The sequence below is a fragment of the Siniperca chuatsi genome, linkage group LG10, assembly GCF_020085105.1.
Source record: "Siniperca chuatsi isolate FFG_IHB_CAS linkage group LG10, ASM2008510v1, whole genome shotgun sequence".
NCBI lineage: Eukaryota > Metazoa > Chordata > Actinopteri > Centrarchiformes > Sinipercidae > Siniperca > Siniperca chuatsi.
The window spans coordinates 17,920,316-18,206,347 of record NC_058051.1 but is presented as its reverse complement, the minus strand read 5'-3'; the positions used below and the strand labels follow the sequence as shown (position 1 = coordinate 18,206,347).

Genomic DNA, 286,032 nt, shown 5'->3' with positions numbered 1-286,032 from the left:
GTTAAAACTCTAGGGTAAAAATAACTTGCATAGTAGCAGGGAGTTTTTCAATTGGAAAAACAGATTAGAGATAAGTAGGTACTACTCACTCCTGTGAATTTCAATTCCAGCATATCACCAGAACGAACACTCCAGGTGGTGCGTTTGTCTTTGTGTGTACGTTGTGTTGCTGTGTACGTACATGATTGTGTGCGCTGTCCTCCCTGCATGTGTTTGTGTGTGTTTCGCATATATTCAAATGAGCCTGCCATGTCTTTTTGTCAATAGGTGGTCCTGTCATAGTGTATGATGCAGTTTAAAAAGCGAGAGGAAACACTTTTTTTCTCAAGTCATTCTGTCGAAGCTCAGGCTTGGTACCAGATGACAGCAATAATTAAACTGACACAGTCAGAGAAGCAGGCCCTGTTGTCTCCCTGAAGATACGCACACACACACACACACACACACACTCACACGCTCATACACAAACGCACACATTCACAAGCCTTCACTGTAGCTGACAGGGTAAAAGCTGAACACACAGAGCTAACAAGGCTTGCTGGATTAGATTTGTTAGCGCTAGAAGAAGAGTCTGGCATCTCTACCTGATTACAGATCCCTGATGTGTTTCTGCTGGTCTCTGTCTTCACTGCAGAGCTTTGATTCTCAGCACCAACCTGATTAGACCTGACCCGACTGGTCTGGTCCGGGTCAGGCTCCATTTTCTCTTAATTCCCTCAGGAATTATTTTGTTAATTTGTTTTCAGCCTAAATAAAACCACAGGAAACAATATGTTGTGCCCCCATTGCTTTGCCAGCACGTTCTATGATATTTTGGAGCTGTTAGGTTGGCTGAAGTGATGCATATTAACACTGAAAATGATGCATATGAAGAACAAATTAGCATCAAGAGAATTTATTTTGTCCTAACAGAAGGAAAAGTCTGAGGCATGGAATAAATGTATTGACATTTATGTCAGGAATATGTGTGTTTTGTTACATGTTGACAGTTTGAAATTCTGCCTGGACTCATATGGCATGGTAAAAATGATCAGATTTAGGTTTGTCCCTATTAAGACAGAATCATCTCTGGTTCTGACTGGTTAAGACCCAACTTTTTTGAGCCTGAAAAAAAAAATCATACTTTCCTAATGTTCTTAGTGTAATTTGAGGTGATGTCTTCCCCCTCAATTAAACACAATTTCCGTTACTATTTCATCATTATTCAACCCGCCCCCTTCCACCCGCCCAGTCCATTTCTCTGACATTTGCACTCATCTGCCCTCTTTCATTATCTGACATCCTGTGATTAGGATTTGCCTGACAAAGGATTCAGCTTGTTTACACTTTCAAAAGTTCATAAACGATCCCCCTTATTTAGCTGTCAACTTGATTGGCTTATTGTTCTTGCGCTGTACTTGCTGTGTGGTAGATTTCCTGACAGTTGAAGCCACTGACCTTAACAAATGCCTATCCATTATGAATGTAACACTAAAGCCATGGAAGTTAGCAAAAGCTGTCATATATAGCTGAGCTATGCTAACAACCGCTGGCAGAGAAGCAGAGGAGGGGTGGATGGGGGTAGTCGCATACATTATTGACTGGTAGCGGAAGTCTTGGACTTTTTTTAAACAGTACATTAAGCCTTGCCTCGGCACACTCCCTCCACCAAGGGGAGGGGAGGGCAGTGGCCTGAATCTGAATGTTCTCCTGAGATAGCCAAGAACAAGACCGCATTCAACTACAGTTCTAAATAGACTCACATAAAAAAACATTCCCAGAGGTGCTGTTGGTTCAGCATGCATTTGTACTTTGGGTTCAAATTTAAGTTTTCTTTTTTCCATATAATTATCTTTTGGAGTTATAATTTGTTGAGGGCATCTGAACATTTTGCCGTAAGAGTAGCAGAGTTGCTATTTAACACACAACTTACCAACAGTGACCCAAAGTAATCAGCTGCATTTATCAGCTCTGTCTGCATGTGTGGATAGTTTGACACTTTTTTTCACACCTAAATATGTTTGCACTCTTAAAATGTCTATATGTGCAACCTTACACAAATTAATTATACATGTAGTAAGCTAATGCACGTGAATAACTGATGTATAGCTGTTCTTCAGTTGTAAGAGGAAATGCTAAATAAGCCTTGGCCTACTGGATCAGGGCAGGTCCTACGGGTCTTGTTTCTGCCAGAGGCCTCATCCGTAGAGGCCTGAGCTGGGCTGAGCGGGATTGGCTCGGGTCAGCCCATCAATAGTACTGGGGACAGCAATTAATATTGTCAAACCAGCCAGGGAAGAGTTGCAGCATCAACAAAATGGAAAAGTGCTCTGTGACACTTTGCTTCCTCTGTTTTGCACATTTAGAATGGGTACAAGCCAAGTAGACAGAGCATGGTGGAGAGACAGATACAAAGGGAAAGTGAAAGAGAGAGGGGAAAACAGAATGAGGGAGGGGAGTAGTGAGCTTTAAAACAAGTCCCGATAATCAATAATTGACAAGTTCTCAGCAGTTCTGCTGACTGAAAGGGAATATGAAGGGAATATGTGCTTAACCCAGCCCTGCCATCCCTTTCTCCTCTGTCTCAAATTTCCTCTTTCTTCACATTTTCTTGACTTTCATTTTATGCTTAGACTGATTTTTTGGCTTATCTATTTTCTTGACATTTACCTTTCACAATCCTTCCTGCCTACATCCCCATTTTATCACTCTAGAAAACAATTCCATCTCTCTCACTTTGATTTCTTGGTGACAGAAAAACAACCAGAGAGAAGGAGAAGGAAGAGACTGTCGCTGTCCTGACATCTACTGGCTGGCTCTGCCTTGTCATTAGTAGCCATCACTCTTAACAGACACTCACACACAGACAGACACGCACACACAGACGTGGCAATGATCTGAGACTGAGGACAGCTAATGAAATGAGGGAAATGAGGGGAACAAAGCTGTGAGCTCAGTGTGACAGTGTGGTATGTCAGTGAGGAGGGCAGACAGGAGGAAAGGGCAGTACAAGACTGCAGGGCTGGACCACACCATTATAATCCCAATACACCAACAAATATGGAAAATTCCAGTGTAGCGCTCATATATATCTGCACTAAGGAATAATAAATGTGTCGTTCCTTTTTTCTCTTTTTTTAGGGGAGAGAACTTCATATCAGACAAAAAAGGAAATTGATGACAAATAAGATTAAGTGTTTCCATCCATCTGTTTTTATGTGCATTTTCAATGCGGTCATAAAAAAAAAATAAAAACACACTTGGCTGAGGTGGAAAAGTTGGTAATGGGGAAAAGTTGTCAACTGTTTATCTTGATGAGCTCAATTCTGAATATTCGCGTAACAGTAGAGGATGGAAATGTGCATTCATTTGCGTTTTCTTTTGCTGATTTTCTGGAAATTTGGTTAAAATTTGCGTTATATATGAAAGGAAACTTGGCTATTGTGTGGCTCTGACATTGCCCTTACAGGAAAATTGTGGTTTATGACAACTTATATTTGATTTATATTTGTAGTTTGGGCAATCATTTCTAAACCACTTTTATTGGAGGTGAAATTAAAAGTGAGTGCACCCAAAATGTCAGAAATAATCCCTCATAGCACAGGAAAATTGTGTGTGTGTGAGCATAAAAACGGCAAGTATGGCAGGCCAAATTTGAAATGGGAAGTTAGTCTTTAAAGTGTGATGGATGTGTTTTACCATGTATCTTCTTTTCTCCTTGTTTGTTCCAAATAAGTTTGGCTAACCTTGAGGTTTGATTGATTGCTGGTGTTTCTTGCTCTGTCAGACTTTTTAGCAATGTCGTCATGTGCTCAGCAATTAAATTGCAATGTTATCATTACCAACAGAAATAAGAAAATAAGACCCAAGTTGTAGAATTTCTCTTTACATGTTCATCTTAATTCAAATCATCTCCTGCAGAGGACGAGTTGTGTCACATTGTTGAAATTAAATTTGCATTTAAAATTCACTGTGCATGTCAGCAAATGAAAATTAAAGTTCATAGGAGGTTTTGCAGGCAGAGAAATTTCATTTACAGTCCTGTGTGCGGCTTTTATTTTTAACATACACCCATGCAGACTTCCCCTGCTCTACACTGGTAATCATGTTGAGGACTACAGAGGCATAGTTGCCACAGGTAAATGATATCAGCAGGTACAGAGCATGCAGAGACCGAATGCCATTACAGGAGAAACAGACCTAGCAGCAAGGCATCCACTCTGCTTTGAAGTGCATTTGTCACATGAAACACAGCTGTGCTTGACTTCAAAGAGGGCATTACAATAGCTCCACGCTTTTCAGCTTTGATAAAAACATGTTCACTGTTTCTTTAACCGTCTGCTGTTGCCACCATTTACAGCCAGCAGACAAGCTTTTTTTCAGAAGAGATAGACAGAGAGACGAGAGGAGACGAGAGGAGAGGAGCTGCTGTCTGCTAGACGATGATAATATCCCACCAACTCAGGGACTGATGAAGGTAATAGCAATTAAAAAGTAACAATAGCGAGCTAAGATGCTTGCTGAGCCCAGGAATAAACACATAAATACACATACACGCCTATGGATTTACAGTACAGGGACAAGGATACACACAGACAACATCAATTGAATTGGCTGAAGCAACTAAATGGCACAACTGCTCTTGCCCAAGTTATTTTCTGTTAGACAGAGAGACGGCTGTTCTTGCCACAATAATGTGGAGCTGATGATAGAGAGAGGATAGAGACATGAACACAATCAAACACTAATTCTAAATGCAGTAACACACATATACACTCTCTATTACACACAAACACAATACCACACATAAACCTGCAGAAAGCTTAAATACTATGAATTATGCTTATAAACATGTTCCTCTACCATATCCTCTTCCTCTCTCCAAATCAAAGCCATTATCTTAACACACAAGAACGAAAGCACAAAACCTCTCTTACCTAAACACACTTAAAAAGAACAGCATTAACTAGCATGCACACATATTTACAGGTGCACCCTTTCACAGCAGCAGAGGCTGCTGTCTCTCAGCGGGTGGTGGCGAGTGATAAAGAGGCGGAATCGACGTGAAGACGGTTAGATAAAACCACGTTGACGGACAGGGGAGAGCGCCTGCACGGAAATTGAATTGCTGAAGCGCCACATATACTTTAGCAAAAAGCAGAGAGATGGGAAGAGGCAGAGTAGAGAGGGGGGAGACTGACAAAGGAGCAAGGGAGGGCTGCACACAAGGCCAGACAGATGAGAGTTTGGGTAATAAAAGCAGAGAGAAATTGGAGAAAGATGGAGAAGAAGAGGGAAGAGGACTCATAGACACCTCCATTGTATGTTTGCGACTAACAATTCATCACAAGGCCAACTGTCAGCGTTGAAAATGAGAAAGGTGGAGGTGAAGTGGAATCACAATGGCAGCGGACAAGGGTTAAATTCTCCATGGATGTAAGCATGGGGGCTTTCTTGTCACTTCTCCACTTTCTTCAAGTTTCTTTCCTATAACATTTATTCTTCCTGTTCCTCCGAAGACTTTCATCTGCCCTTGCTAAAGCACGATTACATCACCCTGGTTACCAGTATTCCATTTCATCTTGTCATCAACCCCCATAACTTTTACTCCACACAGATTAACACACACACGGGCACAACCCCCTGAGATGTACAATTACCAGGCATCCAGCATTCGGGCAGGCGGCTTTAGAGAAGCCAGTCCTCATATCTCTAGGGGTTTAACGCACACACAGGACAACTATGTTACTATATTAAATACATCTAATCTCACAGCTCAATAAAAATGACTCTTGTCAACAAGCTAGTTTATTAGACACTTGCAACAGGTTGACAAGACATGTCTCTCAAAATGAGTTACGTAAGTATAATATAGTTATTATATAGTTAATACTGGTTTGGAAAACAGTGGTTTAATTCCAAAACAATGTTCATTATTATTAGAAAACTGATTAAGTCCTCCATTATCTATTACAAGAGGTAATATTATAACCAGTTACAATATTCAATTAGAACATTGCTTTTTTAGCCAGCAAACATTGTGTAAGAGTAGGAGTCACATTTTTGTAATGCCAGATGACTCATATTAGCATGAAATACTTCATCTTCTCTATGTGCTCAGTGAAGGCTGTTGTGCATGTGGACGGAAATGTGGATGCTTTCAAAGTGAATGTAACACTGTGAAACAGGCATGGTCATGCAATCCGAGCATGCAAAGGTATCATACATAAGAATAATAACACAGGCTCAAGCAAAGCTAAAGCATGGAAATGGTATGTCACTATCTGTGCCCCTCTTGCTCTCTCTCCCTCCCTCGCTTTCCTTTCAGCTTGTATCCTTGGACCAGACTCTCAGAGAGAAATCCAATTTCTGTTAACAGCAACACGTTGTCCTGATAGGATCTATCACCTGGAGCTAGAGCTGCATCCAGAGAGGCAGTGCACCATGGACACATGCTGAACTGCACCTGTTACAGCCTTGACAAACACACACATATCCATAGACATGAAGACATTCTCACACACAGATATGGATAAGTGTGTTCATACTGTACATGTACACATGTATCGACAACATAGGTGAATGAAGCATTCAGATCTAATATTTAAGAAAGAAATAGAAATACCACAATATGAAAATATACCAAAATGAGTGAAAGTCATGCATTCAAAATTTTAACTAAAAGTACACAAGTATTAATAGCAAAATTTATTTAAGTATCAAAAGTAAAAGTATTCATTATGCAGAATGGCCTCTCAGTGTTTATTTTAGCATATAATTATTGAATTATTATTATGTCTGAAGCATTAATATTTTTAGTGGCATTTTAATTCTATTTCTAATTCATATTTAATGAGCTGATCATATGTTTTGCATGTCAAATTTCAATCTGCAAGGTAACTATTGACTCTAGCTGGCAAATAAATATAGTGGAGTAAAAAGTACAATACACTCATCCGAAATAATATATTAAGTTCATTAAGTACCTAAAATGTATACTTAAGCACAGTACTTGTCCTCCACAGGATACTAAAGACAGGCTATCCAGTCCACTTGTGTTTTAAAGACAAAAGTCACCCCATACATCCAGACATACACGTAGAATTGACTAAAACAAGGGTTAAACACATACAAAAATCTAAATCATAATTTTAGTTTAAGTTTAGAGGTTTGTCCTAAAGTGGCCTCTTAGAAACTGATGTTTGGTCTAAGCAGACCTCTCTGTCTGTCACCTCACCCGCAGCACCCACTCTTTCACATATCTCTCTCACACATACACACAGCAAACACAAGATGTGGCTGGCAATGTGACACTACAGCACTTCTTCAGACATCCAATAGGGTCAGCAGAGTGGTGAGAAATAAGTAAAACTCAGTACCTTTACTTTTTCATTTCCAGGCGCTCAGGGAATAGATGTACCAATACAAATGAAAATCATTTCTATTGTTTTTTATTAACAATGTCATTATTATTTGTTATATACAACAGTACATGTGAAATGTAGATGGTTATAAATAGAATTAAATAGAAAATAATTGTTTTTTAAGTACATCTTAACATTTCCTTGTGTTTTTATAGCAATTTCTAATAATTTTTAATTCTAAGGAAGGTTTAGGTTTAGTGTGATGGATGAAGATTCAGGTAGAAACAAGTACCTTCATTGCCTGGGCCTTCTTGTGAAACATCTCCTCCATGTCCTCTGCCAGCCTCTTTACCAGCCGCAGCCCATCAATCTCCTCCACCCGCACTGCCCGCTCAAACTCCTTGTATTTCTGAAAGAAAACCACACATTCATGTTATCAGGTTACAATTACTGCATTTCAGTTAATTGTTTTACTTTGCTATGCAGTAGATGTGATATTTTATAGCAGGCATGTCCCAGTGTGAGCTCATGCTAATGTTCAATTTCCTATCTATAGTAATGTTACTCAGTATTTTGCTCACATCTGACAAATAACCATATTTTTCAGACAAAGCAAGGTGATGGGGAAAATACGATAATACCATATTCAAACTGCTTGCAGTCATAAAAACATACCTAATTATCTGGTATTTTTGGAGGTGGGTAAGCTATAAAAAGCAGATTCTACACTACACTAAGTGAAAACAATTCAAGTTTATTTATATGAACTAAAATCACAAGTTTACAGCATATGACAAAATCTACCTAACAGTAGAGTTTAACAGGATAAAAATTGGGGGAAACCTGAGACTTCCCGGTTCTACAGCTACAACTACAGACTTCCCGGTTCCAGGATGAACAGACATGCAATAGGTGTTTAGGTGTATACAGAGTAGCCAGAAGTAGCAGTGGTAAAATTATAATATAGAGAAACATATATACAATATACAACCAAGGACCAGTAGCAATGCTGCAAAATACTAAGAATTCATTATCAGCGATTCAAAAGTGCAGTATAGCTTAGTAGAAGTTGCTTCTCCAAACTAATCTACATATAAACGAAACCAATCAGCTCAGCCAAGAGAATTATCAGCCACCTTCAAGTTTTAGCAACCACACATTGAGCATCAATGACACACCGCTGCCCTCAGTATCTGCACTACACTAAATCACGTTATTCTGCTATAAACCAATACTATGGTGCTTAGCTTAACCAACGCCTTAACTGGGGACAGTGACATTAAGTCTTGCTAATTCCACACCCATACATGCCACACACACACACACACACGCAGAGCTGATCTAAGCAAGTGGGTACACTTGTACAGAAAAAAAGTAGAAGAAGAAAAGAAAACCATTTTTGAAATCTGTGCAAAGCCACAGGCCACTGTGTTTCACTCTTGGGGGATTTAACAGAAGATTACCGCCATATCAAATAGCATGCCCTCGCTAATGTTATGCCAACCTGCTTAGAAGCATGCTCTTAGCTGCTCCTATACAGCAACACACACAAGGAGCAGGGCAAAGGGAGAGAGATCTCGATAGGAGGAGGAATGGGGACAGCATCAGACACCCAGGCAGCAGCTTTTGGATTTAGGCAATCATCTGAAAAACTACAGGACAACACCAAACAGAGAGTAATATTTTTCTGCTTCAGACCAAAACTTTTGATAAGGGGGAATTTGTTAGTTGTAGCTGAAGGTGGCAAGTGAAAACAGAGAGGTTGGGCAAAATGTTCAGTCATGTGAGTGAACAATGGCTAAGATAAGTCAGTTTAAAAAAAAAGCCCTTAACCCATTAAGACTGGATGCAACATTTGCGTGTATATGTGAAAACAATCAAGCACAAAAAGGGACACTGAGAGGGGACACTGAATTTGATCATTGATTGTTATCTTGTTAGAATAATGGGCATATTGCTTTCTCCACTTGCGTGTGTGATACGGGCTTCCTTGCATTTCCTCGATCCCAAGAGAAAGACACAGCCAGACAGACAAACAGACGAGAAAGTGAAAAGAGAGATAAAGGGAAACAAAAAGAGAGACAGAGAGAGATAGAGACGAAAGACTGATAGGGAGAGCAAACACTGTGTGGGTGCAGAGAGATTGCGAGAGATGCAAAGAGGTAGGATAAGGAAGGAAGGAAAGGCGGAGGGATGTAAAGGGTGAAAAGTGAAGGTAGAAAGTAGAGGAATAGGATGATGGATGAACAGAAAGCATGGAAAGATAATACTGAAGTGGGAGGTCAGAGGGCAATGCTATGTGAAATGCTATCTGTATTTGCAGAGCTACAGGTGGGCACAAGTAGAGGAAAGCAAATTTACATTCAGTTTAATATTTTATGACATATAGTAAGCAGAATTACTTACACTGTACAAAGTAATAGATAAACTTCAAATCCGTTGATTACAACATTCATCATTACAAGCAACCAATTATAAGGAGTGCAAGGGCCAGAGCGGGCCCATCGCCACAAGGGGTGTTAAGGGGGTTTAGCCCCCTCAGTTGTATTTTTTGCCCCCTCAGTTTAAGCTTTATGTATCTATAGAAAAATAGCAAAAACAACAAAATTATTGGCCAAGATACATGTGACTATTGCTTAGCTGTTGTTTAAGAACAATGGATAGCGCCACTGTTGTTTCAGAACCACGGACAGCAGTGTTTGTTGTGTGTAGGAGACAGGGAAGTGAAGGGCCAGTCAACGAGAGAGAGAGAAACAGCTGTTTCTACACGCCTCACCCCTGCTGATTTGACAGAGAACCGTTCATAAATTAAAAAAATATTTATCACTCTGCTAGTGCTACATTCTTATGTGAGTATTCTGATTAATAAATGTATTCTTTGATTTTGAAACAGTAGCCTTATGTTGTTGTTATTTAACATTTCTGAAGCTATTGCATGGTTAAATCAATGAATTTTATTTTATGAAAAAGATTACCCCCTTGCAATTTTTAACAGCCCCCTCAGTCACTTCATCCTGGCTCCAGGCCTGGGCCAGAGCCTGAATGTACAACATTCCTGTGATACCAGGATGATCATGTCAGAGAGGTGTTTGGAAAATAATTAAAATAAAAGGTCTGAGGTATAAGGGAATTTTTTGAGAGCAATTATAGTGATTAGAGGAAAGATGGTCTGATACATGAAGGTACTTTTTGAGGCGATGATGAGTGTCCAACTTACAGTGTAAGTTCCGAATAATTGGAAAACGTCTTCCACCAGTGGGGAGCCAGGAGAGAGATTTACAGACAACGAGCAGCAGGAACAGCGAGGAGCTACTGACAGTAAGGAGCCAGGGAGGGTTGAAAATAAATCAGGTTCATAAAGGGAAACACTCACTGTTTCATCTTTATCTCCATATCATAGCATCAACACTCTGTTCACAGCCATAACACTGAACAGTCTGTGCAGCTTTGAAACGCTGCCGAAGTGGTGCCTTCGCTGCCAAATTAATTTGCATGTCATGGCAAAACAGTTTGTAGTATCAAAATTCTCTTCAAAAGCCCTGCTGCAGCCATCCAAATTTTTTTCTGTTTCGCATATGGTAAAGATTGGATCAGACACAAGGAGGGAAAGAAGGAAACAATGGGAAGGCGCACCTGAATACATCAATGTACTTTTAGATGCAAAAGTGCTTCAGAACTGCTCTGTGTAACAACTACCACAACCACCAGGTTTTACATTTTCTCAAACAAACCTTTGTCCCTCACCCAACAGCACTGCTAATTAATTGCAGCCTCAAGTAACATCTTCTGTGGCCAATCAAAGTGACTGGCTGATGACTCAAAAGCCAAATCACAGCAACCGTAACTGTATGAAAATCAGAGCGATAATCCCACTGGCTGACTGACAACTGCAGTATGTGAGAGGGACTGAAAATCCAGGTTTTAAGCCAATCCTGGTTCCTGGTTGGCGGTGGTGGGCTGTTAAAGCTGACAGTTCAGCGGCGGCTCAAACCTGAACTGGCTTGACTGGTTTCTTTACCTATTCCTTTCTTCCTTAACTGCCTCCCTATAGCTTCTTATTCACTCTAGTTTGTATATCTCCTGCTTTCTTCTTTCATCTCTCTCCTTCTCTACTGCACCCACTTCCTTCCTTGCTAATTATAAAAATGAATGGGCTGACTTCATGGATGCAGTCATAGCTAAGAATTGTTTTTCTCTCTCTCTCTCTCTCTCTCTCTCTCTCTCTCTCTCTACTAAAACCAGTATATTTTTGTCTACAGCTCCACTAAATCCGTGTCCATGAAACTGGCGCAGAACTGACAGATACACACTTCACCAAGGCATAAGGAAGGCACCAAGTGCCCATGGTCTGAATCGAAGTGTTTATGTGTTTGTGATCACGTTTGTGTGGTCAGTGAGACGCTAAGAGGGTCCAGCTGACCACAGGCTGTCTGCAGCGCTATGTTCAGTCTGGCTGACCAGAGCAGACCAGGGCAGGACCAGGCCTAATTAGCCTAAAGCTATTCTCTTCACATCACATCATCATCACAGGAAAGCCAACTGACATACATCCAGAACCATTTCCCAGGAGAGGGGAGAGGAAAGCTTTTGCAACGGGCTTCAATGGCAACTTTAACAGCAGGATAGCTGCGCAGTGAATAAGGAGACAACCAGATGAGACAAATTCATGCTCTTGTGTTAATAAGTATCTGCCCTGCTGAAGTGTCCTTGAGCCAGACAAAGACACCCTTCCAGCTCCAGCAGTATCAGAAATATTGTGGCTGTTTAGAAGACCCACTTAAGGTTGAATATTATTCTTATACAATACATTTATTATATGTAGAGTTGCTTTATGTAATTGATTTGGTACAATTTTCAAGATTTTGCTCATGAAACACAACTGGTCCTTGTCACCTCACAAGTCCTGGGACTTTACTGCTTTGGAGGTATTGGGATGTAACCCTAGGCTGAAGCACCTGTTCATGTCTACTAGTCTAGATACTCATCTCCTGCTGAGCAGTGACACTGTCTCAGAAGAAGTGTATGCTTTGGCCTAACTTGCTGTTGAGCACAAAATAATGTTTCCTTTCCCTTTTCCCCAAGGATTGTTATGTTTTCTGGAAATGGAGTTTGTGCACCTGGATACTGGCCTGATTTACCAGTCGTACATGTGCTGCTCATTTCACCAGGGAGATATCTGCTAACCTATAATATGGGCTGGGCATCAGCTCAAACTTTTTGCAACCAACAAATAAGCTGTTCCATCCTTTTCTGTCCATCATTCATCATTATTCAAAAACATTTTACTTGCCAGCTTAGCTGCTGAGATATGGGGCCGTGGTTCTTCAATTTAAGGGTTGGTTCATGCAAATTACAAAAATAACATTTTCTTATCTACCTCTTGGAGAAAATGTTGGTTTAAATTTGCCTAGGTTTTGAGCTATCCATCTCTGCCACCCCAATACAATGGCGGTGAACGGACTGAAAAATGATATTTTAAAAAACTCAATTGCAATGTATCTTTCTAGAAACAATGTCTTCGAAAGCCACGGTGGAAAGATATGCTGCTGGTGAATTTTTTTAAACATAATCTTTCCATACCGTGAGCACGTCAAATGAAATTCCATTCCAAGGTCATTAACCACACTAAGTGACTGACAGCAGCTTATGAGGGTGGGTCTCAGTGTGTTGCATACAGTACAAAGTCACACCTTTAAGCTGCCCTGTGCACTGCAGAGAAGCTCCAATGAAGCAGCTAGAGGTTGTGTACCAAACAGTGCTTCTCTAATCCAAAATAACTGTCTGCCCATGAATGAAACTACAGCTCAGTTACAAATTTACATCTCCCCTAGCAAGATATATATTAGGCTGCTAAGGCTACCTCATTTGTCCACTGAAAAAAAGTAGTTTCAACTGTGTTGAAGCCAGAGATAAGCAGTGGTGACAAATATTGTATGGTCTGTGGTAACTCAATCCCTCTCTTTTTCTCCCCCCCTCACCCTTCTGCTGTGCCGCATCACATGAATGAGCTGATGCTACTAATCTCTCTCCTACACAGTGTGACTGTGGAACAACAATAGCTAGAATCCCAATATCCAGGCTGCACTTTAGCACGCAGAAACAGAGACATGTGCAAGCCTGCGCCACGAACCCACATGCATACAAAACTCAATAAATAATACAATAAGCCGACAGTACATCCAAAACAAAATTTAGAAGAGGGCAGCTCATACTAATCAATTTTCAGTAGTTGGCAAGATAGGTACATGCACGTTTTTTCTTTGTGTCGATCTATTGGTCATTCCTCATTATGAAGTGTTAGACTCATGAAAGACATTATGCTGAATGTGTTTGTATCTATGTATGTTGTTTCCTTGGAGTTTGATAATAAAGTGATTAATGAAGGGGAAAAACTTCATTTCACACTAAGACTGAACCCCAATCCCCCAAATCCCAGCTCATTTTACGCGTCACCAGAGCCCACTTTACCTTGGCCCGCTCTCACACAATCTCACAGCTCTTTGAATCTTTCCCTCTCTCTTTCTTTCTCTCTCTCTCTCTCTCTCTCTCTCTCCCTCACACACACACACACACACACACATAGACACACACACACACACATTAACTGTCATAAAAATTTATGCACAGACACAAACTTTACTCTTCGGATTCTTCACTTATTAGTTGCTGAATTTTTTTTAGCACATACAAATCATGATTCATAATACATACCTACTTAAAATTACGAATCATGTGACCTAAATGTAATGACCAAAAGCAAAACTATAAACAGAAACAGTATTATTGATTTTGTTAGTTTGTTGCTCAGATGTTTCCTGTCTTGCTGGATTAATAAATGAAGCTGAACATTCACAGTAGAAAAGGACAAGCAGAAGCATGTGCCAAGAAGCCAAGCATACTACCCATTACAATTCTGTGTGCTAGAGTATCCTGTCTCATTCAAGCTGTGTTGTTTGGTTTTCATTGACAAAAAGCGGCCCTGTTTGCTTGTGCCTGCTTGTCTGACAACAAGTGGATGAGTCTGGTTTGATGAACAAAAGGCACGGCTCAGAAAAGCCTCTGAATGTGTGTGTGTGTGTGTGTGTGTGTGTGTGTGTGTGTGTGTGTGTGTGTGTGTGTGTGTGTGCTGGAGGAGACGAGGAGAGACAACACAGGGACACAGAGACCAATAAGTCCACTTAACAGATGGATGTACTGAGGATGTACTGAGCCCCTGAAATGAGCAAGCATGTGGTACACATAAGAAAGTTTCTAGTGTGCATGACAAACTTTCCAGTGAAACTTGGAAAAAATTTGCATGTTCCTTCAAGATATTGATCATCAACAACAGAGTAAGGAAAAATAAAAGACAATGAAAAAAGGGGGAAAGGGGGAAGAAAGAAAATGAATTATGCTGAACTCCCTATCACTCTTTTTAGTACTATTCTTCTCAAAATATTCTTTCTTTCATTCATCCATAAATGGTGATTGGATACTCAATTCAATATCTACTGATAAATATCAATATGAAGGATTAGCATCTGTCATTCATATGTTACTGAGTGAAATTCTTTAAGGTATGGTGTAGCTGCAAATCACATTTGCAATATTAAATTAAATACATTAAAACAATACTGCAAAGCAGTATTCGACATCAGCGGTAACATTTCACTAACTGTACTATTAAAATCATAATCCCCTTTACCAGTGGGGTAATGAGCATCAACAGAGGTGGAACATACTGTTAAGTACATTATCTCAAGTACAATTGTGTAGGTACTTTACTTGAGTGTTTATTTTTTCTATTACATCATGCTTATAACACTACATTTCAGAGGGAAATATTGTACTTTCTCCACCACCAGATTTTACATAACATTTTACAGAACATAAGATACGTTAGTGGTTAAAATTAGCCACCTAGACCAGCTAGAACATTGAAATACTGCTTACACATTAATGCATTAGTATTAATAGACCAATAATATGATATATAACATATAAATGGCAGGCACCATTCTGCCTGCATAATGAATTTTCTATGTACAGTAGGTTTATTTAAGAATTTTACTTGTCATTTTTGGATTGTTGTATTGCTACTTTTACTTAACTAAAGGGTCTGATCAAAAATACCCTCTGATGTCAATGATATCATCACAAAGACATACAATATTTTAACTCTATCTTTTGAATGAAACAGTCTAAACATTTGCAGTCTAATCTATATATGAATTTAATCTTTTCCAAACGTGGAGAATATTATGTATTTAGAAAATACAATACTTAATATGGGTTGAACATGTCAGACATAGACCTTGCTGAATTATTTAACCAAATCCCAGGACAGAAGTCCACAACTGGGAAATAATTTCCCTCTGGATGAAGTGCACTTTCTGTGTGTGCATGCTTTCAGGTACTTGTGTGTGTTCATTAATGAAAGCTACATCCTTGTGCCTACAGTGCGAGAGCATGTATTCTCCTAAAACATGTCCAAGAGAACAAACATCTTGCAGTGTCATCATTTCATATAAAGGACTGATTCCCCAAAGCCATGTTTATAATTACAGCCAACATGGCTTTGGGGAGGAGGAGGGGAGCGGGGGGTGGAGAGACAAGGAGAGAGGAGGTGAGGAGAGAAAAGGAGAAGAGGTAGGACCCAGAGGCATCATGTGGTTGAAGTTAATTCTGCTTTCTGCCACAACATCATTGGGCCACTACTGCATGTGTGTCTGAGTGTTGGTCTGCATGCAGAAATGAGGGAAAAACAGAGAGCAAGGGTGAGAGACTGTCTGAAACAATTGCAATTAGACTGATGTTGCATTTCGACTCCTGTGAAACACTCTGTTACTTGGGCAGGGGACAGGAGCGTTAGCCCAAATCCACAGCAAGAAATCACTGCTAGATCACAGGATCTCCCAGGAACGCCAAATCGTTGCTATGACCTCCTCTTTTCATACCCTCCCTTGTATGCCAGCCGACAAATTGTTCCCTCAAAAGAAGAGCGCTGGCTGGAGATGAAGTGGAACAATTAATTTCACGCTTGTCCTCCCTGCCTCAAAAGCATGTTGGTCTGAGTCTCGTATCTGGTGGCACAGAGACACTCCCCGTGGATTGTAAAACACACACACACACACACACACAGACAAAATGTAAATTAAACACTTAGTGTAAATGCTAATCACAAGGACATAAAAACAAGACATCTTTAAACACAAATAAAACTCAGGGATCATAAACTATTCTTGCCTGACTGGCCACACCTTCATCGCTGCTCCATTTACCATAATGCAATCTATCAGTGGGGAAGAATATAGTATTGATCATAACGCGGAGATGTCTCAAAGTGAGATCAATGCGCTGTGAATGAATGGGGAGGATTGTGAGAACACATGCACGCATACAGAGCTTTGACAGACCACTCAATCATGCGGTGAGAAGACAGCAGCTCCTGAAAGGAAATAGACTGTGCCATAAGAAGTGAGCATGGAAAAGTTTCATTGTGGTCGGTCGCTGGGCCGTAGACACAGGCTTACAAATAGTTCTGGTCTCTGCCGAGTCACATCTGAAGGCATTATAAAGAACCTGTTGAACATACACACTTGACCACATAGAGTAAAAATTCATAACTATCCCAGACAGTATTTAGTTTGCCAGACGAATACACTGAAGTTTTTAAAACATCTTAGTTAAAATGACGATTGATTACAATGAAAGATAACGGAATTCTGCCTTGTGTCGGGCTTAATAACAATGTTCCAAATCTGGTATCTCTTCGCTTTTGATTGATTAACGCTCTGTTAAGTCAAGACAGATAACAACATCTATCTACTACAAGTCTTTCTTTATCATCACTGTTGCATGCTGGGTTCCTATTCTTTAGTGTGTTGACAGCAGTGACAGCAGCTGTAAATGTGTTATCATCAGAAGAGCTAAAATCAGAATTGACTGTTGAAAACAGTAAATAGTTTCATTTACAACTAAAATGTGGAACTTAGCAGGGAGTCATCAACTGGAGTAAAGACATGTTCATTATCTCAGGGGAGTGTTTTTCAGTGACTATCCAAACTATCCCCCAATGTGTGCATGTACATACACAGTAAAGCTAAACCAAAGACTGATTGTCCAAATGCAATAAAAAGCTAAATAAATGATGCAACGAGAGGCAGTGTTTGCATATTTAATACTTGGCCTAAGCATTGGAAGGACTCAAATACTGTAACTACAAAACACTTTTAACAGCTTTTAATTTTAATGGTCAGCATTCATACCTGAGAGACATCTCAGGGGGCATGAAAAGTTTGTACCAAATTTCACGGCAAGCCAAGCCAGCTCTATCCAATGGTGGTTAGATATTTTGGTCAGGACTGCCCGACAAACTGACAATGGTGGTTTGCCTCCACGGAATGTACAACAAAAACTAAAAATGAGTACTTGATGTACATCCTCCCTGTTATCACAGGTATGGCGTTCATTTTGTCCATTAAGAAAAAAATGAAGAAATGTGGGATCGCAAATCATCCAACAAAAACTGCAACCCAAAATTACAATAATTCCAAAATATGACAAAGAGCTACAATGTGAAATGCAAAGAAATGTGATTTGCATCTAAAATCACAGCTTCAGTGTGACTGTTATTGACTGTCTTTTGGCTTGCGTTTCTTATTTTTGGTTTGCTAGTCATAGCTTTTCCTTGCGCTTCTCAATTTTCCTTTGCGCCTCTCAGTTTTTCTCCTAGCGCTTTGGTTTTTCTGAGCATCATTACGGTAAATGGACAAATGTTCTAGGGGCAGGGAATCTGTGTGGTGCATCTCTGCTGTTCTTAGATTGGTCCTATAAACTGTCAGTCATGTCCTGCCAGGAACTCTGGGAAGTGACCGCACAACTCTGATGCTATTAGCATTCGGGCAGCAGCAGTCCCTAAAAGTTGAAATTTAAATAATTTCCACTGCCAGTTTTCATCACTTATTCATGAATTACCGCTGACAACCGACATTCAACCCCATACAAGCCATGTTGCTCTTTTTAATTTCAACATAATTAAAACCACTTACACACCTCACCCATTTCACTCACTTTAAAGGCTGCCTGAGGGCTATTAAGAGGAACAGTAGAATAACAGCTGTACACTAACATGAACACATACACATACACACAAGGCCTTATGGCATAGCTGGTAGCGACGCTCAGGAGTTTGTCCCAGGGTGCACTGCGTCTGTTGGGTATGCACCATTGCCCCTCAGAGTGGGTGCCAAATCCCTGCTCTCACTAATGACCGCCATCTTTCAATGTCCTCACATGCCTTGACATCATGGTGTACACCCACCTACACACACACACACACACACACACACACACTCAGAGAGAAGCTCTTAAAGGGCTGAGGCTTAACCTATGCCAGCCTGAGAACATATCTACCCTAAAATTGTTCCATTATGATGCAAAGGCAGCATTTCCCTTTCAAAATTTAAGCAAGTACAGGAAGTAGACTCTTAGTCTCTACCATCTCCAGTCCACTTTTTATTTCATACAGCCATAATTCATTTCCTCAAAAAACATAATAGCACCAAGAGCGAGTCTAATCTGTTCACATGGAACTGATTAATAGTCCACAGCCTATCTGTAGTTGCCTGCATTCAGTTGGTTTCAGAAGAGTCGTGGAAAACATTTTTCATGCTTAGCAGTATGTACAATGTGGCCTGCTGCTTCCCTTTTCCACTCCATACATTCTCACAGTCTCAAATTGATTCTAGCAGCAGCCAGCGTGAAAGTGGAAGGAGAGAGCAAAACATTGTGGTGGATGTATAAAGGTAATATTCATCCTTGCAAGTGGAGATTTATTATAGGAAGTTACACTTCTTGGACTGCAGTTTCATTTGAGTTTGCTTTAAAGGCCTCACAAAGAAATGGGGGAAATAAATGTACCAATACTTCTGAGAACCGTAAAACATTTATCAGTAGACACAAAGAAGTTGAACTGAACATATAAAGATAATGAACAATTTGAAATAAATGTTGAACATAAAATATAAACTAAAGATGACATCCAGTTCATAGTTGAATATGTTAAAGAACATAAACAGCATCAACAAATCACTGCATATCTACAGTATAATTTTGTCAGTGCTCTCTGTTGGACAAACTATGTAATGGAGACATTGTTTCTAAATGACCTCAAACCTAGTTCAACATTTTTGTACTGAAATGTCTATTTATTTATCGCTGACATATACACCGATACAAGTATATCTTTTTTTTTTCTCTCTTATTTAAGCTAACATCGGACGATTTATCGGCCTGACTGCTTTATCAGTCTTGTTTTATCCAGTAGGAACATCTACCAGAGCAGACTTAATGAAAATTCCACAGAGATCATAGTCTATTGATCCGATAACATCATGATCTTCTGGTGTCCCATTCATGCTATGAACATCTTGTTCTGCATCATCTCACAGGAGCATTCTGGGCTGAGATCTGGGAACTGTGCAGTTCATTGGAGTAAAATGCCATCCCTATCGCACTCCGAGAACAATCCTGAGATGGTGCATGCTTTGTGACTATTTGAAAAAAGGTAGCAATGTGAGGATGCATGTGGTCAGCATCAGTGTTAAGAAATTCTGTGACATTCAAATAAAGGACAGTTTCTCAGCTGTTAAGAGCCAAATACCATGCCACACACCACAAAACCACTATCAGCTTGTACTATTGCGTCCGGCCAGAACTAATCCACGGAGTGTCACTGTTTACACCAAAGTCTGAGTGTCATCAGCATATTGTACAGAAATTGGAATGCATCAGATATTTTTTTTCCCTCTTTCATCATCAACATTGGGTCCACTACAAATTTTTGTTCTTTGCTGACAACTGTGTAACCCGGCATGGCCTGCTGTCACTGTAACCCATCCAGGTTTGATGAGTTGTTTTACTGAGATACTCTGACACATTTTATTCTCAGCTGTTGCATACATGTCTACTAGCTTGAAAGAGGTTTGCTATTTTCATGAGTTTGCACACAGGAACACAACTCACAGAGTAAATACTTAGTGGCATCAACAACCACACCTCATTCACAGTAACTAACGGTAACCTTGCATTTATACAGCCATAAGCTTGATCACCCAGTCATTGAAAGTTCATTGATTTTCTATGGAGCTGCATTTCCTGTGAATATTAAACAGTTCACTCATTTATTGCTGTTAGCCAAAAACAGCTGGCCATTTTTATTTTTTGGCAGCCATAATTGATCACATTTTCCAAACTAACTTAACAGGTTCCAAAATCCATTAGTAGCCATTCAAAATGACAAAACATATGACAAAAGGTCATACAATGTACACTGCAATCTTTGTAGTATTTCATCAGACTTGCTCCTCTGTGTGGTGGTGCAACAGCTCAACAGCTTTTGGGGCAACAGATTTTTTTTGTGGTATTCTACAAACCATTACTGACTTGTATTCAAATATTTCAAAATTTATCATTATTACCACTATCAGCAGTTACACCCTGGATTTACCTCAGTATTGACTGTATTTTCATTGAAAACATCTAAAAATGTCAGGAATATTATACTGATTGAATACTGTCAACAAATATACAATCGAAATACATTAGATTCATCTCATTGACAACAGTTTGTAATCAGAAAACTTTGTATTTTATGGCAATATTCAGTTTTAGTAAAGAACTATTAGCAATACTACCTTTACCATAAATTAACATTTCAACCAATTGCTTTTAAAAAAAAAATGTTACAGTCAGGGGGGTATTTGTATCCATCATTCTGTTCAGTAAGCCCCCTCAAAGTGAAAAAAAATATGATTACCTATGGAAAGTCCACCATAACCAGGCCACATTCCAACAGCGATTTCACTGCCACTAACTTCCTGGAAGGAAGCCACCTGAAAAGGTCTGGTTCTGAAAACCGCAGTGCATCCTGGGGATTTTTTTTAGGCCTAACATACTTCAACCAAGTTCTTGAGATGGCTCAGTCAGGTCTAGTTGAGTACAACGCAACAAAATATCACAATTCAAACTGTGCTCTACGTAATCAATGTAATCAATATGGCTCAACATTGATCCATACTGGTCCTATGTGTCTAAGTAATCGTTTGTAACTTACTCAGTGCTCAGCATTACCACAGTGTCATCTGCACATTAGCCAGTGCAGGCCTCCAGCCAATAATTGCTTTACATGACATGGAAAGGAGACACAAAAGGAAACTTAAATAAATATAAAGATAGAGTGAGAACAGGGAAAGGCTAACTAAAGTGCATGTGTGTGTGCTGATGTATGTTCTCACATTGGTGTTTATGCATAACTGTATTCCTCCACCCTGTGTGTGTTTGTGTGAGATGATAGCAAGTGCAGGTGAAGGTCATCAGGAGGAGGGGCCACTGTTGTCCCACTGAGCTGGATTTGGCAGCACTCTCACAGTCTATGAGAAGTGTTGTGCAAATGGGGCGCAGTGCGGGGCTCCATAAAGTACAGCCAAACTAAGTGTGTGTTTGTGCGAGTGTGTGTGTATGTTGGCAGAGTTGATGCAGAGGCAGAGGGGGTGGACTTGGGATACATATCGAGACTGCCCGAGAGTGCAGCAAGTGCACGACATTGTGCTAGGCCAGCAGAACTATTTTTTGAGGGTGTGGGCACCAACACTTGCTCCAAACACTGGCGTGTCCCAAGATCCCCTCCCATGTATTCTTTAGTGCCGTAGCTGCATCCTATCCATTATTAAAGCAGAGGGATGGAGGGAGAGGAGGAGATACTTAAAGTGTGAGAGGGAAGGAGAGAAAGAGAGAAAAATAATTGGGGGAGGCACAAGGGTGCAAAAACACATGGGTGAAAATGTTGACAGAGGGAAGAGTTGACAGAGAGATTGAAGATAATAAAGAGACGAAATGGGAGAAAGTGAGGTAAGACAACAGAAAGAAAGAAAGTGGGTGCCAGTTCATCTTTAATTCTGAGCATGACGTATAAACCAGAATTATCTGAGCATGCAGAGGTTTAGGACATGTAAGGTGGGATTTGTGATTGATGGAGCAGCTGTAATGGGTCTGATGTCCTTTCTTCTCGTCAGTGTATTGCTTTATACGGGCCATCTTTACCTACAGCACACAAGGTGGACCCAAACAACCGGCAGGATGATTGATGCGGACGGCAAGTCACAGACAGTCCTTCACACAATGCCGCACACGTTAATGTGCTTAATAGTACTAGTCCCGCCCCTTTACCAAGTTGGCTAATGTTTACTCTCTGCATGCAATCGAGTCTGGAGCACACCAGGTGAACAATCTGTCATAATTGCAGAAATCTATGAGACTGTGTGCTTGTATACTTGTGCGTGTCCATTAATGTCCGGTGTAGCCACGGTGAGATGCTCTTTATCTGCAGGCCAACAGAGGCAGAGGCAGAGCCAGACCTGAACAGCCCGATGACAGATGACAGTGGATATTTATCTTCAGTGTTCACATTCATCATCCAAACAGCACAGAACACAAGGCGTTACACTGTATGCAAACACTATGTGTGCACGCATGTGTATGTGTATCTAACTTCCACATAAACTTCGGGAACTGGGAAGAAAAATGAACTTCCTTACAAACACAAATTAACTACTAAATCAAACGACTTTTCACGCTGGCAAATTAACTTAGTCAGAGAGATTGGGGATGAATCAAAGAGGTAAACCACACAACAAGTCATCAAAAGACACTTGATTTTCTAAACCCACAAACACAGCGTCAGCAGTTGTGCTCTTTAAGAATTGAAGTTCTTTAATCCGGTAGCAAAGGGCCTTGCTCCCTGCTCCTGAGCTCTCTACAGTAAAGGCAGGTTGTTTGATTCACAGTGGCTTTTCTCATGCTTTTCTCACCAACAAAGCACTAATTACAGTATGAGTGAGTGGCTGTGTTGGCTAAAGCTGGCCTGCTAGGACATGAAAGGATAGCAGCACAGGCTGCACTCCTGCCTGCTAACGCTGTAATTAACTCTGTGACACGACATTCCTCCTTCTTTCCACACTCTTCTCTCTCTCTTTCTTTCTTAAACACACACACACACACACACACACACACACACACACCCCTATCTCTTCCCTCTCCCTCTATGAGTAGCACAGGAATCAAATTTAGCAAGATCATGCTTTGGTCAATGAGAACAAGAGAGGGAGGGAGTGAGAAGCAGGAGAAGAGATGGGAGGGTTAGGGGAGGTTAGGGAAAGAGGGACAGTCATCAGTACACACCCCTACACACCCCCTTTCCTCACCTCATCGCTAGCCGTGCTGAACCAAACCTGACAGCTATTCAATTTTCCCAAAGCTAAATCTAATCTGCAGCCGTCTCCCCCTCACTGACACACTGTTACACTGGAACGCCTCAGCCATCACCCACCCTTGGCAGCAGATTGGCACCATCACACATACTTCCCCCTCCACTTCCACACAGCCAATCTCTCTCTCTCTCTCTCACACACACACACACACACACACACAAACACATATACAATGTCATCCATTGGGCAAGAAGGGCAAAAAGAGAAATAAGTTAAACTGCTCTTCAAATGAGTCTGAAGAACAAGTGACATTTATATATTCTATGGACCCAAAAAAGAACTTATTGTAAAACCTTAGCAGCCTAGAACTCAGGTTTCACCAATAGCGAAAGATATTATTTGTATCATATTTTTTTCCACCAGGCTGAAACATAGCAGCTCACATACAGTAAACAGCGCCATAGCCAGAATTTTAGAAATACTGAGGTAGTCCAGCACAACCTCAACCCCCTAACAAATTTTTGACTAGCCACCAAAAAAGTTTTTTGATAATATATCTCCCCACAGAATCATCTAAAAGCCTTCTCCAAGAATGTAATTCTGGTGGAGAAATACTATATCGCTTAATTTTATATTTTTATTTATTTGTTTAAAAACAAAAAAAGAAATTACAGAATCATCCTAGAAACTACTAAGTGTAATTTGTGGGTATTTATAGAATGTAAGCTCCTCCTCAGATAATTCACACATTCACAAAACAATACTGTGGACATGACCTTAGCATATCCAGCAGGAGTGTCCTCAACTGGTTGCTACGGCACTGTATATAGATTCTTATGTGTGTATGTGCACAATATAACACAGAAATCATTCTAGTATTGAATTTATCAAAGTAACGCTAAGAACAAGAAATAATAGGCACTTAAACGACATCAATTTCTTTTTAACAAGTATGGCAAATGCATAACATTTGTAAATAAAAAAAGGAATGCTAAATCAAATTAAAACTTTAAGCGCTGTTTAATGAGTACTGAGTGGAAAAATGTAAAAAAAAAACTCATATTGCAGTTCCGCACAAAGCAAGAGTCATTCTTCCACTGTCGTCATCCAAATATGTAATTAATTTTAAATGAACGTGAAAAACTGAAATACATAATCATTTCCACTTCGAAATGAGATAATTAGTCATGCTCTTAAATCTGGTTAGTGTGACTAAAATACATATTCAGAACAAAAAGAAATCTTTTTTTCAAAACAGACAAACATGAAACTGCCTTCTGTAGAAATATTAAATTATGTTTCTGTGAAAGTCTTGTATAACGGTCTCCAATAGATCAAAACATATCGCTTCATGCGTGTAAATCACTTAACTCATCATGTGAGACATCAATTCACTGATCTCACTGAAGCCCATTAGATAATGCTAAATAAACTGGTGTCAAGCAAAAAGTAATGTGGGTTTTACGCTAACCTGTATGAAAGATGCTCCACAAATAAAGTCTGATTGATAGAGTTTGAAGGAAAAAATAAGCAGTTTTTCTTTTCTTTATTTTTTAAAAAAAGGTGACACTGGTAGGTTTTAAGTTCCAGGTTTTTTATCAGCCAGTGATAATGTTATATACTGTAGAACTACAGCACATATATGTTAAGTTTATTAAGGTAGTGAAAAAAGAAAAGAGAGAAAAGCTTTGCACACAGCGTGTACTGCAGGGCTAGAGGCGCTGGCAACTGTAAGATGAACATGTAGTCAGAAAAAATATATATATACATATTTTATATTTCCTTTTTTTGCCTCTTCACTGGACAACTTTAATACTGATATATATTTTTCATCCACTGCTTCTTTTTGAACAGCGACTATATTCTGTCATCTTCCGCTCATTCTTTAGGAATACTATCAGTGGCTAAAGGAGAATGGTATGGCAACCCTCTGTACCAGAGACCATACATGCACACACACCCAGACACACACTCTTCTTCCCCACCCAGGCAAATCGATTCCAGCATACTCTTGTCACACATCATTACACCTTCCTATCATCCTCTGCTCTTTTGCTCTATGTATGTGCCTCTGAGAGTAAGAGAGGCGGTGCGTGTATGTGTGATTGAGCATGCTTTAAGTAGGTATACGAACTTAACACACACACACGCTGCAAGCACATACGCCTGCTGTCTATTCCTCGCCCTCAGGTACTGCTTATGCTTTTAAAAATAGGAAAGCAGCCATGGTGGCGATCACACAGAATGGTCATTTTTCTTGTATCTTACCATTACCAAGAGGCTTGAAGTTATTTCAGCGTGGCATAATGTCCCACTACTTTGATTCCAGAAAGCCATAACATCAGTGAGGTGAAAACTAGTCCAGCCAACAACACACACACACACACACACACACACAGACATAGCCATCACAGCCATGCTGGCTCATATAGACAGGTTGCTCAATGATACATGAAATTAAAGATTTCAACAGAATAGCAGTGAAGAGGGTAAAACACACAGAGCTAATTCTAACTATCAGTGGGAGATGTTTAATGTGTCTCAAGCAGAAGTCTCCTGTCCTTTGTATGGGTGTGTGTATACAGTGTGTATACAGTGTACATATAGTACAGTGTTTTATGAGTACATGTATTGTATTTGTACATACAGTGAGGAGAATACTGCCAACAGCTGATTTGTGTAACAAATTGAAAGGCGTTTTTTTTCCCCTTCTTGAACACACACACACACACACACACACACACACACACACACACACACACACACACACACGCCCTGACTGGTATAACCTTGAAACAAGAGCTGTTTCCGATGGATACAGGAAGCGGGTCGTGGCGTGGAATGGGAGGACAGATAAGGACAGGAGAGTAAAGAGGAAAGGGGGAGGGGTGGATGAAAGGCCAAATCTAGTCCAACTGGATTTTTTTTAAGATGTAAGATTTTAAATTTTGTCTCTGAAAACAGCAGCAAACAGCAGCTTATTTGAACAAAAGTCATTATTTTCAGATATTTAGATGTATATAATGTCTGTACCCTAGGTCCTTCTAGGAATTATGTTGTTGTACAACTTAGTGGTCATGCAATGGTTTAATTATTTATCACAATTTCAAGTCATAAATCTGTTCAGACTTGATCCTACAAACCTGTGTTCATTCAGTAAACTGAAATTACTGAAAGCATCTTAATTAATTATCTATGAAAATATTAAATTAAGCTACTAATGTACTTGGATTAGGGCTGACACACTTAAAAAGAATTAAGTAATTTACTGCATGTTTTTGTGTGCACACTTTTGCACTTTTTAAGAATATCTTTCACTGAAGATGATTAAATTGGTCAAGTCAAATCAAGCATCAAATGAATGCACAAAGAAAGGAAATCAAATTGAAGCATTTTAACTTGGAACACAAAGTAACAGAATGAGCCATATTCGTGCAAGACTAAAACTGTACAGACATTATGACAAAATATAAAACCTGACGAGCACACTTATGTTACTTAACTAAAGATTTGTGTACTGTACTAGACCGTACCATACTTGTGTACATATTAGAGTTGTACGTTGTCATCAGGCAGTTAAAATTGTACTTCCCATCATCTTGTCCGTCTTTTTTCCTCCTTAATGTGAGCAAATAAAATACATACATATAAAAAAATACATATAAACACATTTTTAAAGTATGTTTAGCATATTTTCTTTACATTATAAAATGTGCAATGTTTTGGTGTGATGGTACAAAACTAATTTTTAAATGAAACATGCCATGATATATACTGTAAGCAAAATGCCTGTACATTCAAGAGAATTCCTTGTGTCTGTCTATGTATGCAACGTGATTTAGGTTAAGTTGCACGCATAGTGTATTTGTGTGTGTTTGGGTGTGTGTGAGAGACTCCAAGGGAGTTTTGTTACGCTAGGGTCAGAGAGATAACTGATGAGAGACTGAGTCCATCTGTCCCTTTCCCTGGGGAAACACACACAAAAACATACACACACACACACACACACAAGAATTAGTCTTTTCTCTTCAGTTCCATTCTCCTCTCTATATACAACAGTGTATATCCCTCATTCTTTTTGCCTATTTAAAAGCATATGTGCCCCCGGGGGGAACTGTGGTCCCTCCTCAGCTTTTCTGGACAAGAGCTACTAGACTGTACCAGATACACAATAAAGCACAACATACAGGACACTGTGACATGTTGCCAAAGCCTGTGAGTAAATATATATCCTGCACATCTGACGATACCATGTGATCCAGCAACATGCCAGTTTAGTGTGAAAGATGCACTTTTCCCACAAAGAGGTCTCCAGTCTTTTCTTTGCTCAATTAACCCTGCGGCCTTCATTTGCATTTCATAAAGAGGTCGTCACTCTGTGGGAGGGTTATCTTCCTTTTGGAGGCAGAAAAAGATGAGAAGGGGGAACAGTTTTTATCCTGTCAAAAAAGATAACACCACTTCTCTGCCTTCTGAGCGGCTGATGAAATCCACGCTATAGGCCCATATGTGTCTATGTGACTGTGCATGTGAATATGCATAGATTTATGGGGGGTACTGTATGTGTGCACTCATAGGGTACTGTACCAGTGACAAGCACAGGTCCTGATTGTGCGTCACATCTCATCTCTGGCCTGTGTGACACCTAACTAGCCACACACCAGAGTAGGTCTCTGCATCCACCAGGGTCCTGAACTGCTGGCCCCAAGCACAACAATGTGTCTGTGCACCCGCTGAGAGGTTAGCTTCAGCTTGCCCCTTTATCCACCGGCTATCCATTAGCCAGTTTTAACTCATGCTTCATCAGCTGACCCTCCATTAGGAGAATTTGCATTCCATCTCACTCAAATCTTGCATTAATGCCACAAAGCAGAGCGGAAGAGGGATAGGAACAGACTGCAGAGAGGTACGAAGAGAGGTAAGGGGGTGTTAGAAATGTGAGGAACATTCAGTTGCTTAGCAAAAAAATAGCGCTTTCTGGAGAGTATATCTGTGTGTGTGTCTGTGTGTGTGTGCGCGTGTGTGTGAATGCATCTGCCAGAGTGCTTGTGAATTGGACACTCATTTAAAAAGGCACATGTTGTGAATAAGCTTTTAAATCTGTGCCTACCCAGTCGACATGCATTACTGATTCTCAAGTGGCTAAAAAGCACAGGTCCTGCAGTTTGAGAGATGAAGAGTGACATTTCTCTCAACTCACAAATTACTCAACAGCAGTCATTTCCTCTTATAAGGTGGTCTTTCACATCCACACAGCAATTTTAAAAGTCACTCAAAAAGGTATCTTTAAGCTTTTAAATAAATAGTAACTTTACCCACGGTATCACATAATTTCAGCTTTGCAAAAAAAATATCTCTAATACAGTGTGAGTACCTGTGTATATTTACATACAGGAATGGTATTTTTTAAATGAAAACCAAGGACAGTAGAGCTCCTATTTGAAAAGAAAATCTCTTCTCTTCTTCTATCCTCCCTTATACTCTAATATTTTGACAGAGTCAAACTGCACACAAGAAAACCCTGCTCAAGTTCAGTCATGTGGACATCTGAATAATATTTTAAGAGTTTTGAGGTTCCAGGGTGTACTTTAAATTTGACACCTGAAGTCTATTCAGACAATAAAACTGTTCACCTTCTGCAGCAGCTGGGAGCCAGAGTACTTTGCCGAGATGGACTTCATTTCCCCACCAAACGCTGAAGCCCAAAGCTTCACCCTGCAGATGGCACACATACACACAGCACACACAATCAGCAAGAAATCAGAATAATTTTCAAAATATATATACATATAGGCCTTAAAAACTAGTCTGCGTTTGACTACATATATATATATAAACAGCAGTGGAAACAATTCAAGGACAGATCGCAATAAGCCATCAAATATGTTTTGTGGACTCACACAACGAGGGTATATTTAATCAAATTCTGCTGTGAAACTTGGCGAATCAAGTGATGCGCGCCACCTTTGCGTAAAAGAGCATCTACTTACACGGACGGGGGGATGCTTTGGTGGGTTCCTCTCACCTCAGTGACCCTGGTGCTTAGAGTTGAGAAAAGTAATAGCAGACACGCACACCACGCACTGGAAACCACACAGCTCCGATCCACCTGCATCTTGGGCAAAAATACCCTCCCTACGCGCGCAGTGCGAGTTTTGGTCTTACGCTGCCACCGTGGATTTTTTTCCCCTCCAGAGAATCCAAAAATGAAAAGGGAAAAAATTGAGGAAATAAAAAGTCACCTATGCTGACTGACTAAATCATACATAACCATGTGTTCAGATGTTCTTGGTGCGGGACGCGGATGAGCGATGCGCCTTGGCAAACGCAAGGATCCTCAGCTGTGTGAGTTATCCAAAGTGCCGCGGTGTGGCCCCGCTGACCGGTGCGGTGCACACGGCGCTGCTGCCCGGCGGAAAGTCAAGCTCGACCCCTACGGCAGGGAAAGTCCGCACAGTCGCTTTATTTGACCGACCACGCAGAAAGCAGAGAGTGGAGGTTCAGGGGGAACCGGGGAGATCATCAAACGATGCAGCGCACAAGAGCACGCCTACTCCTCTTGAGTGATGCGACGAGCCTCCCTCTCTCTCTCTCTCTCTCTCTCTCTCTCTCTCTATCCCCCCCCTTTCTCTCTCTCACTTTCTCTCCTCCTTACTCTCAGGATCTGAGCACAGGCTACTGAGGATGCTGTTATTGTTGTTGTTGAATTACGCCATACTTCTGCCTCTCTCTCTCTTTCCTCTCTTCCCCACTCATGGGCTCTAATACAGAGTTATAATAGCTAGCCTTTAGCTTTCATGTCAGATCAAGTCATGCACTGTATGCCCAGTTCACTGAAGCAGGAATTACTGGCAAAGTGCTGACGAAAAACAGAGAGGGAGAAGAGAAAAGAAAGTGTGTCTGTGTAAAAATACACAAAGGGAAGTGGGGGGGTCCAGCCTCTTGGTGGAACGAGAGAAGGACCAGATGATAAGTCAGTTATGCAGCATGAAAGCATGTCAATTAAATACACTTTGCAGCAGTGATGTGGCACTGGAAGTGTGCGGGCATACAGGTTGTGAAAGAGGATGAGAGCCCCCAGGCGATGGACCCCATGCGACAGATCGCATTTCACATAGAGCTGGAAGGATTCTGGCAAAGCACTGGAAGGGGGATCAACACCAACTGAATAGCCTATCGCTACCGCTGCAGAAGTGGTGCCCTGTGGAGTACAGGCCTACTTCTTTCACACTAAAAGACTCACCTTTGACATATGTGGTTCAAGCATCAATGTGAAACAGCCGGTCTTGGTTAGTCAAACCCACAAAACAACTATAGTTGACCCAGACCTTTCACAAAAGTCTTTACACCAACACATACAGAAGTAGAGTCAACATCACATTTGGTAGGAATATAGACTTTTCTAATTTAAAACAAAAATGTGCATACATTCAGCAAAGATAGCATATAATAATACTGGCATACATGGGACATTAAAATGCACTCATGTGAAAAAGCAGTGTTTAAAATGTAAATCAACAATTTGTTTCTATCACCTGATTTGTGCATCCAGATTACTGCTTTGATATTTACTGCTTTTTCCAGTGACCTCCCTGCAGTGGCCAGTGTTTTGATGTCACTGGAAAAGCTGCCAGGTTCCCAAACCAACAAGCGTGGACTGTTCTAATGTGACTATAATGAAGATGAGACTATAATGAAGTCAGCCTAAAACAGTGTAAATGCTGTGTGGAGATCTGGTCTGACAATAGAATGAAGAATACTCAGAGTGAGAGACTGTAAAATGTGGGGCTCAAACTACTAAATTAGGTTAAATTTGCAATTTTGTTATTTCTTTCCATTCATTTACTTACTCTCTTTGTATTTTATGGAGAAAACGCTCTACACATGCTCTGTCTTGCTAGTATTTTAGTCGTTTTATGTTTTAAATAGTCATACATAGTTTTAAAAGCAGCAAAGTCAGACAATGACGCTGTGATTATTGCAGGAATACACAAACATGTCTACATGTTTTAGTAACACGAGAGAAACTTTGAAGCTAAATGGACATCTTCTTTTATGGTGTTTACCTTCTTGTTTCTGAACATCGCCTCTTCCTTCTGTTTCTGTTTCAGCATGTTCATACTGTATCTGGTGTTGCCTGATGGCAGCCATATAGTATGGAGAAAGGATTGCCAAGTCAGCAACCAGTTCACCATCATTTCCCCTGTGGTAAAGAGAAAAGAGATGACATACGGCATACAGCATTTAGGACAGGTAAAACTATATCAGCTGTGGTAGATGGACTGACTTTTCTTTACTGAATGGAAGTTTGTTTTTTTTTATCCACAAGGCCAAAGGCTCCCCTGAGAGAGAAGTGTTGTTGTGTATAGCAATATCACTGAGCAAAGCAGGGCCATTTCACTTGACAGTATATGTTGTCTGAATAATAGCAGCTACAGTAAGTGGAGTGAATGGCCAAGTAAAAACCAACATAAAGTATGGAATAAAGAAAACTGTGCAGTTTAATTCAAGGAAGTCCTCAGTATCAGGACTAGAGGGTGGATAGGATAAGTTATTTCTGTCTTCCATTGTTCTTATTTGTTACTTTCATCCCATCCTGGTCCTTTTGCTGTTGTCCCCTCCTCTTTCACTCTTCATCTTGTTTCAGTGACAGGTTATTATTTACCATGTTGAGTATTACAGAGCTTTCACACAAAGGGTAGGTCTAAGTATAAGTGATGATCTTAAATGAAAAGTAATAATATAAAGGCATCTGCATTGGACCACCCTCATCTGTACTAATCTGACTGCATTTTTTGAAAATAATTATATTTAGCTGATTTTCTGAATTTAAGTTAAGCAAATAATTGGACATGCTGAAGCGGCTTCAAAGTACACAAAAGTCAGATGATAATAAGTTTATTGAACATAAATTCCTCATGTCTCTTATCTACTCCCAAGGCTTGTTTCTTTCTGTCTCATCCCCTTTGAGACAACGCAATGTAATATCACTCATGTCCCATGGGACCCCATACACCAGCCCATTAGTCCCTCATGATTCTCAATCCTTTGCTATAACAGTTTGTAGCCATGACCCAAAAGATGTAGCTAGCTTGGAGAGAGAATATTGTTCCAGTGATATTATTCATTGACATAAAAAAATATCAGTTCTAGTAACTAGCTAGGAGCCAACAACTTTTCCACATAAATTCTAATGATAGATTCATGCACGTGAGCTTGAGGCATGTCCCAGGAGATTTTCTGGATGGATGGGGCGTTGAGGTAGGAGGCTAAAGTCTAGATTAGCAAGGGATTCTTTTACACAGTAAAGTCAACCTTGAAACCAATGCATAGCATGCAGTCGCCATGGGGATGAGGTTATTAATGTGGTGAGCAAGACCTGAAATTATTAGAGGACGTAAACAATATGCATTGATAGATGGATTTATTAATATATTCATAGATGATAAAAGTCCTGCACACACACACACACACTTGTAAAAAATGTGGAGGAGAATGAGTCATGGGTCACATCAGAGGGAAAAAAAAATCAAAGACTGATGACCCAGTACCCCTTTCCATCTTCACACGCCCACAACCCTTCTTGTGTCTCCTCCAACCCTCCATTTCCTTAGTTGTAAATGGTGTAATCACACCTGATTTTGGAGAGCAGAGTGTACCTAAGCTGGTGGTACCTGGGCTGTACCTGGCATTTCAGCAAAGACATCTTTGATGGTTCCTTTTCCTTCCAATAGTGATGTCTTTCAATTCCCCCTTATGACCCTTCAATGTAAAAACTGCAGCTTTAAATAGGACATATTAAGTCATCTTAACTATTTTCTTTCAATAAATCTTAACTGAATCTGAAATCTGAAAAAGAATTTAGCACAGGAGCATTATTTTTGTCTTGTTATATTATACACCTAGTCAAATTAATTTAAAAAAAAAAAAGTCCCTGGATGCCCCATCTCAACCTGCTGCAATTATGCCGAATTAAAGAAGCAAGAAACTATTATCTAAAGAGCATTTATCTAAAAACATCTGTTTTGTCGCACTGACTATATATTTTCTCCTAATTTTACCTAAAATTCTCAGATCTCAGTTCTGACAAAATGATCATTGTCATTCTTTGAGGTCATATTAATATACAGGCAAGATTATGCTGTGTGCTATAGGAGGTGTATTTCATGTGCACAGCAGTGGATTATAAGCATTTGAGGATAATTTTAAACATCCAAACAATTGTAGTTTAAATGTGGAATGACAACTGCAAAGGAGTCCGATCTATGGTTGCACTCAGAAGCTAAAATATGTTCTGTGTTGTTGATCCTAAAGTATTTACATAAACTTGACAAACTAATGAGATGCCGTTGATATTACTGAGAGATGATAGTTTTTCTCGAATACCAAAATGTCTCTAAAGTGTCATAAAGAATTTTATACAAACTACATGAGACTATGAGCATGTGTGAGAGCTTCATCATTATGGCCATGTTTCCTTTTCTGTTGTCCCTTGTTTGACCTCAGGGCTACACGCTATCCTGTATCTCTAGCAGCTCATTAGCACCAAGGTCAATTCTGCATACCACTATAGAATAAAGGATCAGTGGAAAAGGGTAGGCATATTGGCATGATTAAACTGGATATGCTGCTACTGGATATGCAGGGTTATTTTTTTTACTGGACTACTGTACTGAATTACTCAGAATATAACCTACCTACATTTAGGTGGTATTTTAGTACCAGTGACAGGTGTGAATGAGCAAGGCATGAATAGTGCCTTCATGATACAACACGGGGCTTTTTAGGGAACTGCACCTTTGACTGAGAGTTGTTCTCAACTATGGTCATCATAACCAGATAAATCCCACTGTTCCATCCTACAGGTCTAAAAACAGTCCTTGTTATACATTTAGTCACTTACCGTCTATTTTATGTGTTAAAACATGGGATGAAGTTGTTATATTTTATACTTAGAGCTATTGCTGAGCCAAGGCATCTCTGTCCAGGCTGGTTTGTATTTACACTAGAAGGCGGGAGGTGGGAAATTGTGTCTGTGGTGAGCATCGATGTTCTTATCTGTATAGACAGTGATGGGCTCAGTCCCATTAGTGCCTGGGAATTTCAAAGCACACCATAAATAATTCTTTGTTACAAGGCTCAGAACTCACCTTGCTCCAGAAATATCTCCCTTAATTCAATTAATAATGAGATGCCAAAGACTTTCCTCCATCAGCACTGGCAGAGAAGCAGACGACTGTATTTGATGAGATGGAACACGGCTGCCTGTGAAATACGCACTGTCATGGATCAAAATATCCACTGCATGCAAGATTCATGTGCTCAGAAAACAAGAACAAACTGCGCCAAGCTTTGCCACGATGAACAGCAGGGGGCGGTGGGGCCTCAATGTGGGAGAGGTGAGCTTATGCCTGGTGTGTCACCTGTGAAATCAGGACAGGAAAAGTGAATGATTACTGGGCTTTCCTCTTTTACTGGAAACTGTGTCCTTGAATTAAACATTCAATCTCTAATCTAAGGCTGAATGTGCTTGTACAAGTAAGTTGTTTGAAAAGCAATGTTAAAGCAGATGGAAAGTGAATGAAGGCTTTTGGGAGAAATCATCTTCAATAGTGGCTGTCAGTATACAGTACACTAGGTTGAATAGATGATTAAAAAGCTTATGCTCAGAGATTGACTTGTACTCTTGAGAGATTCCTCCGGTGCTGGTGAAAGGTAGCCTAATTTTCCAGACTGGCATCTCTTCTTTAGAAAAATTGATGTGGATGTTTAGATGCCATTTTAACACATTTCGAAAACGCGAGAAAGGTTTTCCCCACGGGGTACCATTCAGTCACAATCAGGAAACTGCTCATTATTTATTATATCAAATCTACCTATACTTTAGAGATGTTTAATAACCTAATCCAGAGTAAAAGAGGTACTATATAAATACATATAATGTACATTTTAGTTTGTAAGATGAAAAGCAGTTCCTGAGTTCAGTTCAGAAATTCCTCCTTGGATAAATGGTGCCAGAGACTATCTTGGCTAATGTTCCCATTTTCTATAAAACTTTCACCTGAGAGTATCTGCACAGCTGGCCTAAGGCATAAGCAGAATACAGTTAGCAGCTGCTTAGGGCCTCAAAGCCTCCCAGAGCAGATAATAACAGTCCTCTATTCAGTTTTTTGAATTATTTAGGAATTTAAATTAATAATCTTTTTTTTTACTGTTTTTACTGTTGTATGTTTGCACTTTAGTGAACTTTAATGAACAGATAATGTTCAGTCAAATCACTGTCTGGTTAGGAACCAAATGGGCTGGGCAGTGTTTAGATTGGAAGTCTTTTCATGAACCACTAATATCCAGCATAGACGGTGTAGTCCCTCATTCGTCCAGGAGTGTTCCATCGTAGAAAAGGTTTCTGTCGTAGTCATATGGAAGTCATTCTCAATTGAGAACTTCCAGATGGGAGCCGAAACGTCTTGATTCTGAAAACAGTGTCCAGATGACTACGACTGAAACCTACTGAAATAATATCTTAATGACAACAAGGTAGTTTGGTCTCTGAGATCTTCTTCAAGGGACATCTAAAACATTTACTCTATTTAAAAGGTGAAAAAAAATACATAAAACAGTACTATAATAAGAGCGAAGGAACCTGGAAAGTTTCATTTTTACCAACAGGAATCCTTTCATTTATATCACTGCATACCAGATATCATACATTCCAAAAAACAGCATGTTAAATGTTACACCTTTAACAAGGCAATGCCATTTTCTGTATATTTCTTGTATGTTTGTATGCTATTGTATGATTACATATGAGAAATGCTTTTAAGATCAACATAGCTGTTTAAATTAACCAGTAAGCAAGTAAGTAACAGTAAAGACAAGCTCCAATACAGCAGACAGATCGGGAGGAGATGCAGACCTGCACAGACCTGCACAGTCCTGCGTCTGGTGTCTTCTGACAAGCAGTCAATAGTGAAAGAAAGAAACAGCTTGCTCAGCAAAAGAAAAGAATAGAGTGGGAAATAGGGGAAGATATTCTGTGAAAAGCAGGAGGAGAAGAGGGTGAAATGAGTGCTTCAGGCTTTCTTAAAGGACACCAAAGATTAATTTGTCATCAAAAATATCTACAGAATGGGATGCATATTAGTGAACATAATTGTGTTTAAAAGCAATTATACACCAGTCATTTCCTTTGCTCAGAGATAGGAATCAGAACATTAAGCCATTTATGAAAGAGAAATGAGCTGATAGAGGACTGCAAGACCCATAGTTGCAAGGGAACTGTGGTATTGGTGACCCACTATACAGTAGTTGCCAAAGAACATCATGAAACCGAGAAATACTGGCATGTTATTTTGTTAAGACTCCGAATAATCTATGTTCTTCTATGTGATTCAAAACTCATTTGCTTGTGTGTTTAGATAGTAATTGTACCTTTGCCTATGAACCATGCTGACAAAAAGAAGAGAGGATGTTTGGCAAACAATCCCACTGACCGTGACCTTCACGTATATTGTAAGAGCGACCAGATATATTTCCCCACCACCAAACTGTGTGGCAGCTACAAGAACCTCAATTAGCCAAGTAATTAGGTCTTATATCAAAACAATGAAGTGCCTGGGTGAGGAGGGACAGAGAAGAGAGGGTGGATAGAGTTTAGTTTAACGAGGAAAGGGGAAAACAAGGATTTATAGGGAGATGAAAAAAGTTGGAGAACACAGGTGAAAGGAAGACAGAGAGAGACTGGAAGAGACAGGAGGAAGCCATCTACGTTTAAAAGGCTAAAGAATAAATGAGAGAAAGAAGAAGGTGCTAGAGAAAGAGGCCAGTAAATTGAAAGCAACTGGAGCAGAGTATGACAGAGGCAGAGAAAACTATAATCTGTGTTTAGACTGTGTTTTGCTGGAAATAAGTGAGTGTCACCCTGGTGTCAAATCAGCATGGCTCTCCACACCTGTGGGTTGTGAGGAAATGCAAGAGCCAGGCTGACTTCTCAGCTATCTCACGGACACACACCGTTAACCGATGCACGTATTTTTGCAGGATTTTTATTATTATTATTATTATGTCTGCCAACCCATCTCACCACTCTTCTGCATTTCTTGTCATTAAAAACTGCAATTTGGAATCAATGATGTTGATTGAATTAAATATTTTTAAGAATCTGATGCAGATTCAGTAACTTTTATAACTCATTTTGTGATAACTAACTTTTATGACAACAGGAAAAAAGATATTCCAAACACTCAAGAGAGCAGCACTTCAGGTCTGACAAGAGGCCACTACATGTCAGTGTCACTTTCTGAATATAATGTGTTTGTGTATGTACAGTATGCAGGTATGCATGCATGATCATCCATCCAGTCTGTCTCCTTTTCCCATGCTTACACTTTACATGGTGTCCTCACACTGGGGTTGTGTTCAGATGCAAAGCAAGCCAGGTAAACAAACAGAAAGCAGGGATTGTGCTGTGTGTGTTTCTGTGTGAGATATATATATATATATATATATATAAACACACACACACACACACACACACACACACACACACACACCTTAAACGACAGTAATGCTTAAAGCACTATGACAACATGCATAATTAAAAGCACTCTACCTAAAAATAGAAGGTTGGGAAAGGGAGAATATGGAAACAAGAGTGAGTGAGAAATGAGAGACAGACAGAGAGGGGTAACGGAGGGCTGAGGGATGTCCACAGTAATAACAAAGCAGAAAAAAAAAATCCAATGCACAAATTGTTTGGATAGTCTGACTTTTGTATTAGGGAGTAAACTTGTCAATTTTCTTTTCCATCTTCAAACAAACAGTGTGAAATGACTCAAGCAGCTGTCTGATTGCCTGAAAGAAAAGACTTGATGGGAGAGGTGGATTCATTATGTGGGGAAATAACAGGCAGCCGATGAAGACGTCTGTGATATTTGCATTATTTTGTGTAGCAGATTAAAAATGGCATTAAAATGCTCTACATTCACAACATGTTCACGATTGATTTGCCCAAAGCATGCCATTCCATTTTACATTCCAGTCACTTCAATCAAAGAAAAAACACCTTGCTGTTATAAGTTCTCTCCTTACCCCCATTATTCTCCGTCTCCCCTTTATTTCCCCCTCCCTCCCATCATCAGCGTATTTCAGATATGCAATCTCCTTTTTATCTTTTTCTTGTGTCTCGTTGGCCGTGCCTCAGTGCACCTTATTAAAATGTATATTTTCAAATCATTCTTCAAAGGCGAACTGTTTGCCTAGAGAACCAGAGCCATACCCCATGTTACAGGAAATTACACTGAGACTGAGCAGAACCAGATAGCCCACCTCTTTCTTGCCGCCTGCTTTCTCTGTATTGGTTTGGCAACACTGTGTTACGCAGCTGCAAATCATATGACAAAACACTGTATACTTTCAGTCATTATATTAGGTTTTCATTGTTTCATCAGATTCTGAAATGCCGCCCAAGCACTTGGCACTTCTGTCAAAACAACCTATTTTCAATCTTTTATAGAAGCAAATATGTATCTCTACAGCACTCAATCTATACCCAAAAATCAAAACAAAATACACATTCATAAAACAACCAAGCACATCTTTAAACAAAATGACTGAGCTACTGTAGAACAGCACATAGTGAAACTCCTCTGATTCACCCTTGGACTGTTTATTTGTTTAGCCTAGGCTTTCTTGTTGATAACCAACTCACTTGCAATGATAACATGCCCAAGAGGCTAAAATGAGGCCATTCACTGCGGCTGTGCTGATAGAGGATGAGGAACTTGGAGGCTGGGATTGGCTTAACTGTAATGTTCAATTAATAGTCAACTCACCGAGTCCTACTCCTAGCGCACATCAAAGTGCCCCATTGGGCCAAATCAGTGATTGACATTACAGAATAATCCCAGGCACTGAAGGGCTGAGCAATATCATCTCTAACTATTTACTACAGTGGACGCATCAAACAAGGAATATAAAAAGAGAAATGGAAGAAAAGGTTGAATAATAAAAGAGGAAGAGGAGTGTCATCTTGTCTTCTGCCAGTATTATTTTAAACAGACATCAAGTCAGGTGTGTAAAAAACGTGTGAACACAGATTCCTAAAAGGATCCAACTTCACCCACCTACCATCCTTAGTGTCCTTTCCATCTCTTGCTCCCAGAATGCAAAGCAGCTTAGACAGTGGGACCCCGTTACAGTTTGGCTGCAACAAAGGAGTTGCTGCAGGAGTTGTGGCGTACCCTGCGGGCCTGTGCTTTCTGGCTGGCAGCTTTACATATAAAACAGGCAGGCCTATCTGTCTCTGTACAGGCTGCGGCCACAAAGTCCGAATCCCCAGCTTGGAGCGCTCTGAGGATCCTTGCTCTGGAGTTCTGCACAGGGAGAGATTAACAACAAACACTAAACATGACTCTTCTGTCCATGTCTCAGAGAAGGAGGGGAAATTATGGATCACTGATGGAAGTTTGGTCAAATAAGTCTCCGGCTTCACTGTCAGCATAAAGAATCTTTGCGCCTGTCGTTCAAAGCTGTTGATGAACCTTCTTTATTCCTCCTTGTTTTTGTGTATTGTTTGTTCAATTTAATATGACGCTTTAGCACTGTCATGTTGCAAGCTACTGTTGTTCAATTTGATAGAGTTTTAGTCACGTTTCAAGTTATTGGCACTGACCATGGTACTCTCTGCAGCAAATAAAAAAAACATTTTGATGCTGTCTTTCCTTTGGCTTTCATAACTGGTCACAGTAGGTGCAAATCTTAATGTATTATAATTCATTTATCGAGAGTTACAAGACATCAAGAGGTAGCCAACAGAAACTGTGACACAAGCAAACACTGACATCTAGAGCATGTTATATGAAGTTACACTTTCTAAGTACAGATGTGAGGCACATTCAGAGCAAAACAGGCCTATATTTTTAACCATGACCGGTTAAGAAACAAACAAAATGTTGATTTTTCATCATTAAATCAAACTCTTCAACTATGAATTTAGCCCAAATCTGTATGGTCAAAAAATGAAGGACTGGGCCTTTAAAGGGCAGACAAACCTTTGACAATAACCTTCCTCACAATCTTTTGAAAAATATGCAGCAGCTTTTTGTTATTGTATGGCTTCTGTACTTAAGTACTATATCTATCTTACAGACCCATAAATGATTCATTAGTCAACTGACAAAAACTTAATTTTTATGGAAAATCTTGAAATGTATTATAATGTATCAGAAAATCTTGGTCTGAAGTTGAAAATTTAAATAAATTACAACGCACAAAAAACACTATAAAAACACTGGCCCACACTGTATCTGGTCTTTCTGATATGGAGAATATCACCATATTTGACCACCTGTGAGCAATGTACATTTTACAAGTGTCTTATAGTACAGAATGCAGTTGTTCACTGCAACGCACATTACTGAATACATAGCTATCCTGACCTCTAGTGGATGTATTATGAGATTACATGCGCAATGCATTCATTAGAGTCACCAGCCATCGCAACCCTTGTCTGTTCCACTATATCAGTGAGCAACTTGACATGTTAGTTTGCTACAGCCCATCTGTGTAACCTTAATAGCCAAAATTATCTCTGCACATCATAAAATAAGTTACCCCAAAGAATGACTACTAATGAAATCTGGCAACAAAACAAAAAGGTTAATCTAAAAGTGTAGGATACTACAATAGGCATCTGTTTTACACGCAAGGTTGATTTGTTTCCTACATTTCAATTTTGAGGTTCTATGTTTTAGAAGTCGAAAGTTCACACATTTGATGTAGTTAAAGCTCGGCAATTTATATAATCTCTTTGTTTGTCCCATTAATCAGTGTGCATAAGGACATTTTGTTGTCTAGATCTGTCTGTGGAGTACTTTGGTCCACAGCAACATATCTCAACAACTACTGTACTGACCAAATTGACAACAAATGCCACACTGATGTTCAGGGTCTCTCAAGGATCAATCATGATATTTTTGGTTACCCCCTGACCATCTCTTCAGCACCAACATCAGACCGGAACTTCCACTGATACACAAGTATAACACTTTTCATATTGTACACCCTATGAGCTTTCCTCTGGCCTTACACTCATTCCACTGCACACAATCTGTCAAACACTAATGACCAGATGTCCATGAAATTTGCTGGATATTGAAAATATAATGTACACCAAACAATTATGTTGCACATGATTACAATGCATTGACAAGAACACAGCTGACCACCTGAACACACCATATATTACAGGCAGTGTTGTAGTGGATGTTACTTGGAAAATGTAGGCTTAATTGATTACTAATAAAAACAGTACAAATGAAAAAAAAAGGCTAACTAACACAAAACAATTAACAGCAGAAGTAGTTAGTTACATTACCAATTAAAGGTGCCTTCTAACAACTTTTATTAGCTATAAGATTCTGTGAGGTGATTAAAAATTTGAGTCTTGAAAAGATCTCCTGGGGGTTGGTTTATGCTCAGGCATTGCAGAGGTGACTTGTTAAGTTTAGGGCTAAGATTGGCTTGAGGTTAATGTTTAGGAAATATTCTATCATTACGGGTATCACAGAAATACCTTTAAAGATACAACTCGTTGTTCCATAAAAAAAAAATAATTTCCCTATGTAGGGAACGCTTATGTGTTTGAATGACTAAAGTAAGAAGTGTTGAGGTCATGAACTGGGCGTTAACGTTAGCAAGTGTACTGTAGAGTTGTTCTCACAGTGAAGCCCTTCAACTTTCTACAAAACTCAAGTGATTCATACCAGTGGTATCAGCTAAGAAGACACAACATGCAGCCATAAATACACAACTCTGGGGTTACCTCCTGTAGGCGTATTCCTCGTCTTTTGCTGCCTCCGCACACTTCGGCAACTGAAGCTGAGAGAGGACACTGATATCAACCGTCAGTCCAACGTCTGGTAAGGCAGCAAACAAGCCGACTCCCTGAAATATCGAAATAAGTCTACTGGCCTACTAGTAATTGTAATGCAGTACAAAAGTAATCACATTACTAAAACGACTGACTACTTTCTATCACTGGTTACAGGTGTCACAAGTGCTAGTTGCTAGGACCACTTTAACCACTAGATGTCACTGTAGAACCTGTCTTCACAAAATGACAATTGACTGAGAAAATACAGTTGTGACTTTGCCTTCTTTCGTTTTGCTCGGTTGTGAATGACATGGTCTTATTTTTAATTTAAATTAGTTCTGTCCAACTACTGTTTGTGATGTTGAAAAAAATCCAAACTTGCAGCTGAAAATGATATTTGAATGATATTAACATTTCAGTGGCGCAGTGTTCTTTATGTGGTGTCATGTAAGCCGAGCATACCTGCAGAGTCACAATAATCAGTTGTCGCTGCCAACTCTTAGACTAGGGCACATGCTGTATGACATTGCATTTGAGTAAGGTGAGTAGTTTAGTCTCAAATAAACAATAATAATAATAGTAAGCAACTAAAAATATGTGTAGTTGAAACTGTAGGGTCTTGGATACAGAGAGCATCTTATGACCAGCAGAAGAGAGATGACATTGTGACATGTGGCTCTTATTGAGACTACAAATTATCATATGGCTATTATTGCCTATGAAGTATGATTGAAAGTGTCTGATTGGACAGGTGCCTTTGGGTAAACTGTCCCAGTCAGGGGTACTGACATTTTAGGTCAGAGAGAGGTGAGAGGAGAGAGCAGATGGCACTCAGGAGGGGAGACAGAGCTGGCAGAAGACCTGGACGTTGGGTTGGAAAGCTGTGGGTTAAGTAACGACACATTTTGGGAAATATATTATGCAATTAAAGTAGGGTTTGGTACCGGTTTGATTGTAATTACCAAAAGGAAAACCTTAGCAAAATATGTGATTAGGGTGCTCCTGTATGCAGTACAAAACAACTACTTAACATATAAACACAACACACCTTTTCCTCTGAATATCATTTATTGTTCAGTCTACATCGGTTGGTCCTTGGACAAACCGCCTCCTCTTATTTCATAGTTTGCAGGATACATTAATGACCAAAGAACACATTTCACACTGCTACAGATTGACAGAACTGCCATATCGAATGTTAAGATATCTATTTACTGTCATGCTGAGTGTTTTTATCAGTAGTAATGACTTACTGATGCTGTTACTGCTGCTAGTGTGGCTTCTGGCATAATAATGGCATCTATAAGTCCCAGTGGGTGGACGGCATTCCATAGTATCGTCCTTCTATGGTAGGAATTTGTACTGTAATGTACAGTTAGATGAAACTGGACCTGACATTGTCAGGTCCAGCTTAAAACAAATAGACAGACAGTGTAATATGTTAATACTTTGTAGAAAAAATCATATGCATTGATACTTTCACCAATCCTCATAGCACAATGTCTTATTTGTACCTATGTTTATTAGTTGTGCAATATTTGAAGAAAGTAAACAGCTATGATCATATAGAGATCTTAATTGTATCTACAGCTTTGTATATCCTTTTGGTTATGAGGATTAGCATAGTCATCCTGTACCTAATAGTATTTCATGATTACATTGTATATAAAAAAGACCTCCGCAGAGTGACACTTCTGTACATGTATGTATTTTTGTTTTGTACATAGCTGTAACTGTTAGCTTTCATTTTCACATTTTCTCATTCTGTCTCTCACCATATTTTATGGCAACTCCTTTGTAGCTTCACTTTGGCAGTCAAACCCAGTGGTGTGGATGGAGGACCCATGGCCTCCCTTGTCCAAACACTTGACTTTCAGAGAGTCAAGTCATCGCAAGACCTGCATTCCTGCCATGCCCTCAGACGGGCAGTCTTGTGCAGCAAAGTTCCTTGTATAGTCTTTGATAGTTTGTTGTTAGTGCTTTCGCAACTAACCAGTGTTGTGCTAGTTTGTAGAACCCCCTTTGTCTGGCTGGTCTGTAAAAGGCTGTTTCACAGTTAAGTCCCAAGCAGCAGTCTTGTTCAGGGGTGGGGTGAGAGATGCCAGAGGCTCTGAAGGGCCAGTAGTGCTGGTCCATTCACTCCAGCCAGGTGCTAGACCAGTGGTTCCCAATATTTCCCTTCACTTACACTCAAAAGCTTTTCAAGCTCCTTCTACTTTGTGCCATATTTGATTATTTTAAGCTGCAAGTCATGCAAGACTCTCTGTATTCCTTATTATTAGGAAACACTGTGCTAGCCCAGATAGACCAGCCTTTTATGGCATGCAGCTAATACGGCTATTTCAGCTATAAAACTGGCTGTTTGAAGTATATATTTCTTGCAGCAGTATTAGACAAAGTACACTGTAATGAAAGCTGGAAAGACAATGTGTGTGATGGAAGCTTGTAATATGACACTTGTGAGCCATATAATACATACATATAATCAGGAGCATCTGATTTTAGCTGTATTAGCTACAGGTGCTAGCCTTTTGTGGTTTTAATGGCTGACTGGGGTAAAGGCCTGTATATGCTGTTGCCCTTCAGGGCCCCGGGACTGTCCCTGACCTTTGACATTAGGATCATGAACCATCTCTCAGGAAGAGACTTGAACATCCAAAGGCCTTATTCAAAATATGGATGCCAAGATGCAGGTCAATGAGGAAAGAGGAAAAAGTATCCGACCACGGTCTGCATTTACTTAAAGTAGTTAAGACTTAAAAGGTTTTCATATAAACAGGCAAAGTTGTCATTGTGTTGAACAAATATTCTGTGGAGGATACTTTTCCACTCTTGTATTCACTTGCACTCCCCTCAGCTTTGCTTCTCAGCTTTCTCTCTCCCTCTCTCCCCTGTCGTCCTCCAGGTCTTTTTCCTTCACAGGCTGTTCTTGTCTGGCAACTCAGCCTCTGGACTACGGGGAAAGTAAACGGTGGCTTTGTGCTCCTCATAGCGGTCGATGTGCTTGAGGTGTACCACCATGTGCAGGGCATAGGCTAAGACGAGGAGCAGGATCAAAGATGTCACCAAGCCCATCAGGATGGCTGGTGTCAGGAAAGTGGCACAGTCACTAGCCGACGCAAACTTGTCTGACTGCACATTGAAGGCCTGGATCTGGAAGAACACAGAGAGAAGGCGGAAAGACGAGATTAGGCTAATATAACAGAGGGCAACTGGCTCTTACTGGGCTTACCAGGCACAGAGACACTAGGCAGATGGACAGGTTGAGACAGCCTAGCAGATAGCTAAACAGACAGTGAACAGACAGATTGACAGACTGCCAAACAGACGGTAAACAGATAGACCGACTGACTGACAGCCAAACAGGCGGAACACAAAAGGAAATGGCTGGCAAACATACAGACACATGCACACATGTGGGAAACAGGGGGAAAAGACTATGATAATAGAGTGAATGTGCAGACATTACTAGAAGAGTTACACAACGAAGGCTGTGCCCCTTGTGCGATTGTGTACCTGGAAATCAGTGAAAGTGATGTGCCAGTTAGCGGATGTGTCAGTGTGGGAGCTGGGCACTAGCAGGGTGTCATATTTGTGCAGGCTGCTGACGTGTTGGCAATGGTAGGATGAAGTGGCAGGAGCGTAGACCTCGCTGGCATTGAAGGTAGCCTCCTGGGTCCAGTTGTAGTGGATGTGAACACTGTCTAGTGTAAACCAGTTTTGACCAGCTGCCTCATAAAAAGTGTTTGACATCTGAAGCCTGGCAGAAGAAACAATGTTAATTACACACATGTGCACTTGTGTATATTCTAATACAATAATGGACTGCTCAATGTGATAAATTTAACGTTCTGCCTAGATATCTATTTTTTTAAGATGTTGGTCAGTGAAAATATTTAAAGTAAGCATGTGCACTTTACCTGATTACTAGACCTCGCAAGTCTTCCACATCACCAAACCTCAATGAAAGCCTGTGGCAAAACAAAACGACTAATATTAAAACATCTGTTTTAACACAGTAACTCAGAAAAAAATTCAAGTGACCACAGCAAATATTAAACTATTAGTCTCTTCTAGATAGAGTACTTAGCATTTCCTTAGATCATTTTATTTCTATTTCCATGTCTAATAGTAAGTAGTATCAAACCGATGCTGATTCCTTGGCTGTGTATGTAGATAAGTGAGCTTTTGTCATATTTGTCTAGCACACCTCCATCCTGTCCATCCATGTCATAATGTCATCTCTCTTCTCTAGGCCTATACGTGCAACGATTCACTATAAACCAAAATGAATTCCTTGAACACAAGTTGTACTTCTGACCCTGTCTGTCACAGGTTTGACTTACGTAGCTTTCTCCTTGGTGCAGATGGAGCCTTTAGTGTCTACGGGTGCGTTGGTGTTGAAGACCCTCTCAGTCAGGTCAATAAAGGTATGGTTCCTGTAGCGGATTGCCAGGCGCTTTGCCTTGAACAGAATGCAGGTCTTCCCATTGTAAGACACGCTCAGTGGGCCGTAAGGCCCCATCAGAGACTGGAGCAGCTTCCTCTTACTGTGAGACATCCCTGGCTGATGCCAGTTAAAAGGCTGTAAACATATGAAGAAAGGATTAAGCATAGGAGAAGTAAAGAAACTGCAGTGAACTGGCAACCAAAGTGTGGGCAGAAGCAGATTTGCATTTTGTGACTGTCCTCTAGAGGGCGATCATATTTTTATTCAGTGACATACTGACATAAGGTGTGCCCCAATTCAGGGGCTGGATACTTAAAAGGATGTAGCCCACAAAAGGTGTGTGCCCTAAAGGTTTTGTGGATCCTGCTCCCTCTTAAATACGGGTATCTAGCGTCACAAAGACCAAAACAAACAGTGCATTTGTGCCATCTTATTCAGCTGTTGAATCAATAAGTTTATCACCAGGAAGTTGACTTCAAATGGCCAAAATGTGTTAAGACCAGTCATAAACTAGCAGGAATTCAGTCCAGAAATGCAGACTTTGGGGGATCCAGCCACTGAACAGGGACACAGATATAAAGACCATACATTCAAGTTATCCCATTCCTCAATAAACATTATGCAGCTATTTCAGTCAGATCATTCTTCTTCAACACCATGCATCAGTGCGATCTGTGCATATCGCCACCTACCAGCTCTTGATATGCTTTGCAAGCCTGCTTTGGTGCATAGCCTACTGAACCTCCCTCTTATGCATGTTGTGATATTTAATTTCAAATTTAAAAAATCACTGTTCTTTTAAACTTGTCATTCTGACCATAAAATGTCAGTAATTTGTAAAGTGCAGTGTTCCAACCACCACTGAATCTCAAATGAGGAAGGAGCAGTGTTGTATTCTCTGTGGAAAACAGCAGCTTTCCAAATTTGCATGTAATAGTGTGGTAGCTGTTTTTCTGCATTTCTGCACTGTGCAGATAGAAACTGCCCCCTCTAGCTTTTTTAATCTCTTTGCTCAAAGGCCACATCTCATTGGGGGGCATTTGGGCTAATCCAGCACTATTTTACAAGACATGAAAAGTGGCAGTCACAGTGGTTATGAAGTGGTTCTTAATAATGTTTTTGTTTGTTTAATGTAAAGTATTTGAATAATAATTGGAAATGCGAGGTAACTGAGATGACATTTACCAAAACATTTAAAAGCTACAATACTGACTACTGTAGCTTCGGTGAGGTTCCTCCAAGAAATCAGTTAATCTATATGAAACCGATGTAGATGTGCCTGGATGCATCAGCTGATACAGCATATAGTTTCACTGAATTTTCAGCCAGAGTGGTCCTATGTGTGTCAGGGATGTTTTACCTCTGGTGAATGTGAGACCAACAATATTTCCATATCCAAGGTCAAGCAAAGTGTGGCTGAGTGAGTATGCTCTGTTTTGCTTGCGTGCATCCCAGTGTGTGTGTCTGTGCGTGTGTTTGTATATACGGATAGAGGGCTGATGGTGGAGATAGTGAGAGAGGAATAGAGAGTGCGTACCTGCAGTATTCTCCTGAGTGGGTTTTCATCTTCAGGCGTCAAAATAACCTCTTCACTTTCTAAGCCGTACCCACCATCTTGACCTGAAACCACGTACACACATTACTGCACCATGAAAGATTATATCAGTATACATATTAAGCTGATTGCAATGCTGCATTGCAGATTGCAACATAATCATAAAGGTTCAGTCGATTTCACACACGCCACAGACACACACACATAAGCACAACAAGATCCTGCGTACACCTCGGTGCTCAGGCTCCTATCTATTTCCAGTTGTTTTGCGTCATCAGTGTGACTCATCAGCAGTTTATTTCACAGTTACGGTAGTACTGTTCAGTGTTTACAAATACTGCTCATCTCGTTCCACCAACCTATGATTTGCGATCATATCATTTAAAAGGAATGTCTCCTTCCTTTCTTCTGTGTTTTTGTCAAAGGGCCTAAATATAGCCACACATCTGAATTGCCACTGAGGTGTTTGTATCACACACACACACCACACTTCAGAATCTGTTTGTATTCCAATGTAGCAAAGATGTCTCTAGCATTAAGAATGACATTTGTCAAGACTATCTATCTAACACATCCACGTCAAAATTACCATGGCAGGTTTGATTGAATCAGGCCTTGTGTCACACCAGATTTGTTACTTACTTGATGTGACTCTTGTTGCTTGTTTGGGGTCCTCTTTGCTGTGGAAAAGACAGAAGATGCAATAAGGTCTTGCGATCACAAGATGCAGGGAAATGTTGAAGGTTTTTCTTTTTTTGATAATGCTCCATAATATGTACGCGGTGCTTATTTAGCATTTTCCCTTGAACGGGAAAGTTAATTGTCAACTGCTGCAGCAAACAGAAACAAAAAACAGCTTTGCAGGCTAGTCATATATATATACATAAACACTTCTAAGAATATTATGTTGTAAAATGGATTTTATAAACTTGTAGAAGTTTTTGTATTGTCAATGTTTGTATATTTAGTCATAAATATAGTGTAAGTATATTGTTGTATTGAATATGTATGAAAGTGACCATAATGTTAAAATAAACAGACTTATTAAATTACACATTTTGCAACACATACGATCCATAAAAACTTTTTTTTACACGGGACTACACAGTGCACAACTGCAGAGCACTCAGTATAAACTCAGAATACTTTGCCCACAGAATTTTATTAACAGTTTACAATGTAAATAGGTTCGCTTGGTGTCTGTGTTGCAGGAATTCAGTATTTGTGTGGTGTATTTCTTTTACTAAATGACTGATCTTTGATGTAGGGCTGACCTACATAGTGCACAAGGAACAGAGGACAAACTATTTTCTTTTCCGCCACGTGTTTGCCCTTGCTGTCAAGCTCTCAGTTTAACCAAACCCTGCATAGCCTTGGACTTCTTGAAGCTTAGGCTGATCCTTTTAACTGTCTAATCAAAGACGTAATATGCCAGCAAAGGGCTGACTGAGCAGCGCTGACTTGCCAGTTTTGCTTGTTGTCCACCCAATGCTCTGACTGTGTGGTCTGTCCATGCCTGTCTGTAGTGATCATCTGTTCTGATTTGCTACTCTTCACACAATAGCCAGTTTTGAGCTTGAAAAAGGTAGACCTGTGGGAGTGACAACTAGTGTCTGTCTTCTGTGTGACGTCACCAGGCATTACTTCAGTCTGTTTGTTTATCAGGTTTGGTCATAAGTATTTTTATGAATTGCAGCACAACAAAAGCAATGTCTGTAAAGACGTTTATCTGTGACTGATATTGTCTTTGTTATCTTTGTTATCTTTGGTTGAATAGTAATGCTGTGATCTTGTAGGAAAGGCCTTTTTAGAAGATATGCAAGTTAGACTGAGGATGACCTGAATTTTTATGCTAAATTTAAACACACAAAAGCCAGTCAAGAGGTGTGACTACTGTTGTCTAGGACTGTTCACATTTTGTTTTTCTCAACTGGTGAACGGGACACTGGTGGAACTACCCTATATACTGTAGTTAAGTTATCTATTACATTTTGTAATAAAAAAAGGGTTAGGAAATAGCGATTCAACAAAAGTCAGTAGAGTGCAGTCTTGTGATTTGTGAGGGGAGAGTTACATGTAATCTCAATTTGTAACATTATGAGGCTTGTGGGGTTACTGTTGGTGATTGCAAGAAAATTACATACACATTCAGCTACATTTTTTCTCATGTTCTTATTTCCATAATGTGAAGGGAGTATGGGGCCATGTATCTTATAACATTTATTTTCTCATTTGCCTTTCATGCACAAAATCTCAAATAGTTGGAGTGGATTTTCAGATTCAACAAACAAATGTCACTATAGTGACGTGAAAAGATCCATCATTTGACATTTTCTCTGATTGGCTCAAGGGCTGAGTTGTTGACTCATTCATCCATGCCATCTGTGGATGCCATGCACAATATCTCAGACACAGCTGTCTACATATTTTTTCAGAATGAAGAAATTATGCATCCCTCTAGTCCATTCTGACATTTTACAAAATTTACTCATTGATCCTGGATGGGCAGTGCAATTTAAGATCAAAACAAGGTGAGCAGACTTGGGCAGCAGCTATAACAAATGAAAAGGTATTAGGAGGTCATGTGTCTAGTAGTTTTAGGGTAGGATGCCAGACATATCACTACCAGCAGCCTGGAGCAGTTATCTACCCGTCTGGTGCAGTTCCACCTGGGCAATATTGTGTAGTTTAGTGCCAGATGGATTAGGATTAGTGGTAAGCACAGGGCAGGTCCACTGGAGCCCAAATATGGAGAGCCGTAGGCCCTGAACAAGATAAAGAGATTAAGGCATGATGTCAGAGTCGACAGCATTATGGACAGTTCAAGTGCTAATTAATACATCTGAACTGACCTCCGAAATCGTGACTTACTGTACACCCATCCAGTAAATTTTGACTTTTACCATGACCATTATAATCGAGTTAAGTCCTACTGGCCGAATGAAGCAGTTTTAGGTTATTTAGTTAAATTTGTGTAACTGGAATCCCCTCATGAAATACAATCAAACATAAACATGTACTTTTCTTCTTTATTAGACTTATTTCTTAGATCTATATTCACTGAATTGTTCATATTTATTATATTGGACTTACACCAGTATAAATAGTATCAAGTATCAATATTATACTCATAATAATCTTATTGTTGTACTGTTTATTATTATTTTTTATACTCATTTATTGTTAATAAAAAAGGTTGCTGTACTCTTGACTTTGTTTCGGGTCACCTATCACACAGCTGTAAAGTAATCAGGTGGGTTTCCTCAGTAAATTAAATTGAAATAAGCTTCAGTCCAGTTGAACAGATAATGATTGCTACATTATGATGTCTGTAGAATGTGAGTGAGTAAGTGATCAGCAGGGAGGTACTAAGCTGTCATTTGCTGTAAACAAGCTCTTCAACCTACAAACTTGTGTGTGTCCATGTGGGTACCACATCCAACGTAAGCATCATGATTGGCTAAATTAGAGACTCTCTGGGATTTGTGTGTGTGTGTGTGTGTGAGCACATGCTGGCACATACGTGTAGACATTCCTATGAACTTGCTTGTATGCAATATCTGCATCTACTATTTCATGGGTAACAATATGAAAGTTTACTTATATGGTAAATCCAAATATTTACATTTGCCCAGGTGAATGCTGGGTAAGCATGTTTGTATATGAAAGAGCTGCCAAAGGCACAGTGCTTTTGGCAGCTGGCAGTTGTGCCTGAAACCTCAGCAGCATGGTAGATACTTGGACGCTGCTCACTTATCACCTGCACTGATATGTGAAACGTATAACAACATAAAGGTTAAAAATGCCCCCTAGACATCAAAATTTCATATCTGATTTACATATTTATGAATTCATGTAAACACTGCACTGTTACAGTCGGTGATTAACAACGGTTTGTGTCATTGTAGACAAGCTGCATATGCAACCCTCCCCCCAGCCCATCCCAAACGCAAGTGAATAAGCACTCCTTCCTCTGCACCTACCCAGGCCTCAGCTGGCTGAAAGGAGCCAGAGGAGTCTGTGAGTGTGTGAGTGCTAACTAAAGCCCAGTCGTTTGTTCCTGTGCCAGTTTCGCGAGGTCAGCAACCCAGGACTGCTGCGGCCCCGTCATTGGCTCAGCCTGTCACACGGTGCCTGGGTGCTGAACAGGCCCTTTATATAATCATAGCCATGCCAGAGCCACTCCTTGGCTCACACAACCCTAAATATGTGCGCACGCAAGTGTACAAACATGCACCTGCACATAACATAAATCTAAATCACCAGTACAAGATTAACCTGAATACATTATGAAGACTGTCAGTCTGTTATGAGTACATTTATTTTTAGGTAAGTAAGTGTCTGGCTTTTAAATATTAACAACAATGAGAATCATCTATGCTACTGATGGTATCTCGATCAATACATTTTCACTGAGTCGATTCACTGGGCATCCTTATTCAAGTAGATGGATAGCTGATTATCATCCCTCATCTTTGCCTCTGCTGTGTGCTGCTGAGTAGAGAGAAGGTGTGGTGGCTGCTCCCCAAACTTGTAAACAAATCCTCTTCGCCTCTGCTACCACAGAGTGCTGAGCTACTGCACTCTGACTGACTCTTTGTAAACCAGGATTGGCCCATCCAAGCCTCTACGTCCTACTACAGGAAAACAGTGTTGGGGAGTGACAGCTAGTTGTTAGTTTTGTTTGAGTACAGTAGTTAACTATTTTCTATGTGATTCATTTAGTTCTTTGTAAACTACAAATTTCATTGAAAATATTACTAGAACACAAAAGGTAATATTTAGCAATTGACTGTGGACCTTTAGTGATTAGATTTTGGTTTCTCAGCCTAGAGCCACTGTCATTGTGTATATCAACAGTGTATCAGACTACATGTTCTTGTACTCATATTTCCTTATATTGTGCCTACATTAAATTTTCAAACCCAGCTATGATAGTATTTCACAATGTACAGGGTGGACTAGTAATGTTTATCTCAGAGATTATTTTTGAGGGTATATGTAAAGTATATTCTAATTTCATTCATTAAAAAGTACTCAGTGGTTGGGTAAATGATTGTGTCCCTGACACGGTAGGAAAACATGTCTTAATCCCACACTGTGCAGGTGCCGGCCTATTAATAGATATATTAGTGCAGATTAAGAGTTTACTAAAATGCCGCTCAGAGCCCTCAGTGTAGCTTTGATTGCAGCTTCAAATTTGACCTCAGGTCAAGCGCTAGAGTTATCTAAATCTTCCTACGCCTCTGAGATCAAATGCATCACTGCTGGTGTGTACATCCTAACATCATGACTGCATTGAAACGGTCAATAGCACATATTTCTTGTCATGATTATTTGCCTTTGACTTTGATCTTTTCTCACTCTGAAGTTAAATAATGTGTGAATATTGCTAAAATTGGCTGTTGGACTTTTAACCTTTCTTTGAAAAGGGATCACTGATCAATCTTCCACTGGAAATCCAATACTTTGACCTCTAATCTGTGTCTATATTTGGGTCAGGTTGTCAGTGTTTAAAAGCTTTAAGATAAATTTAAGCAAACAAACTTGACACTGTGTCACTATGTTACACTGCTGATTGACAAATATGCATGTAAGAGTAAGTCTTGCAGTACAGTTTGTGGCTTTGAAGCATCTTTTACTTGTTACCTGTAGTTTAAAAAAAGTGTTTTTATTTTCAGAATTCCAGATGATTATTTTGTAGTTTGAGAATGAGTTAATATGCAAAGATGCATGATTCTTGCGCTGGTCTAATTGTGCTGACCCCATTTAGTCTTTGTACACATTGTCAGTGGCCAGTTTTCATTAGATAGTGGGAATGATGTAATGTAACTTGAGTATGTGTGTGTGTGTGTGTGTGTGTGTGTGTGTAGCAGGCTCTAGAAATTGGGTCATATTTAACTAACTTGTGTAATAATTTGAGAAATTTACTGGGCCAGGTTAACTAAACACTGCTTTTCATTGGTAATTGAATGAAGTTTTTATCGTAATTAAAATGTGTGACTTGTATATCTAAAACTTGATTAATTTTTAAATCTTATTCTGCTTTTTAAATGTTCTACTTTACTCATTTTCTGTTGGCAAGAGACATGTTTTTAAAACAATCTATCAAAAGCTGTGTGGGTCACTTTGTTATCTAGTAATTCTGGAAAATACATCTACTCTGTTTATCTTTGAAGTTCATGCTACTCATTATGACATTTGTGATCAGCTTTGCACGACATTCATTTAATTCCATCTGCTCTCTTCAGAGTCTTGCAATAAAAAAAGCTTATAACAGTGTCAAAAAAATGTCATTTTCATTTGCAAACAACTATAAACTACAGCTGCAAAATCTCATCTTGCAGTAGTTTTCCTCTTATTCTCTCATATGATAGACTAAATTACAACTTAGTCTTTGGACCCCTGAACTTTACCAATATTGGGATCATATTCATTTTCAGCAAAAATGTATTATGCTTGGATTGTTTCATAATAATTGCTACCATAGATATTATTAATTATATAAAATTGTATAAACATGGAGAATTTATCAAATTATGTATGACGTTTTGAACTCCAATTATTTTGTTATAAACAGGGCAAAAGTCTACAGGAAAGACATCACTATTTCTAAAATGTACTTCTAACACATATCCTTGAAAGTATTTGGATGATAATGAATGGGGTAAAAACCATATAGTTGGTCCTTTCAGGCTAGTATTTTTAATAATATTGTAAAGCTCTTGGCTATCAATCTTAGTCTAATTCCATATTTGTCATAGTACCACGCTCGTCAGTGACCACAGAAAATTGCGCTTACTGAACATTTTCTCTTTAGCAGTAGAGGCTTCTAACTCACTGTACCTTTCCTTTTGCATTTCCAACCAATGTTATGCACCCTACAAGGTCTCTGAAATGAAAGGCATGAAAGGCTGCTCTTATATAAGCATCTTGGAGTGTGTCAGAGCCGAGAACGGAGCTGTGACTGGGGACTGCAACTATTACGTTGCAGAGTTACGTACAAAGTTTGGTCCAGGGAATAGGCTCAAAATCCCAGGAGAAATAAATATAGCCTTTCTCTGTTGGAGTGACTGCAGTAAAAAGTTGAGATAGGGATCTGTCAGGGTTTTGCAAACACTAGATTGAGCTGGAATGAGAGCAATCCCATGAGTCTCTGTATTTAATTCTAAATCCAAGTTATCTGTGCCCTCGACTTGCAAACGTGTGTACAGATAACACTGTGCAATAAATGAAAGCATGACAGTAATAATCTTGTATACTTTGTATCTGTGTATTACTTTCCTGAAAGTGCAATAATAAGGCAAATTGTTTGAATAATGATTAAAGAGCATTGTGTCAGAAACCGCAGAATATTATGTCTTTAAAGCATTTGCGCTATTAAGGATTGTGTGAGCCACCATGCATGGCATACTTTCAATAGCCTTACAGGGCTTTGGCACAATATTATTGGTCTTTGCCTTGATGTCTCTGTAAGCAGGCAGGAACTGGTGCTAGCAGAGGCCCTGACTGCCGGCTCAGCCCCGTCCCTGTGACACTGTTGTGAGTGCCCCAGGTTTGATCCCTGAATATTTTATCCAGATTTGACCTGCAGGACTGCATGTGCATTATGCAGACATGGCCCGGCTAGAATTCCCTTCTCCACTCTTCCTCTCTCTCTCTCTCCCTCTCTCTCTCTCTTTCAATGACTGCATCAGTAAACAGACCCCAACAGACCATCCCTGATGCATCATCTCCTCTCCCCCCTGTCCCATCCTTGTTTACCTCCCCTCCATGCTGCTTCCCCTCTTCTCTCCTCTCTCCTTTCCTCCCTCTCTCTGTACCTCTCCTGCAGGCCCACTGCCCCAGCCTTCTTTAGCTCCCTTCTGCTAGACCAACACTACTGTACAGAGACAACAGCCCCATCCATGATCGATGAGCAACGTCTGATGCAGTCCCCAAGACTGAGACAAACAAAGCCTCGCAGCTCAGCTCTCTCTGATACACCAATACTGCCTGCATTCACGATTTGTGATACACCCAAGGTGAGATCAGGAGAAGGGAAGGGAGGTGAAGGAGAGAAAGAAAGACCCTGAGAGAACACATCAGTATCCCAGCATCCCTGCATGCATTTCCCTGTACCCCCAACCCCCACCCCCACACCCCTCCTCTGTTCACAGCCATAGAGAGGATGGATTTACCTTCTGTCCAGGATTTCAGGCACTTCGTCATAGATGAGTCCCGGCTGCAGCACTTCCTCAGTGAAGGAGAGCCCAGGCCGGCTGAGAGCGGACAGCAAGGCGAGGGAGCAGAGGAGGAATGCGTGTGTAGCCATTGAGACAATGAAAGGAGACTGCCGCTAGTTGAGCTCCGCTTCATAATCTGCTCTCCTAGCAGTGCCTATCTCCCAGCTCCTCTGACTGGCAGTTACCGTGGCCAATCAGCAGCGAGCAGAGCCGATCAGCGTGCGTCATATTCCCCTCGCTGCACCCTCCCTCCTCCTTTCCTCTCCCTCCCACCCTACTCCCTTCTCTGTCATCCTCCCTCTGCCTCTCTCACTCTGCTCACCCTCCCACATCCACTCCTGTGCTCTCTATCTTCTCTTCCTCTCTACCATGCACACATAGCCGCAGGCAAGCCCTAAGTATAGACAGCAGGCTCATTCTTTTTCATAACACATCTCATCGTACCTATGCTACCTACAAATAAAACACTCATACCCACGTAGAGACACGCACATACTCACACATGTATCCACAGACATGTTGGCACACATGCCAGCACACACTCTGTCACAGGAGCAGGCTCACAGACACACACACACACACATTTCTGTGGAAAATCACCTGGGAATGTCAAGGTCAGATTGTGTCGGAGGATAGGAGGATGTTGACATCCACAAAAAAAAAACAGCCATGACTGCATGACCTAGATCTCCAGTGTGCTGCCACAATAGCAGAATTAATTCACTTGATCTATGTGTTGTTGTGAGCACCGAGAGGGCCTGCGGCTGAGGAAATTGTCCACTGAGGCTGCAAATATGGATGACAGGAACAGCTGAGCAGCCGTGGGATGAGGGTCCAACCCTGACGACGATGACGGCTGATCCCATTTCCTCTTCATTTAGCCCCTATGCGTGTGATGCCTCAGGATCTTGATACATCCTCTCATATCTCTTATTTCCATATCCAATGATGTGATGATTTTCAGAGCAGAACATTAAGAGTGGTTATATAACCAAATGTTGTGACCTACTATCATGGATATTCACATTGATGCGTGGCAATGATTCACACTAAAAGAGTGACTGCAGAGCAAAATTTTAGATTCCCCCTGTCATTAATCAGACATTAAATTTCCTCTTCAAAAACAAATTTTGATCTAAAATAGTTTGGCCTTCGTCACTATGTTATGGAGATATTATGATTAAGACCTTTCCACTGAACACTCAATGTAATAGAATGTCCTTAAGCAATGTGTAAGTGTATGCGTGTATATGTATATGTATATATACTGTACAATATGTGTCATAGTCATAACACACTGGTTGACTATGACACACACACACATCATCTATCTATCTATCTATCTATCTATCTATCTATCTATCTATCTATCTATCTATCTATCTATCTATCTATCTATCTATCTATCTATCTATCTATCTATCTATCTATCTATCTATCTATCTATCTATCTATCTATCTCTCTCCATTACCCGATTGTTCCAAAGATTATTTAAAGTAATATCATTAAGACACCATGTATATCATGTATATCATTCTGTTTGCATGTGTATGTGTGTTAAAGTATTGCTGAGGGTATGAGAGGTCAGCTGTGTCTCCTAGGCCATACAGCAACAGGAGGTAACTAAAGGCTGTCTCAGCCCTCTACGTCTGCCTGCCACGGTCACTTCAGCAGGCCAGCATGTCAGTCTACTGGATGGAAAGTGCAAACTAAACTGTCACTGCTGCCATTACAGACTGACAGCATCACAGAACATCCCACAGAAAGACATCCAGGTGTGACGACATTAAATGAAGATATTACCCTATGATGTCTTGTAACATTAGGTCCAACATTTCATACTGGATACACATCTATCCATAATGGGTGTTTAGTATAGACAGTTTATCTCACTATTACCTTGTTCTTATTAAACTTTTCTCTTTTATTGCCAGCTGTTTGAGAAAGTGTGGTAACTGCATTCAGAACCACGTGACATCAAGCACCAAAAATATGGTACAATGATTTAGCTAGTAAACAGCCTCAATATTTATTAAATTGAGACTATTTTAACTTTTAAAATAGCAAATAACACAATCTTCCTCTTACAAATGAAAAGTTGAGTTTGTAAGGAATAAAATACAGTTAGGAGTTTTGCTGCTACAGCCTTACTTGATCTGGTAAGACCAGTAGCTTATAGTGGCTAATGTTAGCTAACTTGAGATATTGGTGTGTAACATTTCTGAGTCACTTTGCTGACTTTTCCCTACTTGTGCTACTGTTACACTATGTTTTTAGAATTTTTCCATTATCCCGTCATTGTCACCTATAGCCACAGTGGTTGCTGTTCAACTAAAGTTATATAGTCTATCTTAAAGCAATACTTTTTTTGAAGAAATTCTATCATGCAGGGGAAGACAAAATAACAGAAAAACCTGTTAGTTACAATAGACTAGCAGTGTCAACATTATACTACATTTGCGAGGGTTTTAATACTGAGGTGTTGCTGAGACTATCAGGGGTTATTTCACCTCTATGGTCCTATTTGAGGCTGTAATCTCTGTTGGTGTTGCACTGGGATTGGTTATAAGGTGCTCTTTTTGTCCACCCAGTTCATGAGTTTTTGTTTTGCCCTCTCTTGGTGAGTCATACAGCATTTTAGATCATGAAACAGATCGAACATAGAGAGCTGGGGGGTTACTGTCTATTTATAGGTATGATCTCATATCTAACTTTTTAATCCTGCTCTTTATGCCCACATAGAACACTGGGGCCTGCAGTACACAGGGTGATGTAACAGGTTAGTGCAGTTTTAAATTGCTCTACAGCATGTGTTAATGATGATATATGACTGCTAATGTACCAGTTAGCATGAGCATCTGGTACAGTAAATGTGTTTGGTAAGTTCATGATGGGAAGAGACACATTTTTGATTATGTTTTTTTTATTGGTATACATATTTCTGTCACAACACTGTCCATCATAGTTCACTGCTTCTGTTGCCTTTTTTGATGACCTTGTGCTCTTCACAAACACACACACACACACAAACACGCACACAATTTTTCATCTTCAAGACAAGGTCAATAAATAAGGCAACCTAAGATGACAACAGGTCTTTTTGTATCATCGCATGATACAAATACCATGGTCCATCATTATATGTGATCATCATATGTGTAATAATTACGTCTCATTTGCCATGAATACATGAACATCCCACTTCTCAAACATGGGAGTATAATGACAGAATGAACTCACGATCAAATGAACTTCCAAAGTCCTCCCATGAAGTCCCAATCCTGTTTAGTGAATTTGCTTTCAACTACTCAGTATATATTTCCAACACTTATGCGAAAACATCCTTTATAAAAACTAGCCTATTTATTAAATATAGAACAATCTCCAGGTAACACAGTTTGCTGATTATTCTGTTGAGATTACATAACATCCTTAAAAGCTTTCAGTGTGTCACTGCTTCATACAGGTGTTGTCCCAGTCAATATTATAAATGGACGATATATTATCTATTGATATGCAACTAAATAATTATGTAGTATAAAGCTAAGAAATGAGGCTTTATTCTCTCAATGTACTCTGTCAAGACAATCTGTTTGCACAGCACTCTTTGTTTAAAACAGGTAATATTTCATCATAAATAAACATAGATTCCTTCCATAAAACTATATCCATTCATAAAACACTCACTATGTAGTTTTTGGTTCTATTAACCAGTGAAATTCAGAGAGTTGCTCTACACCTTTAAGCTGGCAGGATCAATCATGTGATACAAAGCAAACGAGAAACCCTCCGGTCCACACAGAGCAATGAAAAGATTTGATTGGCTGAAACCTGTGAATGGCCAACGTTAATGATTAACATTCAAGTCACAACACTGCAGTTTCATTCAGTCCTTGGTTCCTCTTGGCTGGTGCTTGTCAGAGTGTGCCACTTGAGGGCGCTCATATATAACCCAGCAGCATGCCTTCAATCCCTCAGTAATATGGTCTTATTTCATGAGGCACAATGTTAACATAAAAAATGTGGAAATATATTATAAAGGGATAATAAACTGCTCTACAATGGAGAAGGGCGTATCAACCCCTAAAACACATATGCACTTCAGAAGTCTGTAGCTCTATCAGTGATTCAATAAATACATTTATAAATTAAATACATTCAAATTAGCATGAGTAATACATTACCTGTTAGTATGATAAAACACAATTCCACACCAGAAAATCTGTGTTACAATATGTAATTTTTCAAGCTAATTAATAATACAATTAACCATTTCCCTAGTCAAATAGCAGCAAGAAATCCTATGGCCTACGAGTGATCAGGTCCCCATCCACAAACTAAGCTCACCTGATAAACTCCTCCTTCACAAAAGGTAAACTAGGACGACTCAAAACTCAAAACAATACATTCCAAATGGCTGATATGGAAAAACAAAATAATGTCTGAGAGATGAAGTGGCTTTGAGATCATAGAAGTAGATGATAATTGATCTGTCAACACAAATTACGTACATGCATGTCATAATTTGGCAGCCCTCAGAATAAAATTATTTGATTTTCTATCTAATACACGTGTTTCCTTCTTACTTGTCTGGTTTCCTTCAAGACACAAAAGCTTCATTGTAGCGAATGAAGACAAGGAGAGGCAGACTCTCATTTATAGCTTTTAGATGCACCGGGATCTTTCATAATATACTGAAAGACCCTCTGTGAAGACGTGAAGCCTTAGTCTTTAGCCTTAGTCCTTAGGCCTAGTAAAAAGCTGACCTAGATCTATACACAGTGCTTTACCGTAACTAATGACCTTTTTTACTATCAAAACAATCACAATCTGAAACTGGCAAATGTGTAGTCACATACCTACAATATTGTCTGCAAGTTTGCTTTTTTTCCCATACCTGACTAATCTAAAAGAAAAATAATAAAATCACAGATAATATCAGAAACACAGGTCTATTCATGTATCGAGACTATAGTCAAACTAGACAACAACTATCATGCCAAGTCTATGTTTATCTGACAGGTGTAAAGATAGTCATGATAATATTTCCTCACTTGTGTGGTTACAGAGATAGATTCCCATAAGATTTGATTGTCTAGAAACTAAATGTCAGAGAGAGGCACCAGACTTAAAGGAAGGACGAGTCAAACAAATCAGTAAACAAATACAGAAGTCTCTATATAAATATAAACTCTAGCATTGTCTGATAACTATGGAGTTGGTCAGCACTTGATCAATGCACACAAATATAAAACGACAGTCCTGGAACAAATCATTTGTTCTCATAGGATCAGCTTTAGTTGCTGCGAGGCAGGAGGGGTAAAATTAACCCCAGGTCAGCGTCTAAAAGCAACTATACTGGTCTATAAAATGCACATAAAAGAGAAAAGGCACAGAAACACAAACCCACCATGGAGTGGGATGGACTGACAGCAGCAGTTTTTGGGGAGCAAACTGGATGAAAAGCTGCAGGTCTGCTGGCAGCAGATGGGTTGCTTACAACTTGCGATGTCTGGAAAAGAGCAAGAATTATATATTTGCTGTCTCATTTTCATTTAGTTTGTTTTGACCTCTATGGGGACATGACTCAGTCCTTCACCGTTCTTCTTCTGGCCCCAAACTAGTCGTGAGCGTGACCACAGACTTGTGTCAGTCACTAGAGCCAAGAGTCGCACTCAGTGAATGAGGGGACTCAGTTTTGTTCCTGAATGCACCCCTGTAGACAAAAGTGGCTTCTTCATTACTATCCATAACCTGCACTGAGCACAAAAAGCTGGTGCACTTTATGTCCCACAACAGAACAGATCTACACTGCTTTCCTCCATTTTGTCTTTCAGATCAAAATGAAGGGGGAAGCCACTTTTAGCTACAGATGTGATGCAGTCCTTTTATTATACACCTCATCCTGTTTCATCACACCTGTCTTCTCCTGTGTTGTTTGATTTGCTGCCTTTGACTGGGTAGGTTCTGTCTTTTCACCAACCAGCTTGGCCACAGTCATATTTACTGCCAGAGCCCCTTTGCTCTCTTGCCTCTTCTCCTCTTTTGCTGTGCCTCCGGTCTTGCTGGTGCTATGTTGGTGGACAGGGGTTGTTGTTTTCAAAGGGATGGGTGCTTTCCCCTGGGGCAGATGGGGGTCTTCTCCAATGTTGACAGTGAGGTTGGTGAAGAGAGGCTCCAGCTCTTTGGAAAGGAGCTCGTAGGTCAGAGAGTTGAGGCCGTCAGAGCGCCAGTTGAGTCTGGTCCTTTTCAGAAGGTCAAATCTAGAAAGACGAACATAATATCACAGGTTTGTGTGTGTGTGTGTGTGTGTGTGTGTGTGTGTGTGTGTGTGTGTGCATTTCAGGGTCAAATTTTAAAGAAATGGTTTGACATTATGGGAAACGTGTTAATTTGCTGTCTTGCCAAGAGTTAGATGAGATGATTAACAATACCACATGAAGACCTCTCCGTAAAAGTTAAGAAAGACACAGGAACAAGGTCAGTCTTATTTATGTTCGAGATTTATTCCCATGTGAATGTGACTTGTGGCTACTACAGCTGATTTGCGGGAGCTTGTCTTTATAATCAAGAAAATCATTCCGGAACATTATGGCCAAGAACAAGTGTTTTTTAAATCTGAAAACCAATGAGCATGCCTGAGGCAGTAGAAATTGTTGGCACAACAGAGGAAAATCCCCAGTACTAGTATTAGTAGTAAACAGTCAGCAAAAAAATGAAACAACCTTTACTGTAAAAACTCAACATGCGAAGGGTTAGAGATAGGACAGGCTGGGACAAAAAGAGTAAGACAACATTATTCTGATGCCTGTCCTCAGCAATGGGAATGAAGTCATACTAGTGGTACAAGTGATTGTTTATTTGCTAATGTGAAAATTATTATTTTGTAGTTCAAAAACATTCCAATTGCCCCGCAGAATTAGGAACAAATATCCCTACATAATTTCTGTGTGTCTGCGAGTGCGTCCATCTGTACCTGCGTGGGTTTTGCGCATTGCCTCTGTCTCCTTTATGCTTGATCATCTTGTAATGACCAATGGCCACTGGAGGGCGCATGATCTTCATGCCAGACAGACGTACTCTGGATAGGCAGCACACAACAGGAGTCAACAGGAATGGCAGATTCTCATTCACAGTCATAAAACTGGAAAACTAAATCTCAGAGTCAGGATAATATTAGATCAACAAAGCCTAGCACTTTACTATTCATGCTATTTTCTATAACTCAAAACAACAGCAATACTCAATCTGAGTACATCTAGCTTCTAAGGTATTTAAAAGCAGAAAAATAAACAAACATAGAATTGTGGGTGACATACTTTTATGGCCTATAGGTGGTGGAAAACACTGTGGTTCCCTTTTTCCATCTCTGGTGCTTGTGTACCACCCCAGTTATCTAAGTCAATCAAAACATGGTGTAACTAATGTTGTGAATGTCCAGTATATGATATACTTTAAGTAGCAAACATCATGCACAAAAGGCAAAGTGTTACAAAAAGTAGGCGAGAAATATTCTTGTGGTTTTGCCCCATGTAATAATTAGTGCAAGCTTTTTGATTTTCATTTTTTTTGTTCCATTCAGTATCTCTCATAACAGATTGGCAAATGATAGAAGAGCCAGAGAGTGGAGAGAGGGGACCGCAGCACAGAAATGAGATGAGCCTGAAAATTGCCTGAAAACTCTTAAGCGCGCAGCCCAGCCCAAATCTGCGAGCTAATCCATGAGAGCATACTCACTGAGTCCACTCCAAGAGACACACAGCAAAGCCACAGCAGTGGGAGGGGATGTGAAGATGAAAGATGATGTTAGGACACATAAAATAAAAGTCAAAGATAAGGAAAACATGAGGAAGGAAACTGTAAACATGAGAGAGACGATGAATGAGTAGAGCAAAAGACGGTAAAAAAGTACAAGAAGCGGAGAGGCTGAAATGGCCGTGCATGTAGTGCACACCTCACATGTCAACATGCACGGTTTAGATTTCACTCTGTCATCTTGCAAGAATGTGGACCTCTGCGCCATTCACCCTCTCCTCACCTGGCAGCAATGTCATCATCCTCTCCACCCCAGCCCCAGTACTGGTTAGGGAAGCCATTCATCTTCATGTACTGGTCTGGGGTCACTGCAGACACCCCACCAAAGTACTGTGGGTACGGCAGCCTGGGAGGGTCACATCACCAATGTGCAATCTTGAAAATAATGTCTCAGCACAATACATTTCTATAGAAGTCCATCCAAGCACACATACACACCATGCTTCTACCTGTATCTGAACTTGTCCATGGCCACAGACAGGTGTGTGGGGAACTGCTTGTGGCAGGTGTAGGTGTTGTGGTCATTCTCAGGCAGCAGGTCAACATCATGCAGGAAGATGCAGCTCCAGTCTTCATCTCTGAGGGCCTCCCGTACCCCAGCATTCAGCAGCTTGGCTCGGTTAAAAGTACCGTTCCCCCACTGAAGTCAGAAACAGAGACAGAGGTTAACACACAGCTTCATATGAACGTGTTCATTCTAAAAAAAACACAGTATGTGTTAAGTATCTACTGTAGCCATGCAGATCATTTTGGTTTTATTTGCAGATAAAACCAGAACTATGTGAATGGATATGTACCACAAAAGATAAGTGAGAGAATATGTTTTGGTATGGTTTATTTGGGTGAACTGATCCTTTAAATCAGATGTTTGCAACACTTGATTAATATATTTTGTATGGCAGTATTAAACCAGTATATCACAGGTTATACTGTACACCAATAATACACCAGCATTATACTCGGATGACACCAATAATACAAAGGTGTTACAACTGCTGTTACACCAGTAATATGCCAGTATCACACAGTGATAGACTGGTTATACACCTGAAATACACCAGTGCAACACAAATATTACACTAATGGTACCCCAATATTACAATATTAATGGTTATACACCAGCATTATGTCATAATACATAGTAGTAATACACAGTATTATTACACCAGTAATACCAGTATTACATAATGCTACTATTATGCCAGGAATATTTACACATGTAACACACCAGTATTACACTTGTAATGTACTGACATTACACCAGCACAACAGGATGCTTTTTGTTGTGGAGAGAGACAGTGCAAGCTGTTTAAAGACACTGTGAAAAACATTCTGATAATAACATTTTAAACCAGCACGCACGCACACACATAAAGCACACACTCATACATAACCTGACCTGCTGTACTATATAGATGCTGTAGTGGATCTGCTGTCTTTGCAGGAAGGGGTGGAGGTGGTAGAGGAGAGCACGGAGGTGGGTCTGCCGGTTCCGATACGGTACCACTATCGCTGTGTGGTGCCGGGGTTCACAGTCTGGAGGCCGGTAGCGTCCACCTGGCAACACTAACGGGTTTCTCTGTCTGATCTCCTCCAGGGACAGAGGAGAGGAAAGATGGACAGACACAGGTCCAACTGGAGGAAAGGAAAGGAAATTAGTGTTAAAAGTGGTATTAATTGCCTGGCTTTTGTCTGACCAACGGTTTAGCAGAATGTCACACAGTTGTTCACTGTGCATTTTACTGTATATGCATGTGTTACATAAAACAGCACACATTAAACCCCTCTCTCTCTCTCTCTCTCTCTCTCTCTCTCTCTCTCTCTCTCACCCAGCAGTGGGGAGGGGATCTGGCAGTCTCTCAGTGGTGGTCCCGTGGCAGGGGGGCCAGTGCCAGAGTTGCGAGGCGGGGGAGGCGGTACTCCCAGATGACTGAGGTTGGTATAGACGTCATGAGGCCGAGAGTAATCAAACTCTGGCTCTGTGGTGTGCACCAGGACAGACACCAAGCCTCTGAAGCCCCCAAGGGAGAAATAGAGAACAAAGGCAAACTGGAAGCCCACCAGCAAGGCTAGTGTGCACGGGGAGTCTAGAGAGCGCCCACAGCACGCCATAATAAAGTAATATCGTAGATGTAGTGAAATTCAGTGTGGGGAAAATAGATGGAGGGATTGAGAGAAGAGATGGATGAGGAGGGTGGAAGAAGAGGTGGGAAATGAGCAAGGAGAGGCAGAAGGAGAGGAGGGGAAGGAGGCAGCGCTGAGTGCAGGCTCAAGCGTACAGGAAGGGGGTGTCCATCTGTAGGAACAGGTAGGAGCGATGGTGAAGCTCAGTCAGCACTGCCATCACCTCCTGACCACAGACGTCACTGCGAAGAAAGAAGAAAAACATTGTTAGTAAATTACATTTACTCCTTGTTATTATAATTGCATTACATCGGTCTAGATGTAAGGTACCTGGTTTTGCAAGGGTCTAATTAAAACCTGTACTGGGCCAGGAAGGGCTCACTCCACGTCTCTCCTCCTCTTCCTCCTTTCATCATCAAGCTTTCTGTCATAAAAAAAAAAGACCTGAGTGAATAACAGCAGCAGCAGATGAGTTTCGGTACCACTGTGTAGTCTACTGTAAGCTAAAATAAGCTGGGGAGTGACAAGCAGCTACAAACAAATGTCATGTTTGCATCTTTATTTAGAATATCTTAGTGCATCAGCAGTGACACTTCCATGGGGCGTAGCCTACATGGAAGAGACACTGTGATGCCTGCGGACCTACAGTATTAATCCAACATCACAGTTCTGTTAGTCCAAACAATTACATGCTATAGCAAGGCTGGACTCGTCACTGGAGCTGAATTTCCTGAGACAGGAAACAAGAATTCATAAATATTTAATAATAGATCAGCGCAGAGCAGAAACAGCGCCATGGTCATCAGTACAAATAGCCTTCAGTCCAGGTGATTAGCCTATCAACATATAGCGTTAGGCCTATGCAGGCAGTCATGTACAGTAGGCTATTTGCGTGAGTAAAGCGAAAATGTGTCAGTAACATTTATTCAACAGGATCCCTGGCTACAAGATTTCTCCTGGGCTGCTTCTTAATTCGCTGATTTTTATAATGGGCTCCATACAAGCTCTGCTGCACCAGGCGACTCACCAGCACATCCCTGCGACATTTCAAATCCAGCCCCCGGCTTCCTCTGAGAATCCACGGGCCGCCGCCACCGAGTAGACGCGATGGACAAAAAGATATCGGGGTTTTTATTTTTTTTCTGATTGCTGGTCGCTCTTCCTCCTCCTCCTCCTAATCTCTCATCCGAGGCGAAATCTCTCCGTAGCTGCTTAGAGACCGCTGCAAACGCTTTCACACGCAAGAGCATCGCCGCATATCCGTCCAGTGTCAACACAAGCAAGTGCGCTCCGCCTCATCCAAACACGGCTCTATCATTCAGTCATTGAATCAGATGGGCTGGGGCGCACCGCGGTGACGCGCTAAGCAGGCGGCATATTTGAAAATGAGAATGAAATTATGATTGTGCCCCTGATGATTGATTGGTTAGGCCTACTGCATAAATATTTGACCATATTAAATAACTACTGATTATTAATCTGGAGGCAAATTAAGTTAAGAGCGCTAGTGTGGAAGTTGATTCGGCCATCATACAGAAAAATGTCTTTTCGTTCAAGAGACATAGATAGGCGTATATATAAAGATCCAAACAGGATTTAAACCCAGTACTTCCAAATATCACCAAACCTGCTATATAACCTGCTAATTATGGAGTTCATAACATAGAATATCAGCTGAATCATGATTGTTCTTCAGAATTATGATAATAAATATGCAGTGTCTGTCTTATTACAATATCACTAGGCTACATTATTTTAGTCTGCATGTTGTCATATTTAAGTGTACATCAGTTTGTCAGTGTGAAAATGTGAAAAAGACATGGTTGAAATGTGTATAGTATGAAGTGGTGTTTTTCTGTGCAGATTCATTGAGGTGAATTTTCTGCAGATTCCTCTTTCTTTTCTTGGTGTGTGTGTTCATTAGTGCTGAAGAGAGTCTCTGTGCGAGAGCACCACACACTCTCACTCACTGGGAGAGAGCTTAAAACTGTGAGATTGAGACAAAGGAATCTCACAATACAGCAGGAATGTGACAAGAAATTGTGGTACAACCAGTCAAGATGTGTTGTGGCTAAAAACAATTCTGACTCAGAAACACACACAAAAAATCTAAAAACCACAGAACATCAATTTAACACTTTGTAGATTTTCATTCTTTTCATCAAAGAAAAAAGACTCTTAGTTGAGAAATGTCACTGTTGAAGACACCTTAAGTATGTGTGCTCACATGTCATATTGACCCTGACCTGCTCATATTGAAATTAAGATATGGATTCAAATTGATGACTTCAGGACAGTATTAGTAGTTTTGAATTTAAGACATTTTAAAGCCTCTAAAGGACCTGATGATATCCTGTCCACTGTATCAAAACCTATCCAACCTGTCCTATCCAGACCTATCCAAATTTTCAAAAGGATCTGCTGTTGTCATACATCGAATGCAATGTGAGCTTGTTGTATGTGTTTGTATTATAAATTGTAAATTATAAAGTGTGGATTCAGATTTTCTCTACACAAAGTGATATTTCTTCTTTATTTCTCACACAGCATCCAACTCAGGGACATCAGTTGTTCTCTGACTTTATGCAGCAGGCTAAAAATGACTTTATTCACATGCAGCAGTAGCTTGCCAGATTACAGAACAGAGACAGGACAGAATACTTATGGCTAAAGTAGTTCCACATAGGTTTACCAACGTAAACAGGCTAACTCTCCAATAACCCTGAAGCAGATAAAGCATAACAGAAAAACTGTGCAAAACAATGCATCAACACTACTATTGTTTGTAGCACTATGTAAACACACTGCTGTCATTGTGTCAAAGCAAAGCGGAAGTGTGTTTTCTCTAACTGGGGCAAACCCCCACTACTACTCAGTGTCCCCTCAAGGAATACTGAATTAAAGTATCATACAGACAGCATAATATTTAGTAAAGACACAGAATAGACTCCTTACACAGGCAGGCTGGTTACCTCAGATCAATAAGAAAATATGGTTTAGCACTGATGAGGGGAATTTTAAAATGTACCTATTGCCCTTTTAATCAATCAACAAAAATGTTTTTGAACTGGTAAACTTGAATAATAGTTTCTGATTTTTGTGCAATTGTTTTTGTGTCTGTAAATTGTGGAAAATAGCCCCAAATCTGTGACTAGTTGTTTATTAATACAGTATGATTTAATCACAGAGTTGAGGGCCAAATGGCTTCGGACCAGTGAAACAGGGACAATGTGATGTATCTCCACACACAGAAAGTCATACAGAGCACTTTTTTATGTATATATATATAAAAAAAAATCTATAATGCATTGCTTTTCTATTTTTTACTTGTAATCTTAAAATGTTAATAAAACAAAAATGACTTCTATCACAATAAGCACTATTGTGTAAAAAATATGGAATGAAATGCTTCACAAGTTTTCAGTACTCATTTTTCATCGATTTAGGCTAGGGGAAAACATTCTCCTTAGACCATCTCCTCTGTTTCATCTATTTCAGATGGCAAAACCTTCAAAACCTTAAATCCAAAAATGCGAAAACAAGGTGAAGTACTGCAAGCGCTTTGCTTTCCACTCCCTTCAAGTTATGTGATTGTATTTTTCACTTCCCTTTCTATTTCATCAGTTTATTGCCCATATTCTCCATCACTCATCCTCTCTCCAAAAACAACAATAATAATAATAATAATAATATTAATCATTTCAAATATGAACTCCCTTACAACACTCAAGTTTTTTTCATCATTTAAATTATTTGCTCCTCCTCCATTCCTGCATCCCCTTCCCCTCACTCTCTCCACCTCTCAGTTTCCCCCTGTCTTTACTTTTTGTAGTTGCCAAACTGAATGGCCAGACGGTCAGTGACACAGCGGAACGTGGCAGGCTGCACCTCCCAGTAGTTGACAGGGTTAGCAAACAGGCTGATGCCGTTATAGAATGTCCTCTTCATCCCAAATCCTCGAGGGCAGAAGTCATCCACACCCACCTGGTTGATGTTGTTGGAATGGAGGTACACCACCTAGAAAGCAGGAGTGGCAAAGTACAAGGTGAGTAGAGCATCATGTAAAACATTCAATCTCAGATGGCAAACCAAATGTGTGCATGTTAGACTCACCTGTAGGTATTTCATATCTGGGAGACCTTTGGGAACACGAGTGAGGCGGTTGTTGTCCAGATGCAGCTCTCTCAGCCTGGGGAGGTAAGACAGACTGCCGTTCTCTATGTTACGGATATGGTTAAAGCCAAGGCCCAACCTGGAAAAAGTGAGACAAGTCGAGAAATGTGAAATAGGCAGAAATTAGACCACTGCATGGTACATTTAGCTTTAACTGTTTTACTAGTGTGAGCTGGAGTAACTGCAAATTCCCTGATAAATATCACTGCAAGAAAGGGATATTAAGTCAGGTGAGAATTAGGGCCACAGCAGCCTGGCAATACTCCTGTGACCATGAATAACCATATTAGAGATTAGAAGTTTGTAGAAAGGAGGTGAAGGAAAACAGGAGTGTAATAGAAGAACACCTGTGCTTTTAAAAGTCAAAATGTCTGCTGTGAAAAGGGCCTATTAAGAAAAACTACCTTAGATGATGGGGAGAGACTGCTATTTTGACTGGAGTGGGAAAGCCCACACACGCATAAACTAGCAGTTATCCTGCTACCTTTTAGTGGCATGTCAATGTAGTTCATATTATTACCCCTGATGGGCACTGCTGACTGGAGATGTTTTTGAGGTTTTTTTAACAGGATAATTCTCCACAGATATGCAAGCAAATCCCTCAGGGTGCAAGTAATTAGTTATGGTTAGAAATGAGTATGATGGTGAAGTGTGAAAAGTACCTGTACAGGTTTTTGTAGCGGCTCAGGTCCTCCAGTTCCACAGCCTGGATCTCGTTGTGGTCCAGATGAAGCTCATGGAGACTCTCTGGGAGATCTGAAAGACAGACATCATACCTGTAAGGCTCCACTTTAGAGTGAGCTTGAATTTTGTCCTGTAGCTGTCCATTCCTTTTGTGTGTGTCCTGTACCACTTTCTTAGCCCTTTCTTGCCATGTTGACACTTCTGGTTAGAGGTACTTAAAGGAAGTTTGACATTTTGTGACATGCATTTAGTAGCTTAGATGAGAAGATTGATACCACTTTTGTGTCTGTCAATTGAATATGAAGCTACAGCCAGCAGCCAATTAGCCTAGCTTAGCATAAAGACTTGAAACAGTGGGAAACAGCTAGCCTGGCTCTGTCCAAAGGTTTAAAAAAAATCCACCTCTGAAACTCACCAATTAACACGTTATATCTTGTTTGTTTAATGCATACAAAAATCGAAGATTAAAAATGACAATTTGCCAGAGGCAGTGACTTCCTGGAGTCTTGTCGTCACCATGTAGTCGCCAGGCAACCAGTGAAGATCCCATTGTATTGATTAAACAAAAAATGTATAACATGTTAATTAGTGAACTTTTTAGAGATTCTGGTAGGCAGGTTTCTTTTTACCTTTGGACAGAGCCAGAAAAAGCTGTTTCCCCTTGTTTCTAATCTTTGTGCTAAGCTTATCGGCTGCTGGCTTCATATTTAGTGTACAGAGACGGGAGTGGTATCAATCTTCTCATCTAAATGAGCATATTTCCCAAAATGCTGAACTATTCATTTAAAGATGCCTAAAACAGTGTGATGCATCCATTGTAAATATGTTAGCATTTTAGCCACACAGATGAGTTACCTTTTGGCACCCCAGTCAGTTTGGCCTCTGATATACGCAGATAATTAAGTTTCAGTCCCTTGAAGGCTCCAGGCTCAAAACCGCTGTTCTGGATGGGGTTTGCTCCCATTTCTGCAAGATGAAGGGAATATTTGTGGCATTAAAAAAAAATACAGTCTCTTTAATCTTCAAAATCCAATGCCAATGCCAATGCTATACAGTGGCAAATGCAGTGGTGAGCACCACAGAATATAGCCTAGATTTGTTCAAGTCATCAGCATATCTGACCTATGCAGTTCATGTTGCCCAGTCCTGCGAAAGCTCCAGCTGCCACCTTCTTGATGCGGTTCTCATGGATCCTCATCTCAACCAGAGAGGCAGGCAAGTTCTTGGGGACAGTGGTCAGCAAATTCTTGGAGAAGTAAAGCTTCTGCATGTGCTTCAGAGGCACAAATGTTTTGGGGTGGACTTTGGAAATAAGGTTATTCCTCAGAGACAGACCCTGGGAAAAAAAACACAGTAACCGGGGAGAGGCAAAATTAAATACCCACTTTATTTGATCTGTGTAAAACCATCAGTAGCACCCAAAAAGCCCCAAAATTAAAAGAAAGAAAGCTAAAATAATACACAGAATGCACAAGAGCTTGTGTTTGCATCAGCTGTCTCTACTGAATGTGTTTGAGTGAATTAAAACAGTTCACAGCACTCCATCACCCAGCAGATTTTCTCTCCACCTGCGCTGGCTGAAAGATGGAGACAGATGTAGGCTGAGGTAAACAGACCTTAATAGAGATGTTATTGTATAATGTCATGTCTGGAGTTTCCTACACTGCCAGACTTAATATTGCTCTTGGTCAGCGCTCTTGAATGCAGGTCAGGAGTGAGCAAAGCTTTTCTGCTAAGAGAGGCAAGGAGGTGAGCTTGAATACTCCCATTTGGCTTCAGACTGAAACTTAATACAATTAAAGCTCTGAGAGCGAAGGGCGGTGGAAGGGGAAAAAGAACGAAAGAAGAAGGAAATGAACCTCTAAATCCCAGAGGAAACGGAGCATCATAATGATATTTCACACTACCGAAGCCAATACAAGCTGAGATGACTCAGTTACACATCCTTGAGAGGTGCTGATCTAATGCTGAGAGGGACGTTACAGTTTGTATTGGACCAGACTGTGTGTGTCTCTTACATATAAGTTAGTGAGGCCTTTGAAGTCATTCTCTTTAAGCTCAGTGATACGGTTGTTCTGCAGGTCCAGAAACTTTGTGTCGCGAGGAATATTCTTTGGCACCTCGGTCAGACCTGAGGACAAGACCAATAAAAACACAGAAGGGAATCATATTCCATTAAATGCTTCCATGAATGACTGTGAACCAACACCCTAAAAAACAATTTGTTTTAAATGGGCAAGCTCTTAGGATATCTGAGTCAGACATAGACCTTGGAAAATAAATAGTCAGTGTGTGTTTTAAAACCTCCATCAGGCCTAAAAATTCACCCAATCACACTCCCACACAATCTCAAATGAACACTTTGGGCCTCCTCGTCTATTATTTTAATGAGAGGTGGACATAGACACAACCATGGAGGTCACGTCAAAGCAGCACATAACATTACTGGTTTGTCACTGACAAAGACGTGCACACACACACACACACACACACACACAGAAATGCAAATTTCCCTCACAACAGATGGGGACACCAGATGTTTTCCATCTGGTTTCCATCTGACAGAAGTCACAAAGGATGTGACTTAAATACCACGAGCAAAAGCACGCATCAAATAACAGGGAGACTGGCACAACCCTGAGACATAGAGAAATACAAGCTGTGTGTGTTAATGTGTGAGTGGTGAAGCTGCCATTCCATTTGGGAACATACTGTAAGTGTCTTAATTTTGCCTTCTTTGTTACAGGAAAACCTGCTAAGAAGTAGCGAAACACAACATCAGTGACAAGCATAAACACTGAAAGCTGTTATGGTTAGGGTTGCTTATGAATATTGTTAATAAAGCAATATATTCACAAAGGCTAAGAATGGGTTACTGCAAGTGGACGCCGTTACGAAATACACCTGCATTATTCCACTCAGGGACCTGTCTGGAAAAATGACTCAACACAGCAACCACTGATCATTAACAAGACCACATCAGAGAGCCACGTGGACGAGTATATCAGATGTGGTCAGTGGCACAGACAGGCCACAGTAAGCGAAATCCAGCCTCATCTGGACCACGACCATGATGCAACCAGACCCTGCTGGTGAGAGAGCGCCAGCTGTCCCACTGGGATCCAGTTTGCCACCAACCACATCTGAGCCACAGGACTGTACACAGAGCTGTCCATCTAGAGTTAAGTTTAGATATATGGCTTTGGCTGTATTGTGCCACACCCTCCATGTCACCCCACAGGATCAAATCCTCAGCAGCTCCCTCTGCCATTCTGTTCAAACCACGTCCACGCAGTGCTGAGAGATCTGGTGCAGTGGCTGAAAAGGAACTTTATAGTGTAGCCTTATCCAAGAAATTAAGCACGATTTTGCCTTCAGGGAGCAAAGATAAATTCATTAAAGTTGTAGGTGAAAGATCAAGTTCCAATCCTAGGTATACTGTTTAAATTACAAACCAAACTCTATGATTTACTTTTCTCAAATGTAATAAAGTTATTACTGCTGCTGTGAGAGCAAAATGACTGAAGGTGCAGAATGTTACCAGGTGGATTCATGTGGTAGGAAATATTTACCTTCCAGTCAACACCTGCAGCTTTCGACATGCATGCTGCCAGCTGGAAACCTTCAAATTTGACGTGTCTGCATCGAACCATACAGACATGATGAACAAACCTGAAAAAAAACTTTCACCAACACCCTGATTAACTGCATCCCTTAACCCTCTAAACCCCAAACCACAGCACTTCACCCATATCTGCCACAAATCTTAAAGCCTTTACCACAAACTGATCAAACTAGCACCTTCTTAAACCCCAGCGCCCCTCAACACAAATACCCAACATCATGCTGGGATGCACAGTAAGAGGAGACAGACGCCACCGCCAAAATACATCTGTTCTAAATAAGCACTTGACATCTCGGAAATTATAAGCTTCCACATTTACCCGCTGCAGAAAGACCAGGGACAGTAAATATATAGAGCTTGTAAAATGATGATTCGACAAAACCATTATGTCTAAACACAGACAGCTTATTAGAGTTATATAGCCAGTATAATGTGAGGAATCTTTATATCCACAAATAAGACTGAATGCAGTTTCTTTAGCCATGTAAGAATAGACAGCGAAAAAATAGCATGCACTTATAATATCCACAGTCAGGAAATTGTAGCATAATATATGCTTTCATGGAAACATGACTAAAATTAAGTCAAAGACAGACTGTAAAAGCTTCATGAAAATCATATTTTGAGCTAAGTTTTGTTGATTTGTCAAGAAATAGCTGAATATATTTGTATCTGCGTCACTTCCCAGAAAGTTAGCTTTTTGTTTTTTTCTAGTGGAACTCATAACTGTGAATATTCATAATCCTCACATCCTTATCCTGATACAAAAACACTTAAACGCAATTTTCATCTCTCTCATCCTTTCCTTTTAATCCTCTCCTCCATCTTTATATCCCTTTAAACTAACTCATACTTCCCTCCATCCTCCCCTCCTGTTTTGGGTTTCCATTAATCACCTGGTCCACGTCCCAAAAACAAACATGAAACAGCTCTTTAAAGACTGAGGAAATTATAAACTTTTCATCTCCTCCCATCAAAGTGTCCCTTTTTTCGTCCACTATTGTGTCTTTCTCTCTGCCTTCCTCCCTCTCTTGATCCCTTTCCATCTCTGTTATTTTCTCTTCCTCCTTCCTTTTCTCTTTTTTTCCCTCTTCCTCTGTCTTTTCTCCTTTTCTGCTCAAACCATCTCTCTCTTCTTTACCCACCCAGTATCTACACACAAAGTCTGGAACACAAAATCCCTTAAAGACATGCCTTTCCTAGTCAAAATACACCAGCGTTATCCCGAGGAAGACATTCCTCCCTTAGATAATACACCAAAGGGGCGCTTTATTCTCTAGAGCTTAAGTCATGCCAGGCTCGGGTCATGCTCACTCACTCTGTCATTCAACTCATTTGCTTTCCTTTCTCAACCTCTTGACACACACATACTTAGAAATGATGACAAAGCATCAGAGACATGCATCACACACTCTCACTGACCGAGGTCAGAACACTGGACGACCCTGAGCTGACAGTGGCAGCCGAAGGGGCACATGGGTATGTCAGGGGGCAGGATCTCCTCCACGGCTGAGCCTTCTTCCTCATCTCTCATCATTGTCATCATCCCGCCGCTGTCCATACTGTCCATGGCAAAATCCCAGAAGCCTCTCTGCTCGAAGGGCAGGGCAGAGGAGACGGAGAGCAGCCGGGCCACGCATAGCAACAGCAGGAGGGAGCAATGTGGCAACATCTTTTACGTACACACCTGAGAAAAAACAAAAAGGAAGGAGAGCAGCAGCGGTTTTATTGTACATGAAAGTATACACTCAATTGCTCATTTATTAGGTGCAACAAGCTAAAACTAATGCAGTCTAATACAAAAGTCCTGCAATAAATCCCACATTCATAAATATATAGTTATAATGGGTTTTTTTTTTATAAAACTGTTTTAAGGGAGGTGTTGATTCAACTTTATGGTCATTTCGGAGGGTGTAGTTTGTGGTGCTGTTGAACTGTATTGTATTACACTGTGAGGTGTTTCTAATATTTTGTCCACCCCATTTATATCCATGAGAGTAGACAGGAATATGCAAATGACATCTAAATGTCTGGGATGTTGTACAATGCCCCCCCCCCCCAAAAAAAAGACACAAAAAGTGCATGAGCAAGACTGTAAACCTTCAGACAAAGCTTGCGACTGCCTTGGGGCCCCAGACCCCCAGGGGCCCCAAAAGCACCCAAAAAGGTAATCTCAACTAAGGCAGGTCATGCATTATTACTTGTTCTTGAATTTTATATTGAAATCTAGTTTTAAGAGCTTTCTTATTATACTGTGCTTACATGGTGCATATTCCTGAATTATGACCAGGTAGCATTATTCCAGCATAGAAGTACTGGTTGGTTTCAGGGCAAATAATGATGCTGCCATGTTTAGTCTGCTGTGTGCACTGTACCTAATGGGAACATGTGGGTGACAGAGTTCATACACAACGCGCAGAGAGTAGGAGGTGGTGTGTGTGTGTGTGCTGTGGGGGCATCAACAGCAAACTTTTGCCTCTGTGCTTCCTAACAGGTTAATCCAGCCACGTGCATGAGGGCTTTAAATACATAGCTAAGGATAATGGTCAGTGAGAAATGGACATTGAAATATTATGAAATGGTCTGCTTAGCCTTAATTACAAAGCCCCACTGTTTATACCACACCTCACAGACAGACCAGGAGCTGGAGGCTGGTGAGGATAAATGGACTCATTCCCCACCTGAGAAACTCGCCAGGAATCGACTCTGGGAATGAAAGTCACTTAAACCACACTGACAAAATGTCACAGTCTGCTTCCTGCACACTCAGTCGATTCCCAGGAGAGCATGTCTCTTCTCACTGGCCAATCAGATAGTGTAGAGGACATCACCTCAGCAGTGGAAAACTTTATTCCTGCAACCGAGCAGTCAAACAAAGCCACCATTCATTTAGAGAGGAAACTGGGTGTGCAAGTGCAAGCGGAAGAGCGTCTGTGTGCATGTACATGAGTGTGTACGCATGTCATGAAACGCAGACTCCATGATGTCATAGCTGTGCACACACACACACAGCTAATTAAGGTCACCAGAAATGTGAGCATGTGTGTGTCTGTGTTTGTTTCCTTGCTTCATCCTGCCTGCACTGACCTAACTAGCACCTTAGTGCAGCCACCCCTCCCACTCAACCTAAAATCTAATTCCTAGAAAAATTAATTATTACCATGCCAAATGATCTGTACAGCAGGAAACCGTGACCCATAACCTGAGGCTAATCCTATGAAGTAAAGCCTGGTCCTACACTGGACCCTGGGGTGCCCTAAACCCCTATAATCTGTAACCTTGTCGTGTTAATTCCTTCTCTGATCCCCAGCTCTGTAATCTTACAGAAGGCTGGGAAGTCTTGATGCCAATGGTTAGCATGCCAATGGCCTTTCCAGAGAAGTTAAAGGATCCTGCCACAACATGATCGCGTTTTCACTGGAAACAAGAGGAGAGCAAATTTTGGCTTTCAGCATTATCAGGACCAAGAGATGAAAAGAAGGAGTGGGGAAAAGAGAAAGGGGGGCGGAGAGGGAGGAATAACATAACAAACAAAAGGAGTGAAGGTTCAGGGAGAGACTGACAACATAAGAGTGCAAGAAAAGAAAAAGATGCACACCATTTATTTCCACCATATGTCTTAGGGTGAGAGGTGAATGGTCCAGTTTGTACTGGACTTCCTGTGGAACTTCCAGTATATTCATAGCTTCCCCTAACATTTGTCACTTATGTGTCTCAGTCCTGTTCTATTAAATGTGATACCATTCAAACACTTGCTTGATTTTTGCCCTGCCTATTTCACCTAATGTCCCGGGATATTTCTAGTAGCACGGACAGTTCACAAGACTTTGAATGGCCTAAAAAGGGAGACTACAATGATAATAAAGTTTGGGGGAGGGGGTTCAAGGGCTTTTTAATGTTAGGGAAATGCTTCTCATTCCACACTTCATTCAATTTTTTTCTCTGAACTGATACTGATCCTTTAAATTACAAAAGTACGGCTTTAGCAAAGAAATCCAAGAATTTGGCCAGAGTACATACATCACAGCGTGTGAAGGATGAATTATCAACACATGCTTATCAATTCAACTTCAACACTTACTGACCATTCATAACCTCACATGCAAATACAAGTTTTGAGTCCTGAATCATTTAGGGCAGTGCATGAGAAAATTATCCATTTTCAGTCTGTGACCATTGGTTTTAAAATTGCTTATGCAATCCACTGTAACTGTAGAGTGCTCTATTCAAAGAAATACAAGTATTATTTAGGGACATTAAAATCAGTAAAACAAAGAGCCTGTGCATGATGTGGAAGCATGAATAACTGGCCCCTGCAGTCTGCTCCCTGTAATAAAAATAGCTGCCAAATTATACCATTTTGCAGAAAAGAAAAAACACCACTGGCCTTGGCTTGGCCAGAAGAATGCAGCCAAAAGGACACACTGAGGGCACATATAGTCAGCATCACACAATGACACGCAACACACAAAAGAGATATACACAGACGACACCACCAGACTTATTTATACACCTACAATTCCTTTAAAAACTTTATGGGAGGTATAACAAGTACATATCGTAAATCTAAAGGATGTGGCACCAGTGCTCTCATCTGTGGAGGAATTTTTCATTGGTCAAACCAATGATTTTGTCAGCCTTTTGTAGAGTGTGGTTGGTGATTTGCAGACAGAGGTGTTGGGGATGATGGACAGGGCAACTAAAAGGGAGACAGGAACAAGAACAGTCTATCATCATGCAGGAATGAAGTGTAAGGCTACTGTAAACACAACATGACAATAAGACTAAACTACATCACAATCAAGCAGCCTCTCTGGCTGTAATAACCACTTTTATCCTGCCCTGGTGTGCGTACATATGAATTCCTCTCCTCTCCCTCCAGTTAAGTTGTGAGCCACCAAACATCCGGTCTGAGAGGAAAACAAACCGAAGGCTTCAATCTTAATTGTTATTGCCTCGGCTCTCCTCCCATCCAAAAGCCAAGAGTGGTTCAATGGATGGATGGATGGATAGATGGCCAGCTATTCTCATCTGGCTCACTGTGTTTGTCTCCAAGGTGCTATGGAGTGTGTGTGGGGGGGACAGAAAGAAAGAAAGAGTGAGAGTTGTGTGTCGGCGGTGGTGAGGAGGATGTGAGAGATGAAGCTGCAAAAGACACAGGGAAGTGTCTAATCAACAATTGCATCATAGGTATTACGAAGCAGTACTGTCTTTTCAGTGATTTCTTAATGGCATTATATGGCCAAAAGTATGTGGACACCCTAGTGCAAATTAATTCATGTTTTCCAGGGTTTAAGCTTGGCCTCAAAAATCGCACAGAAATTGTAATACTAAAGCATCTAACACCTTTGGTTAAAGCTGACATAACAGGCACCAGAAGACAGACACTTTTATCAAGATATGAATTTCTGTGGTTTACTATTGGATTTGAAAGGTGAAAATTAAGGAAGGAGACAACAGAGAAGATATGAGACAGGATTCAGGGATGTATGTATGGATGGATAGATGCCGACTGATAATAAACCGCAGCAGTGTCGGTGAAAGCACCATCTTGTGAACAGTCCACCCTACAAGTGTATCAACTGTTTGAGTTTCCCACACCCTGTGTCTGAGATTAGCTTTACATTTCCTACATGCACTATACATCAAGTGCTGGGTACTTGTCAGCCATCACATCCACCGCAATTACTTTGATGTGACTAGAGTTCCCACAAGGCAGCCTTTGCCCTTGTCAAGCTAAACAAATATGTATTTAAGTTATATGCTCTCTGCGCTGCCAAGAATAATCATCTCCTGAAGAGACAACACACAGTGTTTGGTCTCCCATGGCCACAGTCAAGAGAAAGGCAATCACTATTACCTCCCACCCAGTCATACACACAACCCCTGTTTTCTCTTCACTCATATGAATTGCTGCCACCTTTTCTCCACAGGGAAAACTTTAATTGTTACGACTGTAAAATCATCAAATTTTATATGCACTGCACGTTTTATCTTGTCTGTGTCATAAGCAAATGTTGAATCATTTGGCACTGCCATAAACCCTCAAAGCCAGAGATACCAAAATCCATTAAGCCTTACAATATTGATCAAGACATAAAATGTTGGCTCATTTTATCTGTGTCTACATACTCAGAAGCATCAGTTCTGCTCCTTAGTTGGCAGTTGTGTGAGCGGAGTTAAGGTGGGGCAGGGAGCTTACCAAAAGTGCCAGCTGGCGCCACAACGCTGGTGTATTGGCTGCCGCCACGTCAACACTCAGTGCCGATTGACATCACATGGTAGCTCAAATTGATCATAGTGCTGACAGAGCACTAAATATTTGACATGGCTTAGTATTGTGTTGCAGAGAATAAATCTAATTTTGGCTGGAGTCACTCCATGGGATATTCGTTTGTTTTCACTAAGTTCTGTATTTTTTCCCAACCTATCGTGTTATTCTGAACAGGATCCAAGCTGCAATAAACTCTGACATCTAAAAAAAACACAAATGTAAAACTTGTGGGAATGCAATCTGGCCTGAACACATACTCACGTGCACACAAACACACACACATGTGTAATGTCTATGTATTTTGGTCCCAAAATCTGAAGTCCATCTCCAAAATGATCTGGTCATTTGGCCGACCTCCCTCATTTCCTTATGCTATATCTCCTTACCTCCACACATGTGAACACACACAGACAGATAGACAGACTGGCACACACACACACATACACACACACACACACACACACAATCCAAATTCATGCACTCTTCAGACATACAGGCTGGTATTGCTAGGCGGGTCCGGTAGGAGCGTTCGGGTGGAGTTAACTGCCCCAGTGGCTGTAATTTGGTGACTGCTATCCCTAAAAAAAGGAACTGTTTGGCAGCTTCTCTGTTGCCGCCAAGCTTGGATGTGGTGGCAAGCTGCTCAATGCTGCTGAGACGAGGGCTAACCAGAGAAGAACAGAGAGCAGAGCAATACAGAACAACAAAGAAGGTCAACAGCAGGGGGGCAGCTGACCTGAGAATCCATGCTTGTGGGCAGATGAGCCTCATTCACTGTGGAGTATTCCAAAGTTGGTGCCAGTTACAAGTGGGCTATGAATAGAGACTCTAAACAATGGCTGGTTTTTCAAAAAACATAATGGAAAAATCAGCTAATTTTATTGTCAAAACATGGCAAAGACAAAATTTCCAGAGCTCAAACTGAACGCAGCCTTTCAAAATGTAACCACTGATTTGGCATCAAACTGAAAGTGATCAAGGGGAATAAGAAGCTACAGGCAAACTGTGAGTTTGAACTCGCAAATTCCTATACAAAACACTGAGATGGATGCTGAGACAGGTGGATGGACAGACAGGCAGTGAGAATCACTGAAGACACAGACTAGCAAGTGTAGGGTGGTCAACCCACAGGCTGGCTAATAGGCAGGCAGGCTAGAAGGTCAGGAAAATGACAGATTTAGACCATCATTTTGACTGTCTGACCATTAACTCCCACAGTCAGACACTGTTTGCTCTGTCATTGTACAGTAAGGTGACTGAAATACACTGGTACAAATGGCTCATACATGGTAGTTCACCATTGCCATCAACACAAGACAGAATGGGGCCACAGATGGTGAAAAAAAAGTCCTTCCATAAAGGACTGTATTTTTGTTTGCATTATATTATGTGACAAAATAAAACACAGCAAGGAAAAGAGCAAGCTATAATAATCTTCCTGCCAAATAAAGTTTCTCAGGCCACAGTTCTCTCAACACATTTCAATCTGAACACTGTGTGCATACAGAGGCTGAATTTGAGGGTAGTGCAGGCCTGTGTACCAGAACGGGTTGCCTTGATTGGCACGGTTCACTATAATTATTCTCCCTAAATGACGATACATGGATGGACGTAAAAGACCTGCTAAAAATACCCTGCGTTACATTTACAGTTTGATGAGAAAATAAGGGTGCATTGATTTGAGGATAAAGTGAGTTGAAAGAAAAGTTTTGCTTAATTATTATATCATCCACTAATAATGGCTCCCATTGAACAGTCTTTGGAGACTCGTTGCGCCATCTAGTGTAACTCCGGAGTAAGAGCTGATCGAAAAATTACAGCATCAGATGCGCTAAGTAACAGGGTGCATTAAGTGGCTGGATGATACGGATAATATTCCTAATATAATAATCAAGAGTGGGAAAAACAAATAAATAAGATATAAATGTGATTAGGTTATGCCTATGTGGTGCAAACTTGAACTGAAATATAAAAGATGACAACATATAAAAAATGTAAACATATATAACAAGATGTAGAAGTGGAGTTAATAGCAACTAGAATTCAAATTCTATTTATTTCACTATGATATAACTACAGTTTAAGAGTTTCTATGTCACATGCAATTTGTAATTTCTCATGTACGCCTAGTATCTGTATATAATTATTTTGTCAAGTAAAACTCAGCCCAGAAGGAGAAATGAAAAAGTTGCCCCTAGGCCAATTACAAGACTGAATAACACATATAATAAAATAACCCATCTCCCCTACCTTATGGATAGAAATAAGATATTAATTCCAAATTCCAAAAAACATAGGTTGAAGGGTGTTTTCTCCCTCTGTGTGTCAGATTATCCTGGAGATTTAAAAAAAAAATTGCTGTCCTATATTTTCATCACATTTAGGGATTATTGCAGTATTTCCCTGTGGTCCTCTGACATCCAGCCGCAGATCCTCTGCCACCGTGTGCCTCTGCGAACCGTGTCAGGGCACTGTGTGTGCTTGTTTCAGTCCAAACCAAGGAAATGACTGAGAGCCGGGGGGGTCAAGCCCATAAAGTTAACAAGCCAGCCTCCTTTCTCCCCTTTTTGGATGGAGGAAAGAGGAGGAGGAGGAGAGGGGCGGGGGTGTCTGAGTACAGTACTTCTGTGCTATTATAGTAGCTGGTACAGTAATAGGAGTTGTTATATTTACAACTAGTACTCTTGATAATGATAATTCATAAAGTGACATTATGAAAATATCATAGACAACTTACAGTATTATAGGAATGACATATGAATAGACTAAATATTCTGACACCATAACATATTACAACATTTTAGATTTCATCATATTAATGGGTGTTTCTGTTATTTTTGTAAATGTATTAGATAAGATTGTTATAAGTGCAAAAAACATTTTCCCTATAGTAGTACCACACTGATGTTTCCTGAAGAAGAAGACAGAGAGGGAGAAGGTGCACTGTGTTTGAACTTTGTGTCTGAGGTCTGTAATTAATTGCTTTTGAAGACAATTTAGATAAAAGCCATTGTGATTTTAGCACTGGCACTTAAAACACAAGCAGCTAAAACATGGCATTGTCTGAAATATCTCAGACAGACTTCTCTACAGTTCAATTGCAATATACAGTAGCACCACGGGGTCCATAGTAAACCCTTATTGTGGTAAGTAAACAGCAGCAAAAAGGTGTCTTTAGACAGTGGTATTGAAACAGGTTCTCTCCAGGAGCTTTTTCTCCAATCTTGCTGTATGTTTATTGTACATGTCCTAATTGTTATCACATTGTTGGTCTGTATAAAGAGTCTGTTACAGGAAAATCCCAGGTCATTCATCCAGGGAAGATTTAAGCTGTTAATACGTCTCTAGAAGTGTTAACTGGATTTTTTTGTGACTTATACTGGGGGGATTTTTGTATGATGTTTGCAGAGTCTAACCCTTTTCTAAATCAACCACTATTTAATTGCATAACACCGAGCAACACATTTCTCTCTGATTACTGGGAGAGAACATGGTGATACCACCAAGCTCCACCAAAATCAAAAACCAGAAAATGTATTTTTAGGACTGTGATTATAAAACATATGATTTTGTGTCTTCTCACGGTTTTCTATTAAATTTTGTTTTGGCAGGATGAAGTGTTTTTCTCACTCTGATTCCCTTTCCAAATTGCCAGCACCCAGAGCGAGGCAGCGAGTTTGGCAAGCCAAACCATCTGGGAACTTTTCTGACCCTGTGCAAACTCGGCCACACAGACGTTTGCAGTTATGTTATCCATGAGCTCTGCTGCTTCAGGACTTTGAGTATCAAATCAGAATAATTTTCTTCATCATCCATATCAATAAGAGAGGAGACTGACACTCCTGCCTGTATTTTTGTTCAGTTATGTGCCTTTCTTTCTCTCAAAGAGTGTAGTGCCCACAGTAGCGGAAAAGGCATGCCGACCAGATCAATGCCCTGCAGGGGTGTTGGCTGGAGACAGAGTTTTGATAAAGGTCTTTGTAGATAACATTCCTCCTTTCTCTGCTTCCTCTCTCTCTCATTTTGTAGATTCAGTCTTTCTCTCTGTTTCTCACTCTTTATTTCTCTGTCTGCCTGTCCCCCTCTCTCTCTCTCTCTCTCGCTGTGGTTCAGTTGATTATGGTGTTGGTCTGTAGCTAGAGGGTTTGGCATCCAAATTAAACTCTTTTCTCTGTCCTACGAGTGTTCAGCTAACGTGTCTCTAGAGATTAGCACACCCACTGTTAGCGTGGGTGTGCTTGTCTTGCGTGGGTGCTGCCATGCAGTGAGTGTGTGTGCCTCTGTGTGCAGGAGAGAGAAGAGAATAATATTGACCAAAGTGTTGTTTCTGTGTTTTTGCTTTTGGAATTCAGCCCAATAAAAGCATACTTCATAGTCATTAATGTTGCTGGCTATCAGGGATAAGGACACCAGGGCTGATGGCTGAGCAGTTAGTTCTCCTACACACTGCAGTAAGCACATTCTTGTTGATCCCAAATAGTTGACCCTTAACACTGGAGCCCAATCTCATGTTCTTGCAATGGAACTGTCCTCAGGCATCCTCTTTCCCTTCGCCTTGCTTGTGTCTGCCCATCTGAGTCAGGGAAATACATTCTTTAGCTGCTTTTCTCTGTGTGTGTACTAGTGCTTTTTATTTTATCAGCCAGCACTCCCCCACTCCTCCAATAACAAACACAGGAAGCGGCTGTCGCCGGGTAGAACAGACAGAGCATGGGAGAAGAAAAGCACTGCGCAGCTCTACAGTCACCCTCACACAAACAGGCTCTGGCCTCAGCTCGACAGGATGCGAAACATCTGTTGGGTGTGATGGGATGTCGGTTTAACAGTTTAGTCATGTCACACGCAGTATGATGGATGACACTGAAGTGGCGAGCCTGTCAAATTTGAAAATACCCCATGTGACAAGCTGTGGAGGGAACATTGAAGGATTTAAGATCAAAGCTGGAGCATCCATCTGTGCAAAACTACAAAGATGGGAAACTGCAAAACGAGAGCTGATGCAGTTTGTTTGTTCCTCTTTGTGTCAAGCTTCGGCTCTACCTGTACGAGTAGGAACTGCAGTATAAATGCGAATGTGTAGTTTCTTAGACAGTAATGTGCTGTTTGTAAAATGACTGTACAATTATGGAGACTGCACCACATGCACAAGCCTGAAAGCAGAAATCTAACATGTGATTACACGCCCAGGCTGAGAGAGGGAAATGTTTAAATGTGTGTATGTGTGTGTGTGTGTTCATATCACATATTCAGACCATGTATGTACTGTGTTCTCATAACCTTGTTAACTTTGTCATCTGCTTGCCTCTTAATAACCCAGCTTCATTCTCTTTCTCTTATTAACTGTCTATCTCTCTCTGCCTCAGCCCTCCTCCCTCCCTCCCTCTCTCTCATGTAACTCTAGCGTCTGCAAGGGACCTTCTGTTCTTCATTTAGAGCTGCAGAAACACTGCTCTCTGTTGAACACTTATACCTGGAGCCAGCTAGCTAACGCAGCAAGTGCACCGCCTGTAAATTACGACTTCATGCACTGAGCACGACTCAACATTTTATGATTTTAATTATATTCATTACTCTAAGTGATATACTGTAAAGCGTATTGTGTCTTTGCACGGGGGGATTAACAAATTAAACAGACTTCTGCAACACTGAATTGCTGAATTGCTTGCACTTGCATCAGCTCTCATAAAATATTTAGCTTGTTGTTTTTTTCTCAGTGAGACTGCAAATACAGATATCATGCTTGTTGCAGCAGGATTTAGTGCAAAGCAGCTGACTACATTGTGAGTTTTTGGTGATAATACAGGATGAGAGGAATAAAAGGAAAGAGAGTTGTTGTTTCAGAGCAAACAATAACAGAGAGTGCAACAGGGTTTGTGCTTTTTCCTCTGGCTCCGTTATGTTCTCATCAAGACTGTACCTAACAAAGAAAGGTTATGGGCAAGGCTCTCATTCACATCACACTCACACCACAGAGCTCAAAGCATCTCTGAAGGGGCCAAGATCATAGATATGCTGAGACAGAAGAATGGTGCATTGTTAGTTATTTTGTATTTAACTGTGCAAGAGGAGGTAAGAGAGGAAATAGGCATTGGGAGAGGGACACACAGCAGAAGATGGACAGGGAGATACGGTAGTGGCGATAGATACACAAAGAGAGAAAGAGAGAACATTGAGATCTGGGAAGTCATTTTGTCAGTAAAGTTGGCAGGACACCAGAGCTCCAGTGGCTTTATTTCCCAAACGGGAAAAGAGCTCAGAACGTGCCCCAGCTCTCTGCCTTCCCTCCTTCTCTGTTTTAAATCTCCTTTCCTCTCTGTCTTCCAGCCACGTCATATTGGACTTAACTAGACATGAACTGCTGCTCTTCTCATCTTTCACTGATCAGCTTAGATACTTTCTAAGAACAATCGTTGTATTGTGTTTTAAAAGTCAGCTTGTAGTTTGTCCCTTAGCTCCACTGTGCTAACACGTTCCTCACCTTTTTCCCGTCTTCCTTAGTTCTAACCCAAATAATGGGCTGCTCCATACCTCTCATGTACACATACTTGTACCCCAGTTACTGCTCAAAATCCTACAGTGACTGACGTCACCTCTACATGTTTGGAGGCCCTGACTGAGGCCCCCCTTACAGTCAGAGTGACTCTATGTATTTTTGCTGAGCAGCTGGTGGTGGATGTTTATGTGGAACTCATCTGGTGATAGGAAACCTGCGTGATGTTTATATTTTCTTTCCTAATGGGCCCCTTAGGTTCATACTGTGTCACTAGATATTTTCAGGGACCCCCATGCTGCAATCCCAAAATCTGACTGCTACATGACCCCCTGGTATCCCTGTCACATCCAAACACACCTACTTTATTTCTACTTAGCCTGACTAAAGACTCCTCCTGTAAGCTCCAGACTTAGACTAGAGACACGGGTTAATCCATTTCAGTCTTCATTTTCTCAAAAGTATCACTTTAATACCTTATACTTTAATGAAAAGACAGATTAAAACCAGTGTTTTGAGCGGATCTGGATTCCACTGCAATGTATTATTCTTTTACACTTCCAAGAGCACTTTATATAATGATTAGTTCCATTACCGTGTAAATTACACAAACATTACAGTCATTTCCTTAATCAAAGATGAGATGTGAAAGAAAAAGATGGGTTTTGAAATGATAAAATGATAGCATTGACTGACTAAGAAAACTACATGAAGCTATTTTCCTGTAAACCCTGCTTGATGGGTTTGATGCACGAATGAGGTAAGCAGTGAAGGCAAATGAAGGATACAGAAAACCCCCAGAAAGTAGCTGTATGTCATGATGATGCACATGCGTATATTGTGGGTATGTATCTATCCGTGTATGTCTGTCCCACAGTGTGGTCTACTGGTCGTGTGAGTGCCCCTGCTGTGGATAGAGGACCAGTCCCTGAGCATCGGTGAGACAGGAGAAGGCATTTGGGGGAATCTTGTCCACCTCCAGCAGATTATTTTCCAAGTGGACCGAAGCCAAGGTGGAGCCAGAATTACGAGGGTGGCACACTCCCCACTGCCTCACCAGCCTGCAACCACAACATACAAAGACTTAAATTTAGACATACTACGCTTTTGGTGATCCCCTGAGTTTTCCACTATTGCTACCAGCATTGACATTTGTGGTTTTGAGTGAAATGTTTCAACAACTATTGGATGGATTGACATGAAATTTTGTACACACATGTATGTTCCCCTCAGGATCAATTGTGATAACTTTGGTTGTGCCCTGACTTTCCCTCTAGCACCATCATCACCTAAAACTTCTATTTGTCCAATACTTATGTTTATGACCCATTCAGCCTCAGCTGTAGTTTATGTTTTGTGCTAATTACCAAATGTTAGCATGCTAACATGCTACACACTATGATTGTAGCCATGGTAAACATGATACCTGCTAAACATCAGCACGTTAGCATGCTAATTTTCATATTTAACACAAAGTATTGCTGTGTGGTTCTTACATCACTTCAGGAAATCTCGGACCCAAGTGAAGAAATCAACCTGCTAACACTTTTCTACAGTAGTTGCCAGGTTTTTTGTTTGAGGTACATTCATCAATTTTGGCTGCTGACCATGATAACAAACAAGTCATATAAATCATAGTCAGAATTGTTGCTTTGGTCACCAAGGGTTACTGTGTTAGATCAAAGGGAACAAAGAGTCTGGTACCGTTCACAGACAGTAATAAGAAATTGATGTGACAACAAAAGTCATTGTGTTCCTCTTTGTGCTGAGGAGGACTGTTGTTGAAATGTCAGTTTGAATAAATGTATTTCCATAAGACACTGAATGTGCCACAATATTTTTCTTTGCCAAGCTCCTTAGAGTAATTTCTAAAGGGAGCTGCACTAGCAGAGCTAATGGTATTAGGAAAGGATTGGGTAACAAGCACGCAAGCATTTAGCTTATCCCTGCATTATGAAAATCACATAAGACTCTTAAAAACTGACTTAATAGAAAGTGCGAATCTACCTGATCTGGTTGTTGTCCAGTCTCAGCACCTGTAGGTTCTTAAACTGTCGAACGCAGCGAGGGACCTCCCCCAGATGATTGTTGTCCAATAGGAGCTCACCCAGTGAGCGGTATGTTCCAACAAAAGAGACTTGTTCAATACCCTCATTGCTCAAGGCATTGTGGGATAGATGGAGGGACTGTAGGCCGGGCCGCAAGTGACGGAACGTGAAGGCGGGGATGTGCCTGATGTTGTTGTGTTGGAGGGTGAGTTTACGGAGACAGCGAGGCAGATTCATTGGGACAGAGGTGAACTGGTTGTGGGACAGGTCCAAGGCTTCCAGAGACCTGAAAAGAAACACACAGAAGAATCATCAATCTCAGGCAGATATCTACAGGAAGACCTTCAAATGAAAATTTGTCTTTTTGATATTTTTTGCAATGCTAGCAGCAATGTCCACTGTTAGACGGTCGGTTGGTCCACCACTGTGGTCCAGACTGAAATATCTCAGCTATGCCATGGAATTGTCTACAGACATTCATGATCCCCAGAAGATAGATCCTACTGACTTTGGTGATCTCCTGACTTTTCCCCTAGCATCATAATCAGGTCAAAATTTCACTTTGTCCAATACTTTTGCAAATGACAAAATACCTGCAAAACGAATGACATTCCCATGAGCCTCAGCTGTACTTTGTGTTTAGTGCTCAGTAACAAATGTTAACATGCTGACACACATTACACCTGCTTAGCATGTAATGTTTTACAGGGCTCTAGATTAAATATAATAATGGATACCCACTTCCACTCTGATTCCAAGGATTTTCACTGCAGACCTCATGTTTTATAGATACTGGACTCCTGCATAGCGCTGTTGGGGAGGCAGGGAGTCAGGAGTGCAGAGTGGGAGGCTAGATTGCGGGGGATTCATGGGGAGCAGCAGGGGAGAAAATAATGGGGCCTGGGGGGTACATTGTAAGAGAGCATGACAGTTTGAGGGGGAATTTGTGGCTGAGTGGCAGATAAGGGGTATGAAAATGTTTGGTTTGCAGGAAAGAGAATTAACCGCCATAGAGTGAGGAACAGATATCATGGGTCTGAGGCGAAGATGTAGTACAGGGGTTCAATGTTTTTGTTTCACGATCCCACACAGCTGTTGTGAGTTTACAGCACAGCTCACAGCAGGAGAGGAACCTAATTTCCTGTTCTTCGGCCATTCATAGACCACAATGAAGAGCCAGTTGGCCCAGTGGCCAGCCAATAACCACACAGTGAAGTGAAATGGGGTCCAATGAAGAGAAAGAGAGTGAAGGGTTATGGATGTGGGAGACATGTGGCATCTGTCTGACTGATGTTCAGTGCCTCAGCATTTCTACTGCTTGTAAAGGTGACCTACAGTAAGACCTCTGCATTAACTCCCCTCCCTTGAACTTTACAACTCCCAGGTTACATTAATCATTGCATTGGTGGGTTTTGGGGGGATTAGGGCTATGGGTTAGGGTTTCCATGAAATAGATATGTGACAATGAGAAGGGGTTAAAATCCCAAAATCAATCAAAACGTTGGTACATTAAGCAATTTCTGATCATTTGTCAGTATCACAGGAAAGATTAGCACGAATCCTTCCTCCCTCAGTTTGGTTACGCAAAGTCCACAATAGACTTCAGGAAACCTGATGTTGGTTACATACCTCTCTGCTTAACAGAAGTGTAATAAAACATCAAATTAATCCAACCATAAATGTTTTACTGAAAAGGAAGTAAGACACAGGGGAGGGAGCACAATGACAGAGCCAACCCTCACTGAACACACAGTAGGCTTTTTGTTTAACCTATATATATTGTGGCAGTTATGCATTGCGATGAAAATATGGTTTCTGCTTGAAATTTAAACCCTCAAAAATATATCGCTCTGTCTGTTTCTCAGTACCAGTTAAGACCAGTTATGTGCTGCTGATTTGTATTCTAAATCTTTGCCAGGAAGCTCAGCAGCAGTCCACCACTGCTTAGAGCTCCACATGGTATTAATGAGCAGAGGGACACACAGTCCTCTTTTCTCAGAGTCCTCCACCCTCTACACTCCCACCCACTGGCACCTACACACCAACACACACACATGCCTGTGTACGTGTAACATCACGCGAAGAAGAAACACTAACGCATACACAGACAAATGAACATGCTCATAGACACAGAGATGTGCCAAGAACATGTATATACAAACACAAACGTATGCAATTGAAAATGCAAATTCACAAATAGATACTATACCTATATTCAAGCCCATAGGCACATACTCACATGCACTCTCTTTCCAAGATTCATATATTACTTCATTTCTAAAGCATTTATAGAGAGGCACAAAGCACTTACATAAAACCAAATGTGTTTGTGTGCACAGATGTGTGTGTGGCCATGTTTTTGCGCAAAATATGGCCAGGAGTAATCAAGCCGATGGTCTGCTCATCCTCAGGGCGTTGGGTTCTAATGGGAACCAGCACACAGAGGGTTTTGTCTCGCTCTCCTAAACACACACAGATACAGAAGCACAAGTACAATACTTACATATACACACGGTTCAATCTGTGCTGAGCCCACCGTGCCAGCACTGCACTTCGGCAACCTAACCAGTAGAGGTAATGTAGCCAGGCAGGCTAGACAGACCAAGACTGGACTTTAAAAAAAATCGAATGATGTATGGATGATGGCAGGACATGGCTTCAGCTACATCATGTCATTATGGTGTAGGCTTCTGTGTGCACTGAATTTATGAAACTGATATCTGGGAGTATTTTGGGCCATTTGTCACATCTGTCGAAAACAGACTGAAGCACATGTATTCAATTAAACACAGAATATGACTTTAATAATTTACTTCAGTGGTACATAGTGAATTGACTGTTCCATCCATTGTGAATATTTGTATATGCATGTGTAGCATACATACTTTTTCAGATAGAAAACACTGCCATTCCAAATATAATATGTTTGTAATCAAACTGCGTGATGCTTTAGCATAGCTGGTGTGTTCTTGCGTATGTGCACGCATGCTTGTTGTCCCATTTATGCAAGCTTATTACGAAACCAATTTGTGCTGGTCTGAAGATGAAAGAACTTTCTTTACAAGTCCCATCAGGCTCGACATGTCATAACATAACACATCACACAAATCTTTGGTGCGATGATCACTGAACCTGTGCCTACATGCAGTCAGTCTGAGCCCACAGCGATGATAAATCTACAAAGACATCTTCTCCAACAACAGCCGCTCTGTCAAAATGACACAACTAATTAAAACCAAATGGACAAAAACTGCAAAATAAAATAAGACACCACTTCTCTGTCACTTATTAATCAATACTGCCAATGTAGTTTTTATGGATCATTTTTAAGCTGATGACACATTTACAAGGCTATTATGTTAAGCTGCAGAACACCCTGTGGTATTAGGTACTTTAAGCAGAAAGTCCAGATTCTGATCATTTTCCCATTAAAAATGCTTGAGGGCATGAAATAAAAACTGCAATTGAAAACATACCACCCATAAAATATTATTATTTTGGACTTTTGGAATGAGTGATGTTTATGTAGCTCTTTAATTAGTGGAAGTAATTTAAAACATGTTCTGGTTCTGTCAGTGAACATGCAGAGATTGGAGTCAGGTCTGTTGGCTGGCAGCAGTGATGTGATCACAGTTTTGATCGACTAGAGGAAGAGTGGATATGGAGGCATGTAAGACTGTTATTTGAGCTGACAGGTTCATAAAGAGCCAGGAGAAGACAATAAACAGATGTGTGTGTGTCTATGTGTGTGTGTGTGTGTGTGTGTGTGTGTGTGTGTGTTCACATGTGCATGTGTGTGCTTAAAGATGGCAGCTGTTAGTTTTGCCCCTGAGGAGAGGCATTTACAGAAGTATTATTAGCAATATGCACTTAAAGTATCAAAAGTAAAAGTGTTATACAAAAAAGTTAAAGTATTATACATCATTATATATGTTATTATTTAGTTAGCCTTTTACTGTTATAGTCAGTTGAGGTGGGGTTCAAAATTACTTAATTACTTTATATACTGACTGTTTAATCTATAGCAATGCATGACATTTTATCGTTTTTATATTTTATATCTAAGTTGTATTAAGTTTGTTTTGTATGTAAAATCTTAATATAACAAATTAACTAGTAACTAAAGCTGAAGTGGAGTAAAAAGTACAATAATTCCCTCAGAGCAGAGGAAAGTATAAAGTACCATTTAATGGTAATACTCAAGTAAAGTACAAGAACCTAAAAACTGTACTCAAGTACATTACTGAAGTACATTTCCACCACTGGTTGTTAAGCATGTGTGTATGCTTACATGATGTCCGCACATTGGCAGCAATTGTAAACACACCCAGAGGAACACAAATTAGAGACAGATCTGGGATAAGTTCACAAAGTAAAAAAAGGGGGATGTGGGAAACAGAAAATCTAAATACCTATAATATTAGGTTATAATACATGCATCTATACATACACAAACACACAGTACTCACCACAGATGAGATATTTTAACAATGTAGATAATGAGGTGAGATGCTGGCAGTCGGCCCGGTCTGCCTGAGACAGATCCCAGGTCCAAACTGCACTCCCCAGCTCCCTGTAACCTCCAGTATCCTCCACAGTAGCCTCCACTCACTGAGCCCCAGCAGGAGGCAACAATAACACTGACTCCATGACATGGAACAGTAACCAGAACCAGCACACTCCAGTTTATTTTATCATTATGCAATTTACTTTTCATTCTCTTTCTCCCTTTTTTCAGTCTATTTCTCCACGCACTTCTGCTGCACGATGAATACATTTCTCCGCAAGTAGTTCAAGACTTTTTAATTATTATAGGTTTGCAGAATAACATATAATCCAACTACAGGGAGGAGCCTTGTTTTATGCCGCTCGGGTCTCGCAAATGACCTTTAAGGTATCAACTCCTGCTGTGTTGGTGTAGCTCAGGTTGAGATGAATTAGTTCACACTCTGTTGTCTATGCAGTGCTGAAGGAAGCTTTTAAAATAGAGGACCAGCTAATAAGCCTGTAGTGCCAATAGGAAGACTGCTGTTCTCGACACTAATGAGGTCAAGTGTCAGATGTCAAATACAATCGAGTCAGAGGTCAAACGAAGGCTCGGACTGCAGCCCAGTTGAATTTTCTCCATTTTAGTTTCACTCAAACTCTTCCTTTCTTCACATCATCTCTCTGTCCCTCTTTGGAGAAGGTTTTGTGTTTTACTGTTTTCTGCGATTAAAAGATCTCCTCTTTCATGTGATCATTTAGTTCACTCCAAAGTCCCTCCAATTGCACTTTCCTGTGTTTCTTTAGCATTTTCTTTTCCTCACTTTTCCCTGAAGCTCCCACTGTGGTTCACAAGGATCCCAGGGAGCAAAAAAAACCCACTGGAATTCACTATATTTAAACAACAACACACACACACCATCAGACACATTGAGACATACATACACAGCATGCCCATACAGGCACACAGTTGCCTTCAATCTCTCCCTCACACGCCTGCTCATCTAAGTACACAAGGTCAGCTGTCATAACTTCTGTGATATGTATGCATGCTTGTGTGTGCATGCCTGTGTGTGTGTGTGTGTGTGTGTGTGTGTGTGTGTGTGTGTGTGTGTGTGTGAGAGAGAGAGAGAGAGAGAGCGAGAGAGAGAGAAAGAAGAAGAGGAAAATAGAAAAAGAATGTGTCTGTCTTTGTGTGAATTAGTCAGTCAAAGACATTGAAATCATGGTCAGACGTGATGAAGAAGCTAAAGGTACTGATCTGGATTGTGTGTTTATGCACATTTTTCACATCATATCTAGTGATATTGATGATAGGAATAGTAATCTGAAGTAATCAGAAGATCTAACATCTTTTGATGGAAATGTGTTATTTCACATCTTTTCAGTGTCACAACCATCAACTGATAACTGCTTAAACATTAAAAATTATAACAAAAGTGTTCAAAATCCCAAGCAACACTAGTCTACCCTCTTGTGGCTGATGGAGAGACTGCAGATTTCTTTTTAAATCAAAAGCTCTGGATGGATGGACGTACCTGAGACGGGTCCAGGCTTGGGTAACGATGCTTTGCTCATGCAGCAGGTTGTGACTCAGGTCCAGCACCTTCAAATGGACACAGCCCCTCAGTGGCTCTTCTGTCACCTCCTCAATCAGATTCTCATTCATCTCCAGCTCCTACACGAACAGAAAGACACAGCTAGACAAGGATGTCTGATTTGGGGCATCAAGGTGACATAGTTCTTGTCCTCATGTTAGTGTCTGGCTTTCTGAAGTGATCCTGAGTCACTGACCCAGCTGGCTCCTTTAGCTGATCCTAACATTTTAAGGAGGAAGATGTTCCCTGCAGGATTCAGTAAAGTGATACCAGTGCACCTGAAGAGAGGGAGGAAGGCCCAGCGGGAGGAAACGGAAGCGGTTGTTGTCCAACTGGAGGTCCAGAAGTCTCTCTAATGGTTTGAAGGCTAGTGGCGACACACTGCCCTCATGGAGAGTATTCTCCTCCAGCTCCAGATTCAACAGGTTCATCAAACCTAGAAGGCGATAGTAAATAATATTATCATTATTTTCATACATAATGGACTCATACATTTGTCCTCCATGTACACAGACACAAGTCCTACCTTTGAAACAGTGAGGGGTGAGTGTACTGAGCTTGTTGTTGTTAATCTTGAGCTCCTCCAGAGATGGCGGCAGTGCTGGGATCCTGGTAAGCTGGTTGCCATCTAGGTTCAGCTTCTTCAGAAAGGTCAAGTTCTACATGACACGCAGCAAAAGGAGGGGTGAACAGGCCAGAAAGATAAAACAGACTAAATCGGTACTTCTTGTCTCAAAAATCCATAATTTTCCATCCCGACTTGCCAAGCAGGACACAATCACAGAGTTCACAGAAATACATCAAATGTGAGAATGTCAAATGTATGCATCTCTTCCATGTCATCTATCATATTGTATTTTTAGTAAAGCCACTCTGTTTGGCTCTTCAGTGGAAGCTGCTGTGGTTGATGTGTGTCAAGTAAAAGCAGTGGACTGAATCTTTTGCATTACCCCTCTAGCCAGTCCATCAGTCCTCTGTCATTACTGGGATGTGAGCACAAAATCTTCCTCTAAAAATAATTTCTTTTTATTCTCCACATCATTGGCTGCAGCTGTTTTCCAACAGGTCTGTCCAGCCAATGCTGTGAGAGTATGCTGATGGTGGCATGTAATGATTGGTCAGAGTGTGGTAGGCAGCCTCAGCGTGGTCAGGATCTGTGTTGGGCCTGTGGTCATTTAGAGGTTAGACCAGAGGTTATACTTAGAAAAGATTAGTTAATGCAGTTTTCAGTGCTCTTTTATTACTGTAATGATACAGGCTACAGCCTGTTTTTTTTTTTAATTAGATGCAAAGTGACTTATAAAACTGGCTTGTAACTTACACACTCATTCACATTTAGCAGGCTACAGATTCTCCACAAGAGGGAGCTTTTTGGGTCAATGTCAGAGTAATTTTACACATGCTAACCTACGCTTCCTCCAGTGGATATTTAACACTCAATTAAATACTCAAAATAGAAATTCAATTCAGCTTATGGCTCTCAACCATCATATTTTAGCTGTAAGGGTTTGTACCAGTTATTTCCCTTACCTTCGTATAACATCAAGTATTTTCAGGCACTTGACCATCACACAAGTGAGTCTAAGTGTTAACTGATTTTAATAACACTTAAGGATATAGTTCAAATTTGTAGCATCAAAAAACAGAACTTAGTAAACCTAAATTGCAAAATGTTGTCTCTTTCCCTTTGGGCTCTGCCTCTCTTATTTGTTTTTTCTCTTTTGGACATATAAAGTCTGGTTAGGACCCCCTCCTCCTCTCTCCAGTTCTAGAGGAGAAAAGACGCACGATGAACATTACATTTTGCAAGTATAAAATGTAGAATATAATAAACAAACACATAAAAAGAGCAGCATTAAAAAACAGAAACGACAGTCGTAACACTTGTTGCCTGAAGAAAGAGCAGGCTGGGCTGGTACTTCAGGTTTGGGACTGCAGCCTTGTGAATTTGTATCACATAGCACATACACTGTGTAACACTGAAGTGTTTTAAAGCAAGAACAGGAGTCTCTCAATTGAACCCTAATGTAATAGTGAGATCAAGCATGATTAAACATACAAAATACAACATTATAAGTGGGATGTACTTGCAGATGAGTATTAGACTGAAATGTTGAGACTGACAGTGAAGAAGTAGACAGCTGTGTTGGTTGGTGATTGATAATACGCACACAGAGCGGTGTAACTCACAGACACAGGGTTTTGGCTGAATGACTCATCCTCCAGTTTGTTTTTGCTCAGGTCCAGTGTGTCCAGGTTCGGCAGACCAGAGAGAGCTTGCAGATTGATGACTCTGATGTTGTTCTCTTTAAAAATAAATCACACGGTAAGATATATGATGTAGGACATGTAGTGGACCTATAAAGCCAAAGCTATATAAAGCAATTTGACATGAGTGTGATAAGGGACTTCACTTGAACTTCACTTGACCCACAGTTCATGTCACGTTGACATATCGGTGCTGGAACTTTTGTTTTGCCGTTGATGTCAATAATATAATCAATCGGTGAACTTTGTTGTTTTAGTTTTTGGTTTAATGATTCGCTATTTTGACCTATACTTTTCTTTCCAAATACTATGTACTACTGTTAAGGCATTAAAGTGACTATAACAGCAAATCATGAATAAACATAAATGCATAAATGTTTAAAAAATAAATACATAAAATACATGGCTAGTGGCATCAAAGTGGCAATTAGAGCTACCTTAATGAATAAGCTGATTTAAAAATAAACCAGTTCATAAGTAATCAATTTCACAGCTGTATTACTTTTTATGGAGTCCACTTCTATTTTGTACCATCCCACTAAGCACAAACATGCTCATTTTGTATGATCAATCTACCACCACAACATACACACACACACACACACACACACACACACACACACACACACCTGCCATGTCCAGCTTTGTGGCCTCCAGGTTGTGGATGATTGGCAGGTGAGTCATGCCGATGCCCCTGCAGCTGATTTCTCTGTCAGCAGTCTGACACTCTCTGAGAGGAGATTCTGTAAAGCCGTAGTGTGTTTCTGTTTGATTGCTGGGAGGCTCAGTTGCCTCTTCTTCTTCTTCCTCTTCCTCCTCCTCCTCCTCCTCTTCTTCTTCTTCTTCTTCCTCTTCCTCTTCCTGACACAGAAAAATAAAAAATAATTACATGACAGAAAATTGCTTCATTAACTCAACTGGATGATTCAATAAACTGAAGCAAAACAACGGCCTTATTTGTACAAAAACATGTAAACCTCTACCTCTTCCTCCTCCTCCTCTTCATCATCATCATCATCATCATCATCGTTGTCTTCATCATCATCATCATCATCATCATCATCATCATCATCATCATCTTCTTCTTCTTCTTCCTCCTCCTCCTCCTCTGCTTTCCCTTGATCCATTAGCCGCCGCTTTTCAGCATGAAGCTCCTTCAGTACAGCCATGAGAGCGCTGGTCTCCTCCTCTCCTTTTCCACGCTTCCTCCAGCCCATTAGGGGTCGCCCCAACCCTGCCTACAATAATACAATAAATCACTTGCATGATTCACCAAAGGAGTAAATCAACGTACAACAACAAAGTCTTAGACCAGAGTATGACATGGGTTTAAAAAATCGCCCACATGGAAGATAAATGTGCAACCTTTTGTTGTTTTTTCTTTATTTATAAACATGCATGTCTGTGTTCACATGGCAGAATCAAGTGCCATACTATTCTATATGCAGTTGCCTCCACTGTAGCTGCATGTTTCCTCTTCCCCCAGGCACCTCTCCTTCTTCTACCAACCTCCAGCTTCCTGAAATCAACTCTTTGATGCTGCCCTGCCTCCTCTGCCTCCATGTGGGGATGTTCATCCTCACTCTCTTCATCACCAGTCATAAAGCAGAGCAGAATTAAAGACAAAGAAATAAAAAGTTAGTTTTTCACTATAAGCTAAATACCTTAAAACTATTTCAGTTATTAAAGCATTTATTAGCCAAATTCATGCAGACAGAAACAGGCAACATTTCAAAGACAAAAACATCAGCATACCAGCAGGGAGAGTTGTACTTGAAACATATGTATCTAAGAAGGTCACTCCTCTTTCGATTCCAGGTGGATGAACGGCTGCTGTTTCTAATTCAGGTGTCTCAGAAGAGGTTTCCAAGTATGCATCCACGGCACGCAAAGAGTTTAGGCTTCGCCCTGATAAAGCTGTGCCACACAGACAAATGAACATGATACATGTCCTTGGCATCTGCATTGTTGGATGTTTACTCAATTTAAGCTGTTTCAGTTGGAGAGAGAAGTCCAAAACTTTTAGATCTTCAGGGCCGAAGTGTTGACAAAGCAAATCCACAGAAGGTGCGGACAGTCACGCCAAAGGGAAGAAAGTCAACGTGAGAGTTTACACAAGAGGATTACTCTCCAGAAAAGCGTACAATTTGAGATTATGAACGCTTGTAGTGAAAGCTGTGGTGCAGTTTCTCTGTTGTGAGTTGGCCAAAAGTAGTACTAAACCATATTGCACATGCCCCCAACTCGGAGTGAATGCTGAAACGAAGAAAGAGCAAGACGGTGGGAAGGAATATCTAGGAGGCGGAGAGGTAAAAAAATAAACTCTCACATTGTTAATAAAGGCCCTCGTTCATCGTACCATGAAATACACAGACCCGCCCTGCTCCTCCTCGTCTCCTCACCCTTTCATAACTGTCTGCTAACACTAGGTGGAAAGCAGGGATTTGTGGAGGAGATGGGAAACGGACAGGGAGCAAAAGATAGAAACTGGAACACAGTAAGTTTCATATACCTGTGATACATTCTAGTTGGACATTGTCATGTGGGTTGACACATGAATTTGTGATGCCCTGTCAGTGTCTGTGTGTTTTTCTCTGACTGATCTTGGACATTTTCCAACAAGAGACAGGGTTATAGACAGTTCAGGTCAGAGTCAACCTTGTTGGGCCAAGCTCCACTAGCATCTATGTATGAAAACAAACACAACCTCTGAGAAACGAACAATGAGCCCGTCTTTACATTCTGTACATACATATTGTCTGTACGCACATACACTGTGATGCTTACACATGTATTCTGGAGTGTGTGAGCACCACGCTAACTACTTAGCCAAGCAGGTGCCACTCAACAGATTTGAGCCAAACTGGGATTTTCACTGTGGGGTGAAACCTGCTGACAGCCCCTCTTTCTTTACTCAGTAACCACACATACACACACACACAATCTGTCAAAATGTGTGTGCATGTTGTCATGTCCTAGACAACAGCTTCTGTGATTAACAAGATTCACTGACATTAACATTTCTAATCATATCCATTAGATCAAATTTATATAATTTGTCATCTGGTATTGTTTTTCTGCACCTGAAACTCAGCTGATGAGACTGAGACAACAGTAGAACCCAGACATTTTCCAAATGGCACATTGGACAACTTAACACTAAACACTCAGGTCCTGATGTGCTCTTCCAAGGTAAATACTGATGTGTCCAAAGACAATTCATTTAAATCTTGACAGGAACATGCAGTAATCCACTGACCACATTCAACCCATTCCCTAACCTCACTCTGACAACACACTGGATTAACAATTTCCACTGCAGAAGCCTAGGATTCATCCAACATAAATAATTCATCTTCTCCTTCAGGTCCAGTCAGTGGTTTAGGACACAAAGCACTTTTTAACCATCTCTTGTTCTGTCTCTGCCATCTTGTCACTCAGAATAAAGATATCAGTCTGACCACTGCCAGCTCTACAACATATATGGCACACATCTGTAAATGCCCTATGTGGCAAACAAGATTAGGCATCAACAGCCACGCTAGCAGCCCTGTGAGACTGATGCCAACATGCTGTTTAGCAGGTATAATGTTGGCTACATTCACCATCTCAATTTAGTGTGTTAGCATGCTAACACTTGCTAATTAGCAGTAAAAAAATAATAGCTTAGGCTAATGTTTTTAAAAAGTATTTGTCATAAACCAAATTGGACAAAGTTAACCTCATTATGAGACATTTCACTTAAAACCACAAATGTGACATCAGGGTGGCACTAACGTTAGATAAAAAGACACGCTGTCAGCAAAATCCTTTGGACGCATCCTCTGGGCACAATGGATACCTCTGCAAATTTCATGGAAACCCATCTCAAAGTTTGTGAAACTTCACGTTAATCCTTATAATAGTGCTTGCAGAAAAGAAAAATTCAGGGGTAGAAGTGGGTAGAATGTTGTCTGGGAACCGTAAATGTCAAAAGATTTGGTGCCAATCCATGCAGTAGATGTTGAGACATGTCACTGGATAAGTGTAAAGTGCACACTATGACCTAGTGGTGGCATTAGATCAAAGGTCACATCACCAAAGTCAATAGGCTTGATCCTTTGGTTACCATGAATAATTACAAAAATGTTTTGCCATTCATCCAATAGTTAAGATATATGTCATGCTGGAACCAAAGTGGTGGACGACTGATGTGTGTGTGTGGGGGGGGAGACAACACACACACAAACAAAGACAATGGCATTCGGTTAATCATTTTTATTCAGCACATTACAGCTATGACAGGATTACACCGGTGACCTGGAAGCCAGTAACATTGTGTGATGCCCGTGTGGCCAGGAATCAGAGGAATGCTCAAACAGTTCATAAAAAAAAAAAAAAAAAAAAAAAAGGTTTAACTTTTCACACTGGGAAACCGTTCTCTACCACAGCTAAGCCTAAAAAGCTGTGACTGAACACAACTACAGAAGTGATCTAGTACACTGGATTTATGACAAACAGTAACAGTGCTTCTTAGAAAAAGAATGCCACCCAAGTGGGAAAACATGAGGCATGGTAGTCAGGAATGCAATAGTCATGTGAGAGAAATGATGGTTGGAATGCAGTTCAATGGATCAGAACCTGGACGGGCTGCTGGAATGACAGGTTTGAAATTTAAATCTAAAGTCAATATACTGCATTTACAGATTAAGTGATGCTTTTCTGAGCCACTTGCAAGACACCCTTTTTGAAAACATGATCAAGGATGCATAAAAGGAATGTTGCAGAGTAGAACCCATAGGGAACAGAGGGTACTAGAAAGTGCACACGGGACTATTAACAACACTTCACTCCTATTCCCATCTCTCTATCTGTGATAAGCTCTTGAGTCAAAGCCACAAGATGGCAATTGAGCACAGAGAACTTCACATAATCACACCAGGTAGCTGCAAGTTGGGCACAAAGTTGGCTGTGATGCAACAGAGCAGCAAGCAAGAGATCAGGCGCAGTCCTTAGTTTGCAAAGGTCTGACGCACGGCCTTGGCAATGTGCTTGGCGCTGATGCCGAAGATGTCTAGCAGCTCTTGGGGCTTTCCGCTGCGAGGTACACCGCTAACTGCCAGCCGGGTCACAATAATGCCGGGCTCCTTGCCCACTGCTGACAGCACTGCTTCACCAAGACCACCTGAGAGAGGAGACAAACCAGAGAGGCCAACAATGAATCAATACAGAACGCTGGTGATAAAGGCAAATTCTTTTATTAGCACATTCACACAGCAGTAACCAATTAGTTCAAGATGACAAGATGATGCTCTATTATTAAACCCTGGTAGATCAAGAAAAATCTCTGCACAAAAAACACCACTATTAAGAAATCTCACTACTGGAGGCCAACCAATAGCACTCAAGCGTTTGACATTGTGGCCCCTGGTGCATTCTCTCACGAGAGAGCCAAGTCTCAAACCTTGTAGGCACATGACTGGAGAACCCTCCAATAGGACACTCAAGCACAAAACTACCCACCCTCCTTGTAGTGGTCCTCCACAGTGATGATCTGTCCACCTGTGGCTCTGGCACTGGCCAGAATGGTAGAGGCATCCAGGGGCTTGATAGTGAACGGGTCAATCACACGGATGTTCTTCCCTAAAAAGGAATTCATTAGGAAATCATTACTTTCAGCAAGTTTATTAGGCCATACTAGCTAACTGAGCAGCTGATGACTCCATCCCTGGAATTACCAAACATGAGAGTTGTGGATGGTGGTTAGGCCTCAATTACTACATCTATCCACTAGAGGGCAATGTGAGTTTACCTTCACTGGCCAACATATCAGCAGCAGCGAGGGCCTCGTGCAGAGTGATACCAGCGCCAATCACAGTCACCTGATCGCTGTCAGACTGGCGCACCACCTGGTAAAGTACAGACATTTTTCTATATTTTTCTGGTCCCATTCCCATCTCTTTTTGTTGCTAATGGCTACTTCATGCACGAGGTTTAATGTGTGTAAAATTATGGTATTAATCATTACCTTGGCTACACCCACTTCAAACTTCTCATCTGGAGAGTAGAGGACTGCAGTATCTGGTCTACTGGTACGGATGAAACAGATACCCTGAGAATATAGAGTGATTAGTTAAAACATAGTAATGATACTTGCCCGTTATTGGGAAGACAACTCTGGACAAAACATACCACAAGGTGGCCTACCAACCTTTGTGTTGGCTGATAACTCAACAGCTCTCTCTGTGGACACTGCATCACTGGGGTAAAACACAGTGCATGTTGGGATAGCACGGAACATGGCCAAGTCCTCTAGGGCCATCTGGGAAGGACCATCCTCACCTGAAGGCAGAGTAAGATCAGTCATGGACAGGGCACACTCACTCTGCCCTATAGAAAACTAGTGACGCTTCAGCAGAAAGCTTACCGATGGAGACTCCGCAGTGGGACCCTACCAGGTTGACATTTGACTGGGAGATGGCTCCCATGCGGATCTGGTCATAGGCTCTGGAGAAGAAGGCAGCAAACGTGCTGGCAAATGAAACTGTGCGGTCACGGGTGGCACAGCCAATGGCCACTCCTACCTGCAGCAGCAAGCAAAGACATCAGTAATATGGGTGAGTCTTAATGACAGCGGATGCGATTAAGCAAAGTGTGGAGGCGCATGTAAATTGGTCACAAGTGACAAGCAGCAGTGAGAGGCTGGGATTATCATGATAGAAAAAGAATAGTAACAGACTAGACCAATGTGGAGCAGATTATGGTAGTGAAGAGTGTGCCAAGTTTACCCCTCTTTCATAATTTGGAGTTAATCATGTCTGACTTCTGTAACTTAGCAACTGCAGTATTTAAATCACCTGTGAAGACAAATATTGTGTACCATGTTCTGTTCAGCAATGAAGCACTCAATGTAGCGTTCAGGGAAGGCCTTCTTAAAGGTCTCGGAGAAGGTGGAGTTTTTGGTGTCTCCATCAAGGGCCACCACTCTCTGGCTTGCCTGGCCCAGCTTGGCCAGTGCCACACCATATGCACGCCTTGTTGCCATCTGACGGGGCAGAAGGAACAGGTGTAAGCAAACACAGATTAACAAAAAGGTAATTAATACAACAAACAACATTCTACATGTATGTTAAGAAGTTATCTTGGTGCTGATATCAGTATCGAGGCAGGGTATCCACCCACTAAGCCAACAAGAGACTTTTAATGCTAAAACATCAGTGAACTTTAACCGACTATTCATTAACTGGGGCTTTGTACCCATTATTACACATGCTTTAAGTACCTTTTCTCCCTTTTTGTATGCTGGGGGTGAAGGAAGGGAGATAACGCTAAGGTCTGCAGGTGCTGTGTCGTCTTTGGGAAGTTCAGGGCACAGGGTCTTGTTGGGGACCTGGATCTGAGCCTGTAGGTCATTCAGGAGGTCATCCACCCTGTCCTTGGGGATGGGCTTTCCATGCCAGTTATCAAGATCCTCAATATCTACAGCCAAGGAATGAAAAGATCTCATAAGTCAAATTTGAAGAATAAAAAAAAAAAAAAAAAAAAAACAGTTAAGTAAATAAAATATTCACCATATAAAACCCACACTTACTTTTGAGTCCTTTGCCCTTGAATGTCTTGGCTACAATGCAAGTGGGTTTGTCCTTCACCTGCTGAGCCTGCCAGAAAGCTTTGCACAGCTCCTCCACATCATGTCCATCCACAACATACGTGTTCCACCTACACAAACATAGATCAATTTTAAAAACATCACACCCACCCCCCAAAAAATAAATAAAATAAATAAAAACCAAAAACACAAGGGTGTATTAAATTTCTGAACAAACATGTTAAGTAATCAAACTTATTAACAGTGTTAAAAAAAGTAGCAGAGATGGAACAGAAAGGTCAGGAAGCCAAAGGAGGAAAGAAAATCCATCAAGCATGTGAAAAACCGATGTGTGAGAGGTGGCCAAATGAAATTTCAACCCAAGAAGTTTCACAGTAATATATAAATAAATAAATAAAAAACATTACATAAAAATGCTTCCTAGGAAATTAAATAAAAGTGGAGGAATGGAAAGTTGAAGTTTGGTACTGACCCAAAGGCTTCACAGCGCTTGCGGTAGGTTTCCATGTCGTGCTTCAGGGGTGCAGCCTCACTCTGACCAAGTCGATTGACATCCATGATGGCCACCAAGTTGTCCAGCTTGTAGTAGGAGGCAAAGGCCATGGCCTCCCACACTGAGCCCTCTGAACACTCACCATCACCCATCATGCAGTATACACGATAACTACAACACAATGTAGAAAGAGGAAACATAATGAATGAAAGTCTGTTGAGTTGAGACTGGAGGTGGACTACTCAAGGGAAAGTGAAAGAATAAACCACTGGTCTTGAGTGAAGAACATTACATTTAAACTATCCAATACAAGTCATTCCCATCACTGATTCTTGCAACGTATTGGCTGCTTATACCACCAGAAACAAAAAGAAAGCGGCTATTTTTACCTTTCCACTTAATTACAGTCGAAAGTTAATAGTTGCATCCTGTTGCCTTCCAAAATCCATACAGAGCGCCAACTGTATTGTTGATTCAAGTACAGTTGTATGCAAAAGTTTAGGAACCCCTGACAATTTCCATGATTTTCATTTATAAATATTTGGGTGTTTGGATCAGCAATTTCATTTTGATCTATCAAATAACTGAAGGACACTAATATTTCAGTAGTGAAATGAGATTTATTGGATTAACAGAAAATGTGCAATATGCATCAAAACGAAATTAGACAGGTGCATAAATTTGGGCACCCTTGTCATTTTGTTGATTTGAATACCTGTAACTACTTAGCACTGATTAATTGGAACACACAGTTGGTTTGGTGAGCTCATTAAGCCTTGAACTTCATAGACAGGTGCATCCAATCATGAGAAAAGGTATTTAAGGTGGCCAATTGAAAGTTGTTGTTCTCTTTGACTCTCCTCTGAAGAGTGGCAACATGGGGGCCTCAAAACAACTCTCAAATGACCTGAGAGAAAAAAAAAAAAGAAAAAAAAAAGATTGTTCTACATTATGGTTTAGGGGGAGGCTACAAAAAGTTATCGCAGAAATATAACCTGTCAGTGTCCACTGTGAGGAACATAGTGAGGAAATGGAGGACCACAGGCACAGTTCTTGTTAAGGCCTGAAGTGGCAGGCCACATAAAATATTGGAGAGGCAAAGGTGAAGGATGGTGAGAACGGTCAAAAACAGCCCACAGACCACCTCCAAAGACCTACAACATCAACTTGCTGCAGATGGTGTCACTGTGCATCGTTCAACAATTCAGCACACTTTGCACAAGGAGAAGCTGTATGGGAGAGTGATGCGAAAGAAGCCTTTTCTGCACACACGCCACAAACGGAGTTGCTTGAGGTATGCAAACACACATTTGGACAAGCCAGCTTCATTTTGGAATAAGGTGCTGTGGACTGATGAAACAAAGATTGAGTTATTTGGTCATAACAAGGGGCGTTATGCATGGCGGCAAAAGAACACAACGTTCCAAGAAAAACACTTGCTACCCACAGTAAAATTTGGTGGAGGTTCCATCATGCTGTGGGGTTGTGTGGCCAGTGCCGGTACTGGGAATCTGGTTAAAGTTGAGGGTCGCATGGATTCCACTCAATATCAGCAGATTCTTGAGAATAATGTTGAGGAATCAGTCACAAAGTTGAAGTTACGCCGGGGCTGGATATTTCAACAAGACAACGACCCAAAACACTGCTCAAAATCTACTCTGGCCTTTATGCAGAGGAACAAGTACAATGTTCTGGAATGGCCATCCCAGTCCCCAGACCTGAATATCATTGAACATCTGTGGGGTGATTTGAAGCGGGCTGTCCATGCTCGGCAACCATCAAACCTAACTGAACTGGAGATGTTTTGTAAGGAGGAATGGTCCAAAATACATTCATCCAGAATCCAGACACTCATTACAGGCTATAGGAAGCGTCTAGAGGCTGTTATTTCTGCTAAAGGAGGCTCTACTAAACATTGATGTGATTTTTCTGTTGGGGTGCCCAAATTTATGCACCTGTCTAATTTCGTTTTGATGCATATTGCACATTTTCTGTTAATCCAATAAATCTCATTTCACTACTGAAATATTAGTGTCCTTCAGTTATTTGATAGATCAAAATGAAATTGCTGATCCAAACACCCAAATATTTATAAATGAAAATCATGGAAATTGTCAGGGGTTCCTAAACTTTTGCATACAACTGTAAATTGCCTCTATGAAATAAATAGGAACTATGTATTTAACTGAATCCCTTACATTGTGGACAAAACTGTAATCCTGGCTTCACTGCAGGCTCTTGTATGTATGCTCTTCAGACTAATGCTCCAGATCACCATATACCAGTTCTAATAAGCAGGATTAAAGCAAGTCTTTGAACCTCTTAATGAATCCATATAGTTTTTGTATACATACTCACCTTGATTTGTCAAAGTGTTTGCCAGTGTAGGCCATCCCACATGCAGCTCCGAGACCCTGTCCCAGAGATCCTGTAGCCACATCAACAAACTCCAGTTTCTGGTGAATAGGAAAGAGGGGAAAAGAAGGGGGGGAGAGAAATAGTTATACTAGATAAAACATGACTTGTACATGGTATTCTTTCTGTTCTCCAAGGACAGATCGACACCAGAGAAGCAACTCAGCATTCTTGACTTACAGGTGTGGGGTGGCCCTCCAGGTCACACTCAATCTTGCGCAGATTCAGCAGATCAGACTCCTTAACGAAACCCGCTTCTGCCCAGGCAGCATACAGGACAGGTGCAGCATGACCCTAGTGACGGGGGGGGGAGACAGGAGACAACAATGGTGTTACCACATCTCGGGTGTGCTGACCACCTAAAGAACATCAATCTATCTCAAACAAAGAAATGTATGCCAACCTTTGAGAGCACAAAGCGATCGTTACACTGGTTACGAGGGTCATCTGCTTTATAGCGCATGGTGTGGAAGAAGAGCACAGACATGAGCTCTGCTGCACTGCAGCATGATGTGGGGTGACTGAGGAGAGAAAAATAGAGACAGCCTGTTGATAACCGTTCACGGTAAAAATGCCATTATTTGGAAAAAAAAAAAAAAAAAAGATAAAGTCCACACACCATGCACATACATGCATGTGTTGCTACATTCAGGAATTCTTACCTTTAGTTTAAGTTTGACAAGAACAACCACTTGTGTAACACAATCAGTCAGTCATTCTAAAAAGGATAATCTCGGCAAGCAATGATCCTTTTAAAAAGAGAAACTAGGAATACCACTTGTCAATAGATTGTTAATCTGTAACATTATCACATCTGTTATGTTGCCACACTCCAGAGCCTTTATAATAAAAATGATAAGCAAACTTGTGAAACTGTTAGTTGCTGCATAGTGGTCCAAGTATTGTAATAGACATGTTTAGAAATCCCACATTACTCAACAGCATCTCAGCTTCCCTATGTGGGTTAAGATCCAAATGGCATCATTTTAACCATGCTGGAAACAGACTTATCTTATTCAAACACACATCATGGTCACATTTTATAATAAATAAACCCAGTGCTGTGTTTACCCCTTGTCCTTCTGTTGAGCGATAACCTGCTGAGAAATAAACTGAAGTAAATTCATAAGCCATAATAAAAGCAATCAGCTCCTCAAGTGTCATGTTCCATTTCAGATAAATAATGAACATGTGTTGAAAGCAGGGTGTCAAAACTCAGACCTCCTTTGTTAAGGGAGACAGCAGTATCAGAACATGAGATGCCTGATAGTCAGGACATGCTGAATAGAATTAATCCATTTCCTGTCAGTTGACAACTGAAAAAAAAAAAAAAAAAAAAAAACAACACACGTCTACCAACAAACACTTCCTTTTATGAAGTTGGACTTGCCTCAAGGTCAAAATGACAATGCCAGATTTCTTGAGGATGCAATGCCAATATAGTGAAAGTGGGTTGGTGACTATGGGGACAATCTAAATGTGATGTAGCTGGCCAAGTGATTGATAGATGCTACATATAATATATAAAATTTAAAAAAGGGGAGGTGTGGTCCTTGAATGCATATTTAAAAATCCTGCTAATTTTTCACCACTGTTCTGATTCTGGATGCTATGAAACATGCATAAAAACAACATTACACAAAAATGTTACAGGAATCTATTTTCTGTGACAAGCTAAATGGCTGGCGGGCTGGCGGGCTGGCTGGCTGGCGGGCTGGCTGGCGGGCTGGCGGGGGAGATGTTTTAATTCAAAACTGTCCTCCCTATACAAACTACTATCACAGATAGGCATGATGGTTCATGTGACAGCCAGCTAATTAATGCAAATTGAGAGGCATCCAAAACGCCTTATTTCATTTACATGCATTTCTGATACTAAGTACATTGTGGTTTTAGTTTTGGATGTGTACACAGATGTATAGACCTAATCGTAATCCTGACAATAGTAGAAAGGCAAAGTGCAGCCATAATCTCTAGATCACAGAAGATATAAAGTTACACCCCACGCAACAAGGAAACGTTGGAAACTATTCTCGCTTACCACATGTGCCCTTTTGACTAGCCATTTTTGAGGTTATCATACTTGACACAGATTTCCTGAAAGCAATTCAATTTATGTGCATTTGTGTCTCTGTCTGGCATTTCAGGACGCAGCTGCAACTTTAAATTTACAACATCAAACTGACCATGAGATATATCCTTTCGCATGGTCATGTGATTTCTTGTTAGCTAGCTAGTGAAAGCAAGTCGGAGCTAATCAATGACAAGCTACTTGACTAGTAAGTAAGTTATTCGAAAGCCTGAATTCTCAGCTAGCTTGCACCGACCGTAGACAACCCAACTATCTATACTAACGCTGCCATTGGTGTTTATTGGTGTAGTATTTCAGCGTCCATAAAAGTCCACAAATTGCTATCTTATGCTAGTTTTAGCGTAGACTGTAGACTCAAGACAAACGTAACTCCCAAAGTAACTTTAAACGTTTATGAAACCGTTTGCATAATTACTTGCTAGCCGTCTGATGTGGCTACGTTTTCTACCGCGTGAAGATAATCTGCAACACGTGCAACTGGGCCCCGCAGGTAAAACGTGCGTCTGCTACAGTGACGTTTCAACATGTACATATTTTCTTCATATGTAGCCGTGTGATATTAAATAATTCCAGCTAACACAACTTTAAATAACTTACCCCGAGTTTGAGGCGCATGTTGCCTTGATGGAGTGGATCCTGAGCTTGTTAGCACAGTCTTTCAGCCCCTGCAGAGTTTTTTCATCGGGTTTGTGGTAGCTAGTCATGGTTTCTGGATTATTTATTGACAACCGCGTCCGCTTGAAAAGTTAATTTTGGTTATTTCGGCCACACAGCTGCTTCCCAGTGTCGTAAATTCAATGCTACGCCGCTGCTAGCTGCCCGGTAAAAGTACAACCGAGGAGGAGGAGGACAAACGTCAGAGAAGGGGGATTTATGTGTCTTCTACAGCCACTCCCACCTAATCCAACCATTGGAGGAACAGTTTTACTGTAAATTGCGCAGGAGATGCTGCTTTCACGGGTGCTGTTCAGCTCATGAAAGATAAAAGATCTGAGGCAGAGTATAGAAAGAAATGTAAGTTATTTGTCTGAGGTCAGTGCGTTGTTATCATTTCCTTTTTTTTCATTAACAAATCGCCAATGTATGGACATAGGCCCTAAAACACGAGTATCTTTACAGGTAGCCACAATGTGGAGAAATGTAGGTAGTTATACGGCTTTGTTGTAAAATGATAAGGCAATACAACGACAGAAATTGCACCCACGACTTATGAATAATAATAATAATAAAATATACAGTATTTTCAGTGAGGTGGAAAGCTGACTTCCTGGTTGTGGCAACTGTGTGATGGTGAGATGTGGAGATACTACTGACAACTTCAGATTACTAGTAATAATCAGAAACGATTGCATTATTTGATACAATATGTGGACAGTACAACCCAGTATGCATACGTTGATTTTTTTCCACACATATCCAGCTCATGTCACTGTCCCTTTAAAGCTGCAGCTGGATGGCTGCCAACAGGGAAATGGTGGCAGATTTTGCCCTCTCATCCTTACTCAGGGAAACACAGGACAGTTTGGCCAGCAACAAAAGGTTAAAATACTCCCTCATTTCTTATTCCTGAGTCACTGACACATTGCTTTGTAAATCTAGCTGATAATCTGCATTTGTACATGTTATTGGATGCATCACAAATAACATTTTCAAAATTTTATTGTTGAAAAAATAGATTTGCTGTAATAGTGTAAGAACATGACAAGCAACCCAAATTTACGGATGATACAAAGTGCATCATACAAGATACTCTATCAAGATATACAATTTGTTTCATACAACACAGTCACAATCACCCACCTATACACACCAAACCTGTGTTTTCAAAGAAGTCAAACACTTCCTCATTTTGGCCATCATTGCAAATCTTATGGCTTTGATATTTCCTCTTCTTTAAGTTCCTGAAATGACATACATGTCATTAGAACAACCAGCAAAGGAGCAGTTTTTGTCTGACCATGCCACAAAGTTAGAAGTTTCTTAGCTTTACCTTGATTCTCTCCAGGGCCTCAGTCATCTCCTCAGGGGAGACAGGATCTTTGTCAAGTCGCTCCAGCTGTGGCAGGAGAATCAGTACACTCAGCCGGTAGTCTGTCATTTCCACCAGAGGATTCTCAGAAAGGACCAAAGCTCGCAGAGTTTTTGACACAAGCCTGAGGCATTGCAGGGCATTCTCATCTAAGACTGCATTGCCTCTAAGGGAGAGAGACACAGACAGAAGTATATGGGATATATAATCTGGGGTGTAAAATTTTATTTGGTATTTTACTGAATTGATGATGGAAACCAACATTACGACTCTGATCTGTCCTGTTGTAATTCAAGTGTGTACCTGACATTGAGGTATTGGAGACACTTCATGTTGGGGCTGAGGCCATCCAGAGTATCTAGCTGGTTGTCTCGAAGGTGAAGGGTGGTGAGGCGCTCTAACCTCTCTAAACCCTCCAGGTGTTTGATAACGTTTTGGGCCTGAACGGAGAGCAAGAATAATTACAGGCAATCTGTTCTATGGGTCATTACCTCATCAAGTGTGTTAGTGATATTAACCAAAGCAGGGTACTTTTATTACCAGATATAATTGCCGCAGATTCGGAAGGTTGATGCCATCAGTGGTATCCAAGTGGTTTCCCCTGAGTTCTAGAGTCACCAGGTTGGCAAAACAGCCACTCTGAAGACCACTGACTCTCTGAATACCGTTACCTGCCAGAGAGGTTCCAAAATGTCATGTCAAGGCCTTTCCAAAAATATATATTAGGCACCAGATATTTGATTAAAATATAGCTGATGGATAACAGTTTGTTATACATAAGACTGAATGATAACACATGGGATAGTTAACCCCCTTCTAATCAAATAAACCACCCCTATGTCTTGTTATCACTTCCCTAACTTAAAAAAAAATAGTGATAGTTAACTATTCCTTATTTGACTGACCTCACTTTAGGAAACTCTGGACTGGGTTAATACATCATCATATGTCATTCACATGGTATCATAGACACGCCACTTATCCTGACATAAAACCAACAGACCAACCTGTAAGATTGAGACTCTCCAAGGCAGGCCCGACCAGGCCATCCAGGTCTGTTAGCTGGTTCACTGCCATACTCAGCCACTGCAGGTACGTCAACTGAGCAAAAGGTTGCCCTTTGAAGCATGCCACAGCATTACTGTCAACCTACAGAAGAACAGTTGCATTCAAGATTTACCATCAGTTAGAGTGAATGATGCTGACGGCCCCAGAGATGTGCTTTTCTAAACGAATAAAGAAGAGAGATCCTTGCCTTCAGCCAGAGCAGCTGGGTCAGAGATGCCAGAGGAGAAAGATCAGTAAGGTGGTTGTTGGATACATCCAGAAAACGAATGTGAATATAACGGCTGATTGCACCTATGTCATTCAGTCCTCTGAGGAGTACAGTGATGACAAAGGGAAAATTAGTATAAAATCAAAGAGAAGCCACAAATAAAGGAGAATAACCTGAACTTAAAAGTTACAGGGCAAAGGCAGCCAGTTTTACTTTGCATGTATTTTTGCCTACTTACTTGTCTTTTAGGTCCAGTTTGACAAATGCGTGTGCAAGTCCATTTCCTGTTTGGCACAGTAATGAGAGCCCCTGGTTTATGGTTTCTTGGGTCAAATGGCAAGCCTGTACCTGTAAGAGGGAAGATATCAAAGGACTATATTTGTCCAAATTGTTGGTGGTACTAACTCACAGGGGATTCAATGTACTACAAGACCCACCAAAATAATCTCTTTACTCGTGGTTAAACGTTAATATATGGCTACACACGCTATAGTTTTATAAGGAGGTAATACAGTCCCCTTCTAGAGACCCCGTCCTTTAACTTAATGTTTTGGGTTAAATGGTGCATACTCCCAAACAAATATGTAATGCATTTCACATTTTACACGTGGTTAACCAAGACTTGTTTGGGTAGGTAAAGGGATGAGACCTGGAATTTTTAAGGGAATAGTAGAGTGACTTTGTTTATTCTACCTGTTTAAACCAACCTACTGTGACACTGTTGTTGTAAAAATTATTGTGATTTAATATAACGTTAAACTGCACGAAACTGACTAGTCCAACTTCCAGGTAACGACTATATGCAAAAATTAGGCAAATATTGTTATGCTAACGGCGTGATTCGTTGTCTAATGTTATATTTCTTCAGAAGTTATCACTCTGGTAACTATACCTTCTTGTCCTCTCCAAATCCTCGGTGCGTTTCTTCCTCTCCCTCTACGTCCGACAAGACTACATCTTCGTCCATCTCAGACATTCTGGGTCAATTTGGCTTGTTTTCACAAAAACTAGCGGTTCACTACAACGGACTAGTTGCTATCTGACAAGCAGATAATAATGGTTTGTTAATAATGAACTGACTGAACTGACTGGGTTAGCTGAGCTAGTTAGTACTTTATGTGATTGGCCTGCCGAGTTACAGTAAGTTAGCTAGCTAACCCGTTAAACTGAGTTCACCTTTGTAACTTTACATTATAACCGTTATAAAGTAACCGAAATGTAACAATCAACGTTAACTTACTAAGTAAACTTAAGAAATAGAGGTTAGCTAGTGTTAACTCGTTGATAAAACTAACTTCAGTTTATTTCTGATGATCCCATCGAGCAAACCGAGAACCGTATTTGGTGATGTTGCCATGGAAACTAAACAGCCGCAACATGAGCACAGGTGTGTAGAGGACTCATTTGAGGGGGCAAACAAACTTCTGCAGGCCAAGATGTTGCATTAGAGACCTCATTACAAGACTTTCATTATATTCCTCTTTTTTAACCACCGATTTGCAAAAACACAGCTTTGGAAATTTCAAGGTAAAAATGTCGAAATATTAGCTACTCTTGCTCATACAAGACATCAATAATCGATAATGATGAAAATGTGTTATTCTGAATTAATTTACATGAGCTTGATGAAACAGTCACATTATTGAACAATACAGAAATAGAAAATAACTTTCTCCAGCGATAACTATGTAATACATTGTGAATTCATACCTGCATTATGCCAAACTGAGACACTTTTCATCTACACACTGTTAGTGTGATCCTCTCCAGTTCATGAGGCCAGTCTCTTCTAAAATGTGTACACAGTTCATGCCCAGATCAGTCATTCACTGAATGACAAGGCATATAGCATTAAATTAAAAAAATATATGGTGCATAGACAGTAATATTAGAAAATCCCATTTGCTGCCATAAAGATCTATATTGATCTTTCATTTTCCAACGGCAAATGTTTCCCAACCACATAAAGCTTGTTTATGACACACAAGCTCTGAAGCAAGGGAGAACTCAAAACTGCATCATTCAGGAAGAAAGCAAAAAAGTGCATTCTGTGCAATATCCTGACATTCACTGCTACAGGATCAGTTCGTGAGTGTATTACCACTGTTGAGGTAATTGCGATGTCAAACCAATATTAACAAGTTTATCTACAGATGTCTATATGATGTTAATGATGAAGTGTTGCGTGCTAGGCTTCGTCATTGTCCTGTCTGGGTCAGGAAGTTGAGATTTCAGGGTGAGGGTTCACTCCACTTGCATATTGCGCAACAGAAGCCCCTTTTTCACACCTCCCTGCAACATCCTGGCACCAAGACTAGTGCCTGTGATCCCATCACTAAAGAGAGAAAGAGAATAAAACAAAGTTGAGTGCACACACAAACCTTAAAGTATGTAAAGTCACATCCACCATTGCTGGCAAATGGTTGTATTGGCATAGTTGTGTGTTGTATGGCGTAAGCAATAGGCAAACAAGAACATCACCATACGTAGCTGTAGTTAAAATAGAAAACGCTGACATAAACCGTACAAGAGGAGCAATGCATGGTAGTATCCAGTATTTTGTAAACGACCATTTCGGCACCAACTAACTAACACCAACTGTAAACTTGAAACAACTATAGACATCAACATCGAGAGTCTGTTTGTTACTTCACTGCTGCTTACATAGGGTTAAACTTCCTCTTCTTAGGATCCGGAGGTTCAGGTCCATCTGCAAGTCTCTGCAACCAAAGCAAAAAGAGGACCATGAAATCAATATTAATTGCACTCAATCAGTAACAAACATAATAACACAATGTTGTCCAACTCCTACAGTCAGACCCTGAGGCTTGACCAACCTCTTTGCCTGCTGCTTCCTGCTGGACTTTTCTCTGCTCCAGGTTTTGCTGAGGGCAGACAGATAAAGAAGTTAAAGTTTAGACATGATTACAAGAGGAATGTCATTAGGCTGCAACGGTGTAATTTTTAGACACCCTTTAGATAACAGATATTAAAGACTGTTTGAGACAACAATGTAAACACACTGAAAACAAGTTGACTTTCTAGCTGTGAGTGAACAGATATTCCTTAATAATCATTTATGCAATGAATGTAATGGTGTGAAATTATATTCAAACTGTTTGTGTAGCAACCTTATGTAGCTCAGAGAGCTGCTGGTGCCTGATGAGGGCCTCCTTGCTGGGGAACTGCCTCCTACACAGCAGACAAGCCAGTTTAACCCAGTCTGTCATTCTTCCTTCCCTCTCATCTTTCTCGCCTCCTTCTTCTTCACTGTCAGTTTCTCCACTGTAGGCTGGGACCAGACCATGCTGCTGAGGTGGGGAACACTACAGAAATAACATGCGATAATCAAAGACTGAGGAACTGAGGAAAACAGACCAACACAAATACATAACAAGTACATCACTGTGACCAGGTCCTTACTTCTGCACTTTGTCGGATCTGGTCCAGAAACATCGGAGGCCGTTCAGACAGGGCCCCCTGCAGGTCAGAAAAGCAAAATAGGTGGGATTACCAGGTCAGTTAATAAGACCTTATTGTGTACAAATATTGTCTTATTACTTGTACTGGGGCACGATGAGTGGTTGTAGGAGCCTAAGCTCAAGTTCTCTGGTTGATGGACAGTCTCCCCAGTCACTATGATGCCCTGCTACCCTGAAGGTACACAGATGTTTACAGCTAAACATATGCGTCTGTGTAGGGCTCACGCACCTTTTTCTCCAGAACAGCATAGCCTGCGTCAGCACTAGCAGATTCTCTGCGGTCATCTAGGCGACTGTGGCCAGGTGCCCTAGTGTAACCAGGTGGTAGCGCTGTGGAGCCGACGGCAGGGGAGGAGGAGACAGAACGCATGTTCTCCTTCTGTCTATTGAGACTCTTAGCCCAGCGCTCCATATCTTTGGCAATCTATTAATATAAACCACAAGAGATGCAAGTTAGCCAGTTAAATGGACTGAACAGAGGATGATTTACAATTTTGAAATGTTGAATCCGAAATGTCATAGCCCTTCAATAAATAATACCTTGGTGAAGTCTAAAATGTTCAGTTTTTGTTGAGAATATGTAAGTATTAACTAATACTTATAGTAAGTATTAACTATGGTAATTTTGGCCATAGTATATTCATTTTTAACTCAACTATATTATACTGTAAGGTATTACTGTTATTTTGTCCACTAACAGGTGTTGAATCATACATACTGAAATTTAACAGCTGTTTATGTTGGTGTCCACCCTATTTATAGAGTTGTAAAAATGTCCTATCAAAAAACAAAGTGCAAAGAAAGAAAAAAAGCAACAAAAAAAAAAAAAAAGGTACATTTTCTGTGCACATCTATCAGTACCTGAACTTGTATCCAGTATGTACAGTACCTGTTGAGCAGTTTTATTCTTGGGTTTGTCTTTTTTCTCCTTGCTGCCAGGGGAAACAAACGGTGAGTCTGAAGGGCTAATGCCCATGGGAGCACCTTCAGCGTTTGACTGGCCGGCAGCAGCAGGAATGTAGGTGTGCTTCTCGCCATCCCAGTACATGTACTGCTGAGTATGAGGGTTGTAGTAGTACTGCAAAGAGGAGGGCCACACAAAACCAGACTGAAATGCTGAGTAAAAGGACACATTCAGACAGGTCTTTCAAAAAGGGCTGGCATAACATTTAGATTGCAGTACATTCACCACTCTTTACCTGGGAGTTAGGGTCATAGTAGAGTCCTGTGAGTGGGTCATAATAGTAGCCAGAGCTTTCGTCATACTGGTATGTGGACACATCTGGCACAGCTACAGTCAAAGACACAGAACATTCACCTCAGAGTCAGATATCAAATTACAAAACCTTTAACTAATCATAAAAGGTTAGTTTGACTGTTAATCAGCAGTATCGTGATTCAAATACATCCAGATGAACACAGAATTAACACCTAGTAGTGACCCAACCAAAAACAATTTTGTATGCATGATTTGTTCATTTAATCAAAAGTGTGTGTACATTAGTTTGAAAGAGTGGCCTAACTGAAATGTCTGTCACAAATGTGCATCTATTTGCAGTTATTACTGAAGATTCAATGCGTTTTTGAAGTTAACTCTCAATTCCTAAAGCTGTTTGGATACCCCTTTGGGGTTGAACACCACAAATAAATTCTCAACCTGTAGGGAACACTGGACACACAAAGCCTTACGGTATTGCTGGAGCTCATGTTCAGTCCCTGGGGTAGCAGGTTGGCTGGGAGCAGCTGGTTGTGGTTTTCCCACTATCTCAACCTGCAGAGAGACAGAGCTCTTAAAAACAAGAAAGTAATGGCGTGAAATAATGCAAGAACACAAGAGACAAAGAAGAAAAGCAAAGAGTAATACCGTACCTGTGTGACTGGTGTGGTGGTAGCTGTGGTGATGAGAGCAGTCTGTGTATGAATGAGAGGCTGCTGCACGACTGCTGATCCAGATGTCACTGCCTCAGATGAAATGGCAGCTGCACATGAGCACGCACACACAAACAGGTGGCTTAAATTCAATTGTACTACCAAGTTCAACTCAAATGCATACAGCTATATAGATCATATGTAATATGCTCTATATACTTAGCATATGTGATACCAACCTGGGACTGCTCCTCCTGTGTATGCCCCCATCAGGGCTGCTCCTGCACTGGGCAAAGCAGCAACCCTGGCATCTGCCTGGCCCTTGAAAGTTGTGCCGTCTATCCCAGTGTATTCATTTCCTTCCTGATTGTATGTTACTGCTGCCCCCTGCTGATATACTGCTGTATCTATACTCTGGCTTCCACCTGATCCATTCTGAGTGGTCTGAGAATGAAAAAGATTTTTTAAAAATGAGTCAAACACATGAGAATACAATCATAAATCTACAATCTGAAATTAAGGAAACCCTCATATTTTCTTTGCTGCACTGATAAATCATTCAGACAGGTTACCTGTGTGACAGCCCACTGTGCGGCAGCTATAGCTGTACTGGCCACTGTAGCAGCACTCACTCTGCTGCCATCTGTCAGGAACACATCACTGGCATATAATAGAGAGAGAGTTTCAGTGAGTGCCTAGTGACCTACATTTCAAAACAGCTTTTCTTGTGATGCAAAAATACAACAGACATTCTATTTTTAGGCTACTAATTTGTTTTAGGTAAACTTCTCCAAAGCTATCTCTGATCCACTTTATTCACATGCCCAACTTGAGTTTTAATGTGACATTGTAATTGCTGATTTGAACCCAAAATATTGTTCTTTGTGCAATAGAAAATGTGAAAATAGAAATGTGCAGTGCTATTGTGCTTTCTTGGCGGCCAAGTTTGGGTGTGTGAGTGTCTACCGTTTGGAGCCTTTGGCAAACTCCACCACAATAGTCTTCCCGTCAATAGAGAGAGCTGGCTGGAGAGCCTGCAAGATCTGGAGCAGCTGAGATGCCTCCTGTTGATAAAACATACAGAGACCTGTGAGTTATTGTGGGTGCATTTGTGTGTAATTGCCTATGTGTGCTTGGATAAAGCTTATTTCAAAATCATCAGTACACAAAAATGACAAAATGTTTTGTTTATGGATTTATATAATCTGAACACAATTTTATACAATACATCTGTCTAGCACTGAATGAATGTGTGTGTCTGCCTCATCATGCTTCTTACCACTATGGTAGAGAGCTGTAGAAAGGCAAAGCCCCTGTTAAGATGTGTGTGCTTGTCCTTGATTAAGCGAACATTGGATGGGGAGAGAGTGGCAAATGGAGCCAGAGCAGATAAGATAGCTTCCAATGAAGTGTGCGGGCCAAGGTTTCTTAGTATCAGAGCTGGTGTAGGAGAGGATGAGAGAACATTATATTCTTAAAACACAAGATTTAACAACTCAGGTACCAGATAATATACAGTGTTGTGAAAGCAAGTATCCTGTGATGCCCCCTTCTGGTTTGCAAGCTATAGCTAGGTAGACAAAAACTGTTTCAAAACATGATAAAATATTGCAAATATTTGCCATAATCGATATTAAACAATACTTTCCAAAAGTACACATAAATCAAATCCATTAATAAAATAAATAAGGATTAAAAAACAAAAATACAAAGGTTACACAAAAAGTAGTTTTTTCTGAATAGAAGAAGAGATTGCCATGGTGGGAAAAATGTCAAGAAATGGACTTACTGTCATTAGCAACATCTGCCTGCTGTGTAGCATGTCCTGGGTTGACAGTAGGACCAGAAGAGTGGTAGGGTACTGGCAAAGGCAATAAGCCTTGGGCTCCCTCCTTTTGAAGACTAATGGGCAAATCCCTCTGCAACTGGGGCAACTTCATCTCAGCCTCTGGGGAAAGACAGCATGCCATTTATTTATCATTATATGGTGAGAGAGTGCTTATGTTATTGTAAAAGGGAGAATAGTTGTGATATTTACAGGTGCTGGGTTAAACTTTACCTGATTTAGGCACACTGCATTTGAAGCACTTCTCTCTCCTTTTAAAGTTTTGCACACCACACTGTTGAAATGTTACATGACCTACTGTTAAAAGACTTGTGAGAGACTGATATACATGCATACAATACACACATACGAATTTAGATTTCCATGTATGCATGCCACACGATGCAAACACACACACAACCTTGTTGCAGAGCCAGTCCTCATTGGCACGCGGTTTTGGGTCGCTGTAGTGCATCGACACTCTTTGTCCCAGAATCAACAGCACTCCCTGAAAGAAAAAGAAAGAGAGGGAGGGGGAACAAAGAATGATTATCAGCGATAATTAGGCCACACATGCCAGAGAAAGGCCTCATCTCACAAGAGATGAGAGAGAGAGAGAGAGAGAGAGAGAGAGAGAGAGAGAGAGAGAGAGAGAGAGAAAGGGATGAGAGGGAGGGGGGGACAGAGAGAAAGAGAGTAGAACTGAGGCTGAAAGAAAGAGGACACCAGAGAATTGCAACCTTCAGCTTTAGGAAATTGGGACGGACTGAGATGGTGTATTTGTAGTGTGTCGGTGTCCATTTTTAAGGACACAATGTGTTTTGTTCAATTGTGTCATCCCTCCCCCCTTAAGGGGAAACCTTTTCACAGTTTTCCACACATCCCATCCCACTGTCACCACCTTCGCCCCCCAAATAGACAATAGCTTCATCCTAAAGATGTAATAATGGTAGATGACCTAGATATGAAAGGTTCAAAAACAAGAAAATGAAGTAATATATTGGTTCTGATTCAACATACAATAGACCATGTGAGAAATTATATGTCATACTATCCAAGAAGTGGTACTGTATACTTAGGAGAGAGAACGTGTCACTGAAGAAAGAGGAGTCCTCTATTAAAAGAGGAGCTTGTATTGGACAAATGATGAGCAAATGTGACTGGGAGGGTCCAGTTATGAAAACTATGTCGTTGAGCCCCAGACAGACAGACGTCAGCATGATGTAACATGAATTTGCCTGTTTGTGGAATTCTGAATAAGTAGAAAGAAAAGAGGAATTTTCCCTCAACGTATAAAGACCTACCTACCTCAGGGACACAAGTCATTTCTCCACTCTGTGTGTCTATACCATACTGGAATGCATCATGTGCACATGGCAGGGCATGATGTGACTGTACATTTGTCCTGATATTAACTCATACGTCCCATTGTATGCATGTATATATGTGTATGTGTGTCTGTGTAGGGGAGAGTGACCTGGTTGGTCTCCATCCAGCGGGTGGCCTCCTGTATGACATTAAACTCGACGAAGGCGAATCCTCGGCTCTGACCTGGACACCGCCCAGCGCCATGGTAACCGAACAACAACAACAACAACATAACAACAACGCAGTGAGGGGTTAGTGCTTCATGTCCAGAGGAGAGAGAGACCCTGTATCAGCACTAATAAAATAAATCATTGCTTCCTCTCTCCCTTGTAAATAACACTCTTGACAGCCAGTTGGAGAGCCACTGTCAAATTCTCTGCAAGGGTGGGAGGACGCAATGTCAAGTATCTCAACAGGGTCAAGGAAAGAGGGAGAGAGAGGGAGAATCCTACCCACTCATCGGTTTGAGTCTGAGCTTTGGCTTTGAATGATGAAGCACCCAGGCAGAACACACACACACACGCATACAGACACACTAGCGCGCGCACACACACACGTATAGCTATTTTGCTATTTTGAGAGTCAGAGTGCAGTCTGAACTATGTAGCACTGTGGTGGAATGTCTCATCTTAAATACTCCATATCCTGTCCATGCATTACTATAACTGACTGACAACACATTATACAACATATTTAGATTTATAACTTTTTTAAACAACACTGTGTATGGTATCACATGGCGTGTAATCACAAAAGGTCATCATTTAAACATTTAAAACTCGTCCTAAAAACAGAGAAACGGTGATGTAGGGGTGAGAAAGACAGAGCAGTGCGGGAGACTGTAAGTGTGCCCGAGTCAGATAGGCACACCTTACAGACAACCAGTGAGTTAGCAAAGGGGGAGGCCAGTGAGACAATGACCTTAATGGGAAACCTTTAGAAAAAGACAAGCTTTTCTGAGTGGTATGGATGACGCTCGCAAGCGGAGAGGTAGCTGCAACACTTATATCCTGACACTCACACACTCAAAAACAGCTACAATGACAAACACAATCAAACAAATTCTGCTTCCGCTGCTCATTTCTCAGTTGACACTGTTAGTTTGTGAGCATTGTTCATCTACTCAGACACATCTCACTTCAAGATGAATGAGGCAGAATCATGAAAGGGTAAAGACAATAAAAGAACCAAGGTGAAAAGGAAAATTAAATCCATGGAGTGAAGATCTATAACCTATGGCTGTATGCGTGCATTCTTGTATTAAAGGCAAATATGGATAGGGCTCTCCTTTGAAGCGTGCATGGATGTTTTGTTACCCTGTGGGCACTAGCAAGAATTCAGACACCAGCAGACCAAAGAATCAAAGCAGAAATCTAGGCAAAAGTCTGTATATAAGTATATAAATGTGTTCTTTGTGTCAGTTATCTATACCGCGGTCAGAGTATTAAGAAAGACTGTGACAGTAAGAGAGAAGGAAAAGGAAAGGGAGGACACTAATACTTAAGAGAGAGAGGAGACTAAGCAGATAAGGGAAAGTCACCTTAAAGAGCAATGAAAATGAAAGAGCTGGTAATGGATGAGTGTGACACAAAGGACGAGTAAAGAACAGAAAAAAAGAATTCGGGGCAATGGACAAGTTCTCACCTGAAGATTTGTTCCTCATGAGGCGAACCTCTCTTGGCTGGATCCCCTGCTCCTGAAGTTGTGCCCGGATCTATGAACACAGAGGTCTTATTGCCATTGAAGCCTACCAACAACAAGACCCATGCATCATCAGACCACTGTAGAGACAAACATACCCAGGAGACATACACTTACCTCATTGGCAGTGGCATTGGGTGGCAGCATGCGAAGCATTATGATGTTGCTTGGCCTCTGGTTGTGGTCTAGATCTGCACGGTAGTCCTGGTCCCTCTGATCCAACTCCTCAAGGGACAGGTCTGGACCAGCACTCCCACAGCTATGCTCCTCTGCCACCACTGGAAAAGCCTGCATAGAACAGTCACAAATTAGCAATTGATGTCAACAACAAAATAAAATTGTAGCAGCTCTATAAAGAAGATGGATTTGTTATGGCTTACCCTCCTCTTCACTGCCCCACGAGAGAACCTGTCCTCCTCTCTCTGTCTTGACGTATTGTATTCCATCTGTTCAGAATGGGCACCACCATGACCCCAGTTGCCATCCCTACTTCCTGAATGAGAGGCACTGTTCTCAGGAAAGCCTCTTCCACCTCTCCCTCTCCCCCGACCCCTTTCCTGCTGGCCAGTCCGTAACGGCTCAAACTCCCGTCTGGATCCCTCCTCCTCTCTCTGGAGCATGGAAAGGGCTACATCAGGCTGCGACTGAGAGCAAGGGGGCCACGGGAGCCCTTTCCCCTCACGCCCAATCTCCCTTCGCCCATCTCCTCTCTGGTGAAACCCCGGGCGGTCTAGGAGACGACCAGGTGAGAAGTCCCGGACACCCAGTGATTGCTCGTCACGGCTGTATGGTCTGTCCCCTTCTGCTCTGACATCATATGCTGTTCCTGCCTCCTCGTCCTCTTGGCCATAGCCTCGGTAGTCCATGTCCCGAAAGTTGTGATCATTGTGGGTGTTGCCATAGCGACCTGTGCGGTCACCTCGCCCACCCCTGTGGAACATGAGAGACAATGTGAGGAACTTGTCTGACACATGTACAGGGGGGAAAAGTATAAAATTAACGTTTAACTCACCTCCGCTCATAGTCCATGCTGATCCACTGATTCTGCTCCTAGTCTCTGTCCTTTTTCTATTTGGTTACAGCATTAGATACCCTGGAAGTACATCAGCAATTTACTCTTTTGAATGACAAGAAATAATCAGGAAGATCACAGTAAACTTTGAAGACTGACTACATACCTTGTCTTTTAGAAACAGAGTCAAAACCGACTACTTTACATAAAGCCCAGAGGCAGGTAGCATTGTCTTAGTTCTGTCACCAGGTTAGCTGCATTTTGGAATACTGCAGACATCTCCAACTTTGAACGATCACCTTAGTCACTGCTTTACAAACTACTCATCAAAAGCCACAAATAAACAAACAGAGGCATAACCGTGCATCACTAATAAACGTGTGTGTGTAATGCACATGCACAACCTTACAATCCTAAAAGGAGTATTCAACAATGACGTGTGGCGGTCATCGCGGTTAGCGGGCAAGCTAACTGTTTTAGCCTGACGTTGGCTAGCTAGTCCAACTGTCTCCAATATTGTTGCAAACACAACAACTGCAGTTGTATGTGAAATAGAACAAACACTTACCAGTGCCACATATAACCAACAATAGTTATTTAAATGTCACGTTGAAGCCCAGTTGAAAAGGATGTTTTATTTTTTCCGGGAACCAAGTGTAATATTTTTCAGGGAACCAAGTGTAAAATGGCCACAGAAAGACAACATTTTAGAGTGGGAGGGACCAATACCTGACTCTGGTATGTGATTGGTGCTTGGAGAGCGAATTAATGTCGACGATGATTGTAGGCCAACCTTAAACTAGTATGCCCATGGCTGATAAACTGTGAGGACATGCACGGCATTATTTGATGCGTTTCTGTAGAAATCTTCATATCAGATATCAAATCATAGAATCAGATATTTTGACGGGTTATGAGTGTTTTTATTTGGGAAAGAAAATGAATGCCAGAAATATAGATAAGATTGTTGTAATTATTAATGAATGAATAGATCAAAGAACACATAAATACCTTACAACAGAAAACCCTAATATCAGCTTTATTTGAAAAAAATAAAATAAAATAAAATCCAGAAATCCTAATATGTCACAGTACAAAAAACAAAACAAAAAAAGATATAAACTGCTATAGCAGCCCACCCCCAAAACCTTCTAGCCTTACACCCCAAGCTTGACCTTCAATTAATTCAACAAAACAATACTACAGTTACAATTTATCATTTAACTGAAATAAGCTGATCATAACAGCAGGATTAAGTAAAATGATTAAAATATACTAAGAAAATTAGAGACATCAACAATAAAAAGTTAATAGTACAATAATGAAAATATCATTAAAGGGGGGAAGGGGAGAGTTGAGTAAAAGGCAAACTTGAAATACACATCAATAACATGTCCTTACAAGGCCTTGTAAGATATACAGTACATAATGGACATTATAGTAATAAGATAAGCCTATCATCTATCTGAAAGAATATTCAACTTATCAACTACACCACTCATGATTTGACCCACTGATTAACACAATCAAATGAATCTCTGGTACACACAAAAAAGGTCCTAAAAACTCATATGTTTAACCTGATTGTGCCTCTAGGTATTGTACAATGTCTTCCAGTAAAGTGAAGGTCTCTATGTCACTCTGAGTAGCTGTTAATTCCATTACCCATCTGAGCCATAAAATGAGGCAGTCAGGGGTAACTTTGGCATGAAAACAAGGGGTTAGGTCAGTGACGCAGAAGGCCTTTCCATGCATACAGTACGTAGACACTTGTTAATACACACCCACACAAATATACACACATTCAGTGCATGCAGACCTGCACTGGAGAAAACAAACCACCATACAGTTGCGCGTGCGCACGCACACACACACACACACACACACACACACACACACACACACACACACACACACACACACACACACACACACACACACACACACACTTAAGTACAGGTAAGTAATTCAGTTTGGGAAAATATCTCAAACAATCTAGTTTAGGCATACCCCTGCATAGCGCCTGAGTCAGAATATGGGCGTGAAGGAACTGAGCCAAGCCAATGACAGGGAGAAAGCATTCACGAATGTGATGTGGACTACAAATGACAAAATAATACCCCATCTAAGTTATGAATCCCTACCCCACAACTTACTCTTCTTGACCACTGCTCTCAAGGCACTACATGTAGGCGATACTGTGTAAAATCCACATAGAAATGGTCTTAATTCAAACCTATTTTATATTTATGTCTTTTTTCTGTCTTTCTTTCTCATGTCCCCAATGTCTTTGGCCTGGTAAGGACCTTTTCTCTCTTCATTCCAATCATGGCACATTTCAACCCATTTACATCTACTCAACTTCAAATCACCACCCACCACCTGCCCTACAGACTTCTAGATCTGAAAGTTTTTGATAGATGCAAGCAAAATGGCACATAACCTAATTTATAGACCAAGGACCAAGGTGTAGAAGCCTATCAAATAATTTTTTACCTGCTTTAATTTGTGCAGGATAATTGGGTGATCAGAAATTGAGCATCAGCAAAACTTTTCAAGGCCCTCCCCAATATTCTCCCCTTTATCAAATCTCAATGGAAGCTGCCTTCTCCATCTGGGCTTGATGGCAGTTCCCTCTTCTCCCAGAGCCTATAACAGAAGGCAGGTGGACTTCTTGCTACGTTTCTTGGCCTGCAGCGCTGCCCTAGTTGCCATCTCAAAGACTTCCCTCACACCATCTTTGGTTTTGGCAGAACACTCTTGGTAGCCGTAGGCACTGATGCGGTTAGCCATCTCCTTGCCGTCTTCACCTTTAACTGGCTCCTGGAGACACATGTCAGAGAGAAGGTTAAAAGTTTGACACGTATACCAACAAATGTGCACATACCAGCATGTTTTGAACGAAAAAAAAAAACTGACCTGTTTCATTTTGGCAAGCTCTCGTCTGGTGTGCTCATCATTGCGCAGATCTTTTTTATTGCCCACCAGGATGATGGGAACATTCGGACAGAAGTGTTTCACTTCAGGTGTCCACTTTTCGGGTATATTCTCTACAGTGAGTAGAGGGAAATAATGCATTAATTAGCAACATATATCGATTTCACAATCACACGGTGTTCAATACAGAGTGGTGTGACTGTTGCAAAGGCAATACCTAAACTGTCAGGGCTGTCTACAGAGAAGCACATCAGGATAACATCTGTGTCGGGGTAGGAGAGAGGCCTCAGTCTGTCATAGTCTTCTTGACCTGCTGTATCCCAAAGTGCTAGCTCTACCTGAGAAAAGAGAGAGAGTTACATGTAATGATAAGGATAGATGGATGAATAATATATATATATATATATATATATATATATATATATATATATTTTAATAAATATGGCCATTTGAGCATTTAAGTTAAAATAAAAAAATGTAAGTTACATGATTAAGCAGATATCAATACCTATTACTAAATATATATCTGTTTAGTTGATTTTCATTGCATTGCACTTTTTAGCAAGTGGAAGTCAAACTGTCATTTTCAGACATCATTTGGGAAAAATTACTTTTAGAGCAGAAATGATTAGTTGATTAAGCGATTATATAGATTATATACAGAAAATTAATCAGCAACTATTTTGATAATCGATTAATTATAGTAATTTTAGCTTCCACCTCTCCAAATATGAATATTTGCTGTTTTTCTTAGTCTCCTGTGTGAACTAAATAAATTTGGGTTTTGTACCATTGGTAGGATAAAACATGCAATTTGAAGTAGAGCTGCAACAATTACTAGATTTAATCGATTAGTCAATAGACAAAAAAGTCATCGCCAACTATTCTGGTAAGCGATTAATCATTTAAATAATTTTTTCAAGCAAAAATTCCAAATATTTGATGGTCAAATATCAAATGTGAGAATTTGCTGCTTTTTACTGTCCTACATTTTAGTAAATTGTTTCTCTTTGGGTTTTGGAGAGAACAAAACAAGACATTTGATGATGTCACATTGGGAAGTAGGAAATTGTGTTTTGTTTTTTGGTGTTCTACAGATCAAGCGATTAACCAAGAAAAATAATCGGCAGATTAATTGATAATGACAACGATTTAATTTGAGGATGCCACCTTGGACTCTGGGAAACTGTGATGAATATTTTTCACCATTTTCTGACATTTAATAAACCAAACGATCAATCGAGAAAATAATCGACAGATTAGTCATTAATGAAAACAATTGTTAGTTGCAGCCCTAATTGTTTTGCATTTTAAATTAAGACAACAAAATTGCATGCCAGCAGTCACAATATTCTAAAACAATTTGACAATGTGATAACTAAGTAAAGTTAAGTTAAAACTATTATTACTCATTTTGCTAGGCACCTGTACAGTCTCTTGAAGGACTCCTCCCAAGACCCTAGTCTGTAGCCAGTTAATGTTTTACCTGTTTCCCATCCACTTCAATGTCTGCCACATAGTTCTCAAACACAGTGGGGACATAGACCTCTGGGAACTGGTCCTTACTGAAGACGATGAGCAGACAGGTCTTCCCACACGCACCATCCCCAACTATCACCAACTTCTTCCTGATAGCAGCCATCTATGGAAAAAGGTCCAAAGCAAGGTTATAGTTTTATACGAGGTTATCACAAGTCACTACTCACCATCAATTATACACACATGCATGAATAAGACTTTACGGTGCAATTTCATTGCTTGCTATGCTTCAACAACAGTTCCCCTGGCTGGTCCAGGAACATAACGTTAGAAGTAAAAGCTCAACAACGTTAACGTCAGTAACACAATCAGACCGGCCTCCTTATATCTTAAGAGTTTCATTTAAAAGATCCTGATGTGCGACATAAATCTAAACCAAATGACCCGGCTGGCAAACAGGGCTGCCTCGGAGGTAGAGGGTGTAAACATATAACATTTCCGTGCTGTGTTCCCATTCCTGTTGAAAGGCTGTGCAGTGTAGTCCGGGCCTGTCAAACCAGCTAACGTTAGCTAGCAAGAAAGCTAACGGTGTTTCTCGTGGTTTGGATTTTTGTCATTCAAGGTATTCTCTCTGAAATTATAACTACAGCATTCATCGCACTACTGTGATACTTCGGTGAATGAAACAAGAATCGGCTTAAAGTCTAAAAGCTATCGCTGAATATGATTACCGCTTGATGTTTCTGTGTCCGCCTTTCTCCTCTTCCTGACCGACTGGAAACTCCGCCCACCGCTCATGCGCATGTGCACAATTACGACATTTGTCAGCAGGATGCGGCACCCGGCACCTTTACTTACATGTATATAAAATATGATATATATATATAATAAAGTCAAGTCAAGTCATCAGACTTTTTCATTGGTCTTTTATTGACTGTTTTAAATATCAATAATGCAATACATTCAATCATTTGTCCATATGCACAATAGCAAAATGTAAAAAATATATATATATACATACATAATACATTATAATTAAGTTAGAAGGAAAATATAGCCCATTTTATTATTTTCAAGTTTCAGGGTTAACTGTCCATGTGGAGGGAGATTAAGATTTAAAAAAAAAAAGACAGCATAAATATAGCATAGGCTACAGATAATTACATCTTAAATTAAAGTACATTTTCACAAAAGTGTAGCTTGAAATCTAGTCAGAGAATTTGAACAAGTTCTATGTCACAATTGAAATGTTGCCTTATTTCTATTCCACCCAAGATTTATTTTTGTTTATTTGGGTTTATGTGAGCAAGCATGAATCAAGATTATCTGCAAGTACACCACTCACTCGTGCCTGAGGACTGGGTCACAGAGACTCTTAAGGCTACAGTCTGTCTGGGCTGCCTCAGCTCCCACAGTGAGACTCTTGAAAAGCATCTCCATGATTTAGGAGGGAGATCACCTCGTCAAGCCTCCTTAAAGTGAGCATGGCTTCTCTCCACCTCAGAGTTTATTTGAGCTCATTGAGACGTTCATAGATGCCAGAATCACAGCACTGCTGCTTCTAGTCGTTTCTATGGACACTGGAGGTAAAGTTGCTCTGATTGGCTGCCTGGCTCAGCCAGTCTCAGGTCTATTTCCTGACGGTGGTGGTGGTGCTGTTGCTGCGCTGGTAGAACAGCACATAGGCTTGATTGGTCTGAAGCTGGTTCTCTGAGACTGGAGTCACACTATAGGTGGGTGGATGAGAGTAATCATGAGAAACAGCTCCAGCTTTATATAGGAGGTGTTTCAATACAGATAACCCATAGATACAGTAGGGTTTTTAAATAGACATAGACTCTGACATGAGGTTGGCAGGGGATTGCATATTAAAACAAAATGATTTGGGTGCAGAGCAAATCTCACCTGGAGTCATTGTAGAAGCACCAACCATTTTCATCTGAACAGCAGGCTGTGTAGTGCCCCATGTTCACTGTCCCGGCATGGTTACATATTGCATATAAATCATACAAAACTGGGCCTGTGGGGACACACATAGATGTAATGACTTACTTATTCTGTTCTTCAGAACTATGTTGTGCCAAGTTTGTAAATTATGGAATAATCTACCGGTTGTAAGAAACCATCTTGATCTAAACTACCAAAAATATCTAATTAAAAAAATAACACCTGAGCTGTGGATGAGCTGTTGATTAAATGCCAAGATGCCATTAGTTTTCATTACATTGTATTTTAATTGGTTGATTATTGAATTAGTCAATCAACATGTAATTGATTGTAATTTTATCAATCAATTAAATGTCCTGCACATTTTATTATTTAAACTTTTCACTGTATACCTTTTGTCGAAAATAAATGGAATGACACACAGTAACACATATGGTTGACTCAAGCATGCATGTAAAAGGAGATAATGCATGTATGGAGGAATAAATGAGACATGTACAAGGATAAACTGAAAGAAAGGTTTGGTGGTTGTGTTACCACAGTCGACAGGTCCGTAGGGTCCAAGGTCCAGGTTAGTGAGGGGGAAGGACACATACACTGTGCTTTTACTGATGGACCACCGTGACGTCGTAAAACGATTCAGATCTGATCGTGACTGTTAAGCATCATCATAACTTAGAAAAAAAAGACAAACAAAAACATCACTTGCTAATAAGGTTAGCACACTAAGTAAGAGTTGTTGCCAAGGATACGGATCACAATAACTTGGGGAAACCTCTGGATGGACAGCCGCTTGGTGCACTCTGTGTGCCTGTTACACCTCTCACACATCTGAAACAAAACGCACACAACATTTTTAAAACATTTGCAAATACACAGAATCCGTTGTACATAACTAACTAGTACAAAAAGGTTAATGAAAACAGCTGGAATACTGAGGAAAGTGATTCACCACTCTTGTTATTTAACTTACAGTTTTATTTATTTATTACCTATTGTAATATTGTTTGGGGTGCTACTAACTCACCCTATCTTAACAAGATACTTTTAATTCAGAAGTTCTTAAAAGAATGGTAACCAATTTAAGTAGTCATGATTCATTTGCCCCACTGTTTATTAGCTATGCATAACATTAATACCTTAAATACGTGTTTATGTATAAAATGTTTATGTATGTAAGTATTTGTTTGTACCTCACAGCCTCCCAGACACTTTCCAAATTTTTCAAAATAATTTCTTATACCTTCATTCATATTCTACCAGGTCTCATTTACCTTACTGTTGTACTTTTCAATATCACTATACCATTAAATATAGAGGTCCCTCTCTCTGTAACAGTTTGAAATCAGATACAAAACAATTTACTTTGTTATATGTCTACCAGACTCAATTGAGAAAATATCAGATTCACAGTGCCAAATAATCTTTTGTGTTTTTTAAAAATCTGTTCTCTTGTTTTTGATTGTAAGTTCCCTCTGTCATGTTTCTTTTCTCTGCTGTTGTCATTTTTGTTTGCTTTGCCTTGTGCTGTCTGATTACATTTGATTGACCTGTTTTGTATTGGGAAGGACACTGTATAAGCCTTTTGGCTTAAATAAAGAAAGTGAAAAGAAAAGATAACCCTTAACTAGTTGTGTGTTTTTTTGGAAGTCTATGTTGGATGGTATAGGAGAAGAATGAGGTGTGTAATCAGGGATGTCAGCGGCAAAAGACAATAAAAAATGTTATGTGTCGGCTGCAGGTGTTCAGTTTACATTTACTTCCGGTTTACAACAAATATATAAAAGTATAAAGTTAGAGACACATTGATGTATTGTAATCCACTGGTTTTGCACTCTGTGTTAACTTACTGGTGAATTCTCCTTGACCAGTTTCTCCTCCTGAGAGAAGAGGTCCAGGCACTCCTTCAGCGTTACCTCCCCAGCAGAGCTCCTCTTGGGGATGGGCAGCGACAGATCACAGAACACATCGAATGTGTTGGAGTAGTGGGAACACACTGAGCAATGCAGCGAGCTCCGCAGCTGGCCCGAGAACAGGTCTGTGAGAAGGGCGGCAAGAATTATCAGTGGTTGCCCTTACTGAATTTATAATACAGATGAGACTGATGGATTTCTGCTCTCCTCACCTACTATTCTGCTGTCATCTCTCTCCAAGTGCTTCTTCCACATGGCAGCCGCCTCTTCTGAAATCCTAAGGGAGGATGAAAGATGAGGGAAAGACAGAGAACAAAATGTGGCCGCATGAAGGACATCAGCGTTTCAAGTATAGAATTTATTCCACATAAACATACACACCTAAATCTGGCATATTTTTGTTCGGGCTCCTTCCCTGTTCGTCGAACGTAGGGTCTGCGGTTGATTTCTGTGTGCAACTTGTCCAATAGGAACCTCAGGAACTCCTGGGCGTCCTGTTGACTGAACACAGAGACAAGACACACAGGGAGATTTATTATGTTTATTTTTCTATACAAGTCTCAACTTCAAAACCAAAAAGCAGCATCTGTGCTGATAGAAATTAGTTGAAATAGTTTAGTTCCTCTCTTGTCCTTGAAACAGTTGTGCTGATACAGAAGTTTAAAAGTCTCACATCTATCTGCCTTCATAAATATACAAAGTGTTTAATGTGTTTGCCTTTGCACAGCAGTAATGTTGCTTGCACAAAAGTCTTATGGAAGACTTGAAGATGCAGTTAACCTTGACGAAAAGAAAAACATCTATATTCTCACCTGTAACCACTGAAGTAAGGCACGGCTCCTTTAAAAATATTGTAAAACTGTCGTGGATTCACAACTGTGTCTCCTTCATTTACATCCCAAAGGCCTGTCAGCACCTGAGAAAAAGCTGGCACAGGGAGACAAGGAGCAGTGAAGAAAGATGAAAACATAACATGGGAGGAACAATAGGAAGAGGAGGAAACAGCAGGAGAGAGGAACATACCTTCCATGAGCTTAGCCTCCTCTTTGGAGTACTTCTCATCCCTATAGGACTTGAGGAGGCAGTAGTCCCGCAGGCCACGTGTGTGAGACAAACACTGGGCTACTGCATTCAGGAAACACTAGAGACAAAGTATAGGAGAAAGTCAGCATGGTTATGCAAAAAAATATTATGGTAGCTCTGGAAGTATTTCTTTAAAGGACTTTGCTTAAAGCACATCATTAAACACTTACTGTGTTTCCTATGTTTCTGAGGCCAACCCTTCCGCTTCCTAAGTTGAGCTGCTCCTTCTGGAAAATAAAAGACAACACAGGAAGCTATTGACCCGAACTATTGAGCGGTTACATCTGCTACTATATAGCCTATTTCTAATTTATATATACATGTAATTCACTCCAAGTGTGCCCTACTATTTGACCCCTGGCTGTGCCTGTAAGACATGGTACTGTCTGTCTGCCCTAACCCTGCAATGTCAGTGTGTGTAAGGCATTGGTAGGACAGATTTAGCCTTCTTATGTCATTAGCATAACAAGAGAGGCTAAAAGGAGGTCAGCCTCAAGCATTCATCCTATTAGACCCGAGGAGTGCTGACAGGTGCTTAAACACGTGTGTGTTGATGTGTACTCTCCATTAATTCCTTTACACAATTTCTCTGTCTGTGTTTATGTTCGTCTCATGAGCGTCCCATAAATGCCACATTAAGAACAAACTTTCAAGACTACCAGACTTGAAGGTCTGAGCATAAATTAAAGGTTTATACGTTGTTGTGTTTCGCACACCTCGTTGTCAGCGACCAGAAGCAGGCCCATCAGTGAGGTGTAGAGGACAGACTGGGAGATGTCAGCCGTCTCTCTCTGCAGGCCGTTCTGTGACACCAGGGTTCGACGCAGGGCCTCACAAGAGCCCTCCACGTTGACGCCACTGGCTCCAGGCATCCTCGTTTACTGGTAAACCTCAGAAGTGCCAAAAGGGATCCTCAGGTCGATAGAAGGGCTTCCCACAGAAATGAAAGCAAGGTGGTTTGCACCTCAGACTGGGTAAGTTGCACCACCTCAGTTTTTTCAAACTCAGGGTCAGAGGTGAGCAGAACGTGATGGCAGTTCAAAAGCTGTCTGACAGAGAGAAAGAGTCCTCTTTTTTTAATGAATGAAGCAGACGATAGAGTATTGTCTCTTTCCAGGAAAATGATGAGGGATGTCATTCACAGCTGAGGGAAAAAGAACAGGATTCATTTGTGAATGACATCCCCTTCAGATAAATTCTTATTGTGAATAGACTGAGTTGATCCACTCTGGCCCACAAGTCTCTCCTAATTACAGCGTGCAGAGCAGCTCGGAAAAGTCAAGGTCTGACACAGACCTCAATGAATCCAGATATTATTAGCTTCAGGGTACATATTTACAAAAGAGTTATTTTTTGGAGAACTCATCTCAAGTGTTCACTGACTATATTCAATTATAAAACCTATAAAACAGAACATACCACTCTCGCAAGCAATGTTCTGAGATGTTATCAAAGCCAAATCTACACTCGTTGCGGTTTTGTCCAGGTAAAGGATAAAATCTTGCAAACAAAGTTAGCTTGCAAATAATGCCTGACAAATATTGTAGCATTAGCAGCTAAACAGAGCGGTTTGGACTCACCTGATCACTTGGTCACTCTATCTGTGGACAAACTGTCCCAACCAAACTGTTCCCATCACCTGCTGAGCTGTTAAAAATGCATAAGGGGACGTCTACTGTTTCACTGTGTATCTGTAGGCTAGGACTGAAAGTCTACCTCTCTCCCCTGCCCTGTCACCGGTTTCAGAGAGAGAGGGAGAGAGAGAAAGAGTGAGAGAAAGGGGGAGAGAGGGAGGGAGGATAGTCATCACTAATCCTGTCTTTGTAGATCTTGTTGGCTATACTTAGACTTGTCTTTGTGTACTTTGCCATGAGTACCTCAACAAACTTTTAAGTGTCAGTTTATTTAAAATAAAATAAAAAAACAAAACAAAATCATTTCACAAAGTAAATTCACATTCAGTAATACTGTTCCCAAGCTGTACAGAACACATCCCACAATCACACAATCCATCAGAAAATGCAAGAAAAAAAAAGATCCATGTATGAAATTCTATACGTGTGTCTAAGCACAATCATCTTTCACAGACAGTCCATATTTCGTTTTCTCCAATGTCAATGTACAGATCTATAGACACTCCCCAGGCCTCCTGATGATCAGTCTTACAGTCAGCGACTGGTATGGTCTGCCATTTCTGTGTCCGAGCTGAGGCTGAGCTCGGCTATGTGATACAGGGCGGGATCAGGGTGAGGGGAGAGCTGCGACTGGCTGGTCTGAGCATTCCTATCTCGGGACTGGACAATGGCTTGGCGCAGACAGGTGATCCACTGCTGCTTGCTGAAGGAGTCGTTGGCCTGCAGGCTGTAAGGGTGAGCTTTGGAGCGCCCTCTGCTGCTCACACGGAAACAGTTCCTCACTAACAGTTGTGAAAGACGAGAGGGGAAGGAAGGTTGTAGGTTTCACTTCATCTAATGGGGTGGAGTGGCATGACTTTCTCTCATTCTATGTGCTTAGTCGTAGCCTACATTTAACTCCTTTATCCCTCACTTCAGCAGCACATATGAAACAAAAGGTAGCCTATAAATAACCATCACCGATTTTGATAATCAAGTAATTGTTTAAGTCATTTATCAAGGACAGATACCAAGTATTTGCTGGTTATAGATTAATTTATTAATTGAAAAGAATTAATCAATAGATTGATCTATAGTGAAAATAATGCTAATTGCAGCCCTCTTCCACTGCGTTCATATAATTTAGCAGCTAATATAACATTTATATGTTGTATTTATATGTTACCTTTATCATTTCCTCCAGTGAAGGCTCCCCTGAAGGTGCCCCCTCCACCAGCCTCCCCATCTGGGATCTCCTCCAGATTTATCAAGGCATTGGGCAGAGGCTGTCTGTACACATGGAACACCTGACCTCCCTCTCTGTCCTCCCCCGGTCTGCTCAGCACCAAAGCCAGCTCAAACAGGAAGACATGCAGCCGCTGATAGAGGAGACAGACACGTGCAAAGTGAGAGACGTAGCTTTACAACAATATTTACCATTTTAAGTATCATCTATTATCATATATTATCATCTGATATTACAGTAACATCTTTACCGGAGTTACCATTAAAAAAACAACTCTGGATTTTTATAAATTTAATAGAAATGACAATTACAATAGAAGGAGATGATACAAAGTGCTCATATAAAGGGCCTAAGTTTAAAATCTACACTGGGGCAGAGAAGACCAAAGGTCTATCAAGTATGTGGTTCCACCCTGTCTTGGAGATAAACAAAATCAACAACCTCAGAAGAACCACTCAAAGATCAATCAATGGAATATTAGAGTAGTTAAACATAACAACAGAGAGCCACTACCTGGCCCTTGTTGTTTTTGAGTTCTCCGTGGCAGTAGAGGAAGCGGGACAGCTGGATCTCTGGTAGTCTCTGACTCTCTTCGAGGTAGGTGAGACCCCGCCTGTAGAACTGACACTCTGCCTCTCCTGTCTTCTTGTTCACCTCCGCCACGATGCTCTGGATCAGCTCCAACTGAACAGAACAAAGTGTGACCACAGCATAAATGTATTTTATGTGACATTCTGGTGATGAAGAAAGTGTCCCACCTTCTCCAACTGAGGTCTTGTAGAGTTGAAATGAAAATTCTGGGCTGTGGTCTGAATAGGATACAACTCACATTTTGCTTAAATATACAGTGTAAGTGAACACGTGTAGTAAGTTTAGTATGACGTTTCAAATGTGAGCCTTAAATGTCCACAGTAAAAGGCTAAAGGCATTTTAAATGCAAAGCTGACTCCTGAATTGCAACATACAGTATATAAAGTAATTACAGACCAGCCAAACTGGTGAATATGACCATGTTATTTTCAAGTTACTAATGTCACATCACAGCATCACTGGCTACTAAAGTTCATGTTTCATAAAACAATTATCTCTTGCTGCCATTTGGAGGTGCAAATGTGCAAATATTTCTTATATTTTTTTAGTATTAGCCAAAGCCAAATGTCTGGACTTCCCACACTGGCAGACTGATATATTTCATAAGAAAAATAAGTGTAGCAACCTACAAAGTCTAAATGTACAATATTTATTTGGTATTGGTTGATATCTGATATTGCACACATATATAACAGTCCTAGGCCTTAACAATTTGGATTTGTGCGTTATAATCCACACAGTCAGACAGACAAATGTTGATTTTCATGCTTCTAAGAAAAAAATCCGACCACCTGTAAGATTGTGAAAATAATTAAATGAGTAGCAATAAATTGTTTGAAGTTTTACTGTGTATATGAAACATTATATTAGCAAATTTAAAGGAAACTCAGGTCTATCTAATTTCAACTTTCAATTGCCATTTCAACTAGTGAATTCTGAATCCCCTTACGGGCCAGCACCCTCACAGACTTGAAATAATGAGGATGAGCATATGAGACACACTACATTATGTAAGACCAATGTCTGCAGGTCCAGAGGGTTAACATTTGGATTCAGCAATTATCTCAAGTAAGTGAATGTGTGTGTATTCACGTTCACGTTTGTATGCACATGTACACGAATGTGTAGGACAATCAACTCACAGCATCAGGCAATGTGTCCTCATCCGGGTGGTCTGGAGGTGTGCATTTCTGTATCTCTTTCAACAACAGGGGGTATTTGACCAAACGGCTCCGGGGGAGATCCAGGAAGTTCCATAGGTCCAGTTTCCTGCTAAACGAAGACTCCTGACACAGGCGCAGGAAGTGCTCCACTCTTTTCTCGTGCTTTTTCTGGTCCAGCAGGGCTTTAGCTCCCACCTGGTTACAGCAGTACGTAACGTAGGCCTCCAGGCAAGGGAACTACAGGAAGGAAGAGGGGAGGAGCAAAGGAGCAATGAGATGAGAAGTTTGAAGTCAGATAAAAGCAGTGACACATACAGACTGAACTCTGACTGGTTTAGAGGGGAACATAATAGAGTAAATACAGGAACTGGAGAAAGTGAAGGTGGGTTGGGCCCTTTTCTCTTCTTCTCTCAGTCCTTGGTTTCCATGAAATATTTACCCAATTCATCAGAGTAGGCCCCACCTCTCCGACCGTCTTCTCTGATCCCCTCAGGCGCTCAAGACGACTCAGAAGATCTGGCATGAAACAAAAAGAAAACTGAATTGTTGAATTCTTATTGATTTTTGCTGACTGAATGCCAGTGTTACTACCGGTCAAAGACAGATAAACAGAAAAACATCACACTCAACTCATTCAACTTCATTTAGTTAAATAAAAATACATCACATCAGCAAACTCTTACTGTGTGAAGTGAGTGAATGAACATTCTCTTTGTGTGGCTTTTCCCACTTGCTTTTAGGGCTGAACAACACAGATCAAATTAATATCACATTAACAATATATTGTATATCACCATATGGCAAATGTTCAATCCAGAGAACTGTGGTCCACTGTTATGCATTTTATCAAACACAACTCATGTGTAAATCAAAACCTTCAATAACTAATTTTGACAGTTTAAAATTAGAATTTATTTGGAATCATAAATTTGTACGGAACTGTGTGAAACAATATTACTATGATTCCACTGAAAGTCAACAAATGATATTTAATTATCTAGCTAATTATTCTAATTATTACTCAGCCCTACTTGCCTTACACATGATTAGGAAATGAGGAGGTCGTGTTGAGGCATGAGCGGAGATTGAGATAACGGAAGAGTGTGCAAAGCAGAGAGATGGTTTACCTTGGTGGAGAGGAATGAGAGAGTCCAGTGTACCAAAGATCTTTCCAAGCTCACTTTCTGTCAGGATGTCCAACTTCAGCATGGGCTCATAGTATACCTATAGCAAAGGTAAGGAAAGGTAAGGTAAGGAAAGAATGAATGCAGTACAGAGAGAAGTGTATCAAAATTGGTGTCCGGACAACTGGAATGAGACTTTCAAATATACTCAACTTGCATGAGCAGAATTTGTTCTGATATAAGGTAACAGAGGTAAAGTGCTATTGTTTAGTGGACAAGTACCTTCTTGACCAGACTGAGGTCATCGATGAGTTGTCTCTCTCCCTGAGTCAGCTCATAGATCACCTGCAGAAAAGTCAAAAAAACTGTTCAACAACTGGACACATAGAAACCAACAACAAGACAAAATACACAGCCGGACAAGCATGAGCTTTCACAGCTGATTGTTCAATAAAGGAAGTTGAGCCTCCAGTGCCAGCTCACATCCTCTTTCATAATCGCCATGCAGAGCTGCTTCACAGAAAAATAGAGCAGTCACCCTGCCCATGCTGCAACCACAGCCACACAGCTTGACCCACATCCCCCATCCCCCCCACCAAAAAACAACAATATTGCATCATATTAAATACAACTGCAGAAATTTTAATTTCTGCAGCTTAACTAGACTTGCCCCCTCGCACCTCTTGACGTTTGATCTCCTTTGCAGTGAGGTCATGGCTCTCCACAGTGTCACTCCAGCATTGGCTGTTGCGCCGGCGTGGGAATGACGAGGCCTTTGTGCGAGAGCGCAGGGGGGCCGGGGGCAAAGGTCGAGCCTCTGTGCGAAAACTGATCGACCGCTGTGTGAAAAGAGCAGAGTAGTTGAACGTCTGCATGCAAAAGTCATTTTGTGTAACGACAGGTGTGTGAGTGTGTTTGTGCATTGTTACCGAAATGGACTGTCCAATGCGTTTCAGAGCAGGGGTCTTCACTGGGGTTAAGACACCTGTTAGGCTATTGGACTTTACCACAGGTTTGACCCTTTTATTACTGGGCTCCTAAAATGAAATCAACATTCCAGCTTTGATAGGTGTGAACAAAATGGTCCACAAGGTTATCAAGGTGGGCAATTCATCACACTATAACTGGCTGTACATTAGAAGACTTTAAAACAACTGAACACACATCTGGCCTCTGCAAAAGAGGAACACTTCACCTCTAAATCCTTCATGTGGTCGGACATCATTTCACCCTCCTCGTCATCCTCTTCATCCTGATAAAACAGGACATAACAGAATAAGTTAAAAGTGAACTCAAGAGAGACATGAGCGAGCTCAGGAAAGTGGAAAGAGAGAGATGTTGAGAGGCGCGAGATGTTGCATGGTGCAGATCTCTCATTTCCTGTGTGACACTTTCAAAGAGGAAGAAGGTTAAAACTGTGCCTCTGTAGTAAAATACGAGATGTCTGCCTGTTTTTGCCACACTTACCACATCAGCTGTATATTCAGTGAGATGTATTTTAATACTGGCAGTAAAAATTTATCTTTTCATGATAATATGCATACAGATGAGAAAGATAAAGATGACAGCAAAAAAGGAACACTCGAAAAGTACAAAATCACAGTGGCTGAAATGTGACAAGATGCCATATAAATCAAATTTAAAGATTTGTGCATTCAGAGAGCGTCTGTGGCTGCACAGCTGAACACAATGTTCACATTTCTCAGCTCTGCACTCAGTACTGTGGTCACAAAGGTAAGGTTGACTAACTTCCGCTAGTTACAGAAAGACAGAGAGAGAGAGAGACATGAAGATGAAGAGGCACTGGAAACAGTTTAATGGTGCGTCCCAGATATTACTTACCTCCGTGATTCTGATCACAGGTTCAGGGGCCGGGTCTTGTTTTCTCTTCTTCTAAAAGCAGACATTTATGTGAAAGTGAGTATCTTGGCTTTTAGGAGAGTGCCCTCATAGGTTTTAGACAGGAGGAGAGGAGGTGAAAGAAACAATGTAGATGTCGTGACTTACCCCAGCATGGTCACAGAGGATGGAGTGCGTCTCTTCTGGTGCCACAGACCTAAAAAGGGCAAAAACTGTTAATGGGCACAAAGTAAACACTTACTTTTTTTTTTTTAAACTTGAGATAAATCTAAATAGCTGAATGGGATCCTAAAAGTAATTTGAAAGATTTTTTTGTGCCTCAAGTTATATAAAAGTACATTGATAGACAGGTAACACACTTAAATATACTATCCTGCTGGATGTAATTTCTGTCCCAGTCAGCTCTCAGCATTAATATTAAGTACAAGGCAGAAAGAGATAATGACAAATGTAAAAGTTATCATACCAGGAAGTCCTCCTTTCACCAGTCTCCTCCACTTCCATTTTTTTTGTCTTCAGTGCATCTTCACAGAAACATTACACATTCTCAAAATGAGAAACATTGAAATAATCAAAATTTACACCGGTCTTTTGTTTCAGTAACCTACAGCAAGTTGTTTGCAGGGAGCTCGTCAAGAGTTCAGTGCACTTCTTCCTCATCTCACACCCGACCACATCCTTTAGAGTTGCACATAATCATGTATCCGCTCTTCTCGGGGAGGAGGGTTCATAACTTGACTTGTTGAAACTTTTCACTCCAACCTGTAGACTGACTGATGGAACTTTAACACTACTTTGTTGACAAAAAGGACCTCACCCAACTAAAATACTGTGTGACACATGAGGAAGTGAGTACATTTATAACTATAGCAAACTATTCATGAAGTGTGTTTCTTTTAGCATCCTCTGCATTTATTTAAAAAAAAAAAAAAAAAAAAGCAAAATTCTGATTATGGTTTTTCATTGTCATTTCACAGGTAGGCGTTTAGCTGATTCAGGCTGTGCTTCCCGGATATGCTCTATAATGAAACTTCTGATTAAAGAGCAAGAAGCAGGTCAGACAGGAAAAACACATATTTGACACTTGCAAATACTTGTTTGATTCAAGTGTTACACCAGAAGTCCGATACATAATTACATTTTTTACCAAAACCACCATACAAAATGTCAAATAACCACACAAATACAGGTATGTTTTTACATGTTTATTCACTATCACACTAAGTGCTCCCATTTCAAGATACATCTCATTGCCTTATTCTTATACTGAAATGTAATTTGAAGTTAAAGTAGAAAGAAGACAGTTTATGATCTAAAAGGTGTGTGCGCGAAAACTTTATCTGCTGCCCCCCAATAGAAATTAAAAAAAACAAAAACACATGAAATATAAAGAGAATACAGAAGACTGATGTCATGTACAAGAGCCCCTCCAAAGCCAGAGCGCCGGATGAGGTGGGTGTAGGGGTGGCTCAAACCGGCAAGGGTTCCTATTCTGCCAGGTTGAGATACTTGATCATTTTCCAGTCAGGAGGAGAGGCTGTCGTCCGGTTTAAGAGTGTCTTCAGGTGCTTTACAGTTTCAAATTTGGGGTCTCAGGTAGAATTAAGGGCAGTGATATGACATCGGGGCAAAATGCATTCTCAATACATGTGTTACTATTTTCGGGATTCTTGGCTGAACTTTACATCATGAGGTGCATCTTTGGGGAAGGGAAAAAAAAAAAAAATTCAGTAATGTGGGACCAGGTCTATGAGACAGGGGTTGAGAGCGGGGAAGAGAGCAAGTAGAGTGGAGGGGAGACAGTTGGCTGTATTAAAAGATCCCTCCTTTAGTGCTGAAGGCTAGTAAGAGTTTGAGGATGTTTCAGAGGGACACTAGCTGGACTATGGAGTACCAAGAGAACACCAAGGCTTAGATTTAAACTGAGCAGAGAGGTTCTGCTACTGAGAAACATCAGGTGGTCCACTATACATGCTCCCTTCCTCCAATGACACCCCTGTTTTCACAGCTGAGCACCAAGTGGATGCCTAACACACATACAGGTATCCTTAAATCAGCTTACTGGGGCTATGTACACTCAGGCACAGGTTTACACAAACCACAGGCCTAAAAAACAAAAACTGATTGATCCAATAGAGCTGACCTGGATCAACCCACTCACCCCCAATCCCCACCTCAACTCCTCACTTAGAACACCCCGCAATCCCCACTCTACTGTGGGTGGGTTCAGTGTGGAGCTCAGCGGATGGTGTATCTGACATAGGGCACTTCCACGTCTTCGTCTGACAAGTCGTTACAGCATAGCTCAAACACCAGGGCTTTCACATGCTTGCCCAGCTTCTTTTTGGACACCTTAGTAACAATCTCAGTCATCCTACGGGACACAGAAGAATACAATTATGACAATGAATAAAACACTAACTCAAGTTTTATGTGCCTCATGCTCAAAAAGTAGGCATGTAAACAATGTACTCACGGCAGGTCCAGTCTCTCTTTGAGTTTGGCAGCAGGCATGAAAAAGGAATAGAGCATGGACACACCCTGAGAAAGCATGGTGATCTCCAACTTATGCTCATTCTGACAAAGAAGAGAAGAACAAAAAAAGGGTTTGGTTAATTGTACGCCAGAAACCACAATGAAGTGAGGAGATTAGATGATGAGAACGTACTTTAAAGTAGTCCAGGAACTGTCGGAGTGTCATCTCCTCCCCATTGGGCTGCAACCCTGTGACCTCAAAGCGATCCCACAACGACCAATCAATGTCATAGTACTGCAAAAACAAATGTAAGGATTGATGTCAATGATAATGTCGGTCACAGAAAGACATTACAAACAGCAACCAGTTATTGCTGTACTTAGCTAAAATGCATTAAGAGCAGATTAGAAGTCATTATTGAAAAAAAAGAACCATTTATTTTTTCTCCTCAGCACACACTGATACAATCAGTATGAGAAGGTGAGATGAACTCACTTGCACCCAGGCAGACAACCTGCATCTGCTGGTGCATCAGTATTAGCATGGCTGGATCATCATCGGAGCTCAAAATGTCTAATGATTGCATTTGGGGTAGCCTTTTAGGGATTTCATTACATACATACACACTATATTGAGTATTAAGGCAAAATATTTTCCTACAGTGGGGACACATACATCATTCTTTAGATGAAGCAGCTCGAAAAAAGCAGTGATACATGTGCAGCTGCCTACCTTGTGTCTGGGAGCAGCGATGGGCTCAGAGAAGGCAAAGAAAGGCAGGGCCAAGTTCATGAAGCCATTCTTGAATGACTCCAGCTTCTTGTGTCCTTGGACAATTTTGATGAGCTCCAGGCACACCAGGCCCACCACTGCGGCCGTGGTAGTCGCGATGGCAGGAATGATCTTGCCAGCTATCAGTTTGCTCTGGTTTGAATGGTGATGAATAACAGTGTATAGAAGAAAGAAAAGGAAGTTTAATTATGTCAAGGAGTTAAACTTGCAGCAAAAGAACACAACATCAGTTAAACAAATAACAATATTGAGTTTTGTTTTTTAATGGCTTGAAAGATTTCAGAGATAAGTCCCTGAATTTATGGGAGAGATCTAGAGCATATGCCATGAAGTATAATGAGTCGGCAAGTTATTATTTCACCCAAAGCCAATGCCAGGTCAAAAATGTGTGCCCCCACCTTGTGTCTGTCTGTGGGGGGGATGTCGTAGTTCTCTGCTCTCAGATTAGATGCCGCTACAATGAAGTCCATGTGGAAGTTGGTGTCATCATCCTGTTAACACAGAGCCCACAAACAGGACTACAATCAGTGCAGGTTGAAGATGTATTGTGGACTAACAGCATAGTTGAGGCAATTAGAGAGAGATATAGGAGGAAAGATTGTGTACCTTCTCAAAGTCAATGGAGCGGAGTTTGAACTGGGAAGACTCAGGGGAAGGCAGCTGCACCTTCAGCTCCTCCAGTCTGGAGTCATCTACATACAAAGATCAGTTGTAAACGTGTCTCCATAATGACCCCTGACTTCAATGTATAAGCTATTACCAACAATAAAATTAAAATCAGATAAAACATTTATTTAACTTTAGATCTCCCAAATATTGATCTATGACTTTGAATGCACCGATTTGCCCATCTTACCAACAGAGGAATTGCTATTCTGAAGGTCCTGATCAGAGACATGGATTTTAACCCCTGAACGAGGGGTAAAGGGTGGCACCTGGACCTCCTGCAAGATCTTGATCACGGCTGCACGATCAGTGCTGCCTTGCAGGCCGTATGTCTGGGCATACAGGTTGGCTGCTGCCATTATATAGTCCATGTGCAGTTCCTACAAGAGAGCACTTCTGTCACTATCTTTAGACTGGCTAGACGACTTCAAAGCAGATGGTAGTCAAGTAGGTGTACATAAACAAACAAACCCAAAACATAATAAACCCATACTTACATTGCTAGTGCTGAATTCTAGGGGGTGAGGACACCTCTTTGGGCCAGACCAGAAGGGGGCACCAGAGCTCGTTAACTGAAAGCCACAAATAATTAAAACCTTAGGACCATTAAAATGCAAAACCTTAAAAAAAAAAAAAAAAATTTAAAAAGGAGAAGAATCTAGGGTTGAGAAATGTACATTTTATAATGCAAGTATTTTTTGGACGTTGTATACCTTTATTAGATAAACAATAGATAAATGACGAGTTGAGGAGAGAGATTGGAACGACATGCAACAAAAGGTCTCCAGCCAGAACTGGGGCGTTGTGGTTCATGGTCAGTGCCTTAACCCCTAACCTACTTAAGCATTACATTTGCAACATCTCAATGACAAAACTGAGCTCTGAGTCGATCAACTAATTTAAAAGAAATAAGTAAAAGGCATGAGAACACCCATGACAGATCGCTAGTCTAAAGCCCTGTTCATACCCTAGTGTTTACTATTTTACAACACCCTTATTTCCATAAGTGTACACAAATAGTGACTTTACCAAATTCTTTAACAAATGCGAGCAGTTTCACTGCAGCTGAATCAGCAGCAGTGACAAGAATCATGCATTCAATATCCTCTAATATCCAAAATCACCTAATTATGTCAGTGTTGTTATATACTACAATTACAAGAGCAAAGCTTAGGCATTGCTTAGAACTGAACACACCTTAATCACCATGTGACTACACCTCAGAGTGGCTGACAAACAGCTCGGTTGAGTAGTTAGCAAGATGCTATGTGTTGAAAATTAATAAAATTGAACAGAACAAAAAAACAAACAAAATATTAAAATAAAATAGGGGAACAGTTGTGGCCATATGAAAAATAGGAGGAAGCCATCCAGACCAGACAGCAAACATTCTGAAACAACTGATATTCATCATGCAGCAAGCTTAATATGTACCTGATCTGGCGGGAAGTTGTGCAGTAGTTGGCGGATGTTGTTGCTGTACTGGCACTGCCAGTGGTTGCGTGCCCAGGCTACACAGTCAGCCAAGCTGTGGGGGCAGTCTGTGACAAGACTCTTGTAAACAGCTTCAAGTACCTCCACAGGCTGAGCTCCGGGAAGTTTCAGAGTACGCTCCATGAACTTTGGATCTCTGCAAGGACAATGATCATGAACCTCATAAGCAAGACATAAGCCTGACCTCACAAACATGAAGTTTGGTCACTTTTTGTTTCAGTCGTTCACCCAGTGTAGTCAGTATAAGAATCGTTTTAAGCATGCAATTTTGTTTCTTCAAGGTTTAAATATAATCTTAAGTATCACAAAAGCAACAGCTTCTTAATATCAAACCCTAAGTACTGAAGAGATCGCCAAAACATTCCACCAACACTTGAAGACAGTATCACCAGCTCCAAGTATTGATGTCAAATCCCAGCCTTGTTTGTGGGCTTATTTAGAGAAGTAATTTTGCCAATTCTGAACAACATTCATGAAGAAAAGAGCACATTACATGTATAGGTAAGTACAGTGATGCCACATGGTCACTTTGAAATGACGGGGAAGGCAACTCACGTGAGGTACTGCATGGCATTCTCTGGTGGCTGTTTGAATAGTCCCTCAAACTCATCACGGGCCCACTGAACAAAGGACATTATTGACAACAGATCAAGTGTACGCAAGTACAGTATATGTGTAAAACTAAAACAGTTTTTTCCCCCCAGAGATAGGTAGTGTAATTATCTAGGGCTGGGCAATAAAATTAATCACTAATTTCTCCATTTAAACATATTGTGACAATTCTCAGACATATTGCGGCAGGCAGAGTTTTCATGCTTGAATGAATGATTAAACACATTTTCACCAAAAGCTGTTACAGCATTAAATCTTCAATAATTTTTTTTTTTAATTTATTTATCGCAATGGTGAGTTTAACATGTGATTTGGACTTTGTAAATAAATCAATAGAGAATGCTGTCAATTATTTCAATTTCAAAATTGCTCACCCCTCTGCCTGTGTTTATCTGAAGTGCAGCCATGTGCGCGCCTACTGACCTGCAGTGTGTGTTCAATGGCATTTGGGAAGTTCTTGAGCGTACAGATGGGGATGGACTTCTCAGGTGGGTCTTGGCTGGAGCTGTATGACTCTGTGAGGAAGGGAATCACAACCTGGACATTGCCTTTGGTACCCAGAGTACCAGACTCCAGTAACGGTTTACGGTAGTACACACATCTACGATCCATGTACATACCTGTAGAATGAGAACAAACATAAGGCAGAGGACAGAGCTTAAAGAGGCCGATGTATGGTTTTAAGTGTCAAGATCCTGAATTTGATTTTCTATTAAGTTAACACTGTTAAAAAGATTTGAAATAATTTAAAATTTCTGTGTCTCTTACGTGCGTCAACATTGTCCAGTGCATTGGCCACTCCATCAAGGCTTTCAAAGAAGTCATCGTCGTAGACCCTCTCTGTGTCGGGGCCCACCCTATTCTGGTGACCTGTGATCCTGATTGAGGGGTTCATCTGTTTCACTGCAGCAGCAGCAGTGTCACTCTTCATTTTCTGTTACCACATATATACACATATATTAATAGTGACCTTTTCACTTTCTGATCAAATACTAACATCAATATTGCAACTGACCAAAAGAAGAAATGTAAACAAGCAGAAAACTGGTGCAGTGGTCATACTTGTTGATAACTTGACCGATTCTTTTTGGGAAGTCCACACAAAAATACTCAATTTCTGTGCATGATGTGTGGTCCTTTATATTGAAGGTACCATCATTAAAGGACATTCCAACAATAATTACTGCATAAGGCACATGTCTGTCAGTTGTGGATTCCTCCACCACAATTTCCTTTGTAACAATATCACCCTTGAATAAACTGAGGCAAACAATATCATGTAACAATAAGTGTTCCAATACAAATCCGTACTTTGAAAGGTCACTACATTTAATTTTTCACTACCTGAAATAGCCAATACTGTAACACACCAACAATGAGCCATTATGACCCTAAGGCATTCTGTTTCCTCCATCTAATGTTGTACCATGACTTTATCCATCAGCAGTAGTTAGATTAAATGCTCTCGAGGGCAGTTACAATGACCAGGAAATCCATATGAAGTACTGCTTGGAAATATCAAATTCAATCGATAAATGGACAATTTATGTGCTGTCTCTACTTCATATCTATCAACAGACAGGGCTGAGCAAAGATGATGCTGACCGTAACATCAGAGGGTCTGAAGAGAAACTGTCTGTTCAGGTTGGACTTCTCTATGGTGTCCATATCTGTCACAATGACCTCACCCTCGCCGCCTGCTAGTCCAATCATGGCAAAGTTTTTCAACAGCTCACAGCCAATAGCACCTGCTCCGACCTGGAATGATAAAAAATAAAAAAAAAAGAATCGCTCTGAGTAAAGTTTTTCAAGTTGTACTGTATGTTTCATGTTGAGACACTATTTAACAAACATCATTCATTTACAGTGCTCAGTAGAGAAATGCAAGTATTATACTATAGAGCATGCCTGCAGTACACCAGGCCACAGATATTTCAGTGTGGCAATGTCAGAGAAATGTGACTGTTAAAAAGGACAAGGCTGGCCACATGCATTTTTGTCGACAAACCCGAACAGACAAAAATCTGTGTTATTCTGTCTCTCAATACTACATGACTTCTCAGCCCAAAATTCATTTGTTTCTACTAAAGATGCACATCTTTAAAAAAACAGGTCTCCAAAATATACAGTAGTTTCAATAAAAAAAAAAAAAAAAAGAAGGCTAAATAATTTCCATAATACTATCTTAAACGCTACTGTAGTTTTTGGCTTTGGCTGCACAGACAATACTTTGTCTCATTGCTGGTTTTGGTATATTCGTAGGATTTGTTGACAACAACAAAATATACAATATCACCAGACTTATCCTTTAAATCTCTGAGCAACAGGATGCCAGAAGAGGTGTTGTAAGGTTTTCCAATGGACGACTCACCAGGAAGTAGCGCTGTTTGGCAAGCATATCCTGCAGCTTGGTGCCAAACACTGCAATCTGCCCATCGTATCGACAGTTCCTCTGGGAGAAAGAGACAGAAAAACAGGTTTCACGTGATCATTTGTCACCATCATGTGCATCTGTCTTCAGTATTAGTGTGTATGATTTGCTCTGAACACCTACAGGAGCGCACTCTTCCTCTGTGAGCACGACTCCTTCCTCTTCGGCCAGGCACTCCAGGGCATCAAAGTACAGCCATTGCATGATGGGCATAAATTTTCCTGTGCATGCCTAAAAGAACAAAGAGCATATAAAACATGTAAAGAAGCATTTATGACAAACAACAAAAGATCTATTAGGTTCGAACAAACTAGTGCAGTGCATGTTCAAACATGTCTAATCACAGATAACAGTATCACGCCATCAATTTCCTTAACTTTTACAGCAGTATACCAAAAGATGACATGAAAACATGATTTGAAAAACACAAAGTCACGCCACTACAGCAGATATTGTAGGACTAAATCCACTTCAATTTGGATGCAGTGCACCACTGACCTTCATCACTTCCTGTGCAGCCAGACCCCCAATGAAGGCATTGACAGGGGCTAGGTCACCAGCAGCAACAAATGACAACTTTTTGAGAAGGGCTTCATCCAACTGTTCCAATTTGGCTGACCCCGTCTGGGCAGCGTTCACCTCTTTGGCCAATGTCAACAGCTCATCACCATCAGCCTGGAATACACACAGCTCAGCATGTTACGTGTTACAAAATGCTTAACAAAACTCACTGACTAGTACTGAGTGTAAATTTTCCCATGCATGCAGAATTATAAATGGGTAATTCTACAGTGACTTTAGTTTTTGCATGTAAAAGGTAGAGGCTAAATTAAGTTATTTCATTTAGAAGACCCACACTGAAAACCAAGTTATTACAAGTTTTTCCCCAATAATATGACTAACAGTAACTTCATCCACTATTGTATTTACATGAATGAGTGAGATTTACCTGGTTCCATGGTGCAGGAAGGTGGTTGTGTTTCTTCTGGAAGGCGTGGATAGCCTGGAAGCCCATATGCAGCTGTCCTGGACGCTCGAACTTGGCAAAGTCTGTCATCATGAACTCTGGCTCGGCCATGGAGGAAGAGATGGATTTCTGCACAGGAAAAACATAAGATAGTGAGGCTGGACTCCACATTAAAACCAGCTTTGTGATGAGATTAAATGTTTTGCTGATCAGTGGCAATAACGGGGCAAAAAGATCATAAAATGCTTGTAAGGGTCTAACTCCAAATGAAATATAATAGAAAAATATAATAGAAAAAAAATAAGTTTTTTTTTTTTTTTTTTTTTTTTTTTTTTAAATAAATTTACTGCTGTGTCACCATGACATAAACTTGGTGTGGAAAATGGCAGACACTTACAAAAGCGATCTTCTTGGGCATCTTAACCTGGGAGACAATTCCACCTCTTACGTAATCTGTAAAGCCAGCTGTGTCACAGATGCTGAAGGTATAGGGACCTGGACAGAGAAGAAGACGACATGTCTATTTGTAACAGTCATAACCAGACTAACCAAAACTTGTCTTTTTCTTAAGTAGAACCAGGTCTTACCCAGAACTTTAATTTCCACTGGCTGGCAGCCATTGAGCTCTGTCATACCCTGAACCTCTGTGAAGGTGACATAGTCTCCACTCTCAAAGCCATGACGAGCCTCATCCAGACATGTCACAACCCCTTGATTGTCCTGGAGAAACCAAGAGTGAGTAACTTTTTGCATCAAAAATAAAAGCCGTCCTGAAGCTCGTCCTCATTCCTAAAAGCAGCAATTGGTTTGAAAAACATTCTAGGCTAGATGTAAGGACTAACCTTGGTGATCATGGAAATCATGGCACTCAGCGGCTGCTCTCCATTGGTGTCATACACTATCATCTCCTCTCCAAAGTCACAGAAAAGCTGGCTACAAAATAGAACATATGAACATAAATATTAGACATTGACAGATAGGTGGGTATACACTCCATATGAACCGTAAATGAACAAGGAGGGTCAGAATCTTACCCAAACAGACCACGCGTGTCTGCGATGATCAACTTGATTCCTTTGCTGTGGCAGAACTCTCCCACATGCTGCTGCTCGTCCAGAGTGGAGTTAGTCAGCACTACCACCTAGGTTGCAAAAAGAAACAAAATTTAAAAACACCAACTCCCCTCCTCCCCCCTTCTGAATGCTGAAATGAGTGGGCCACTAGCTTCTACAAGTTATACCTCAAACTTGGTCAGGTAGTCTTCAGTGAGTGCTCCGGTGTAGGCGGTCACAGGAACGTAGTTGTTGAGTTCAGCCAAACGGAGCTGACTCACCTCTGCTCTGTTCTTCCCCAGGTCCTCTTCCCGAAGGTAAAACTGACAACACAAAAATATACAGGATGACAGGGAAGAACTGATACTAAGTCAAACAAGCAATAACTGCCAGTACCAGTGGATGACTGCCAAATATGGCAATAAAAAGGGAGAACAGAAACCATGTCCATACTAAGACAAAAATATGAAAACAATGTTTACATGTGAAAATGACTTCTGTCCATACTAAGGTTTTCAGGTAATTTTGGAAAAATTCTCCAAATCACTGAGGAAGAGATGGGTTTTCAAATTTTAGCCAAATGTGGACATGGCCTGAGATTCAGTGGTAGATTAAAGACCACTTCCTACAAAGATGGACAACATGTCAAATAAGAGACAGAAATATACATAGGCTATTCAATTCAGCTTGAATGAGAAAAGGACACTGGGGCGAATGCCAGTGGCTGAAATAGAAATGTTAGATAGCACAAGGTTAAACACTGACTGGATGATCACAGTTACAGCTTACATGCAGCTCTAATTACAATCATACACTCTGTAAGGTCATAAAGAAAGCATCCTGACTGAACACCTGAGCAGTCTATTCACACATGTATCTGCCTGGCCTTAAATAGACACATCAGAATTCAAGGTCTCATGCTGATAGACCTAAACAATCTCTCCACTGTAATGAAGTCCTAAAACAGGCTTTAGCTCTACTATGATTATGACCCAGGAAACAGCCACCCACTGATAAATCTGGGTCAGCAAGGGTAGCAAGGGTGGGGGTGGCTGCAGTACTCTTTTTAGATGTCAACAATACAACACAACGAGTGACAGAGTGATAGAGCCACACTGCACTTTGGAATAAGGCTCAAAGATTATGGAACCCAAGATGAATCTCCAATAAAGTACAATGACTGAGTGAACCAATGTCTTTATCACTGAATTCCACACACCTGAGAGGAGAGGTCTCTCCATTCTGCAACTCCTTGGTCGTGCACAGTAACACTTCTAACTCCTCCCAGGATGACATTCTTGGCAATCTCCACTCCAAGACCTCTCATACCAGAGACAAGGACACTGGAGTTCTGCATGCGCTTCATAGCATCATGGCCCAACACGTAACTAAAGAAGGAGAGAAAATACCATTAGTACAACTATGCATTGTTTAACAACCAGCCCAATAATAAATACTGAATGAGGAAAAAGATCCACAGAGATAAGAATTACAGTTGTCTGGAGTACAGGCCTTCATCGATCTCAGCATCATTGCCATTCTTAGCCATGCCCTGAGGAGACAAAACAGGGACTACAATTACTTTATGTGACAAGTTTTAACAAAAAGGTATATAGTACATATGTTAGTGCTTACGTTGGCCGGTGTGTGGGACAGATCAGTTCTGACAGAGTTAGAGGAGGAGCAGTGGGATCCCGTCTTCGTCTCTGTTCCTGACAAGCGGCGCTTCTTGGACAGCGGCGAGCTGGACATCTGTGCATCAACACACACTGTTAGACGGATCATATAAAAAGGCACAACAAGCTGCCCCATGTCAGCACTTCACATTTCACCTTTGTCAAATTCCCTATATATTATCCATTGTAAATTAATTAACACACATTTGTAGCTTCAACAATAAAATAAATCAAGCAGAGGCAACCCTATGACCATGCTGCACATGGGGTGTTCAGAAAAGTCAATGGTTTCAAATTCAGATTTAAATAAGTGAAAAATATATAATTCAGTGCTATGGTTCCATTATGATGAGTATCCAAATGCAACCCAATCCCCCCCATGTCGAAGAGAAAGGATTTTCTAGTCTAGGGAGCAGCTGGGCTGGCTGCAGGCCAACACAACTCTGCTAGAAAACGAACTGAGCCTGTGAAGAGACATGAATAGCAGCATTATCAGTTCTTTTCATGCTCAGAGACAGCACTGGCTTGTTTATGTACTTCTATTGTTTATTATACCGGTATTTAAGGACCTCCACCATGGTTTCAACAAAAAACAGCTGAATCATTAAAACTTCACTGCGGTAAAGTGAGCAACACCTCACGGTGGCTTGCAGGTGTGAACACACAGACGATACAATGGCGCTGGAACTACCTTCGGTATGAAGATATAAAGGAGTCTATGAGCAAAAATAATATTTAAAATTAGCATCCAAGTACATCGTGATTAACGGAATAATCCAGCCACTTTGGGAAGTGAAACAGGACGCAGTTTCTTGAACTCATTACCACCTCACGGCAAACACGATCAGCCACAATTTCCGCATCCAATGCTGCTAACTTACCTGCGTCCCCAAAGTCTAACATAACATTTTATAAATCTACCTACAACTTCAAAATGATAAAAAGGAGTTTGGCCAAGTCAAATAACATTACAACCAGCTAAAATAAAACATTTTACTGTAACCTGAACGGTCGCTGTTCGTAAGAAAATGAAAATGAAGGCATCAGGCATGATACAGCTAAGCAAACACCAGCCTGCCAGCCTATCCATTAGCTGCTCGGCCTAGGCCTGTATTACCCCGAGTGCGGAACACAACTTTACAAGCTAGCAGCTGGAGCTATGTCTCAACCAGCTCGCAAAAGATAAACGGGTTTATTTTGACAGCTAGCTACCACCGCTCCTATGTTGATATTGTTTAATGTTTCAGCACTTAACAAAAAGACACCATCTAACTTTATCGATCAATATAAGCTATTCTGCGAATGAAAGACTAGCCATTATACTCGTGCTCCATTGATCTCTTTTCTCACCAATAATCCTTCACGGTCCCTTCCCAATGCGAACCCGCTCCTCTCCCGCAGTGTCTAGATGTCAGTAATAACGATGGTTGTATATTCGACGATTTGTACAAAGAAAAGAAACGCGATGCGGGTTAAGGATGGTCTGCACTATATTGTCGAGTCACTATGTCGTTGTGCTGAGAGTCTCTATGTAATTGCGTTGCTGGCTTTGCGACTGCAGACGGGAACAAAACCAAAATGGCAGTTGGAGAGAAAGGGGCGGAGGAACTGTGACGCATTGGCTAAAATATTCAACAGGAAAGAGTGGTTGTGAGTTTGCTGCTCAGCCAGGCGCTCAGCTCATTGGCTAAGCCGAAACCAACGCGCAGTCATCCCGCCCCTGCTACCAGAAGATGCATGCCATGTATATTACCGTACAATGAACTGCAGGACCTCCAGCAATCCAATCCGTCTTGCATTTCTTCTAAAAATCACGCACAGAGCATGGCTGCTACAAGTGCAAGAAAGTAAAGATCCCAGTGCGAACAATTTTGTGATCTTTTCAAAGTAAAAACCCGTCTACCGGTGCTGGATGAAATCCACCAACAGCAGCATCTTTGTTTCAGTCACAGGTTAGCGGGAAGTTGTCTCGTTGTGGAACTAGACTGCGAACAAAACTTACACCAGACATGCCACTATGCATGATCAAAGGAAATAACACATCTTAAGACTATAACCGAATTGTATATTCTCACTGCAACGCCAACTGGTGTATTGTGGCTTGAAGACATACTTTTCCTGAGTTCAGCAAAACACATCACTAGTCAAGTCTGATGGTGCTGCTATGATAACTGAGAAATGTACAACATTAAGTAGGCTACTTGCTAGCTATAGTGATGCTGAGTGTCTGGGCCCTCAGTCACATTGAGGTTAGGGGTGAGCATTCCTTGCAAAGGAGGAGTATTGGGGGAGGGGGTGCCTGGCAAATGACAAAGGCCCAGGAAAAGAGTGGGCCGCATATTCTCGGGTACACATGTCGAGGGGATCCCCATTCTCATCTTCTAGCTGCGAAATGACAAAAACACTATTTTCCTCCATTCTATCGGAGCTGAAATGTTTGAATATCATTCATGTCACGATGACAGGCTTCCTAACTTGGCAACCTAGGAGACACTAGCCAATATAACGTTACTGTGGTAACATCGATTGTCGTGCTCTCGTAACGTTAACCAAAATACATCTATCGAGGTTAAATATTGCCAGTAGGTTCTAGCAGACGTTGCGTGATGCAAGTTAGCTAGTGTCTGCCTCTCAACATTGCGTCCATCTAATGTTTGTAGCCAACTAGCTTTCAAGCTACATAACATTAAATTAACACAGCATTCTCGTACACATAAAATGTGCAAATGCCAATTTAACGTTAACAGTTAAGTTATGTGACAGTGGCTTGTTAGCTACGGTTAGCCGAGGCGGACATCTGAAATGGTTCCGATAACAGACAGCAACTAATGATAACGACTACATATATCGCAGACCAAACGACTGCGTAGTTGTTAGCTTGTGTGCACATAGCTTTCAAGCTATCTAGCCACCCAACGACTTTATCCTACTTGTGTCTCTATGTTAGCTAACTAGCTAACGTTAGCCAACTAGCTGGGGCTAACACTACCAAGACGAGATGGTACAGAAGTGTGTAGGACTTACCACATCCGATATTACTCGGCCTGATCTGTAGTATTAAAATCAGCTTGTATTTAAGCAAGAAACCTAACAAACAACGTGATAATTCAACACTGCCGCTGAATGCAAACTGAAAAGTGTGTCAGGGTGGCGGGCTCTGTGTGAGTTTTTCCGCTGGACGGTTGCCTGACCTGCTGTTCCCGAACCGTTTCCCCTCACTCTATTTCAGTTGAAAGCAAAGCAAAGTAGCAACATGTGCACGTTACAGGCACAACCATCATTCCGGTCCAGAGGGTTCACAGAAAAGTGAATCTGATTGGTTTATAATAAGCAGATTTTATTATTCGTCTTTAATGTTCAACCACATCAAATATAAGGTCAAGTGTATTGAATTCTATAATATTACATGGTTTAATCGTATCTTAACTCTTTAGAACCACGAATATTTTTTTCACACCCGTGCCTTCAAAAGTATAGACTAATCCGAAGTTCACGCAGGGCCAGATGGGACTTGTAGGCACGGCGTGATAATACAGTACTGCTGAGAAATCGTTGGATAACGGTTCTTTCCGCACTAGCACTAAAAAAGAATAGTTGTAATTCCATTTATATCTAAAACAGTTTTCAGAGTGTTACCATCTCAGGTTTAACAACGTTTAACCAATGAAACAACTCAAGATCTAGTTTGATTTTTTACTTTTATTGAAAGACTTGCAAACAGAGCACAGTGTACATAGGGACTGAATAGTGGATGTCTAGACTTGTTCAGGAGAAAAGCACAGAACCTGGTATTACATAGATCCAAAATAATTAAATTCAGAAAGACTTTTCTACATGATAAAAAGGAGCAAATATAGACAGCACCGTCCAATTAACAGTACTAAATGAATGTGTCGACAACACTGGAGAAAAATTAAAACAAACTTTCTGGGCAAAACTTTTGGAGAACTTTGAAAAAAGAAGAGTGTGTGTGTGTTTGTGGTTGTGTATGTGTGTTATTACAAAGCCTTTATACAATGTCTTGCATTTAAAGATTTCCCCCAGCTCTCCAACAGGTGTGGAGCAAGACTGAGTGACAGTTCAAGTTGAAATACACTATATAATAAAACAAATCTCAATCTCCAGCAGCTAATGGAAAGGCTTGACCAGTTCAGTTTAACATATTTTTGTACAACTGTGTGACTGCAAGCTCATGATTTTGCAGGCTCACTATAAAACGAATAGCTACATAAATAAAAAGGAATGAAAATAATGAAATAAGATGAGCTGATTTGAAAAAATAAATGTCAGTTAGGATACAAGGAAGTTTACAACATGGGAGTAGAGCAATAATTAGGAATCCAGTTCTTTGTATATATTTACAGTTTGTAGGGAATAATTCAAATCATAACACTTCCTCAGCTCTCACTAATAGCTGAGAATTTTACCACGCTGTTCTTGTGTAGATTCATAATTTGCAAACTGTGCTGAGTGCTTGGATTCCAGTATGAGGAGGTTGTGTGGTGAGCATTCATGCACATAATCTGGATTTGAGATGCAAACAAACTTTTGAGAGCTTTCTCTTTGCAGCTGTCATACAGAGAGATACAGTACACCACTCCCCATACACTTCAGTCATTGCCATTGGGAGATTTCTCTTTACCAGTATTCTCAATATGAACACACAGCCAAACCAAACAACACTGCATGGTTACTTTTCTTCTCGGAAGCAAGTGAATGATACTTCTGGGTGAGAGAGAGTCATTAAACCCTCAAGTTCAAACTATAAATCCAATGTTCCAGGTGTTGTGTATTATATCATGTACACCTTCTTCATAGCCCCCTACCCATCCCAGATCTGGGGGACTGGCTGGAACGAGCAGCATCTCTCTGTCCATCCTTGTCTTCCTGCTCTCCTGCAGCCAGGGGTGAGGATTGTGACGGTGGGGATGGTGGGGGATAAGAGGGAGGAGGGATAGTAAGGCGAGGGAGAGATGGCAGCGCAGGCCTGGGAGAGGTTGGAAGAGGTGGAGGAGTGGCCGAAGTTGGAGTTGAGGAGTGTTGTGAGGAGCGTGCACGGGAGGTGGCAGGTGAGGCGTGTGTGCTCCGGGCACGTGGTGGTTCTGCGGGGCAGTCGCTGATTTGCTCTAGCAGCGAGGGCATGTCTCCCTCAATCTTCTCCAGCACAGCAGCCATTTGCTTTTCTATCTGCTCAATCACACTGTCCATTTGCCAGTCGCTTGTAGTGCTGCTCCCGCCTCCTCCATGCTGTAGACCAGTCCCATACATCCCTATCCCTCCTCCAGTTGTATACAGGGAACTGTATGGACTCCCATAGCTCCCTGCCATCCCCATCCCTACAGTCCCAACTTCTGGGTTGTATGGTGTGGCATGACGGCCCAAACTAGCAGAGCTGCCTACTGCATAACAACCCTGTGCTGTCGCAGCACCTGCCCTTGCTATGCTAAACTCATCACTGTATCTGTCGGTTCTCCTGGCATCCCTATCCCTTCTACCCACAGGGCTAGCATCACCCCTTAGCCTAACTCCTAGTCCTACATCCACCCCAGCTCCAGGCCCCATTGCTGGAGTGACTGATGCTGGCACTGATCTCTCTGCCACAGCCTCAGGTACTTGTGTCTGACACCAGCTTCCGTCAGTCTCATCCTTCTGCTCCCTCTGCGTGGCTGGCCTCTTCTCTGGTGAGGCTTTTGAAGCAGCAGAGCCAGTGGGTGGAGGGCCATGGAGCGTTGCAGCCATCTTACGTTTGCTGCTGGGATCAGGGGAGGTGGATGTGTGTTTTTTGTCAAAGTTAGTACCTAAAGAACCGTCTGACAGCTTGGATGGGTCAGGCGTCACCACAGGGGTTGGTTTGGATTCTGGGACAACTTTATTTTGACCCAAATTGGCAGCCATTTTCCTGGTTCCATCACCTGTTGCTTTCTTTGCACCAACCTTATCAGGCTGCTCCTGTGCGAGTTTGGGGGCTGCATTTGATTGGCTTTGCTCACAGAGAGGCTCCTGAATATCTGATGGGGAAGTTCCTACAGATGGGCCTATGCTCATCTTTACCTCATCCTGTTTTTCTCCAACCTTACTCCTCCCCTCATCCTGGTCCATACCTGCCGGTGTATTTTCAACAGTAACCTCTAAAGAAACACTACTTGATGTCACCCCTCCATCACTCATCCCTTTGTCTCCCTCATCACTTGTCCCCTGGGACACACCTCCTTCACCATCTCCTGCCTCTTCACTGCCCTGAACCTCGGCTGAACTGTCAGTCATTGCCTCTGAATTCTTCAGTCGTTGCATGAAGGTGGTGACACGGATCGCTTTCTGCAAAACAGGCAGAGGCAAAGAAAAAGGAGAGAAGGATAGCAGTGTAAAGAGAATTACATTTACAGAATGTTGCTTTTTTCATTAACACCCATATTGACTTGTTTCCCTAAAAGAAAAAAAAAACATTGAAACTATAGTTTGCTATGGCAAAGCATAAAGAATAAGCTTCGAAGACAAGCATTGGACAAAAAGCCTGTCAAGGCACCATGAGCATCATCATACTAAGCGCTGAGATGTGATTCTTGTGAAGTGAGATTAGGGCCATATGACATATTGTACCCTGGTTTAAATCAATCTCAAGACTCACTCTCCCCAAGCCACTCCTTGACTGCTTGTTGACTGGAAAAGGTAAGTGAACAGATAAGTGTAAATCTCCTTTTCCTTCATTCTTACACCCATCTGACTCCTTTTGATCTGCAAACACTGAAGGAGTTAGGGAAAATGTGTGAGCTTAGAAGTTGTTTCTAAACCAGGGAATTGATACTCTGGAAGTGAAAAGCCATTTGGACACAGAAATGTCACTGAATACAATATGGCTTGACTGAGCAGCTTCTGTATAGCTTCAAGTATGGCTTGAATGTAACACTGAGGTACAGTATGGGGCAATGAGCCAGGATTCATGTAAGAGGAATGACAGAGGGCCTTATAGTAATCACTTCAGTTCAACAGTCCACAGTGGCCTATATCCCTTATATCCTTTCTATTTCTCCCTCTCCTTATCTACACAAATATAAAAACTAGACAAGCAATGAGCAAACCCTCGTCTCTGTTGCTGATCATTATCTAATTTTTACCAATCTGGTTTAATAGACTAGTGCAGATGAGGAGTAAGAAAGGAGCAGAGTGGGCCACTTTGAACATCTGGGTCTAATCCAATGAAGAAAAGTGGGGCAGAGTGGATGGATCTCTTCTGGGACAGGCAGAGTGACAGTGGGCTGGATCAGAGCTTATGAGGAGAGTTTCACCACCCCAAACATGATCAATACATCTTAAGGCTGACTGAGGTTTAACTGGAAGTGTCTCCTGATTGGTCGATTAATATAGTCAGTTTTACCAATAGACACCTCTTTTTAATTCAAGAGTATGTTCAGCCATTAGAAAGATGTTTTGTTATTGAATCATGCCAGTCTGAAGGCGAGTTTCTGCCCATGCTCTGTCCTTCCACTCTCCCTCATAATGAACTACAATACCTTCAACTCCTGGGAACCACATGGGGAAAGAGAGAAGAGGGTTATAACTGTTACTTATGCTGTCAGGTCAGCACTGCCATCTCGACTTCCTCCTTCTTGGTCTTCTGCAGGACATCCTCATGACCATCACCATATCATTTGCAAATTTAAAACATACCTCTGCAGAGTTGTATGCTGAGCTAAAAGCACATTATGTGCGATCATCATTACAAATAAACCAATTATCGTCATAACCACTGGTGTTATTTTCACTGTGGTCATCTTTGTTACTGGCTCTAGAGTTCATCCTGTTTCTCCTCCTTTTCCTCTGCTGCTTACTTGGCTATATAGAGAGTGAGAGTGAATTCATACCCGCCATTTGGCCTTTGCAAAGTTCTTCTCAAACTGGGCACACACACCATCCTTTAGGTTCTTCTCTGATGCACCATTCCCCGCAATCCTGGCACAGGTGACAGATAGCATACAAGTGAGTGCAAACCCTGTAGATCTGTGCCAAAATGTTTGAGCTCTTGTGATTATGTGCTCACAGCTACCATTCATGCCAAAGTGCATCCTGCGCAGTGATTCTCAGCATCTGGTCCACCTCCATGAGTCGACAGACAAGCTCCTTAGCTGAGAGAGAAACAATGAAGCCAAAAGGTCAATTTAAATGGAATCATCTATGATAATATAAGGAATTTAGGAAAAATATCAAGAGGCAGCCTTTTTTTTTAAACAGAGAATTTCAATTTGGATTGCCATAAATCATGCATGATGATGATTACACATTTGGTTATGAAGGGGTGAGATATAAGATGGTAATTTCGAGCTATGCAATCAGTGTGTAAAACCCGTGCACATCTTTGTCCAGGTGCTGAGTCCAAAAAGTAGGAAATATATGTTTCATAAGGACTCACAACACTGTAGAATGCTCCCTTTCAAAAACAGTTTTTTCTTTAATTCATTTAACAAGAAAACAATGTTTCAAACCCAGGTTGGCTCTTCATCAGGTACAGAGGCATGCAATTTGCATGCAATTTTGAGCTATGTGGCATTAAATATCTTACCTTTAAATTTAGGCTACTGATGGGCAAGCATACAGTAGACTTTTTTCTGACTACCGACTCTTACAATGCTTCATGCCATTGAAAATTCAACTGGGTATTTATTGCCATCATGTGGTGGAGCTATGTACCTGCAGGTGAAATATCATCCCAGTATGGAGAGTCAAACTCAAAGTCACCAGCAACAATGCGACAGAAGATGATGCGATTATGTAGATCTGTGTTCTCCTCCTCTGTCTCGTCATAAAAAGGAGGGTTACCTGATAAGCTGCAAAAAGGGTAACATACATAAAGTCACAAAGGAAGGGAAGTTATTTCAAAACCATGCACATAACTCCTGGAAATTTTCTTTATAAATCAAACCAAACAATTATTCAGCTGACATTTTATATGCAGCTCAGTTTGTATTGTCCTGCTTGTTGAATTATAGCTTTGGTAATTACTGAGGAGACTCACAGTATGAACATAATGACACCCACAGCCCAGCAGTCCACAGGACGACCATATCGGTGACGAGCCACCACTTCAGGAGCTGAGAGACAGCAAAGAGAAGAGCAGACATAGAGAGAGCAAGAGTGACAAGAAAAAAAGATTAAAGGCCTGGGTTTTCATTTTTAAACTATCACAACACATGCATTATTCTACCCTGCACAGACAAGAGCTCGCTTTTTCACTCTCTCTTTTTCTCATTCCTTTCCCGTCAGGGCTGCTGTTCCCTTTCCTTATTTATTTGTCTAATTACTCAGCTCAGCATTATGAATAACTGTCCTGACCTTTCACTGGAGAGAACCAGGCCAAAGCACAGTTCTGCACTCCAAGTTGCCCTCACATAAACCTCAGAGAGAGAGGAGCAAGACAGTACACAGGAGATGAGAGGATATGAGAAGAGAGGAGTAGTGGGAGGAGGAGGAGGAGGAGGAGTGTGAGAGTTAGGTGCTTTCATTTTCGTGTGTCTTTTACTGGGTTTCATGACTATTTTTCACTTCAACAGTTTACTTCTGACAGATTATTATCTTCAAAAGCAAAAGGAAGTAAAGAACTCACAAAGGTAAAGTATGCCTGCAGGCCTATTTTCACAACAGAAGGTATAGCTAATAAAGGGACAGGTATAAGTGGATGAGAGATGGAGAAACAAAGAGAAGTAAAGGTATATATAAAAACAGAACCACAAATAGTGGTAAATCGAGAGTATCCTACCCAGGTATTCTGGTGTTCCACAAGGCTCTGTGATGGGTCCGTTCTCAAACCTGGACAGGTAGAAATCTCGCAGAACTACTTTGTTGTGGTTGTTTTCTGTGTAGTACATCAGGTTTTCAAGCTAAACAAAATGAGGGACAAAATAAGTATTCTCACACAGAATGAAGCCCTCTACTCCTATTCAGAGTGTCATTAAGGGACAGGTCATTGAACCGGTTCAGTGCAACAAATATATGGGAATTGATCATCAGCAGACATTCACTGATAACACCACTGCAACCTGTAAAAATCTCAGCAACAATGGCACATGCTATGTTATGCTATTACTGATAGACATTTATTTTTTTTAGAGACTGTGTGGGGATTTTAGCATATGTTACATATATAACATATTATATTATTTTTTATGACTTTTATTATATTTCATGTTCAAGTCTGTGTGTGTTCTGTGTTTCACCTTGGGGACCATAAAAGTTAAAAGTTAAAAGATGAAGTTGATTTGTAAGTTGTGTTTGATCTTGTAGTGAATAGTGGAGTGAGGTCAAATTGATTCGCAATCTTGGTTTTACATGTCAGGCTTGTTTAAATCAAGATGATAACAAGTCTCTGAAACTGTCAGCATGAAGTAATGGATCATCAGGTAAATCATTACAGCGGTAATACTGTAATACATCTTAAAAATAATCATGTCATTTCTTGACAATGAAGGGTACTGAAAAGTAAGGCAAAAGAATGACCAGAAACATGCCTACTTGATTAAAGGAAGCATCTTGGCTTGCCTTTATGGACACTGATCTGAAAATGTCATTTTCATTCAGTTTCATGGGTTCACAGGATATATGAGTCCAGACCATATAGACTGAAAGAAAATTCCATCTTCTACCAGTAGGAGGAGCCTGAAGCCCAAAATATGCTGAAATTCCATTCTAATGGGTTGATAATGAAGGCTAAAGATATGGATCTGTCTGCGTATGTGTATCACTAGAGATCGCATTAAGCCATAAAGACAGTGTTTACTTCCTTGCTGAAATATTATCAAATGTTGAGTCATTAACTGAGATGGCATGAGTGCAATGCTTTTATGTCTCTGTAGAGATTCTTCTGACTATATACTGGAAATTACTTTCTGGGGTGTGACGGCAAAGTGGGCCACTCACTCTATAAATCTTTTTGTTATATTTCTTCCTGTGTTTTTAGAGGTAAGTCACCAGTATTTTCTTTATTATGTTTTTATTGTAATGGCACTCACACACACACACACACACACACACACACACACACACACACACACACACACATGCCATCATGTAGGGAGAGGGAGAGAGAGAGTGAACGTGTACCTTCAGGTTCCTGTGAACTATGTTGAGGGAGTGTAAGTATGCCACAGCCTCGAGGACTTGTCTGATGACATTGGAGGCATCTCTCTCTGTGTAATTCCCTTGGTCCAGAATCCAGTCGAATACATCTCCTCCTGTGGCACTGCATGCAGTCAAACACACACGCATGTAAAAACATCAGCCAAATATACTAATAAAAATTAATGCAAGTCGGTGCAAATGTTAACCATATGTTGCTACACAATAACTCACTTTAAGCTTTCAGTAACACAGTTATCAAAAGCCCTGTGCTCTTGTTTTTTGTCCATTAGTAAGGTAATCTGCTGCTATAGGCCTAAAGCTAGCACTCCTGAGCAATTAAAAATTAGAGTATTGGCCATTACTCTAAAAGACTTGGTTAACTTTGGAGAGTGTATAAATGATGGGTGTAATCATCACGTATCGCTCTAAGCAGGAGGACTATTGCCTGGGCTAAAGTGTGAGCTAGGAACAGACACCAACACATAAACAGAGTGATGCATACACAGATGACTGCAGTCACTTTGAGTGCTGTCTGTCTGTCTGTATTTCAGTAACAGAAGGGAAATACTTTGTCCACTCAGTTTCAATCAATGTTATTGCTTTCAAATAAAGTTGCAAATGTTGAAAAATGCACTAGTCACAAGTGACACGTATCGATCCCGAGATCTCTGTAGAGACCCTATTACGGCAAAGCAGTGCTTCAGGAGCACTGAGTAATGTTAAGCGTTACTAAGAGCAAATATCTCATAAAATCTAACACCTTCCTCTGTTGCTGAGGGGAGCAACAGAGCACATAGTAATAAGAGGCTAGACTCAACCCCTACCCTCTAGCTGATGGATTTGTGCGTGTTAAGATACATGAAGGCACATACACGATTAAGATACACACTAAAGTACACATTGTCAGGAATGCTTACGCAAGAAAGATAAATATTAAAACAGTAAAAGAAACACTCACAGTTCCTGGATGATGAAATATTCTTTCCGGGTCTCGAATGTGTCTATCAGCTGAAGGATGTTTGGGTGGTTGACCCTGGAACAACAAAAAAGAGTCACAGACTGTGACCATAAAACAGTGGAGGGTCTCACATGCAATTAAAGGGTGCTAACCATTTTCTGGCTTTTGAATAGTCTTATATACAAAGTGAAAATCTCTTTAGCTGGGTAGATAAAGCAGAAGTTATAAACACCTTAGCTTACATTATTAACCAGGGTTATTACATGGATTGCGTGACAGGAAATATGATCTGAAATTTCAAATAACAAAACATTCTCTCTTTCTCCCTCTCGCCATCCTTCAATCATACATCGATCTGTCCACAGACTGACTGCGTACAATTTCAGGATCATGATTTCGTTCTTGGCAGCCTTGCGGACTTTCCTGCCGTCTTTCTTGAGGAATTTCTTGCAGACAAACACCTTGTCTGTCTGTCGGTCCTTGGCCAGGCACAGCTCGCAGAACTCCTTCCTACGCAATAAGAAAAAAATAGAAAGACAGACAGAGAAAGGCAGAAAAAGTAAATATAATGTTAGAACACACAAAGAAATTGTAGATGCTTTTGAGAGACACAGCATAATATTCAAATTAGGGAGACAAAGGACACTGGCTGTTTTGGTGAAATACAGTGAAAGAATTTAATTGGGTGGAGCTTTGTTGGGTAGAATAAAAGGGTCATAAATAACAAATCTGAAATGGGTCTATTGCTGCCATCAGCCAGCATCATCTGGTTTTGAGCCTTTGGGGCATACAGTACTTCACCCAAATTAATTTTTGAGAAGCTGTGTGATGCAAAATTAAACTACGTTTCACATTAAATCTTTCATGCCCAATAAATACTATCAGAAAATACAATGGTGCTCTTTCTTTCTTTCTTTTTACCTAAAAGGTCCAGTGTGTAACATTTAGAAGGAGCTATTGGCAAAAATGGAATATAATATTTAGAAGGATGTTTTCATTAGTGTATAATCACCTGAAAATAAGAATCATGTTTTTATTATCCCCTTTATATCTACAGAGGGAGCGGGTCCCCTTCCATGGAGGTCGCCATGTTACACCGCCATGTTTCTACAGTATCCCAGAACAGACAAATCAAACACTGGCTCTAGATATGGCCATTCACGTTTTTCGCGAGTTTTGCGGCCACCGTAGTTTCTCCTACATGTTTGGAAGGGAAGGGTGAGGCGAGCAGTATTCATAACCGCTAGATGCCACTAAATCCTACACACTACTCCTTTATGTCATTCTAATAACAAATGAGTGGTAATAGCAAACTGTAAATTGGTTTGATTTCATTTCATCCTTCTTTACCACAGCCTTACAACCTTGAGAGGCAAGTGAGAAAAAAAATTCTGGTGATCCATTTTCTAAGTCTGATCTAAATAGTTTTTTCTCCTCTGACTTAAGAACAAGTGAAAACAAAAGTTTTGCCAGGTGAAAAAAAATAGTTTTTCGGCCACAAGAGGCTGAAGTGCACCACTACCCCATGTTCTAAATAGGACTAAAAGCATTCATGTTTTCTTCCAGTTGAGTTTTCATTTATCCATGCACTCTAAACACAAGGTAGGCCTACATATAGTATATTGTGTGTTAGCTAGTTATGTAACATTACTGTCATGTCTTTCTTTTGGCTAGAAATTTATTTTAATCTGTGCTTCACCTGAAGAATGCTTTTAGTCCTATTTATAACATGGGCTAGTGGTGCACCTCAGCCTCTCGTGGCCGAAATTAGTATTACAACAACAAACACTTGTTTTTACAGATGAAAAAAAAAGTAACTTAGAAAAAGATCCTGGCAAAACTTTTTTTTATCACCTGTGACAAAATATTTTGTCCAAAAAAAATTTAAGGAACCGAAAAAAAAAAATGTTTCACCTGGCAAAACTTTTGTTTTCCACCCGTTTCACAAAATTTAAGGAACTTAGATTATCCTGGCTAACCTATTTTCCACCTGTTCTTATGTCATAAACACAGGAGAGACAACAATTTAGATCAGACTTAGAAAATAAATCTCCAGAATTAGTTTTTCTTACTTGCCTCTCAGGGCTTCTGTACATTTATCTTCCTTGTTTTCATAAAATTACAAAGAATACATATACAGCAAATGTGTGCACTTAATGCCGAGTTTATGTGTGTGTGTTATATAAAAGATGAGCAGAAATCTCTGAGGGCAGATGCTGATGTTGCCATATGGCTTCTTACACTGATTGGTGTGTGTGAGTGAGTGTGTGTGTGTGTGTGTGTCGGTGTGCCTCCAATGTGTCAAGGAGAGGTGTTCAGGAGAAGAAAATGGTCAGTATTCGACCAGTCAATCAGCAGAGCAATTTTCACAGCTCTTTGAAAATATTTTCCTATTTTCAGTATTTTTATTTTAAGGCATGACACAGAATGTTAAAACTGAATATATTATAGACTTCCTACTGTGTGTTTCATGAACTGTCATAATCAAAAATCAATTGGTTGGCTAAAATCTGAAAAATGTGTTCCTTAAGTCTGTTACACACTAGCCTCATGCTATTACCTTCTGTCATTCCTTCAGTGAAACCGTTTGGTATGCCAAACCAAATCTGCAGGGATAATGGATCCAATTCAATTTAAAATAATTCATGAAGAGAATAAAGACCAATTGGGAATACAGCAATGTGCCCATGAATTCTACATGGGAGAGTATAAAAAAAGGCAACAGAGATCTATGCATAAAGTTTTATGGTACTCACGCTCGGAGAACCTGTCCAATCTCATATTTGTCCGTGACATCAGATATGCTATCGTAAGTCCGCCCATCTCGCAGGGCAAGGCACCCAAATGGCATGACGGCATTCACCTAAGAAATAACGAAAAAGACATTTCAATCACTGCACTACTAACGACACCTTTAGGTAACAGACAGATAAAGGGATTGCAGAACAGCATGGACAAGCATGTTAAAGAGGAAAAGAGGTACTGATGAAACATTATGAAAGCCCCTAGTGGTTGAAGTCAAAGACACCAAGGGAGTGCCGTTACTATTAGCCTTGAAAATATACAGTACATTGAAGAACAGCAGATACAGCCAAGTCAACTTCTGAACGAATCTGGATACTAGCTCTTCTGGCAGCCTGGTTGCGTGCCAGCCTTGTCAACAGATACTAAGCTACCCACTAAGCTTCTCTCTACTCTGCTAAAGTCTGCAAATTCTGTGCAACGTCTGTCAAGTTCAAGTTAAACTTTATTTATAAAGGGAAGTGTCCCTGTTTCCCTAAAGCAGCTTGCTTCTTCAGCAATCACTGGAGCCCTGAGTAACACGGACAGCGCTGGGTTTTAATGACAGGAAAAGAAAATTAGTTTTTAGTTTGTAGTCTGCATGTGTGTGTTTGTGTGTGTGTGTGTGTGTGCAAGTTTGGATTTGTCTTCTGATCTAGATCAGTAGTTCATGACCTTTTAAAGTTGCTCTAAACATCACATTTTAATTCCTCTTTTTACCTCACAGAAACTCTGACTGTTGAAAAACAACATCCATTCCAAAGATTATGTACAGTATATACATATATATATATATAAATAGCTTGTGACCCCACAGGAGGTCCCAAACGCCCAGGTAGAAAATCAAGGATCTAGATAGTGAATCAGCAATCGATGTACCATCTCACCACAGTCCTCAGGCAATCCTCACCCACATCCTTTAACAATCCATCTACTGTAAGAGACAGATTCCCTGGAAGCTTCAGCCATCTATCCTCGAGATCCTTCTCTCCTAAATACCTTTCAAAACCCATTCCTCTTGGATCATTTCTATTGTTTCTCTTGACTTTCGCTTAGTGGAGATTTCTACCTAGAGCATATCTTCTGTGTCCGTAGGGCTTGGGACCACATCAAGACAAATCCATGGAATTGACTTAATCAGGAAATATGTGATTGGAGGGAATAGGGCATTTGAGAGGGAGCTTTGATTAATGTGAGTGATGCTAGAGGCAGCTAGTAATGCTGTGAAGATTACTTCAGGATTGTGTTTTTTGTGTACGTGTGTGTAAGTGAGGGAAAGAGACAGAGAAAGAAAGGAACTGAGAAAAATAGGATCTAAGAACAGAAAGACAATAGAAATCTTCAGAGGTAATGATATTTTGCAGGGTGCTAATTTAGGATTAAGGAATGAATATCAGTGATGTAAAATCCCCACTCTCTTTTTATCTGTTTGTGTGTGTGTGTGTGTGTGTGTAACATCACCACTGTAGATGATAGGGCCAGAGGTGCTTCTGATCTATGGTGGAGGCGGGGTTGGAGAGTACTGTGTAATCCCAGTTCTGGCCCTAATCTCTAATCTGTACCCCTAATCCAGAGTGCTGGGATACATAGTGTGTATATGCATGCATGTATGAGTGTGTGTGTATGTATGTGTGTGTCTGAGCAAGTGCATAGGTTGATGGGGATATGTCACATGTGCAGATATGAGTTTGAGCAGAAGGCAGCGTGTTTGTGTGTGTACATGTGTGTCCATATGTGTGTCCTCGTGTGAGTGTAATGCCCCAGTGAGGCCGAGGGGAATTTAGTGGTGGATTGAAAAGGCCTAGTTTTGCCAGAAGATTATGTAAGCACAACAACACTCCAATGAAGGTCCAGGACAGTGAAGGTGATACTGGCTTGATGTGAATGGAGCACATCCATCCCTGTGGGAACAGAGTGTCCCCACTGAAATATAGTAACAACTGCCAAGCACCAAATGTCATTTGTCAGTAAGGGTCAGCAGATACACTCACCAATACGTTTTTGAGATGCTAACTTTTGAGCACTGTGGTTCTACACAGTTTTAAGTATTTTGCCTGCTGTAAAAAAATGTCCATACGGGCCACCATACCCTTTCTAACTTTAAAGATACGCTCCCTGATTTTGTTAGAGCACCCCCAAATCTCTGCTGATATTTCAAAGCTCAGCACAGTTGATTTTCAAGACATCAGTGACCTGGGAACAATTCTGGGGATTTGCTGAAGCTACTGGGCACTATTACAAAATCAGTGAATGTATCTTTAAGTCTTTACACTGGCATCAACTATTTTGCAAACTTTTCCTTCTGTTTCTACACAGTCAGGAAGGGTTTAACTTTAGTAGAGATTTAAAGCGATGCTCTTCTCTTTTTAATATTAATTCCCTGAAGGCTTGAAAGGTAGCTGGCTTCATAAAGAATATCGGCTAACTGTTTGTGTTTCATGTGTAAAGATCAGTTTATGGCCTGGACTTTCTTTTAGATATATGTTTGTCCTTTTTCTCTTGTGTCACTGGTGATTGTTTCTCGCCCTAAAAACTCAGATGCCTTAAAAACACCACACCTGCAGAATACTGAGTCAGTACGAACCTTGAAGTTGATGGAGAGTACGAGGCAATATGGGAGGATTTGAGAAGAATGGAGATGAGAGGGGAAGAGTGGAAAAGACAGGAGATGAGGAAAGAGCTGAGAAAGGATGGGAACAGAAAGGCAAGGAGAAAGGTACACTGTGACTAAGTGAAAAGGTGGATAGAGAAAATAGTATACATGAGAACAAAGTGTAAAACACAGAACTGCAGAGGCAGATTGAGAGTATCTCTCAACCTCACAGCTTCACAACTAACTGTGTGCGTGTGAATGTTTGCACAGGTAAATGTGTGTGTGCATGTGGGTGCATGTAGTGATGTGTGATAATGCGTTGTGTGACTCATGTTTATGAAGGTTTGAAGGGCTGTCCCCAAAGTCAGAAAGCACTCGAAGGCATACTGACAGGGCAACCTCTCTGCAAAACAATTTCAAACAAATTCATATTCATTCTGAATATCTGCTAGATTGGTGAAGGTAGCACAATATTAGAGATAAAATTAAAACATTGACGTACAATGCAACATTTCAGCCATACCCAGTCACACCCCCACTGATCTCTCAGCAGCAGGTACTGCTTTGAATTAACAAAACTGGGCACTGTGTTTTGGGTGCTTTGACATTTCAATGGCAGAAAATATTCATATTTTCAAACACAATTGAAACATTTCTGTAGCCATGCATTTCATCCCTGTTTCTGTACACTTTAAAGCTAAAATCCACAACTATCCACAAGTTCATGCCATGCAAAGATGATGGAGCAACCAGTGTCATGTTTGGTAAGTTGTTTTATTCATCCTCATTGTTGGTATATAGTGAAACTGTGACTGATCGATCAGGTAATGTGATTGTGAATATATTATTTTCTGAAATGATGATGTATCTCCACCCAGTAAATGTACCATTTTTAGTGTCAAATTTATTGTTTCAGGATAAACCCCCTGAGAGGGGGGCCTGGGCCTTCATTACACAGATGGAGATATTAATGATATATTTGAAAAAAGTAAACATTATGGATTTCAGATTTCAAATAGAGGTCATGTTTATGTCACTCAGCTTAAATCTGGGATCTATTTGAGAATGTACTAACGAGTAAGACCAAATGAGCTTTTTGCATTTTATCATTCCATTTAAGCTTAAAGGGAGTGAGGGATGTCTAACTTCAGTGTTTACAAAATGAGTCTTTCTGAGTGTGCAGGTACCTGTTTTTTCATCATAGGCAATGATTACACTTGTTCCTTTAGTGTGGCTCTTATCCGATCATGCTAGGGCACATTATGTAACAGGTCTGGATGCTTAAAAATCTGATTCTCCTCATATTGCTATTGAGTGTCAACAGTGGTCCAGACAACTGGTCCCTGTGACATGATGAAACAAAACTGAAATGAGAAATATTTAATGGATCTTGATTTACTTGTTTAACTCAATTCACAATTTAAATGAACATGTAGCAATGCTGTTATGCAATACACTATGAATAATTGCATGGTTTATTTTACATTTCGCTTATACTTTTGAAATGCACACCTATTTAACACACACTGGCACACACAGACTCAGGTGTGAAGGCACACCGATCTATCCGAGACATCACACTTTATCTTCAGCACCTTAAATCAAATTGCTTCTGCATGTCTCTTTGTCTTGAGTGTGTCTGTGTGCTTGTTCACAAGTGTTGTGTTCAGGCTGCAGCAAGGCTAAAAAATGAATCAAATGGAATAGAATATCTTTTATCAGCTCAGAGGGGAAGTGTTTTAGAGGTTTCTCGGCGTCAAGGTTGTTCTAAGAAAATCTGCTATTTACTGGCACTCATCTGTTTAGCCATCCTATCCTATTAAGCCTAGTCCAACAAGGCAAATAAAAGAAAGCAATATAGTGTGTTTTGCAGCTCATCATTAAATACAATATGCAAACAGCAATCTATGCAAAATAACTATCTATGTTCTATGTGACAAGCTGCCATGACTAGTTTGGCTTTTGATGCGCCTCCATTACAGAAAGCTTAGAATAATTACAAATGTACAGTATGTTATGTAAATATTTCACCGACTGCTGTGGGAAGCTGCTTTTGCAGAGTCAGAGTCAGAGTAAGTGGTTTGGTGTGCCTGTGTGTCCTTGTCACTGTCATACAGATGCATGTAAATCAACAACATTGTCATTATCAGCATGAACCACAATATAAATGTGATTAAGTGATGCCGCATCGGATTTGCTAAGAGGTGACACTAGATCTACGGTATGATAAGATAAACAACAACAAGATGTGTGTGAGTGTGTGTTTATAGAATATATTAATAAGTATGTCAATGTTGGCCTCAGGAGAAGAGTCAGAGCAGCACCTGAGTTACACACATGTACATGCACACACACACACACACACACACACACACACACACACACAACTGTACGACCTCCACAAGAAACACGCACGTACATCCGTACGTAAGCACACACATTATACAGCTCAGTGCACATCACTATATGACTATCCTTATGTGACAGAGAAACATATTGAATATATCTGCTGCTCATTAGTGTTTGACATGTCACTCTGCCTGTATCACCGCAGCATGGACACAGGTTTGTGATTCTGCAGAAACAACATGTTTATCCTTTCAACCAGACAGCGGGATCATTTCACTTAGCCTCTTTGTCTTTGCCTGCCTCTCTTGCTTTCTCCCTTTCTTTTTTACGTTCCTGCTCCTGCACCTCTCTCTGCCTCTGCATGGCTTTCATCTCGTCGTTTTGCCCTTGCCCATCCCCATTTTAGTAGAACTCTAGTCCGAAAGGTTTAATCATGGCCATTCCTCACCGAGGTGAGGGAGAAGAACATCCTGGGTTACGACTGATGTGGCAACCCCTGATGTTCTAACTGTTATACTAATGGGAATAACACAAAGGAAGATTGCGGCCATGTACTGCACTTTACAACCACTAATCCTACTGCACTAGGGCTTTGGTGTGTGTGTATGTGTAAATTAAATAAATACATTTAAGAGACACATGTATGTACACACACCTACAGTATAACAGAAGGAAATGTTCTGTGTCTCAAAAACCCTCTTAGGGGTAATTAAGCCCACCATTATCATCAGGTTTCCCACCTTTAATAAGATTAGCAATAATGATTGCCACATATTTGCTCTCACATTGATAATCATTTGTGTGTTTCTTGTGTGCAAATCAGTGTAAGTCTCTTCATCTGTGTATAACGAGACATGACAGTTACAGCCTGTTCCTTATTGATCAGTCAAGACCACATGATGTACGTGACTCAACACATGGCCAAAATTAACTTTTTCTCCAGCATCTGTATTGCTTAGGGTTTCAAATTCTTCAGAAGAAATTTCATTAGATTCACAACCTAACGTAAGAATTGCACTGGGTGTAATTAGGAAATAACAACACAATGAATATTCTAGACACAGCTGAAAGCACTTTCATATTGTTATTAATACCATTATGGCCTACAAAACTTATTTCCGGTAAGCATATAATGGCATTAAACAGAAATCAGTCCACTGATTCCTACTGAGCTCATTGCCTGAGTTGACGAGTGTGTGCTCGATATTGAGCAGAGCGCGCAGCAGCCTGAGGTTGGTCCCAGGCCTTATCAGGATGCTGTGACATGAAAGTGGGACAAATGAAAGAGTTGTGAGGATGTGACAGAGTACACAGGAGAGAAGAGCTGAAGAGGAGAAGCAGATGAAGGGCCAATTATCAGCATTACTGTGCTTGTTAAAATCAAGTGTCCGACAGGATAGAAGAGAATGAGGGTGAATGGATACACACACTTATACACAAAACTTACAGTATTAGGAGTTACGCATGTGTGGATATCACCTAATGGTTAGTATGTGTGTGTGTGTGTTGCATTGATATCCATTACATTTGCTTCTTCCACTGACTTCCCAGTATGTGGTCTTCTCCGAGCTTGTTATAAACACTAATTCCCTTATTGCTCACAGAGCGGCTCTCATCTAAGGCCTGTGCGTGTGTGCGTGTGTCTGTGTGTATGACTGCAAGGCATACACAAGGCCAGAAACAGGCTTAATAAGGAAACGCTCTAATGAAAATTCATCACATCTGCCCAGAGAGAAGAAGAGAGAGAAACCCATTTCCAAATGCAGACACACATAAAATCTGCCAAATTCATGTGGTGTGTCACACACACACACACACACACACACACACACACACACACACACACACACACACATATGAATATACAGTGTTGCCTTATTCTGAATGATAGGATTCATCTGTCTCTAAACTTCCTTCCTCACCTTTCACTACCCCCCCCTCCTCCTGTGTGTGTCCTCTTGTTTCTTGTCCCCTCATTAGGAGAGTGGATCTGTGCAGGTCTTGCACAGTGAGTGCATCCTCAGGGAGAAGGGCCACAGAATACCTTTTTTTTTTTGACAAAAGTGTGTGTATGCGTGCATGTGTGTCTGTAGCTTATGTAGAATGATGCAATGTCGGGCTGACAGGCTCGCTCTTTCTGACACCAGAATAGCCTGAGGCAAGACCTGCAGGCACACACATACACACTGCATGTGTACAATACACAGAGTGAATGATGGATAGTGTGTGCTTTTTGCGAGTGTGTGTGTGTGTGTGTGTGTGTGTAAGTAAGTTTTTAACTAAATCTAAGACTGCAGTTAAGTTGGATATACACTCATACGTACAAAATTGCACACACAGAGGCAGGAATGCGCGTTGGATGTAACATTAAAATAGAAAATCAGAGCTCCACATTATACCGAGCTAGAGAGTGCATGATGTGGAGGTGAGTAGAGGCTCATGAGCGAGGACAAAAGGAAGACAATCCTAAATATATTATATAAATCTATTGCATAAAGCATGTAGGTGCATTCACACGTTTAGAGCATTTCTCTCTCATAAGATACAAGCTGTAGAAATATTTATGAACAAAAGCATGAGCCTGCTCTCTCTCCTTTCAATCACTCTACCATGTGGTTTTGTGTTGTTTCCATGTTGTACTGCCTCACGCTTTCTATCCTGTGCAGTAAAAGGAATCTGTTTTAATGGACCCCCCCCCCCACAATTCCAAATATAAGCCTGTTCTACACCAATGGTTACAAATATTACTGAACATTAAACATGCCTTTTACATTGTATCAAATAATACAAATATATCACATTTAGTTGTTGTTCAGTGCGGGTCCTTATGTTGAAATACGAATACTGAGGGTCTACAGCTATGGCAGCTCTGTGAGGAACAGTGCTCACAGTAACAATGCCAACATGTTGATATTTTCAAGTAATGTTTACCATGTTCACCACCACCTTAATTTAGAATATTAGCATGCTAACAATTTCTAATGAGAACTAAACAAAAAAGAGCAACACTTGTACAATGGAACGGGGAACCCAGGCCATATCCTTCCCAGTCCACAAGGTATTGGAACCCCCTCCCATGGCGGCGTACGTCCATAAGACGTCTGATGGAGAAGGCCGGTTGGTTATCAATGACCCGGGCGGGTGGAGGGGTGACGGAAGGAGGGCACAGAGTGCTGGAGGCGACTGGTTTGAGCTGAGAAACGTGAAAGGTGGGATGGACCCTCATGGAGCTGGGTAGCTTGAGACTGACAGCAGCTGGGTTAATGATGCGTTCAATAATAAAAGGACCAATGTAGCGGGGAGACACTTTCTTAGACTCTGTCCTTAATGGAATATTCTTTGAAGATAACCAAACACTCTGACCTGGTCTGTAAGTGGGTGCTGGTATTCGGTGACGATCTGCGATCTGGCGGTTCCTCTCAGTAGACCGAAGAAGGGTGGCCCGAGTCTCCCTCCAAACCCTTCGGCAACGCCGAAGGTGGCGTTGCACGGATGGAACTGCTAGCTCACCCTCTTGGGCTGGAAACAGGGGTGGCTGACACCCAAGCGAGGATTCAAAAGGGGAGAGTCCGGAAGCTGCGCACGTTAGGGAGTTGTGCGCATACTCTACCCAGGGGAGTAGGGAACTCCAAGAGGAGGGATTGGAGGCGACCACACAACGAAGAGCTGCTTCAAGGTCCTGATTAGCTCTCTCCGTCTGCCCGTTCGATTGTGGGTGGAAGCCGGAGGAGAGACTAATGGTTGCCCCCAAAGCTTGGCCAAAGGATCTCCAGGCCTGAGAAATAAAGTGGGGACCTCGATCCGAAACAATGTCCAAAGGGATCCCATGGAGTCGGAACACTTGATGGGTCAGGAGCTCCGCCGTCTCCAGCGCAGAAGGGAGCTTGGGTAAGGCCACGAAATGTACCGCCTTGGAAAATCGGTCCACAATGGTTAGTATGATGGTGTTCCCCTGGGATGGAGGCAGTCCGGTGACGAAGTCCAGGGCGATATGGGACCAAGGACGACTGGGAACTGGGAGTGGTAGCAGAAGACTAGCCGGTGGTCGATGTGAAGACTTCCCACAAGCACAGATGGTACAAGCGGCCACGAAAGCCCGGGTGTCGGCCTCCATGGTGGTCCACCAAAAGTGCCGTCGGAGGAGAGAGAGAGTTCGGGTGATGCCAGGGTGACAGGCGAAGTGGGAGTTGTGGACCCATTGCAGTACTTGGGATCGAATGGCGTCGGGAACAAACAAGCGGTTCAGGGGACCGTTACCTGGGTCTGGCTGATCCCTCTGGGCCTCCCTCACTTTGGCTTCGATCTCCCACGTGAGGGCTCCTACCACACAGGTGGGGGGCAGAATCGTGTCTGACCCGGTCTCATGGTCCAGGGGAAGATCTTGACGGGACAAGGCATCTGCCTTGATGTTCTTAGATCCGGGTCAGTAGGTGAGTGTGAATTCAAAGCGCCCAAAGAACAACGCCCATAGTGCTTGCCGAGAGTTTAATCTCTTAGCTGACTGAATATACTCAAGGTTCTTATGGTCTGTCCAGACTATAAATGGCTGCTCAGCTCCCTCCAGCCAATGGTGCCACTCCTTCAAAGCCATTTTGACAGCCAAGAGCTCCCTGTTGCCCACATCATAATTACGTTCGGCAGGGGTGAGTCGGTGGGAGAAAAATGCACAAGGGTGGAGTCTCTGGTCGGCGTCGGAGTACTGGGAGAGTATGGCTCTGACCCCGTCCGAAGCGTCCAGCTCCACCGTGAATTGGCATGTAGCATCCGGTTGGACCAGGATGGGCGCGGCAGTGAACAAGGCCTTAAGATTGGCCCAGGCTGTGTCAGCCTCTGCGCTACAAGCGAAAGCCACTTTCGAGGAGGTGAGTTTGGTGAGGGGGGCCGCCACACGACTGTAGTCCTGGATGAATCTCCGATAGAAATTAGCAAACTCGAGGAAGCGTTGCAGCTGCTTTCGGTTGGTAGGTGTAGGCCACTCCGATACCGCCTTTATCTTGGTCGGGTCCGTCCTCATCCGCCCACTCTCCAAGATGTAGCCCAAGAAACTGACGGAGTCTGCATGGAATTCACATTTCTCTGCCTTGACGAAAAGACGCTTCTCCAAGAGCCGTTGCAATAATAGACGGACGTGGTTGACGTGGCTGGCTGGATCTCGGGAGAAGATGAAGATGTTGTCGAGGTAGACGACAACAAAGTGGTTCAGGAAGTCGCAGAGAACGTCATTCACCAGAGTTTGGAATACTGCCGGTGCGTTGGTGAGTCCGAACGGCATGACTAGGTATTCGAAATGTCCCAGGGGTGTGTTGAAGGTCTTCCATTCGTCCCCCTCCCTTATGATCCAGTTTAGTGAAGATGGTGGACCAGTGGAGAGGTTCGAATGCTGAATTGATGAGAGGCAGGGGGTACTTGTTCTTCACGGTAATGAAGTTAAGACCTCTGTAGTCTATGCAGGGGCATAGTGTCTTGTCTTTCTTGGCCATGAAGAAAAACCCTGCCCCTACCAGTGAGGAGGACGCTCGAATGAGGCCTGTCTGCAAGGAGTCTCTGATGTATGTCTCCATGGCCTCCCGTTCGGGTCGAGACAGATTGTAGAGGCGACTCGACGGAAGGGAGGCGCAAGGCAGGAGATCGATGGGACAGAGCCCGGTCTTTACTGAACACCTCTTGTAGGTCGTGGTATTCCCTCGGGATCGAGGTTAGGTCGGAGGGAGCTGGAGAGGGTGTGGGGGTCTTGACCTCAGAGGGGGACCGGGCAGACTGGAGGCAGATGGAGAGACAGTAAGAGCTCCAGCTCAGGATCCTTCCTGTCTCCCAATTAATGTGGGGATTGTGTTGCCGCAGCCAGGGATAACCCAGAACAAGAGGTGTCCGAGGCGGCGAGATGAGTTGAAAGCGAAGCTCCTCGCGATGATTACCGGACAGGATGAGAGTAACCGGGAGAGTGCGATGGGTTATCTGGGCTAGGGAACGACCATTCAGAGCCTCCACCTTCCGTGGACACTGCCACAACTCTGTGGAGATGCCTGCCTGTCGAGCTAGGTCCACATCCAGGAAGTTGTCCTCAGCCCCTGAGTCGAAAAGAACCAGCAGCGGAAGAGAAGCACATGGGAGATGAAGAGTTGCCGGAACCTGTAGTCGGGAGAGCTCCGGCTGACGAGGGTTGTTGTGGCTCACCAGAACCCCCACTGCAACTGGTGAGCCTAATCTTTTGGCCTCACAGGACAGGAAGCCAGGAAGTGCCCCTGTTGGCCGCAATAGTAACACTCCCCCGCTGTGCGTCTCCGTAACCTCTGTTCCAGTGTGAGGCGAGCCCGGCCAAGCTGCATTGGCTCCGGATCTGGACTGACGGGTGGCTACGGCCGAATCTCCGCGGCCAAAGACGGGTCTCCGCATCTGAAGCTCGGGGAAGATGGAAACTGGCATGGTGATTGTCCAGAAGCCTGATGGTGACGCTCCTTGCGTCGCTCGTGAATGCGATTGTCCACCTTGATGCATAGGTTAATTAATACGTCCAGCCCAGTGGGTTCGTCCCGGGTAGCCAATTCATCCTTGAGTTGCTCACTTAAGCCCCTCTTGAACGCACTGACCAGTGCCGGTTCGTTCCAACGGGAGTCGGCGGCTAGTGTGCGAAACTCGATAGAATAATCCACCACACTACGAGCCCTTTGGCTGGTCCGAAGCAGACGGTCTCCGGCGGTCCCACAGGCGTTGGAGTGATCAAAAACGGATGTCATCGTCTCCAGGAAGTCAGCCAAGGCTATCGAGGCTGGCTGGGGTGTGTAGCCTCTGCCCAAGCTAACGCTCTTCCCCGTAGCAGTCCCACGATGTAGTTAATCTTTGACTGGTCGGAGGAGAACGTGACCGGACGCTGGCAGAAAACCAAGGAACATTGCAACAAGAAGCCCCGACAACCGGTAACCTCTCGGGGCTCGGGTCCGAAGCGTGGGAATCCCGGAGGGGTGGAGACGACAGGGCAGGAGCCGGTGTGGCCGGTGGTGTTAATGCCACCGGAGCCGAGTTGAGAGGAAAGTCTAGAGACCTGTTGGGTAATCTGGGTGACCATGGCCTGGTTGCTGTCTGTTAGTGCCCGGATTAGCTGCTCATGCTGTCCAAGGAGAATGCCCTGGTTGGTCAGCGCTAGATGGAAAGATGTTGCTTCCAGGTTGGCGTCTGCGGGGTTCATGTTTGGCCAGATCGTTCTATCATATGTACGATCTTCAAACCCTAAAAAATGCAGAATACCGTGATGTCTTATAATCCAATACACACTTTATTTGTAATAAAGTAGAATAGTGGGAAGGGGCGTAGTAGTTCAGAGTGAAACCAGCAATGTCGAACTTGGTAACCCCAGGAAAGTAGCAGTGATGGTGAACAGGCAATGTGGACTGATGACGACAGGCAAGGTGAAGCTGGCTGGAGAAGCAGGCAGACAGGCTGACAGGAATCCAGGAAACGACAGGAGCGGTGATCACCAGCACCGGATAATCAATGTACGGGGACAATCTGGCGTCGGTGTAGTGGAAGAGCCTGGCATATAAGCTGTGGAGACTGATGAGTTGATAGGAGACAGGTGTGCCGGTGATCAGCAGCAGGTGGGGGTTCCTGGAGCCAGGCAGGTGACATACACACACACACATCCAAAGACAAGTAGGGGACCCACAAGACACACCAGGAAGGGGAACACAACAGAGAACACAGGGCTGGGGAGGAAAAGGTGGCAGACTACCACAATAACTAAGATGCATTAGGTGTATCTGATATTTTGTTCTCAAATTGAACGTTAGGGTAACGGGAGTCTCCAACTAAATAGTAGGGCTGTTGTATTGTATTGTATATCATTGGACAGGTGTTACATTTATTGTGTCCTCTTCCTGTATACGAACCGCACTAATCATTGTTGAGCTGTGAGCACATGTGCCTTCAGAGAATTGTGTGCTTCTGCATGGAGCAAGGACATACAGTAAATACTGCCAGTGTACAACAGTGAATTTAATGAAATTAACAATCAATACGCTCCGTTGTTTGTAAGCTTGTGTAACCCCAAGTGTGTATTAGCACAGCTTTCTGTGTATTGGTGGATGCTTAACTGATCTTACCCCGAATGTCCACCACTGACTGAAGCAGCGTTGCACCTGTGCTGTCTCCTGCAGCAGCCTGCTTTCTGTTTGAGGTTTTTTTTCTTTGTTTGTCTTTTTAAATTATATTCACAATAATGTGGATTAAACTGAAAACACAACATTTTCTCTTGATTTTGGCCTTCTATCCCTACTAAGCTGGCATTTTCTATCCCTAGAAATAGAAAATACTCTCCCATGTGGGCTTTGTTGATTTGAAATTGCCAGCCTTGAACTATAATGAGAAAAGCTTTTTGAAAATGCTGATGTGTAATTTTCAGCTTGTCAACCTTACATTAACATAGCCACAGCACAGTCTGCTTACAAGCCATGTTAAGGTGCCACCGTGCTGTTGTCTCCAGTTATCTCTGTGATAGTTATCTCTTTAGTCAGTCAGTATATCAGTTTCTGTTTCTACAAATAGAAAACAGTGATCAATCAAGAATCTTAAAGCAGCAATCTAGGAATTGTCATTATTCCAGGACAACAGGGGGACATTTTGATCATCAATCAGTCAGATGTCAGATGCAACAGAATAGAGCTTCAAGTGGAGCATTGGAATACAATAATTTCCTTGTTAGCCAGTGTTATAGAGGAGTTACGGTGTGGATAATAAATTAAAGTTGTTGACACATGCTTTGAATATTTTATTTGTTGTTGTTATATTCAGTTTGCTGTTATAGCAAATTTAAAAACAGAAGTCAAGTTACATATATTTTCTGACTGTGATTTACTTATTCTTATAACTATACCACATTGCTTCCTCTTCATCCTGATGTATCTGTTCAGCGCCAATAAGTGAGTGGAAAACAATGCTGCTCTTTCTCATTTGTCTTTATCGTGAATAAATACAACATTCACATCTAAAAAAACAAACAAAAAAATATAGATATATATATATCTATATATATATATATAGATATATATATTTGCGCTTCACTCATGCATGCTGCGAAAAGTTTGTGGTGCAGAAAAAATTGCCATGCCAGGCAGACACAACCATGTTGCACATGGCTCATGTGTCAAACATAAAACCACTGAATTTAACGGCTCCTGTCGGCTCTGTCACACGCACAACTCACAGAATGCAACATAAACGCTTTCGGCAGACATGAGAGATTAGACAAAAGGGACAGAGGAGGAGGAAATGTCGCTATTGTTTCAGAAGTTTGAGATCATTATAAAACATTCAGAGGATATGTAATACTCAGGGGAAGAAATGTGGAAAGCTGATGGCTGTGTCTACCTATTAGTGTGTGTGTGTGTGTGTGTGAATGTGTATTATACATGTGTTTTTGTGACTGGGGGGGTCAGTGGAGAGCAACAACATTTGCTGTCAAGTGGTTTCCTCCCCAGAAATCTGCAGCACAGGGTTGAAGAGTTGAGTGTGTGCGCACAAACACACTAACACATACGAGGAAAGCACACAATGAATCCATGACTTAAAATGTAACTCCCTTCAGGGCCATGAGCCCATGCTACGTTTACCAACCAACTTCATTTGTGTGTGTGTTAGGGGGGCACTTTTGGTTACACTTAATCCACTTCTGGATGACAAACACTCATGAGGAGGGAGAACTCTCTCTTTCTCTCTCTCTCTCTCTCTCTCTCTCTCTCTCTCTCTCTCTCTCTCTCTCTCTCTCTCTCTCTCTCTCTCTCTCACACACACACATCTGTTCACTCTCTCTGTCAAACACATACAAACCCACTAATGCACATACCCACGATCCACCTACACACACACACTCGCGCAAATTCAAATGCACATGTACATGTGTTAAGCCACTGGTCTCATTGTTAGATTTGCCCTCTCTGGGGAATAAATTAAACTGTAAAACCTTCTTTCCCAGCATCCGTGTGTGTGTGTGTGTGTCCATGCACAAGTGAAACTGTGCACGTGTATCTCCATTGATCACGACTACATTAATTCATTCCTTTTGTGGCCAAACATGGCCTTTAGTGCCTCTCCAAAAACCCAGACTTCAATTGAGAGGCTCAATTCACATCTCAGTTTGCATGCACACACACGCACACGTAAACAAAGTAAGAGACAGAGTGAAATGGGGAGAGACACATACAGATGCACACACACAATCTAACACACAACACTGTCATATAACCCTCTAGCACTGTTCCTCCCCAGCTGTGATGTTCAGCTAATCGACAGCAAAGAAAACTCCACCATCTCTCCACTTTTACTCCATTCCTCCACTTCCTCCACACAGTAAACCTCTCTCCCTTTGTTTAGTCTGTATGTTACACCTCCACTGACTGAGATGCCAGATGAGGCGCTAAATAAATGTACCTAAATGCGAACAGAGTGCAGGAGTTCTACTTTATTTTTGTCTATTCCTCCTTGTCCTTCATCACATCTCTGTCTCATACAGGTGTGCAGAGATTCTTACTTTCTGTACTGTGGTAAACCTCCGTCAGTCAATAAAAAGCTTCTGCAGGGAATGTGGAAGACAACATGTCGAGAGCCTGAACTGCTCCATTGACCGCAGAAACCCCCCCAAAACAAACAAAAAACAACGTGAGCAGAAACAGCGACTCTGTTTCCTCTGTTTTATAAAACAGCAAGCACAGATCTTCAAGTGTTTTGGTGCTCTGTGTTTTTTACCACTACCTGTTGCACAGCATATGCCTGTGAATGTGAGCTTACTTTCATTCCAGTAACCATTTTGTCAGAGTGTAATGCCCAGTTTAACATATGGTAGATGTTGAACTTTTGAATAAAACTCTTCCATATGTTTTCAATTGACCTACCTCAATAAATGGTAAAATCGAACAGCATACAGTATTCTGCATAATATGTTATGATTGACCATGTCACATCTGCAGTAATCTGAACCCTGAAGGCTTCTGCCTCACACACACGTGCATACACACTTCTGCTCTAAAATAGGGAAGCATAAGCATCACAGACCAGCTGTTACCATTAAACACACATGTAGATGTTACATATAGAAATACTTATAGTAGAAGTCATATCAGATTACTGTAGGCACTGGAATGTCTGCTGTTGCACATGCAACTATGGGGTATCGAGCAGAAAGAGACTGAGCAAAAGCCACACTTTTGTTACATTAGGCGCATTTAGAGAGATATATTCATAATATGCACCTTACAGCCATAAATCGTGCTATTTCTGCACTAGCACCTCTGCATGTGTGCATGTTTGTGTGTATGATGGGAACAAGCCTGGTCAAGCACGAGTCTCGAGATGAAAATTAGGTCATTTGGTTAGAGTGGGAGAGACAGCGAGAGGAGAGGTTAAGTGAAGGGACAAAAAATATGATTAAGACAGAAAAGAAGAGAAGCAGCAGTAAGGAAGAGGAGGATGATGGAATAATGGATGTTGGGCATGATCCAGTTTGGGCCTGTCAGCAGCATACACACGTAATGACACACAGATGGCAGCTCCCCACACACCTACACAAACACACACAGGTCAGAGAATTACTTTCTAACCACCGTTTTGCTGTAGCGGTCAACTCATGGCTACTCCCTATAAATGATTCCAATTTCCAAACCCTTCATCCAGAGAGCCACTGTCAAATTCCATCTGTTGCAGAAAGTAATGCAAGAGTGGAAGTTTAACGTCAATCTGAGGTGAGAAGACCTTCACAAGAAGAAATCATATTAAAACAGCTTTGAACAGATTTCAGGACATATTTAGGTTCAGATTTCACTAAATTATATAGGCAACAATTACTATGGACATCGGCTTCACTTTTATTATAGCACTCCACAGGGCAGATAAAACAATATAAGCACACATTAAAAAGACTTGAAGTAACTACTGTAAATCACCATTGCAAACGCTGCCGCAAGGGTGGGTCTGAGTCATATTGGATTGCAATTTTGCAGTAGTTGTAAACCCTGTATATGCTTTTTATTACTCTTTTTATTACTCATATCCCTGTTGGTTTCAACATGTGGCCACTGGTCCTCTTTGTTTATTCAATTTGTCTGTCTTAAGTTTTGGGGAGTTTGGTTGCATATAACAAAATAACAGTTCTGCAAATTTTGTATATGTACATTTGTTACATCAGCGTTAAAATCCATCCTCCATATATATGGAGGACGTTTTCAATGGTAATGCAGATCATCCTGTCAAAATTTGGAGGATTACTGTAGCTATTAACACTATAATTTCACTTAAGAGAAATCCGAAGTATTGATGCTGCTTGGTGGGTATACTCCAGATGTAGTCTGCATCTCTGATTGCTCTCAAATAGAAATTTTTGGCAGTCCTTATTCAGTCTTACATGTTCAGGAGGTGCACAGTGAGTGTAATTAGCCCGAGGCTTCTGCAGGTGCCTGTACACTCTGGGCTGTTGTGTAGTTTAACAGTATGTTGTTGTGTAGCATCTAGCTGTGTATGAAATATTAACCAGATCCTCTAATGGGACTTCCTTTCAAATGTCACACTTTGTACGGTGATAAGTTGACTGACTCACTCACTTAAGCACTTAGTGTGTAGCCAATAGTCATGGTAACTCAGCATCATTTGTGGGTAACATATGTGGGTAACGTTTTTTTGTTATGTAGCAGTACCATCTTGTTGAGTCTGAGTTAGTGCGGCAATAAATCTCCATTCGCAAATTATTATGATGAACCGAGTAACATTTCAGAAATGGCTCCTAAAAGAAAATTTAGGACTGGAGCTCAAGTGCGGAAGCAGAGAAAATTGGAGATGGAAAAAAGAACACAGGATAAAGGTGATTGTTTGCTGAATCTGATTGAATGAATCTGTCGTTTTTCTTGCAACATTGAAGTCGTGTTTTTGAATGAATTAAACAGAACATAACCACAGTTAATTTTAACCTGGGAAGCTGGCTAGAAATATTAAATATATTAATATATTAAATAACATTTAGATGCTGATTCTAAAACGTTTTTTATTGGAACATGCTTCTTTTTTTCACTGCTACTGAGTAGGATTTTAAGCATCAAATAGCCAACTTGATTGTAAGACTAGCTTTGCTTGTTAGCTACCTACCAATGTTTTCTTGCAACGTTAAAGTTGTGTTTTGATTTTGAATGAATTAAACTGAACATAGCCACAATCATTTTAACCTGGCAAGTTGGCTAGAAAGTAATGGATGTATTATTCATTTTAGCTGAAATGTTTTTCATTAGAACAGGCTTGATTTCTTGCTATTTGCTTGCTAGCTAACATAAGTAGGACTGCAAGCATCAGAGATGATTGGTTTGTCCGTTCTGGGCTACTGTACAAACATGGTGGTGCAACATGGCGACCTACGTGGAAGGGATAGACAAAAACGGCTTATTCTAAGGTAACGAAAACACAATGATTCATATTTTCATGTGATTATACACTAATGAAATTATACTTAAATATAATATAATAAATATTATATTCCATTTCTGCCAATAGCTCCTCCTAAATGTTACATACTGGTCCTTTAACTAGCTACCAATGTTTTCCTGCAACATTAAATTTGTGTTTAAATTAATTTTAATACATAACATATTAAATGTCCCAATTGACCCAAATAATTTCAGGCTAACCATTTGCTTTCTAGTTACTGTATGATAAACTGCATTTTTGTAGATCATATTTGGACATATTGGACATATTTGGATAATTTGCATTTACTTTAACAATGATTTTTTCTGGGGCATTTCTGCTTTATTAAGATAGTGATAGCTAGAGAGAGACAGATGGGATGACATGCAGCAAAAGGCCTGGGCTGGAATTGAACCCAGGCCGCTGCAGTAAGGACTCAGCCTTGATACATGGTGTGCGCTCTACTAGGTGAGCTACTGGGGTACCCACAATTTGCAAAATTGGATAAAACTACTTTTGTTGTATGGTTAATAAATAGGCCTGGAAGATACATATAACAAGTTTGTTGCTTTTGTAGTACAAATATGTTGACTTCATAATTTATTGTTTTGAATACTTGCAATTGACAATTGTTTCTTAACTTACATTGTAATATATTTTTAATATATATATTATTAATATATATTGTTTTCAAATCAAGAGATTTGTTGTTAATTCATTTGTCCATCTCTATTGTGTGTGTGAGTGTGTGTGCATGTTCATTCAGTTATGAGCAGTGTGTGTGATTTGGTGGTTTGTGGTGTTTTGGGGCCACAAACTAAATCTTGTTTAGGGCCACCAAAATCCTAGGGCCGGCCCTGCTTGTATGCATGTCATCACAATAAGAGAAAAATGATGAATGGGAAGGAGAAGAAAGGAAATGGTAGCCCAGTCATTGAAGTCTGAATGACACCTGTTTGTCTGTATAAGATGCATCTGAGATGAGATGATAAAATGAAACATCTAATTTTTGAGAGGAAAAGCACATTATTAAAACTCTAGGGGCTGAAATATATGGGACAAACACACAAACACTAAGGCTATAAAATAGAGTTATCCTGCATGCCACATAAATAATTCATAGATGAGTAAAATTCATATGCAATCTTGATTGATGTACTGACTCATTTAACATTAGAAATGTTAAATGAGTCATGAAAAGTTACATCAGCTGAGAAAATTGCTTGGGATAACATGTCTGATTATGTACACTTTAGTGGACTGCAGTTTCCTATATTGGCAATTTGTGCAGCCAATCCTTTATAAAAGCTACTTCAGTAGTGTACAACAACCATGGGACCTTTAGGTCAATCTTAATGACCAGTGAAGTTAACCCAATCACAACTAATTTACAGCAAAGTAGCTGAACTGACCGACAGCCAATTACTATCAGTTTTGTCACTTTAGGCTGCATTAACTAAACAAAGCAGGAGGATAGCATAGAGGCCAAACTGAGTGTATCGATTATACGGTATGGAATCCTTTTAAAGCCTATAGATTACAAATGCATTCCTGGAATAGTCATGAAAGGGAGGATGTAAGAAAATAACTGTAGGAGACGTGTGTTAAAAATGAGAGAGGAAGGAGCAAAGAGGCTTGGTTTAGGGTTTGTGCAAGTGAGAAGGAGAAAGCAAAATGAAGAGAAATGAAGAGTGAGCAGTGGTGCCAGACAAAGAGGAACATTCAGAGGAGAAAATAAGATTGAGATGAAGATGACAAGAAAAAGGACGAATGAAAGACGGAGACAAAGCGTGGAAGATGACAGTTGTGAAGAGCGTGAGGGAATGAAAGTGAGAACACTTCCGTGAGAAAGTCAGCAGTGTGTGTATGTGTGCTAGGAGAAAAAAGTGCTTTTGTGAAATATTCTGTGTGATAGATGACTTATAGAAGCAAAATCCCCTCCCTGGAGAGAGAGAAGAGAGGAAGAGAAAGGAGGAGGAGCAGAGAAGAGGAGGAGAAAGGAGCAGTGATTGAAGTTTTGGATAAGAGTCATAAGGCTAGAGACCATTTCAAGTGAGAGGTCTCTGCTGTGAAGCTCCGTGTAGGACTGTCAGGGCCCTCTCTATTTTTAAACAGTGTGTGGGTATACTGCTCACACCTTATAGCATCCAATATACCTGTGGAGCTTGCTGGAGGTGAGCCTATGTAGAATTTTTTACTAGGTTACCATTTCAGTAGAAGAGAAAGCAGTCTCTGGTTATCAAATAATAATAAGATGAATTGGTCCTGAAATGGAAATTGTCTTTTATGCAACAAGTTCAACAGTTCAGTATCTATGGAGCTGGTGTCTTCACTGCCTCAAAGCCTAGATTTGGTTTTACTGCTTACAGGTCCTCAAGTGCGAAAATACAAATTTGGAAACTGGGCAACTGGGTTTATATACTACTCATTTGCTTTGCTAAATACATTAAAGTAATTGTGACATCCTCATACTGCACAGAAGTCAAAGTCAGGTGGCTGGGGAGTGTGCATGGGCATATACAGTGAAGCACAGGACTATGACATCAGAGACCTGTAAGGCTACTCGAAAACTTAGTTAAGGTTAGGTTACAAATGTGGTTTTAGGAAAATACTGAAAAAGTCAGCATGTCTTGTCTTGTGATTCAAGTCAACGTTGACTTTTTAGCGGCGTAGCTCTAGGGATGGCAATGTCGGTCAGTCGGTCAGTCACCTTGTTTCGGACCAAAATATCTCAGCAACTAGTGGAAGGATTGGCACAAAATGTTGTACATACAACTCGGTCTGAACCCTGCTTAAGGCACCTGTCACTCAAGCCAGCATGTCCCAAAGCATTCCCACTCTTTAAAGCTCAATATCTTTTGTTAGCAATATTGACCTATTGTGGAGTAAATTACTGACATTGTGTTTCAAGAGAGAAGTTAGGAAGTAATTTCAATTTGGGGCTTTCTTGGAACAACCATCTCATGGCTACTAGAGAAACTGTGTCATATGGTGCTTCCACAATGGCTCCAACATTCAGCTTTTAGGATTGCCGCTTGTTCCATACAAGCGTTTAAACATGGGTCCTTTTTTCCCGTAAACTGTGCAGACCCCCCTGCCCCTATATGACATGGACTAACTGCATTTACTCTACAATCATGACCACACATAAAAAAATCACATTCATATACACACCAGCTTACACGCAAAACCACACACCAAAATGCTCTATAAATACAGTGTGGAGGTAATGTTCTTTGTGTAAAGTAGGCGGATTTACTGGAACCAGGTCAGAGCAAAGGCAGAGCATGCTCTCGCTTTTCTCCTATTTAGCTGCTTTTCTCGCCATTTTTTCTCTTGCTATTGCTTTTCTAGCTCTTTTTTTGATGAGGTAGACTGGAATGGTTATCTCCTGGGTGCCTAGGCTGGGCCTGTACTGTGTACGAGCATCTGGCTTAAAGTGAGAAAATAAGGGAAGGAATGAGTGAAAGACATTCAGACTGAGCATATCCATTAGGGCAATACCTTTCAAAATCTGCTTGTCTCTTATAGATTACTAGATGCATTTAAGTAATCAATGGGATGCTGCTGTAATGGTGCAGAATGAGAAAGAGAGAGCAGAAGAGAGCGGGGAGAAGAAGAGGGGAAGTAAAGAAAAGGCAAAGGTCAAAGGGTGAGGAAATGGAGGTGATGTGGCAGGATCAGAGGAGGACGAGGAGGAGAGGCTGGATTTTTATTCCACGCGTCAGACAGAGTAAAGAATGCATTTCAGTAAGGAAATCTGCCTTTGTGTCTAACCACCTCGGTATTAAACTCATCCATCCTGAGAGAGAGAGAGAAATATACAGAGAGGAGGGAGGGAGGAAGGAGATGAGAGAGACAGAGAGACTGAGAGAATCTGTGGCTGCAGAGCAGTCATCTTTCACCTGTAGCTAGCAGAGATCTTGGCTTGCATAATGCAATGTGAGGATAAAGCCTCCTTTATGACCAGCTGAGCCAATAAATCCGGATCAGTTCTGACCTCTTTTTCTCCCCCTCCCCCACTCCTATCTCCTCTCTGTGGTTGTCTTTGCTATAGAGCGGACAGAGAGCTTTAGCTGCTGAACTCTCTACAGCCCAGAAACTCTTCCTGAATCCGTCCATGCATTCAGCCAAAGTGGAGAAAGTGGAGACACTTGACACTTATAGCGTTTCTCTGCTGGTACAATGAAAAAAGTGTACCTTATTTTCCCAGTATGTTTACTTGGCTGTATCTGTCTCCCTCCACACTAACAATTCCCTCTGGTGCAAAGTCCCTACCATAATTGTTTTCAATTAAAAAGTGCTGTGCTGCAGCTGTCCTTAGCTTGGCTGAGCTATATCGCTATTCAGGGGAATGGCTAGCAGAAGATGAGGGGTAGTAGTTTTGGCAGCCATCGTTATGATCGGATGGGGAGCCACAGTTGAAGGACTGATAAAGCAGTGGCTTGTTGGATCCATCTTTACAACAGCTTGGGGTGTTACGTAAAGGGTGATGTAGCCGGGGCTGGTGGAGGAAGAACAAATGATAAATCCCAAAGACAAATATAACGAGCAAGCAATAAGTGACTGCTGCTCATAATGATAGCATTGATACTTAAGTTATAATTACTTCTGTTCTTTTTATCTTCATCATTACAACAGTAAGCAGGATTACACTCAGTTATGTGTATAATATTTTATTTGCACCTTTTACATCATTTTCTGATCTGTGTCCTAGCTACTGTATGCTGGCCCAGATTCTAGCCCAGTTTCGACACTTTTTTTTGCTGAACTCAAAGAAACAGTGAGCCAGGACAGCTCCGAGTTTAGCTTTGCTCAGTCTGGACCAGCATGAGGAAAAACCCCAATGAACAGGTGAGTGGACTCAGATCATGTGTAAATGGGCCAGGTGGAGTATGTTAGAGTATGCTGCTTGGCCTACAGAGTGCTATTTGGAGGAAGGAAAACTACGCCAGGATGGTTTCACTGTCTCCTCTCTCTGTTCTTCATTCCTCTCTTGCAAAAGGCCACAGAGGTCATTCACACAACAGTCTAATGACAGAGATAAATAAGGAGAGGTGGAGAAAAGATGACAAGACTGAGGGACAGGGAATTGAGAGATGGCCTGAGAGGAAAGAAAAACATGACAGAGAGAAAGAGAGGCCAAGAGATGAAGCATTAAGAAAAGCGGAAAGGGAAAAAGGAGAAGGAGAGGAAGAGGAGAGGGAGAAATGACAGATGATGTCATAGAGACAGAGAGGACAGCGTATACAGGCTCCGGTAATGAATGCCACTTTAATGAAGTACTCTCTCTCGATCTCCATTGCTCTTTTCCCCCTCTAACCTATCTTTTCTTTCTATTCCCTCCCTGTTTCTCTGCCGCTTCCAATCTTTCTCTCTCTTTCTTTCCTCCAACACTAGAGAGCCATGGGGATAGGATAACTCATTAGTAATTCATTATTTCTCCCCACATATGTATTTACAAGGCCTTTATACTGGTTAATTCAGTATCCTACGACAAAGCACAGAAAAACACATCTTTTTATCTGTATGATTAAGCTGCCTCCAAACTTCTGGCTATGGAAGAATCTCTCGCTTGTCTTTTCTACTCGGTAGGTTTTAGAGCAGAAGTCAGACACCATTGAGTAAAGGTCAGCAATCAATAGCTATGTTTTATTATCCGGCTGTCAAGGTAATTTTATGTGAACTTTTGAAACGCTGAAAAGAAATTCAGTGTAAATGAGATGTATTGCTATCACCTGGGGTGAAATGAATGGACTTCATGAATGTAAAATGAAGCTACATATGTCTGAACACAGAACCATAAGAAAAATAGAAAATAGTCTTTACGCTGTTATTTATTTCTTGTGCTACAACCTTTCAAGTGGAAGGAAAGCAATATTGTGGGGATTTCATTGGCATTTGCTTTCATCGTTCACACTCTAAAACAAAACTTTTGTTTGCATAAAAATAATTGGAAACCTAATGTATTTTCTTACAAACTTGTATGCTATGAGTCTCTAACTGAACACAGCCCAACACAGCCCACTTTACATTACAGTAAGTTGTGGTTGCTTTTATGTGAGCGCATACCCATATTTAAGCAATGCTTTGTGAACAACCATCTTACCCTGGTCTCATGTTGAGCTGTCATAATGAAGATTTCTTTAGTTTAAGTCCTCCCTTACTGTGTCGTGCAGGCAAATGTTGCTTGTTACTCATTGGTAGAATTTGGTAGAATTTGATTCATTGCTTTAATCAGAGTTTGTAGTGTTATGGTTTCTCTACAGTTTGGCTCTGGCATTTATTGTCCCACTGCAACATTACAAGTAAAGAAACACATTTACGGTGTGTGTGTGTGTGTGTGTGTGTGTGTGTGTGTGTGTGTTTGTGAACGAGAGCTGCTGATGTGTGTGTTAGTGTAGTAACACATGCTGAAGTTATTTCATTACCTCTGCCAGTGAAGTTGGTTGGTGCATGTGTTCTCCCATCTTTGTCTCTATGTCTGCAAAATATTTCAAAAAGTTACAAATGAATTTGGCTGAAATTTGGTGAACAAATCCCTGAGCCAAGGATCAGTTGATCAAATTTTGGCAGTGACCTCGATCTGGGATTCCTGCCATTTTAAATTCTTTGTAGTTTTTGTAGCTTTAACTGTAATATTGTTTTATGTAATACTGGGAAAGTCCAACAACCGAAAAGAGTTTGGCTTTCAAATGTACAAGACAATATTGTATATCCTCCAATTACAATACGAAACACTTACCCAGTAGTCAACTGCCTATTGTTATTTATTAGTTGGTTTATTGTTTCTTTCAGTTTACAATCCATGAAACTCTATTTACTATTTTTATAAATTTTACCTCGAGACAACTGTAGTGGGAATTCTGGCATTATTAGGGGATTATTGTGCTAATTTATATTTCTAATTACACACATGCTCATTTCCAAACAGCTCAAATTCATAATGTTTATACAAGTATGAGTAAGTAACGGTTTTGGGCTTTTTACACAATGCACTACAATACAGTTTTTCTCCATTGGTTTGGCTCATTTCTTGAAACAGAAATTACATTCTCAAAACTACATGGACAAACCTCTAAACCACTTGGCAATTGTTCACAACAGAATTGAATTTCTCATTCATTTTGCAAACTGCAAATGTCTAAGTACATGTCTCAATGTCTCAGTACATCTTTGCGAATGATTAAGTACAGGTAGCCTACATTTAGCACAATTTCCAAGTGAATAGATCTAAACTGATTGTCGATTCTCAGTCTAATGATTGTTTGCTCCAAAACGTGTCAGCGTCATTTCATTGTATAAGTCATCACATGCACAATAGTTTGTTCAATTGTCAAAATTACTCAAGAACATAATACCATGAATACCATATATGAATCCTTGGAACATTTGATAAATTATTACAGCAATTGACAGTCAGGTGAAACTAGAACTTGACTAATGAAGGAGGAGTTTCACACATCTCAGATGACCAATCAAACAGTATGTTTAGTTACCTGACAGGTGCTGTCCATGACTGTGAATGCTGCCAAACATGTATGTAAAGAGCTTGACCATGCAGGACCAGTACAGTCTCTGAACATGGAGGCACCTGGCCAAGTAAATGAACAAGGGCAGCTACCTGCTCGAGGAAGAGGAAGAGGAAGGAGAAGAGGAAGACGAGTAAGGGTGGAATAGGGGGAAGAGGCAGAGGAGGACGAAGACACCATGCTGTCCCGGATGAAATTCGGGCCACAATTATAGACCATGTCATCAACCATGGCCTCACAATGGCGGAGGCAGGTCGTCGAGTGCAGCCTAATGTGCCTCGCTCTACAGTCTCCTCCATCATCCAAACCTTTCGCAGGGAAAACAGGTATGTTATCAGTCAATGATGGAATTATATGTTGTATAGGACACTGTGCATAGACCAAGAAATATATTTATTTACACATTTACCTATTCCTATTATGATACTAAAAATGACTAGAAAAACATTGGAGAAAATAAACTATGGAATAGTTTATTTTCTACAGTATTGATGATACAGTTTGCAGTAGTATTCCAGTCACTGTGCAGTGATGCATTAGAATTGTGGTAAAGTTACTGTATGTAAAACAACAATACAATTGCATAGGTAACTCATTCTGTAAGGAATACATAAGGTATACATTACAAATGAAGTGTCCTTTGAATTCTATGTCTAGGATTGGACGACAACCTTGCACGGGTGGCAGAAGAAAACTTCTTAGTGAACAACAAGAACAAGAGATCTGTAACATGGTGATGGCAAATAATGCCATCACATTGAGAGAGATCCGCGCTGCAATCCTACAAGACAATGCCATATTCCAAAATGTCAACTCTATAAGCATCTCCACAATAGACCGGATATTGAAAAAGCATGAGATGACAATGAAGCAAATTTACAGGGTACCATTTGAGAGGAACTCTGATAGAGTGAAAGAGCTGTGGTACCAGTATGTACAAGTAAGTCGGTTACTGGTTGTCCATCATTATAACCTTTTTACAATTAAGCAGTGGTTCCCAAACTTTTTCGGCTCTAGTACCCACTTTACCTGATTTGTTTATCTAGGTAATACGGGTATGAAAGTACGTGACTTATCTGACTTCAACATTTTGCCTAAAAACAGCAGCTTACTGTATGATGCAATTATCATTTTAATCCATATTTTGAAGAATATAACATACAATAAGAAAAAGGTGCCTCCCATGTAAATCTATCTAATACTGTGGGTTTTACTGTAACATTTCAGTAAGTCTAGTCATTGATGATTTCCCCCCTCCCCTTTCAGTCAAATACCCCCTGTAGTACCTCTGCATAGGGGTACAAGTACCCCAGGTTTGGAACCACTGGAGTAGTGGCCAGTAGTATATTGAACTTGTGGAAAACATAGAACATTCCTGTGTAATTGTCTGTAACTGTAGTGTATGACGCTTCTGTATGACTGATTTGATGTTATCTTTTTTTACAGCATTGTAGAGAATAATGACATTGAAAGGAAACAAGACCCCTCACATCCTCGTGTTTGTAGATGAAGCTGGCTTCAACCTGGCCAAGGGCCGAAGACATGGCCGTAATATTATTGGCGGCTACTCTTACCCTAAAATCATATTCCTTTTTTTCAGTTTTATTTACACCGTTGTATTCTGTTAGCTAGACAAAAAACAGTACAGTAACCATTGTGCCATAGTGACAAAACATCTAAACATTTTGACTTGCAGTGCTTACACAATGCAAAAGGGACGAAGCCTTTTGGGGGCACTGACTGTTTAAATGAGAAGGAAATTTAGTTTTGACACATGAGTAAAATGTTTTAGGAGAGGTATGAGCTTTTGCAGGTAAACCATGGTGTTGTGCTGAACCATCCACATTATTTTGACAAAAACACCAAGACTGTTGAGAATGTCCAGTCTGTTTTGAGAAATGAGCCAAAGCAATTGAGAAGGATCTTTGCCATTTCTGTGGCACTGACTCTATATGGAAAAGGAATTTAGTTTTGAACCATGAGTGAACAGTTTTGGTAGAGATATGAGCTTTTCCAAGTGAGCTATAGTGTTGTGCTGAACTGTAAGACTGTTTTGCCAAATTATTATAAGTTTTGAGAATGTAATTTCTGTTTCAAAAAAATGAGCCAAACCAATGGAGAAAAACTAATATAAACAGATCTTATCTCCAAGCTACTATTATAATTACTTAATGATGCTTGAAAATCTTAAGTGAATCACGTTTGCAGGTGAAAGTCACATTTTCCTGAGAACACCTTTTTGATAAAAATATGAAAATGTTCTTGCATTATGGCCATGGATGTAAACCTCTACTGTGCAGATATCCTGATCATACACTATATCCAGAATAGATAGATAGATGGACGGACGACAGACAGACAGACAGACAGACAGACAGACAGACAGACAGACAGATAGATAGATAGATAGATAGATAGATAGATAGATAGATAGATAGATAGATAGATAGATAGATAGATAGATAGATAGATAGATAGATAGACACGTAGATAGGCACGTTGGGGGTTCAGTAGGGGACAGAGGGCTCAGCTGGAGGAGACAGGGAGCAGATGAGATGGGAGTGTGTGAGAGCAAGAAGGCAGAAGATGAGCAAGGAGGGCAGGACATGAGAAACCTCTGGCACCAAACTCATTTAAGGGAAAAAAACAAACATATGCTGTGTTGTGTGTGCAGTTTGTCCTGAAGCTCATCCTTATGTAACATAGGTGGCATGTGTGCAGAAATAAGGAGTGAATTTTTGATTTGATTTTTTACTCTTGGCACTGCTGGCTGTCTAACCACTACCTTATTTTTTTCAGCTAGGCCAATGCTTGCCAAATCCTTGTCAACAACAGCGCTACCTCCAAGCCCCTGGGGCACATAAGGATCAGTACTGGCCACCAAATATGGTGGCAGGGAGCAAACACTGTGTCACATTACACAGAGGGTTCGAAAAGTCATGTTGATGGATCGATGCACCTCTTAATCTCCTACAACCACCATCTGTAACCTATCCTGACTGCTGTGATTGAAAATCTCTGTGTTTGTGGACATGGTGGTACAGATTGCAGCAAAGCCTGGTACTCCGTTCCCTGTGTCTCAGCAGCAGAATCTCAGTGGGAAACATTCACATTAAACCACACAAGAATCAGAGGGCATTCATTACATCCACTGTTATCAGCTATTATGATATAGGCCTACCATTACATTATAATGGGATATTGATGCCCGCATTGCACCAGCATCTACACAAACCTGGTATTAGGTTTCCTATTGATGAAATCATAAATCTGTAAAAATGGCTTTTATCCACTGGGCCAGGACTGGATATGCAGTGCTCTTTCTCTCCAGCATTGACCAATCTTATCAATAAGCAATATTAGCATTTTTTATATTTCACACACTGAGAAATATCGGAATCAGAATCAGATCAGAAAGATTCTGATTCTGATATTTCTCTGAGTTGACTCACTGCAGTCTGAACTGAGAGGTTGAAGGAAATGTACTATTTAAAACAGAAAATCCAGAAAAAATAAGCAATAAACAATCAATAAGCAATATTGACATTTTTTATATTTCAGGTTTTTCTGGATTTTCTGTTTTAAATAGTACATTTCCTTCAACCTCTCAGTTCAGACTGCAGTGAGTCAGCTCAGAGAAATATGTGGGCTGATCGATACCACCAATGTTACTGTAAACATGAGCATCACTCGTCCCTTCCGTCCTCATCCTTTCTTCTGCTTTTCCACCATGAAGGCATTACTTGAAACCTATTTGTATTGTATCAGTGTTAATAATAATAAGTAATAACTAGTAATAACTACATTCATCACCATTTGGTATTCAATAGAAGTGACGTTGAGAAGCTGGTGTAAGCAGTCAAAACTCACACTTCCATTTAACTGAGTTCAAACCATGGAAATGTGAGCGCTTTTAGAAATCAGGCACTTATAGATCTTTGATTATATGACCATAAAACTGTGTCAGCATTTTCCTATTTACTGAATAAATCCAATCTGCTGTTGAATTAAAACTGTGTAAAACTGAGAAGCAAGTCAGCGGAATAAGCTACTATTGATGCTCAACTTGTTCAACAGCATGAGCTAGAGAACTGTTATTCTAATAGTAGATTTTCATCTGCTGAAAATACACATAGTCATAAACAATCATGTAAAACATGTTCCAGATTTTTCTCATTCAAGAAAGTGCAGTAGTTCAAAATAGCAAAAATGTTCATAAAGTGCCTAAAATCTGGCAACAAAAAATAATCCTTGGCCCCTGGCTTACATTACTGTAACTTTCCCTAATTTAATTGAAATCTGTTTTTTTATGATATCCTGCTAAAAATCGGACAAGAACATAACCAAACAAAAGTTACTTCATCATAAAAGGCTTGACGGATGTAAAAGCAGGTCAAAAGGAAGCAGATTTCAAATTGTGACTCAAATGTTTGCCCAACAACAGTTATATGTTACATAAAACTACACATGACCAATCATGCAGATTTTTTGAAAAATTGTATGTCTAAGTTATTATTTTACTGTAAGATGATTTACAATTCTGTCCTTTAATACCCTGCTGATATACTTCATCCTGCAAATGTTTCTGACTAGTGAGTGAACATCATAGGTCAGCCAGCTGAAAATCTCCAACATGAAACCCAGACTTTTAAAAGGCAGCAGGTTTAACTGTGTGGATGAAGGTTATAACCTGAGCTGCATCTTCCATCTTCTGCACAAAAAAGCAAGTTGTACATGCACACACACCTGAACACACACACATACGGTTTATCACTGAAACCACCTTTGTTTGATTGTGTGCATGGTGTGTTGGCTTGTCCAGTGAAATCCAAGGACAGCAGGGGGTTTTTTTGTTTTGTTTTTTTTGCCATGAACAGTACAGTACACAATGAAAAAGCTAACCAATGATTTGAAAGCCTTTTGTCCTTTAGGCTGCAGCCTTTCCACAAACTCTAAATGAGGTCTCGAGAGATGAGTACAAACATAAAATACTGCAGCTTACAGGTTGGCTTAAGGGATAGTGGCTATGAAGAAGGAGTGGAGAGAGACTTGTAGATAGATAGATGGGCAGGTTAATGAGTGGTAGAATGGAGAATTGGAAAGATGGATGGAGATAGAGACAGATAACTGTACAGGTAATACACAGATGGACAGATCAGGTTGAAACCATCATGTGCATATTGTGATGTTAACAGCTCAGCAGACAGGTGTGAACTGCGAGAGATGCGGCACCTGAAATGTTGACTGATGGAAGGTTCTTCGCACCCTGTTACATAAAATCAGAGCGAGCCTTTCTTCACCATCTAAAGGCTAAAAGCAACTGTGGTGGGAAATACAGAGCAGCTCTCACAAGTCAAATGAGATGATATGTGAGCAACCACATTTTTTCACTTTTTTTTCCTCGCCTGCCCCCCTTTTGTCATCCCCAGCCTGTTTTCCTCAGCCACTTTGTTCGCTTTCTTGGTTCAGCAACCTCCTTTAGTGTCTCTCTGGGGTGCAGTAGTGTAGTATAGCCTTCACTAGATTTACTGTGATGTTTTCTCTTCTCACTTCTGCTCTCCTCGTTTATCAAATTGCACAAGCTCATATAAAGCAAGTTAATGAGGCCAGTAGGGGGTGGACTCTGCTTTCATTGCAAAAATTAAATATGATATACTCTCTGTTGTGGCTTTAATAAACAGTTTTAATATGTTTGTATAAGATTATTCAAACTGTACATGTACCTCTGCTGCCACATACTGCTCTACCACTAATGCAATGCTCAAAACATACTGTATGGCCTATACATTAACAGCACCTGTTTCTGCAGCCTCTCTTTCAACATTTGAGCTCACTGTGTTATCAGTTATTTCAAATGCCTACTTAAAACCTAATAGCACCAGCCTTGATACAACATAAACCTGCAGTCAATATGCTGACCTAGTATGGAGAAAGTAAAGTGGCTGGTGCTTCTGTGCTGTTTAATGCATAATTAACAAGTGAATAACTGGAAAAGCTAAAGCTGGATGCAGCTTCACAGAATCCGGCAGTGAAGGGAGAAGGTGTGAGGAGGGAAATGTAAACGCCTTGCTTTGCTTTTACTTCAGGGAGGACTCATTTTACTTCAAAACTATTACAGAAACAGCCAATAACTCCTCAGAGAGAGAGAGAGAGAGAGAGAGAGAGAGAGAATCCTCAGTGGAACAGAATGACTACCCTAAGTGCACCAACTGTAATTGTAAAATTATTCTCTTTGGTGAGGAGCTTTAAAAGCGTAAATGTGAGGTTTCAAATATCCTGAAGTTAAAACCTGCCACTTAAGATTGAGCGAATACCCTCATAAAAAACATCTTTTCACTGTAATGCTGCGCAGAAAGCCTGGACATTATAGAAATAGTAGAAAATTACTGTTAATGATACAATAAGGATAAAAACACCAGAGTGCAATACGTTCGTTACACTCGCTCCATCACGGACAGTTTTGGTTAGGCACAGAGATACAGTCAAAAATTCAACAAGTCAGTTGTTACATATAACCGGCTGTATCTCGTTTAACTTTTTGGCACGACGAGCAGACAGACACTTTTCTGCCAGTTGGGAGATTTTCACTGCAGCTGTTTTGCGCGCGGTGGCCGCACAGCGCGCAACATCATCAGCAGGAGCAGCACGGCAGAAAACATCTCTTTTTATCTCTTCATCGACTGCTTCCTACCGCCAGCAGGGATTCAGCCGTTAAAGCGACATTAATTCACCACGCTTTGAGTTAACAGCGTGCCTTACCTTGAGTTGTCGCGGCTTGGAGAAGTGTGGGTGCGTGTGTTTGCAGCCCCCCTATCCAAAATGGAAACTCTCTGGTCCCACTTGGTACCTGGACTCGAAGAAGAAGAAGAAAAAAATACGCTGGTAACGTATCTTTGGTGATGTGCAAAGAGCGTCAGATAGGTGAACTAACCGCAGCTCCTGCTTTGACACGACTGTCTGTTCTTCGGTGAGAATTAGTTTGCTTGTTTCTGACTGCCGCCCTCCCTCCCACTCACTCACTGTCTCCCACCCATGACAAATAAATAATCTTTCATCTCTCTCTCTCCCTCTCTCTCAGTGCCTAGCAGGTGGGCATCTTTGAATAATGTGAGATCATTATTAAAGGCTGCTGGAGGCCCAAAATGTGTCTTCCACCCCCCTCCAAACCCTGCATGTTTTTATGGCTAAACAAAACTGTCTGTCTGTGTGTCTGTCAGAAGAGTTGCTTGGCTGTGTGCAGATTGGGAGTGGTCAGGATTAAATCGTGGGATTATACCTCAACATTCACCATTTCATCTCACACACTGGAAGCACACTGGTGGACAATGACATCAGTCTTTGGCATACACAGGCACACTGACAGATTCATGTGGGTAGGGATGGAGTGAAAGGCAAGAGGGAAGGAGAGAGGAAGAGAACGAGAACTGAGAGAAGTAGGGAGAGGAAACCTTTTACCTCTTAGATCGATCCAAGTAAATCTAATGCGTCATGTAAAATCTATCAGACTACTAGCAGGGCAAGCAGGGCAGAAAGGGTCACCATATTTCCTGGGTAAATGTGATATTTCCTGGGTAAATGTGTGTGCTTGTGCATATGCAATGTGACTACATGCAGCACTGTGTGTGGGTATGTGCGCGTGTGTGTTTCTGTGTAGTGGATGCATGCACACAGCCAAGTCGGTGTATGTGTGCCTGCATTCTGACAGATGGCTACTGTAATGACGCAGGAACTAACTACTGGGTTTCTGTCTGTGAGGTTGCATGCCTGCACATACTTGTTAGTGGATTGTGTGTATACGTGTGTGTTGTGTGCGTGTGGTGTGTGAGAGGGGAGAGACAGAGAGAGAAACAGAGAGAGAGAAGGCCAGTTGAGTTTGATGCAGAACAGATCTCTCTTTTCTGTTCTAGCAGACTTCAACCAAATCTCTCTCTCTCTCTCTCTCTCTCTCTCTCTCTCTCTCTCTCTCTCTCTCTCACACACACACACACACACACTGTGTGGCATTATGGTTTTGCCTTTTTGTCCAGGTGCTTACAGTCTTTTCCCACAGACATTCACAAGAGACCTTGAGTCTGCAGCTTCCATTTGCTGAAAATACATTGGGGGTATGTGTGTGTGATGACACTAGGAAACACTAGGAATAATAGAAATATCAGCATAGCTTCTCATCAGGGAAGGTTTCTGGTGGTTCTGCACTGGCTACACCCACCATTACAGTGCACGTTAAGGCAACAAGGTTTTGATTAATAAACTTTTGCTTACCATGCAAATCATATCTGTGATGGGATGGTTGCAACTACAGCCTCAAAAATCACCATAACATTGGACAAACAATGACAGTCTCAAAATAATACTATATTTAAGCTTCACAACTATATGCAGGGCCAGGGCTGTTGTATTGGATTGCATTATACTGTCAGGTGTTCCTGTTCTTGTGTCCGCCTTCTGGGTATTTGATGGTGGTGGAGGGACTATTCAGATCTTTTTTTACCAATACCACAATGAAAAAAAAAATTCTCAATTCATTCATTCAATTCTTTTTTTTTTGGGCTTTGGACTGAATATATTTTGTGAAACACTTTACATGTCTCTTTGGTGTAACTGTTAACAACTCATAGACATGTGACAAGAAGCTCCAACTAGACACTGTTTTTTTGTAAGTGGTCACAGGCTAAAAAGTTTGGAACACACTAATTATACATTGCAATTTATCATACGTTTTCTTTAATGTAAAGTAACTAGTACCTACAGCTGTCAAATAAATAGTGGAGTAAAAAGTATAAAATTTCCCTCTGAATTGTAGTGGAGTTGTATAAAATAGCAGAAAATGGAAATACTCAGGCAAAGTACCTCAAAACTGTACTTAAGTACTGTACTGGTCATCCAATTGTGGACGTTGTTGATGACACTGGCAGTATCAAGTCTTCTGAACAACCTGGTAGGATCAGATATGGCCAAGACAGCAACCATACAGAACTCAAAACAGGCACAGAGGTGTGAGATGACCATTATGTTTCATTATGAATCATCATCATGAGTCACTGTATTTGTAACGATAAGCACTGTCCTTCACCTCCACGGCTGCATCAGAGCTAAGTTAGAAACCACCCTCATTGTTAAAGACCCTCCACATGCTGGACAAAGCCCGTTTTTCTAGAGAGACAGAGAGAAGAGGTCAACTAAATTGTGTCATTAAAGCCAAACAGCTTTTGGGATAAAAGTAAAACGCATCGTAGCTTTGAGGACTCAGAGCAAACATCCCTGTGCCAAATGTACCATTCGGAGCCGGCAGGTTTCAAGGCCGTCAGCCATCTAGAAGGCGGGTTCAGAGCTCTGGCTCTCCTTCACTCACTTTGTCACATTCTGCTTCCCCTTTCTCTCTCTCTCAACTCACACTGTTTTTTCTCCATTCCTCTGGTTTCCCTCTCTGTCACACTTGGCTTTAACTCAGGGAATGTGTGTGTTTGCACGTTTCTGAGTTTAGATACATATAAGCTATTATAAACCTCACAAGCTTGATTAGAGGCTGAAAAACAATTGATGTATTTTAATAATTATCATCCTGACTCGAGCATCATCTTTATGAGCTACCGTGGCACCCACTCAGTTGTCTTAACTCTCTGATTTAAATGCTTCTAATTGTTGTGCATACATAGAGTAATGGCTTGGTACATGGATTTACATGCACATTTTCTCCTTACAGGCTTAATTTAGAATTAAATCCCTAACAGGCTGCAATCTAGCCTTCTAGCGTATATTTCAAATTTGGCATCAAGTAATATAATGCTATTAGGGCTGTGACCATCTACTGCTTACACTCCCTTACCACATTGTTGCTCAAACTGTTGTGAGAACAAGCTTGGCACCCAAAAGCAGGACACACGGACAGAGCAGCTCAAGTTCTGAACAGTTTTATTGTGCAGATGGATTAGGAGACAGCGGCGTGTCTGGCGAAGTACGTTGTCGTCCTGTGAGCTCGACCGGACTGGGTCGGGGGCTGGATGATGGTGCTTCGAGCGGAGATCAGGGGAGCGGGTTCTGGGCTGGCAGGCGTGGTTGAAGGCTTGGCTGATCAGGTTAAGGCACGTCGAGACTGGGACCAGAGTCCGATAGTCGTGAAACAGGGAGGTAGCGGCTGCTGGCACTGAATGGAAATACCGGAGAACCAAAGACAGACGGAAGCGGTGATCACCGGCAGACCAGAGATCTAGGACGGAGATAAACAAGGTTACCATCAGGTAAGAACAGGTAAGCTTCAAAAAGGTTTGCTTACGTGAGCCATTACGTGTAGCGCGTACTGGGTACGAAGACGATCTGGCGCTGATAGTATGGATGAGCCCGGTAGATAAACGGTGGTGGTTGATGATTATGATGATCAGGTGTGCCGGTAATCAATCGCAGCCGGGAGATCTGGAAGCCAGCCCAGAACACAGACACATACACACACACGCTTACACAAACAAGACAGACAGGGGACCGCCAGGAAACACAAGGGAAGGCAGATACAGAAGAGCACAAAAGGATCAGGGGGCATAGTGGCTAACTATGACACAAACATGCGGGAATACATGCCCACACACACACAAATGCACTCACCATGTGTTTTACTGGATTGTCTCCCACTTCCTTTTGTCGGAAGCTTACCCTCCCTTTCTCCCTCTGCCATCCTGCTCACCCCCTATCCTTTCATCTCGCCTGCCCTCTTCTGCCTCGTTCTGTCATTCATCAGCATCCCTCACTCAGTCACTCTCCTATCTATTCTTTCTTCCCCTCCGCTATCTCTTCTTCCTCTTTATCTCTCATTCTTTCCTCAGTCTGTCTCTTAATACACTTTTTTTCTGCATCTTCTTCTCTTTTTGTGCCCCTCCACTGGCCCTCCTCATTGGGCTGCAGGCCTGTGTGGGTCAGAGGCAGGTTGTAATTACTTCTCTCCTCCTCTGACAGCTATAATGAAGGAAGTGAGAGAAAGCAAGAGAAATAGAATAAAGAAAAAGATAAACAGGCTGATTATTTATTCCCCAAATCAGGGCTAAACTAAACCCTCTGATCCCTTTCTTTTACCACTAAAGGGCAAAAATGAATGTGAATCAGATGCATTTCTGTTATCTGTACAATCATGTTCACATCTATGCAGAGTCAAATTAAGTATGCTGCACCTCACCGAAGTTCCAGCTAATTTCATCCACTGACAAGGTACTTGTCTGCACAGTCCGACATTGAGAGATAAATAATACAGCAATATAGAATGATTTCTCCCACATGCTTAATGTAGCATAGGAGAGTTGGCCTTAATTGGTGCCGCTATATTTGAGTTGTAATGTAGGGCGGGCAATGCCTCCTTGACTTCAGCACTGGGTTGGGAAAAATTTGCATGCCTTTAAAAATCAATAGCAGTTTGAAAAAAAACGTCACCAGACATAATGGAATCAGCATGTATTTCATTAAATGTGTCTTTTAGATCAGACCTGGGTCACGCTACAGTTTTCCAATTTTTTTTTCTCATAGTGGCAGCTTAAATGGCAGGAGAACTCATTAGTTAAAGGTTGTAACAGGCAGGTACAGGGATTGTTTGAAGTTTCAGCTGGATGCATCACCGTGAATGCTGTCTCTGTTAATTACCCAAACTGGTGAGGAGGAGACGTTATCAGTGTTGGCTATAGGCCAGCTTCCAGATGCTATTCTTATCCTGGGTGATCGATGATATTTCTTCAGCTGTCTGGGGGTCACAGCCTACTGAGACAGGGGTCACCAATTACAGAGTGCCAATAACCTTTATTTCCTTCCTTTTTCAGTTAATAGGCAGGTTTTCACACGCATTTAATTTTGGAGTACTTATTATTGTTAATATAGTTTTAATGTTTTTGTAAAAAAAAAACTTTATTGTTGTTGCTGGGGAAATAAGGGTGTGCCTTTATAGCTGTAACTATAAAATAGATTTTAGTTTGATAAGTTATGTTTATGTTTTTAAAATGATGATTAAATACTGAGCTGTAATATAAAGTGTTCCATTGTTCACCCATTTTCACTGTAATTAAAGTGTAGTTAGAGGGTATGTTAAAGTTTATTATAAAGTTTTTTGATTGTCACATTTTTTAGTCACATAGTCTGGCTCCTTTTCATGACATAGCTGTTGTGAAAGGACACAGGTCAATATGTAATGGGTAATAAAAAAAGTGCAGTGAAATTTAGTTCTAGGTCCCCCTAAACACTAATTTGTTACCTCCATGAAACATGAAAACATAAAACATAATAAAATAAAGGAATTCTCGTCAAAGTAAACACTAAAATCAGGGAAGAGAAATAAAGGGAAATGCATGTCTGCTCTCACATATATTAAATAAACAAATGAAAAAAATGCCACTGAGGCCAAAACTGAAATGAAAGGAAATGTACATGAGTCCTTAGGAAGACAGGGAAGGAGTAAAAGGAAGGAGTGAGTTCTGTACATTTTACTGGTAAGCACTCTTCCACAACTAGGTTGAATATTTTAAGAACTGTGAGATTGATTTTGAGGCCCTGTGGGGGCCTTGCGGGTCCGTGCGAGTGAAAGTGAAGGTGCACACAGACCAGAAAAGGAGGTGGAATAAAAGTTAGGACAGGGAAGATCACAACGGAGAGGAGGGGTAGGAGATGGGAGGAGTGGAGAGGAGTAGAGGTGGTCTCCAGATTCCTGAGGTTATTAATAAGAGTGTGTCTTCAAGGACACCACTGATGATTTGGGTCAAACTATTTCCTCTTCCTCCAGAGGTGTACCAAGGGCAGTCAAAAAAATGGGAAATATTGCTCTCTCCCAATTTAAAATAGGCTGCTGTTGTTTTTGGGGAGCAATAACCCTGGATGACAGAACATGGTATGTTTGATATCCTCACACTGGCAGGGTTATAATCAATTTCAAGTTGATGTCTTTGCCATATTGACAGGTAAAATAAATGTGTTAGCAACTGGTGTGAGAAAAATCCTCACAAACAGAAAGAGACAAACAGATAAACAGAACAGAAAATTAATTATTACATACTGTCCTTGGAGATGCTTCATTTTCAAATTTGATTCACTGGAAAGCTTGACAGTCTACCAGCCCACAATTCTTTCACAACAATCCTTTTTGTCTTTAACCAAACAAGATGTACATCCACTCTTTCTTTGCCGCTGTCTATCCATGTGAAGAGGACCTTGCCTTGGCTTCTTATTAGAAGACAAAGGAAGCAGGATGTCCACTGCTGCCTACAGAACTGTCTGTGTGCGTGTGTTCACAAAGCTGTGCAGTTTAATGGCGATTCAGCCTGAATTCCATCATATGAAAGGACAATAAATACCTTACCTGTGGGCTGAGGACCAAACATCTTTCCTCACCAGCTGTGACATCTGGCCATGTTCATTTTACACCTGTCCCACTGAACTTTTAGTTTTGAGTTAATGACATCTCCTCTGGATCTGGGAGTGTTATAAAACATTTCTGCTCAGATGAGTTATGCTGTTCAGATTACAGCTGCCTGTGGAAAACAAACGATGTATCTACACAGCACCCCAATCATGATTGAAAACAAAATGTGATTGTGTTTGTCTGCCATCTAGTGGTCAAATGTCGTCACAGCAGGGAGCATATCTGAGAACTACTGTGTAATTTGAGTAAATTCAGAGTAGAGTAAATATCACAAAATGCCGGGATTCTGGAGGTAGGCGTTGTGAAAGCAAGTGTTGAATTGTTTTATTTAATTTAAACATCTGCCTTGTTGCCTTATAAATGTTGTCAGAGATTTTTTGATTATGTTATGTTACCGTTACTGGTACCATAAAGCATTAATTTACTTATTATCCAGGAAACTGACATTATGTACACCAAACATATGGGGCGTTCATATAAAAACACCACGAGGAAAAATCAAAATGTTCCCACACAATCCGTCTGTAGTTTTCAATAGGTTTCTATTCGAATACATTCAGTGTATTTAATTGCATTGTTATTGAGAGAAAGGTTGACTATGGTTAAAATAAAGCATCTTCTTTGTATAAGGTCGCCACATTTAGAGGGTTTTTATTTTTGCAAAGACTGTAAGAGCAAGTTAAATGCAAAAATGCTCCTGGTTTATATGAATGATTAGAAAGAGACCAACGAAAACGGCTCTGTTTCCCAGCATGCCACGGGCGTCCATGTCATTATTTACTTAGAAATACCTCAAATACAAACGAGGGGAAAATGAGAAGTTGTACGATGTCCACGCGTGGCCTTTATGTCGCGGGTAGCCTTAATGTCAAAATATTAAATTTCTTATTATTTGCACCATTACAGAGATTGCAAGTACACATGTGACTCCATTAATACCCGCAACCTCCATTTTCTCTTTCGTGGGCGGAAGCTCATTGTAGAGGTCACACGCTGAGTGCATCGTCACTCTATCAATCACCTCGGGGAAGGTCTGAGACAGGAGCCAATAGTTACCCTTGCAGGGTATCACCTAATATGGGTGAGCGAGTGAACAGAAAAATGGGTCATTGTGAGCGGTCGTCGCAGGAGAAACTTGGTGACGCAGTTTCTCAGCGCCACCGGTGGATGTGACACTCACTGACTTGGAATCGCTCGCGGCTGGCGGATGAGCGCGATGAATGAGGTGGAGCATAGCTCCAGAACCCAATTCAGACTACTCTCCCTCCACGTTTTGAAACATTTTAATTTTATTTAAGTTTTATTCAGTAACAACGTCCAACAACGTCCATTTGTATAAAGACATGCTACACACCTGGTTAATAAAAATAATGAAGAACCAATAAAATACAGATACCAATAAGATACACATAGCCATTTAGCACCACCAAAGCACCACTGTACAAATGACACAGAAGCCCATGTGCCACTGTTTTGATTACACTACATTTGCGCTTTCAGCAGGTTTAAAGCTACACTATTTGCCACCTCAATTGTGTAAGTCAGGTGAAAAATGCTGGTAGTTTGTGTGTGTTTCCTTAAGTTGGAGCAAACTTTAGTAATGATTATTAAATAAAAGTATTACATTTTCTTTTTTCTTTTAGAATTGTTTTTAAATTTAGCCCCAAGATATACGTATATATGCATTTATTTATTTAGTTTTTTTTTTTCATTGTGTGCTTCTGTTAGGTGTTGTAAAATATTTAGCCAAATCAAATAAAACTGTCAATGAAAGATTTCTTTAGCAAACTGAAAAATGACTTGTTGGTGGTGTAGTGTGTGACCTGTTGACCTGGGAGCCTGGCCGTGTCAAGGCTTCTATAAAACAAAATGGGTTAATGTTTCTGTCTGACCCAGTTCCAGGACCTTATCGGAGCGTGTAGAGTTACCCGTACAGTATGATCTGAAATGGAGAGCCACAGAATTAAAACCTCAAACATCACCTGCAGATGTCATGATGATAAGGAAGACAAGGAAAGGGTTGAATAGAGGGGTAATCAAATTACTTGTCCTTTGAGTTGGCCCATTCCTAAATTAATTCTGGACCTCTCTATCGATGTGGCTGCAGATTGGAGTTGACCACAGCACAACAAACCTGCCTGACAACATTCACTTTTGCATGCAGAGTTTCAGACCTTTTTTTTAGAGTCCCATTATTCAAACCAACAGATAGAAAAACAATTTCATACCCCCTGTCATCTCTCACCAAACTCTGCAAGGAAATGATAACATGAGGACATATACCCACTCAGGATCTAAATGTGATTTGGATTTATTGTGATTTTACAGTTAAACTCATAATTTATTATTAAAATAATTTCTCTTTACTTTGTATTTATATTCTGCATCTATGTGCTGTGTGTTATATCACGTGTCTCTGTTTTACTGCAGCACAACCAGTTGCCATTTGAGGACAAATAAAGTTATTGTTAAACATTATTTCTGGGCACAGGACACAGATATCATCCTGTAATCTAACAGAATACTTTAAAAATGTCATGATTTGTAAAATTCACAATGTTTGACGCCATCCATCCAAAATCCATCCGCTTACCATGAGTTTGACTAACCTGCCCCAGACACTTCCTCCAGCTCCTCCGGGGATCTGAGGCGCACAATGTTCCAGCTGTCCTGGGTCTTCCCCGGGGCCGCCTCCCGGTGGGACATGCCCGTCCGATACAGCGCCCGCATCACTGCAGACGCTGCACCGATCCGCCTGTCAATCTCACGCTCCATCCGTCCCTCACTCGTGAACAAGACCCCAAGATACTTAAACTCCTCCACTTGGGGCAAGGACTCCCCACCCACGCGAAGAGAGCAAACCACCTTTTTCCGGTCAAGAACCATGGCCACTGTAGATATTTTAAATAGATGTCTTGTCAATAATCCACCCATTTCAAAAAAGCTGGATCTGTATCAGGGCAGATAGTTGTTGAACTGTCCACGACCCACTTTGTTGTAATTATCTAATGGATTTGTTACATTCAGTAACTGAGACTCAACATGATAAGTGTAAAAGCAAAATAGAAACAGGGGCCAGGTCAGAAAACAGTGGCAGAATTTAAAACTGATCACGTTGTATGGTGTGTATAAGTAGTCAAATTAAACTGTTATTAATGTATTTCAGTGTAGATTTACAACAGTTTTCTTAAAGAATCCTGATCTGTATTTTTGTTGACCATGTAAATTGCAGATATATTCATATAGATGATTGAAGAATTTGACTTCTAAATGAAAGAGACTATCTTTTTTGGGTTTCTCAAATGATTAGAATTATTCCAGTGTTTACAAACAGCGCTGATGTAAAAAAACTTCCATCCAGCATCAGCAACTGTTGTCTAGTTTTAGTTTATATATTAAAAGACCTGTCAATCAATCTGGGAGCAGGTTTAAGGTTTAAATTTTGATAATGGGATTAACCCTTTGTTTGCACTGAGGATCATGAGGCGTGCAATTTCATTTTAGACATGATGATTAGAATAAGATTTAGCACTTAAATAATGTGAATTTAGTCATTGATGATGAGGAGTCAACACAAGGACCCAGCTGCAGCAGGTGAAATACATTAAGTATTAGATTCTGGTACTTAAGTTTCTGGTCACCATGAGCATCACTAAGAATTATGGACCCTTTATCCTCAGTTGTGTTTGGTAAACATATTTATTGACTATTTTGGGAGGTAAAAATCTGAGGGCACATGGCCACTCACATAAGGAACAGATGGGAATAATGAGAGCATTAATGGCTTAGAGAAGGATGACATACACTTTCCCTGAGCTAGGACAGAAACATGTGAGTGCTGACCCAGCATCATCCAGATGAGATCACTATCAATGATCAAAATGAATTCAGAATTAATTAATCAGAGTTTTATTGAATTTAACTTGATTCCATTTCATTTAGCTTTAGTGCCATTTAAAAAAAATCTTTAATGGTTTGGATCATATCTCCTGGCCCCTGAGGGAAAATAGAAAATGAAGATAATTTATGTTTATTGTTTTCAATTTTGTCAAAATTGAATGACTCTTTTACACATTTCTTTATGTGTTTGTTTTTCATTCGTAAATGCATTTTTTGATTATGAAGACATTGGCAGATGTATCTGTTTCTTTTATTTTCACATTTCATAACTGATTCATTTTTATATTACTGATTTGTCAATTGATTATTTGATCAACGTATCGTTAAGTGGCACAAATAGGACTTTATGCTACTAAATAAGTGTCTACAGTGTAGATTTATCAAATTTGCCAACACTCATTTGACTTCAAGATGTAACTTTTAAAAGGGGACTCACTTTCAAGGAATTTTGGTGCACCTTGTGACTGAAATCAAAACACGGGTATGGTAGGACTTCTTATGACCCAAAACATGTGGAATCACATAAACATTGTAGACAGCTGACATGTGATTTCTGGAATGATGCTGCAGACTGAAGTCTACAGGGGCAGTCAGGGTGGATTAGGGTTTCCATAAAAGAGGATGGACATCCTTGATCTTTTCAGATATTACAGAGGAGAGGAACAGGGGAGAGTTGGGGGACTGAATGGACACAAAGAGAGGAAGAATCCAGAAAGAGAAAGATCACATCTCATTTGAAAAAGAGAACCGATTTATTGGATAACTGAAATCATTTCCTCCACAATCAAATTCTTCACACTTAACTGTATATTGTCTTCATTCCACATCTCATTTCATGAACTACAGGGAGGTCATATGTCAAGGTATGTTTTTTCTCTTCAAATTGTGTTTGCATGAACTTTAACAAATTGATATTGTTGCAATGATATTGTCCTGAGTGCATCTATTGTTTTTTAAAATTATTTTTTTACTGTCAGCATGCCTTCGTTAGTGTTGAAATGCATGCTGCTGTGCTCGCTGATGGGTGGAACGACGTGTGCCTGTGCGCTGAAGAATCATACCTTATGGATTGAGAGGCATGACTGTGACCAGTGTGTGGCCATCAACACCACTATCTGCAGTGGCTACTGTTACACACAGGTGACAACACACACATACTCACACATTTTGTGGAAACTCTTCATCTGAACATTGTGTGTGTGATGCAAAAAAAGGAGGGATGTTTATAACAAAGTGTATAATTAAGTGATGTTGAAATGCACATGATAAGAATATTTGATGCAACACCCTGTTGCTTGGGTGCAATGAGACAGGGAGGTGGTGGCAAACATACTACACACACACACACACACACACATACACACACACACTCCCCATCCCATGTAAAAAGTTGCCACAATGTCATACTGTTCTGTTCTAACAGCACTGTTTCCTCTTTTTCAGGACACCAATTTGAGGGGACGGTTTGGGAGGACCTTCGTTATCCAGCGCAGCTGTGTGCCTCTTTCCCTGGTGTACCGAGTCGCCCGTGTGCCAGGCTGCCCTCAGGATGTCAACGCACAGCTGTATTATCCTGCTGCCCGCCGTTGCAGCTGCAGGCGCTGTGACGCACGCACACACCACTGTATCCGCACCAGCCGAATCTCATATTTTGACCGATGCACCATGACCCTTAGCAGCAGCAGCGTGAAGAGCCAGACCCAGCCCGCTTCGGAAACCTGAACATGACACAACAGCTGACACAACCATTGCATTGCAAATGATACAGCTGTTCTCGATGGACCAGCAGTGTTTCTGCTTGTCGATGTTATTGTGGTGCATCTCAGCTCCTCAGCTGGTCACGTTGTTTTCTCTAGTTTGTTAGGTAAGATACTGCAATAAAACACTGTGTTGAGCATGCACTATATATACTTTTTGTGAATTGTATTACCTGTGTCAATGCATGAAATGACAATGAATAAATGGAAATAAATGAGTGCATAATAAGTATATTTCCATATTAAAGCCTCATTTCTGATATACTCAGTTTGGGAGAACGCTCTTGTTCATTTGTACGGATTGACCAGGGTTTCTGTAGGGTTTCACACATACTGTGCATTCTTACATACTGTAGGCTACTCCTGTGCACATATGCACATAATGGACCTTTCTCACAGAGGAGACAGCTGTAACTATAATGTGACTGTGTTTAATGTATGTCAGTTAGCTATTAGAGAGCCATGCACTATGTATGAGGCCATTGATTAATGTGGCCTGATTAGTTACACGTGGTAAAGTCGGTGAGAAAGGTCTCCTCCCAAGTTCAAGGAAATGTTGCATCATGCTCACCAGGGTTAATCGGTTTCCTGAGACGACTTGGTTCATCCCATTTTATAAAGGAACTCTTTTCATTGGCCATGAAGTGAAGCACCCGTAGCTGCTACTTGCTCTTCCCATTCATTCATTGAGTCCTGCAGCTGTGCGGAGGAAGAGTAAGGTAGGATATTCTCAGGCTTTTAAATAAAACATACAGTAATGATGTTTTGTTCGAATGCTGCATTGGCATCTTTGTAAGTGGCCTAAGTAAATTTTTGGTTTGGAGCTGGCCGATCCATGTGAAACGTCAGGATGTATTCAGAGCAGACCCAGTTCCCTTTCGAAATCGATGTTACACCTTATTCTGTGACCCTGTGTCCTGATTTGAAGTTTCAGCGAAGTCTTTACCAGCTGTTACCTGAAATAGTGACCTCATAGTATTAGATACGGTCACCAGTTTTGAATTGAAAACTGGTGGTAGCACTCAATATCTGGTCAAACCATACGTATTTTTTCTAATTGACGCCTGTTCCCCAAATCACAGATTGCAGAATCACTTCGTGTAACAAAATGACCACTAGGGGCGCTTTCGAGCTCTAAAACTTGACATCCATTCAGGTGCATTTTTTTTAGAAGCAAAAAAAGCTAAAAGTTTGAAAGAAGTTGCGAGATTCAGTTTTGGAGCATTCGAATTTCTTCTTGAAGAGCTTTATTGTTTCTAGTCTAGACGTGTTTTTGATTATGAATGACATTGAATGTGTGCAAAATATAGTTGTCTATACATGAGTGACATTAACCAGCCATTGTACTGCAGCACCTTTTGCACTCATAGTTGTGTCATCTAACTTGTCTGATTCTCTTAACCCAAATCGTCGACTGCCACAAATTTTAACAAGATGGTAGATAAATAATAAATGAAGACTTTTTTTATTTTATGATTTTTACCCACTCACTGGATGTATAGTTTTGTGATCATGGGGCTTTGGACAGATGACCTGCTTTCAATTGGAACTAATTCCCTCACACAGTAGGCAGGTTTATCCTTGGAAGCTATTTGGATTGTGGTTTGGTTTTTGATTTATGATAGTGTGATGACTGATCCTGGCTCAATTTCCTGGCTGGCAGTGCAGTGGGTGGGAATTATGTCGAATTTATCCCTGGATCTGCAGGGCTGGACTTGCCTCGCTCTATATATAACCCTGAGCTTCTCTCTACTCTTGCCTTGCTCAGTGTCTCCCAGGTACTCTCAGCCTGCTCTCCCTCTGCGGCCTCCTCCTTTTGTGTTGACCAACTTTTGCACTCAAGGCAACCAAGAACCATGGCCCAGCAACAGCAGATTAGGTATGAACCTGCTCTGTCCATCAGGACAATACACCACACTCTTCAGCATGATACAGTATGTAAGCTGCTCAGAGCAAAATAGGAATAAAGCATGCTTTGAGATGCTTTTTTTAAAATTCCATTTTATATAGTAAACAGTTCTAGTTCGCCATCTGTTGTTTCTCTAGAGCTAATATGCCAAATTATAGAAGCCTTGGGATATATAATGCCTCCTGTACGTTGTTTGTGTATTTACTCTGTCGACAAGTTATTTTTGGATGACCAGAGTCACACTATACCCAGTTCTGTTGCTAATGCCTCACATACAGTGTGCACATACACCTTTTTAAAAAGCATAATGAATTAGGCTACTTTTCTATGCAGATAATGATCTTGAGCTTTAGATGACCGATCCTTGTACTGCTTCAGTTAAGTTACGGCAGGTTTTGTCACCTCACCTGACAAGTTCCCCGCCTTACTCCACTTCTAGAAATGTGGTGGGGGGAAAAAAAAGGAATGATTGTTATGCACATGTCTGTTTTGACTTGTCCTTTAACAGCCTCCCAGCCAAATTGATCAATGGAGGGATTGCAGGCATGGTAGGAGTCACCTGTGTGTTCCCAATTGACCTGGCCAAGACCCGCCTGCAGAACCAACGCAGTGGGCAGCAACTCTACAAGAGCATGTAAGAAGAACCACACCCACCAAAAGAAAAGATCCCATCGACATTGAAAGGATCTTCATTGTCAAAAACCTGCCTGACATTGTAAACTTAATTAAATGCACATACATGCTGTGTAATAGCCCTTTCTTACCATACAAGTTCTTCAGTCTATTCATCAACACCTTTCAGTGACACCTTTACAGTAGGCTGTCTCTCTGTGGTCAGTGACTGTGTAGATTTATTTTAAATTATTAAGCTTGAGAAATTCCTTTTTGTGAATCAACTCACCCTATTTTGTGATAGCAGAAAATTACAACCTTGTTCTCCTTGTATGTTGGTTCTTCCCATGACCAGTCTTCCTTTCCAAGCCCTGATTGTATTGTATTATACTCACTTAATTATGATTGCATAAGCATCAAGTGTTTCCTGTAAATCATTTGCATAACTAATCCATTTGTTTTTCTTCCTTCAGGATGGATTGCCTAATAAAGACTGTTAAATCTGAAGGCTACTTTGGCATGTACAGAGGTAAGACTAGTCACACTGTCCATACTAACGTTTTTTTTTTTCTTTTTAAATACGCGCCTGTTGAATAGTCTTCAAGGATATCGTATAGAAGTATTTTAGATCTGTGACATACTTTGATACTTTTTGTCTGACCAACAAGTTTGGTATGTGACCTAAACCAAACCTACAAATTTAACCAAAGGAAGATTTTCTTGTGCCAAGTTCCTTTTATCCTCCATGCTGTGATGTGTCTCAGTGCTTGGATCAAATTCCATGTAAATGGGCTAATCAGTGGGTCAGTGGTCCATCTTGTAAGACCGTGACCACATAACCACAACTCAATGCACAGCCTGCACTGAAGCTATGTCCAATTTATGCCTCACAAGCTATTGTTTCTTTATCTGATTGACAATCTCTGTGATCCAGTGAGTGGAGCTCATTTCTTTTACAGATATCTTGCTGTCTTTAGATTTGTTGTCTCTACTTTTTATGTAACTTTTTTTCATGAACTACGCTTGTTGTTGCAGGTGCTGCAGTAAATCTCACCCTGGTAACCCCAGAGAAAGCCATCAAACTAGCTGCTAATGACTTCTTCCGCCACCAGTTGAGCAAAGATGGGTGAGTAGTATCACTGAAAAAGACAGACTCCTGTATTGCAATGTCATTCTTGGTTTTTAACCCTGCCTGTGTCTTCAGTGGCAGGTTGACGGTGGTCAAGGAGATGTTGGCAGGATGCTGTGCAGGAATGTGCCAGGTCATTGTCACCACACCCATGGAGATGCTCAAAATCCAGCTGCAGGATGCTGGCAGGCTAGGTAATTACAAGGAAATCAGAAGAATAGATTACCAGCAGCAAATAATGCTTTGGGACGTTAACTTACGCTCTGGTGAAAAACAGTCACAATATGTTTCCTGTATCTGCCAGCGGCCCAGCAGAGAGTGATGCCTTGTGTTGTAACGGCTCTGAAGATGGGGGGGACCAGTGCTGTTCTTAGCCGTTCCTACAACACCAGCCCTGCGCCTCAAGTCATGCGAGTGTCTGCCACACAGATCACCAGAGAGCTGCTGAGGACTAAAGGAGTCACAGGACTGTACAGGGGACTTGGAGCCACATTGATGAGGTGAGATGACATTTAATGCTTGCTCTTGCTCACCTGGTTTTCTATCTTTGGTCACCGGTCTGTTAATGTGGTGAACATACTTGTTTGTTGCTTTTTCAGGGACATTCCGTTCTCTGTTGTGTACTTCCCTCTTTTTGCACATCTGCACCAGCTCGGTCAGCGTTCATCTGAAGACCCATCTGTGCCCTTCTATTGGTCCTTTATGTCTGGCTGCTTGGCTGGATCCATGGCTGCTGTGACTGTCAGCCCTTGCGACGGTGAGTGACTCTATGCAGATAACTGGTCAATGTTTGGGGGACTGGGAAATGATCATCAGTTTTATATTTAACTGAAATTTTAAGTTGTCAACTAAACTAAGTTTTGTATGTCTTGTGCAGTGGTCAAGACAAGGCTACAATCACTCAGAAAAGGAGCTAATGAGGAAACCTACAACGGAGTGGTGGACTGTGTCAGGTAAATTAGTCATACAGCCATCAAACTGTATGCCTTTTCCTCATCATGGTTCGCATGAATTGCACAAGTTACATGCTAACCCTGCTCTCTCTTCCATTCCAGAAAGATCCTGAGAAAGGAGGGTCCCGGAGCGTTCCTCAAGGGGGCCGGTTGCCGGGCCCTGGTTATTGCGCCACTCTTTGGCATTGCCCAGGTTGTGTACTTTGTAGGAGTTGGAGAGTGCTTACTGGGGTACACCCCCTACAACATCTACTCTGCATAAACAAGCTGTTTCATAGTCTTTCTGCCACCTCATTAAATTACAGACAGCTATGCCCTGGGCATAGCCATGGACCCAGCTCTCTGTTACTGTGTACCTTCTTTATTGTCGGAGGCTTTCAGAGTAAAATGCTAAAGGACCATTTATATTCATAATGGTTTCAAATTATGTCTTTAGCATGACTATCTCTTAAGGACTTGACAGTCCTACATTGATCACCATTTCACCCAGATCAGACTTGACTCTACTCCTGTGGCACCAAACCTTTCCCCCTGTTTCCTTAGATTTAGCCCCATCCCTAAATGTGCTCCATATCAGTTACCCTTGACTGTAAACCCTAACCTGTATATATCTCCTCTAACTGCCCCATCTTGTCAACCACTAGGTGATGGCTGTTAATGGTGTTGCAAAAGAAACCTTATTGTGTTAGGGGGCATCTACTAAGTAATAACAAAGGCAGACTATTGAAAATTTACTTGAATAGTTTAAATCCTGTTTTGAAAGGGTTACATGTGAAACTGGGCCATGGATGTTGATCCCTGTCTTTGTATATAGTGTATTTGGTTTTAAAGCAGATATCATTTGGTAAATAACTTCTCTCACAAAATGATTGTCACATGTTGTCCTGGTTGGGGAAAAGATGTGGGAAAACTGAAGGGTGTCATAGCTTATGAATGAACAAAAACATTTGGACTATTTGCCCACTGAGCTGCCAAACAGGGATTCTGTATTGTTTCTGTTACGAGGAGTGATTTCCAGTGCTTCTGAATTGGTTGCCTCCTTGTCTGCACTGCTTTATACTTGGTACCAAGACTGTAGCTGACCATAGATGCTCTCTGGTGTTTATTTTTCAGAACAATGGCGGTTGAGGTGTTTGGGTTTTTTACTGGGCACTATGAATCTTTCCCTGGCAGCCTACACAACTGTTTATGTAACGTGCAAGCTTGAACTCTGCAGCTGAACAGCTCAATAAGGGCTTCTGCAGTTGATGGTGGTAAACTAGTCTGATGATGGACAAGACTTTATTGATGGGATCCGCTGTGCTTTTGGGACCAAGTCTATTGAAAAAAGTGCAACATGATTTACACATAGCCACTTTCCCATAGTTGACTGTGGTTGCCTGTGACTGGTCAGGTTCTCTTGTCAGATAGAGATACAGGAGTCCACACAAATGTATCATGTTAGGCATTTAGAAGCAGAACAGGGTGCAATGATGGACTGCATACTTGTTTCATGGGTAAAAGTACTTTACCAATGTAAATATGTATCCTGTATTTTTTTTTCGATTTTCTCAAACTGCAAGTTAAACTTATTGAGACCGTTAACATTTCAACATTTTTGAAAGTCTTTCAACCAGTTGAGAAGATTCATTTCAGAATGAATTACGAATGTAAATACAGATTTCTAAATGCTGAATAAATATTTTTAATGCAGTGTTAATTGTGTTATTTGTGGAGTATGTGTAGCCTGTATTATTACATATTATAGTCACAAGGGTGGACCTCATTCAGTCATATTCTCAGGTAGGGGCTGTTGGAAATAGCAGCAGGTTGACTGTAGACATCACAATACTTTTTCTGATGCAAGCTTAAATGTGTTACCCTACTCCTCTACACTGGCATGGATAGGTTTGTGGCAGTAAAAATGCTCATGCTGCAGTGTTGGGGTAACCCTACCCTGGGCCCTGGAGCATTACATGCATAACTATCCCCTCAACTAAATAGTCAGCTGTCCTTTACGCTCATGTGCAGAAAGGTGACACGACTCTTGACATGACACTCATGCGACTAAACCTGAAAACCCACTTAATCACAGGGGATATCAAATACAATCAGCCACAATCTTCACAAGCTGCATTAAAGCCATGCTTTGCTTAAATATAACTCATTCTTATACCTCTAGCACACTACTCCACATATATTTATGTGCTACAGCCAATTATTACTGGCTTTCCTGGGGATCACCTGATTCCTTCTAAATGTATACCTACAACTATAATATACACTGTTACATTTGGAAATCTACTACATATTTAACTGATAGATGGGGGGGATACATCTTTAAGTTTGTGTTACAAAGAATAGAAAAAAATGCTTTTTTCCCTACTTAAAAGGAGAAGAATTCATTTTATGCCTTTTTTAAAAAAATGTTGCAACTGCACATTCTGTGATTAACTCATACCATATTCACACAAGATCTGATGAAAGCATCAGCCTGTATAAATTACATTTGGCGAGGTGTGGAGGTTGTATTACAGTGCTGGAAAGGACTGGAACTGTGTGGACTTGGACTTGGGTTTGGACTGGTATATTTTCAGGGCCTGAAACTATGCAGCAAGTGGAGTATGTGACTAAGGCTGTGTGTGTAATGGTGGAGTCTGATGCTGATATCATGATTAAGAGATTTAACAAGTTATTAAATATAGAAAAATCCCATATAAAGTGACTTGTCTGAATCAGAAACGTATATACAAAGTACTCTTATTAAAAAGCAAAAAAAGTCAAAAGCTTTTCTCAAATACATGAGTCTGTTTTTTTTTTTTGCCAAGCACCCCACCTTTAACCTTTTCCAAAAAGCAGGTTTCCTGAGTTATCTGGACAAGTTTACTGAGTAAAACCCACAACTCCCTCAAATCTGGAACATAAATTGATTTAAAAAGACCTCTCTTTTTATCAGTAAAGTCATCCATATTACCCAGTAAACATGCTACTTGGTAAAGGCCCCTGGAAGAGGCCATGTCACATCACTTTACTAATTACTAATCTGATCTTGTGTCAGTACCTGTGACAGATTACCAGATTTTAATACAACAGGAAATAACTATAAACTGATAATATCAGAACATGTACACCTCTGTGGTGAAATACATAACAGGAAACTGTAAAACTTTAAAAGATTTATTAAACTTCAAACACCTATCTTCCTGAGAAGCCTGGAATGGTATTAAAATAAATTAACACACAACCAACTACGAAAGGCTCGACTGTGTACACAGTGTCATTACATCTCCAGATTTGCTCAAACAAATATAACACAACAACAGCTTTGTGGATTGAGTTGCGCTAAACTGTTCCCAGTTCATTCTATTTTAACTCCACAGAGCCTCTGAAGTGACAGCCTAGTGACTCTGTTGTGTCGCCTCACTCCTCAGAGTAAACACTTCCTATTGGCATCCCAACAGCCTTAAGTGGTAAGTAAGCCTTTGTTGTCTCCTCACTTGTGTCTCATTACACTGAAATGTAAAACTAAAAAAATGAAAGCAACATTGATCAGGGTTTGTGTTCCAAATAGCTTGATCATTTGGACATAATCAACATTAAGATCATTGTTTTAAGTGAGTTTTTAAGAGTTTTTTTTTAGTACCAAGAGGCTTTTGAAGTAGTTGGCAGAGAAATAGTTGTTTTCAGCCATTCAGCTCTCTTGGCAGAGATGACACAGTTGAGTGCGACATTTTAAAAAAACAACCAAAACAATAATAGAAAGTTGAGCCATATGTGCTACTCGTCGAATGTGTGTGACAATTAATTGCACTCCAACTCTACAAACATATGTACACTTTTGCTACTTTCAGACAGCCTGTTGTTCAAAAACAGCTCGTTATCAAAGAAAGGCACGTTAAGAAGCTGTTTTAGTTGTGTGGATTTGCTTTGACTATTGCAAACACTGTCATGACTACAACGCTGTACAACTACTGCAAGCCTCTGTCTACACACAGTATGTTAAATAGTATCACATCAGCTACAAATCATGTACAACTACAGGAAAACACATATTTACATATTTACGAGTCCTGACAATTAGAATAAACAAGAACTACACAATTAACAGGGGCCTGATTTAACCTGGATGTGGTTAAATCCACTTCCATTTATTCAACCTTCTTATCTGCTAGGGTTGAGAGAAATACTGGGGTCGTTTCTCAGTTTTTGTTTTGTTGTGGGGCGATGTACTTTTAAGACACACAGGGGAAAAAAGATGGAAGTGGGAAGAGATCAAAGGCCTAGCTTGGATAACTGAATTTCACATCCCCAGTGCCTATTCTCGGTTGACCGGCTAGTATATGTTTAGCCTGTAAACATGTCTACATGATCTTCTTGACATACAGTCAACAGAGACTCAAGGGTACTCTCTTATTTAAGAGAGCATATCTATTAACACAGAAAAGGTAGAAAGTGGTTTTTATGTTCCCTGATCACTCTGCCAAACAGACGAGGAGCTTTTCCTTTCTGACAAAGAGGGAATTTGGTTTGTGGTTCAGCTGGTGTGTTTACGAGAGTAAAAAACGAGAGTGCTATCAATCTTCTAATCTAACTCTTGGCAAGAAAGTGAATAAGCGTATTGCCTGAAATGTTGACCTATTCCTTTAAGATAATTGCAGATTTTTCTGGTACAGAACAATCTATGTTAATTGTACAGTTCACAGCATGTGCATTCTGTATGAGTGCTGGGGCTGCACAATGGATGCATTCTCGAAGCATTCACTGGTCATTCCCTCTCTTGGTCTCACGTGTGTTAATTTGTGTGCAGAGATAAGCAAACTCAGTTACTTTCACCTCAAATTGCTCTCTTGAGCTAAAGTTTCCCACAGCCAAGGGGTCAGTGTCAAGGCTGTGTGAAAAAGCATTGACACTACTGCGACAGTATGTGGGTTAAAATTTGTAGTGGTAGCCAAATGGCCATGAGGAAAATAACTATTTGACAGATTGTCGGGTCAACATCAGAAATTATACTGTTCTCACTGGATATGTGAATGGTGTAAGTCTTATCAGAGTGTTATGAAACATAGGGCATGCTACTTTGCAAATAAATAAAGAACAATTCAGAGAAAATAGAGGAAGATCAGGCCAGGAGAGCTGGGTTGAGCACCATAGTGGGAAGGAATTTTTTGAACATGGCCTATTTCCCGGGTCCCTGGATGGATACTAGACAGAGGTTGACATTTGATCTGAAGGCTGTACAGTCTTTCGGGGCTGGGTACAGGAGGGGTCAAGGATCCAGTTTAAATGACCTCCCTGCTGTTGCGAATGGCACAACAGAGCACCATACTGAAGATCATCCCAATGATCTGTTGAGAGGAAAACAGATTTTAAATAAAATCATTCTCACTCACAAAAGTGTGTATTTGTGTATGTTTTCGACTCTTCTTAGGTCCTGCCTCACCATGACTCCAGCGATGCCGATGCCCACGTACCCAATGATGTAGAGTTTACTGTTGAAGAAGTCCTTGATGCCTGTCTCACAGTCCTGCAGACCAAGGATAAGAGGAGTCAAGCAGTGTCAAGTTGTAATGAACCAGGAAGATCTGTATAGCACGACTATGACTCATTCATTAGACAACAAATGGGGCAGAATTTAATTTCCATGTGAAGCTAAAGCTTCTGTCTGACATATCTTACCTTAGTATCTGGTTTGGGCTCAGGGCAGGGGCTTACTTTGGTTCCACAACAGTTCAACTGAATGTGGGAAAAAACCCATTATATGATGGAAACATATGTGTAAGCAAAGCTTTAAAAAAAGCTTTTAATATGCTATTTTTCTGCATTAAGAACATAATGTTACCCTAAATATTTTATTTTGTACTTACTACTTTCTGGTACGAGATGATCAATGTGCCATTATCGTTTTCATTGTAGGTTGTTGCATAGAAGTTCTGAACATCTTCGATAATCTGAGTGTGAGAGGACAAGTGAATGACGTGGTGCTGCTGGGATTTATCACACTCATTGCACTACTCAACCTGTAAAACAATAAATATACCTTGTCTTTGTTTAAGAATCCAAAGACCCCTGCTGCCACCTCAGCTCCAAAGATGATCAACAGACAGGCAAAGAACTGAAAAAATCCACAGATGAGTGTACTTGGAAATGGGTTATAGGTGAAATATATGCCTGCTTAAAAGGTATTTTCCGACTATTGGGAATTTTATTGAAAATTTTATAGACAAACATTTCACTTCTGTTTTTGCTCTTGTGTTTGGATGCATGTGTACTCACTGAACCCAGCAGGCATTGAGATTCCCGAACAGCTCCACAGCAGCCAAAGAAACCAACCAACATCACCAGACTGCCAGCACCTATCAGGATATACACGCCTAGAGGGACAGAGAAAAGGAAATTGATCACTTATATGCAATGATGCAATGGTAAACAAAAAGGCAGATAAATAAGACCTTTAGTCATGAGGCAAACAACCATCAGAATTACATTTAATATATTCTATTCATCAACATAATTAAGATATATCAGCCTAAAAAGCCTAAAAAGATGCATTCACTACATCTCTGTTAACATGCTCAGCTTTTCCTAGCTAGTTCATTTGGCAAATTTTAATTTGCCGGGTCACCACCAGGGAGCAGCATAGTGCCAAGCAGAGCAATCAGACAGTGGTATTTAACATTTCAGACTGTACTATTGCTGTGGTCAGCTGAGCAAATGGCAACAAAGTTATCTGTCAGATCCTTTTTTAGGAGTGGACCCACTTTTATTCTGCATTTTAATAGTGTCCTCATGTGAGATGCCTCGTAAATAGCCTTGTTGGCAAGAGCCTGATTTAGGGGGAGCTTTAAGATGGGTCTGTTGCTATGCGACAACTCTGCAGAGGACGGGGTGAGAGAAGACGCATCAGCCCCCAGGTGATGTGGGCTCAGGTGGGAACGAGAGAGGAAGACAGTTCATAGGATCCCAGTGGGTCAACAAAAAGATTTATGTGATACAATAATTGAGTTGGGTGCATGATTTCATTTGTTGTTAGGAGGGAGATGCTGATCAGCTTTTAACTGGGGATAAGTGATGTTGCTGAATTCACAAACTGAAAGAGACGCTGTTTCTCTACTTTGGTTTCAGCAGAACACTGCATTGGTTTTCCCTTTAGCTCTTAGACTGAAGTTGTTCTCATTTTCTTACAATACGTCATTTCAAAGTACAAAGAAAAGAGACGTTTTTTGAGGGTTTGATGCCATGGGAACGAGGCATAGCAACTGTTGAGCGCTCTCAGCTGTGTCTGTGGGGACAGCGCTCTCACTGTCAAAGCCATGTGTAGCACTATACTCTCAGAGGACCTGACAGAGGCCACCTATCCACTGTCAAACCACATGGACATCTGAGTTTTAGTCCACACACATACACACAGGAAGAAGTGATGACATACCTTGCAGAAAATCTGCAATTTGCACAACCTTATCAGTCCTAAACTGGCTTCAGAGAAGCAAATAAAGTACCCATCAGGAAGAGAACAGTTTAGTCTGGAGGCTGTTAAAATAACTGACATTATCATAAGTATCACACTGATTGCAGAGAGTGGGAGAAGGGTAGCTGTAAATGGGACAGCTAAAAACCTCTCTCTCCTCCTCTTGCCGATTCTGCACTGTCATGTCATTTGACTTCCCATCTTGTTTTTCTTTCAAATCTTTGCCATGGATCCCCATCTGTTTCTATGATGGTCCTCTTCCATATGCCTTTTTAACTGTCCCCACACTCTCTTTCCATCTGGGCAGGGTGACTGACTGAAGGGTGGTTAGGACTTTTATATGTGCTTGTGGGGTGTGTATTTGTGTGTGTCTGTGCATGGTGGGAAGCCTGTGGTAGGAATATACCCTCTCACACAGAGACAGACATTTATTCACAGGCAAAGGGAGTTGCAATGAAACATGTCAATAAACAATTTTAAAGCCCCTCTCCAGACTGAGAATGACAAAGATGAGAGGAACATGGCATTTTGATATGTATGTGGTACATATGTGTATGTGTGCAGCATGTTTAAAAAATAGATATTATTATATTATCATATTAGATGCCACTTTCAACGGACTGCTATGAAATATCACGTTTGCAATTTGCAAAATTCTTGGTTTGATTTGAAAAGAAACAGTGGTGTCATGATATGATACATTTTCAGAGTGAAACAACTGAACTTTCCTTCCTTCTTGCAACAACAACAGCAGATATTTAATTAATTGTTCAACACATGAATTGATTCAGTGTGTTACAGCATATTGTTACACACCTATTGGCTGTGGAGATTAGCAGAGGTGTGCTATGGTACTCACCAATGAAGAAAGTGTCTGGAGCCTTATCACCATTGAGCAGAGACACAGTTTCTGGGTCAAAACGAAGCCACAGTCCCACTGCCAGAACAAAGGATCCCATCAACTGCAGAGAGAGATGAAAAGAAAGCTTTTGGTACATACGAATACTTATTTCTGAAGAAAATGCAAAGAAAACACTGTGGACAAGTGGTCCACAGTCATGTGCTGTCCAGACTCATGGCTTTAATTGTAACTGAACACTAATAAATACCAACTGTATTCCCTAACTAGTCTTCTCTCATGCTCCTTTTCCTTTTAAAGATGTAATAATCATTGCAAACAATCCTTATTTTGAGAAACACAGTCAGTAACTATAAAGTAGAAAATCAATTTTCTGTTATGCATTTCATAATGAAGCATGTTTCTCTTATCATTTCTATCCTGGCTTTGGATCTGACATCATTGCTGTACTTTGGTTTCAGCATTCATCACAAACACAACAATCTTTTCATCTGAAGCACAACAGTGGAAGTGCATGTTTTTCAGGCCTTCAGAGGGCTTGTTCTTTTGCTCTCCTTGAATGTGATTTTCCACATTAAAAAAAATGGTGCTGTGGAGTTTCCACTCCGGCCCTCCACCCTTTGCAACAGAAGTATAATTTCATTAGTTAGTTAGGCTAAAAATTGAATATTTTCTGTCAAAACAATAGGTCTCAATATCTGTCTACATCGTGGGTGGATTATTTAAGCGTTCTTAGCCAATAGATCCCAGCAAAATGTAACTTATGTAACTCTGAAACACCCATTCGCGATATTTGGCTTCCCAGTAGGGAGAAAATGACCGTAGCTTGGCTACAGCCAGCAGTGTGGCACCTTGAGCTTTAACAGGCTCTCCTGTTTGTTTGAAAATGTGGTTACATGTTGCTCATATTTTCCTTCATCTAAACCACCATCAGTATACACTGACTGAAATCATACTCCCTGCAATGCTCTTGCTTTGGGGCAAACTGACTACAGTAAAAAACTTTTATTCTCTAAGTGGCCAGAAGAACTTGAAGTAAATACTTTTTTTCTGAGATCTGAGATGCTCTCAGAGGCAGACACTGTGGTGGGCGCTCCACTGACAGATCAATACTGAGAGGTTTTAATGATCACTGAGCCCATGCCCCCTGAGGATAATCCAGTTTAAAAACCTTCTGAGCCGAGCTTCAAAACAACAGTGTCTATGTGTGTGTGTATGTGCACAGAGAAATACAATGATTTGTCTAAATGGAGAGTATTTCGGAGTGCTTGTCACATGGTCTCTCTGTGTCCTAGTTCTGAGAATTTAGGTAGACCAGTGTTTGTGTGACTGTTTGTTTCTGTGTCCTCGAGCTCTGTTAAGTGAATTTATTTAGAGAAACCAACCCTGTTGCCAAGTTCAGGCAAAAACAAAACAGTTCCATCTCTGCATCTTCTATCATTTTACTTTGTGACCTCTTGTTTACCAAATCTACTCTGCCTTTTTCTTATTCTGCAATTGCTCTTGTTTCACCTCTTTCATCTTTTATCTTCTGGATATCAGCCTCGTCCTCACTGTCTACACTCATCTCCTCCTGCACTTCAGGTCCACAGGTTATATTTTATGGTGTTGGTCTGAAGTAAAGCCAGTAGCTCAGTTGTAAAGCATCGGAATAGGACAGGTGCTGGGAAGCCGGCCTCCTCCCAAACTGAGGATTTGTGTGTCATGCGTGGTGATGTATGGGACAGCTGAGCTCTTGGGGTTTCAGGATTAGCAGATCCAAAGTGATAAAGCACAGTGAAGTGAACACTGTAGACATGTAGACTTACTGAACCAGGCTGGATTAGTGCAGAGAGGGCCTCTGGATCTATTTAACACTGGTATTTGTCGGAACACCTGATGGTGCGATGGTGTTGTTGGAGGTGTGAGGTGAGCACTGAATCATGCGGATATACACACAGTGCTAAGAGCTGGTGTTATCTCAAACTAGATGTTGTTAAGTGCTGTATGGAGGAGCAGGTGGTTGTTTCACAATTGAAAAGAGCTCAGTGCTCATCCAAACCTCATTACTATTATGGCTACATTTAAAAGCCTTTTCAAAACCAGATGCATAGATGGATACCACACTGAAAGGTCTCATTTTAGAACAGAGGGGCTACATCAACACTGCAGTCAGTAGCCGACGTGCTAAGTACATTCTCAACTCTGGTACTCATGAGCCTGACTATCCCAAAGGTCCCATTAACCCCACTGCTTACGTACCTCCCTGCTTTACCCCCCACCACTTTGTCTGCCATCATTACCCCGTCTGACACCAGACATACCCCACCCTTCTCCCGGCCTCTCTACCTCCAGGATCTACCACCCCGCCCCCTGACTTATCTCCATGTATCCTCTGCCCCACATCATCCCGCCCCCTCCCTCGCAACCTCACCCAAAGGACAAAGACCCACTGTCTCCATGTGACTATACGCTTTGGCACACAATAGGAGGGAAACAGACACAATGAAAGAGAGAATGAATGAGGGAAAGGAGAGGAAAAGAGAGAATAAGCTGTTATACGTCCCATCACTTTTATCTTTGCCTGGGGACACAGGCTACAGAAGCATCTTGTTGAGAGAAAAGTTAAAACTCTGTGTGTCCTCCTGTATAGCCTATATTTCTTTAAAACACAAAACACTCTTTCTGTCTTAACATCTCTTAGGATAGTTTGAATGTCTGGATATTTCTAGATGGGGGTGGAAATCTCTCTGTCGAAGCTTTATTGAGGTTCTTTTACAGTGTAAGACCTACTTTTTAACGGTGCAGTTAAATAGTGTTTCTGTGAGGGGAATTTCCATGAGAACAGGGGCTGAGCTGACACAGGGCTGTGGTCTTGGTCAGAGACAGTCTGTGGCATTATCCACTTTCTAGGTTAGGCTTATTTTAAGTGGAAAAAATTGGCTTATTGTAAATTAAAACAAAGTAAACTGATTCTTTAACTCCAACAGTAATTGGTGAGTGATTTAAGCTTGTCAAAAATAGTCTTCTGTCTGGCATATGTTTGGAAAAACAGATGCAAGTGCATATTAAAAATGATGGGCAGAAGGAAAGTGTGAATAGGAGTGAGAAAATTACGGGTGGAGTAAATCCCCATTGTACTCTGCCACAGTGTGAGGGTGGGGAGTGTAATGGCACACATGAACCTCCACAACACAAACAAATGTGTTTGTAGGGTGGAATATTGGGGCAATATTTTGTGTCAATTGATTTTAAAGTCAGTGCATGTTACCAGAAATCTTCAAAATGTTGGACACCTCTTCTACATAATGCCTGTGGAGGGTTATGGACAAAATCTGAAAAGAAAAAAATCAATCTCCACACTGTGTGTCAATTTTGAAAGTGAAACGATTTCTGACAATAGAGAAATCAGTCTGTTAATCTTTCTGATCTTACTTTATTGCTTTAAAAATATTTCTTAAATTTAGCTCATTAGATTAGTTTAGATTATTTGACAATGAAAACAGAACTACATCTCAGCTGTTTGTTATGGACAATAAAGTCCAAGACATGAATTTGTTGTCCTAACAGCTATGCCCTACCAGTGATCAGATACCCTGCAGGAATAATAAGGTGGCCAAAGGAAGAGATACAGACCACAGACGTTAAGACGCGAAAGCTCCTCACCATGCATGGAGGGTTCCATCCCAAATCCTGCACCCTGAGACTGTACGCTAGCCGTAAGGAAGGTGGCCGTGGACTAGTGAGTGTGAGAGCCACTATCCAGGATGAAACATCCAAGATCCACAAGTACATCCAAGATAAGGCCCCAACAGATGACGTGCTCAGGGAATGTCTCAGGCAATGGGGAACAGAGGAAGACGTGCTGGAGGAAGGACCATCATGGGAGGACAAACCCCTAAACGGGATGTACCACCGGAACATAAGTGAAGTGGCTGATATCAAGAAGTCCTACCAATGGCTAGAGCGGGCTGGATTGAAGGACAGCACAGAGGCACTCATCATGGCTGCACAGGAGCAGGCCCTGAGCACCAGAGCAATAGAGGCCCAGATCTACCACACCAGACAAGACCCAAGGTGTAGGCTGTGCAAAGAGGCCCCTGAGACAATCCAGCACATAACTGCAGGGTGTAAGATGCTGGCAGGAAAAGCATACATGGAGCGCCATAACCAAGTAGCTGGCATAGTGTACAGGAACATCTGCACTGAGTATGGACTGGAAACCCCGAGGTCAAAGTGGGGAACACCTCCAAAGGTGGTAGAGAATGACCGAGCCAAGATCCTGTGGGACTTCCAGATCCAGACTGACAGAATGGTAATGGCAAACCAGCCTGACATCGTGGTGGTTGACAAACAGCAGAGGAAAGCCGTTGTGGTTGACGTGGCAATACCAAGTGATGGCAACATCAGGAAAAAGGAACATGAGAAATTAGAGAAGTACCAAGGGCTCAGAGAAGAGCTGGAAAAGGCCTGGAAGGTGAAGGCAACAGTGGTACCCGTGGTCATCGGAGCACTCAGGGCAGTGACCCCCAAACTGGAGGAGTGGCTACAGCAGATCCCTGGAAGAACACCAGACATCTCGGTCCAGAAGAGTGCAGTACTGGGAACAGCAAAGATACTGCGCAGAACCCTCAAGCTCCCAGGCCTCTGGTAGAGGACCCGAGCTCGAAGGACGAGACCACCCGCGGAGGGTGAAGGACAAAGTTTTTTTATATATATATATATATATATAAATATAAATAACAAATATAAAACATTGTTACATATGATGTGGCAGCATCAAACAAAAACAAGTAATTGCAACAATAAACCCGCTTTTTAACATAAATCTGAACCTCCTGCCAATCGTCCTATTGAATCTAATAACATCAGCTACATAGACCCTGTACTGTTGTATGTAATTTGCAAGGTAGTTAATTACTCCCTATGTACCATATTTAGCTTGATATGTGCAGCTCTGGATTCCATAGAAACCTAAAATGATGCCTGTTATTTATTACCCACACCTTTGATAAGTCATCCATCCAGGAAATACAAGCATAATCAAAGTGGCCCTGTACCAGACAACAACAAGGGACCCAGGACACTGCCTTGGTGGACACCGCTAGTCACAGGTTTCATCACAGAAAGTAAGATACCATTCCCCCAGAGAGGTAAGACGAAAAGAAAAACCCTTACCTTTAATTTGGACAACAGAATTTAATGGTTTATAGTGTCAAAAGCTTTTGGCCATGCCATTAAGACTTCTAGTCAAGTCATAACACATACAGAAAGATTGACATTCATCATTAAATTACATGACAATATAGCAATAGTTCTTTTTGTAAATGTACATAAAAAATGTTCCACTCGTTTTGAATTATATCACTGCTTATTTAATTTTATAAAAAGTTTGGGACTTTACCTACCAGGGTCTTTCACTTTCTACACATTTCTCTACATCTTTTCTCTCCTGTTCTCTTTCATTTTCAGTTAGGCTAACCCAGTTATTAAAGTAGAATAAATTGTGTATAATTTTTTAAACTATGTAAATGTGTTTGGGCAAAAAAGTATAGTTATAATATACTATTTACTATGCATGTTTTACATAATGCAGATTAAGACAGAAACCATTTAATGGCAACTATTTTAATAAGCATAGTGCAGAATGAAGAAGGCTGCCATGTTCACTGCCTTAGACGTCATACTCATGAAGAAGAGGAGCTGTGTGGTTATTGACTGCAAATTTACAGAAATAAATGAAAACAACAACAAAAATCCCTTCCATGTGGCATGCAGTGTTGTTGTTTGACCAGCAGAAAAGAATGGAACAGTCTGAAACAATTCAAGCAATGGAGAAAACAAACAGAAACACTGGTGTGGCCTTTTCAAGATGAAGAGCTATGCAGATGGACAAAGACATTGTTTTAATAATTAAGGCAACAGGAATCAGAACACTACCAAAACGTGTCATATCAGTTGTTTTTGATGAGGAGGAAGAACACTGGAGGAATATCTGTGGGAAAGAAGCTTTGTGCTGCACATTTCACACACACATCATTATGAAGCAATGTTTGCCCCACACTGTTTACCTCACAGGCTTCATTTTTGACTAAATAGGGCAGTCAGTGAACTATAGCACATAAACACAGGCCAGACAAGCCAGCAAGGTATTGATGTTCTGTTGCAAGCTTTTGTATTTGCAGCTATTGGTGTAATATATACAAGAGCTTGGTCTGCATTATATTAACGACAGTTTAGTAATGCAGCCCTGCAGGAATCTCACTACATCATGATGCTGTGACATGGAGTCAGAGAGATTTATAAACACAGAGACACTTTGTAAGAATTGATTGATGACCGTGTTTTGAGTGTGTCATCAGAGGTCATTAACTAAGTGTATGACACTCTTCATCCCTCAGGTAAAAACTATTTCATTTTTGTGTTTAAAGTGTCAGTACGTCTCACAGCTCCCATCTGCTGACAACATTCAGCTCCACAGCCTGGCCAACAGAAGAGCCACCGGCCAGTCTCTGCTCTGCCGTCCGCTCAGGGCTCATTGGGGGATTTGAAGGGAAACATATCTGCCCCTCCTCCACCGGCTCTCATCACACACACTCGTCTCATCATCTCTCACTCCAACATCAACAGTGGGGGCTGCAGCCCGGGGGGGGGATTGGGATGCTGTGATTATGAATGGAGGGTGATCACTGTTCATCTGTAGCTGAAAGAGCACAGGGAATGTGGAGAACTCGTATGCAGGAGTGAGCAACCAAAAAGTGGAGGAGCATCTGTTTAGGTGTTTCTGCGATCCTGTATGACTTGTAACACATGCGCAGACAGCGGACATCCACAGAATATCCTGAAATCCTCATACTGATTTAGTTTTTATCTTTATCTGGGTCAAGTTCATGCCAACTGTCGCTCTTTTGTCATGTGAGCATGCACACAAGCACATAAATATCCCTCTCAATCTCCCAATGATCTTTTTCTCCCCTATCTCATTTGTTACTTTCTCTATTTTTCTTTTCTCATTGAACATTCACGCTTGTCTGTCAGGCAATCACCCATCCTCTTTCTCCACCTGTCTGTCGTCTCTCTCGCCATCTCACCTCTCTGTCTCTGCATGTGTCCACACTCAGATGCATCAAAAGGAGATTTCAGCAACAGCCACACCCATCCTGGGTGTGGGGATAGTGCTAAGAGGAGTTAGAACCACTTAATAGTGGGGCTGCTGCGTTTAGGGCTCTGGCAGGCTCAGCTGCTTAGCCAGGCAGGGGCAGCAGACTGAAGTTATGCTATTGTCCCGCTGTCACAATGGCTCCATTCACGCTGCACTCACCGCCTGATCCACTCCACAGATGCTTGTTGGAAAATCTCTCTCTCTCTCTCTCTCTCACACACACACACACAAAGGAACGTCCCCTCTGAGAAGTGAGAACGGTGGCACACATAGGCCAAAGTGCGCCTTCACACACACACACACACACAATAACTTCCTCTAGACTTGAAATTAGTGTGTTCATTTATAGCATGCACTATGAAAGGAATTTAATGAGGGTGTCAGGGTTTATGAAGACACATGTGGAAAGCATGTGTGCAACACACACACACACACACACCTTTAACATCCACCTGACAGTTTGTCTTGGATAAAGTGACTCTCTTGAGTGCCCAAGTGCTGCTTTTTAAAAATTTAGAAGAGGAAGCAGTTGGGGGACCTTGTGCCCCAGGGTGGTTGTAACTTCAGTTTATCAATCAGCTCTGCACCTTTTGTTAATGAAGCTATGTGGCGCAGGGAGCCAACTGCTGAGTTTGTTTTCCATGCTGTCTCTCAATCTGTCTCCCTCTCTGGCTTTTCATTCAGTCTTCCTTTCAAAAACACGCTATCCCGGGAAAAAGGGGGCGGGTTTTTCCTCTGTGGAAAATCTGATTTGAGCCCGGTGAGCCAAAACTAAAAACCTCTGGCTGTCACCCTTTCCGCGCCACGCAGATTAAACCCACGCCGGACTGCAACTAAATAAAGCATACAAGAGTCCGACAAGCGGATAAATGCGAAAACTGTGAACAGCATCGTTACTAACACGCTAAATAACACGTGGGTGTGAAAGTCAGCTGTGTGGAGTGAGCAGTCCGCACTGCTGCACTTGCTCCGTGTTCATTTACGCACAGTTTACATCTCATCGCCACACAGCACAGCACCGAACATGCACTTACCCAGAATGTAAAGTTGAACACGAACAAAAGGTATTTCACACATTTCATTCCTCCTTCCACCTTCCCCATTTCGGTTGGATGTCTCTGTGTTTTGCCTTTGTCCCCGCAAAATGCTCTGACGGTTGTAGGTTTTTGGCTGCGCACACTGTGACAATAAAGGTCCACCCCGGTCACAACACTTGTGCATCAAGAAGCGCCGTCACGGTAGCCTCTCTCTCTCTCTCTCTCTCTCTCTCTCTCTCTCTCTCTCTCTCTCTCTCTCACACACACACACAAACACACACGCACATGCACGCGCATGCACGCACACACTACGCCGCAGGATCCGCTTAAACTCTTTCCAGACCGCCCCTTTCAATAATACAGAGGGGGGCTGAAGGGGGGACCGAGACTACACGATGGGGACTTGGCAAATGTTTGGCCGAAGTGTTGTTTTCCCTGTAACAAAAAGTCACTATTTACTTACAAACTGATATCCACCGTATGTTCAGGATGTCCTTTCTATACTTGACAAGTTTGTAACCTCATGACACCTTATAGTACTTAAATGGTAAAATATGCCTTGAAAAAATAATTAGCAACACAATAAGAAAACAAGCACATAACTGGCAACAAATACAATTACTGTGATATCCTTTGTGTTTGTAATAATCTTAAACTGTGTATGTGAGAACCTACTAAGTTTCCTGTTGTTTTCTTGTCTGATAATGTAATCAATATGCTACTTTTCTTTCTTTCCGTCTGGGCTGATCATTATTATTATTAGTGTTATTACACACCACAATTTCTGTTCATGCACAGTAGCAATTTGCATTGTTATATAATTTGGGTTATGGTAGTTGTGGTTGAATTATTCTTTGCTATAGGATATTTTCATGACTTTGGCTGACAAGTTAATTTTGTGACAAAAATATTTTTATAAGGGAATATTATAATATATAATATAATATAATTTATTCCATAACATGTGTATAGGCCTATCATCGTTTCCTGTTGTTTCATACATTGTATATTGTCTTCATATTTTGTTACTATCCTCAAACACCTTCCATAGCAATAATAAAGGAGTTGACCAAGTTAGTGCTTTAACCTCTTAACTAAGAAACAGTGATGCCAGTTCAAATAGGACGCCCTGTCCTGATTCAACTTTCCACATCAGCATGGACAGTAACCTTGTGATATTTTTCAACTAGGATATAATTCCTATACAGTTGTAGTATCTCACATATGCAGTATGGGAACCAGTCTATTTGATGACAGAAAGTCAAACCTCACGCACAGAGCAAATAGCGTACAGCAAGTAAACAAGGGAAAGCCTAGCATCTGTACAGAAATTAGTTGCTTAAAAAGCTCTGTTTTGTTTTGTAATCTCATTATTAGACAACAGGATTTACTAAATTTCCTTTTACACGACAGCATTTTCCTCTTACAGCAATATGAGCCTCAAATGGAGAACAAAAACGTGTCAAGAATTTTAAACCGGGAAGTTGCCTAATCATTTATTAATAAGACTAGTTGACAAATTCTGGATGGACTGGATAAACTAGTTTCTGCTTCTTTCTGTTTGCTCCCCATGGCGCTAAATTTAGTAATGGAGCAATGAGTTGAAGAGGTTCAGTACATACAAGTTAATCATCGACTGTCCTCATCATTCAACTTAATCTTGAAAGATGGAATGAAAATCTGTTTGAATCAGTAATTGTCTGGAAAAGAAAATGTTTTTATCACACCAGAAGTCATCATTTCTTTGAGAAAAAAAATCATTTTATGGCAATGTCACACTAAAAAATGTATCCAGTTAGTTAGAGTTAGTAGTGATATGTTCAATATTGGGTTACTTGAAAGCTTTCTACCCGTGAGTACTGGATAAAGTTAAACCATTGCTGAGTTTTTAGTGTTTATATTTCTCTGAATTTAAAGCACAATTGACTTCTTATTCCTAAATGCATTGTCCAACCTTGTGCAAAGCACCAGCTAAGCACAACCTAAATTTACTATAGCCCCTCTGCTGGATTTCTTCCCTCAGTGTCATCGGTGACTGGGAGCATGTAACTCAGCAGCAATGTTCAACCATGTTCAACATAAATATTTTCCCCACCACCATGGAGAGCAGACATCCAAAGAGCAGTTTCATTTTATCACTGGGAAATTAGGCACTGGTTGGAAAATGTCCTTATAGAGGAACAAAGTGGTCTGCCAAGCTGAACGCTAGAGGGAAGGAGTCAGACAGGAATGACATAACAGAGAGAGAGGGAGAGAAGGGCTAGAACAAATGCTAGATTATGTATTTATGTGAATAATTACCAACATGTAGCTCTTGTCAGCCATTCACATGCGTCTGTCCCAAAAAAATCTAAAAAGTCTAAAACTCTCAGAGCAGCTAAGTTTGTGCTGTGAGACTCATTAAGGGAATTGCGGAGGACAGAGCAAAAACAAAAAAGGTTTATTTTGGACGCTAACCAGAGCAGTGCTAAAAGAGGAAAGGCTGATAAGACTGGGACAAGACCACTGTGTCCCCACTTGTTGGTTGTTGTGGGCTGTTGGTGGCTCAGTTGCTATGTGGTTCCAAACATGTGAACAAGAAAAATGTGTGCAGGTCATAACCTCCATGAAAATAGATAATAAATAGCTGACTAGATTCTTGGCCAGGTCACCATTTTTTTTTTTTTACCTGGTTAAATAAATAAAAAAAGATACTTTTACAGCTCATCATGATACTTAACCGGCCCATGGTCAATTGCTCTGTTCTTTTAGCCAATAGATACCGTGAACAGATTTAATATAACTGTGAGCCAGACAAATTGAAACTGTTGTGTTGGCAGTTGTAAGTATCTTCAGAATTTGAATACACTCATTGCTTTTCACCTTGTCTCTTGAATGGGTGGGATCAGTGAAAGCTGTTGTTAATAGCTGCTGTCTGTTACACCCATGTTTGGGTCAGGGCCTGGACCTTTTCGTCAGCTATGAGGTCATTATTGATGACAAACTATGATATATCTGTCAGCTGTGAGGGTCAGCAATAGTCTCACACTATCAAGAGGTGAATTAAGCTGTAACTAAACTGAAGCTTAGTCGAATTGTTAGGATGTTTTTGAAAATGATGTTAACTGAGCTGTGATCGTAACACTTTGATTGGTTATGACAACAACAAACTGGCAGGAGACTTTAGCAGTGAAGGAGACTTCTATCTGTGGCAGCATAGCACCATCTACTGGTCACACTGACTGTGTGGTAATTTATTTTTAGGGAAAAGTCACCTGATCAGCTGTGTTCTTCATTCATGAACTGGGAGATGAGTAGTACAAATGCAGGGTTTTATAAATGGCTACAGAGAAGTTAGTGACTTATTTAATGGCTCTTTAACAGCAGCTGTTGGAGGTAGGGAGTGCTATTTATTCCCTGTATTCATCCAGATACATGTTTGCCTTCTTGACCTGGAAACAATGGAAAAGTATAAGAGATGGGATACATTATGATAAGTCTGTGAAGAAGCCAGAATTCAACTTCATCTTTCTCTCTTTACAAGCAGATTACTGTCTTGTATAACTTCACAGCTACTGCGGCAAAACTGAGAGAGAACGGTTAACGAGCCACACCGCCTGTTTGCAGCTGCTGCCAAAGTGAGAGGTTATTTGAGGTCACTTTCTGTAAAAACCTTTGATCAGACAGCCTTGCTGCAATGAGGTTTCCTGGCAACACATCCAGAGCTGAATAGCACCGCGTATTATCTGTGAAGCAGCAGCATTAGTGAGAGTGAGAGCACAGCCTGGCGCCTGGGGAGGGTGATGATGTGAGGAGAGGTGCAGAATTCAGCTTTCAGTGAGAAGAGAGCAAAGAAGAGAGAGCTCTGTAACAGTCCTCTTTTCCCTATCCTATTCATTTGTCACCAACATTTATCAGGTATAGTTTTCAACTTGACCACAAGAGGGTAGCATATTCTTGCAAAATCCTGTCAGAGACGTCCACTGTAAACTGAGAGAATTTGTTTGTTGGTGAAGATGAAATGCTCTTCTTCTCATCTTTTTGTGGATATCTGTGATTGGCACCCATTCCCTGGCTAACAAAAAGATAATCTGCAGTATACAAGGCTGAATTACCAGCCGGTCAAAGCAGACAACTGCCCGGGGGCCTTAGATCCTCAGAGACCCCAAAGGCCCCATATTCATCGTGTGTCTGTTGGTTTGTGGTAATTTAAAAGTACCTTCACTATGTGTTGCAAAGTGCTTGTTTTCTTATGCCGATCCATCTCTGTGGGTATAAAATGCAGAGCTGAACATTCCTTCACCCTAGGAAGAGCCTGCTCTGCCATTGGCCGCTGTCTTCTGTCCTGGAATAATGCTGCAGTGCCAATAGAGACATGAGTCGTCGGAAATTTAGAACAGCCTCTGGTAGTAACAATATGTTTGAAGAAATAGAGAGCAAAGCGTAAGTACTAAGGATGATTAAATGTCTGGTCTTGTAATTTTAAGCTGTTTCTAAAATTAAATTTGCACTCAGGGAGTCTGGGATTTGGGGATGTTAGGAGCAGTGGTTCACAAACTTTTGTGCTTGTGAAATGTTAGCAGTGTAGTCCCTCATTCGTCCAGGAGTGTTCTATCGTAGAAAAGGTTTCAGTCGTAGTCATCTGGACACTGTTTTCAGAATCAAGACGTTTCGGCTCCCATCCGGAAGTCATTCTCAATTGTGAAAAATGGACCGGGAACTCAGAAAAATGTGAAATGTTATGAAGCAAAGTCTTCTTGTGACCCTTTGTTACACGGTGCATGTTGGGTTGTGAGCAGATCTATTGAATTTCCCCCTCTCAGACTGTTTACCTCTTTAGGCCCCTAAAAATGATTCAAATTAACTAACTAATTAGGTAACTATTTCACAAGAAAAACAGCAAATATTAGAGAAAAGTAAAAAAACAAACAAACAAAAAATGTTGGTAAACACAATCACATATTATCACCTCATAAAGTTGATATGGAGAGCTTGTTAGCAAATAGTTGCCTATTAACACATTGTGCAGAAACGGAGCAGCATTGGCATTAATTTGGAGTTGTGTCTCTGGACACCTGATGAATTTAAGTCCAGTACTCACTCTCTTTTCTAATCTGGTCGGGCCTCCAACAACTTCTGAGGGAAATATCTGGCTCTTTAGCTGCTAAATGCTCCACTATGTTCACCAGCTAGTTGCTAACTTTGTCTGTCTGCTGTTTGGTGCTGGGCAGGTACCATACGGTTGGTTTATCAGGGCTTTTCACTATTGCATTTGGAAACAATGCTGATGAGAGTGGTGAGAATGAACCAAAACAGCGAAATTGTGGGCTGTAAAACCAAAACAATGAGCTGAGAGATGCTAAAAAGCAACCTAGAGTTGAAGGGAACAGCTGGGTGACAATTCTCTTGTGAACACCCACACTGTCTTAAACTGACACAAGAAACCAGGCAAGTACTGAGGTGTTTAATAAATAACAGCATGAACAACACAACAACAATGACAACAACAACATTAAAAGCTTGAATTCATTTTGTATATACACATACTGTATATATTTTCATATTTGACTGTATAAACCATAAATATGACATGCAGTCCTTATAACTTAAAACAACCAGGACTTCTCGGACTGAGGTAGGGTCAGGGGCCAAGGGGTTGGATTGATGAAGCTGTTTGTGTGTAAGTGTGTGTAAGTGTGTGTGGATTGAATGCTATGTTCAGTGTGTGTGTATGTTTGGAGGTGGGGAAGAGGATTACAGTATTGGCAATAAAGCTGCAGTGGCTGTTTAGTAGAAATGTGTGTGCTTGGTTCATAGTTCAGTGGTCAGGAGTCGTCCTCCCCAGTCAGTGCCCCAGTCGTCCTGCCCAAGACTTCCGGCTGAGAACACACACACATGCGGCGTTGATGCGGATGAAACGCCAGGCTGTCCGTTCCTTGAAGATGGTCAGGGCGCTTACGAATATGTGTGTGTTGGTGCAGTAGGAGTTCCAGTGGCGACTGTCGATGCCAAGACAGCCTGAGTTGCTTGATTTGGAGCCCTGTTTGCCGCCCCGTCCCCCTGGCCTTCCCCCATTTGCAGTCCCGGAGCCTCTGTGCGTGGGGGATCGGCAGGTGGTCTCATAGAAGAACTGTTTCTTCACCACGTTGTTGATTGTAACGTTGGGCAGCACGGTCACCTCGTTCCCAGCGATGTCAGTGGCTCGTGTCAGGTTGCCCACCCAGGTATTTATGCTGTCACATACTGAGTACTCTCCTCTGTGCATGGTGTGCGATCCTGCTCGGCGCCTTACCCTGACCCCCCTCACCCCTTCAATGTCATAGCCCTCACCTTCCAGGGCATCATGTGATGGGGGCACCTCGCTGAAGACAACACGGGGCGAGGAGCGGTAACGTCTCTTGGAGAAGAGCTTGGGGTCCACCACTGGGATGGAGGGGTCAGGGGGGGAATCCAACGTAGAGTGCCCGACGACACGGCTCCTATCCTGGGTGTGTGAAGCTGCCCGATGGAGCCTCTTGGTCCTGTGGTGGCTGGTCCTGCGATGCTCCTGTGAAGAATGGTGTTCAGAAAGGTGGTCCCCCGCTACTGTTTGCTGCTGTCCTGCTCTGTGATTGGCTGCCGTCTGCTGTCTTAGTTTGTGGTTGGCTGCCCCAGCGCTCTGGGCCAATCCACCTCCCATGTTCAGTACAGCCTGGACGCCGATCAGGAGGAGCAGGACCAGTGGTGACGACCTCATGGGCACACGTCCTGAGTCGAACACAAGAAAAAAAAGTTTAGACAATGCTTAGCTTACAATATTGTTGAAAAAGTTGACAGACAATAAATAAATCACTTGTCAAGAAAGAATACCAAACAGTTTCCAAACTACAAACCAGATACTCAAATGTGAGGATTTGCTGTTTAACTTTTTTTCACTCTTGGTCATACAAAATAAACAATTTGATGGCATTTCTTAGGGCTCTGAAAACCTGAAATGAGCATGGATCATTAGCCTACTTAATGAAGCATAGGATTAGCCTATTTCAGGCAGAGCACTGAATTTGAGCTTGTATTGGCTGACTGGCATCAGCTGTTTGCAGTATGTTTTACAATGATTTGCTCATTCACAGCTGTATGGCTAGTAACATTCAATCATATTTATGCAGGTGTACAGTGTGGACATTATAACCTGTCACTTATCACTGTTACTTTGCTGACTATACCCAAAGTTGTTTGCTGCTGCAGCTCCCTCCACCACCCAAACCTCCTCCTATGTGCTATTTTGTATTGTTGATTTAAGATTTATGTGCATTAATGTGTTTGTTAAGGGGGATTCGCTCTCTCAGCAGAATCCTCCTCACAGCTAGGATTTATTGAGAGCTCCCTCAAACAGCAGAGTATTTCCCATCAAATCCAACTGTATAACAATTTAAAATAAATGGTCTCTGAGTGAACTGACGTTTAAAAACTAAATGATTGATTATCAGTGAATCTAAAGAATATTCTCCAAATTAATCAAAGTAATAATTAGCTGCAGCCCTAGCATACATACATCATCAAAGAGGAAGCTGTAATTCTGGCAGAATTAGTTTTGTCCTACAGATCTAGTTAAGCAGTGTTTTCTGTTAGCTAAGTGCTTTGGTTCAGAAACAAATGTTTTGTCTATTTTCACCATCACAGGAACATCTTTGGTCCCTGAACTTGAATGTGTCTTGTTTTTGTGTGTTTCTGTGTTGAGTGTTCATGTGTACCTGTGGAATGTGTCCAGTTGAAGTGGGAGCCCCTGTGGACTCTAGAGCCAGACTCCAGTGCAGGCCGGGCCCCTCATGCCTGCCATCTGGACCCCCTGAACCACAGTTCTGTAAAACACACATACAGACCAAAAAGTAAACATATGGACTCATGATTCAGCTTTTTATATACAGTATATTCCATGTTGTGCAATCAATATTTTACTAACACCATTTACTGTTTCAAATAATAAATACTGGTAGTTTAATGAACATTTCTGTCTTTATTCTTCAAGACTAAACTTTAAGTCACAGGCAGGACGTACTTATGTGGACTATTCAAATAACTTCAACACCTTCTTTATTTCTCATGAACGTACTTCTGTGTCACGCAAATACATTCAGCCCATTACACATAGGATTACAATACAATGCTGTATATATAACATCAAAAATACAGCAAGACATCGTCTTGCAACAAAAATACAAAGCCAAAAGAAAAACAGCAATGATAACATTATATATAAATCAGCATAATTTCGGGTAAGATATTATTGTACCCCAGTCTCCCAGTTCCCAGTAAAAGGGACAAGAGAAAACAAAATGGAACAAATTTTCTATCCTTGAGATAGCACACTGGACATATCTAGTTTTTTTCTGTCAGACTGACATACGGTCAAGGTCCAACAAGTGGTAAAATAGTGCAAGAAGTGCAAGTAAAATATTGAGTAAGGTAAACATATTTAGCAGTGTAGATGAGATGGTTGTGAGAGCAAAACTCATCTCGCTTCCCCTGACCACCACTGCTCTCACAGACATACACAACTGACCTTATCTCATGCAAAGTACACACGCGCACACACTCACCATGTTTAACTTTTGGAGCTTAGACTTGCCATACATTGGAATGTGCAGAATTTCACACCTCTTTTAGATGTTACATATATATTGAAAGTAAAGCACTCCAAAATGCATCAATAGGGGATGTGAACACATGTGTGCACACAGACTCACACACATGCAAACAGTGTCTTTCTTAGACGCACATGCCTGCATGCATGCATGTGTACATACATGCACATGTAGGAATGCATGTAAGGTTGCTTTTATGAATAGTTTGCATGCTTAGATGCCGTAATGTGTATGAATACACACACACCCTCCCACAGACACACTCAGAAGGTCACTGAGGTGAGTTGAAACTGGCGTGTCAGTATTTTTGACTTATCTGCAATGTTCTATAAAACAAATCTTGCTGGTACAGTGTTGGAATACCACAAAGTTTATTAGTGTTGTAAATGTTTAGCTCAACATGTTTAATTTTACGACCTTGTTGTGAGAGCTATAGCATCCTGGCTGGACATAAAAAAGCTTTAGGAATGATTACAATTCATGGTCATGTTTGCAAAGATGAAACATTATCTAGTTTGAATTCAATATTTTGTGGCACACAGGTCTTCTAGATAAATGACTTGCATTGAAATCCTCCCAGTGTAGCACATAATAACCACAAGAGGACAATGTTGCCTGCATTGCCTGCATAGACCAGATTTCAAAGACAGCGTCAAGCAGCTGAGATATATCAAAATGTCACTGGCCTTGATCCCATTAGACATAGCAACTCAAATGCATAAGTGAAGTTTAGCATCTTAATTCATTTTTCAGGGATTTTCCTACAAGCTAAGAATGCTCAAGTTCTTGAGATTTCTGTTGGTGGAGAGTAACTATAGTGATGTGTATATGTACTCAAGTAATGTATTTAGTACATTTTTGCTTGAGTACTTGTATTCAGTGCTACCTTATACTTCTTTTCCACTACCTTTCAGAGGGGAAAAATACTTTGTACTCCACCACATTTATATAACTATAGTTAAGATTATTAAAAGACAGGATTCAGCTTTTCATTTATCCTATTGTGATATATGTGAAGTATGTGCACAATTGGTATTTTACAAAATATTAAGGTTTTTCATACTGTACAAATCATATGATGAGCTTAAATATGATGCATTACTGTAGATTAAATGACCGAAAAGCATATAAAGTAATTACCTCAAACAGCCACAACATTAAATGCTGCTTACTTATTAATTCATCTGTAATAATAATATTAAGGTCTGTGACTCTAAAAGTGGCCATTCTACAAAATTAGTACTTTTGCAAATAAATCTTATGCACTTTATATGCAGGACTTTACTTACTACTTGTATTATTACATTGTATTATTATACCATACATATACTTATACCCACTTGGTATTTAATTTATCTGACCTGTATTATAGTGTATTATATTTTTTGCTTAGTACTTCTATTCCTGTGTGCACTGACGTGATAGTGAGCTGCTGTAACAAAAGAGTTTCCCCTCGGGGATCAATAAAGTATTTCTGATTCTGATTTCTGATTATGAAATACTTTTACGTTGTGGTATCTGAACACTTCTTCAACCACTGCCACAGGGTCAGTTTGGCATTGCAACTGCAAAATAATCAAGTAATCTTGGGAGATGGAGAGAGCTATTGTTTAAGACTTTCGAGAAACTGACCTACCATATCTTTTGGCTTCTATAAACACAATCATACACACCCACACATTCACACACACACACACACACACACACACGTATATGGAGCTGGTCCAAACAGGCAGTGAGTTGATTGATCCCGGCTGACGAGCAGCTCACTATTTACATGGCCCAGGGTGAGCCGGGAGGATCCGAATGTTAAAAATATGTGGCTTGTGTTTAATGCCAGCGGAGCCAGCGTAAACACTGCAGAGCAGGAGCACAGGGGTCAGAGCGGTTTAGAGAGCACCTCTGACTTATAGGATTACTTCAGCGCTGGATCAGAATTTGTCTGGCTATCCGTCCGACCCTCTCACACAAATACTGTATGCAAAATAACAAACACATGTATATGCAACGCCATACAAGCTTGTGAGATGCCCCTGCGGTTTTCCTGTATTTTGGTTGGATGTGCTCCCATTGCTGTTTGCTTGTGGTTATGGCACCCCCGAAATTGTGTACTAGTCTCACTAGAAAGTAAATATTTGCAGCCACATTTGCAGGGTGTTGTCTGGGACTGGAAAAGAAAATGTTAGATGAAATGGTCCTATGGATTTTACATACTAACATACATCCCATATCAAACTGTACGGGAAAGGCGATCCATATGGTACTGATATAACAGGAAGTCTCAGATGGCTGTGTGAGGCTCCCTGCACTTTGACGTGCACAGGACAGTGAGCTGCTTTCCTCTTTAATATCTAGGCAGAAAAATCAGAGCACACAAACACACATGGGAGATGCCCTGAAAAATAAGAGAGCTAGCAGGAGCCAGTCCTGCTCACATGTGCAAGCCAAATCATGACAAAGGTATTCCAAAACCATTTAAGCAAATACCACAGAAATGACAGACACAGTATGGTTCATATTTCCAGACACTCAACATACTGTATTAATACGCACTGGTATAAACAAAGCAGTTGTTCGATATCCTTTTATGATTCATGCCTTGTACAGTTTGCACCAAGGAGGATGTTTATGAGGACAGACTTTGTAAAACAGCCTTATGTGGCTTACAATAACGTCCCCTGCGCTAAGGAGGTTCCCTTTCTCACAAAAGGCTGATTCCCCAGTTTTGCAAAACTGTACATCAAGACCATTTCTGTTAGGTCGTCCATCACTTTCAAATGGCATGAGTGTTCAAGGCACCACATGGCACTACCTGGTTAAACAAGTTTGCCAAAGTTGATGAAAGTATGTAAAAAGAAGACATAAGTCACGCAGCTGCTAGGTTGTGGCAGCATGAGAGGAAAACACTTCAGACATAGAGTAATTACTTAGCCCAAGGCAGTGGAGACCGGCCACACATTTACTGGTAGTGACTATTGTTAGCCAGTAACATATTTTCATTTAGTCTGCCCGTCCACAAGATGCTCCATTGATCAGACTCTGGTACCTACGAACTGCCAAATTACTGCATGTGGTTACAGTACAATGTGTTGACTGTGATACAATGACAACAAGGCAGGTGGGCCAAAACATGAGCAGTTTAGGAGAGCATTGCCTGCCATCAATCCGAGGTTAGTTTACATTTAGCAGGGGTTATTTCCTATCTGTGTGATACATTAGTCATTAGATACAAGTCCTTGCTAAAAGATGTGCAGGAGCGGCATGTCAACAGTTCCCTCAAACAAACACACACCTCTCTCTCGGAGTGATGACAAGGCCATCAGATTATGAGGGGGTGAGAAAGAGAGACTGATAGCTGCAGAGATAGAGAGAGAGAAAAGAGACACGGAGAGGATGATGCAGAGAAAAACAGAGTCTTTCTGTGTCTCTCATCAATTCAGTGTAGTGCAGTTCCTCCTGCTGTCATCCACTGGAAATAATTAGCAAGAGGGATGACTGCCAGGTCAACTTGCCCTCTTTTCACTTTTACATGCAAATGTTTGAAGATATATTTATTTCCTCTAAAGAAATGGTATCTAATGCTCATTAATCAATGTTTGAAAAATACAGTGACTTGTAAGGACAAAATAATTCTTACTTTTGGAGAAGGTTTCATTTGAAATGAAACCCCTCCGGTAAAAAGGAGGATTGCAATAGAATTCACTTGTGCATCAGATGTCTTTTCTCATCGTGCCTTTTCACTTGACAGAGCCTTACTCAAAATTGCAATGCCTCCATTTCTCATCCAGTCACATTTCATTCACAATTGCATTCGAAGCTTGTCATTTACAGGAAGACAATCTGCTTGTCACAGTTTAGACAAGCCGCCATGTGAAACTAATACAAAAGCCAAGATATTGTCATAAATCAAGTTTTTGTCACGCAAAATTATGTCATGCAGCATCTGTTAAAAGCACAATGAGGTTACACTCTCCAAACGTTCTTGAGAGGCTGTCTGTGATCTGGCTATTCTTGGAAACACTTTAAAAGTCTCGTATATGGGATACACAGCACAGGTCAGACAGTCAGGAAAACGTGACGCTATAAAATAAACTTTGGAAAATACATGTTTTTTCATAAGCCAGAAAATCAGTAAAAAAAACATTTAAATAGTGCAATAGTGCAGCTTCCTGTTCTATTTACACAGGTGTCATCAATGAAGTATGTTAAGATGGAATTTAATATAAACTAAACCATATAAAGAACCAGTTTGAAATTCACTGTCATGGTTGCACAGAAACACATTCAAATTTTTGGGGTTTTTCTTTGTAGACAGTTTTAAAAATCAAAATGCATATACACTGTAGTCAAATTGTGAAAACTGAACCAAGGAAGCCTGATTAACCTTATACATCCTATTAGTCCAACTTCCCTCACTCTTTCTAATTTGGCATGGTGCAACTGAGTGTGGATTTAAGTGAGGATGGTAAATATGAATTGTTCTATAACAATACTAATACTGTAGTTACATGTAAAAGAGCCCATTTGTGGTACTGTGCAATAACGCACATGTAATTTAGTGTTTTATTGTGTTCTGTATTGTTTATTGTTTTTGTACATTTGTTTTTTTACTTGTGTTGTTTTTTTTATCTTGTACCCCTGACTGCAAGTCAAGTTTCCCATTTGGGATCATAAATGAGGGGGTGCACGGTGGCAGAGCGGCTACAGCTCCTGCCTCCCAATAAGGAGATCGTGGGTTCGTGGGTTCGATTCCCGGACCGGACCAACATCACACAATCTCTCTGGGTGGAGTCTGCATGTCCTCCCCGTGTTACCGTGGGTTCTCTCCGGGTTCTCCGGCTTCCTCCCACCGTCCAAAGACATGCATGTGTAGGTTTTCATTAATTAATTGATAACTCTAAATTGCCCGTATTGAATGAATGTGTGAGTGAATGGTTGTCTGTCCTTGTCTGTGTCTGTGTTCGCCCTGCGACGAGTTGGCCACTGTCCAGGGTGTGCCCTGCCTAAGGCCCGAAGTCACTGGGATAGGCTCCAGTCACCCGCGACCCCCTAACGGGGACCAAGCGGTAGAAAATGGATGGATGGATGGATGGATCATAAATGACTGAACTGAACTGTTCTGCACCTTTGTTTCTCAAAGTGCCCAAAGCTTTAATTACAGGCTGGTGGAAAAAACTAAAAGTGAACTTTATCAACCTTTAGACTTGTGACAGTCGTAATGCGATTAACAGAGATGAAGGAGATCAGCTTCTGCCCTGTCCTTTCCCCTCGTCTTCATGTTTAAAAGACATTTGCTGTGAGAACCAAGGCACCTGTCTTGCATCAGGGATACTTCAAACAGTAAACTCTGCTACTCTGGCCTCAGGACACAGGAAGAGAGAGACAGGCAACATCAAACTGACAGGCACACACAACCTGTTAAAGCACTTGACTCCTCAGAGCGATGACAAATGATGCAAGATATGCAGAACAAAAGAATATTTACTGTACAAATTGTTATAGTACAAACCTCTACAATATGGAAAAAAGAACAGATCTTGACATCAGCTTGTATCAGCTTCATCGGTTTACTGGGGGTAGCAATAAAATATGCCTGGCGTGTACAACACACAGGTATTTCCAACTTTCAAATGTATTTCTATAAAAATAAGTAGCTTTCAAAAGACTGACCCTTTATTCAACTTTGCTGGCTGATGCTGGCGGCCGCACAGAGGCGAGTACTTCACTTCACTCACCCACTGAATGTTTCCCAGCTCAGTAACATGCTGCCAATAAGACCCCTGAAATATATCTGAGGCTTCAGGTTTTATGAGCAACCTTTTCAAACAAATTTACCTGTAATAAAACCATAAATGAACATTGGTGCCATGCAATTGGGGGGAGGTTCTCTTCATCAGCTGTGGTAAAATAAAAGCTTTTTTTGTATCTGTTCAGGTTATCTTGAGAATATCAGGGAAACAGGGAGCAAAGGTGTGGAAACTAAAAGGAACAGACTTTGGTAAAGAGCCAGTGTCTTCATCCTGCTGTTTCGTGACTTTCTCTGGTCTCTGGTTTCTCTTTCTGTCTGTCTGTCAGTCTGTCTCTCATTTATCCAGGTTCTCCTGGAATCTAACCTAATGTTCGTCTTTTCTCTCACAGTTAAAAGCCAGAGGTAACTTTCTGCATACATGGCTATTTCTGTGTCCAACAGCGATAAAAGATTTCAACACTGTGCAAACACGTGTGCAGGTGCAGAGCACCACTCTTGTGTGTCTACTAGATCCTCTCTATCATTTCCTTGTGTTTTGGGAAAATTACACAACCATTTTTCTGATCATATTCATAGACCCTCTCACTAGAGATCCGACCAGACTGGTCTCTTTTCCAACTTGGCTATCTCGAATCCAGACTGTGGTTGTGTGTTTGTTTTGTTTTTTGTGTTGTGGGCTACAAATAATTGGCTACTGCTTCAGAAGCTGTAAAGTGATTTCTCTAAAGACATGCCAAAAACACAGACAATAGGATTTCATTTCCCAGTGGAAGCAATTTGTCTTGGATAATTAAAGCAGTTAACCTTCTGTCTGCATTTGGCTCCACTTATACTTACTCACTAATGCAAACTGTCCAAGAAAAGTAGATGTCAAAGTGCTTAGCTGAATGTATGTATGAATACCTACTAAAAATGGTTCCCACATACCTGTCAGACAATAGGTTCCATGCATATCTGAATTTTGAGTCACCATACATTCTTAATGTCTTCTTTTCTCTTTGATGTAGCAGGGCTCAAAGGCACTTCAACCTTGACAAGGCTCCCATTCCCATCCAAGATAATGAAACACAGTTCCAGGAACCACAGGCCTTAAGTTTGGCATATACTGTATCTCTCTGGCCTGAAGGAGATCTTATTATCAGATGAGATTTCACACATCTTCAGCTATGCATAATGCTACATGTGGTAAAGCTTTAAAGACAGCTCTTGGCACAATATTTGTTCCAGAGTTGTTTTTAATTTGCAAGGGCAACCCTGAAACAAAGCAGAGACATGACTACAATGTAACCTCAACCTTTTCCCTATTGTCACACATTGTCCTACAGTAAGTTGAACAATGATTCATCATAATAGAAAGATTGAATCCTTGTGGTGTTTGTGAAATTCAAAATAAACAACATTTTAGCTGACAGCGAAATATAGCAGTAATTACATTTGGAAAAAAAGGATAGATAGCAAATAGAAACTGAAACAATGTAGCTCTTTGTACACCAAGGATTATCTATGGGGTTTTTTTTGTTTGTTTAGTAATTTGTTTTCTAACACTTTTCCAGAAAAAAACTACCTACTTTTATACGAATGTTTCTGGGCTATTTGTTTTGCTTGCATTTAGAAAAGCATTAAAATGTATTTATTAAAAAGGCAATATGGCAACATTAGTGAGCCCATTCCTCTAGCAATGCAAAAGCAATTGCCTTGAAGTAATTCATTATTTTGGGTTAATAAAACTAAGTGTATATATATTACAGAGGAAAAACAAGGGTTTTTCATGTGCTGTGTGTTCCGCATTGTTTGCCGCAGTATTTTGCTCCTGAACTCCCCACTCTTCATTAGCTACAATGCTAATGTTCCTAACAGTAGATGCTCTGTTTCAGAGATTTGTAATAAACCTGGTATCTGGATCTGCATGTTAATATTTCGCAAAGCGAATATCTTTTTTGTCTAGTGTTAATATAAGGCCAATTTGTTATTGTACAGTTTTGGAAATTCAGAAACACAAGTAATACATTTTTCGTCCATCTTTCAGTTCAAGCAGTGGTCAGCAGTGAATGGCTGTGCCCTCAAAGGTCAGCACAGCTCGGGTCAAAGTTCAACAAATTTGAAATTTGTGGACATTACTGCACATATGCCTTAACGCTTTGTTTCTTAGACAACTGCTCTCACTCTTTAATTTTACTTTCAAAAGGTCCTCACAGACAATGAATTTCAGTGTTGTGATGCTGTTTAATGTCCTTATAATGAACTCTCGGCTGCTGTCTTGGACCCCAGCAGAACTCCAGGCATGAGGTTCTTTTGGCAAACCGCAGCGAGAGCACCGTGGCTGTTAGTGAAAGGTCTTCTCCCAATCTCTTCCCCTTTCTTCCTCCTTACAACCAGGCCCATCCCCAGTCAACCCACCCTCTCCCTGCACTGGACCAGCAGACGTGGGAGGCCAGTCCTCCAGGCCTTGAAGGCAGGATGAACACAATGATTAACATGTTTTCCAGACCCCTAGTTTTTATGACCTTGACATTTAACAATCTTCTCATGACAAGTGGTTAATCTTTTGGCATGGTCGTGGTAATAACTCCCCCTTCCTGGTGAGAATCTAAGATCCCACAGCGGAGCAGTGAGAGGAGGAGGGCCAGAGACAAGAATGCCTGTCTGGCCATGGAGAGAGATGTAGACAGAGGGATGGAGAGGAAGGAATCAGAGACATCAAGGGATGGGGAGAGGCAACAAGTAATGGAGGGTGGGGTACAGATGGGCAATGAGATGTCTTGGGAATTTAGCAAATAAAGGAGCATGTGATGGAAAGAAGCAGAACAAGGAAGAACAAGGATATAGGGGAGCAGAAATGGAGACAAAAAGGAGTTCAAGGACAGGGAAGGAGGGAGGAATTAAGGCTACAGGGAGTTACAAAGAGTTGAGTAGTAAGAGACACATGGAGTTTCACTGCGGTCTTTTCCCTCACAATAGCTTTAACAGAAAAGAACATTTCTCCTGTCTCCTGTCTGCTCCAGGAGACAGAAAACCAACTGTTTCAGTTGTAGCTCATGTTGCTTATTTACTCTCAGGGCATCCACCAGAGCAGAACTTGAAAAGCATCTATGTTGTCCAAGCAGAGGTTCACTCATGTTGATATTAATCCTCCTGGAGAGGAGTATATTAGCATGTATGTAATTGAAATCGCTATCACCAATTAGGTGAAATAAATCTCAGTCGTGTTTCTGATAAAAATCACTGACTAATGTTAGAATGAGTCATTCAGTTCATCATCTCGAGTTTGATTTGACTCATCTTACAATCTGATTTCTGTGCTTTGAATGCGTCTTTCACAGCTTGCACCCTCCACGAAATTGAGCATATGGATTTGCATGTGACACTTTGACTGTATGCTGTTGTAAACAAAACAGCGGAGGAGCGATGAATCAGTCACCCAGGTAAATTTGCTACAGAACATAAAGTGAAACGTGGGTGTAAATTGACAGATCTGCTTACCATTTGTGCTGCGCTTTTGTCTGATACCATAAGCATGGGTGTGGGCCCATAGACGCAAACTGGGTATATGTTGAGTCAGACATTAGGATATGCATGTAAGGTATTCTTTTAATGTTCTTATTTGTATTCTGTAATGAAAGTATATATACACATTAAACATAAATATTCTCCACATCTGAAGGGTAGCTGGGGAGGAGAGCTAATCAATGAGAAAAAGGTTCTGGTCAAGTACTTTCTTGAGGCATATTATGATAATAAGCTAAATTTAGCATAAAAGTGTTGACAGTATTTGAGAGGTTGTTGCAGTACAGTGAAAGTGCACTGGCTGCAAGCTAGCGTTTAGCTGTGCCTTCCACTTTAAATTGGTGTAACATGGATTTGATTTGTTAAACTTAATTCAATTGTATTTTGGCTCTGTTGTTTGGGATGAAAACATCAACCAGCCAGCCTTTGAAGCATGTAGAGATGAAGTATCTCACTCCATGGTACTGAAGCAAAATAGGTGAAGACCGCACTCGCATGATGACATCCCGCTGCCATGTGGCCTTAAAGAGCCATCATACATAACTGACAGCCTCTTTACAGTAACCTCAAATCCTAATGTTGTTGTTTGATTTGGTTTCCAGCCATGCTAGCGGCATGGCGCAATGAATAGCACTACTGGTCTGTAAGTCGGTTGAGACTAGAATATCTCAACAACTATTGGTTGGATTGTCATAAACTTTTGATAAGACTTTTTTATACAACCTGAAAAACGAAATGTAAAGGATTCACTTTTCACATCTTATGTCACTCTCAGAAAGCAGCTCTTAATCAACATTTTAGATTTAGAATAAAGCATGAGCCTTATTTAAAACCACTTTGAGTATTCAGCTGTGTTCTCTATTTAATCATGCAGACTAGCACAATCCACTTTGTTGTAGTGTTATAGATGGCCTTGTCAGGACTCTACCCTCTGAAGAGTGTAAAAATGCGATGTTGTTGTCACTCCCAGCGTTTGTTTGATTACCGTCTCACCCCTCTCACTAAAGACTTGACCCGGCCATTTTCTATTCTGTGTGGTCTCCACATCGTTTTGTCATCTGTCTCTCTCTTTGCTTCTGTCTCTCTCTGCCTTTCTATCTCCCTCAGTCCATATCTTCCTCCCCTCCCCCTCTCTTTCCCCCTTTAGCTGATGTCAACCACCTGTCTGCGTGGGACCTCCCAGGCCCATCCTCTGTCTGTTAGCAGCATGCCATGTTCAGAGTGTGAGCAGAGCTATGGTGAAAGAGATAGAGTGGCTACATTCCAGTGTTTCTGCATGTGTGTTTGTGTGTGTATATGTGACCTGCAGAAGGGGTTTAGATTAATTAATTTTTACCGTGGAACTTGATGCTCAGGCTTAACAGAGAATCCAGCAGACAGAAATGGCTTCCTACAGCGTCATCCTCCTCAAAACTCCTAATGACACCATCAATCCTCAAGTTTTAACTAAAACAATGATGACAGATTAAAACAGATTGTTTGAAGGCAGAGGTGGAGAATACTGCTTGTAAAGTCCCTCACACCTCGGTAGTTTTTGGGATCCTGTCTGGCTAAAACAACAATAAGAAGAAGGACGGCTTTTTCATTTCGGCTCATTGTGTAGGAGACCAATCTGTTACGACTAGCCAGTGGCTCATCCTCCTGCATACTGTCACTGTGCATTCCTAAATTGGCATAATCAAAATAAGTGCATAATAAGTGGCTTCACTTGTATCCTTGGGGCTAAGGCGTGTGTGTGTGTTTGATGAGTATCCAACACAAACACACTTATACATACACACATACACACATGCGCATTGCTCATACACATGTACAAACCACATTCCTCTGATGTTGGTGTGGTTTATTATGTATCTATTTCTTCTGTACTTTCTTTGTTGGAGTAAACTTGATCTATCTAAATACATGGGAATTTGTAAGAACATATTATTGCACTGCTAAAAAACATATTTATAGCAAAGCGTCTGATAGCAAATGCTAATTTTATCTTATTTTGAGGCTTTGGAGTGAATGTGAATATTTGAAAACATCAAGTATTCTTGTTCTGTTGATGGCAACAAGGGAGAGTTTCATGTCCAGACAAGCTATAGTCAACCTCCCAATCGGGATAAAGGGGAAGGAAAGTGAGAGTGAGACAGTGTCATCACATCAATCCAAATGTACACACACACACACACACACACACACACAAAAAGCAGTTGCGGTGAAACAATTCAGAACACCAGACGCGCACTTAGTCAACAGATAAAGACCACAACACTGTTATTCTAGCAGTAAGAACAGCCCCGGTAATTTGGTAATTTATCCGCTACTGTGTGTTTGGGCTTTGTGCACATGCATGCAGCCCAACTCAGCCCCACTTTTACCAGCTGCAACGTTAAAGTATTACGTATATTAGTTTATCAGTGATTATAATTCAATAATACAATATATATTATTCTGAAATGGGCCATTCTGAATAATGAGTACTTTTAGCATATGTTGATGCTAATACTTTTGTACTTTTACTGTGGTTTTACTACTTTTAATTAAGTAAAAGATCTGAGTACTTCTTTCACCACTGCATGCATGAGAGGAGAGTGAGCCATAGCTGAGAGTCATAGAGGCATTTAATGCGGACTGAGCAGGCATGTCTGCACATTAAGTTGTAATTTTTTGAAGCATATACAGTGCAAACACGTCCATGTGCGCAGACACAGAAAGAGAAACACGCAGACACAGGCAAACATAACCCTTTGATGGAGCACCTGTTGAAATCAGATCTTCAACAGTCAAACACAAAGACTGACTGGATTCAGTTTTCAATGTATGGAAAAGTCCAAACACAGGAGTGTATTATTCTTGATATTGTACAGTGCAAAGGAGTTGAAAACCAGGTCCATATGGGAAAAAGGTGCTGGGACAAAAGAATCCTGCTCATGCCTGACAGCAATTCTGTCCAAATCCAGTAAGTAACAAATGTCAAACAATGTTAGTTGTGATTTCTATTGACAAAATTTTCTCCCAAACAACGTGAGAAGTTGTTTGTAAAGGAAACGTCAACAAGAATTACTGCAGAAAGTAACTCTGGAGGTGACGTTGCGTTTCTGTGTTTTCCACTCTGCTCTGTGCTCTCTGCTCCTGTGCCACATGGTTCGGGATCCTGACCTGCGGTGACCTCCAGATCCCCGTTTTCCTCCATAAACACAGACGTCACCCTGAGCCCAAACTCTGACCTCTTAGCTCTCACACTGATTTCAGACAGAACACTTCAGCTGGTTCACTTTACACCAGATGTTCTTACCCGATTCTGTGCATTGGCCTGTGCCAGACTGCATCTAGTGACCCAAAAAATAACCAAAGCAAGGCCTGGGTTTACGTTTTGACCCATGAATTATCATCTCCTCATTTTTCCCAAACAGGAATGCTTTGTTCTAGATGTTCAAACATCCCCTATTTCTCACAGAGACAGAGATATTCTTTCTTTTTCTCAATAATATGTTTTGTTCTTGTAAGGTAACAGTTATGTCATCTACTGAAACTGAAATGGATGCTTTATAAAATATACGTATTTTGTACTAGCTGTTTTAGCAAAACATGCGTCAGCTTTATTTTAAAATGCATAAATTTCAAGTGCTAAATAACAGAAGATAATAGCAAATAAAAATTATCACACTGTAATATTTTGACTGATATGTCACTTTAAGTTCTGACGGACATGTGACTATAGCAAACACAGGGCCTTGACATTATTACTGCTAGCAGGATGCAAAGACACAAAATTACTCTACAAATCTCCAAAAGACCAACCAATGCAATAGTTTTACATGGTAAGTTTGTGTTTAAGAAGCACATTTTCTTGGCCCTGGGTTTAAAAACAAATGGGATATTATTTTACTAAGATATAAGACATCTAGTAAGATGGAGCGATCAGACATCATGTTTCTGTGTGAAATAACCCTAATTAGTTTTTTTGTTGCCAGCTGGCACTGTTCCATATTTTCAAGTAACACTAGTAGTACTCGTGTCAAACTAAGCCTGGTGGTATGGTATCTTTACCAAAGTACCAAGGACTGTTTTTTTATTTTTTAGTGTAGTACTGTAGGATGCTTCCTCCAGGACAACAGTATGTAATTTAACATGTCTATAAAATCTTGTAAGTCTAATCATTACTGGTCACTGTTCTCAATTAGCACTCATATTAGGCTGCGAGTACTGGTGCTTTATATTGCTTTAATTTTTAAGTTAACCTGTAACTGATGGTTAAAAAATTATTTTCACCTTTTCCGTTTAGTTATTTTTGGAAAGTGACCTTTTTATAGGTGTAAATCTGCTCTCTCAGGTGAAAATCACAAAACTTTAGAATATAAAATAATCTTAAGAGTGTAAAACAATGTATAAATTATATAGGAAATAACGAGCATGATGAAAAAATTTCCATAACACAAATCATCATCCCTTATTTTCTTATATAGGGACATGTTGTGCTTTATCACGCAAAATCCAGCACAGTACATTAGGGTTTCACAACAGGGTTACAAGAACAAGAATGTTTGTGATATACCTCAGAGGGTTATGTTTATGCGAAAAAGGGAAAACATTGCAGGGCCATTAAAATAATGTTTACAACTAACCTCATATCTGTGTTTGTAGTCTGACTTTAATGGTTGGTGTGGTTGGTTTTAGGCCGTCAGGTTAAATACCCACGGTTAAACTGACAGTCCAGGTGTGTTGTCGCAGCCTCTCCCCTGCCCAGGTGTCCTATACAACAATCTGCAGTCTAGACAGCTCACACTTTTCCATCCTTTATGTGTTTAAGGGGTGGATCTTCTTCCTGTCATAATCTGAGTGGGTACAATTTCATAGATTTGCATGTCACGTCTCCACGCTGGAGAGCAGCAAACAAAACAGCAGAGTGCACCCATACACCTATGAAAATGCATAGCCTAAATAAATGGCTGCATTTATATGGCACTTTTATCCAAAGCGCTTTACAATTATTATTGCATGTCATGATATATGAGATGCAACTTTTGAATCAAGTGCAGAAAAACTCATAAGACCACAGAATGAGTAAGGAACAAATCTATCAACCACTGTCTAGTTTACCAGTTCACTGACAAGCATCTAGCCAGGCTGTTTTAGCTAATAAGATGCATGGACAAGAATATAAATGTAGATGTGCTCTAAATATGATATCTCTTTTTAAAATGTATGCTGTCTCTGGCTTGCCATATTAATGAATGAATGGAGCATTCAATGAACCTTCCTGTCCAGTGAAAACTCCAAATGTGGTGATTTTGAATGTTTGTGACAAACTGAAAGATCTAAGTGTTCCTGTAAGGGTTGAGAAAATCCTCCTACTTCTTATGATAAAACTATCTAAACCCTTTTGGATTAGCAGGAAAGTGCATTGTCACAAAGCTGAAAACAGCTGAATTAGCTCAACCTTAAACATCTACAGCAGTAAAATGCAACATACACATTAATGATATAACAATAATAATAATAATAATATATAATATAATTAGCAGTAATATTACTCCAAAAACATCATATATAAAACACTGACAGGGACCATTTTACTGGAGTATTTTCACAGTGTGGTATTAGTACTTTTACTCAAGGATCTGAACACTTCTTCCACCACTGGTTGTTTTCACCCACTGTTAGACACAACAAGCTTAAGCTTTACCTTAAAACTGTCACAGAAACATTGCTGGATATACAAAACAATGTACATTGGACATTCAAAACTGCAAAGGATACACATATTATTAAAAAAGAGTAACAAATAGTGGCATGTAAATTCTACTAATCTACTACAGTAGGTTATGACAAGCATTCCATATTTTTTGTTTGGGTGAATAACTCACCCTTAAGATAAAAAACAATCCATTGTTTTCTCACTGTTCTCTACCAGTGGCTAATGGGTAAAGTTATCTCAGTATTATGTAAATGAATGCATTCCTAACAATTAAGTTAATTCAGTATTTGTTCCATAGCAACTACACAATATTTTGTGTACCTAATTGTAAAGTGTTCTCTCTCTCTCTCTCTCTCTCTCTCTCTCTCTCTCTCTCTCTCACACACACACACACACACACACACACACACACACACACACACACACACACACACACACACAGGTGCTAACATAGGGAAAGCTGTAATTCAGCTTCAAAGGGAAACCTGAGAGGGTCATGAATAATCACAGACATCTTTGTCTGCGGGGGAAAACAGCACTGTCCATCTGCCCTCCATACACATACATACAGACATAGTTTATATGGCTTAAGCTGTTTTTAGCAGTGCCATTGGGTGAACTTCTGGGTTTGAAGAATATATAGAGTATGGACATTTCCATTTAAAACTCCAAACAAAGTTACAAATACCATCTTTTCTTGCTGCAGAATGATCCAGAAGCCCCCCCACCCCCATAATATATATATCATTCTGGATCATTCTGCATGATTGACGGACAGGTGAGCCAGCAGGGGAGCCAAAATATATTGTAAATATTGTAAACTCAAATGTAGATTACAAGCCAACGGACAGGAGGTTGATTAAGTGTAAGCAGTGGTATTGAAAAAAGGACTTGTTCCGAATCAAAAATAAATCATTTTGACTAGCAGACATTTTTAAACTGTTTAAAGCTTACAAGCTGCCTACTTATCTACTCAGCAAAATTATGTTAGCAAGTGCACCTTCTCTTGGTGTTTGACATAGTTATGTTTGAGGATGTTTGCCAGCTTGTTCAAAAAGTCAAGGTGTGAGACAAGATATATGTGGTAGATCTGCTATATGTACTGGTAGATATACTGTATATTTGGTTTGGCTTACTATTCATGGCTGTGTTGTTGTCGGTGCTCTCTGCCTGTCAGTCAATGACAATGGCAATAACATGTTTTGATTGGCTATATGCTATATTCTCCTTCTAGGCAGATGGCTTAGTTGTATGTGCAAAGTCAGTGGGCCAGTACTGGCTATTTTTTCTCCCTTTTAGTTAATCATTTTTTCCCTCTAAAGAGGACACAGGATGTCACATTTATTAAGCTGATCTATACAGCAGAAGGCCACAAACATTGTATGCATTTTAATTTCAGCTGAACTGTAAGCGAATGTGCTTAACCACATGGACAAAGTACAGTATCTGTTGGGATGTCAAGGAAGATATATAGCTAGACTTCTACAGCTTTCTCTTTCTACTTCCTCTGAGGACCAACAGAGAGGTGATGAAAACACAGTCAGCTCCCCTCCAACACACACTGGCAGTGAAATTGAAGCTCGTAAACAATTTAGAACATTTATTTTTGTACAGAACGGAGCACCTTTCTCTTGAGAGAGATTTACTCGCTGGCCTAAGCTGACAGTTTTGATATGTTTTCTTATCCAACACAGATGTACACACACACACACAATGCTGCTGAAGCAGACAATGAACAGATATGTGTGTGACAAAAATATGAGCTGACCTGTCACTACTATTTGGTATTTGGGAATTTTTTAAACCCTAACCCAACAACACCTGAATTTTTTAAATCTTCTTCAGATTAAAATTAGATCCTAATAACACAACAGGTGTAACGTGGCTGACCAAATGACTGCACCTACTGTATAGGCCACCGTTGAAGCCTTTGGTGTGTGATGTTTGTTTGTGTGCGTAAATGTTCGTCCGCGGTGACATTCCTCCCCTGTCAAAGCCCGAAAGGAATTCCGTGGTAGGAGTGGCAGGCATGAGGTCTGTGTTTAGCACACACGCATCCATACACACACACATTTACACAGAAATATACATATCAGAGTATAAAACATTGATTGGCTGCACACCCATACAAGCACCAGGCCCCGCCCAGACATAAGGATAACCTCAGCAGCATACTGAGGAGCTTGGACATTGGAGCTCATCAGAACCTACAAGTCCTTTAAGGGTTGTATAACATGAGTGGAGAGAGAAACAGATAGAAAAACAGGGAGAGAGAGAAAGAAAGAAGGTAACCTGATGTCCCACAGTGAACTAGTTCCCAATGAATTTTGGAGAACCCCCATTTTTCTAATCCTCACCTCTATTCTCTCTTTCTCTCTACACCCTCTTCTCTTCCATTCCCTCTCTCCATCCGTATATACCTGGAAAGCTACTGTATCTGACTGAAAACGTTGAAAGGACAGAGCCAACACAAAGTTACATTTATCACCCAACTAAACTTTTCTTAGTACCTCCTGTGTGTGGTAGTCAGCTGGAATTTTCTCCACCCAACAGAGGACTAACTGGCTGCTGCTGAGCTCAGTCTCAATTCAGAGGCTCCACTTTCACTTAATGACAGGTATGAAGAAAACTTTAGAGCAAATCTTCTGAGACACTTCTCTTTTCTCTTCTGTTTCTCTATTTCTCTGTCCTATATGCACACACACCCCGCACATTAACACCACCAATTAAATTATTAAAACAACAAGGTAGGACTCACCACCCTGTTAATGCTCCTTCTCTTCTCTCCCCGGAGAGTGACAACCTCCAGATAAACTCTGCTATATTCCACCTCACTCTCTCCAGGCCAAGGGCAGAATTATCCCAAACTCCAAATCCCGCTCCTGCTTTTAAAGCTGTGAATCCAGGTCTCAGGCCATCCACTTCTGACTGTTTCCCTCCCACACTCTTTGGGAAATGGATTGTTCCAAAAGTTTAGTAAGAGGAGTCCCAAAGCTGCTCCCTCCCTTCTGTGTGGCTCACTGCAGGTCCTAGTGCCTACCCTTTCCACGTGCTCTGTGGAAGGAAAAAAACCCACGCACAGCTGCTCATAATTTACACCTAGCTGCTGTTATTCATTCTCTCCTTCCATTCACCGTTTGACTCTTTTGCGCAAATCAGTGGAAATAGACTTTCACCCGTGGATGATTCAACTTCTTTTCATTTGAGACTTGATGTCACCGAATAGTGAGGTCAGGCTTTGCCTTGTGCAGTGAAAGCTTCCCATGATTGTCACTGTTGTTCCACACCTGATTGCTAGCTTTGCATTGAATACCCTTGGATATGGACTTGGTGGTGCAATGTGCCTCGGCCATGTGCATGGTTAAACCACCAACATCCTTGGTGTAGAGGACGGTTATGAAGGCAAATTCAGTTAAACAACTCACTGATCATTTCACAAAATGTGGTACACTGCCATTTTCTAAAAGCTGAAATCGTAAATATGCACAGTGTTTTGTCATTCAAACACTGAAAATGTGTACAGTCCAATGAAATTCATGGACTTCCAATAATAGAACTCTGATGGTCTGTTGCAACCAGGAATTCATCCCTGCTCCTTGCAAATGAATGTGTGAAAATGGGGAATAGAGTCAAACCATGTAGCTATGATATCCCCTCGACCTGGGTAGAGATCTGCCACACCCTGCATTCAGCAGGGCCTCCGGGCTCCAGAACAGTCCCTCTCTGACATTTCTCTCCCTCTCTTGTTTATGCATCTTCATTTTCCTGTCTCTCCGTCTCACCCTCTTTCTGGTTCTATGCGTTTCTCTCTTTTACAGCTTCTCTCTGACCTGAACCGTATCATTATCAGAGCCCCTGGCGCTGAGCAGACAGACAGAGAGAGGGAAAAAAAGAAAGAGAAAACTTAGAGAAAGGAAGGATTGTGTGTCAGTGTCATCCCTTTTCTCCTCTTCCTGGGACAATGGAAATTCCTATACTTTCAGTTAAAACACTAATGCTGTTTCGGTGTTAATGAGAAAACTTTATTGGGTGCAAATGGGCCCTGAAAGAAATAACACAGGTGAAAACTTGAGAGGGGTCTCTCTCTGCTCAAGAATTTTGACCCCCACTGATGAGTTCAAACCCAAGTGGGCATTTCCCTAAAGCTGGCGTGGCTCTTTTTGAGGCACTGTGTGACATTTTCTGATGTGTGTGTGTGTGTGTGTGTGTATAAGCTTGTGTCACTGTCAAAACTGTCTTGGCCCATGTTATCGAGGCTGAGTCTGAAATGGGAAACCCCAGACAGTGAACTCTGACCTTGCACCCCACTCTGGGGTTGGTTAAGGGTGAGAAATGCTGAGGAGGGGTGAGCACTTTGGGCTGGGAGAGTGGAGAGGAGGTCAAGAATGCACCGATATCCTCGTATTTCAGGCGCTGGGACTGCTTCGGAGGACCTGTGTGCATGAGTTTGACCTTGTTTCAGGCCTAGACCTAAATGCAGGTGAATTTAAAAACTGCATTGTTGATCAGGTTTCTTAACCTTAGGCGATTTGTCAAAGTTTAGGCTTAGGGTGAAGGGCTGAAAGTTGCTGAACCTTTATATCGTATTCTAACTTTCTGGTCATTCAGTTTCACTGCCATATGTATATCAGTGAGATACAGCTGTTCAATAATGACAACGAATTTGTTGTGTGTTTGTGTTTATAAAAAAAAAAACATTTAACACACCCTTCCCATGGACATAAAAACAAGGCTGTTTGTGGTTTTCTCAGGGTTTCGTGCTGTAAAATGTGCTGTTAATCATTATTACAGTGCATGTGCATATGTATGTGTGTGTTATTATAACACAGTCACAATCCAGCCCTAATATGTGGTCTTCAATTTACAGCTCTATAAATTCCAGTAAATGCCTGCAAAGACTTGAAGTCTTGTTCTGACAGTACCACACAGTGCATAACTATCGAGATGCATTCTGTACAATATTACACCATCTTCATTATTGGTTCGAAACAATATGTGAGTTGATTCCTTTCTGATATGCAGCCTTAGGGCACCAGTGCAGTGCACCAGCATAAAATCCATATCCAAATCCAAATACCATCACTGTTTTCATCCAAGCACTTAACAACAGGCTAATCCTTAGCCATGCTCGACATGTATCACATTGATATCTGAAGGAAGCAGTTGGACAGGTTTCTCCCTGGCACAAAGATGCTGTTCAGAGACACACAGGCCTGCTGAAACAGACGCACACACTCATGTTGAAGCACACATCCCCATTCATCTCAATCATTCCAAGAACGATTACTTCTCTGAACTTGAGCGTCATGTGTCTGTGTTTATTAAGATCCTTAGTCATCCAGGTGAGAGGACACCAAGTCACACCAAGACTTACAGTAAAGGGTCAGTTCACCCAAACTTTAAAAATACATATTTTCTCACATACCTAGTGGTATCTAGTTATGCAGATACATTGAAAATTTACATAAAAAAAATTAAACAGCAATAATTCTTTCCAGTCTTTCCAGTTTCTCTGGATAAATCTTTGACCAATTGGTAAACCGTTTACACTATAACTATTTTCTAGTGAAAAAGTAGTTCCTGTATGAAACCTGTGGACTGTGTTTTTATGTCTTATTAAGAACTATAATGATACTGTTTCTGGAAGATAAGTTTCTGTTAAATGTTGTTTTTTTTGTAATATGAGTGAACCAACCATTGAATGTTGTGTGTCAGCCATTATTTAGCCCTGTGGGAATGAAGTGAAGCTGATGTTTTCTGGTAGAGACTTGTACATTTTATCTATCACTTCACAACTCAACTCATGGTCCTAAAAAGCTTCAAAAAAAAAACAACTAATGATCACTTTCTTTTCCTTTGCGCGTAAAATGAATAGTAGAAATTATTCAAAAGGAGAACTATTCATTGGTTTCCAGCATGGTCACATGAGCTGCCTTTAAATTTCTACACTTTGCACTAAATGACCAAATGCAAAGTGAATGTACAAGCACACATTATATAACTATTATGAAACTCCTTCATCACTTCAATACATCTGACCTTTGACATGACTCTCTTTTCAATACTTAATGAACATTATAAGATCATACACGAAGCACTCTGCATTACGTCCCTTTTCTTTTTTACATAAGCATTGGTCAGACTCTGCTCAATAATTGATGACACATCTCTCCTCTAACGTTTTCCATAGCATTCATTCTTTCTTTTCCCTAATGGCCAGTGAAAACCTATGGCAAAGAATCAAGTCATTGATTGAGGCTTCCTGGCCCAGTTATCCATATGTCACGAGGACAGTGGATGAATGGCTTAATTTCACCTGCACCTTTGTTGACTGTGTGTGTCTATGGTTGTGTGCGTGTATGCATGTCTTCTAGCGAGGTGACTGAATGGCTTTTTCTCTGCCCATTGTTGAGTTAGAGGGCTCATCCTCCTACACCCTCATCATGGCCTTGCGCTGACGCATCCCAGAAGCCTCTTCACTCATTGACTCTTCTGTCCCCTTCCTCCCACGGCCCCGCTAGGCAGAATCCTGCTATTGTCCCACCATGCGGTGTACACAGGCTAGCATACAGCCCGGCTCACACTGATACGCACTATGCACCACGCACGGTATGTACAGATGGATTCAGAGCGGCAAAGTGTACCTGAACCTATAGCAAAACACATACTGTACATCATTTGCTCACATAATATCAAGACATTTTTCACAAGCTGAATAGTTTTCCAGTTGTTCCCACAGTTTGCCCTCCAACCCAAATCTTCTCTCAGTGGAAACCGAGCACTTCATTAAACCCAAAGTCCCTGTGTGTGTTTATGCGTGCCTGTGTCTGTTACTGTGGTTCTGTGTGCTGAGTAAGTAAGTGTATTAACGTATTAACCTTTAGCCTCTCTCACCATTGTTTCTGTGACATGCCCGAGTGCTACTGAAACCCGTTCCCAGAGATTTTGGCAAAATGTTGAATCTACCAACATCTTGTATTAATTTCACATCTGGGTATACGCCAAAGTTAAGGGATGAGAGCAAGTCTTAAGATCACATGCTGTTGTGCATCCCACAGCTCTGATATGGACTCCCTGTTATGTCATATGACTATAACAATCACAAATGTTTAGGTTGAAAATGTGTGAATTTTAAACTCTGTCATATTGTCAATATTTGAATACATACATCTTCTCATCTTCATACCTCAAACCTTTTTTTTTCAAGATTTAAGATGTAGTCAATGGGCACGGAGAACCAATATGTGTTTTTAATGTTCTTTTTCCTTTGGATAAATAGATAAAACAAGAAAAAGGTCTGTTGGAGATTTCATATATGACTGTTGTAGTGTATGAAAGGTAAAATCAAAATCATTTGTCAGCATTATAGTCATTCTGTGACTATAGTTTCATGGTTACCAGTGTCCGAATAACCTAACTCCAGAGCAAAGTTGTTTGGCGGCTGGATGTTTCTCACACACAGAGGGCATTGTGTCCTGTAATGGAGCCCTGGCCTCAGGGTCTGTTGCTTCACAGCTCACAACTCATAGACATGTAGGCTTAGATCTCTGCCTGAAAACACATTGTTGTGGTTATCCTTCCAAAGTGCAAACAGTATATTACCCATACAGCCTGATAAAAAACAATCACAGACAGGAGCCAGTAAAGTTTTCATAAAGTCACATACTGTAAATCTGGGAGCAAACCCAGAATGCATGATTGTGAATACAGTACATCTCCCATGTGGAATAAATCCACCCACATATCAAAATCTATTTTGTGGTCAACTTTCCAGCATATATTCATGCCCAAAATAGTGCAAGGACATTAAACCTAATAATTCTTGACAAAATCCAATTTCCATCAATTCCTCCCACAAACTCCACTGATCTCTTTTCCCCCCATAAATAATTTCCCCTCTTTCACACAAATTCCATATATATGAGCCTCAAAATCCACCACTTTCCTCCAAAATGTGAAATTCCGTGACTCACATCCTACCTCAGCACACATCAGAACATATCCTCTGATGTCTACACGTCACACTATACTGATAATTATTTCCTCTCAATTTGTCAAAGAATTTTTCCCATTCACTTTTACTCCATGTTTGTGGTCATTAACGCCACGTGACTTATGACTGCAAGCACAAGCTGGTACCTGTTCCTTTTTGCTGTTGCCAACAAACACTCGGTACTGTACAAAACATGTGACAACCATCGAAACTATTTTTAAAATTACACACTGTATATATGCAGATATTCATGTCACAACGTATCTCCTCATATTTTCCACATCGATCAGTGCAGGACAGATAGTGACTGGCTAGTCAACATAGTGGATCACTTAGCAGCTAAATGCAGCAGATAATTCCCTCAGGAGTTGGTGGAGACCAAAAACAGAGCTAAAAGGAGAGTAAATATTGGACATATATTTGACAGGTGGACACAGACTAGACTTCAAATGAATGTTAATGTTGCTCCAATCCACTTGATGTCTAAATAGGTAACTGTTTGCTAACATGGTTGCCATATCATCTTTATTAGTTACTAATTTTGGTGATGACACTGTTCAAGATTGTGTACAGTTAGACACGCAAAATAAACCTTGCAATGTCCTCAAAAATGTATAGTGAACTTTCCTAACTTCCAGTCTTGCCTCATCTCATAACAGTATTGGTTACAATATGGTGAACTGATGGACATTTTTTTCAGTTAGTCTACTACTGGGTCCATACAGTCTCAATTTACAGTCATCAGTTATTTAAAAAAAAACAACAACTACTAACTAACTGCAGTGCTGAATAACACTGCTATCTTCTAATCTTCACGTGTGGCGTCAGCCTATAGTTTCCACTATAGTTTGCTTCGCTCAGTTTTAACAAGACCATAATAGCAGCCACATCAAAATCATATATGGACACCATTTGGAATGTTTTTGTATGGTTTGTGTTGTCATTAGTTGCACTAAAGATACGTTTCGCTAAATAGCCAGCGTTAGATGTTACTTACCAGTCTAAAAGAAACGTTGCAAGGTCGGCAACAAACAGCATCTCTTTACTCGCAAACAGTTGTCTCCAGCGGTGGAAAGCCACGCCAATATTTACTCTTCTTTTGCTTCTTTTCATATTGCTTCTTTTCTTTGCCACAGAACATGGTTTCTTGCTGGGAGTGGGTGGTTGGGATGGTGATAAAGGTTGCTTACCAAGAGCTTCAGTCATGGAGCCGGGGCTAGCTGGTTAGTATGCTCATTTCAGTAGATATCTCTGCAACATAATACATAGACATCTTAGACATAACATCAGAACTATTACTTCTTCACATTCTGTTGATAATGTTAGTTAATTTTTTGAATGTTTTAAACTAAAATTCTGGCCATATGTTACATATGCGCCTTTAAACTTTTCAACTCACCACTGTTTTACACTAGTGATACCACTTCTTTTGTGCACCAGGTGCTAAATATCGCATGAGTATTGTAAATATCCTGCCGTGTCTGAATAAAGCTGTAAGGCAGATTTATTTCAAAGTCAAAGTCAAATGTCTGAATGAAAAAAGCTGTCACTTCAACAGCTTGATGAATACAGCAGTGTTACTTATTCCTTAAGTCCTTATGTCTGAAAAGGGCTTTTTTTTCATTGCCCATGAAGTACTTTGCTTTGTTCTCAAGGTTTATCTCCCTTTTGTTGCCTCTCACTTTCTAAGTATTTTGTATTTCAGTATCTGATTACACATAGGCGTTGTCTCTTACATACTAATCTGTTTCTGTTGCCAGATGACTGTGTAGGTGTAAAATTGTGATTAACTGAGGGTTGTAAATGCTTCCTGGTAACCAAGGTGGCAACAGTTAAGTCAAAGGAGTGTGCATACGGTTGGCATAGAAGTGTCATGAAAACTGATGTTAACAAGAAATAAACTGCTTGAATGTTTATGACTGTTGTCATTAATTGACATTTGGTTAATCTGTAATGATAACTTTAATTTATCGATGGGGACATAGCCTGTCATTAACATGCCATGGCATGCCTTAAATATTAGTTAGTACACTGTGAAATCCAATAATAAGTGTCCTGAATAATTTCCTTGACCTCAAGTTGTAAAGTTTCCTAAACATAAAATTATACTGTCAAATATAAATAATAACAATGGAAAAAATTCCAGCATTTGGTAACAGTACTACACTTGACAGCTTAATTTAAAACTTTAATTTATAATTTATTATTTTTTTATATTTATGAGACTTGTTGGAAGCAACAAAAAGTTGGCTACTAAACATTGCTGGCAATAGGACATGTTGGCCAAGTTTGTAAAAGGTTTAGCACATAGGATCATACATCAGTGTTTTCAAAAAGCAAATAAGGTGTTTGTAGGGAAGACAGAAACAAAGTTGGAGGACAGAGGCAGGGGAGGAGAGAGGAGACAGGAGGGGAGGCAGAGTACGTTGTGAGAGGTGAGTTAAAATAGACACCTGGGAGAGAAACAAAGCAGCAGCTGGCTTGGCTTTACTCCTTGGAAACCCAACAGAGAGTCTTTTAAAGGGTTAAACCTGGTCCTTATGTACACTCGCATATACACACACACACACACATACAAACAGCTAGGCATACACACATTCACAAGTCCAAACACAACAAGTATAGTGAGAACTCGTGTTTACTTATATCAGAATAAAATAGGTTTAATGTTTCTGTCTCCAGCATGTTGACACTGAGATACTCCATTACCAGTGTGAAGTGTTTGAGTTAGACATACATTACTGAGCTTGTCTTCGCAGACTGTCTTTATAGTAGGGGTCTACAGCATCTGACAAGGCAACCAGATACACGATTATTGCTATAATAATTGCCCATCATGATGGGATTCTAATCCAATATGTTACTGTGCACCAGTGATCTCAGGTTAAATAAAGAAAGGCCTCCCTTACAGGGAGTAAACCACAATTGGGAAATCTGTTTATGCCCAACAGATATAGTATAGTATAGAAGTTATTTTATGACAACCTTATGACACCTTGGAGATCCCAGGGTGTTTCCACCTCTGACTAATCGGAATAGTTCTCCAACCAGGTAAAGAGTGAAAGCCGCGTGAGAACCCTGAGGGTGATTACTGTACATAGTTTGAATGCATAGGAGAGAAAATAAGAATGTGTGCTTGTTAGACACACTCTTGAGGAAAAGCTCCATTACCACCCCCGCAGACCTCTAGGCATGACCCCCCACACCTCGAACCAACAACAGTCAAAACACTCCCAGTCTGTGTTGTGACATTCCCTGTCTAATCTCAATGGAATCACATCCAAGGTGCTCTAACTTTAAAGGAGCACTAAACAATCAATTGCTTTTACTCATGTTTATAGTCAAGTCAAAATTATTTACATAGCACATTTCATACAATACACAACACACAACAAATATAAACAAAATACAATAAGACATGAATACATATTTAAATACATATTAAAACCACCAACATAAACATACCCACCCACATATACTCAAAAAGAGTAAGTGAGAGAGAGAGAGAGAGAGAGAGAGAGCGAGAGAGAGCGAGCGAGAGAGAGAGACAGACAGACAGACAGACAGATGGAAGCACTAGGTAGTCATAGGCCTGAGAGAACAGGTAGGTCTTCAGTTTGCTTTTAAAAGAAGACACAATTGTGGTACATCTTAGGCAGTTTATTCCAGAGAGTGGCCCTGCACTTTCACCAGATTTACTACTGATCATGGGTACAGTTAGGAGACCAGTGTCTGATGATCTGAGAGTTCTGGAGGGTTTGTAAGCAGTAAGCAGAACAGAGATTACTATTTAGGAGGTAGATCATTAAGTGAGCAATATTTTTAAATAAATGCTGTATTTCATCGGAAGCCAGTGAAGTGATCTAAGTATAGGACTAATATCTTCAGTTTTTCTTGTTCCAGTGAGTACCCTAGCTACAGCATTTTGAATGAGCTGAAGCCGTCCCACAGTCTTTTTGGGAAATCCAGCAAGAAGGGCATTACAGTAGTGTAGCCTGGAGGAGATAAATGAATGAACCAGTTTTTCAGCGTCTGACTGAGACAAGATGTTATTGTCTTGTAATGTGGCTTGTGGAGTTTAGTTCTGAATCCAAGATGACACCTAGATTTCTAACCTGCTCACTGGGTTTCAGAGACAGCGAGATCAGTCTGGAGTGGATCTCCTGTCTCTGACCTCTAGCACCTACCACAAGGATCTCATGCTTGTCTTTGTTTAACTGCATTTGGTCATCCAGTGTCTAATGTCACTGATACAGTTGACAAGATCATTTATGGGGTTGAGGTCACCGTGTGAAAGTGAAATATATAATTGTGTATCATAAGCATATGAATGGTAAGCTACATTGTGTTACTGTATGATGGAGCCAAGTGGCAGCATAACAGATTAAACAGTAATGGGCCCAGAACTGAGCCACACATTTTGAAGTTGTCAAGAGACATGGAGAATGTCCTGCCTGTTAGATAGGAAGAGAGCCAGTTAATGACATGGCCGGATACGCCAACTGAATCTTCTAGTCTATTGAGTAAAATGTTGTGGTCAACAGTGTCAGAGGCTGCAGTCAGGTCTAATAATACTAAGATGGAAGGTTTATTTACAGCACTGTTGATCTTTAGGTCACTGATTACTTTTATGAGCGCTGTTTCAGTGCTGTGGTTAGTCCACATTGTGATTCCATCATACAGATTGTGAAATGATATGAACTATGTTGTGAAGTGGTAACTAGCAGCTGTTTGTAGACAACCTTTTCAAGTATTTTACTAAGAAAAGGGATATTGGAGATTGGTCTGTAATTGTTTATCACAGATGGGTCATAGTTGTTCTTTTTCAGTAATAGTGTGGTAACACAATGCTTGAGGGAAGAGGGGAATACTCCTGATTGTAATGAACTGTTTACAATATTTAATATGTCATGTGACAGACAGTGGAATACACATTTGAAAATTTTTGTGGGAACTACGTCAAGGGAGCAGGTGGAGGAGTTTAGCTGCTGTATCACCTCTTCTAAAACATTAGAGGTAATAGCGGAAAAATTATGCATTGTTACCACAGTGGTATAATGATGTAGGGGCAGAAGCAGGCCAGATCCATTAGTATATGAAATTGTTAGGTGTATCAGAGTATCTTTTTCCTGGAAGAAGGTGGCAAATTCATCACATTTGATGGACGAGAGGAGCTTGGCAGGCATTGATCTTGTTGGGTTTAGCAGTTTATCAATAGTGGAGAGCAGAGATTGAGCATTGTTTTGGTTATCATTTATTATTAAACACATCAATGAGCCACACTGTTGCAAAGGCTGACAGGGGCAACATTACGATGAATATGGGCGATGTAGTTTATTTTGAGTTAATTCTACATATGTACAACATCTTGTTGCCTTAAATTCTCTGTAGAACACCAAATCTGTGGATCTGTAAAAATAGTACCCAACATATACACAATTTTCTTCTGTTTGACCTTTTGAAAAAATGAAACTATATAAATGTGGGACCTGTTTTTAAAGAATTACATCTTTAGTAGTAGCAAAATGGCTTGGGCCTGAGAATCACAGGCAGGGAAGTGCAGTTAGGAAGTATTGAGAGACGGACTAACACACTTTTGGGCTTTCCGTGAAATTTAAAAATGGAATGGAATATCGCCAGCCTTATCTTTTAATAAAACAATGCTGGGGTCAAGTGATGAGTCTGGGAAGGAATGGCATTGCACAAGAGGTAGATTTGAGGATCCAGAATGGCTTTCGTCACTCACACAAACATCGAAAATGAACAGTGTGTTTGATCTGAAGGTTTTATGAGCTTTTAGGCTCGTTCCTTTGTCCTGAGCTATCCTTTGGTATGCTTAGACAAAAAGACATCAGTGTCAGACTGAGTCTGCAAAGGGGATTAGATAGAAAATATCAGTATAACACACAACATGTAATGGAAATGAGCTCACCATCTTGCTCTGGAGCCACCAAGAGACTAGGATGAATTGCGAGTAGGGACAAATAATTCACATACACACCAGCACACAGTTATACACAATTAAAAGGGACACACACCAGATCTACCATGCCCAAGCTTCAAGACCATTTTTGTCATTTGTTTAGATCTAACCAAAGCACAGAGTTTACTGGAAAGGCCCTGGACAGTGAATTACTGATATAAACAGTGGCAAAAGTAATATTAAGAATTCCTCCGAACTCTTTGCTAAGATGCACTTGTTGCTGCTGCTTTAGAAATATGTACTTCAGATAGCTCTTGAATGTTTCCAAACAAATAGAAGATCAGACTCTTCTTATATTGCACAACTCTTCTCCTTAAAAAATAGTTGTCTTACTCTACCAGTGTTATCGCAGATTCATGCAACGATTATAATTTAGGATATCTGTCCTTTGTCAGTATTACAAACACTTGTTTCTTTCTCTAACAATGTTACTGTCAGCATTATCTTCAGTTTGTGTTATCTCAGTATTAAATGGAATCAGGATCGGCTTACACACGAAATGTTTCTGCAAGGACCACAACAGTGGTTTTGCATGTTTAAGCCAAATAACTACTGCGTAAGTGTAAGCACACACACTTCAAGTTAGTTCCAGTCATTTCCCAAAGCAGGCAGCCATATTTTACCTTTACTTTAGACACCTTAAAATTGAATTATGATTTTGCTCGTAAAACAATATTTTATTCTCTGACTAAATTCCATGGAGGAGATATACATTCCTTCTGTGTAGTTCCATGTTGGATCGGTTAGCAAGACCGTAGCTGTCTCACCTACGGGTAGTTCTGATTGGACAGACTCTGCTCCATGAAGCAAGCATGACCAAAACATTCTAGCTAGGAGGGATGTACAACTTTGTCAACTTAGCTGTGTACTTGTAAGAGAGCGCTGATATGAGGATGGCTTGTCACACATGTAGGTTCATCCACTGTATCACTGCCTTCCTCTAACTCCTCGAACAGCCCTTCCAAAATCTCCTATTCATGGCAACAAGAACACATAGTTTGGCATGTGTACAACTAAACCACCAGCTGCTGTCTGTCACTACTTTGCAGAGTTGCTTCTTTGCTAACTAATTTTTGTTTACTAACTACTATGCAGGTTTTCCAGCCCTAATCATCCAATGATGATTGTGCACATATGAGTTCGACAAAAATTGTGCGTTTACGTGCTGTTGGGTAGCTAAAACTTTCTTCAACTCTGAAGTCAGCAAAGTAATTTTCATAGACCATTCAGTACAACTAACTGTCAACTGTATGACAAGTTTTTACAACATTCATGTTATTATTATATAACATTATTATAATTATATAATTATTTGTATTCCCTGTTGAGTTTCCAAGCATGGCAGCTGAATGGCGAAGCTCTGTTGTCAGACCTTCATTCCAGGACATGAATGCACCAACAGGAAAGATTCACAGATCAGTCTGCGATTTAAACATTATTAAAACTCTAAAATTAAGTATCTTCGACCAAAAACAATGTGGATGTATGTTTCACACTATGTTGAGCAAGTTTCAAGTCTCTGTGATTTTTATAACATAGCCTACTAAAATGAACTGAAAACAATGGACCCCTGGAAGGTAATAAAAACGCATTCAAAAATTATAGCACCACTGTGCTGTCAGTAATGTAAGTGGTAAGCACATAGGATTTACTGGGCTGCTTGTGCAAAACCACTGGTATGGTCCTTTAAAAGCTTGTCGATTCCTCTGTGTGGCGGTTTGCAGTAGATATCTGACAGAAAGCAGGGCTGGTACTGGTCTACAGGGCTTAGTTACAGCCATAAACAACAACCCAGAACACAGGACACATCTACTGCCACACAGTAGCTACTATCTGCTTGTCATGGTACGGCTGTACCATTCCTTGAGTTCCTGTCTGTTTGTCCCTTGTTAGTCTCCTTGTGTGTGTGTGTGTGTGTGTGTGTGTGTGTGTATGCTGTGGGGCGCGGCCTCCGAGGTACTGCCAATCAGCAACTGACACGCCTGCGAACCATCTACTGCTGCTCACCTGTTCCCCATCCATATTCACACCTGACAGTACATCTACCCGGCTCAGTCTTCGCCTGATCGTCAGTTTACCTCAGTGGTATAACTCTTTGGCTCTTGTGTACCCCACTAAGTAAATGATTGCATGTTATCAGAACACCTAACCTTAACCTGTTAATCCTGTGCCCAGGTTCGCTCGTGTCACCTTCCGCCGCATTGCCCACCGGCTTTCCAGGACAACTTCACCACAGCTCTCACCTGCCTTGTCTCGGACTGCATTCCTGCTTCAGCCTGCCTGCTCTCCTCAGCCTTGTGGTGGTCTGCTGTCTGCTTCCAGTCTGCCTCCAGTCCACCGGCGTCCAGCCTTACCTCCACACTCCTGGTTCCTCATTGTGTGTTCTTCTAAATAAATGGTGCCTATTACTGCACACTCGCTGTCCTGGTCATGCTTTTGCGCCCAGCCCCAGTATACCATAACACTGCTACTTCAAAACAGCATCTGCTAAAGGCATTACAGCTGCACGGTGAAGGATGGATGGAATGAGAAGAGGTGAAAAGGGAACAGAAAAAAGCATGGAGTGAGAGAGCAAAGAGCAAGAAGGCCTTCAGTGACAAGGTATTTCACAAAGGGATAAAGGAATGTCCAAGACATAAAACACAAATGAAGAAATGTAGTGTATTGGATCGGTCTTAAGGCAGATGTCATTTGTTTTGGTGCTGTAGAGGATCATAGAAAGATCTTCAACATATGTCTTCACAGTATGTCTGGTAAAACAAGTCACAGAAGACTATAGACTGACCGTGACAGAAGGTAGAGCATGGAGAACATCTTGCAGCATAACGATGTTGAGCACAAATCATGAAGCATAAAGCTGATGCTAATCCTGCTAAACTGATGGGATAAATAGATTAGTATAAATCACTACCAGAGTCTAGAAATAAAAGTCTCAAACATTTTCACAGAATATTTTATGTAGCTAGCCTGTCAGCATGCAGGTGGAAAAGCAATGCATTCTGGTGTGTGGTGGGTTGTATGTTTTGTTTGTTTGTTTTTTTTAAGCCATGCTAGCAGTGTGACTCAAGGGATGCCAATGGTCTGTTGGTCCACCACTTTGGTCCAGACTGAAATAGCTCAACAACTATTGAATGTATTGCCATGAAATTTTAGACAGTCATTCATTCATCCCAGAGGATGAAGCCTACTGACTTTGGTGATCTCCTGACTTTTCTTCTAGCGCCATCATGAGGTTGATGTTTATGGTGTTTAGTGAGATGTCTCAACGAGTATTGGATGGATTGCCCTGACACATTCATGTTCCCCTTTGGATGACTTGCGATACCTTTGGTGAATCCCCTAACTTTTGATCTAGCACAATCATTATTTTTCACAATACTTTGCTTAATGACCAAACACCTGCAAATCTAATTTCCATCAGCCTCAGCTGGACTGTGTTTAGTGCTTATTAGCAGTTGTTAGCAACACACTACACTAAGAAGGTAATCATTATACCTGCTTAACATCAGCATGCTAGCATTGTCATTCTTAGCATGTTAGAATTTAGCTCCAAGCACCACTGCGCCTGAGTACAGCCTCACAAAGTTGCTTGAGTGGTTGTAGGCTTTTTTTCCCTCCCCATTTTATTACATTCACTTTACTGACCGACCTCTTTTCAAAAGGGCAGGATCACTGAAAACAGACATTACCTCAGTAGTGATCCATTAGTTTGCTATTTAATTAGTCATATCCTGATTAACTCTGTGCAATTTTAAAATACACTGCTTTTGGAAGTTTTAGAACTACTCACCCATACTGACCCAATTATTGAATCAGTATTAAGGACTAATTGCAGTGTATTACAACTTGGGTCTTAAATTCATGGTTATGGCCATCATTTGTATTGGTATTAATAACATTGTAGCAAGTTAATTGCTGAGACCTGGGTATGCAAAAAAAAGTCTGACAATCATACGGGTTTTAAATAAACAGCTTAGCCAAATTTATTTTGAAGATAAAAACAAAGGCAGAAGTAAATAATCCAAAATGTCAGTTGTAAAAATACACGACAGTTTAAAGAATGACTTCCTAATTCAACTTTGACCTACCATACTTTCTTAGAGGTATGCACATACAGTTTTCCTGTGTACTGGGGGACTATTGCCAACATTTTTGGTGTGCTCATTTTCTGTTTGGCTTGTTTACAAAATGTCTGATCATTTCACCATTTTGTTTTTTTTCTTCTTCTCCCTGTTAGGCTTATTTGTATTAATTATCAAGATGTTCCCAGATCTCATCAATTACTTTGGTGAGTCTCATGTTATCATCATGTCCCATAGAAATAATGGGAAAAACCATGAAAATAAGAGCCAGGATGTAATAACCCGGTATCATCCTTTAACAGCCATGTGTGTTCAAGTGGAATGGAGCGAAGAGATGTTTTTCTATCTGAACATAACAATTTCAAATGGTGAAATGTTGTCCCTCGAGCCATCATTCACATCTAAGTACAAAGTGCTGTTCAAAGTAATTTTGAATACCTCATTTCTTTGTATTCCAAAAGTCTCTCTCTCTCTTGTGGCCTAGAGATGGCTGGAGATCATGTTTGCACACTCGGCCAAAAAATACTCATACAGCATCCAAAGCTCCTCTTGCTGCAGTTATCTGGGGCCAAGGTGCAGGAAAATCAGCCTTTTGAGAGGAAATTGGAAATTGTCTATTGAGAGAGCTTCTCACGTACATAAAGCCAAGTGATAAGATAAAAAAAAAATGTTTTCTCTTTTCAATCCTCTGAGGAAAAACTTTCTTTGAGTTTCATTGTACTTGGCACCTCATTTGACGTGGGGATAGCTCTGGACAGATGCTCCCTTCAAACACATCTGTCTGGTTTTCTTCTGAGCTATTTGATGTACTTCTCTTTGGGTGGGAGAGGCAGGGTCAAACACTCATGAGGATTCTATACATTGAAGACTATGAAGGCGGGGTGGTAGAAAAACAGTGCAGTGGTGATACAAAGAATGAAAAGAGTCATGGAAAAGATGCGGGATGATGAGTGAGATATCCATTTGCAATTATCCCGGCTTAGTGGTTTGGGATAAGGGGTGATTTGAATTTATTTTAGAAACAATTGTCATCTCAGCAGAGGCTCAGTTAGAATAATATGTGGAACATGTCACACAGTTAAATACAATCTGCTTGTGCTGCTACTGATCAACTCTCATGTCTTTTATCATTACAAACTTTCACAAGACGCTACGCCATCGAATCCCATGTTGAGTGAAGGAAACATCAGCAGAATGGAATGAAGCACCTAATTGATCCTGAATGACTGGAAATGATGTGGAACCCAGACTCACTCCGATCTGCGGTTGCTATTTTAGGTATGAGTTCCAAAAATTGGGTGAGTAGTTATATTTTCAGGAACTCAACTTTTAGTGAGTTAAAAAAAACGTTTTCATTTGATTTCATTGTATGTGTGTGTGGTTAGAACTTGGCAGACACACCCTGCCTCCGTGCCAGACACTTCTCTAATCAACGCAGGTCACTGGCGCTAGATGGCTACTCTCTAAGCCGCTTTAACTGGGAAAAGATGTCATGGCTTCACCCTGCGTTCAGCACAGAGCTCCATCACTTCCCTCAAACATTGGGGACTGTTTCATAATCATTTCATTATGGACCCCAAAGAGATTTCAATATCCTGTGTCTACACAGTGAAGGTGGAGCTGCTTACCGTGTTACACTGAACATTGCAGTAAGCATTTCCAGCCTGCGTTTATGGCCAAGCTTAACTTTCACAGTAATTACTGCTGTTTTTCTATTCACTCTTTGCCATAGAAAACATTCTTATTAGACAAAGACCAAGTCCTATGCTTGATTCTCTGTGACATAAGGTATTACATTTACTTTATCCCTAAGAGTTCATAGAAAGGGACTGGAGCTCAGCTAACTTTTCAGCAATGGCGGCCCTTTCAAAAAGTATTCTTTTCAAAGTATGGTGAGCTGCAGATGGAATCTACTCTTAAAGGAGGATGCACACATGTGCACACACACACACATGTGCACACACACACATGTGCACACACACACACACACACACACACACACACACACACACACATATTTAAATCCATACACGTAATGTTCTGGTGCTCCCGGCGGTCTGCTGAACCGAACTCTCCCGGTGTTTAGTGTTGTCTAGCGGCAATAGAGGCCCTCGGAGCCATAAAGATGTCTCTTCCACTCCATTCATAAACCTCTGACTAACTCCATCCTAACCCAATGGAACCACACAAGACCACTTCTCAATCACTGTGTGACCACACAATGACAAAATGTTACCTTCACCAATCCTCCACCAACTGCAAAGCTGTATTTTAACTCTCAGCCATACACACTTTATCACATCTCACAGAAAAAGTGAGAACAAAATAGTAAGAAGCATTCTGTAATGCTTAGCCATCAATCTTACCTTCATAATTTGTATATGTAAATGGGCATTTTTGCAATGCTTCAGATGTCAGTAGACCAGTCTGTAACTCGACTCTTAAGTCAGCTAGAGTTCACCATGAGTTAGAGTTTCATGGCTGCAGACAGCTACTGTTTGAGTACTGTGCTGAAGAGCACAGAATATGAAGAGCAATATGGGTAAGAATGCATCGTCGTGCATGTAATTCCAGAGCTAAGCCTTTCTTCCTGTGGACAAGATTTAAAGTTTCTTACCAACTTCCTGTGCTTTCATCTCCGCAACCTTGACAAGCATGCAGCGCTGAATGTTTGCAAAATGACATCACCATAAACTAAACCACATATAAGACATGCCTCTGTGTGTGTGTGTGTGTGTGTGTGTGTGTGTGTGTGTGTGTGTGTGTGTGTGTGTGTGTGTATGTGTGTACCCATGTGCATGTGTGTGTGTATGTCTGCGTGTGAAAGAGAGGGATGGAAATAGGAAGTGCAGTGATCAATAATAATGTACTGGTGTGAGTCATGTATTTATATGACATCATCAGCACCACTAGCCTCGTGTACAATAGAGACGTGGACAAACTCGACCTACTTTATCAGATGACCCACAAACTCAACATCAGCACAACAGAAATACAATGGGAAGATTTTGCTTCTGTCAGATGAGAAAACTACCTTCGAAAAGCTTGTGGCCTGTGGTTTTAAATGTGAAAATAATATCACATAGAGGTAATCTCCATGTGGATGTTTATTCTTTTTTTCTTTTTCTTTTTTTCATCGTTGGGGAATTCAGAGCACAGGGTCAGCTGTTCAGCAGCACCCCAGGCGCTAATGAATTACTCCGTCTTGCTCAAGCACACCTTTGTTTGTCAAAACTGCAAGTCAAATCCAGAATCTCCTTCAAAGGGATGAGATGAAATGAGCTTCACGGTCATTAACTGTGGTCTCAAAACATGGACAAGACACAAGATTTAACTTTCAGCTTTATGATCCCCTAGGGTAAATTCTGGTTGCAGGCAGTGTTGTGTACAAAGAAACTTAAATCATAAAAACAAAATAAAGAAAACATATCGATAAATTAATCACAGTCGACAATACATGAAAAAAGACGTAACAAGAGCTGAAAAATAAAAGCACAAGAAATGTCCATCAGTTAGGTCCAGTTCACATCTGGCTTCTCAATTAATGGGGGTGAACAGTCTTATACTGTTGTGTATGCTCAGCATGTACGGCTATAAACTTCTTAATTCAATGAAAAATTAGGGGCTATATTTTAAGGAAACTATTTAGTAGTCCCAAAAGAGAGAAAATAGTGAATGAATTTCAGCCCATATAAACCTGACAAAACAGTGTCTGCATGACAAATGTCCTGTTTGCATTATGTCCTGCGTCTCGTTGATGATGTCACGTGTTCCTGCTGCCACGTTGAGGGTCTGCAGAGTGTTGACCATATGTCGGGGGCTTGCCTTGGCTTTCACACATTTATTTCTTTGTTTGTTAAGAGATTGTTAAGAGCTTATTGTAGCAACCTCCTCTTGTGTGTTGCCATTGCATGGGGCCAGCTCTGGTTTACATCTTGACTGAAAAAAGGAGCTAGAAGAGAGAGGAAGAAATAAAGACAAAGGGAGAGGGAGAGACAGAAGGCAGACATAAAGAGAGAAACACTTTAGGAAAGAATGACATGGCACAGAGACAAGGCGACCATTAAAACCAGCTGACAATCCCACTGATTAATTTTGCCACATCAGAGATGGCACTGAGTCTCCGTCTGGCCGAGCGGAGTATGTACTGTAAGTGCAGGATAAAACACAGGGACTACGACAGCTATTTTAAGCCAACGACTTCTAGCTACTTCTGAAACTACCTAGTGCTGAAGGGAAGTCGGCAAACAAAAAAAGAGTGATGGGTCTGCTGTCAAACTGTTTAAAAAGCACAATTACAGTTAAGTGTCTACAGATACACACACCTACAGACACTCTCAGACAATCAGGGTCCAAACTGCACAACTAATCAGCATTGCTTCAGCGTGTAGACAGAGATGAATGGTGAGAGGCAGGTGTTGTCAAAAACATTCCATGCTCTGCAGAAAACTGTATGGACTCCTTTAGCACTTGTCCTACCTTACAAGCACTTACAGTATCACAGAGTAGAAAACATGTTTCTCAAGACATTCTTTGTTTTTCTATGTCTTTGATTAGCTCCAGCTTTTACCTGGAAATTGACACGTTGCGGCATAGAGGGGGGGCTGAGCCTCAGTAATGGGCTAGAGGTGGCAGGACATTGTTCCACTGTCTGCTTTTGTCACTGTCAATCCTCTGGCTCGCTCTTAAAACAGTTGGTTTGACAAAAAAAAAAAAAAAAATCCTAAAGAATCCCAAATGTTCCTGTCTCTGTGTGTGTTTGTGGACAGCTGCAGATGATTACCTGGGCTCAATAGTGTATCATGGCAGCAGATACAATAGTCTGTGACATTAGCATTACTTCTAAGTTAAAGGTCTGATGTAATATGTAAGACATCTTGGTGCCCAGTTAACCTTTGCCCATGGCCTGATTTCTTTCACAGGAAGCATTTAGTTCTTTGAATTCGATCCTATTTTGATCCCAAAAATGCCTTCCTGCTCACAACAATTTCTTTTGTAACACATCAGAGCAATGAAGGTAGAGCTATGTTTTTTAAATGACTTAAAAGTGTTGTTTTACAGTATCTCTACAGAAATTCTCCATATTTAAGTTGTCACAAAACAGTAACCACATCCATCATGGCCTGGCACTTTTCAGAGGTAGATTCGACAAACAGATGAATGCATTTTGAAGGTATTTAGGCTTGGTAAGTGTGGTTGCATCATGCTTTGTCAAGTCCAACTTAATCCTCCTTCCTGGTTTACCAATCCCTCCATGAGCCTTTTCCACCACACCAAAGACACAATGATTTTAACCCCTGGCCCTGACTGATTGTGACCAGGTGGTCTCCATCACTGTCTGCAGGAGGGATTGTGTGTGTGAGCTTGCACACATATGGAGATGACTCAAAAGAATAATCACATGGAAAACCACCAACTTTCACTATGTACACCCACTCTGACAGACGCAGATGTGACTTGGGCAGCTTAGAGAGAGATATATGAATGTGTCTGTGTGAGAGAGAAAGAGACAGAGAGAGAGAGAGAGGAAGAGGGCCTACAGTGAAGTATTCACAGGAGTCCATGGCCATTAACATGTGTTTATAGCTCTGTCTTACACTCACACAAGTATGGACGCTTATTCCTGATGTCTAAGGTTGGGTAGACAGCCATGGAAAATCACTGCCACAATGTTCTCTGAGGCAATCAGTCAAACAAAGTCTAATAAGTGCTGTCATACATCTTGAGTGGGTAACTCACTGTTACCATATAACTAGACCCTTGCAATTATGTTATATGTCAATGCCTACACAGATTTGGCAACGATGTTCCCATATTGACCATATTAAAAGAGGCAAAGGTGTTTATCCATGTACTTGAAGTGGATGAGAGGGGGTTGTGTGCATGTTTTCTTTCTTGTGATTTATATTTTGTCTACACCCAAGGTGAAACTTGAGCCTCTGGTTACGATTCAGCTATTGGTAATGGTCGTATCAATGTCAGAATCCCAGGCATGCTGGAGTCCTGAGAAGTTATTCAGCATGTACATTATTACCAACTCTGGTAAAAGCGCTCTGGCCTTATCGTAAATGTGGAATTCATGCTCTGAGAGGACTGAAACACCATCACTGGACAACTTAGAGACATGGCTCCTTTTGATTACAAACCATCTTTACAAACCTAGAAAGACCGCTTGGCTCCAGCTTACTTCCTGTCAGATAGTACCAAACACCGTGTCGAAAATAAACTTGGAACCATTTAAAGTGTTTACATTTGAAAGGTAGGAAAGGTGTATACAGAACTCTTAGAAAGCCTACATTAATGGCTTTCCAGTGTCACTTGCATAGTCTGGCTGCAGAAACCTCGAGCTTGCCAGAAGATGAACAGCGAAAACATACAAGTTAAAGCAACTAAAACGAAGGAAGCTGAACTGGAGTGAGAAAGAGCAAGAGAAAAAGAGAAAAAGGTGAAATGGTGATAGAAAAGAGTAGAATTGAAAGTCTCAGACATCTAACACACCCAGAGAGGTATACTGTATATCCAGAGACAAACATCTATCAGAGTCAATTTTGAAGTGGACGGGGAGATAAACAAAGATCAGAGATAATGTAACCCAGAGATTCATCTCTGAGTAGCATTTTGGCCAGAGAGCACAGCTTTCAGACCAAATGACTTCCTCCCTCCTCTTAAGTTGGATCACTGGAGGATTCCTGCTCTGATTATGCTGGTCAACATGTTGGTGAAGAATGTGCTTGTAAAACATATTTATGGCCGGGTTACATCTTGAATTAGTTTTATTTATGTCTTCGCAAGGAGAGAGAATCAAATTTAAAAGCTTTCAGGTGATCTTCAAAATCTCCATATTTACTCAGATGTCCTTTGAAGAGACAGACAACAATTCATAAGACATAATACCTTAAAAGTTTATACGAACAGTTTCCGAAATGACTTTCATAAATAACTATAATTATAATTATGTATTATATATATATTTTTTTTAATTAAAAACTGTCTATACAGAAGGTCTTCTAACCAGCGGCCATAGCTAAATACTCAATGCAGACTGTGTGCGGTTGAGCAAGACAGACTAATAGGTGGTAATTGTCATGTTCCACCCTTTATTTTTAATGATGTCAGGGTTATTACAAGAGAGCCATCCAAGCCCGTGGTTTTAGGTTGCATCTGTGTGTCTTCTTGTTCAGATGAGTGTGACCAGGGGCAGTGACATCTGCTGAATAAAATATCATCCACATATGGATACACATACATGTGCTTGCACACAGTGATACACACACACAAAAGCAATGTGGCCTCTGCAAGTTTCAGCTGCAGTAGTCTGCCAAAGTTCATCAATCACATTTGTAATAGACTGTTGATTAGTGTTCCTTGATGCTCCTTTAAACACATGGGTACATGCCCCCATGACAGACACACACACACACACACACACACACACACACACACACACACACACACACACACACACACACACACACACACAACCACTTTGACACATGCTAAATAAAACATCGGACTCTAGTAAACCAATCCTGCCCACATATGCTGAGCACAGCATGGGCAGCACACGGCATTGTGCTGCTGCATGACATTCTGTGGGCTTGAGTTTCAATTTGGAAACCATAACACAGGCCGAAGCTGAAAGGGGAAATTAGCGTTTTCCCAGCTAATCTAAATCACATGGATTTTTGTCACCGCTGATTATTCTGCCAGCGACATTGTTTTACATGTTTATCTAGAAAGCAGGTTTGACTCAAGAGCATGATAACATGTCGAAAATCGTGTGGCTGGAGATGAGGGGAGACGATGAGGTCTCACAAGGCAAAAGTGAATATAAACATATTCCAAAATGACAAATTATGAGATTAGCTTTGGAAAAGCAGCCCCACCTGGCTCTTTGTTCAATGTGGCTCATTACCTTTAATTGGATAAATAAACTGTTTACAATCCGTGATTAGGCAGCACCATAAAACCCGAAAGAGAGACAGATCTGTTTGCCCTTATTGCTGATCATACTTTTATTAACCCTCACTCAGTCCAAACAGTTTTAACACTGCTGTAATGAATGTGCAGGCTGCTCTTACCATAAGGCTTTCAGGCCTGACTAGTGGTGATATGGTGTACTATAATGCTAATGATAGAGGATCTTGTAAAACTAAGGCATTTGCCTGCTTAGCCACAGTAATGTCATTACTGACAACCCAACACGGCAGCGGCGGATGGCCGCCCACCTTTGTGTCTGGTTCTGCCTGAGGTTTCTGCCTCTTAGGAAGTTTTTCCTTGCCACTCTCATCAAGTGCTTGCTCATGGTGGGATTTGTTGGCTCTCTGTAAATAATATTAGAAAGAGTACGGTCTAGAAAAGTGCAATGAGATAACTTCTGTTATGAATTGGCGCTATATAAATAAAATTTAATTGAAGTGAAGTGAATCAGTGCCCTATTTAGCTAAACAAGAAGAACTGTGTAAAACCCCACTGCTTTGTGGGTACTACGTATGGACATTCTGCAGTGGAGACTCACTGCTGAAACCAGAATGCCTGAGCACAATGTAAATGACTGAGATGCTAATGTAATTACTTGAAATGGAACTGTTGTGATTGCTTGGTAGGAGTTCAGGATAAATGATGTAACGTTATATTTCTACTGTGTGAACTTTCCCATTGCTTAATCACAGATAATTACTTAACCTTTCAGGAAACATGCTACAAATGTGTGTGTGTGTGTGTGTGTGTGTGTGTGTGTGTGTGTGTGTGTGGCCTTGTATTGCTCACATAAATCTGTTTACACAGTAACAGTGTGGGAACTCGCCTTCCTTTTGGGGACAAATTGCAAATCCTCATAACGTAAATCATTAAATTTTAGGGTGAAGACTTAGTTTAAGGTTAGGTTACGGGTTAAGGTTAGGCAAGTAGTGTAGTATTATTGTTAGGATTGACGTTAGTACCATGAGAATACATGCATCAAGAAGGGTCCCCACAAGTATAAGTACAAACAAAACATAAGTCTGTTTGCGT

The 286,032-nt window shown here is 40.9% G+C and overlaps 17 protein-coding genes, 1 long non-coding RNA gene and 1 other non-coding gene across 42 annotated transcripts in view; 2 read left to right on the top strand and 17 right to left on the bottom strand.

The window, feature by feature from the left end:
* Positions 1 to 42,565, bottom strand: part of cacna2d3a (calcium channel, voltage-dependent, alpha 2/delta subunit 3a) — a 125,753-nt gene extending 83,188 nt beyond the window's left edge. The window contains exons 1-9 of one of the 10 annotated variants that reach the window (XM_044209817.1): positions 42,414 to 42,565; positions 39,719 to 39,963; positions 36,517 to 36,624; positions 34,741 to 35,013; positions 31,657 to 31,793; positions 29,224 to 29,305; positions 27,504 to 27,555; positions 27,124 to 27,208; positions 7,636 to 7,752 (exon numbers count right to left, since the gene is read on the bottom strand). In XM_044209817.1, coding sequence (XP_044065752.1) covers positions 7,636 to 7,752; positions 27,124 to 27,208; positions 27,504 to 27,555; positions 29,224 to 29,305; positions 31,657 to 31,788 — 468 coding nt within the window. In that variant the 5' untranslated portion in view covers positions 31,789 to 31,793; positions 34,741 to 35,013; positions 36,517 to 36,624; positions 39,719 to 39,963; positions 42,414 to 42,565. Of the gene's footprint in view, positions 1 to 7,635; positions 7,753 to 27,123; positions 27,556 to 29,223; positions 29,306 to 29,580; positions 30,167 to 31,656; positions 31,794 to 34,740; positions 35,014 to 36,516; positions 36,625 to 39,714; positions 39,964 to 42,413 lie in introns of those variants that run through there. The other 9 variants (XM_044209816.1, XM_044209815.1, XM_044209819.1 and 6 more) reach the window with 9 other exon arrangements.
* A 948-nt stretch (positions 42,566 to 43,513) lies between these two features.
* Positions 43,514 to 56,882, bottom strand: atp6ap1lb (ATPase H+ transporting accessory protein 1 like b). The gene is made up of 7 exons (XM_044209827.1): positions 56,650 to 56,882; positions 49,112 to 49,149; positions 48,452 to 48,534; positions 46,811 to 47,049; positions 46,385 to 46,435; positions 45,981 to 46,224; positions 43,514 to 45,617 (listed from the first exon to the last, which is right to left on the bottom strand). The coding sequence occupies exons 1-7, from the start codon at positions 56,781 to 56,783 to the stop codon at positions 45,381 to 45,383; spliced, it is 1,026 nt and encodes a 341-aa protein (XP_044065762.1). The 5' UTR covers positions 56,784 to 56,882; the 3' UTR covers positions 43,514 to 45,380.
* A 2,718-nt stretch (positions 56,883 to 59,600) lies between these two features.
* Positions 59,601 to 67,960, bottom strand: b4galt3 (UDP-Gal:betaGlcNAc beta 1,4- galactosyltransferase, polypeptide 3). 3 transcript variants are annotated; one of them, XM_044209812.1, is made up of 8 exons: positions 67,662 to 67,959; positions 66,965 to 67,058; positions 66,340 to 66,876; positions 65,910 to 66,145; positions 64,960 to 65,150; positions 64,734 to 64,856; positions 63,672 to 63,776; positions 59,601 to 62,958 (listed from the first exon to the last, which is right to left on the bottom strand). In XM_044209812.1, exons 3-8 carry the CDS (start codon positions 66,620 to 66,622, stop codon positions 62,562 to 62,564), a joined length of 1,335 nt encoding a protein of 444 aa, XP_044065747.1. In that variant the 5' UTR covers positions 66,623 to 66,876; positions 66,965 to 67,058; positions 67,662 to 67,959; the 3' UTR covers positions 59,601 to 62,561. The 3 variants fall into 3 exon arrangements, with proteins under 3 accessions (XP_044065747.1, XP_044065748.1, XP_044065749.1); XM_044209813.1 differs by having other exon boundaries at positions 66,965 to 67,054; XM_044209814.1 differs by lacking the exon at positions 63,672 to 63,776 and having other exon boundaries at positions 67,662 to 67,960.
* A 1,193-nt stretch (positions 67,961 to 69,153) lies between these two features.
* On the bottom strand, positions 69,154 to 83,905 carry bgnb (biglycan b). Its single transcript, XM_044209811.1, has 8 exons — positions 83,641 to 83,905; positions 76,539 to 76,803; positions 73,510 to 73,622; positions 72,614 to 72,827; positions 72,347 to 72,457; positions 71,470 to 71,563; positions 70,748 to 70,886; positions 69,154 to 70,651 (listed from the first exon to the last, which is right to left on the bottom strand). Exons 2-8 carry the CDS (start codon positions 76,786 to 76,788, stop codon positions 70,454 to 70,456), a joined length of 1,119 nt encoding a protein of 372 aa, XP_044065746.1. The 5' UTR covers positions 76,789 to 76,803; positions 83,641 to 83,905; the 3' UTR covers positions 69,154 to 70,453.
* Positions 83,906 to 88,326: 4,421 nt separating this feature from the next.
* On the bottom strand, positions 88,327 to 101,991 carry si:dkey-32e6.6 (extracellular matrix protein 2). Its single transcript, XM_044209739.1, has 10 exons — positions 100,035 to 101,991; positions 99,789 to 99,865; positions 99,263 to 99,517; positions 98,909 to 99,140; positions 98,202 to 98,317; positions 96,538 to 96,670; positions 96,290 to 96,447; positions 95,952 to 96,091; positions 89,888 to 90,214; positions 88,327 to 88,941 (listed from the first exon to the last, which is right to left on the bottom strand). The coding sequence occupies exons 1-10, from the start codon at positions 100,243 to 100,245 to the stop codon at positions 88,764 to 88,766; spliced, it is 1,827 nt and encodes a 608-aa protein (XP_044065674.1). The 5' UTR covers positions 100,246 to 101,991; the 3' UTR covers positions 88,327 to 88,763.
* A 530-nt stretch (positions 101,992 to 102,521) lies between these two features.
* On the bottom strand, positions 102,522 to 111,723 carry tktb (transketolase b). The gene is made up of 14 exons (XM_044209740.1): positions 111,465 to 111,723; positions 109,179 to 109,296; positions 108,956 to 109,069; positions 108,719 to 108,816; positions 106,340 to 106,531; positions 105,850 to 105,977; positions 105,541 to 105,737; positions 105,139 to 105,303; positions 104,686 to 104,842; positions 104,470 to 104,600; positions 104,287 to 104,370; positions 104,071 to 104,167; positions 103,782 to 103,901; positions 102,522 to 103,443 (listed from the first exon to the last, which is right to left on the bottom strand). The coding sequence occupies exons 1-14, from the start codon at positions 111,569 to 111,571 to the stop codon at positions 103,271 to 103,273; spliced, it is 1,881 nt and encodes a 626-aa protein (XP_044065675.1). The 5' UTR covers positions 111,572 to 111,723; the 3' UTR covers positions 102,522 to 103,270.
* A 785-nt stretch (positions 111,724 to 112,508) lies between these two features.
* lrrc23 (leucine rich repeat containing 23) lies at positions 112,509 to 115,602 on the bottom strand. The gene is made up of 8 exons (XM_044209770.1): positions 115,065 to 115,602; positions 114,411 to 114,520; positions 114,152 to 114,272; positions 113,904 to 114,045; positions 113,437 to 113,567; positions 113,200 to 113,336; positions 112,858 to 113,062; positions 112,509 to 112,768 (listed from the first exon to the last, which is right to left on the bottom strand). The coding sequence occupies exons 1-8, from the start codon at positions 115,146 to 115,148 to the stop codon at positions 112,736 to 112,738; spliced, it is 963 nt and encodes a 320-aa protein (XP_044065705.1). The 5' UTR covers positions 115,149 to 115,602; the 3' UTR covers positions 112,509 to 112,735.
* Positions 115,603 to 115,753: 151 nt separating this feature from the next.
* Positions 115,754 to 126,154, bottom strand: rbm10 (RNA binding motif protein 10). Its single transcript, XM_044209732.1, has 23 exons — positions 125,998 to 126,154; positions 125,430 to 125,510; positions 124,798 to 125,347; positions 124,535 to 124,705; positions 124,361 to 124,430; positions 122,826 to 122,899; positions 121,770 to 121,856; positions 121,583 to 121,643; positions 121,313 to 121,471; positions 120,803 to 120,963; positions 120,490 to 120,587; positions 120,096 to 120,183; positions 119,763 to 119,967; positions 119,524 to 119,633; positions 119,344 to 119,425; positions 118,854 to 118,945; positions 118,544 to 118,732; positions 117,884 to 118,078; positions 117,596 to 117,652; positions 117,304 to 117,498; positions 117,010 to 117,057; positions 116,837 to 116,892; positions 115,754 to 116,507 (listed from the first exon to the last, which is right to left on the bottom strand). The coding sequence occupies exons 2-23, from the start codon at positions 125,444 to 125,446 to the stop codon at positions 116,417 to 116,419; spliced, it is 2,856 nt and encodes a 951-aa protein (XP_044065667.1). The 5' UTR covers positions 125,447 to 125,510; positions 125,998 to 126,154; the 3' UTR covers positions 115,754 to 116,416.
* A 176-nt stretch (positions 126,155 to 126,330) lies between these two features.
* On the bottom strand, positions 126,331 to 130,710 carry LOC122882439 (rho-related GTP-binding protein RhoA-C-like). Its single transcript, XM_044209796.1, has 5 exons — positions 130,577 to 130,710; positions 129,853 to 130,008; positions 128,584 to 128,704; positions 128,349 to 128,479; positions 126,331 to 128,252 (listed from the first exon to the last, which is right to left on the bottom strand). Exons 2-5 carry the CDS (start codon positions 130,006 to 130,008, stop codon positions 128,079 to 128,081), a joined length of 582 nt encoding a protein of 193 aa, XP_044065731.1. The 5' UTR covers positions 130,577 to 130,710; the 3' UTR covers positions 126,331 to 128,078.
* Positions 130,711 to 130,754: 44 nt separating this feature from the next.
* On the bottom strand, positions 130,755 to 136,528 carry usp21 (ubiquitin specific peptidase 21). The gene is made up of 11 exons (XM_044209762.1): positions 135,505 to 136,528; positions 134,959 to 135,015; positions 134,729 to 134,846; positions 134,518 to 134,632; positions 134,087 to 134,206; positions 133,918 to 133,982; positions 133,643 to 133,830; positions 132,545 to 132,623; positions 132,330 to 132,437; positions 131,751 to 131,865; positions 130,755 to 131,572 (listed from the first exon to the last, which is right to left on the bottom strand). Exons 1-11 carry the CDS (start codon positions 135,658 to 135,660, stop codon positions 131,476 to 131,478), a joined length of 1,218 nt encoding a protein of 405 aa, XP_044065697.1. The 5' UTR covers positions 135,661 to 136,528; the 3' UTR covers positions 130,755 to 131,475.
* A 144-nt stretch (positions 136,529 to 136,672) lies between these two features.
* Positions 136,673 to 143,067, bottom strand: arhgef3l (Rho guanine nucleotide exchange factor (GEF) 3, like). Its single transcript, XM_044209749.1, has 13 exons — positions 142,852 to 143,067; positions 142,533 to 142,581; positions 142,368 to 142,418; positions 141,721 to 141,777; positions 141,455 to 141,562; positions 141,206 to 141,364; positions 140,808 to 140,870; positions 140,529 to 140,625; positions 139,841 to 139,917; positions 139,381 to 139,638; positions 138,161 to 138,331; positions 137,588 to 137,780; positions 136,673 to 137,204 (listed from the first exon to the last, which is right to left on the bottom strand). Exons 1-13 carry the CDS (start codon positions 142,887 to 142,889, stop codon positions 136,957 to 136,959), a joined length of 1,569 nt encoding a protein of 522 aa, XP_044065684.1. The 5' UTR covers positions 142,890 to 143,067; the 3' UTR covers positions 136,673 to 136,956.
* Positions 143,068 to 143,575: 508 nt separating this feature from the next.
* Positions 143,576 to 157,785, bottom strand: uba1 (ubiquitin-like modifier activating enzyme 1). Of its 3 annotated transcripts, none has more exons than XM_044209726.1 (26): positions 157,576 to 157,785; positions 154,511 to 154,627; positions 154,369 to 154,427; positions 154,095 to 154,263; positions 153,064 to 153,198; positions 152,858 to 152,964; positions 152,666 to 152,756; positions 152,411 to 152,543; positions 152,221 to 152,318; positions 151,806 to 151,952; positions 151,355 to 151,531; positions 150,980 to 151,087; positions 150,797 to 150,877; positions 150,031 to 150,183; positions 149,194 to 149,359; positions 148,849 to 149,045; positions 148,369 to 148,433; positions 147,754 to 147,949; positions 146,817 to 146,891; positions 146,510 to 146,699; positions 146,260 to 146,345; positions 146,052 to 146,144; positions 145,594 to 145,785; positions 145,054 to 145,155; positions 144,862 to 144,962; positions 143,576 to 144,759 (listed from the first exon to the last, which is right to left on the bottom strand). In XM_044209726.1, the coding sequence occupies exons 2-26, from the start codon at positions 154,625 to 154,627 to the stop codon at positions 144,624 to 144,626; spliced, it is 3,174 nt and encodes a 1,057-aa protein (XP_044065661.1). In that variant the 5' UTR covers positions 157,576 to 157,785; the 3' UTR covers positions 143,576 to 144,623. The 3 variants fall into 3 exon arrangements, with proteins under 3 accessions (XP_044065661.1, XP_044065663.1, XP_044065662.1); XM_044209728.1 differs by having other exon boundaries at positions 157,743 to 157,761; XM_044209727.1 differs by lacking the exon at positions 157,576 to 157,785 and adding an exon at positions 155,902 to 156,345.
* On the bottom strand, positions 145,305 to 145,424 carry LOC122883832. Its single transcript, XR_006379752.1, has one exon. It is a non-coding gene; the product is annotated as a small nucleolar RNA U6-53/MBII-28 (small nucleolar RNA).
* Positions 157,786 to 158,230: 445 nt separating the features above from the next.
* On the bottom strand, positions 158,231 to 202,263 carry camkvl (CaM kinase-like vesicle-associated, like). 3 transcript variants are annotated; one of them, XM_044209734.1, is made up of 12 exons: positions 202,061 to 202,263; positions 169,372 to 169,478; positions 166,994 to 167,125; positions 166,616 to 166,690; positions 165,640 to 165,778; positions 164,300 to 164,420; positions 163,559 to 163,634; positions 163,234 to 163,370; positions 162,593 to 162,671; positions 162,411 to 162,498; positions 162,060 to 162,068; positions 158,231 to 160,866 (listed from the first exon to the last, which is right to left on the bottom strand). In XM_044209734.1, the coding sequence occupies exons 2-12, from the start codon at positions 169,464 to 169,466 to the stop codon at positions 159,364 to 159,366; spliced, it is 2,454 nt and encodes an 817-aa protein (XP_044065669.1). In that variant the 5' UTR covers positions 169,467 to 169,478; positions 202,061 to 202,263; the 3' UTR covers positions 158,231 to 159,363. The 3 variants fall into 3 exon arrangements, with proteins under 3 accessions (XP_044065669.1, XP_044065670.1, XP_044065671.1); XM_044209735.1 differs by lacking the exon at positions 202,061 to 202,263 and adding an exon at positions 169,686 to 169,706; XM_044209736.1 differs by lacking the exon at positions 162,060 to 162,068 and having other exon boundaries at positions 202,061 to 202,262.
* On the top strand, positions 202,250 to 214,446 carry LOC122882444 (follitropin subunit beta-like). Of its 5 annotated transcripts, none has more exons than XM_044209806.1 (4): positions 202,250 to 202,268; positions 213,429 to 213,445; positions 213,560 to 213,722; positions 214,026 to 214,446. In XM_044209806.1, the coding sequence occupies exons 2-4, from the start codon at positions 213,438 to 213,440 to the stop codon at positions 214,302 to 214,304; spliced, it is 450 nt and encodes a 149-aa protein (XP_044065741.1). In that variant the 5' UTR covers positions 202,250 to 202,268; positions 213,429 to 213,437; the 3' UTR covers positions 214,305 to 214,446. The 5 variants fall into 5 exon arrangements, with proteins under 5 accessions (XP_044065741.1, XP_044065739.1, XP_044065742.1 ...); XM_044209804.1 differs by lacking the exon at positions 202,250 to 202,268 and adding an exon at positions 205,414 to 205,549; XM_044209805.1 differs by lacking the exon at positions 202,250 to 202,268 and adding an exon at positions 205,417 to 205,539.
* On the bottom strand, positions 205,197 to 211,186 carry LOC122882446. 2 transcript variants are annotated; one of them, XR_006379362.1, is made up of 3 exons: positions 206,463 to 211,179; positions 205,600 to 206,245; positions 205,197 to 205,508 (listed from the first exon to the last, which is right to left on the bottom strand). It is a non-coding gene; the product is annotated as an uncharacterized LOC122882446 (long non-coding RNA). The 2 variants fall into 2 exon arrangements; XR_006379361.1 differs by having other exon boundaries at positions 205,600 to 211,186.
* A 467-nt stretch (positions 214,447 to 214,913) lies between the features above and the next one.
* LOC122882425 (mitochondrial glutamate carrier 1-like) lies at positions 214,914 to 220,641 on the top strand. Its single transcript, XM_044209769.1, has 10 exons — positions 214,914 to 215,058; positions 216,108 to 216,218; positions 216,757 to 216,882; positions 217,334 to 217,389; positions 217,896 to 217,986; positions 218,065 to 218,183; positions 218,294 to 218,489; positions 218,589 to 218,746; positions 218,867 to 218,942; positions 219,045 to 220,641. Exons 2-10 carry the CDS (start codon positions 216,196 to 216,198, stop codon positions 219,202 to 219,204), a joined length of 1,005 nt encoding a protein of 334 aa, XP_044065704.1. The 5' UTR covers positions 214,914 to 215,058; positions 216,108 to 216,195; the 3' UTR covers positions 219,205 to 220,641.
* A 1,443-nt stretch (positions 220,642 to 222,084) lies between these two features.
* LOC122882437 (tetraspanin-2-like) lies at positions 222,085 to 235,681 on the bottom strand. Of its 2 annotated transcripts, none has more exons than XM_044209793.1 (8): positions 235,421 to 235,681; positions 227,246 to 227,348; positions 225,195 to 225,292; positions 224,959 to 225,033; positions 224,786 to 224,869; positions 224,598 to 224,654; positions 224,393 to 224,445; positions 222,085 to 224,266 (listed from the first exon to the last, which is right to left on the bottom strand). In XM_044209793.1, the coding sequence occupies exons 1-8, from the start codon at positions 235,487 to 235,489 to the stop codon at positions 224,254 to 224,256; spliced, it is 552 nt and encodes a 183-aa protein (XP_044065728.1). In that variant the 5' UTR covers positions 235,490 to 235,681; the 3' UTR covers positions 222,085 to 224,253. The 2 variants fall into 2 exon arrangements, with proteins under 2 accessions (XP_044065728.1, XP_044065726.1); XM_044209791.1 differs by having other exon boundaries at positions 224,362 to 224,445; positions 235,421 to 235,677.
* Positions 235,682 to 240,852: 5,171 nt separating this feature from the next.
* Positions 240,853 to 267,972, bottom strand: ngfa (nerve growth factor a (beta polypeptide)). Of its 3 annotated transcripts, XM_044209782.1 has the most exons (4): positions 261,721 to 261,933; positions 260,870 to 260,998; positions 243,133 to 243,240; positions 240,853 to 242,149 (listed from the first exon to the last, which is right to left on the bottom strand). In XM_044209782.1, the coding sequence occupies exon 4, from the start codon at positions 242,136 to 242,138 to the stop codon at positions 241,248 to 241,250; it is 891 nt and encodes a 296-aa protein (XP_044065717.1). In that variant the 5' UTR covers positions 242,139 to 242,149; positions 243,133 to 243,240; positions 260,870 to 260,998; positions 261,721 to 261,933; the 3' UTR covers positions 240,853 to 241,247. The 3 variants fall into 3 exon arrangements, with proteins under 3 accessions (XP_044065717.1, XP_044065718.1, XP_044065716.1); XM_044209783.1 differs by lacking the exons at positions 260,870 to 260,998; positions 261,721 to 261,933 and adding an exon at positions 267,953 to 267,972; XM_044209781.1 differs by lacking the exon at positions 260,870 to 260,998.
* Positions 267,973 to 286,032: the final 18,060 nt, after the last annotated feature.

Excerpts from the sequence above, each read along its gene's own strand:
- atp6ap1lb (XM_044209827.1), bottom strand. The coding sequence starts at position 56,783 with ATGGCTACACACGCATTCCTCCTCTGCTCCCTCGCCTTGCTGTCCGCT. Across the intron at positions 47,050-48,451 it reads CACTCAGGAGAATACTGCAG|CCTTTTAACTGGCATCAGCC; the intron begins GTACGCACTCTC and ends ATATGTTTACAG. Across the intron at positions 46,225-46,384 it reads TTGCGAGGTCTAGTAATCAG|GCTTCAGATGTCAAACACTT; the intron begins GTAAAGTGCACA and ends TTCTTCTGCCAG.
- b4galt3 (XM_044209812.1), bottom strand. The coding sequence starts at position 66,622 with ATGGCGTGCTGTGGGCGCTCTCTAGACTCCCCGTGCACACTAGCCTTG. Across the intron at positions 66,146-66,339 it reads GATCCCCTCCCCACTGCTGG|TTGGACCTGTGTCTGTCCAT; the intron begins GTGAGAGAGAGA and ends CCTTTCCTCCAG. Across the intron at positions 65,151-65,909 it reads GCATCTATATAGTACAGCAG|TGGGGGAACGGTACTTTTAA; the intron begins GTCAGGTTATGT and ends TTCTGACTTCAG.
- bgnb (XM_044209811.1), bottom strand. The coding sequence starts at position 76,788 with ATGTTGCCACATTGCTCCCTCCTGCTGTTGCTATGCGTGGCCCGGCTG. Across the intron at positions 72,828-73,509 it reads AAGGCCTCACTAACTTATAT|GGTCTGTCTCTGAGGAATAA; the intron begins GTAAGAGACACA and ends TTTTTTTCCCAG. Across the intron at positions 72,458-72,613 it reads GGGCAACATGAACTGCATAG|AAATGGGAGCAAACCCCATC; the intron begins GTCAGATATGCT and ends TTCATCTTGCAG.
- si:dkey-32e6.6 (XM_044209739.1), bottom strand. The coding sequence starts at position 100,245 with ATGCAGATGCCAAGGACATGTATCATGTTCATTTGTCTGTGTGGCACA. Across the intron at positions 99,141-99,262 it reads AAGAGGAGGAGGAGGAAGAG|GAAGAGGAAGAGGAAGAAGA; the intron begins GTAGAGGTTTAC and ends TTTCTGTGTCAG. Across the intron at positions 96,092-96,289 it reads GCCTTCCTCCCTCTCTTCAG|GAGCTGGAGATGAATGAGAA; the intron begins GTGCACTGGTAT and ends CTGTTCGTGTAG.
- tktb (XM_044209740.1), bottom strand. The coding sequence starts at position 111,571 with ATGACTAGCTACCACAAACCCGATGAAAAAACTCTGCAGGGGCTGAAA. Across the intron at positions 103,902-104,070 it reads TGATATGTTGGCCAGTGAAG|GGAAGAACATCCGTGTGATT; the intron begins GTAAACTCACAT and ends ATTCCTTTTTAG. Across the intron at positions 103,444-103,781 it reads GGAGGACCACTACAAGGAGG|GTGGTCTTGGTGAAGCAGTG; the intron begins GTGGGTAGTTTT and ends CTCCTCTCTCAG.
- lrrc23 (XM_044209770.1), bottom strand. The coding sequence starts at position 115,148 with ATGTCTGAGATGGACGAAGATGTAGTCTTGTCGGACGTAGAGGGAGAG. Across the intron at positions 114,521-115,064 it reads GATTTGGAGAGGACAAGAAG|GTACAGGCTTGCCATTTGAC; the intron begins GTATAGTTACCA and ends TCCCTCTTACAG. Across the intron at positions 114,273-114,410 it reads AAACTGGACCTAAAAGACAA|AGGACTGAATGACATAGGTG; the intron begins GTAAGTAGGCAA and ends TGTACTCCTCAG.
- rbm10 (XM_044209732.1), bottom strand. Across the intron at positions 117,499-117,595 it reads AGATCCGACAAAGTGCAGAA|TGTTCCCCACCTCAGCAGCA; the intron begins GTAAGGACCTGG and ends TTATTTCTGTAG. Across the intron at positions 117,058-117,303 it reads AGCTCTCTGAGCTACATAAG|CAAAACCTGGAGCAGAGAAA; the intron begins GTTGCTACACAA and ends GTCTGCCCTCAG.
- LOC122882439 (XM_044209796.1), bottom strand. The coding sequence starts at position 130,008 with ATGGCTGCTATCAGGAAGAAGTTGGTGATAGTTGGGGATGGTGCGTGT. Across the intron at positions 128,480-128,583 it reads AGACAGCCCTGACAGTTTAG|AGAATATACCCGAAAAGTGG; the intron begins GTATTGCCTTTG and ends TACTCACTGTAG. Across the intron at positions 128,253-128,348 it reads AGCTTGCCAAAATGAAACAG|GAGCCAGTTAAAGGTGAAGA; the intron begins GTCAGTTTTTTT and ends ATGTGTCTCCAG.
- usp21 (XM_044209762.1), bottom strand. The coding sequence starts at position 135,660 with ATGCCTGGAGCCAGTGGCGTCAACGTGGAGGGCTCTTGTGAGGCCCTG. Across the intron at positions 134,847-134,958 it reads TCAGAAACATAGGAAACACA|TGTTTCCTGAATGCAGTAGC; the intron begins GTAAGTGTTTAA and ends CTTTGTCTCTAG. Across the intron at positions 131,866-132,329 it reads CTACGGACCTGTCGACTGTG|GCCCAGTTTTGTATGATTTA; the intron begins GTAACACAACCA and ends GTGTCCCCACAG.
- arhgef3l (XM_044209749.1), bottom strand. The coding sequence starts at position 142,889 with ATGGAAGTGGAGGAGACTGGTGAAAGGAGGACTTCCTG. Across the intron at positions 141,778-142,367 it reads CTGTGATCAGAATCACGGAG|GATGAAGAGGATGACGAGGA; the intron begins GTAAGTAATATC and ends CTGTTTTATCAG. Across the intron at positions 141,563-141,720 it reads ACCACATGAAGGATTTAGAG|GAGCCCAGTAATAAAAGGGT; the intron begins GTGAAGTGTTCC and ends ATTTCATTTTAG.
- uba1 (XM_044209726.1), bottom strand. The coding sequence starts at position 154,627 with ATGTCCAGCTCGCCGCTGTCCAAGAAGCGCCGCTTGTCAGGAACAGAG. Across the intron at positions 149,046-149,193 it reads ACTGGACAATGTTGACGCAC|GTATGTACATGGATCGTAGA; the intron begins GTAAGAGACACA and ends CTCATTCTACAG. Across the intron at positions 144,760-144,861 it reads AAAGAGAGACTGGACCTGCC|GATGACTGAGATTGTTACTA; the intron begins GTGAGTACATTG and ends TGTGTCCCGTAG.
- camkvl (XM_044209734.1), bottom strand. The coding sequence starts at position 169,466 with ATGCCATTTGGGTGCCTTGCCCTGCGAGATGGGCGGACTTACGATAGC. Across the intron at positions 164,421-165,639 it reads TAGTTCACAGGAACCTGAAG|CTTGAAAACCTGATGTACTA; the intron begins GTACACGTTCAC and ends CATTTTGTTTAG. Across the intron at positions 162,672-163,233 it reads GGATGATATTTCACCTGCAG|CTAAGGAGCTTGTCTGTCGA; the intron begins GTACATAGCTCC and ends TTTCTCTCTCAG.
- LOC122882444 (XM_044209806.1), top strand. Across the intron at positions 213,723-214,025 it reads GTGGCTACTGTTACACACAG|GACACCAATTTGAGGGGACG; the intron begins GTGACAACACAC and ends CCTCTTTTTCAG.
- LOC122882425 (XM_044209769.1), top strand. The coding sequence starts at position 216,196 with ATGGCCCAGCAACAGCAGATTAG. Across the intron at positions 217,987-218,064 it reads CACCAGTTGAGCAAAGATGG|TGGCAGGTTGACGGTGGTCA; the intron begins GTGAGTAGTATC and ends CTGTGTCTTCAG. Across the intron at positions 218,490-218,588 it reads CTTGGAGCCACATTGATGAG|GGACATTCCGTTCTCTGTTG; the intron begins GTGAGATGACAT and ends TTGCTTTTTCAG.
- LOC122882437 (XM_044209791.1), bottom strand. The coding sequence starts at position 235,489 with ATGGGGAAGGTGGAAGGAGGAATGAAATGTGTGAAATACCTTTTGTTC. Across the intron at positions 225,293-227,245 it reads TCCAGACACTTTCTTCATTG|GCGTGTATATCCTGATAGGT; the intron begins GTGAGTACCATA and ends CTGTCCCTCTAG. Across the intron at positions 224,446-224,597 it reads AGCCCAAACCAGATACTAAG|GACTGTGAGACAGGCATCAA; the intron begins GTAAGATATGTC and ends CTTGGTCTGCAG.
- ngfa (XM_044209783.1), bottom strand. The coding sequence starts at position 242,138 with ATGAGGTCGTCACCACTGGTCCTGCTCCTCCTGATCGGCGTCCAGGCT.